The 243,793-nt window shown below is 55.0% G+C and overlaps 1 protein-coding gene and 2 long non-coding RNA genes across 7 annotated transcripts; 1 reads left to right on the top strand and 2 right to left on the bottom strand.

The window, feature by feature from the left end:
- Positions 1-354: 354 nt before the first annotated feature.
- On the bottom strand, positions 355-118,405 carry SULF2 (sulfatase 2). Of its 4 annotated transcripts, none has more exons than XM_042980224.1 (21): positions 118,198-118,405; positions 91,336-91,612; positions 71,129-71,368; positions 38,734-38,885; positions 27,062-27,231; positions 22,144-22,294; positions 20,759-20,934; positions 17,585-17,713; positions 16,574-16,630; positions 15,952-16,078; positions 14,392-14,584; positions 6,858-7,086; positions 6,679-6,775; positions 6,190-6,284; positions 5,182-5,241; positions 4,670-4,839; positions 4,350-4,492; positions 3,139-3,262; positions 2,449-2,482; positions 2,195-2,248; positions 355-1,322 (listed from the first exon to the last, which is right to left on the bottom strand). In XM_042980224.1, exons 2-21 carry the CDS (start codon positions 91,508-91,510, stop codon positions 1,292-1,294), a joined length of 2,607 nt encoding a protein of 868 aa, XP_042836158.1. In that variant the 5' UTR covers positions 91,511-91,612; positions 118,198-118,405; the 3' UTR covers positions 355-1,291. The 4 variants fall into 4 exon arrangements, with proteins under 4 accessions (XP_042836158.1, XP_042836160.1, XP_042836159.1 ...); XM_042980226.1 differs by lacking the exon at positions 118,198-118,405 and adding an exon at positions 117,682-117,701; XM_042980225.1 differs by lacking the exon at positions 118,198-118,405 and adding an exon at positions 93,745-93,928.
- Positions 118,406-192,491: 74,086 nt separating this feature from the next.
- On the bottom strand, positions 192,492-197,281 carry LOC122237174. Of its 2 annotated transcripts, none has more exons than XR_006215403.1 (3): positions 197,116-197,281; positions 193,489-193,728; positions 192,492-193,045 (listed from the first exon to the last, which is right to left on the bottom strand). It is a non-coding gene; the product is annotated as an uncharacterized LOC122237174 (long non-coding RNA). The 2 variants fall into 2 exon arrangements; XR_006215402.1 differs by lacking the exon at positions 197,116-197,281 and adding an exon at positions 194,648-195,889.
- Positions 197,282-197,620: 339 nt separating this feature from the next.
- On the top strand, positions 197,621-200,245 carry LOC122237173. Its single transcript, XR_006215401.1, has 4 exons — positions 197,621-197,841; positions 198,853-199,150; positions 199,363-199,438; positions 199,829-200,245. It is a non-coding gene; the product is annotated as an uncharacterized LOC122237173 (long non-coding RNA).
- The last annotated feature ends 43,548 nt before the right edge of the window (positions 200,246-243,793 follow it).

Genomic DNA, 243,793 nt, shown 5'->3' with positions numbered 1-243,793 from the left:
CCACTGTCTGGTGAGAAGTATGTCACATTGGGTGGTGGCTGAAGAGGGTCCTCCTGTTTCTCGCCCCTGGCCTCTGACCGCTGCCTTCTCCAGGCTTCACTAGCTAGCTGGTGCACAGAGAGGGGTTGGTTAGGGTGAATCGCTTTGCTGTCGATTAACGTTTTTTAAAGAATGAGGTCCTAAAGCCAGTGTAATGCGACACTTACCTGTGAGGTCCCTGAAGTAGGGTCAATTGTCATTAATTTATGCCCATCTATTCCCCCTCTAAAAAAACCCAAGGTGTCTCCTTTGAAAAAGGTGTTGACCAGTAGTATCTTGAATGCTTTTTTAAAAAAACCAAACACACCAAAAAACTCCCAAGAACGGCCTTTTACAAAATGTCAAAGGTTACCTCATACCAACTGCTGGTCGTTGGCTGGGATTTTGAACATTGTATGACAATACTCAGACTACAAAATGTCTTTACAAACACAATTTTGTGAAAACCGGGGACATACATCGACTTCATTTCTTTCCAGTACTTCGAAAAACATCAGTTCTGGGACAGATCACAAAGAAATACTAGGAGAAATGGTATCTGGTCGGGAACAGAAATGTCCACAACGGCCGAGGGGTTTTCTTCACTGGCCGCAGAGCGTTTACTGACCCCACAACTCTGGAAAATTGTGTTTTCTTACTAGATTCCCCTAAGAGTTCCCACGCTGGTGGCATGTAAATAGTCACATATGTACAGCGAAGTCCGTTTCTTCAGAGGCGACCTGGGTTGTGGTGCTAAATGAAAGTCCCTTCTTTTGTGCTGTTGACTCGGCCGTCAGCTCTGCACCACTCCCAGCGTCTGCAGGTTGCTCCTGTCCTGCTTTGTCTTCGTCCTCCTTTGTGACAAACTAAAAGAGGAGGAGGGTTTAAAAAGGGTTGTTCTTCCCCCATGATTGCAAAAAACAAAAACAACAACAAAAAACTCCAGTGACTTTCACCGTTGGGGGAAGTTTCCAAGAAAATCTCTTTTTCCCTCGTCAGCCTCTCAGAGAGGGTTAGTGGTGACCGTTTGATATGAAAATGCATTTTGTGCAGCTGGTGAGGTATAATCCAAAGCAAAAGCAGGGCAAAAACGGGCTTCCTGAAGTTAGCGACTGCCGACAGTTCTGTTCCAGAGTGTGCCGTGTTGACTGAAAGCAAGTCCTGTGAGCGCAGGCGGCCCGGCCAACGGCGCAGGCCTGCCTGAGACTGTCCGCGGTTTTCATCGTCCGTACGATCAGCTGGTGCCTCTGGTTGGGAGGCCCTCGTGTGCTTCTTAACCTTCCCAGCCTTCCCACAGCTGTCCCCTGTAGAACAAAGCAAACTCCTCTTAGCGTCTGATTAAGCCCAGAGGCGGCATGACACGGCGATCAGCCCTGAAGCCTAGAACCCTCTGCTTCGAGGATGCGGCTGCGGGGAGGACCCTTCGAGACCCCTCAGGATGGGCTTGCTCCCACCCGGTCATCCAGGCTTTTGGCTCTGGGCTCACACGCTGGTAAAGGCCCTGAGGACGTTCAGATATAGACATGGCAAATGCTTAGCCGGCCCGTCGTCCTATTAAAGCTACAGAGGGGGGTTTATATGCATATAAAGGAAGAAGGAAAAAACCAGAAGTTGCAAATGGCAGTGCACCAAGGGGGTCTGTTTGCCTGCCTGGCAACTTAACATCAAATGAATTGCCAATGTTAACAAAAAATCCTGACCCATAACTGCGTTTTTGGATTTTCATGATGAATTAGAGGGTTCAAGCCGCCTCCCATCAGTGCTGCTCCCCTTAGACTAGAGGTGACCTTTCTAGGCTGCCAGTCTCGGCCCTCTACCAGCCTCTCTGGCGCTGGAGAGAGCTGTCGTGGCCTGGATATTTCAGGTGCCCTCTAGTGAGGCCGCCCTGCTGCTGACATGGACCAGGGGACCCTTCTGCAGCCACATCCTTGAAGACGTCGGGCGGGTCGGACATTTAAATGCTTCTCGACCTGTATGGACTCCCTGGAGTTTACCAAGCACAAGTTACTCTATGGAGAACAACAGTGTATGAAACACGGTACTAATCTGAAACACGGAAAGACTCCCTGCTCCCTTCTCATGACAGCAGCAGAGAGGGTTACGAAAGAAATGGCATGCACACAGAACGCGGCCAGGCAGACCAGCTCTCCACCGGTAAACTGGTTCCTCAACTCACAGCGATTTGGAAGAAGGTCTCTTCATTTCTGGCCACTTTCGACGCTGAAACTGCCTGTGTTTTTGGGTGTCAAGAGAATAATGGGTGTTAGCCTCACCGAGGAAGACCGAGTTCCCCCTCCCTGGTGGGCGAACCAGGCCCCTGGCAGACCGGAGAAAGGGCAGGGCCTCAGCCGCACACGAGCCACAGAGGTTAGACCAGAGACGGGCCAGGATCGGGAAGCCGTCCCAGGCTATAACAACAAAAACGGATACCTGTATTGTTCATAGCTTCCGCCATCTTTAAGTCCTGAATGAGACAGAAATGAGCGAAACAGAGACATTAGGGCAAAGGTGGCACAAGTAATGACAAACTTTGTAACTGCCTCTTTTTAAAAACATTTTAGGCTTTTTGACTTTTTTTTTTTTTTTTCTGATGTGGATAGCGACCCCCAGGCAGAGTGGCTGAATCCTGACGTGAGCTTGCCCTGAAACTTGTCGACTGCCTGTACTCTAATGTCCTAGCAGCTTTAGGACCCTCCTGTATCTATTCATGACCTGGGTCACGGTGGGGGAGGCAGGTATGGGCAGGGACACCTATGTGACAGGGGACAGAAGGCCATGGGCCTGAGACAGGGGATGGTGGGGAGAGCCTGGGTCTTGGCGCTCAGCGAGGTTCCTGGAGAACGAGCAGCGTGACCAGGTGTGTGGGTTTGGAATCAGTCGACCTGGTCACTTTAACGGTGATGAGATAACGACCATACGACACCTAGCCCACTGACTGGCACATGGCGATAAACGAGCGATCGGGCTTCTGGTAAATGCGGCCCTTGGTGGACCCTAGTGATACATCGGCTGCTGGGGAGGATTCGCCAGGTTCACCCATCAGACTAGACGTGACCTCCTACCTCCCCACCCCGCGGCAGCCCCGCTCCCTCCGGGCCCCGCTGCGGAGCGCCTGCTCACCCAGGTCCATGTTTCGAGTCCGGGGGTTACACTGCTTGTAACCCTTGCAGCTCCGCAGCTCCATGAGCTGCACGTGCAGCTGGTTGAGGACGTCCCTGTCCAGCGTGTTCACCGCGTTCATCAACTGGTCGGAACAAAAGGTCATCGACATGGTGAGTGCAGGGATCCCCTCGGCTTCCGCCAACCGGGGGACTTCCCTCGGGCGGCGGGGGGAGCGGAGGTGTGCTGGGATGGTGACCTTTATCCTGCCAGGGCTGGAGTTGGGCGCAGTCCGGACGGACTGCCTTGTGCCTGCAGCCCCTCCAGGCGCTCTCCACCCGCCGTGTGCTTCACTTTCCTGACCAGTGGCTCCAGGAGCTCACGGTTGCCCTGTGGCTCTAGACCTTCATTCACTGCCCCCCTCCTCCCCTCCCCACCCCTCTCCTCTTGACTGCAGAGCGGCCACTTGGTGATGGGTGGGGGAGGGGGCCTGTGTCCTTGCCTCATCTGGGAGCTACTGGTGAGGGACCTGCCGTGCTTTGACACCCCCTTTGTAAAACATGGGCACGACCCACCTAAGGAGAAAGACCGGGAGCCGTATGGTAGTGACAACAAAGAACAAGAGCGTGGAGTTGCTGGCATTTAAAAATCAGGTTCCCTATAAAGCGACTGCAGGCTTTTGTTGAAACGCAGATCGGACAGTACCGAGGCCACACTAGTGTGAAGGGCCCCGTGGGGACCGTGTGGTTCAGAAGGGACACGCGCAGTCCACTCGCCAGAGGCTTGTGGCTCCTTTTGTCTTACATGTTCTGGGCCACTTTGGTCACAGACGTGTTCCGATGATTAAATACACGGAAACACTTAAGACGGTGCCCGTGAGCGCTGGCTGTGTCCCGTTAATCTGTGTGGTCCCTGCAGGCGCCCAAGTGTGCAGGGTTTGCTCTGATCCTAGGGGCCCCCAAAGCCCTCCAGTTCCAGGGGTCTTCGACATAAAGCCTGTGTCATCACCCCCAGGTGCCTGAGTTAGAGGGGGAGGCTGTATAGGACCCAGATTACAGGGGCAGCAAGATGGAGGGAGAGGGCCCCGGTGTGCATCCAGTCCCTTCAGAACTCACTTCTGCCTCAGGGACTCCGTGGGACTTGAAGATTCACCGTCACTTCCTCAGGGGGCCCAGCCCTGTGGCACCTGCGTGGCCCACGCCCCCCACGTCTCCAGCCTGTGAGGTGTGTACCTGGTAGGGGTCTGTGTTGAGATCAAAGTACTCCAGGAAGCCGGTTGCGAATTCGCAGAAGAGGAAATTGTGGGTCTCGTTGATGGTCCGCATGCACCAGTAGGTGTTGTTGTTGGCGCTGGTGCAGGCACAGAAGGGCCCCACTGCCAAGGGAAGGGACAGCGGGCCCAGAGTGAGCAATTCCCGCCTGGGACGGGCTCCCTCCCCGGGCCTCTTTCTGTCTGGATCTGGAGCCCCTGCTGTCAGGGAACCCGCCCCGAGAGGCTCCGGGCTGGGGGCCAGCGGTCCCCATCCTGCCCCCCGCCTGCCCGGTGGCTCACGTGTCCAGAGCGGTGCCGTCTGCCAGTGCTGGTTGTCGTGTGTGAAGCACGTGAGGCCCGGCATGCTGCACGTGTCGTTGTTCTGCAGTCGCTTGAGCAGCTTGCGAAGTTTCTTCTTGCGCTTCTGCTCCCGCAGCAGCCACACCTTGTCCTTCTCCTGCAGACCCTTCCTAGGGGCACACAGGGCCACACCCCTCACACCTCCCTCGACCCCCACCTACAGCCTCCTGGGGGGCCGTGACCCCGAGCCTCTGCTCTTCCTGCCCAGAGCCGGATGCGCAGCCAGCCGGGGAGGGGCCCCCAAGCGAACGACCCGAGACCGACCCACTGCTGATCTGAGGCCCCCTTGCGGCCTGCTCGGCGGGGCTGCAGCACCTCCTCCAGCCGCGAGGGGGCGCCGGAGAGCCACTCTGGGAGTCCCGCCTCTTCCAGGGCTGTGCTGACCTCCCAGCAAGGGCCAGGACCTCTTCTGTTCGCTTTATTAGCTCCCCTGAGCCTTAAGCCGCCCTTACCTGAAAGGATGCAGACTGGAGCCTTTGTGCTTGAGGCGGCCTTTGTGCTGGGTGTGGTAACTGTAACAGACCAGGGCAACTCGTGTGTGTGTGTGTGTGTGTGTGTGTGTGTGTGTGTGCGCGCGCGCGCAAACCGCGGTGCCCTGGGGTCCCCGTCCCACTTTCTGGGGGCAGTGCTGGGGTGGGAACCATCCCTAGCGCGGCAGCTCCCTGGCTGGCTGGCTCCTTTCTGCAGATGCCAGCTGGGGCCCTGGCTGAAGGCCTCAGGCCAGGCTTGGAAGGTCGGGGTGGGTGTCAGTCAGCGGGGACTGGAAGCTGCGCCTGGCTCCCCATGGCTTCAGCCTTATCATCTCCAGGTTGGGGGGCTCCCCCAGGCCCGCGCCCACCTCTTGCCGGCTCAGGGCCAGCTCCAGGGGAACCCGTGTTTTGCAAGCCTCTTCCGGAAGGTGGCAGAGACTGCGGATGCGCCGTGTGGCGCCGGCGCCACCGGCCACCTGTGGCGATTTCAATTGAAATAGGACCCCAAGCTCAGTTCCTCGGTTATACTGGCCACGTTTCAAGAGCTCAACAGCCACGTGTGGTTGGTGGCTGCCCTAGCGGACAGCACAGATGCAGCCCAGCCCGTCATCACAGCAGTTCTGCTGGACGGTGACCCCCCCCCCCCCGGGCTGGGGTTCCCCGAGCTGGCACTGTGCACCTCGGGCCACGGGACTGTTCGGGAAGGGCAGTGGGCGGAGTCTCCTTCCCCTCCCGGAAGCCGGCCCCACACAGCGAGCGCGCTCCTCCGACCACAGCGCCTATGCCTGGCGTCTGGCTGGCCACCTGAGGGCGGTGGTGTCGGCCCAGGGGACAACGGGCACCTGAATTATTACCGATTTTTCCTCTTGCTCCGAGGGAGGAGATAGGGATCTAAAGATAATGCGAGGAGTCACAGAGGGGAGGCTGTGTGTCCCCAGGAGGGGTCCTGCAGGAGCACTAGGGGCCTTCCCGGGTCTCTTTGCTACTCACCTGATTTTGTGACAGTCACATTCTTCTGGCCGCTTTTTCTTCAGGTGGCCTCGGACTTCCCTCAGGTTCTTAATTTTGTTCTGCAGGGTTTCGATCTGGGGCAGAGAGCAGGCAAGGGGGCCGTGAAACTCTGGGGGGCTGGGTGAGCAGGGACGGCCTGGTGGGGTCCCCGGCCACTGCCTGCACTTGTGGCTGAGGGGTCCTTGGTCCCTTCCACCTGCTGAAGTGACCAGGCTCCCGAGAGCTGGCTGAGCCGGGAGGCCCCTCCCCTCCCCCCCCCCCCCCCCCCCCCGGGCTGGCGGAAGGGCTGAGGGTCGTGTGAGCATCTTAAAAGCAAGAAGGGGGGTGAGGTGAGCACGCTGCCCCCTCCCCGAAGGTTCTGGGGAAGCGTCGCTCCCGGGGCCCGGCCTCGCTGCCTCCCGGATGTGGCTGGTGGCCCTGCTGAGCTCGTGGTGGTGAGAAGGTGCCCCCTGCCCAGACCCCCCTCACCTCGTGGTCAATGTGCAGCTTGTGGTCTTTCCAGGCCTGCAGGGACTGGTACAGGCCCAGGTCGCACTGGACCGTGTCATTCTCGAGGATGTAGCACCTGCCCGGGAGAAGGGGTCACGTGTGCCCGAGGCGGGGGCGTCCCTGCCAAGGCCCCCCCTGCCCCCCGCCTGGACTCTCACCGGTGTGTGACTTTAATGGGGTTGGGGGCTGAGTAGTCCGGGAGGCCCCCCGTGCCGCTGAAGTCTCCGGGGTCCTTGTCATCCGGATCCTCAGGGGCCCCCGGCCAGTGCCGCTTGGTAAGGTTGCGGGACTGGGGTGCGTCGTCCAGGCCTCTGTGGTGCACCCCGCCATCCGCCTCGATGGCCACTGAGCGGACGGAGCGGTTCCGGGCGTAGCCGGTCTTGTACTCTGTGGGCGTCAGCGGGTGGCTGGGTGAGGGGGGCTGGGCAGGCTGGCTGGGCTCCCTGGGCCGCGGACTATTGATCCGGAGGCTTGGAAAGGACCCCCGTGGGTTCAGTTGGGGAAACAAGGCTCGGGGCTAAGGAGGAAGAGGCTTGGGATAGTCCCCAGAAAGAGCTGAGCGTGGATACACACGGCCTATCCGCGTGATGGGATGTTTGGCGACAGAGGAACACAGCCGTGATGCAAGCTACCGCGTGGGTGGGCGTCATGCTCCGCGAACACGGCCACACGTGCGAGGTCCCTGTCGTGTGGGCCTATTTGTTTGGAATGTCCAGAGTAGGTAAAGACATAGGCACCGAGAGCAAGTTAATGGCTGCCGTGGGATGGGGGGCAAGGCAGTAATGGGGTTCCCTTTCCGGGTGATGGAAGGTGTTGGAACTGGATCGAGGCAGTGATACACCACCCTGTAAACGCTTCTGAATTCCATGCTTCTGAGTCGTAGACTTTAACTTTGTAGACTTTACCAATTTTACAAACTTTTAAAACAACGGTAGTCTTTAGGTTTGTAAAAATGGTAAATTTTCCGGTGTGTGAACTTTACCTCAATAAAAAAAAAAAAAGAAATGAAAAGACAAGATGTGGATATGAAATCATTCAATGAGGAGACTGAATCGGTTACTCAGAAACTTCCCAATGAAGAGAAGTCCAGGGCCAGATGGCTTCACTGGTGACTTCTACCGGATATTTCAAGAAGAATTAATACCAGCCTTTCTCAAGCTCTTCTAAGAAACCAAGGAGGAGGGAACACATCCACACTCATTTCACAGGCCACCATGACTCTGACACCAAAAACGGGCAAGGACGCCACAAGACAGGAGAATTACAGGCCAGTTTCCCTCACGGACACAGATGCAGAACCTCTCAGCAAAAATATTAGCAAGCCGAATTCAATACTACATGGAAAGGATCCTACACCGTGATAAAGTGGCCTATTACTCCCGGGATGCGAGAATGTTTCACCATCTGCCAATCAAGCCATGTGATACACTGCATTTAACAGAATGAGGGAGGAAAATCGTGTGATCAGCTCAGTGGGTGCGGGAAAAGCATTTGACAAAACTCGCCAGCCATTTAGGATGAAAAACTGATAAGAAGGAGGTTACCAGCCAAAATGTATAAAAACTTACACAACTCAATAACAAAAAACCACAAACAATCTGATTGGAAAATGGACAGAGGACCTCAACTGACCTTTTTCCAAAGAAGACATCCCGATGGCCAACAGGTGCATAAAAAGGTCCTCGCCATCAGGGAAATGCAAATCAAAACCACAAGGAGATATCGCTCTACACCTGTTTGAATGGCTATCATGAAAAAGACCAGAAATAACAACTATGGCAAAGATATGGAGAAAAGGGAACTCTGTTGGGGGGGAATGTAAGTCGGTGCAGTCGCTGTGGAGCACAGTATGGGGAGTCCTCAAAAACTAAAAACAGAACTGCCATACGATCCAGCAATTCTGAGAGTTTTCTCTGAAGAAAACGAAAACACTAACACAGGAGATCAGTGCCCTCCTCTTTGCTGCATACTGTTTACAACGGCCGAGACACGGAAACAGCCTGGGTCCGTTGATGGAAGAACAGTATAGAAAACGTGGTGTGTGTGTGTGTGTGTGTGTGTGTGTGTGTGTGTGCGCGCGCGCGTGCACGGGTGTGCATGATGGAATACTATTCAGCCATAAAAAAGGATCAAAATTTGCCATTTGCGACAACATGGACGGACCTCGTGAGGTATTATGCTAAGTGAAACAAGTCAGAGAAAGACAAATACCACCTGATCTCACTTCTACGTGGAATCTAAAAATAAACCCCAAACAAGAAAAGCACGAGCTCAAAGATACACAGAACAGACTGGCGGCTGTGAGGGGGGCGTGGGGTCAGGAGTGGGCAAAATGGGTTAAGGGGGTCAAAAGGTACAAACTTCCCGTTATAAAACAAGTAGGTCCTGGGCATGTACCCTACAGGAAAGCTGCTAAGAGAGCAGATCTTCAAAGTTTTCATCACAAGAAAAAAAGTTTTTGTAATTGTACGACGATGGCTATTAGCTACTTACAGTCATTTTGCAACGGAGGCAAATATCGAATCGTTATGCTTCATACCCCAGACTAACACGATGTTCTATGTCAACTACACCTCAAGAAGAAACGGAGACGCTAAAGAAACCCCATTAATTTGAATCGGAAAAGGAAAAAGCTAGGTGGCGGTCTCCTGGATAGAAGAGAGAGCAGCGTAGGGAGGTTTCTCAGCTTTTCTTAGCTTCTCTGTTTGGCCAGCAGTGAGCTGGATGCTGTCCCCAGCCAGGCAGCGACATGGGGTTCCGCGGCATCTTTCCACGTTCTAAGTCAACGACTGAAAACTGAGGGTGTGCGGGCTAAAGCCAGAGCCCGGATTTCTCTCATCTTCTATATATTAAAAGACAAAATTATTTTTTGAGAGAGAGCGAGTGAGCGAGCGCATGTAGGGGAGAGGGGCAGAGGAAGAGAGAAAGAGAATCTTAAGCAGACTCCATGCTTAGTACTGAGCCCGATGTGGAGCTTGATCCCAGGACCTTGGGATCGTGACCTGACCAAAACCAAGAGTCAGACACTCAACTGATGGAGCCACCCAGGTGCCCCTAAAAGACAAAGTCGATCACGTTGCTAACACTTGAGAAAAACGGGGGTGGTGGTCATGCAGGAGTGCAGATTTCCAGCTTCTGAAGCGAAAACCACAAAGAAGTGCCTGCCTGCATGGCGCCCACAGACCTGCACGGTAGGCCCAGGCAGGAGCTGAGGCCGCCCCTTTAGACGGGCGGTCTCCTCTCCCTCCCTCAGGTCTGGCTCTGTCACGCCTCACGACTGTAACCCCACTGGTCTAAATGCACATCTTTTTGGAGAAGGCCTGGAGCTCCGCACGGCCCGGGGCTCTGCTGGGTTCCCGAAATGGCCACCAGGTGGCGCCCAAGGCACAAGAACTGGGCTGGAGGCGGGCGGCGGTGGCCTCCAAGAACCCAGGATGGGACTCCCTCTCCAGGGGGCCCCGGGGCCCTGGGCTCCAGGATCTGCTCCTGCTGTCCCCACCCTTGGGGCAGATGTTTCTTTCAGTTCTCAGACTCCTTCTATCAGAATCACCTGGGCCAGGGGATCTGGGGGCCCAGATCCAGGAGAGGCATCTCTTAGCACAACCTTGGGCCTTTTCTGGCCCCAGGCAGCCCCCTCCGTGGCCCTTTCCTCCCTGGGTTAAGTCTCCCTGAGGCCACGATACCTGGGCCCGTGATGCACAAAACCTGAATCGGTGTCCCTGTGGGAGGTCACGCCTGCCCACGACGGCCGTGAGACAGACACACACCGGGTCCTTTCTGCCCCTTTTGTCTTGCTTGTGCAGGAATCAAGTGCTTTGTATCTTTCCACCTCCAGCCCCAGCCAGAAACCCAAAGATTCCCCACGCTGTGGCCTAAGGGCCAAGTCTGACCCTCTGCCCGGGTCTGTAAATAAGCTACCGAGCCCATGGCTCTTTCCTGGCTCCAGAGACAGGACTGAGAGGTCGACAGGGACACTATTGAGCCTGCAAAGCCTCAAATATTTGCTCTCTGGTTCTTTACGGACAAGGCTGCTGGCCCCTGTGTGAACCTTTGCCTGGACTTGAAGCCCCGCCGCTCGCTCTCCTGGTCTCCCTAGCGGTCCTTGTTTCCATGCTCCCACAGGGGCCCCTCCCCCCAACCCCGTGTGCTGGGCACGGAGGGGCCTGGTAACCCCGTGGCCGAGGGCATCGGCTCTGGAATCTGGCCGTCGGGTGCCGGTGCTGAGCAAATGCCTGCCCGCGGACAATGCGGCTAACTCCTGAGCAGCTGTGTTCCCACGACGGTCCCTGCCCTACAGGGCTGTGTCGCAGGGTGACGCGAACGGAACCGGTAACTTTCTCAGCACCGGGAAGCTGGCATCGAGCGGCCGCTCTGTGGTCCGGGGACCCCGCAGCTGTGACATCCTCGTCCAAGGTCGCAAGCCGGGCCCATCCGCCTCCCCGGGGCTCTCCGGGGCTGGGACCCACAGGGCCTTCGTGCTCCTTCTTCCCAGACCTAGAGCCTCAACCTCTTACTTCTCCCCGCTGAGCTCTTACTTACACGCCCGCCAACCGCCCACCCTCTCCCTCCTGGTCACGTCACTCTTTTCACTTCCTCCACGAATCTTTCACCGACGGAAGTGGTCTTCCCGGACCTCGTCTCCTCCATGAGGCCCGATCGGCATCTCTTCCGGCCGCTGGCACGTGATAGGGCTGCAGATTCGCCGGGAGCCTAAGCGAATGCCCGCCGGCCGCCTGGGCCCATCGCCAGCGGCCCGCCCTCCGCCCCGTTCTGGGCTGGCTGGCTCCGCCTGGCTTCCTCCCACCACAGCTGGCATGTCCGTGGACCAAGGCGCGCTGGGGTCCGAGCTGCTCCAAACTGGGGCTTCTCAGCCTCACAACTGCTGACGTTTTCAGGCCAGATACTCCTCTGTTGGGAGACTGTCCTGTGTGTTGCAGGGGGCTTGGCAGCATCCCCGGGGTCTACCCCCAGGGGCCAGGGGCATCCCCCCATCATCACACAGCTGCGACAGCCACAGGAATGTCTCCATATTGGGGACCAAACTGCCGGGAGGCTGAGAAGCCTGCTCCGGGCCGGCTGCTCACAAGGGGTCAGGAGATGCCTTTGCTGGAGGCACCGGCAGGAGGAAGAACGTGGGGCCAGGGGATGAGGCTCGGGCCCCCAAATTGGCCGCATGACCCGGGCTTTCCTGTCCGTCCTAAGGAGGGTCACCCGCCTCGGTCCCCGGGTTGCCGCGAGGTACACTTGAGATAGGACTTGGACGTTACGCCGAACTCGCGTGGGAACCTGGGCTGACTTGAGTCTCGGCTGTCTGGGTGCATTTTCTTTCCTCTGAGCATTAACAGGGGCGGGGGGCGGCGGTGCGGGGGAAGCTTAACTGAGTCCCAGCTTCTCATATTGTTTAAAGATCATAGGGGCGCCTGGGTGGCTCAGTCGGTTAGGCGACCGACTTCGGCTCAGGTCACGATCTCCCTGCCTGTGAGTTCGAGTCCCCGGGTCGGGCTCTGTGCCGACAGCTCGGAGCCTGGAGCCTGCTTTGTACTGTGTCTCCCTCTCTCTCTGCCCCTCCCCCACGCATGCTGTCTCCCTCTCTCATAAACAATTAAACTTAAAAATTAAAAAAAAAAAAGATCATGCACCGGGCCGTGGGCCAAAGCAAGGAGACGTCGGCTGCGTAATTCAATCTGGAAGCCGGTCGTCTTGTTCGGCTACAAAAGATTAACTCGGCAGCCACGAAGCAGCCTGAGGGGCAACGTGATGGGGGGCCGTCAGGGGAAGCGCTGTTGGAGGCAGGAGCACGGAGGCAGCCCCCTGCTTCGCTTCGAGGGCGTCCTCTGCCGAGGCTCGGCGGGGGGGAGGGGGCTGTGGGGACCACCGAACCCCCCGCCTCTAACTGGCAACACGGGAGCACCATTCAAGCCTTGAAAAAGGAAGGGAGTTCTGACCCAGGCTACACCCTGGATGAGCCCTGAGGACGTCGTGCCGAGTGAAAAGAGCCAGTCTCGGGAGGACACGGCATGTTCCACATACACGAGGTCCCTAGTGCGGTCAGACGCACAGAGATGGAAAGGCCAAGCGAGGTGGCCGGGGCAGGGGAGCGGGGAGGGACAGTTACAGTTTCATGGGGACAGAGTTTCGGTCCGGCAAGGTGAGGCAGAGCTCCGGGGGGTGGATGGGGGTGACGGTCGCACGCCCACGTTGTGCACTTAGAAATGGTTAGAATGATAAACTTTATGTGTGTTTTGCCCCAGAAAACAAACCAACACAAAACACCTCAGAACTACAACCTAAGTAGCTTGGCTGTCCTTGGGTCGGGGGGCCAGAGGAGTGGGTGGCGTGGGAAACTGCCCAGCTCTGGAGGGGACACTTCTGGCCAGAGACCCAGGCCTCTGAGCGCGTTCAAGGCACAGGGGCGTTCTTTCAAGGGGGAGCTGAACCTCGGAATGGGGCCGTGACTGGCCCAGAGTGACGGGAGTTTTGCAGGAGGATCCAAGGGGACTTGGGTTCCGCCTTGCCTGCTCGTTGTCCTTCCTCGGCCCCTGCTGGGAGCGAGCCATGAAGTCTGGGACGGCTCTCTCCGTTGGGATGGGGGCTCTTCCCCACTCGTCCACACTACAGTCGACTCTCATTATTGGAGGCTGTTCTATGAGGTCACCTGAACCCTGAATTGGCCGATACCGCAGCACTGCTCCCAAGGGGAAACACGGGGTTAGGTTCCCGCCAGCCTCCGGTCACGACATTTTGGTCCGCTCTCGGCCCAAGGCCTTGTTTTACGCGTGTTCCCGTTTAATATATAGTGTGGTTTCTTTACCACCGAACTCAAGGCCAACAGCACGGAATCTCGTGCCTGCAGGAAGCTCATCTAACCCCCGTGTCTTTCCCTAGGCACTCCCCTAGGGGTGCCGCTCGGCCTTCCCGTACTTACGAACCACATGGCACTTCGGCACCAGGCTTGGGGGCCGCAGCGACTCGTGAAGCCGCCAAGCAAAAGCACCAAGTCCAAGAACCGTGACGCTAAATGCACGGGCGAAGGATTTGCCTGCAGCACGAGAGCTGAAGCCCGAGTCCTCCTCAGCTGGGAACGTGCATGCCGGGGGGACTCAAGAAGTTCTGCCGCCCCACACGTGCCGTGAACGCCCGAGAAAGCACCCCGCGTACTGATTTGGGGGGCTACGAGTGAATCTGAGACATGGGATCCACAAGTAATGGGGACTGAGTGTATCAGGCGCTCTCCCTCCAAGTCCCGTCCGGAGCCCCACCTCTGCTTCCTTCCCCACCGCTGTCCGGTCCCAGCACCACGGCCTCTCGCCAGGCCTCCGCCCGGTCTCCTGACGGGCCTCCTGCTCCAGCCCCCCCGTCCCCTCACGTGGCCCGAGCCCCCATCCCAACGGCTGCCGGAGGAACCCTTGAAAACACAAATCTGATCCCGGCTCTTCCGGTCAAAACCATCCCGTGGCTTCTCGTCTCAGAGGAAGGGCTCTGAGGGGCCCCTCTCCCGCCGCCCTCTCCCCTGCTTCAGCTCCTGCTCTCGGCACGTTACCAAATGGCCTTCCCCCCCTTTAGTCTCGTCCCGGAGGGCCGCCGGGCACTGGCATCCGCGTCTGTGGGGCTGGGTGAACGCACGGACGGGGCTCCCCAGGCACGATCGCGCCCCCCCCCGCCCCGCTCCGCCCCCGGGGCCGCCACACTTACTCTTCTTGAAGAACTTCTTCCTGCGCCCGGCCAGGCTGAGCTTGTAGTCGCTGCCGGCACAGAGGCAGGCGTCGCCACCCTGCCCGTAGTACTTGGGCACCAGGTTGGAGAGGGCCCTGCCCCCCGGCCGCGCGGGGGCCTTGCACCTGTGCAGCTTCAGCTTCCCCGACGCGTCTTCCACGCACTGCCACTTCTGCGAGACACGGCGAGGGCCTCAGGCTCCGCGGCCGCGACCGCCCCGGAGACGTCCCGCTCCCCGCCGCCCTCGCTGGGGCCCCGGGACCGCCGCTGGCCGCTCGGTGCCCCACAGACACACGTCTGTCGTGGGGGGAGCACAGAAGGGGCACCAGGGCCGACACTTGGTGGCTGGGCACGAGCCCCAGTCACAGGGAGGCCCCCCAGGGGAGGCACCGGGCCGGCGAGAGGGGGTGGCTGCTGAGGCTGGGGTCCGGGAGGCCCCGGAGCAGTAGCTGGGGCTCCGGACCGATGCCTCCCCCGGCTGGTCCAGGGCCCAGCCCCCACCCGCAGCGCTCTCTTCCTTTGGGGTAAAGCAGTGCGCCCTGATAATCTGTTCTGAAGATGCTCATGCCTGCCGCTGCCCTGGGACCGCCCGACCTCCCGTCTGGGCGGGGGACAGATGTGCAAAGGGGGGGAATGTGCCAACACTCCGGGGGGACAAGGGCCCTTGGCTCAGCAGCTCACTCCTTGTGGCTCGGAACTGAAACTGGAGCCCTTCTGGGATGTCCCCAGCACGCAGCTCCGGGAGGCCAGGGGTTTCCGCTGGGGGCATTCAGGGCCATCGCTCCAGGGCCTGGATCAGCGCTCGGCAATGAAGGGACCGGCATAACCCAAAGCTCTTGTCCCGAGGCACAGACTGGCTTCCGCAGCATGGGGAGGGGTCTGGGGCTTACGAGCAAACGGGGTGGGGACACGGCCACGGGGATGGGCCTCATTCTGAGTCTGGCGATAAGATGGGGCCGCCCCCGCTTGTGAGAAACGCACCCAGCCGGGCCTCGGCCTTGGAAGGCCACAGGCTATGGTGAGCAATGGGATCCAAAGGCCCTGGTTTTACTCGTACTTATGGGCGCAGTGGGCACACATCTCCAGGCCCGAGTTACTGTGGGGGGGGCGGCGGGCTCATAGTACCAGCCGGCAGACTGAGGCAGGGACGCACGCCCCACACCCCTTGAGCCGGGCTGCCCTGCCTGCTTCTCGGTTCCTCTGCCCTCCCCTCCCCTCCCCTCCCCAGCTCCCCCGGCCGTCTAGGCCTCAGAAAAGCCAAGTTCAGACTCTTCCAACATCACTCACAGCCCCTGCTATCTCTAAATACTATCTGGTTGTAATTTTCTTAATCTTTCCCTCGCAATCAACTCACTTTTTAAACACCTATATTTATTTAAAAAGGCAATTTCCTATTGCTCCTATAAATGAAAAGCCGGCCTCACTGGCTGTGCGGGCCCGAGGGAGGAGGCCCCGGCCTGGGCTGCAGCGCGGAGGGCCGGCCCCTGGGAGGGACGACGGAGGGCAGGAGCCCCCAGGGCACCAGCCACACGGCCTCACCTGTCCCAGCTGCTCGCACGCGGTCTGGTACTCCGCCCGCTGACACAGGTCTTTCACGCGCTGGTATTTGGGCAGGAAGTTCTCCTCCTGAGCATCCACCTTGTTGTCCCTCTTGTGAAGCAGTTTGCTGTGGGGCAGAGAGCGGGACACGCGGCTGGCCGCTGCGCTCGGAAGGAGCCCGCGGCCGTCCGGGGGGCGGACCCCACGCAGCCCGTGTGACGTCACCACGGAGGGTGCAGGGACTGTCACGAGGCTTAAGAAATGGGAATTCGCCAAGAAGCCTCCCAAGTTGCAGGAGAGTCGGCAACACGTGAGAAAACGTTTGGAGCATCGCACGGGCAGGAGCACAGGTCTGAAGGGTCCACGTGGCCTCCAGACTCAAATTCCGTACGAGGCCCGGGGACAGCGACCGGGCTTCCTCTGTGTCTAGGGGGCCGTGGACACGTATCTGAGCAGGGATAGTAAGAGCTGTGGTCTCTCTCCTGCCCCGGCAGTGAGATCTTCGATGCCACCGGTACAGGGGGCGGGGACGCTGCCAGGAGCTTCCCGGGATGGGCAGGTGGGGGGCCCTCAAATGCCCTGGGCGGGGGGCGGGGGGGGGCCTCTAGGACCTGGCACTTACCCTCTCTCCACCAGGAAGGAGTCCCGCCAGACCCTCACCTTCTTCTTCAAGTGAAACCTGGAGGAAAAAAAGCCCACTTTCACCTTCCCATCGACGTGGGGGCCTCCCACGTCCCCCCATCTCCGGGAAGCGGGGATAGTTGGGGTGCGTGGGCCCAGCTGGGCGCAGGAGGGGCCTGGGTGCTCACACCCCACACTGAGCTGAGCTACATCTCCCCCGGAGCGGAGATATGGGTCTGAGGGTCCCCCCGGGGCAGAAGTGGCCGGCGGGGGGCTAAGCTTGTCAGGTCTTGGGGGGGATTTCTTCTTTGATCCTTTACAGTTGGGCGGTGAATTTGAGTGTGGGTTTCATGCAATCTCACTCTATTGCCACGTCCCAGGGAGAGGCTCGGGTTGCCGGAAGAAGGTTCCATCCTGCCCCCGACTCCCAGGGGTCCCGGCTCCCAAGCCAGTGCCCCAACTGCTGCCCCAGATGTGCCCATTTTATACCCGTACAGCTCAGAACACCTCACAAAGGAGGAGGCTCAGTGGAAGTGGTCCCCCGAGAGAGCAGGCGACGGCGCCCCGCACGGCTGGAGCTTCTGAGCTGCCTTCGGGCGCAAGCAGGGGCTTCCGCCGTCAGCACTCTGGGGCCGTCAACCCCGAGGGCAGTCACGGTGCCGGCCACCAGATGTCGCCGTGACCACGCCGGTGGCCGCGTCCTCCTTTCCCGTCCCCACCAGACCCCGCTCACCTCCCCACCGGACTGGTTTTTGTTCTTGTTCACGTCACTGCCTCCGGGACACCTGGGGACGTGTTCCCATCGTCCCACCGGGCACTGAAACCTTCGAGCTCGGGGACGAGGCGTCAGAGCCTCTGACCGGGAGACCTCGACGCCCAGACTTGCAGAGAGACCTCTAGCCAGTCGCTTGCTCTCTCTGGGGTCCGGTTTCCAACCCGGCAGAACGGGATGCTAGTAACGCCTGCCTCACTGGGTCTTGTGATGATCAAAAGGGCAAGTCCCCCTCCTCACCGATTCACCGGCCGCTCCGTGTCCAGCAGCTTGAGGATGGACTTTCCATCCATATCCGAGGGGATGTCCAGACCTGCAATGTCCAGGATGGTGGGGGCCAGGTCGATGTTGAGGACGATGTGGGGGTTCCTGAGGGAGGCGGGGAGAACAGGGCTCGGCCACCCGGGCAGTGGTGCCCCAGCCTCGCTTGGGGGAAGGGCGGCTGGAGGGACGGAGGTCGCCCGTGGCTCACGCCCCGAGGGTGGGGAAGCGGTGATCTCCTCACTCGCCCGCACCCCGGCCCTCCGGGCCCCCTTCTGCGGCCCCAATTCAGCCGAGCCCCACCTTCTGCGCACTCCACACTCGCCGCCGGGTACCCGGATTAACGGGCCTCCGCTTGGCTACTTCGGCTGGCAGTGCCCTCCCTGCCTCCCACCGCCTGAACAAAGGACACCCGCCTTTAGGAGCCGCTCTAGACCCTGGTCCTGCCCCCAGACCTGTCTCCGAACCTCCTCCGAGGCAAACACTGGCCCGACGCGTGCGTTCTTTTCACTCGCCGAGTTTGTAACGACTTGTTATTGCGTCGTAGATTAATACCAGGTCCTTCCTGAGGACCCCTCCCGGCGCTCCTGTCCCTTCCCTGAGGCCGTATCACCCCCATTTACTATCTATTTTAGTCATTCATCTGGCTGACTGTCTAGTCCCCAATTAGAACCTAACTGGAAGACAGACACTTCCATCCGTCTTGCTCCCTTCTGTATCCCTAGCACTTCTGCACTTAGAATACACAGTAGGTGCTCAATAAGTGTTCGCTTAGTGACTTCCGTTATGTATCTCTGCCAGACATCTGTCACCTCTCCCGTCTCCTGTTTCTACCTGGTGGTGTGCCCGGCGTGGTGGTAAGTGATTTCAGGGATGTGCCCAACACAGGGGTTGGCCCCTGTCGCATGAATGACGACCATGTGGGAGCACTTTCCATCAAGGCGGCCGGGGGTCCCGACCCCATCCCCTGGGGCTGAGGGGCAGGGTCGGGGTCCTAGGGTTTCAGTTGCCTTTGACCCCTTCCTCCGGAGCGCAGCACCTTGTGAACCCCGGACAGGTAGCCAGGTGCGGGGTGCGGCTGCCTGGTAGGAGGGCTGGGAGGCCAGAGTAAAGCCTAAGGACGTAACCTGTAGGCAGGGGGAGCTGGGAAGACTGCTGGGCAAGCAGGCGCCACGTCGAATGTTGGCAACGAGCAGCTGAGGTGGCCTGAGGGGTGTCCAGCAGGCTTGCTCCCCAGGACTGGGGTGGGACGGGGACGATCGCTTTTCCTACGTCCCTCTTGGTGGTAACAGTGCCCCGCCCCATTCAGATTCCACTACCTGATGTCTTTGGCCTGGTCACTCGAGGTTTTCTATCACCCTGGCTACGGTGATTGGTTCAGGGATGGACACGTGACCCACGTCAGGCTGGTGAGAGTCACCTTAAGGCTTCTGTTCAAACCACTGTTTGGTTTCCTACACTGGATGGCTGAAAGTCATGGTGAGTCTGCCACCATGAGGGAAAAGCCTGCCTGAGAATGAAGTCAATTCAAAGGAAGCTGGCTGAGGGATGGAAAATGAAAGCTTCCTGACATTATTGTGTGACTGCTGGATCCAGCCATGCCTGAAGCCAATGGAGCCTTGGACTTTCCAGTTACTTTAGTTCCTGCATTCTTTTTTTTTTTTAAGTTTATTTATTTATTTCTTTGAGAGAGAGAGAGAGAGAGAGAGACAATGAGTGGGGAAGGGGCAGAGAGAGAGAGAGAGAGAGAGAGAGAGAGAGAGACTCCCAAGCAGGTTCTGCGCTGTCAGCACAGCGCCCGACACAGGGCTCAAACCCACGAACTGTGAGGTCATGACCTGAGCCACAATCAAGAGTTGGATGCTCAACTGAGCCACCCAGGCACCCCCAGTTCCTGTATTTCCTTTATCTTATTATTACCTTTTGGTCTTATCTGGTTTTTTGCGTACAGCCAAAGGTGTCCCAGCCTCTGGCCCCAAGCCTGACATTAGCACTTTCTCTCGTCCACATGGGGTATGGTTTTGGGTCCTATCAACCAGATCGGAGACTCTGAAGCTGACCAAACCCATCATGTCAATGCCTGTAGAGTCTTTAGTGGGTCAAATTCTTTCCATTTACAGGGGTGGCTCAAGGTTTCAGAGACGCGGGAACAGAGAGGCTGCGGGGCTTGAAATCCCAGCTCCTTCTCTGATGTGTCACGTGCCCTCGGGCAACCTCACCTCCCTGTGCCTCAGCAGACAGGGTGACAGTAACATCCACCCCACGGGGCTGTTGGGATGCTTCCATGAATTACACGGCTCAGACCCGGGCTGCAGAATAAGGACTGGACAGCACCCCTGTTATCCTAACTCTCCTTCCAGGTGGGGACCCTGGGAGCCAAAGGCGGAGAGGAATGTGTTGAGGCAGGCAGGCAAAGAGCCAGGAGCCTTGCCTTGAACCCACACACCCACCTTCTAGAACTGTCACCAAGCTTTCCTCCCAAGGGATGGCAGGCCAGATAAGCGCCTGAAGGGCAATTTATCTGCATTTCAAAAAAACCATCTGAGCTGGTCTCCAACAGCTGCTGCTGCGGTTACCTGCCTTTCTAGAGCTCCCTGCCCCAGATGCGGCAGTTTCCTGCCAGAATGTGTCACCTCCAAGGTCAGCCCAAGGAGAGCGCCGGCTGAGGGCCCACAGGGTCCCGGAGGAAGGATGGGAGGGAGACCGGTTCCCTCTGTGCTGTGGCCAACACCCCCCGACTGGGGCGGCAGGGTCCCTCCCTGAGAGCCACCCCAAGGGTCACCAGGCCCCACAGAAGTCAAGGTGGCCTTCCCGCACGCTGGCGCAGCACACGCAGCCCGGCCCCGATTCCCTGGCGCTCTGCCCGCCACAGACCATCTGTTTTCACAGGTGCTAACGGCCCCCGGTCTCTCCCTCCCCAGCAGAGGGGTATAAAATGTGCCGGAACCCACCCCGGGTGACATAATCACCGTTTCGCTTGGCACTGAGAGGCTCGCCTGCCCAAATAAAGTGCCGCCCGAGGGAGTGGCTTGGGGCTAAGCGGTTGGGCCACCTGCTGCTTGCCCACCCGGTGGGGGGGCGCGGGGGAGGGGGGCGATGGAGGCCCCGGAGGTCTCCCTGGAAGAGGGGGGCCCTGGGGCGTGATGCACTCACAGCGAGCCGGCCTCCACGTTGGGGCCCCTCACGTAGAACGGGACCCTGATGTCAAACTCGTACGGCATGGACTTGCCCTTCACCAGGCCGAACTGGCCGATGTGGTAGCCGTGGTCCGCGGTATACATGATGTAGGTGTTGTCCAGCTCGCCCGTCTCAACCAACATGTTGTAAATCTGAAACGCGGGCGGGCCGGTGAGGGGCGCAGGGAAGGGGCCCTCTCGGGGGGCGGAGAGGTGCCTGTGCTCTCGGGCCGTCCCTCCCGTTTCAGGCCCTCCCTGCACCTCGCTGCTCAGCGGGGGTCCCCGGGAAGGACACGTTTATAACCGCAGCCTCCCCACCTCCTGTCACTTGCTGCCCCCCCCCCCTTCTTCACAGTGCTTCTCCCATCTTGTCTGCGTGGTTGTGGCTCGTCTGTCCCCTGAATTAGAAGGTGAGCTCCATCAGGACAGGGACTATGGTCACCTTGTTCTCTGCTGTATCCCAGGGCACTGGCCATTTGGCCAATGCTGCTGAACGAACGAATGAACGAACGAACGAGTGACGCCGGGCCGTGGCCTGGGGCAGGTGCCGGTGATGCTCGGCAGGCCTGTCCCACGGAACCTTCCGGAGCGTCGGGACCTGTGCTGTCCAACATGGCGGCCACCAGTCCCGCGTGTCTACTGAGCCCCTGCCCCGCGGCCGGTGCGACTAGGGAGCTGGACTTTAAACCGTCCTGAGTTCAATTACATTTAAATAGCCACGGACAAATTAAAAAAAAAAAAAATCTCCACGCAGCGGAATATTACTCAGCCGTGAAAAGGAAGGAAGCGTGGATACCGGCTGCCACACGCACGGATCCACCTCGAAGAGGTGATGCCGAGTGGAGCAACCCAGCCACCGACGACCACGCAGCGTGGGATTGACTCACGGGAAACATTCGGAAGACGCAAATCCACCGTAAGTTAGCGGTGGCCTACGCACCGAGGGTGAGGGGGTCCCGGGGGATGACGGCGAAGGGCCGCGGGGCTTCCCGCTGGGGTAACGGAAACCTTCTGGAATTGACCGTGGCGGGCACACAGCTCCGCCGACGTATCAGGACCGCTGAGCTGTATACTTGGAGTGAATCGTAGGGGACGTGCGTTGTATCTCAACTAAGCTGCTCAAGAACGTGAGCTGCCGTGTCATGCGGCTGCCGTAGCAAACAGAACAGATCCCGCACCGGAGTTTCACGGAGGCAGGGGCGTGCGTCGGGGCGGCTCAGGCCACCTCCCCGGGGCCCGCGGCCCTGCCCGCTCCTCCCGCCCCCGTTTCCACTCCTGTCCGGCCAGGCCGGGAGCCGGGCGAGGACGGGGAGGCTCCGGGGCCTGCACGGTGGCCGCGGGCGCGGAGGGGGCGGGGCCTACCGTCTCCATGGAGTCGTCCACGGACATGAGGGTCTGTAGGCGCTTTCGCTGCAGCATGTTGGTGAACTCCATGTGGATGGGCTTCATGGGCCCCGTGTAGCGCATGATCCAGTGCTTGTCCGGGTTGGGCGCGTAGTTGTAGCTCGGTGTGCTGGGGGGGGGGGGGGTCAAACGTACAGCCAGGTCAGGCGGGTGGCGGGCGTGGGGCCCACCCGCATCCCCCGGGGCCCCCAGACCCCCTGCCTCGGGTGAGCAGTCTCCTGTGCCGCGTGTGCGCCCGTCCGGGGAAGCCGTGACGCGGTCACCGGCTCCGCTAAACCTCCGTCGGTGTTTCTCCAGCGGGTGCTGTGCCCGTGGGCGGGCCGGGGGTCACCCAGTGTTAAGTGACCCAGGGCCACGCGGTGAGAACGGCAGCGTCTCCCGGTCCGGCCCTGCCAGCCCTCCCGCTACATCAGGGCCAAAGTCACAGGCGAGCGCGAGTCCTCTCACAGCTCCCCGGAATCCACACGGCTCTTTTTTTCAGCAGGGGAGAGGCTCACGCCCAGAGCCTCCGGCAGGCCAGGCCCCCCACTCAAATTTCTCAGCCTTGCAGTTGATTTTTCAGTTACCGCCGGCAACTGCCGAGCTATGGCGATTAAGGCACGACTAGGGAATTTCCTTTTGCAATAGATTGGGGTTAAAAAAAGAAAAGAAAAGAAAAGAAAAAGGAAGTTGGCTACAACGTTAGGTCGAGAATAGTCATGCGTGTACGGGGCCCCTGGACGTACGTGTGTCACAATTATTCTTCCCGTTCGCTCTCTTCTCTCATTTACTGAAGAGGAAACAGAGGGTCAGAGGAGTTCGGGGGCCTGCCCACAGCCTCCCTGGGCAGGCGGTGGAGCCAGGGGACTCCGTGATTTCTGCTGAGTGGGGTCCGCTGGGACTAACGATCACCGGACAAGGAACCATACTCTCTGACTTCTACGGGGCACTTACGCTTGCCACGCGCTGGGCCCGGCTCGAAGGGTTCACCGCCTCCTGGCGTCTAACACTCAGGGTCCTAGGGGCGCGTGCTGTGCTTATTGTCCTCGTGAGAAATGAGGAGACTGAGGCCCAGCGAGGGCCTAACTTGCCAAAGGCAGAAGAAGCGGGGCCGGAACTCCAGGACTGGATATGGTCACTTCCTGCCACAGTGACACGTGGGCCCGTCCAGAGACCCTCCTATCCACGCGTGCTCGGGCATGACTTTTGCCAAGACACTCCTGCTGGAGGACGTAGCAGAAAAGTCCCCTCCGGTCTGGTCTCACCCTCCCCAGTCAAAGCTGAAAATAAAGTTGGAGTTTCCACTGCCTGAAGACAAAAGGCTTTTCAAACCGGCTATTAAGGGGCCAAGGGGCTGCGCGCAGGGAAGAGGCTGTGTTTGCGGAGACGGCAGAAAGCTCGCTGACGTCTCACGTGCCCCTCCAGGACCTTCCCAGCGTCTCGAATATCAGATATCGTTCGGGGAGAGGAGTTATGGAGACCGTTGCTATGTAGAGCGGGGGGCGGGGGGTGAGTCATAAGTCTTGAGATTCCTTCTGGACTTTGCTTTGAGTCCCTGGCTGGTCTCCCGCCGCTAAATCCAGCCCAGCCCCCCAGCCTCCTTTGATTAAGAGCAAGGCCTCACCGTCCTGTGGGCCGGCTTAGGGCCTGACCCGCATGTAGAACATTCCCAGGAACAAGCCCCCCGCCCCGCCCATCCCCCACGCAGAACGAAGGGGGCTGCTGGGGGCCAGGGCTGCGCGGACACAGCCTCAGAGCCGTTTGGCCGTGTGGGAAAACTGTTCCGGAAGGCCCAAGGGGCCGGATTCCAGGACGTGATTTTGAGCAATCATCCCTGAATCTATTAGGTTCTATTAGGCTGGGTGTCTGCCCTCGAGAACAGGAGAACAGGGAGGAGTGGGTCTGTCAAGAGTCTGCGGGGGGGATGACTTCTGAAGGCCTCTCTCTGGAGACCTCTTCTGGAGGAGGATGTCAGAGCCAGGAGGCGGCAGGGCCTGGGGCCCCTGTCGGCCAATGGCAGTTTGCGGGTCCCCTGCATAAGGCCAGGCTCCTCCGGGGAGAGAGCCACACTTTCTGAAGGGCCCAGCCGTTGGCTGAACAAAGAGGGGAAAGCCTCAGCTCAAGACTTTGAGCCCTGTCCACAAGAGCCTGGCTCCCACGGGTTATAAAAGGCCTGTGAACCCACCATCAGATGCCACACCTCAAAGGAAGCCCTGGGGGCTGGTGGGGGTTGGGGTGTCTTTGCGTGCGTGTGTGTGTGTGTGTGTGTTTGTGCATCTATGTGTCTTCACGTTTGTGTGCACGCGTCTGGGTGTAGATCTGGGCTTATATGCCTGTGTATACGGGTCTGTGTAATCTGTATGTACGTATCTGTGTCTGTGTTTATGTATTTGTGTATCTGTTTGTAAATCTGTGTCTGTGTGCTTCTGCGCATGTTTGCGTATCTGTATCTTTGTATCTGTGTGTGGGGGGGTATCTGTGTCTATAGGTGCCCGCGTTTGCACACGCATTCATGTACCTTTGTGTGTGTGTGTGTATGTGTGTGTATATGCGTGTGCACCTGCGTACGTATCTATTTGTATCTTCGTGTGTCTGTGCACCTATTTGTATCTTCGTGTCTGTGTACGTGTGCGCGTGCCTGCTGCGTGTATCTGTTTGCATCTCTGTGTGTTTGCACAGGTGTGTGCAGCAGGGGGCGGGACGGGGCCCTGGGCAGGGGGAGGGGGCCGCACCGCGTCAGGCAGCACTTGCGGGAGCCCACGGGGACCACTGCAAGAACACGACACCAAACTTGAGTGGGTGACAGTCTGACAGGAGCCTCCCGACAGAAAGATCTGCAGCTCTGACCCACCAGCAGGGCCCTGTCCCCTCCTCCCCCCCCCCCCCCCCCACTCCCCGAGACCGTCATAATTAAATACCCCAGCTGCAGAACTTTCTGGGTTTTGGTTCTAGTTAGGAAGTGATTATACCCCGGAGATAAGAGAGCCTTCCCAAACAGACCCCTCATAAGGCGAGGGGGGTGGTTCTGGGTAAGTAATAGCAGGCGTTACTCATGTTCAATTTCTGTAATTTCCATTTCAAAGGGGAAATAAGCGAGCAGGCAATGTCAAACCACCTCGTCCAGGGCTGCTGGGGGGGAGGGAAGCCAGAACCTCTCTTAAAGGAGAAGCTGCGGAAGCAGGGTGTGCCCACCCCCCCCCCCCAGCCCCCAAGGTGGGACTGAGCCGGCCACGCCCCCTCCCACAAAGGGGAGCCGCTGGAGGGGGTGGAGGTGGGGGGTGGGAAGGGCAGGCAAGTCAGGTGTGCAGACAGGCGGTGCTGCGGCCGGAGGGGTGAGCTGGGCGCCGCAGCCCCTGGAACGCAGTTCGCCATCTGTCCGACCGTCCTCCCCAAAGACCAGGGGGATCAGGAGGTTAACACACCGCCTCATCCTCTCGGAGCCGCGTCAGGGCGCTGTCAGAAAGTAATTAGATGCGAAGGGCACACATCCTGATCGTAATGAAAATTAAACGCCCGGAATATTCAGGCCGATTCCAAAGTGCCCTGTCCTTGTCGCCCCAATGTCGCAGCCAGGGCTGCGGCATATCACTGCTAAGCGGGAGGTGGTTTGAGGCAGAGGAGGAGAGAACTTTCCAGAGCGATTTACTGAGCAGCTGGAGGGAGGAGGACTGGACAAGAGGGCAGAGAGAGAGGAGGTGTGACTGGGGGCGGGATTCCAAGCTGGCTCTGCCATTTACCAGCTGCGAGTCACCTTGCCTCTCCGTGCCTCAGTTTCCCCCTCTGTGAAATGGGAATGCCAGGTGCGGTAGGCAGCCCGTGTGACCAATGGAATACGACACAGCGATGGTGTGTCCCTTTTAGATTAGGTTCCAAAAGACCCCGGCTTCCATCTCAACCTCTGTCTACCCCAGGCCCCCCAGTCCGTTCCTCTGTCTCTGATCATTTGCTCTGGGGGAAGCCAGCTAGAGTTGCCGTGTCGTGAGGACACTCAAGCCACCCTGGTCGAGGGGCCGCCGTGCGAGTGAGCCCCAGGCTAGCCTCAGGCGGCTGCAGCCCCCGCAGACACCTTGATTAGAACCTCGGGAAACCCTGCACTAGAACCTTCCGGAGGAGGAGGCCGCTCCCAGATTCCCGACTCACGGGCGCTGTGAGGTCGTGCACGTTTGTGACTTTAGCTGCTCAGTTTCAGGGTAATTTCTTCTGCAGCAAGAGATCGCTAGCATTGCAAGGGTCGTTGTGAACATTCAGGGATTTGGTGTCACCTAAAGGACTGAGCACGGAGCCTGCCACACAGCCCACAGCTCAGTAAAGGCTGGAGAATATGCTCACAGCCTGACGAGGCTATGGACACCTTCTCAAAAACCACGTTTAAAATGCACAGGGTAGGGGTGCCTGGGTGGCTCAGTTGGTTAAGCGTCCGACTTCGGTTCAGGTCGTGATCTCATGGTTTGTGGGTTTGAGCCCCGCGTCGGGCTCTGTGCTGACAGCTCACAGCCTGGAGCCTGCTTCCGATCCTCTGTCCCCCTATCTCTGCCCCTCCCCTGCTTACGCTCACCCCCCTCTCCTCGCCCCAAATAAATATAAAAAAAAAGTATAGCATAAAGTACACAGGGTTATGAAGGAAGCCTATTATACTGCAATGCAGTTCTATGCACAGACCCCTCGGGGGAGGATGAGGGCCCCGAGGGAACAGCACTGCCACCTGCTTTGGTCTGTTAGCCAGGCTGGCTGGCTTTGCACCCGGTTTCCCCACAGAAGAGCAGCGGGTTCCCGGATTCTTTGAACCAGGAGGATCAGAGCGAAGGCAGAGCTCTGTCGCTGCCATCACCGTCCCAGAGCCCGACCCTCCCACCTTCACGTCACCCGGCGGCTCGGCAGGCAGGACGCCGAAGCTTACATGTGCTGGGACGCGTTGGGGAAGAGGCCTGAGTACTGGGGGGCGGAGTCCTCGGGGCCGTGGGGGGCCGCGTGGCTGATGACCATCAGGACGGGCCTGTGCGGGTACATCTTCTTGGACGTGCGGAAGAAGCTCACGCTGTCGTTGGTGATGAGGTCCGTCAGGTAATCCTGGGGGGCAGGGAGAGACAGGAGAGCCAGTGAGGAGCTGAGCACCCGCCCTGAGCACCCGCGGTGTTAGGTGCCCAGCGGACGCGCTCGGGGCACAGCGGGGACCCAGACAGACAATCCCTGCGTTCCTGGAGCCCATCCTAGGGGCAGACAGACGATAAATGAGCAACTACACGGAACGTCGAATGTTGCTGATGGAGAAGGAGAGAGGGGGTCGGGGAGGATAGGGGAGAAATGGCAGTCTGTCAGTCATTCACATTAGATGCTGAAATAATACCAGCTCGCACTTTTGAGTGCTTATGGTATGCGAGGTACGGTTCTGCGTTCACTTCTGTTAGCTCGTTGAAATCCCCGTGTAACTGTAGGGGCGCCTGGGTGGCGCAGTCGGTTGAGCGTCCGACTTCAGCCAGGTCACGATCTCGCGGTCCGTGAGTTCGAGCCCCGCGTCAGGCTCTGGGCTGATGGCTCGGAGCCTGGAGCCTGTTTCCGGTTCTGTGTCTCCCCCTCTCTCTGCCCCTCCCCCGTTCATGCTCTGTCTCTCTCTGTCCCAAAAAGAAAAAAAAAAAAAAAAAGAAAAAAAAAAAAAAAAGAAATCCCCGTGTAACTGTAGAAAGTAGGTGTGGTGATAATTCCTGTTTTCCAGAACAGGGAAGTTAAATGAATTGCCTGATGTCACACAGCTGGTAAGTGTTGCAGCCACGCCTCCTGAGTCTTGGTTCCTAAGCCTGAACTCCTTTCCAGGCTCCAGAAAGACCACGAAAGACCCACAGGGTGGGTACATCCCTGTGTTCCTGGCGCGCTGTGCTGGGGGCAGGGACAGCTGACCACGTGAACACGGAAGCAAGATAGTGACACAGTGTGACGGACGAAGGAAATAAGCCGTGACCGAGGAGCCGGAGTGGGGGCGTCCTTTGGCAGGGGCAGTCAGGGAGGGCCTCTTGGAGGGGGTGACACTGGAGCTGAGACCTGAGTGATGAGGAGCTGGATGTGGGGAGATTTTTATCACCCTCGGTTGTCTGCCGGGATCCTTGAGGGCGATTTGCTGGGCCTACTCTCAGAGATGCTGGTTTTTAAAAGATATATATTTTTAACGTTTATTTTTGAGAGAGGGAGAGAGAGCATGCGTGGGGAAGGGCAGAGAGAGAAGGAGACAGCAGATCTGAAGCGGGCTCTGTGCTGAAAGCAGAGAGCCCGATGCGGGGCTCAAACCCACAAACCGTGAGATCACGACCTGAGCTGAAGTCAGATGCTCAACTGACTGAGCCACCTGGGTGCCCCAGAGATGCTGGTTTAATTGGTCTGTGGCTTTCTTCAGGCACTGGACTTTTAATTTTCTTTAGTTTTATTTTTTAAAGTTTATTTGTTGAGAGAGAGAGAGGGAGAGAGAGAGGGAGAGGGAGAGGGAGAGGGAGAGAGAGAGAGGGAGGGAGGGAGGGAGAGAGAGAGAGATAGAGAGTGTGTGTGTTCAGGGGAGGGGCAGCAAGAGAAAGAGAATCCCAAGCAGGCTCCACGCTGTCAGCACGGAGCCCGATGTGGGGCTCGAATTCACAAAATCGTGAGATCATGACCTGTGCTGAGATCAAGAGTCAGATGCGAGCCACCCAGGTGCCCCACACACATTAGACTTAAAAAAAAATTTTTTTTAACATTTATTTTTGAGACAGAGAGAGACAGCATGAACCGGGAGGGTCAGAGAGAGAGGGAGACACAGAATCTGAAACAGGCTCCAGGCTCTGAGCTGTCAGCACAGAGCCCGACGCGGGGCTCGAACCCACGGACTGCGAGATCGTGACCTGAGCTGAAGTCGGATGCCCAACCGACTGAGCCACCCAGGTGCCCCCACATTGGACTTTCAAAAAGCTCCCAGGGATCCTGATGTGCAGCCAGGACTGAGAATCACCCATCTAGAGGAAGAGCTCCAGGCGGAGGGAACAGCAGGGACTCCGATGCAGGAACTGAACCTGTTCGAGGACTCTCAGCAGGAAGGAGCAGAAAAGCAGAGGCGCGCAGGGGGTCTCCTGAGAGTCAGACCTGCTTAGACGCCGGGCGGGATGAGAGGAGAGGGGGAAATGTAACGAGCAGGAACTGGGGGCTTTAAAAGCTCAGCTATTAAGGGTTCAGCCGAGAAGCTGAGATTTGCCTGAACTCTTCAGCAGGACGGCATACAGCGGGCGTGCCCGTGCGTCTAAGACGGGCCTTCAGGGACGCTTGTACTCTATACTAAATGCACAGGGAGAGTCACTGCAGTGGCGTTCATAAAGCAAAAACGTATCGCCGTGACCAGCAACAGGAAGGCGATTAATGAAGTAAATGTAATGCTGTGCTGTGCAGATGTTACACAGAAGCGAATTCGTAGCTACTGAGGTGGAAACGTGTCCAAGATACGCTGTTAAGGGAAAGAACAAGCTACTTTCAAATCCAGGAAGATCCCACCTTTTTGTGGGAAGGGAGGGAGGTGGGGTGGGGAGGGCGGGGGGGGGTGGTGGAGAGGAGAAGCCAAACCCTTAACTTCATATGAGCACCAAGGAAGAATCTAGAAGGACAGATATCAAAGTGCTACCTGGGGTCTGGGATAAAACAGAGGGGGAGAAAGCCACTTGCTACTTGGTGTACTTTTCCCGAAATACTTTTTATGAATAGTCCTGGGGAGTTATCTGTAGAACCTATTATATAAAAGTAACAATATAGACCACCTAAATCCAAGAGTTGCTGCTACAGTTACAGAGCATGACCCGAAGGCACAGGGAAAGTTCTTAAAATGACAAAGGTAACTGCGGAACCAGCAGGTGGGTCCGCTGTCTCCGGCTGGTGGGGAACCGTGGGCTGCAGCTACTTGCTCTCCATAGTAACCCCGTCTTCACTGCTGGATTTTGGAACTATGTGCCTACTTGGCTGTGATGAAACATGTTTTTAAAAAAGCTACTGTGGGCGCCTGGGTGGCCCAGTCGGTCGAGCGTCCGACTTCGGCTCAGGTCACGATCTCCCGGTTCATGAGTTCGAGCCCCGCGTCGGGCACTGTGCTGGCAGCTCGGAGCCTGGATGGAGCCTGCTTCGGATTCTGTGTCTCCCCCTCTCTCTGCCCCTCCCCGATCACCCTCTGTCTCTCTCTCAAAAATAAATAAACGTTAAAAAAATAATGAAAAAATAAAAAGCTACCGTGGACATCCATTCCCAGGAGAGACATACGGCGCCATGATAGGGCATCCGATGAACAAACTAGAGCTACCTGGGTCCACACGCACAAACCTGACAGACCTGACCCTGGGTGAAGAAAGCAGGCTGGAGGACACGCACGGTACGATACCGTTTATATACAGGCTAAGAACACAGAAAACGATGCTATACAGTGTTTGAGATGCTTGCCTATGTAATAAGCGCATCCATAGCAATCAGCAGGAGACGGGTGACCTTCCTGGGAGGGGGCAGGCCAGGAAAGGGGCTCGGGAGGGTAATACGGGGCCCCCGGAGCCTGTGATATTCCACGTTCAGAAGCGTATGTGGTGTCATTACCGTGTCTGACTCTCAAGGCTGGCATGAGGGTCTCGAGCGCTAAGAGGCGCAAAGCTCTTGGCACGGTGCCTTGCACGTAGCCGGCCAACGTTATGCCTGTCTTAGCGGTGCGGCAGCCTTTCCACATGCCTGACAGCCGCCCACCTTCCTGGGTCTCCTCAAAGCCACTCCTGCTCTAGCTAAGCCCCTGCTGATCCCTGATGGCTGCAGCAGGGCACCCGCGATGACGTATGACAAGCTGCACACCCACCTCCCAGCCATTTGTGTGGACCGAAGGGGACGCCACCCGTACTCCAGGGGCGGGTGGTGAAGCCCCAGGCTGGCCAACGAGGACACGCCATCTCTCCGGCCACGGTACTTGAGCCGAGTCCAGGTGTCGGAGGGACGAGGGGACCTGGGCCAGGCGGTGGCATGGTCCAGTCCTGGCTGGGAGCAGATTCAACAGACAGGATGTGTCCGTTGGCTGGCTGGGGGGGGGGGCAGTGGGCTGGCAGTCATTCCCCCCCCCCCCCCCACTGCCCCCTGCCCCACGGTTTCTGGCTGGGGTGAAGGGAATAGAGATGGGGGTTCAGGAGAAAGAGAGTGTCAGGGTGCGGGCGGGAGTGCTATATGTCCAGTTCTGGACAAGTTGAGCTGCCTGCCTGGGTCAGTCATGAAGAAGACGTGAGGGAGGTGGGCTATTAACAGGAAGGGTAAGACAGGTGCGAGGACGAAGCAGGCTGGAAGGTGAATTTTCTAGAACTGGAGACGAGCCGACAGACGATGAGGAACTCCCCTCTCTGCCCCCCTTCAGTCGTGGGCCAGGCCCATTCCCGCTCTCCAGGGGGAGGTGCTAGACTTTCCCCTGGTGCACTCCTGGCCAGGTGCAGGGGGCTGGGGATGCCAGGTTCTGGGGACTTGGCTCCTACCCAGAGCTTAGCAGCCAGAGCTGGGTCCTCCTGCCTCCCCTCCCCATCCTGACCTCCCGCTGACTTTGATCAGTAAACCAAGAGGAACCCAGTACTTCGGTGGGGATCGCTAGCCAGGACTCTGGGCAAAAATGTCCAATGCCCATGGGGGTGTGGGGTGTGGGGCGTGCTCCCGGGCTCTGTGACAGCCTGGCCCCTCTCGTTCCCAGCCTCGTTCCTCAGGCGCGGCCTCTGCCGCTCTCGTTTATGTGCTCACTCAGCAACTACTTGTTGGGTGCCTGTTCCCAGGGTTCCGGGCTTCCTGTTAAGGGCTGGGGCTGTGGTCACAGGTCCCTGTCCCCATGGTGACCACAGTCCTGTGCGGGGTGTGGGAAAGCATTCTCATCAGCGGTAAGAAGGCGGCAGGGGACCTGGGAGGGACAGGGAGGTTTTCGCTCACTTAGGATTACCCCTGGCTGCTGGGGATGGGGGGACTGCAAGGACGGGAATGGGGACCATGGCTGATGTGACGGGAAGCTCTGCCCGGACAAACGTGTCCCATGGGTGCCTCCTGGGAGATCTGCCCACGGAAGCCCGTGGTTCTACCTCTTTTTGAACTTGGGTGAGATAAGCCAGCTCACCCCAAAGCTCTCAGGGCCCCTCCCCAGATGGGAGTCTCCTGGCTTCCAGAACTAGTTAACTGTTCTGCTTGGGAAGCCCACTTGTGGGCTGCTTTCGGGCTGTGCCTTGAGACAGATGACTGTGCCCCTGAGACCTGGTTTGAGGGGCAGGGCGGGGGTTGGGGGGGGGGTTGCCCGCACCCTGGCGCAGCTCTCGAGCCCACCTCTCGATGTTTTCTCCACTTGGCAAGTCAACCTTCTGTAACTCCGGGAGGGTCTCCTTTTTCTGAGCCACTGGCTTCCTCCGTCTAAATTATATTCTCCATCACAATGCGGATACTGCACCCTCTACAGCCCCTTGTGTTCAAAAGAGGTTCACGTCCCTTTAAGGAGCAATCATATTTCATGAAGCTGAGGGCTCTGGAGTCAGCAACACTGGGTTCACACCCCGGCTTTATCACCTGCTATCTGTGGGCCAGCGGCCCGCCTTTCTGCCCCTCAGAAAGCACCTTTCCGCCTCTAAAACATGGGCCCGATAACAGTCCCTTCTTCAGATGGCGGGAGCATTTCACCCGGGGAATGAGGCACTTGGCAATACACTCAGAGCCAGACCTCAGGCCTTTGTATTTTTTGTCTGCTCCATCGTTCCCGCCCCTCCCGGGCCCCCAAACAAAATTACTGACGCCTATGGGGTGGTTTACACCAAGCATCAACAAACCTTTTCTGTAAAGGGTCAGAGAGGAAACCTTTGAGGCTTTGCAGGCCGGAGGTCTCATTTGCATTACTCACTGCTACTGTAGCAAGAGAGCAGCCGCTGGGTATGTGAACGGGCCTGTCTGCGCTCCAGTAAAACCTTATGCGGCCAAACTGCAAATTTCAAGTCAGTTTCACATGTCAGGAAAAGAGCGCTGGTCACATGTTGCTCTTTTTGTAATTTTCCCCCCAGCTAGTTAAGAATGTAAAAAACCCTTCTAAGCACACAGGCTGGACAAAAACACTTGGCGGGCAGGACTTGACCCATGGGCCGGAGTTCAGAGAATGGATTTGGAGGCCAGATGGCCTAGGCTCGGATGATACTGCTTTACCACTCACTAGCTGTGTGGCCTAGTTCCTTAGCCTCTCTGTGCCTCAGTTTCCTCGTGTGCTGGTTGTGAACAGTAACTATGGTGAGACATACATGGGCTAATTCAGGTGGAACGATTCCAACGGTACCTGGTGCACGTTAGGTCTAAGGGAGCGGGAGTCATTATTCCTCAAGAATCACGCGGCTGTGTTTTCCACACGAAAATGAAAACGGTACAAACAAATCTGGTTCCCTTTGATTACTCCTCACACCCCTGCTTCCAATCTTGGCCCCTTTGGGCCTTAACCAGGAAGTCTTTTTTTCAGATGCATTGTTACACGTGTTAGAGTATGGCTTTATGCATGTTTTTACATCAGTTGGATCACACTGTGTATATTTTCTTTCTTTCCTTTCCTTTCTTTCTTGGTTCCTTTCCTTTCCTTCCCTTCCCCTTTCCCTTCCCCTTCCCTTCCCCTTTCCCCCTTCCTTCCTTCCTTCCTTCCTTCCTTCCTTCCTTCCTTCCTTCCTTCCTTCCTTCCTTCCTTCCTTCCTTCCATTCATTCCACATGGCAGGGAACAAAGCAAAGTCACACGCCTCTGCCTTCATGGCCTTGTACTCTCATTAATGAGAGGAGACAGATGTTAACAAGTGACCCAGGGATACACACAGGTGTGGTGCTCACTGCGGGGGCAGGAGAGTTGGGGTGTGATGCCCTGGGCTCGGGGTGCTCTAGGAGACATCTGAACAGGGGCTTACAGGAGCTCTCTCCGCAACCCGCTCTTTCCATCAGCCCCGTGTCCAAAGCCCTTCTGATGGTGTTACATACAGATCCCCTCATCTTTTTCTAGAAATCCTCCAGGGTAGGGTTCCTTTGTGGTCTTTTAATCATTTCTTGCGTTGGTGGCCCTCGTGGATTTCTTTCAATAACAAAGCTGCAATGAACAACTCAACGGTCCCAACCTGCATAGAGGGAGGCTTCTCCACGACAGAAAAGCGCAAATGACAAAGGGCGGCTCAAAGGGTGGTCTCATTTGAGTTTACAGAGACCGCTGTTCCTTAGGGCCTTTCCACCACCTGACCCTCATCATTCCCCTCTCCCACTGGTCCCGCCTTCTCTGGTCCTCTTTGGTGATCAGTGCATGTGCCACATCATTCTTTTGTCATCATCGCTGCCTCTCTGTCCACCTGCCATCAGGACCCTTTTCATGGCATCCAGCCTTGGGATTAGTGACTCAGAACAGAGACCTCAGAGGGCCTTTGAGGCGACCTCCGGAAGGACTGTCACTTCCGCCCGAGCTGGGCCTCCTGCTGAAGCCACTGAGGGCAGCGACACACAGGCATCTCACTCCTCAGAGTGCTGGAGCAGGGAGCCCCAGGCAACTCCGAGCTCCCTCTCGCTCCCTCCCAGTGCTCCGGCTCCCACTGCCTGCTGCCCGCCCCGGGTCCGAACCCTGGACCTGAGCCAGCTCTGACCCCAAAGGGGCCCCCGTCCCTCTGTTCCCAGGCCTCTGGGAACAGGGAGCCCGGGAATCCTCCCACGGGGCTCATTCACAGGGGAGATGTGTCTGTGGCAGGAAACGGGGTAAGTAGCAGCCACTGCATGTTCCGTCCTCAGCCCCAGAGGGACTCTGAGTCTCCCTGGATAACTTGATTACAGGGCTGCTCTGAGACCAGGCGTGGACGTGGTGAGGAATTTTAACAAGGACGGAGTGGAGTTTTCTAGGTAGTGGACAATGTGCTTGTGCTGCATCTGGGAGGAGAGAAGCAGCGTGTTCAGCCCCAAGACACTATAATCTGTATTTCTAATGTACAAATCCCCCCATCAGGACTTTGGAATCAATTCACTCAGAGGTAATGGAAGCCTGAGACCCAAGGTGAGGAGGGAGGGCGCTGTCCAGGCGATGTCACACGTGGTTGCTGCCACCAGGGCCTGAACGATCAGACTCAGTAAGGGGGACACACGAGTGGTGATCCTTGGTCAAAGGCAGGAGGGATCCCCAAGTGTGCAGTGTTTCCAGAAGGGGAGTGGGATAGGGCGCTTTTAGGCCACTGAGCATCCCGCCCATTTTCATTTGGACTCTATTCTCAGCCAATGTTCCAGGGTTTGGCTCCAGAGTGGGGCTCCCGCTGTCCCTGCCTCTGGCTAGGGAGTGGGGCGGGTGACTTACAGCCCATCAAAACACTGCATCCCCTGGCCACACCGATCGGTCTGGGGACAGACATGTGACTGAGCCAAGAGCCAAGGAGATGCAGTGAGATTTGCTGGGAATCCTGGGAAGGAGACTCCCTCGCTTGCAGCTGGGCAGGAAGGTGAAACGTGGAAGGGCGGCCATATTGCTACAAGGGGCAGGGAAAGCGAGGGGGGAGGGTGGGAGAGGGAGAAGGGGGAGGGACGGGAGGGGGAGAAGGGGGAGGGGCGGGAGGGGGAGAAGGGGGAGCGGCGGGAGGGGGAGAGACCACAGATGGTGCCGCAGAGAAGAAAACAGAGCTTAGAGGAGAAAGAAACCACCGCCTAAAGATTCTGTGTGAGCCCCTGGATCCAGCCGTGCCTGATGCCGTTACTGCTGGACCAGTTAAATAAGCTGACGTTTCCTCTTCAGTTGAGCCATTTTGAGTTGAGTTTCTGTTCACAAGCAACGGAGAGAGGCCCGTGTGATTCAAGAAAGGATAAATCCTGTAGTTGGGGGCCCTTGGGGAAGGATTCACAGAAGAGAAGATGGGTAAAACTTGGAAAAACCCAGGGCAGGAGAGCACTAGCAAAGATCTGGGGGTGCTTGTGAGAACGGACAAGGCTGGTCCGGTTGACCTGGCTCGTATGGAGCTGAAGTGGGCAACGGGGCCGATGTGACGGTGTATGTGCGAGTGCGTGCACACACGTGGGCCCATCACTTCACAGTTAATAACCCACCTCCACATCCCAGGCTGTGAAGGCCTGATCTGGTTTTGTTCATCCCTGGGTACGCAGCACCTAACACAGTGCCTGGCATATAGCAGATTCTCAATAAATACTTGTTGAGGGAATGAATGAATGACATGACCAAACTTGACTAGTCCGCTCACGCCTCTGATTGCTGGGGATTAGAAATACTACACAGAAAACACCCAGCACGGGGGTGCCTGGGCGGCTCAGTCGGTGAAGCGGCCGACTTCGGCTCAGGTCACGATCTCACGGTTCGTGAGTTCGAGCCCCGCGTCGGGCTCTGGGCTGTGTCTCCCTCCGTCTGCCCCTCCGCTGCCTGCACTCTGTCTCTCGCGTCGTCTCAAAAATAAATAAACGTTTAAAAAAAAAAAAAGGCCACCCAGCGCAGTTGCTTGGACCCTAATAGGCACTCCATAAAAAGATGTGCACGTTATTAAGTATGTACCAGTGTGCCCACTCCCCAGATTTGGGAACTGAGGCTCTTAGGAGTAGGTAGCATATCCAAGGGCACATGGTATGTTGTCGAGGCGGGGCTCTGCACCCCAGTCCTCCACCTCCAAGACGGGAAGTCACTGCCCGGTCCCCAGAGGGCGGTGGGCAGAACAAGGCAGGGGGCCGCCAAGGCTGTACATCCACGGGTCAGGCACGCTTGATTCACGCAGGAGTCTAGGAAATTAGCTGCCATTGTTTAAAAATCAGGAGATCTCACAGGAAAAAAAAAAAACACGCGTCGGTTTGTAGCTTCTGCTGAAAAATCAGAAAACCTGGCCCTCTTGGGCCCACGTTTCTGTGCAAGAGTGACAGGCCCGATGGACGTTGGCTGCCCCCTCTTGGATCCATTCTTCCTAGTCCCCAACACCCACCTGCCGTCTCCCCTACCCCTGGCTTCCCATCCTGTGTGTGTGGCTCCTGTCCCCTGCCGACTTCTGCCTGGGGGCCTTGTGCAGCGATTCAGAGAGAGACCAACTAGGGAGGGCGGTCATCACACTACCCCACAGAGCCGCGGTTATGACACTCAGCCAGGCCCAGGGTCAGTGGCAGTGAGCGTGGGGAAGAGAGAGGGAAGGGAAGAATGTGTGGGGAAAGAATGGGTCAACTGTGGGGGGGGGGGGCACACGAGCTGGCTTAGAAGATTTAGTTGGGCCAGGAATATTTGCTCGTCTCCGGATTTTTGTTTTTTTAATGGAAAGTTTGGAGGAGACATCACTGTCAGTCCCCCCTCCTCCTCCCCCTCACTTAGGCCAAGAATCAGCAAACTCTAGCCCGTGGACCAACCACTGCCTGTTTTTATAAATAAAGTTTTCCTGGAACGAGCCATGCTTACTTGTTTACACATTACCTGCGGTGGCCTTCATACTACAACGGCAGGCTTGGGTCGTTGCCACAGCGTCCGTGTGGCTCGTAAAGCCTAAAATATTGGGTCTGTGGCGCCCTAGAGAGGAAGTTGGCTGTCCTGAACTGCTATGCGTGGGGTATCATTATGGAGAAAGGGCTTTTCTGGTCACCTTCACTTATGTGATCCTCAAAAATCTTTCTGGTAAAACCATAATGAAATGCCACGATACCCCCGTAAAAAAAAAGACGACAATACCCGTGCTGATAAGCACCGTGGAACGTGGAACAACGGGAACCCTTGTAACATTTCTGGCCGTAAACCGGGAACCTACACTGGTTCAGCCACGTAACCTACCGTGTATCCCAGCAATTCTAGGCCCCAGGAGAAGAGTCCGTGTGCCTACCCAAAGCCCCGGGAGAGGATGTTCCCGGCAGCCTGACTCCCAAGAGACGCAAACTGGAGACCACAATGTCCCCCGGGTGCGAACGGACACCTACCCCCCATCCCCGCAAGGGAACGCTTCATAGTTCCCGCTGATTACGTGTGGCCACACGGGTGACCGTCACAGGCGTGACGTCAGGTGGAAAAACCTCAACCCGGGAGAGCACACAGCACACGATTCCATTTACTGGAGGTTCTAGAACAGGCGCAGCCAATCCATGGTGACGGAAGGGTTGCCTCGGGGGTGGGGTCACCCACACACGACAACGGGGCTGGATCTCAACGTGGTGCGGAGCCAAGGAAGCCGGATTCAGAATGAACATGCCACACCGTGCGTCTGCGGGTGGCTGTCCCCGTGGGGGGACGGCTGGTGGGAGGGGTTACACGAGGGGGCTCTCGGGGCTGGCGGGGGCGCGCTGCTTGCTGACCGGCCTGGGCGCTGGGTGCACGCGCCTGCTCGGTTTGCGAAAATTCACGGATCGGTACCCTCTGTGCGCGCGCTTTCTGCCAGAATGTTCTGCCCCGGCAGACTGCGGACAACGCTCTCAGAGACTGTTACGCGAGAGATGAAAACACCGAGATGATACGCGTTGGCTGCGCGAGATCCCTCGTCTAGGGCAGGGCCACCCTCCAAAGCCAGGCAGTGGAGCTCCCGGGTCACGTTCCGCGCTGCGCCCCACCCCCCCCTTCCCCACCCCCGCCGAGGGGGCCACGCAGGACGTACCTTGGAGTAATCGAAGCCGTGTTTCTCCTTCACCCCGTTCCGACAGAGCGTGTAGTTATAAAAACGGGAGTTTTTCAGGAGGCCGACCCACTCCTTCCAGCCTGGTGGCACGTAGGAGCCATTGTATTCGTTAAGATACTTCCCGAAGAAAGCTGGAGGGGGAGAAGGGTCAGGAGGCCACGTGAGAACACGGTCAGCAAGAGCCTTGTCTGCCACCCGACCACCGTGTCCCCGAGGTGTAAAAGCGGCGCTACCCCGAGCCACCGAGCCCTTGGAAAGCAGGCAAAGCCTAAAATAAAATATATAGGATTAGAGAGCGAGTAAATTATTCTGAAACGTAACTGTCCGAGCATTCAAAGAACGTGCCATCCAGTAACCCGCCCTCTCAAAACAGCTGGTAAAGGGCCTTGGGAAGAATAATAATTTCACAGTGGTGACAAGTGAGAATATTTTGCGGCATCTGCAACCACTGCCGTGGGGCGTGACGAGATCGGTGACTCGTACGGCGACCAAACGACAGATCCTCTCGGCTTACGGTGCGTGGTCCACCTTCCCCGCCCAAGGCGATGCTAAGCGACGGTGCAGGGTCCATAAAAGTAAGAGTGCGATTCTTTCCCGTGCAGGCTTATGGGCCCCTCGAACCCTGCCTGCGACACGGGACCAGAACACAAGAGCTGACGTTAGAAAAGGACGGTGCCGATTGTTGCTGGTGATGTGGAACGCGGGCCCTTTATTCACTGCCTGGGCCACGCGGGCGACCCTGGCTGGCGGCGTCTGCTGAGCTTGAGCGCGCTCGCACCTTGTGCCCCAGCGATTGGAACCCTGGGTGTTCGCTCGACCGTAAAGCATTCGTTGGTTCACGAGCGTGAGCAGGACGCGCGGAAGGTAGCGCTCTTCGCGACAGCAGCTAGCTAGCTAGGAGCCAGTCGGAAGCCCGTCAACCAAAGGGGTGGCTGAATCCACTGTGGATGTTCCCGTCGCGGGATGTCGCGTTTATAACACAGACGCGTCTCGGGGCGCCTGGGCGGCTCGGTGGGTCGTGCACCTGACTCTCGATTTCGGCTCCGGTCAAGATCTCGTGGTCGTGAGATCGAGCCCCACGTCCGGCTCTGTGCTGAGCATGCAGACTGCTTGGGATCCTCTCTCTCTCTCCCCCTCTCTTCCTCTGCCCCCCACCCCCGACTTGCACGTGCGCACGCTCGCTCTCAAAAAGAAACAACAACCCAGACGCGTCTCAACCACCTAATCGCGTTAAGAGAAATAAACCAGATATGGAACAACGCACACCGCACGGTCTCATTCAGAAGATGCTCCAAAACGGGGAAAACGGACGTACGGTGGAGGAAAGCAAGCGGGCAGGGCACGCCTCCCGGGGCACAGCCTCGTTCTCTCTCTCTCGCTGCAACGCGGGTGCTTCGGCTGGTGAAACCCCACTGAGCTAGACGTTCAGGAGCCGCGCTTCCCCGTGTGCACGTTCGACACCGGCCACGGAGCTTAAAGAAAAATGACCGTGATTCACCTGGAAGGGATACACCAAAAAACCCTTGGTGGGGGAGGAGGGAGCAGACAAGATCCTCTCGGTGGTACTTGTTCTTTTCTCTTCTCAGCGAGCGACTGGGAGTTTTAAAAATTACAACCGATTAAGCCAGTTTGAAGTGACCGTTTCTCCAGGGACAGAGGCCCTATGCCGGCTCTCTCCTTCAGGTGAGGACACTGGGGCCTCGGAGACACCCGAGAACCAGCACTGAGGGCTCAAGAGTGGGAGAGCTGGGGCTGCTGAAGCGGGTTGCAGGGTGCCTCGTGCCCGGCAAAGTGCGAGTGTTGGGCAGGTGCCTGTTCAGAGCCGAAGATGAGAGGAGACAGACGGGGAAGCGAACATCCACAGGAGAAGGAGTGGCCTGGGGCTGGGCTGTGCTGGCAGCAGAGGATGAGATGACCCCCCCCCCCCCAATCTGGCTTGGGTCGGGAGAGCGGGGATAGAGCTGGAGCCCTCCATGGGGACACTTTCCTGGAGACCTGGCAGGTAGCTGGGACCGCCTTGGGGTGGGAAGCCCCCTTAAGGACCCGAGCAGCCAATTCCCGAGTCCCCGTGGCACAGGACAAAGGGACGCACGTCCATTCAATCCTCCCCTGGCACCAGCTGGGCCAGGAGGCTGAGGAAGCACCTCCTGGAAGGATCTGGGCACCAGAGGAGGTGAAAACAGGAAGAGAGGGTCCCGAGCAGCTTCAGGGTAAGCCCAGGGTGGGGCCTCCCTTTGTGTGGCTGGGGGGCAAAGTGGACATAGAAAGAACCCGAGCTTTCCGGGGAGGAGGGGCAGGGAAACTGGCCACCGGGCTCGGAGTCCCGGGTAACATCCGATATTCACAGAGTAAAAGCAGTTAGGTAGGGGCGCCTGGGGGGCTCAGTCGGCTGAGTGTCCGGCTTCGGCTCAGGTCACGATCTCACAGCTTGAGAGTTCGAGCCCCGCGTCGGGCTCTGTGCTGACAGCTAAGAGCCTGGATTCTGCGTCTCCCTCCCTCTCTGCCCCAACCCACTCTCATTCTGTCTCTGTGTCTCTCAAAAATAAACATTAAAGAAAAAAAAAAAAAGCAGTCAGGTGGCGGGCGTCCACTTACACAGCGACTGTGCGTCCCCAGCGGGTGTCAGGGCACAAGGACTGAGATGTCGGCCGGACCAAGGGGCGTCAGCGTCCAAGGCCCGGGCGAGCGGAAGGCCTGGATTTCTCCCTCGGAAACACGGCATGTCTAGACACTCGCGGCCCTCCCCGAAAGCAGTGGTGCTCAGCCAGGGGCGGTTTGCCCCTCAGGGGACACTCGGCAATGTCCACAGACGTTTTCGGTTTTGTTACAGATGGGGCTGGGACGTGCAACCGGGCATCCAGGGGGCCGAGGCCAGGGATGCGGCTGAACATCCCACGGCGCTCAGGAGGCCCCGCACCAACCATCCCGTGTAAAATGCCTACAGTCTGCGGGTGAGAAATGCAGAGCTAAACAATTCCACCTGCCACCCACACCTGTCCCCCTCCTCAGCAACAGAACCACGTAGCGAGGGCTGAAAAGGCCCCTAGAGATCAAGTACCGTCCAGGAAACAAGGTCTGCTAAATCTCAGTGACCTTATTCCTCACATTTGATGTGATGTCTTTCCATATGTGGGGAGCTCTACTCTGATAAACCCTGCCGGCCCCTCTCCCCTCTCTCCTGTTCCTCCTCCTTGGGGAAGAATGACACACGGCAGGGGTCAGCAAACGTTTCCTGCGAAGGCCCCGACGGTCTACCTTAGGAAGAGGGTGAAATTTTTTTTTTTTTAATTTTTTTTTTAACGTTTATTTATTTTTGAGACAGAGAGAGACAGAGCATGAACGGGGCAGGGTCAGAGAGAGGGAGACACAGAATCCGAAACAGGCTCCAGGCTCTGAGCCATCAGCCCAGAGCCCGACGCGGGGCTCGAACGCACGGACCGCGAGATCGTGACCTGAGCCGAAGTCGGCTGCTTAACCGACTGAGCCACCCAGGCGCCCCAGGAAGAGAGAGAAATTTAAGGAGCTCCCCACCCCTTATGGAGCCCCGGCACTTTCCATTCGTGACAAACACTGGGGAAGTTTCCCTTTGAAGACACTGAAGTAAAAAGCGTAAAACATTTGAGAGGAAAATCTTCAGGAAATAGCAAATCACTGTACCCAGGCCTGGTGGAAGCCCATGGAAACTGCTCGGTTTGGGGTGACACTGCCCCGAGCACATGTGGATTCACATATCTACACCCATTTATTAGGCCCCGATGGTATGCCAGGAGCCGTCCCAGGCGATGGCAACACAGCAGTGAATGAGGCCACCAGAATCCCTGCCCTCTTGGGGTGGACATTCTAGCGGGGGAACTGTGATCACAGAGGTGATGCTGTTGGTAAAAACAAAGTGATGAAGAAATTAAAGATGGTGTTCCAACAAAGTGGCTAGAGATGGGCCCCGGCAGGCACCAAGGGCTTGAGCAGTCAAGGAAGGCTGCTGTGGAATAGGAATACAAGGGAAACTGCTCTAGACAGAGAAAATGGCAAGTGCAAAGGTCCTGTGGCAGGAACAAGCTTGGAGGCATTTGAGGAACACAGGGAAGCCACGGAGGAAGGGAGAAGATGACGTCACAGGGTAGAGGGACCAGATCGTGAGCAGAAGCCACAGGAGGCATGATGGGGAAACTGAAAAGGGCCCACACGTCCCCTGAAATACTATACATCAGATTTTACATGTTGTGTGCATTTTCCTGGAATCGGGACACATTCTGAAAGCAACCCAAGACCTCAAGTAGCTTCAGAAACATACAACTTCCCTCAGGTTCACCCCTGAAGGGTGAACAAAAGCTGCGGGAAAAAGGCACCCTGAATCTCCCTGCTGGGAAAACTGGGTTCTCTCCTAGGTCCCCCAAACCCTGGCTTGGGATCTTATGGTTTGTCCCTGAAGATCTGGACCAAGGTCTTTCTGATGAAGGTGCAGCTTGGAATGCTAAAGAGCTTCAATCTTGGCCCGGCCGGTGGGATAACTTTCTTGGAGGGGGGCCACCTCAGGAAGCCCACCCCTGCCCATTATCGCCCAATGCCACGGGTGTCAAAGTGGCCGAGGCCATTTCCTCCGCTGGAATGCCCTCTTTCACATCTCTCTCCTCTCTCCAACCCCCAACTCTTAAAAAATCCAGAAAGAGTTTACTATTCAGGCTCCACGAGACCCTAGAAAACAGGGCTTCAGTCAAAGGCTTTTAGTGCCAAATTAGATTTTGCTCTCATTTGATTAGATTTCCCCCAGGCGGTTTTTAAAATGGTTATTCTGGTACCAGTTGAGGTGGGAGAAGCAAATTAGCGTGGGCCCTGGGGCTCCGGGGCTGGGAGATACAGCCAGGAGAATGAGCCGGAATTAAAATCAAGATTAAAAATACAGCCCATGTCCTGGCTGGAGCCCCGAGCGTTTAGCTTTCGCGGCCTGGACGGCGCAAAAGAAAGACCAACCCGGGGGCTGGTGTGGGGGTGGAATAACTTGGCAGGCAGGTTAAGAGGAATTAAATGCCAGGCCAGGAAAGGCCACCGATAATGTGCTGGCTGACGCCGCCCCTCGGGAGCAGGCTGGCATCCGTTGAAAGGATGGAGCGCTCACTGCCTCCCGCGTACCAGGCACAGGGTGGAAATTTACCCCTGGAAGTGGAGACTTTTATTTTGCCTGCTTCATCCTGACTGTGGTCCTTTGGGTACCACTACTTCCTTACTTAAGTCACATGGGCTGATCTTAACTCCAGACGCCAGGGTGGCAGGCATAATCTCAGCTGGACCAATCAGAGGACTACATTCCCCTGGCTACCTGTCATTGGTTCAGGGCCAGGCATGTGACCCAAGCTGGGCCAATGAGGGTGAGCCCTGGGACTTTGAGGGAGCTGCCGGAAAAGGGACGTTCTTGGAGATGGCTTAAAGCTGATGGGGACATAAACTTGAAGCTGCTGGCAGCCATCTTGCCACCAAGAGGGGGTGGTTGTTCTGTTTGCTTAATTCAGTTTTTCAGTTGAGCTCTCGCACTTGCAATCAAAAGACCCAAGGAAAAGCAGATGAGACGCTTAGCGGAGAGCAGGGTTTGGCAAAGCAAATCTGGCTGCCACCTGTTTTTGTAAATACTTCTACTGGAACAGAGCCACACCCATGTGTTTATATAGTCGTTACGGCTGCGTGCACACTACGATGGCAGAGTTGACTTGTTGCAACAGAGACCGTGTGGCTGCAAGTCCAAAACATTTACTCTCCGGCCCTTTGTAGGAAGGGATTTTCGACCCTTGGTGTTATGAGCAAAATTCCTTGTGCGGGGTGAGGGATCCCTCAGGGATTGAAACAGGGCTGTGTTTAATCTGGAGAAACAGGTGCCAGAAGTAGACTCTGAACTGGGCCAAGGCAGCGAGGGGGCTCCCGACCCAACGGCAATGACAACAAGAACAGAGCAGCCAGTCACAGGCGGTCCTCGCCTTGCGTGGTCCCGATGCACGCAAATGTCACTTTCCCCAGTTCAGTCTCCCACAACGTGGTTCCGTCTTAGCCACCGAGGCTCATTAACTGTAACTGCACAAAGTGCACACGTGGCTACTGGCCCTCCAGTCCACCAATCACTGTGTAAGGAACACGCACATCAGGACCAGGGGCCGGTCACGTCATTTCTTGCAAAGTCTGTCGGTGACCGGTCCCCGTGCATCTGATACTCGGTTCACGCACAGACAACAGAGCGCGTGGCTGGGTTGCCTCCCTGTCTCCTGGTGATATGTCTACAAGACCCCTTACAAAAGTGGATTGTCGCAGGGGAGAAGTGGCCAACAGAGATGAGAGAGAGCAACCAAGAAATGAAAAGCTAGCTGAAGCGGAAACATGAGGGGAAGGGAAAAGGAGCCCGAGAGGAAACGAAGCCGACCGTGGGGATTGTCGACACGCACAGGGCGGGAAGCTCTCCATTTGCAGCCAGACAGCTCAGTCACCGATACAATGTGATCATGACAGAAAGGGTGCAGATGTCCCAGAGGAAGGACGCCAGCAAAAACACTCCACGTTAAAGGGGCCCTCAGATGGGGCGCCTGGTGGCTCAGTCGGTTAAGCGTCCGACTTTGGCCCAGGTCATGATCTCACTGTCTGTGAGTCTGAGCCCCGCGTCGGGCTCTGTGCCGGCAGCTCGGAGCCTGGAACCTGCTTCCGATTCTGTGTCTCCCTCTCTCTCTGCCCCTCCCCCACTCATGCTCTGTCTCTGTCTCAAAAATAAATAAACATTTAAAAAAATTAAAAAAAAAGGAATAAACATTAAAAAAAATTTTTAAAAAAGGGGGGGCTTTCGGAGATACGTTGCAACACTGAAAGCTGTGTGTCCTTGGGCAACTAGTTTAATCTTCTGATGCCTCAGTTTCTCCATTTGTAAAATGGGGAAGGTGACAGTACCCATGTCATGGGTTTGCTGACCGAACTAACACACACATCTGGGCACACCACGTGGTCTCGTGCTTCGCTTTATTTTTATTATTCAAAAAAATTTTTTTAATGTTTATTTTTGAGAGAAAGAGAGAGACAGAGTGCGAGCAGGGGAGGGGCAGAGAGAGGGAGACACAGAATCCCAAGCAGGCTCCAGGCTCCGAGCTGTCAGCACAGAGCCCGACGCGGGGCTCGAACCCACGGACCGTGAGATCATGACCCGAGCCGAAGTCGGAGGCTTAACCGCCTGGGCCACCCAGGCGCCCCACGCGCTTCGTTTAATTGTGCTTCACAGACACTGCATGTTTTACAAATTGAAAGCGTGAGGAACCCCGAGTCCAGCAAGCCTACTGGCACCCTTTTTCCCCAACAGCATTTTGCTCATTTTGTGTCTCTGTGTTGCGTTTTGGTCATTCTTGGAACATTCCAAACTTTCTCACCACTGTTACATCTGTCATGGTGATCTGCGATCAGGGACTACGACTCACTGAGGGCTCAGATGATAGCGAGCATTTTTTAGCAATATTGTTAAATTAAGGTATGTGCGCGGCCTTTTTTTCTTATTAAAACAAATTTTTTAAAACTCTATTCTTTGCGAGAGACAGAGGCAGAGTGAGTGGGGGAGGGGCAGAGAGAGAGAGGGAGAGAGAGTGCACCCCAAGCAGGCTCCCCGCCATCAGCACAGAGCCCGATGCGTGGCTTGAACTCACGAAACCGTGAGATCACGACCTGAGCCGACCCCAAGAGCCGAACGCCTAACGGCCTGAGCCACCCAGGCGCCCCCAGGCACTGCTTTTTTACGACACTATGGCACACTTAATGTGAACATCACTTTTCTACACACGGGGAAACCGAAAATTCCTTTGGCTTGCTTTAGTGCTCTGTTGGCTTTGCTGTGGCGGTCTGGGACTGAACACGCGACATCTCTGAGACATGCCTGTACTGCTCAGACCCGGCACACGACGTAGGCCCGCTAAGCGTTAGTTTCGTCATGACCAACGGGTCCCCCTCCCTGCTCCATTAATACCTTATTTAATAGAGTCCTTGCAGAGACTGATGTCAAAATCCACCCTCCCTCGGCGCCAACTTTAAAGGGATTTATTAACCCCCAAGTCCGTTTGAAACCCTCCCTCCCGGTCCTGCCAGCCGGGGCAGGCGGCCCTTCAGCGGAAAGCTGCTGTGCCCGTTCCCCTCCCGGCTGCTTCCTCCATTTGTCTGAGTTAAGTGCTGCTGGGGAGCCATTCAGAGTCTGATGGGAGAACCAGGCCCTTCTGTTATCTCTCCCAGCCCTGAATCTAACTGAAATTGCCTCGTCATAATCGCATTTATGGTCTCTAAAAGCCGTGTGTTGCAGGGACTGGAGACTGAGATTAGCTGGCGGTAAACCCGGCACAGGAGGGCAGATGAAAGCATCGTTTTGGATACGGGGGCGACGGAGGGTTTCTGCAACAGGAATCCTGGGGGCATCTCTCTGTGCTGCACCCTTGAACCTCAGGACAGCCACGAGTTAGTCCGCTGTCTGGGTGACGCGGGAGGCGACACAGGAGAACGGCCGAGAGCGTGCCTCTGCAGCCAGAGTCTCCTGGTCTGTCACCTCCCGATTGTGGAACCCCAGGCAAGTGACCTCACCCCTCTGTGCCTTGGTGCACAGCAATGACAGCAAGCCACTGCCTACCGTCATGCGGGGGGAAGGAACCAACAGGTGTAAGGAATGTGGAGAAGTGCCCAGCAAGCGGGACTGGTGGGACTTAGAGTACCCACTACCGGTGGGGAGCTTTCTCCCGCCCCTCGTGGGCCATCTGGATGGAGCTGTCAGCCGGGCTGTTTTAAGGACACTGGCGTCTCCCAAGGCACATTTGTCCCCACACCGTCTCTCCCCACAGCCTACATTAGCAATAATGGATAAACAACTATGAGTCGAGATATTCCAGAGTTGACTGGTTGAATCATGCTACGTTTCGTGATTTACATTCAGATCTAAATATTTCAATGAATGTTTATCCATTTTGACTTGGGAGTTTCCTCCGTATTTTGGAGCAAACATACCCACACATGCACGAATACACACGCACACGCCTTTCCTTCAGGGAACCCCTGAAAAGCCACAGCCACCGCATCCCTGGTTCTTCCCAAATACAAAGGTCCCAGCTGTCAATCAGGGTGCTCTTTCCCACCTAAGGGGTGGGTGTATGGCTGAGCTTGGCCAATCAGACTCTACTCTGGGACTTTGCATCTTGAGCTAGGAGACTCAGAGGCAGAGAAAGGGTTGGAGGTTTGGAAGGCCCCCTGAGGAGACAGTTGCTCAACAGCTGCAACCTGACTCCCCAGATCCCGTGTTTGGGACTCCGAATAAAAGAGGCAAAAGGCCCTCAGGGTGGGAAGGTCTCAAAAGTGATGGAAACGTGTCTTGCTTCTTTATCCTCATTTCCTCGCTCACAGTGGAAACGGCCTCCCCTCATCTTGCCGCGTCCCTTTTTGCCTTCCTGTAACGCGGTCACCCCCAAACAGCCAGGAAGACCCTTCTGAACCCGAGACCGCTCTTGCCCTCCCCCTTCAGGGCCTGGCTGCCCGCGAGTGCCGCTACCTCTGCCCCCGTCTCCCACCGCTCGCCCCTCTGCTCCCTCCGTTCTAGCCACTCCCGGCCTCTCGTTCCCTAAAGCGCGCCCAACACACTGCCACCCCAGGGCATTGGCACCTGCTCTTCTCTCTACCTCAGACATGCACCTGCGACCCCCCTCACGTGGACTGGCTCCTACTCACTGGGATGTCTCAGATCAGATGGCACCTCGTCCGAGCAGCTGGCCCGGATGGCCCTGCCTCAAGGTCCCCATCCTCCTGTGCCGGGCTGTTTACCTTCTCTGTGGCCCTCAGTACTCTCTGAAATCACCCGTGGGTGTTTGCTTCCTCGTTTATCATCATGTCCCCGGGCACGGGCCCCTTCCGGGTGCTGCGGTACCCTCCCGTACCTGGCCTGGAGCGGCCACATAGTCACAGCTGCTGACGAGGTGACCGGGTCAACGGTTTTGGGCGTGAGACACAGGCCACACAGTGCAAAGCTGCTGCTGACCAGGGTCTCAAGCCTCCCTCTCTCCTGTGTCGGAGTACTCTTAACAAGGATCGGGCCAGCTGGGGCGAGTGCTCCCCCGGGGACACCGGGCAATGTCTGGAGACACTGTGGCTTGTCCCAGCTGTCGGACAGAGTGCTGCTGGCCCGACAAGAGACGCGCTAACCACCCTACCGGGCACAGGGCGGCCCTCACCACAGACAAGGACCCGGAGCTCGGGCTGAGAAACCCTGGGCTGGGTGTGTGTCTCCAGTGATGCGGGGGCGGGGGGTGGTGCAGTGTGGCCCTCAAGGGCCTGGTGTCCGGAGTCGGAGGGCCTGGGTCTCCTGGGGCAAGTGAGTGGCTCTCTCTCAGCCTCGGTAATTCCATCTATAAAATGGGAACGGCAACCAATGAGATGATGTCTGGCCCAGAGTCCCTAAAACAGAAGCCGCTTCCTTTTTGGGGGTTGAGCCGGGGATGAAAACACGGGTCTCTGGAGAAACGAAAATAGACACCAGAGGTGACAGCATCTCGGAAAAATAACCAGGCCCCTCCGAGACTCTGGAACGAGCCTGGGTGAGGACGTTTACGCCGCACAGAGCAACGGGCCGGGCACGACCCACATCTATTGGCAAAGATGGGCCGGAGCGCAGAGCCGAGCCAACGACGCTAAGCGACGTTTGCCAGAGCAGTTCGGAGAGGCCAGCGAAACATGAAGTAGAACCTTCTGGAAAGTCCATCTTGCCCAGAACAAACCACTCCAGCTCACACGCCAGGGGTTTGGTCTCTGCTTCTCGTGACACCTTCCACGTTCCAGACGTCGGTGGGCCTCTTTCAGGCGTTTCCCCATTTTTATGTGTCGTTTGGATGATTACAAACTTCATTATCTACCTTCAGGTCAACTCGTTTGGTGCCCAACAGGCGGATCAGGCTGGACTCTTGCTCGGTGCCCCGCACCTGCCTCTCTCCCGACATTCCAGCGAGTGCCAGACTCTCCAGGCCACACGCCTGCCAGGGTCTTTGGCTCCTCTGTCCCCACTCACGTCCACTGACGGCCTTTCACGGAGGCTCGCCCTTCAGCATGGACCCAGGACGGAGCCCTTCCCGCATCTCCCGGTGACCGGCTTGGGGTCCCAGCCACACCTTCGCCCACCTGGACCCTGTCGGAGCCTCCTCCCTCGTCTTCTGCCACTGTAGCCACAAGGCATCTGATAAATCACAAATCCGATAAAGCCACAGCCCTGCGTGAAACCCTTCAGTGGCTCCGTATCACACCCTCACTAAAATCCAGACTCCTTGGCACGGCCTGCAAGGTTCCATGGGATCGGTCTTGCGTCCCCTCTCTGGCCTCATCTCCCTCATTTTGCCTTGATCCATTCTCCTCCAGCCACAGCGGCCTCCTCCTGTCTTCCCAGGCCCAAGTTCATTTCTGCCTCAGGGCCTTTGCCCTCGCTGTTCCCTCTGAAGGACCCCCTTCCTCAGACGCCTGCCTGGATCGCTTCCTCACCTTTTCCAGGCACTCGCTCAAATATCACCTTCCTGGGTTACATCCCGAACCACCCTATTATAATGGTCTCTCCCTACCCCGGTGCTCCCTCTTCTCCTCGCTTTGTTTCTCCGTGGTATTTCTGGCCACCCGACAAATGCAACTGTCTCCTGGTTTTTATCACCTGCCTGCCCAACGAGAAGCATCAGCTCCCTGAGGTCAGGGCTTCCTGCGTGCCTCGTTCCCGCCCGTGTCCCCGCATCTAGAACAGAGCTTGGGGAGCAGTGAGACCTCAACAGACGTTTGCGGCACAAATGACCAAATGACGGACCCACCGAACACCCAGGTTATAGGAGGCGGGGGGGAACCACACCCCCCCCCAGGGTAAGAGCAGATTCCCGTCGCCCATCACGCGGCTACATCATCTCTGAGTGGAGAAGCAGGGAGAATTCTTACATCACTGTGTTTCTGTTTGATTTCGTGGCATCTGTTCGATTGAATCTGGATCCATTTAATCCACGTGGGGCAGGACTCACTGTGGGGTGCCCCTGCAAAACTGAGGAAGAGCCCAAGGCCAGGGCCAGTCAGCAGCCCCGGTCCTCGATCGTTCGGTTACCAAGGTCCCTTTAGACTCTTAGTGACTCTGAACGATTCTTGAGGACCCCCATTAGCTACCTAGCGATCTCTACCAATGTCAGAGAACTGACAAGTCTCAAACACATTATCTAAAAATGGTAATAATAAACCTACTTGTTAGTATGTGTTTTTTTTTAAACGGTAAGCATTTTAGCAAAACAAAATAAAATCAGTGAGGAGAGCTGCACTGTTTTACATTTTTGCCAGTCTCTCTGGAGTCCGGTTTAGCAGAAGACAGCTGGATTGGAGAGGACAGGTCTACTCCTGCGTGCAGCCTGGTGAGATATGTTGTTTTGGTGATGTTTCAAGAAAAGTCCAGCCTTGCTGGATATGCACACAGAAAGGAGAGGGGTATTTTCGTGCCCTTTTTAGAGAACTGTGGGTATGTTATGCACCCTCAGAGAACACTGCAAACTGGAAGCAAATAAGGGTGAAGGGCAGATCCTGTCTCCGTATCATCGAGAAAATGGTTTTGGGTCCAGGGCTCCTGGGGGCACACTCTGAGAACCGCTAGGTTAGAGGATGACGATGTTCCACGACGACCCAATGAGACAGACGCGGTTTTTGTCCCCAGTTTACAGCCGGAGGAACTGAGGCATAGAGAGGTGAAGTCCTTTTTGTGCCCAACGTCCCACAGCTGGTGAGTGGCAGAACTGAGACTCAAACCCCGGGGGGCTGTCTCCACGCTACCTTTGCCCCGCATCCCTGCAGGACTGTACCCCTGCGGGACCACGTCTCTGCGGGACCACATCTCTGCAGAATGGCACGTCCCGTCACTGTCCCCCGGGTGGGTGGGTGGGGGGCAGGGACAAAGGCAACAGCAAGTGGACTGCTCGACAGCTGAAGTCAGGCACAAGGACAAACGGACCCTGTTATCCCAGAGACCCTGCTCCTTAACAGGCCCCCGACTACCCTCTCCAGAGCGCCTCCCGCTGGAATTCCAGGCGGGACAGAGATTCCCACACCCAGTTCATTCCCCATGCTCCACCCTCCCAAGCTTTATCTGCCCGTGGGCTGCTGAGGGAAGGCCATTCCCAGAGCCCGAGGGCCTGGCCTTTCTCAGAGCGTCAGCATGGGAACGCGGGGCGGAGCCGGACATCATCCCCGGGACTCTTGCCAGACGTGTGGGGCGTGAGGGGTGTTTCTATCTTGGGGGGTAGTCGGGCGTGAGGTTGCGTATGGGGGGCTCTGGACCTGACGGCCTGGGTTTAAGTCCAGCTATTCCGGCCTACCAGCTCAGTCTTCCCAACCATAAAATGGGGAGAATAATATGCCTGCCTGACGAAGTCGTTGGGGAGCGTTCAATGAGGAAACACAGGGAAACTGCCCCCACCATGCTGCTCGCCGTTCGTAGTTTAACATTACTTATCAGGATGTTACATGTGCATGCATGCATTCATTCATTCAACATTCAGAAGAGCACCGCTTTTGCTCTAGGCTTGGTTCTAGGTACCAGGGACACCACCGAACAAAAGGAAGCGTGTGAACAGCTAAAACCACACCTTCGTGGCGCTTATGTTCTAGGATTGAGGACTGTATGAAGCGGGGAGGCGGGACCCCCGGAGGCTGTCACCGTGATTCAGGAGAGAGGCCGGGATGGTTGTAAGCGGGCGGGGGTGGAGGGCTCGGCTGGTTTCAGGCTATTTTTGGAGGTGGAACTGCCAGGTCTGTGGATGGATTAGATGTGGTGTGGGAAAGGAGAGGAGTCAAGGACAGTTTGGAGGTTTCTGTCCTGGGCACCAAGGACACCCGTCATCATCTAGGAAGGGGGCGCCGCGGGAGGGGCAGGTCCTGTGGTGGAGGTGACGAAGAGCTTGAGGTCTGCCACGTTAACCTTGAGGTTCTCGTTAGTCGGTTAGCGGAGGTGGAGACAGAGGGCATCTGGAGATATGCGTGCGTTCAGGTTCAAGGGCAAGGTCCGGGCTGGGAGTAGAAACGTGGGAGGGGTCAGCATTTGGACGGCATTTAATACCATGGAATTGAATGAGATCACCTAAGGAAGGGGTTCTTAATCTGTGGTTCCTGAATTTGGATGGAAAAACTACATGTGTGTTTGTTTTCATTATCCCCTAACTAGCATCTCCTTCAATAAGAAATGAAGGTGACAAGTCACAGTCACAGTAGTTAGTACCTGTGCCTGGGTCACCAGAAGTCAGATATTTTCACATCGCATTCCAATGAACAGACCTCTCAAAATATCATTGAAGTCAGCATTACTATGAAATCATGCGAGTTGTAAGGCCTACCAGTTATCTGCTCAATAACCACCACGCCATGTCACTGAACGTGGGAAGAAGCACACGTATCACAGTTCGACAGTATTGTGATGAATGTATTTTGACATAACTGGCTTCCTCTGCAATCCTGGGTATTTTCTTCTTCGCATTTAAGTTTGAGCGTATTCTGAAAAGGGTCCGCACAGATGCCAAGGGGGGCACGTGGCTCTCCAAGGGGTAAAATCCCCAGTTAGGGAATGCGTATTGCAGGAGAAGAGGGCCCCGGGCTCCGGAATAAGGGGTCAGGATGGGAGCCCCGCGGACTGGAGAGAAGCTGCAGGTGGGGTAGGAGGAGAACCAAGCGGGAGGCCGGATGTAGGAAGTACTTCCAGGAGTTTGGTGGGATCGACCCAGCTCATGCCGTCAAAGACGACAGTGTTTCTTTCCCCAAGACGAGCGAGAATCCTGCCCACGGTCCCCGCCGGGCACTCCAGCTTCCAAAGTACAGTTCAGCCTCTCCCTGGCCCAGCACTTTGAACGGATCTAGGGATGTACTGAGCTCAGTGACTTCCCAATCGCTAATATATGCGGGAAGGGGACGCACTTTTTAGGATCCCATGCCTGCAACCTTCCCTCTGCCCTTGGAATACATCACATCCCTTTCTTCCTCCTCCCCGGGGAGAGAGTGTACATCATTTACGACCTGGCACAGAAACTCAAACGAGATTCAGTTGCTCTGGTAGAGGAACGAAACGACCAAGGATAAGAGAAGGAGAGGTGTGTGGGGCCCGGAGGTTCTAGCCTTGCCTGTGAACTCCCACAGAGTCGGCCGTGTCACCCCAGTGCCCATTTGCTTCTTCTCCGCAGAAACAGTATTACTAGCTGGGCACAAAGCTGCCGGGGTGGAGGTGACATTCTCAGCCTCCCTCCCAGCTGGCTGTGGCCATGATCGACTTTTGGTGGAGACATGGGTGGGAGTGGTGGGAGTTCCCACAGGAAGTGGGTGTGCCCCCCCCCCCCCGTATTTCCTACTTCCGGATGTGGGCGTGGTGAGCCGTTTTGGACAGGGGCAGTCCCCCGGGTTGGTGGGGCAACATCGCAGACTGTTATCATCCCTGTGCTGTTAATGCCCAGACCGTGGAAGGAGAGAAAAATAAGCACCTACCACCACTAAACCACTGTTCTTTGGGGACCAAAGCACCCTCAGCTGTACCTGTATCCTAACAAATACTGGGAAGGGGGGGGGTGGGGGGAGCTGTGCCCCAGATCCAGCTGGCTGCTGCCATCTAGTAGTGGAGAGCAAACCTTTCCTGCAAAGGGTCGGACTGCAGTTCTCACTTTGCAGCCACATGGTCTCCGCTGCAATTATTCAACTCTGCCACGATAGAGTGAAAGCAGCCACAGACAATAGGTAAATGAAAGAGCTGTGTTCTAATAAAACTTTATTGATAAAAACAGCTCCCAAACTTCTGTGGGCTATAGTCTGCTGACCCCTACTGTCTAGGAATGTTGCTGATATTTGGCAAGATCAACTGTCTATCATCTACCTACCTATCTATCTATTTTTAATTTTTTTTTGAGAGAGAGAGAGGACGGGGCAGAGGGAGGGAGGGAGGGAGAGGGAGGGAGAGAGAGAGTAAAAAAGAAGAGAGAGAGAGAGAGAGCGAGAGAGAGAATATGAATCTGAAGCAGGCTCCATGCTCAGGGCAAAGCCCAACTCGGGGCTCGATCCCATGACCCTGGGATCATGACCTGAGCCGAAATCGAGAGTCGGACACTCACCCGAACCACCCAGGCGCCCCCTCTGCCCCATTTTAAAACAAAGTATGGAGGCCGAATGTTTTGCTGAAATTTCCAGATCAAAAAAAACAAAAACAAAAACCACCTTATAATTCAAACAGAACATCTTCGGGGTTGAAGTGTGAACTCAGGCTGCTGGCTGCCATCTTGCAAGACCCACATGTAGTCCCAAGGGGCGCAGAATAGAAGCCGAGCTGGTCCAGGCTAAGGTTCAATCCCACCCCTGTCGCCCACAAGACGGCTCTGAGTTGTGAGACCTTCACCATGCACCGTGTGGCTTTTAGGGGCTCCTGATCTGGGCAGAGGAAAACAATCCCTCTAACTTTCTGGAGGTGGAGCTGGGGTCTCCTGAGGAACAAGTGATAAGTGAGAAGGAAATGCTTTTGCAAACTCTAGAACGCTATAAATATTCGATGCAAAATGCCACAGGACTGAAGTCTTTGTTTTTTTGGCAGACAAATTGGCTGAGGAAGCAGGGCTGGGAAGATATGCATTAAATAAACCCTGAGCCCCAAAGCTCTTAGGGCCGGGGCGTTTCTGATATTCTGTAACCAGATCTTTTTAACTTTGGGCTGCTCGCAAGGTTATAACACGGGTCTCTTTCTTCCGCTTTTGAAAAGACACCAAACGCGGACTGCTGCACAAAGTGATAAATCAACGTTGTAAAAGTTCTGGATGCCAGAGATGGGATCTGGCTGAATGGAGAACTGTGGGAAAAGGAGGTGAGGAAGGTGGGGGCGTAACTACCCACGAAGGAGGCATCTTGTGCTGGAAGCAGAGAGCTGGGCAACATGCCCTCCTCCCACTTGCCCCTTGAGGGGGGAAGCCGGATTTGGGTTTCTGTAGTAGATACTTGTTCTATTTTTCTGCCCAGCATCCATTCTCCTGCCTTTTAGTAACTGTGCCTTCTGAGGTGCATACTCTAGCTCCCAGCTCCTGGGCAAGGCATAGGGTGTCCCACCTCCCCTGGCCACCGTGATTGGGTAGAGAAGAGGCACGTGACCCTGGCTGAGCCAATGAAAGCCTCCCCTGAGACTTTCGCTGGAGCACTAGGAAGAGGTTCTCTCTGTTAGCCATGGTCGCTGTGCTGGAGGGGCGGGGTCTGTGAGGGCCATCTTAAGGTCACAAAGGAGAACCTTCCAAGGAATAAAGTTAAGCCAGATGAAAGAAAATCCGAGAAGCAGAAAGATGGGTTCTGATGACAATGTTTGAGTATGGGGACTCAGCTAAGTTTTCCTGAACTAATTGCACTCATATTTCTGAATGCTGGGAAAGGGAGACAGTAATCCAAATTCCATTTTGTTCTCATTTTCTGCTTCAAGCCTAAGGCTGAAGCGTCATCCGTTCATTCAAATCTTTATTGGGTACCCAGTACCTGCCTGGCACTGTTCCTGGATATGAGGATACAGTATGAACAAAACAGGCAAGAACTAAATTCACAACAGGCGGGATAATTTCAACGGGATGATAAATCCTACAAAGGACATAAAGCAAGGTATCATGATAGAGGCTGACAGGGGTTGGGGAGGGCTAATTCACGCAGGGAGGTCGGGGAAGCAGAAGGGATCTGAGTGCTGTTAGAAAGGAAGAGAGGTAGGAGATGTGGCCAGAGAGGGGAGCAGGACGAGGTTGTGCAAGGCCTTGGCAGCTTTCATGAGTGGTGAGTTTATTCTAAGAGAGGTGAGCCAGGGGAGGGTCTCGCACGGGGAATGACATGATCAGAATTCCATTTTCCTCTTCTTTCTTTCTTTTTTTTTTTTAACAACTTTTTGTTTTTTAACGTTTATTTATTTTTGAGAGAGAGAGAGACACACACACACAGAGCACGAGCGGGGCTGGGGCAGAGAGAGAGGGAGACACAGCATCCGAAGCAGGCTCCAGGCTCCGAGCTGTCAGCACAGAGCCTCACGTAGGGCTTGAACCCACGAACCGTGAGATGGTGACCTGAACCGAAGTTGGATGCCTAACTAACTGAGCCACCAGACGCCCCAGAATTCCATTTTTCAAAGCTTCCTTCCTCTTGATGCTGGGTGGGGAGGAGAAATAGCTAATGGCTGGGGAGAAGCAGGGGCAAGGAATAAGCAGAGGCTGAAGGCTGCTGCCTGCCATGTCCCTTCACTCCTGCACGCCGCCTGCCTGTTTCTGGTGAGGTCGCTGCTATCGAGGAAGACTGAGCTGTCGTGGTTGGAGAGGTGGAGGGCGGGCTGCCTGGGCCTCGAATTAAATGCTGGCCTTGGCCGCACACTCCCTGGGAGGGCCGTGCATGTCCAGCAGATGAAGCCGGGGGCCCATGCATGTCCTGGAAACTTGACGAGTTGGGCAGGGCAGGCTCCCCCAGCACTAGGGACAGGTTTTATCACCGGCCGAGTCAACATCAGCAAGGGCTGTATTTGAAAATCATTCTGCCCCTTTTAAAGCATGGTTTTGTCCAGAAGGACGGAGCGGGTAGGGGGTTGGGAGGTAGGGAGAAAATCCACAACAGACCCTCAGAACAAGGCCTGGGGAGACTGTCGATCATGGGATATTTAATTATCACCTTGGAGGACGCTGACACGAAGCTGATCCTTCAAAGAGCGGCGCTCAATGCCATTAGGCTGATGTCCATTTCTATGACAAGTATTTTGTAACAGTCCCTTACTCTCCTGGAAGAAATCTACACGTAACAAAAGCCACTTATGCACATCATTTCCAAAAACATCAATACGATGCTCTAACTACAGTCTATAAGCAGAGTAAGAGGAAGGCAATTTACAACAAAGGAAAATTTCAGCATGAGCTTCTGAGCACATCCGTCAAGGAGAGGTGAGGGAACAGTCTGGGGCTTGGACCGAGACGCAGATTCGGAGGAGCGTGAGGAACAGGTGTAGACTGGGTGGGCCCGCGTCAGGGGCCATTCAAATATTTTTTGTGGCCCTGCCCTCAGCGCCGAGATTTTCAGTAATACGGCATGACTCCTGGAAAAGTTTTGTATTGAGGTATGATAGTCCTTCCGTTTACTTCTCACTTAGCTTCCTGGACAATTCAGAGTGTTTACGTATAAAATGGATTTAGGGTTAAGGCTCAGATCACAATAAACGTAAAAGAATCCCCTCATACGATGATCTGGCGGAAGATTCAGAAGCCACGAGGAGCCCAAGGCAACATGGGAGCCCCGTGGGGCTCTCCTGCGCACAACAGGCCATCGAAAAGTCCCTGGTTCCTGCCCTCCCAGGAGGCCAGCAGCATCCCCAACTTTTAGAACCACCAGAAACGCTTTCATAGATTTGAGCCCCTAGGGGGCAGTGTGCTCCCTTGGGAACCACCAGGTTAGAAAAAAGTTTGCAAACCCGTGGCCTGTGGGCTGAATCCATCCCACAGGTGTGTTTGCTTTGGGTTTGCCTGGTGTTTTTATTTTTTTAATGTTTATTTATTTTTGAGAGACAGAGAGAGACAGCATGAGTGGGAGAGGGCAGAGAGAGAGGGAGACCCAGAATCTGAAGCAGCCTCCAGGCTCTGTGCTGACAGCTCAGAGGGGCTCGAACCCACGAACCGTGAGATCATGACCTGAGCCGAAGTCAGAAGCTCAACCAACTGAGCCGCCCAGGCGCCCCTATTTTATTTTTTTAAAGTACAGCAAACAGTCCACATTTGAAATCTGGACAATTCCACATAAAAATCTGGGTACCACACTTCTGACGAATCAGAAGATCTGGCACCTCTGGGCCCACCCATCATCCAATGGGCACATCTGGCTGGGCTGTGGGGCGGTGCCCCCTTCCCCACCTGGCCCCTCTAGACGCTGGACTTTGGTTTCTCTGGGTAGAAAAGGGCTCACACAGGCCTGGCAGAGAGCAGACCCCTCTTCGGCCTTGGGCGGGCTGACGCGTAGGGGTGCCCAGTTTCCCCTCCTTTGCTGAAAGCCCTCCTACTCTGATCTCCCCCTGCAACAGCACAGAGGGTTCTGCCGGAAGTGATCTGTTGGCCAAGGGCTGGGATGTGCCAAGTGTTCAGAGAATGAGGACAGGTGGGCCCACAGGCCCCAGCTTGGAGCCCTCCCGTATAGCTGCCGTTGGTCCTGAAACCTGACCCATGACCCAGCCACAGGATGGCCTGGGAAGGCCTGGAGAGGAAGGGCAAAGGAACCAGATCGCCGTGCTCAGACTTGAGGGGGAACAGTACAGGAAGGAGGAGAGGCATCCGCCTCAAAGGCGTGTGTGAGCCTTAAGGTAAATCACGTAACGCACCAGGAGCAAGGTCTGGGCATGGCCAAGGCTCGATAAGAACAATTCGCATTTTTTTCTTAATGAAAAAAAACTTCCTTTTGAGAGCGAGAGAGAGTGCACACACACAAGTGGGGGAGGGGCAGGGAAAGCGTGAGAGAGAATCCCAAGCAGGCTCTCAACCACGCTCAGTTTGGAGCCAGATGTGGGGCTCGATCCCCCGACCGCGAGACCACGACCCGAGCCGAAACCAAGAGTCGGATGCTCAACCGACTGAGCCGCCCAGGTGCCCCAGAACAACTTGCCTTTTAAAAATCACTGTTGTCATTCTTTTTATATTCTGGAAGGTTTGCGTGCCCCCCTCCAAAAAGATTTTGCTTGAACGACACGCTACCCCGAGGCTGTCCTACAGAACCTTTTGCGATGATGGAAAACGTTCTGTATCTACAGCATCCAATCTGGCACCCACGTGCACCCACTGGGCACTTGAAACGCGCCCCGTGTGACTAAGAAACAGAATTTTTAACGTGATTCGTTTTTAATTAGCTTAAAATTAAATAGTTCCCAGTGGCCGGTGGCTGCCACGTTGGGCCCAGCAGCTCTAGTGTTGGTCCTTCTAGAATGTTCTGGGGAGTTGCAGCTAGGACCAGGGAGAGGCTGTGAGAGGTCACACTTAGCCTGAAAACCCTCTCAAACTCTTGGAAGCTCGGTAGGTAGGCTTTAAACATCCACCGAGCGTAGTCACCCTGCCTCTCACTTTTATTCGACTTCCACAACTCTTTCAACTGCCCACCCAAGTCAGAGACTCCCTGAGTGAAATGGGAGTTAGAGACCTCGGTGAGTAGAACCAAAGCCACTCACCGGCAGGCTGGGCGGCTGTAGCGCTCCACACCCAGGACCACAGTGGACCACGAAGGGGGAGGCAGCGGGTTTTCTGAGGGTCCCCGCTTGCTTGCAAGGTTTCCGTGTTTAACTCAAGACTCTGCAGCTTTGCACGGAGGTCAACGCGTCGCTGTGGGGATTAAATAAGACGGCGTGCACGGAAGACCCCAGCTGATGGGGGCTGAATCGGGTCCCCCAAAATACACGTTCAAGTTCTAACCCCAGGTGTGTGTGAATGTGACTTTATTTGGATATAGGGTCTTCGTAGATGGTCATCAAGATGAGGTCATTAGGGTGGGCCCTCGCCCAGAGACTAAGTGTCCCGAGAAGAGGGGAATTTGGACACGGACACGCACAGGAGACAGGAGAAGGCCATGTGAAGAGAGGGACCCTCAGGGAGGCGGCCACGCGAACACAGAGGCAGGGACTGGAGCAGTGTGGCCACAAGCCAAGGAGCACCGGGGACTGCCAGGGCCACCAGGAGCTGGACGAGGCAAGGAAGGATCTTCTCCGAGAGCCTTCAGCAGGAGCGAGGCTCTGCTGACACTTGATTTCGGGCTTCTGGCCTCCAGAACCGTGAGAGAATATATTTCCGTTCTTTGAAGCCACCAGTTTGTGGGGCTTTGTTACAGAGGCCACTGGAAACCCGTACACCAGCTCCTGGGCAGCGACAGAGAGAGAGCTCCCGCGTCAGTCGGGGGCAAACAGAAATTCCACCCACCGGCCTCACTCCCAGCCTTTGAGAAGTTGGTAAGCGTGACCATCTGTGTCTTTCCTGTGGCCCCCTTTCTCTTCCGGCCCCAGGGAGCACCCCCCAAAAGTGTGGGCACTGGTCACCTGACCCTCAAGGGTGGAGTCCTGTTAAAGGCACCACATAACTTACACGTATACGTTCTAACTCCACTACACAGACGGGGAAACTGAGGCCCAGAGGGGGGCAGGTCTCAGCCCAAGGCTACAAAAGAGTTAGAAACAGAGCCGAATTCTCTAGACTCCTGCAGCAATGTTTTACTTGTTTTGAAACCTAAAGGTCTTGGAGAAAGGGAGTGACCGCTGAATCAGGAGTTTAAAGACAAATGTGGGTGCCCTGGGCCAGCCTGGGCCCTGGGGGGCTGCCTGGGAGCCTCGTAAGGTGGGTCTACTTCGAGGGGCGGTCACACCCCCAGGCCGGAGCTGGGGCAGCTGGGTGAGGGAAGAAGGGACCAGTGTGTGCACGCGTGTGTGAGCCCGCTTGAGGGGAGAGGAAGGGAGCGGGGGGCTCAACCAGGAGAAAGGCCAAGTGCAGAGAAGGCCGCCATTGTGAAGGCAGGACAGCTGCACCAGGGGCCCAGAGGACGCTTCGCGGGAAGAATCCGAGCCCTTTCTTCTCTGTGTGTGTGCAGAAGGGCCAAGAAGAAAGGAGGAGGGGCCGAGACGGTGGGATGGGGGGGTGGGGAGGAGAGAGACAGGAGAGAAAAGAGAGAGCATAGAAAGCTGGTGGAGGGTGGGGGTGGGGGGGAGCTGCTGGCTCTGGATGGAATTTGCAGACTCATCCATGATGGTCCTGCCACGATTCCCCAAGCACCTATGACGGGGCAGGCCCTCTTCCATCCAGGCACCGGGATGCGGGAGAGGACAGCCCAGGTAGTCCCGGCTCCCAGTGAGCTGACATTTCAGAAGGGAGGTTACCAGTGAGATCAATGGCGGAACGCATGTTAGTGGTAGAAAGGGCCAGAGAGATGGATGAAGCAGGGTTCGAACCAGGGTCCTGAAGGGGGGATGGTGACATGTTCCAACTTGGGAGGCTGAACAACAAATATACAGATATATGTTAAGCGCTGACAGGAGCTCTGAAGGACGATGAAGCAGGGTGAGGGGATGAAGAGGGGAAAGGAACCCTCTTGTGGATGTGCCCCCCTCCACAGCCGGTGCATTCTAGAACACAATGAGGGAGGGGCTGAAGGCTCACCACCAGTGCCCACATCTCTACGAACGTCTGTACCAGATGCTAGAAGCTGGGCACGGACACAGCCTCAGAACGGCCAGACTCAGATGGCAACATGGAAGGAGAAGGCGTGACCCCCACGAGAAGACAATGGACACTTCTGTCTAATTTGCCAGAAAGCGCCAGAAAAGGCGTCCCCCCTCACCCGCAAAGCAGCGGAGTGGAAATCCTTGACTGCCACCTCTGTGCGTTTTTCCTCCTCTTCGTTCCCACAGCCCTCGATTTATTTCCGCTTTGCCAGAAATTGCCAAATCGCTTCTTGGCGTGGAGGTGCCAATGTGCATTCCCACTGCTGATGTGTGGGGCTTCCTGTTTTCCCACATCCCCTCCCCCCCGCCCCCCGCCCCCCGCCAGACTTTGCTGTGATGGGGCCTCTGAACATTGGCTATGGCCATTGTGGGCTTAATTGGCATTTTACTGATCACCAGACAGGTTGAGCGTGTGCTACCAATTTGGATCCGTGTGTACAACTTGAATGGATCAGCTTATCCATCGTGACGTTCATGGGAACACTGGTCTGGGGGAGGTTGTGCGATGCTACGATGCTTGTGTAACTCATCACCATCCTCGGAGCTAACAGCGCTTAAGGGCTTGCTCTGGATCACCGTTCTAACGTATTTGATCCTCACAAAACCCTACGAGCTGAGTAACATCCTTAGCCTTAGTTGCGGTAACCGAGACTAAGAAGTTCAATGACTCATCCAAACTCACTCAGTTAGAAAGCAGAATCAGAAAGGCTCTTAACGACAGAGAACAAACGGATGGCTGATGGAGGAAGGTGGGTGGGGGATGGGCTAGCTAGATGGGTGATGGGCGTTAAGGAGGGCGCTCGTTGGGATGAGCACTGGGCGTTGTATATAAGGGTTCTACTCCTGAAACCAATGTTGCGCTGTATGTTAACGAACTAAAATTTAAATTAAAAAATGCCTATTCAAAAAAAAAAAAAAAAAAGTAGTGGAATCAGGATTCGAACCCAGGCAGAGTCCTTGCTCTCAATGGCTTTGTGAAGAGCGGGGAGGCATCTCCTTCCAAGAACACGATAGAACTCTGACTCGTGGGTAGGTAAGAGAGCACGGTCGGGCAGCTGACATGGGCTGAAAGTTAGGACCGAGTGCATTTTGTAAAAACCGAGGAGGCAATTCATCCCTTTCAGGGTGTTTATAATTGAGCTCTAGGTTCCCGGAGAAGCCAACACACAGAAACACCCGTGAACAAACTGCTGTTTATCCCGCTTTGCCTCGCTCACTTCCTGTAAAACACGGGCTAGCAGAAAGCACGGGGATTGCAAAATGAGCTTGCAAATCTTGTCAAAGAGGCAAGGTTTTGTGAAATTAATTAAAGGGATGCTGGAGGACGGCTCGAAGCACACGCAAATCCACTGACAAAATTCTGGTCTATGAGGTAACTGAAGAAGAGACTGTTAGAAAGGATGGGGAGTAGTAAGTACTTCACAAGGGGGAGATTCAGGAGTCAAAGGATTAAGAGAGGCCCTTGCGAAAACCGATCCAATCCCGAATACTTCTGCAAAAATGACCTGTTATGATGTTGATCTCCTGTACTCAAAAGAGTATCACATACACAAGTGGCTGTGAACCATTACTGTACTTTGATTTTAATCTTCCCTCAGCACCCCTTTGCTTCTCCTTCTACAGGAAAGAATTTCTAGCTGGGAATATGGTCACCCAGCATGAAGACTGCCCTTCCCAGCCTCCTCTGCGGTCACGCGTGCTCGTGTGACTTGTTTCTCATCAATGAGGTACAAGGAAAAATGGAGAGCAGCTGAAACTCTGATCAATCTAGGAACACCTAAATATATGAAGCAAATATCGACAGATCCAAAGGGAGAAATAGACAGCAGTAAATTAGTCGTAGGGGACTTGAATGCCCCACTTCTGTCAATGGATAGGTCATCTAGACAGATAATCGTAAGGCAACATTGGCCTTAAATGACACATTGGACCAGATGGACTTAAGATTTCCAGAACATTCCATTCCAAAGCAACAGAACACACATTCTTCTCGAGCGCACATGGAACATTCTCCAGGATAGATCATATGTGGGACCACAAAACAAGTCTTAATACATTTAGGAAAACCGAAATCAGATCAAGCAACTTTTTTCCTACCATGATGGTATGAAATTAGAGATCAATCATGAGAAGAAAACTGGAACATTCACGAATGTGTGGAGAGTAAACAACATAAAACGAACAACCACTGGGCCAAAGAAGAACTCAAGAGAAATTTAAAAAATACCCTGAGACAAATGAAAATGGGAATAAAACATCCCAGAACCTACGGGATACAGCAAAAGCAGTTCTAAGAGGGAAGTTCATAGCGATAAATGCCAACATCAAGAAACCAGAAAAATCTCAAAGAAAGCACCTAACTTTACACCTCAAGGAACCAGGAAAACAGGAACAAACAAAGCTCAAAGTTAGCAGAAGGAAGAAAATAACGAAAATCACAACAGAAATAAGTAAAATAGGGACTAAAACAACAATGGAAAAGATCAAACAACAATGGAAAAGATCAAAGAGCTGGTTCTTTGAAAAGATATACCAAATTGACGACTCTTTAGCCAGACTTACCAAGACAAAGAGAGAGGGCTCAAATAAATAAAACCAGAAACGAGAGATGTTACACAGAAATACAAAGGATCATTAAGAGACTATACTATGGGCAATTATACACTCACAAATTGGACAACCTAGAAGAAATGGATAAATTCCTAGAAACACACAACTTACCAAGACTGAATCATGAAGAAATTGGAAATCTGAATAGATCACTTACTACTAAGGAGATTGAACCAGGGATCAAAAACTTCTCAACAAGCAAAAGTCCAGGACCAGACGGCTTCACTGGTGAGTTCTACCAAGCATTTAAAGAAGAATTAATATGAATCCTTTTCAAATGTCTCCAAAAAAACAGAAGAGGAGAAAACACTGCTAGACTCATTCCATGAGACCAGCGTTACCCTGATACCAAAACCAAAGACACCACAAGAAAAGAAAATTACAGTCCAATATCCCTGATGAACATAGATGCAAAAACTGTCAACAAGATATTAGCAAATGGAATCCAACAATACATTAAAAGGATCGAATGGGATTTATCCAGGGGGAGCAAGAACAGTTTACCATATGCAGATCAATAAATGTGATACACCACATTAACAAAGTGAAGGATAAAACCGTATGATCATCTCATTAGATGCAGAAAAAGCATTTGACGAAATTCAACATTCATTTATGATGAAAACTCTCAGCCAAGTGGGTATAGAGGAGAAGTACCTCAACACAATAAAGGCCACATAGGATCAGCCCACAGCTAACTCACTCAACAGTGAAAAACTGAAATCCTTTCTTCTAAGATCAGGAGTAAGACAAGGATGCCTACTCTTGTCACTTTTTTTTTAATGTTTTAATTTATTTTTGAGATAGAGAGACAGAGTGTGAGTGGAGGAGGGGCAGAGAGAGGGAGACACGGAATCTGAAGCAGGCTCCAGGCTCTGAGTGGTCAGCACAGAGCCCGACGCGGGGCTTGAACTCACAAACCGTAAGATCATGACCTGAGCCGAAGTCGGATGCCCAACTGACTGAGCCACCCAGGCGCCCCTACTCTTGTCACTTTCATTCAATGCAGTATCGGAAGTCCTAGCCAGAGCAATTAGGTATGAAAAAGAAAGAAAAGCCATCCACATTGGGAAGGTAGAATTAAACTCTCACTATTTGCATATGACATGATATCACACATAGAAACCCCAAAATAACTGTTAGAATAGACAAATTCAGTGAAGGTGCAGGATACGAAATCGATACGCAAAAATCCATTGTATCTCTATACACCAGCAATGAACTATCAGAAAGAAAAATGAAGAAACAATCCCCTTTACGATTGCATCAAAAAGAATCAGATACCTAGGAATAAATTTAACCAAGGAGGTGAAAGACCCATACGCTGAAAACTGTCAGATATTCATGAAAGACAATGAAGAAGACCCAAATAAATGGAACGATATTCTGTGCTCATGGATTGGAAGAATTAATACTGTAATATGCCCACAGTACCCAAAGCAATGGAGATTCAACCCAATCCCTATTCAAATTCCAGCAGCATTTTTCACAGAAGTAGAACAAATAATCTTAAAACTTGTATGGAACCACAAAAGACCCCAACTAGCTTAAGCAATCTTGAGAAAGAAGAACAAAGCTGGAGGCCTCATGCTTGCTGACTTCAAACTGTATTACGAAGCTACAGTAATCAAAACAGTATGGCGTTGGCGTTAAAACAGACACACAGATCAGTGTAACAGAACAGAGCCTGGAAATAAACCCACACAGATATGGTTAACTAATTGACATCAAAGGAGCCTAGAATATACAATGGGGAAAGGACAGTCTCTTCAATAAGTGGTGCTGGGGAAACGAGCCAGCCACACAAACAAAATGAACCTGGACCCCTGATGTCATCCACAAAAACGAACTAGAAATGGATTAAAGACTTGAACACAAGACCTGAAACCATAATGCGACATTAGTCTTGGCGACGGTTTTTTGGATTTGACACCAGAAGCAAAGGCAATTCATGACAAACATAAATAACCGGGACCACACCAAACTGAAAAGCTTCTGCACAGCAAAAGAAACCATCAGCACAATGAAAGGGCAACCTGCCGGACTGGAGAAAATATTTGCAACTCTTTTATCTGAAAAGGGGTTAATATCCAAAAGATATAAAGAAATCCTAAGGCTCAACGGCAAAAACACAAACAATTAGTAAAAGGCGAAAGATTTATACGATCTGAAGAGAAACCAGAGTATTAAAAACACAAACAATTAATCAAACAAGGGGCAAAGGATCTGAATGGACATTTTGCCAAAGAAGACATCCAGGTGGCCAACAGGTATGTGAAAAAGTGCCGAACGTCACTCATCATCAGGGAAATGCAAATCAAAACCACAATGAGATGTCATTTCACACCTGCCAGGACGGCTGTTATCAGAAGGACAAGAGACAGCAAGTGTGGGTGAGGGTGTGGAGAAAAGGGAACCCTCGCGCACCGCCGGCCGGGATGAAAATCGGTGCAGCCACAACGGAAACACTACGGAGCTTCCTCACGAAATTAAAAACAGAACTCCCATACGATCCAGCAATTCCCCTTCTGGGGATTGATCTGCAGGAAATGAAATCGTGAACTTGAAAAGATATCTGCACCCCTACGTCCGCTGCAGCATTATTTACAACGGCCAGGACATGGAAAGAAGCTAAGTGTCCGTCGATGGCTGAATGGATAAAGATGTGGTGTATGTAGACAAGGAACGATCATTCAGCCACGTGAGTGAAACCTTGTCATTTGCAACAACAAGGATGGACCTTGAGGGCAAGATGCTAAGTGAAAGAAGCCAGAGAGAGACAAATACTGTTATGATCTCGCTCATATGTAAGAATCCAAGAAAACAACACTGAGCTCGTAGATACAGAGGACAGATTGGCGGTTGCCAGTGGCGGTGGGCAGGGCTAGGGGTGGGTGAAATGGGTGAAGGGGGTCCAAAGGTACCAACTGCCAGTTGTACAATAAGTAAGTCATGAGGACACAAGGTACCATGGTGACTACAGTCAACGACACCACACTGCATATGTGAAAGCTGCTAAGAGAGAAATTCTTAGAGGTTTTCATCACAAGAAATTTCGTAACTATGCGTGGCGATGGATGTTAACTAGATTCATTGTGGTGTCCCTTTCATAATATATACACACGTTGAATACCCCAAATACCCCAAACTAATATAATGTTAGACGCCAATTATATCTCATTCTCAGAAAAGCAAATGGTTGAGTCTCTGGTCAATTTGTGGAGCAGGCCCACCAAAGAAGCACGGGCTTTTATTTTTTAATTTTTCTATTTTTTCCCAATATATGAAATTTATTGTCAAATTGGCTTCCATACAACACCCAGTGCTCATCCCATAAGGTGCCCTCCTCAATACCCATCCCCCACCCTCCCCTCCCTCCCACCCCCCATCAACCCTCAGTTTGTTCTCAGTTTTTAAGAGTCTCTTATGCTTTGGCTCTCTCCCACTCTAACCTCTTTTTTTTTTTTCCCCTTCCCCTCCCCCATGGGTTTCTGTTAAGTTTCTCAGGATCCACATAAGAGTGAAACCATATGGTATCTGTCTTTCTCTGTATGGCTTATTTCACTTAGCATCACACTCTCCAGTTCCATCCACGTTGCTACAAAGGGCCATATTTCGTTCTTTCTCATTGCCACGTAGTACTCCATTGTGTATATAAACCACAAATTCTTTATCTATTCATCGGTTGATGGACATTTAGGCTCTTTCCATAATTTGGCTATTGTTGAGAGTGCTAGAAGCACGGGCTTTTAACTGCAAGCAATAAGTGATTGCTCTCTTGGGTCTCATACACAGCCAAACGTAAATCCAACTCAACCAACTTTGCTAAATACCCGTGAGAATGCAGAGTTTAATGTGCCTAAAGACCCAGAAAGAGCAGCTGACCACTGGTTCTTGGGAGACTAAGGTTGTTATACGTTCTAATGTGAGTCATACCTATCAAATTCATCTAAGAGGAATTTTCAACTCATTAGTTTCCTGTCACTTTCCTCAATCAACCAACAATGACCAGCATAACTAACATTATTAGTGGTATCTTTAAAATGTTTTCACCTTAAGTAGCAACTTAATATAAAACTCAAGTCAGAGCTTCCTAGCTGCCAGGGCAAAGAGGGAAAGTATACAGGGTACATAGCTCTTGCTATTTAATGACCAGGAGCACATCAGGCCATCAGAACAAACAGGCATTTTCAGGGTCCTGAGTTCTGAAAGTCACGCTGCAGCAGGGTCTCTTGTACAGAGAGGCATTCTAACTGTAGCGAATAAAATTCTCAGGGACAGTTTTACGAAAAATGTAAATGATCTGTGTATGGCTATTTACGCTTGGACGTTATGATCCCAGTCTTCACTGAAGCGATACCGAGTAAGCATAGTTGGATGAAAGCAAGTCTTTGGGAAGACAGCTTTTCGGCGATGTGTGCAAATTCAAGAACGAAGTTTGGGAAATCAATTTTGAAGAACATTTATTATTGAAATAGTTCCTTTGCTTGTGCCAGCTGTATGATTCTAAGGCATTAGTCACCGGTTCCCACCAGGAGCGCCCACGATATCACAGGGTATGTGTTTCCTTTCAGTGTGAAGGATGCTCCAAACTTGCTTTGAATTCCCACGGTCTTCGGTTTCCATTTTGGTTGTGTCACAAGCACCCCAACTGAGGACTCTGGGCACGTCTCTTTTCCGGGCTGCAGTTGTCTGGCTATCAAATAAGGGTGTTGATGAGAACACCTTAGGGTCCTTACTGTTCTTTTAGCATCCAAATCAGAAGTTTTCTACACAGACCTTTCAGTCAGATGTTCTACAGGGGGTCTGTGAGCTATACTCTGCCTTCAGACAAGCTTTTGTTTGGCCCACGGTGTACATTTTTTAAGAAATTGATGATGGCAACGTTTTTTTTTTTTCCCCTTATATCAGCATATTTCAGCTACACATTCAGGTTAGAAATATGCGAAGATTGGTACCCCTGGGCACGAATGGCTATAATTATCCGGACCGGTGTAGAAGATGCCCCTTTCCGCAGGTGCCCTCTGGTGTGCTGCGGGACCCCCGTGTCCCGCTTCTTTATTTACATGCAGGTCCCCACAACCAGCTGCGCGGTGGCCCGTGCTGACCTCTGACACGTGCGGCTTTCTGCAGAGATCCAGGAACCAACCAGCTTATGCGTCTGGGATGGAGGCCTTCTGAGTTCTCTCAGGAGGCCCCGCTTTCTGGGTGACCCTGGCAGGAGAATCAGTCCACAAGAAGACGCACCTTCCTCTTGTTCCCCACCCCGACGTGCCCCGCCAGCCACATGGGTATCCCAGGGAAAGCACCCCCAGCCTGGAAGGCTGCTTCATCTCTGAACTCAGCTGAGGGAGGCGTCGATCCCTCCCTCCTGTCACTCCCCCGGAAACAAGCCCCTGGTCACTCGGACGCGACTTCTCAGGGTGGCAGCATCCCAGCCGCAATGTCTGATTTCACGATCGCCTCGCTCGGCTCTCAGTGGGGAGTGTTTACTTTTTCAAAATTCAATTTAATGGAGTTTTGGAGGAATTTCGCATGGTGCTAGAGGTAAGTGTTTGTAATTGTGTCTTTGCCCCAGGCCAGCAGCCTGACAGGTGAGCCTTGGGAACCGACCAAGGTACCTCCTGCAAGATAGACCGGAAGACCTAATTGCTCTGTATCCATCCACGATACAGCTCTGCAGCACTGACCACAGGAGAGGTGGGGCGTGCTGGGTAGTGTAGACGGCCAAGTGTAGACAAGCCGTCCATGTCAATTTCCCGGCCATTCTTCAGAGTGGCCACACAGTCCCACACGTGCTCCTGTCCATTTTCCACACCAATTTTCATCCCTGCCTCCCACCCCAATGTTCTTCTGGAACCTTCTTCCATGCTGATGGTCTGAAGTCAATAAACCGGTCCCTAACATAACACATGGTGAATACAAACTCACACATAAATACTTCTAGCCTCTCTCTGTATTTCATATTTTAAGTGGACTCATTAAAAAAATTCAAATTGCTTTGAAAAGGTCACGTTCTTTCACTACTATAGGCAAATCATTTTGTATTTTTCTTTTTTTAATATATTTTTTTATTCTTTTTTTTTTTTTTTTTCTATTTTAGAGAACAAGGGAGTGAGCTTGTATGAGCGGGACAGAGGGAGGGGGAGGGGGAGGGGGAGGGGGGAGAGGGGGAGAGGGGGAGAGGGGGAGAGGGGGAGAGGGGGAGAGGGGGAGAGGGAGAGGGAGAGAATCTCAAGCAGGTGCCATGCTCAGCGTGGAGCCAGAGGCGGGGCTCAATCCCACGACCCTGGGATCACGACCTGAGCTGAAATCAAGAGTCGGACGCTCCACCTGCTGAGCCACCCAGGCGCCCCCTCGTGTCGTATCTTCCTAGGGCCCACGGGCATAAGCGAACGCTTTTAAGTTAAAATGAAGCGGTCCATGGGCTGCCTGACATCATCTCCAATCCCTGCAGTACAGACAGGGTCCACACGCCGGTCTGAGGTCGGGGCGCCTGCGCGCCCGCCTGCCCGCCCGCGGCCCCCCGGCTCCCCTTACCTGTCCGGTAGCCCGTGCTGTTGAGGTACACGGCGAAGGTGCGGCTCTCGTGCTGTGCCTGCCAGGAGGGCGAGGAGCAGTTCTCGTTGTTGGTGTAGGTGTTGTGGTTGTGGACATACTTCCCGGTGAGGATAGAGGAACGCGAAGGGCAGCACATGGGCGTGGTCACGAAGGCGTTGACGAAGTGCGCCCCGCCCCGCTCCATGATGCGCCTTGTCTTGTTCATCACCTGCATGGAACCTGCAACCAGGAGCCAAGGTGAGTGCGGCCGTTCCCAGCTGGTGCCCGGTGGGCCATGCGACCAGTGGGGACAGGCGCTGAGTGGTTCTTAACCCCATCCCTGGGGAGGGGGTGCATTTTGGAAATCTCTGGGGACACATGAGGGGGGGGCCACAACGGTTAGTTGTGAGCATGGGCCAGCGAGGCACTGTGGGGTAGTCCTGTGCAAGAAACATCCTGGGTCCCCAGTCCCGCTGCGTGCTCATGGGGAGCAGATAAAAACCTGTTTGTCATACATATAAACAAAACATTTTTTTTTTTTTTGCAGGATATTAATATGCAGTGTATTTATTTTTTTTTTTGGTAAGCAACCACTATGTAAACCAAGGGAAGATTGTACTTTGTTTTGTTTGGAACTTGCCCAAGAATTGTTCGTTTTTATTGAAATCGGGTCATGCCAACCCACCTGGCTCACCTCCCTGAACACTCCTCTGCTCCTTTGTCCACACGGTCCTTCTAGTTTGGAATCCACTTCCCACGTCTCTCCAGACTCAGCCATCGGCCAAGCCACACCTCTTCCAGTGATCACACTGGCTTCTGATTCCCTCGAGCGCGTCGTATGCATGCTGCAGGTGTTACTAGGGCTTAATCGCATACCACTAGGTATCGTGGCTTCATTCGCGCCTTTTGTCGTTCGCGAATGAAGCTGTAAGCAGCGAAAGAAGGGCGCTCAGGACGGAAAGGAAACTAACGTGCAGGAGACCTACTGTGCACAGGTGCTTTCCTGGTCACTGCTCCGCTGAGGGCCCCACGAGGGCAGAGACTGCGTGCCCTGCTCCGTGCTGAATTCTCAACGCCCTCGTGGTGTGATACACAGTAGGCACTCAATAAACGTTTGCAGAGTGGATGCGCAAACCTATGGCCGGTATCAGGATATTTAGTAGGGTTAGGGAAATATTCAAGGGAAATCCTTTCTCTCTTCCTCCTCCCACCCTCAGGTTCCTTCCTTTTCCTTAGAGTTCTTAGAGTCTACCGCGGACTGAGTGACGCAAACTCTCCCCCACCCTCCATACGTCCTCGTCGTCACCCTCAAAACCTGTGAATGTGACCTTATTTGGAAAAAAGCGTCTCTGCAGGTGTAGTTAAGGATCTTGGGGGGAGATCGTTCTGGATTACCGGGGTGGGCCCCAAATCCAATGACAAGCGTCGTGTAGGAGCCAGAAGGGAGAAGACACACAGACACGGTGGGGACGGCCATGTGAGGACCGAGGCAGAGGCTGGAGGGACGCAGCCACAGGCTAAGGAACTCCCGGGGCCCCCGGGAGCTGGAAGAGGAAGGAAGGATTCTCCTCTAGAGCCTTCGGAGGAAGCATAACCCTGTCGACACGTGGATTCCGGACTTCTGGCTTCTAGAACTACTGAAGAGTAAGCCAATGCAGTCTACCAGGCGTTTGGAGTTTTTACTGGAGAGGTGCCCAGCCCAATCACCAACAGCCCCTTAGAGGTTTTAACAAAAACTAATCACTCTCACCTCAGCGCTCTGTCCCTACAGGCGAAGAATGAAAAGGAGATTTATATGGCTCTTTTATCCCATCTTTCTGCCAAATAGGGACGGAAACAGAGTTAGAGCTTCCCTGAGGCAAACATAGATCATATCTCCTCACTATTTAAAACCATCGGATAGCTTCCCGTGGCACTCGGAAGGACACCGGAATTCCTTACTGTGGCCTAAGACTCTTCCAGACTCTTCCAGACTCTTCCAGACTCGTCCTTGCTGCCAAGCCACCTCCCATGTTCCTTTGACCTCATCTCTCCCCTCCCCCTTGCTCACTTGGTTACACTGGCCTCCTCATGGTTTCTCAAATGCTCCACTCCCATCCCTGCCCCAGGATCTTTGCACTGGCTACCGCTTCTGCTGGGACTCTTCCTGAGACATCCCTTTGTTGGCTTATCCCATTTAGTCAGATCTCAACTCGACGTCACCTCCTCAGCGAGGCCTGGCCACACCCCCTGCAGCACTTGAGCTGGTTTTTATAAGGGAGGCCCTTCTGGGACCAGGTGTGTTTCCTGAGCCTCTTGGCCAAGGCTGGCAGCGGTGGGTGGAGGAAAGAGCCAGCTCTGTGTGAGGAACTGAACAGGAATTATCAGGCCCGGAACCATGTGAACATCTATCCTCAAGGTCACACGCCCTCCAAGAAGCCCCAGGGGACACAGTTGTAACTGCAGGCAACTACAAGGTTGCTACCAGGTACGACACCTCCCTCTGGAGGGGACAGATGACATGGGCTTTCCGAGGTCCAGCCTGCGAAGCCAGCAGGGCACAGTCTCAGGGTTCAGCCGAGCCCTGGGGCCTCACCAGCCTCGGGGCCGCTCCTGGGGAAGGCTTTCCGGGAAGACCTCCCACTCGCCGATGGGTTCTTTCTACCCTGAACTTTTACCACGAATCGAGACATCGGAGTCCCGACGACACCCGAGGCCCAAGCCTGAACACTAGCCACGTCCCTGGCTCGCGGCCTTTGCCGGAGCTCTGCCCTCTGCCTGGAGCGCTCCCTCCTTCAGGTTACTGAGCAAAAGTCAAGTATCTCAGGGGAGGCCTTCCCTGGCCCAGAATCTGGGAGGGATTTAGGCCTGCTTTGTTCGCCGTTACATTCCCAAGCCTAGAACAGTGCCTGGCACAGAGTAGGTTCTCAATAAACGTCTGGAAATTAACAGAAGATCTGATCTTACTGTTTGAGGTTTCTATAGAACTCAGGAGCCCCAGGTGGTTCGTATTCCTAGACATGTGTGTTTTGTGCAGCGGGTTCGAAAACTCTGCCTTTAAAGAGCATGAAATCCATCCCGCGTTCTCTGGTTTGCTACCCTAGCCACGGCTCCTTATGGTCCCACATCCCACATCTGCCCATTCACGTACCTGCCAGGCGCCTGAAGGCCTGGGTTTGGCAGCGTCCTAACATAACTTAGTGGATGAGACAGGTCCAGCTTCTCCGTGGGGTAGAGGGCAGTGTTATCGGTCAATAATAATCGTTATGCTCGCTAATATCGCAATGGCCGAGTGCCGGCTGTATGCACGGCTGGGCACGTGTTATGCGCCGTGTTACTTAATCCTTTCAACAGCCCTTTTGAGGACAGAGAGCGAAATGCCCAAAGCCACACGCCTTTGGAAGCGTGATGTGAGGGCTCAAACCCAGGCTTGTCCGGCGGGGACGGCGGGTGCTTGGAGTCAGGTTCAAGAAACGTACGGTTCACACCGCACGGGAGGCAGCGTAAATACACCCAGGAAACGCACTGAGATCCCAAGCACTTGGTCAATTCTCGACCTCAAGGAGGCTCAGAAGAGTCCTGGACTGGAGGCTGGGTCCCCTGGTCATCCCGGAGGTGACTTTAGCTGGCACACCAGCGGTGGGAGCAGCACGGGGGCACATCACCAAATATCAGGGACGCCAGCCGTGGGCAAGTGATTCCCTCCACTACTGATCAACACAAAAGGTCAACTGGTGTGGTCACGTCCTTAACACCTACACAATTCCTGCCTCAACGGGGAGTGAACCAGTCGCCTGTCAGAACGCTCAGGGGGCAGCAGTATTGGCTTGTATTTAGTCGACTGGTTTAGTTTTCCTTTCCTTAGAGCAGTTAATCCTGGCTTCTCTCATTTAGGGTAGCGGAATCTTGTTCTTTTCTTTTTTTTAATATTCTTTAAAAAGAATTTCTTAACGTTTATTTATTTTTGAGAGACAGAGAGAGACAGAGAATGAGCAGAGGAGGGGCAGAGGGAGAGGGAGACACAGAATCCGAAACAGGCTCCAGGCTCCGAGCTGCCGGCACAGAGCCCGACGCGGGGCTCGAACCCACGAACGGTGACATCGTGATCTGAGCTGAAGTTAGACGCTTCACTGACTGAGCCACCCAGGTGCCCTGAATCTTTTTCTTAAACACACACACACACCAATTACAGCTGATTAACGGAAGTCCACGGAAGGGGCGCCCGGGTGGCTCAGGTTGAGAACGGACTCTCGATCTTGACTCAGGTCGTGATCCCAGGGTTCGTGAGTTCGAGCCGTGCATCCAGCTCTGTGCTGACAGTGCAGAGCCTGCTTGGGATTCTCTCAGACACCATCAGGGCCTCATACCCTAACCCGAGCTCCTGCTGCCACCTGCCCCCTCATGCCTCCTTCCCTTTCCTCCAGCTACGTGGGCAAAAATCTAGCTACTCCTTGGTCCCGTCTCTCTGTTCCCACATCGAATCCATCAGCAAAGCCTGTCCACCATCCGGCCCTGTCGCCCTCCGCCCTGGGCATCCTCTCTCTTCCGAATTAGGTCAGCTGCTTCGCCTCCTCACTGGACTCTGCCCATTTACTCTGCACGGAGCAGCCAGAGCGCCTCCTCTCCTTGGCACCCTCTGGGGCTCCCACTCACCGGAGAACAAAGTCTTGAAGTCCTCCACAGGCCTTCCTGGGTCCAGACCTCGTCCGGCAGGGGCCTCGTCTCCGCCCTCAGACCTGCCAGGCCTGCTGCTGCCTCAGAGCCTTCGCCTTGCTGCTCCTTTGCTTGGAAGGCCTTTCCCCCTGAACCCTGACGGCCTGTGCGATCACCCCCTTCTCGTCTGTACTCCCTGCCCCTGACAGTTGAGACCCCTCCCTTGTTTCTTAAGTTTCTGACTCCATAACTGTCATCTGTAACTAACCACAGACTTTTACACACTTACATATTTATCTTGCTGTCTGCCTGCGCCCGGTCACTGAGGCCTCCCAGCCCCGAGGCCCGGAGCGGCCCTCGGCACAGGGTCGGTGCTCAGTAAGTATTCCTCAAAGGAATGAGTCCAGGGCCCTCCAGGCAGAATCAACTTTTCGCCCGCTCTTTACAAACTGTGGGGAGAAAGGACGAGGCGGCTGGTGGTGAGAACCTGGCCCATCTGGGTCTCCCAGGTCTGCAGAAAGGACAACGCTGGCCCCCCACCAGGCCTGTCAGACCCTCCTCCAGGAGGCAGGAGGCCGCCACCTGGAGAACAATTCCCCTGCAGTCAGCAGCCCCGAATGCCGCACTGGCAAAAAGCAAAAGCCCGTAGAACCGTTTCTTTCTCTTTCTTTTTTTTTTTAAAATGGGCTCAGAACCAGGGTCTCAAAGCGCTTCTGTCTCCACCGTACTATTTCCGAGGAGAGGAGCGATTGCCGCTCTCGTCCAGGAGTCCCCGTGCGTGTCTGCTCGGTGCGCTCGCCCCTGCCCACATGAGCCGGCTGCAGGGGAGCCGTGTCCATGCGCCGCTCAGGTACGAGGTGACGACGCCCCCAGAGGACAGCGGCTTCTGTGCCCCAGCAGCACTGCCATGAAGCCTCCCCGTGGGGACAGTGACCTGCTTTAGCACAACTGCCACAGCGATGGGGCTCTGTACGTCCACATCCGGAACACAAAAACATGTGATCTAATCTCGCCCAGCCCGGCCCTCAGGCAGATGGACCAGTCTGATGGGGGGGAAGAAGCTGGAAGACGCGGCCACACAGAAATAAAAAGGCCAGTTTTCAACACGTTAAATGAAGCCAGGCCGGCCAACCCAGACTCACTCTGTCCAACACAAACTTGGGACGTGCACACAAAAACAGGCCCGGTTTCCTTCTGTGATCAAACCTTCCAACCCAGCTGGGCCAGGGGTGAGGTCACCCGACACCTCTGTGCGACTCTAATGGGCCCATCCCACCCATGAGATGGCCCCACCCACCCTGGCCTTGACGCTTATCTGGCGGCCCCTTTCTGATCGCTTCCTGGGGCCTCCTCGGTAGACCACCTGTGCTATTATTTATCCTTATTTGATATTTTTCCTTAAAGCGACTTAAAATTTAAAACAACAATTTTTTTTTTAATGTTTATTTATTTTTGAGACAGGGAGAGACAGAGCATGAACAGGGGAGGGGCAGAGAGAGAGGGAGACACAGAATCTGAAACAGGCTCCAGGCTCCGAGCTGTCAGCACAGAGCCCGACACGGGGCTCGAACTCACGGACCGCGAGATCATGACCTAAGCCGAAGTCGGATGCTTAACCGACTGAGCCACCCAGGCGCCCCCCCAATTTTTTTTTAATGTTTATTTTTGAAAGAGAGCGAGAGAGAGATGGGGAAGGGGCAGAGAGAGAGGGAGACACGGAATCCGAAGCAGACTCCAGGCTGTTAGCTGTCAGCACAGAGCCCGACGCGGGGCTTGAACCCACAAACCGCGAGATCATGACCTGCGCCGAAGTCGGGCGCTGACCCGATGGAGCCACCCAGCGCCCCTTAACGTGACTTGAAACAGATAAACTTGAATCTCAACCCGAGTCACTACGTGAAGTTCTGTGTCTGATATGCTAATCAAAACGTTTTTTTTTTTTTTGATGCACATGAAAATAAGTTTGTAAGTAGTAAAATCCATGCTTTTTGACTTGTCACATGAGACACCTCGTGCCTTACCTGTCGTAGAAAGGCATCTGGGAAACGCTGAATTCGTTTGCTCTTCTCAAAGTCTGGGTCGGGGCAACCACGACCTCTAGGGAACGAGCGGGTGCCGGGGGCTTGCAAGATTCAAAACTGACTCAATTTTTGCCCCTTCCAGGGCTTAGGTGGTTCCCACCCACTTTTTGCCCTAGAGGCCTGTGTCAGCTGGGGGCAGAAGCACCCCACGGCCCTTTAAGACAGACTCCTGTGGCCCCCAGCGTGGGTGGCAGGGGAGGCACTGGTTTTGACAGACGACTACTGCAACGATGCCTTCTGATGTTTGTTTTCTTAACGTTACAGGTCAACAGAGTCTGTGACGTGTTCTCGCCTCGAGAGAGCAGTGGCAGGGAGATGGGATGTGGGGAAAAATAAAGCCCCGGGGTAAACCCAGGGTCTTGACCGAAATCAGCATTTTCCTTTAACGGTTTTTGCAATTTGTTTATGTTTGAGAGAGAGGGTGCGTGCACAGGTGTGCGAGCGGGGGAGGGGCAGAGAGAGGGGGACAGAGGATCCGAAGCGGGTTCTATACGGACGGCAGAGAGCCCGATGCAGGGCTTGATCTCACAAACTGCGAGATCATGACCTGAGTCGGAGTCTGATGCTTAACCGACTGAGCCACCCAGGTGCCCCTTAAACCACACTCTCTAACCACCCCTGACCCTCATCTGGACCTACTGAGGCAGTCACTCCAACTGGCTCCCGGCTCCCACCCTCGTCCCCTGCAGTCCGTTCTCCACCTGGTGGCCACAGGGCTCCTTTTAAAACGTTAAGTCACACCATGACTTCCTTTGCTCAAACTCATCCAACGAGCGTCCATCTTGCTTAGAATAAAACCCAAAGTCCCCCCCCCCCCCCACCCGGCCCCTTTGGCCCAGGAAACCCCATGTGACCTGGACGCTGATTCTCCCCAAGTACAACTTGTACCTCCGTCCCCCACTTGCCCTCTGCTCCTGCCACGTTGACCTTCTCTCCACTCCTTGAACACGCCAAGCACGCTCCTGCCTCAGGGCCTTTGCACTTGCTGCTCTCGCAGCCCGGAGACACACCCCCTCCGCCCCTCCCTGCCCCGTGGCATCCAGGTCTTTACCAAAACTGCCTCCTCGGGGAGGCTTTCCCTGGACTGCGCTAAGCTCTCTCCTTCTTCCCCTTCTTGCTCTTTGAGAAAATGTTCTCAGCAGATACACACGCTGTAGAGGACGGTTGCTTTCGGGTGAGCCCTGCGAATGGTGGCTGGGGAAGGCTACTTTGGCTTTGAATCGTTTGAGTATTTGAAGGTAAGGCTGTATGGCTCATATGATTTGAAATACTTTGGAGGCTCAGGGGGGAGGAGAGGACTGACTGCAAACAGGCTAATCCACGAACACTCCAGGATGTGTGTCGCCTTCCTATCTGTGCCTTTCATTTGGGGAAAGATAATCTAATCGAGCAGGGGCCTTTCAGCAAGGACCTCCCCGTATCTGTGGAGACCACAGGTGACTCTGAACACAAAACCGGAGGCCACAGTCAGAAAGCCACAGGCAGGGCCTGCCCACGAAAATGTTTGGTTATGCTTTTTCTAGCGTGTCAAGATTCTGGGACACCGGGAGGGGGTCCAAGAGTCCGACTCATTTCGGACACCGTTTACGCAGAGTCAGCATCGGATGCCACAGGTTAAGGGCTCAAGTCCCGCAAGGGTGCCCTACTCTCCCCGACTCCCCCTGCACGGACGCTGGCCGCAAGCCCGGGCTGTCACCTGTGCTTTGACCGACAGGCCACAGAGTAGCAGTTCCAGTGACCTCCTCCTTAGGTTCTTGAATTTGGTAGAAGGCTTACAGAACTCAGGGAAACACGTTCACCTGTTTGTTAAAGGACAGGAAGCAGCGGCCAGGCGCCCTGGGCAAGGTCTGGGGGCGGGCGGTGCTTGCAGAGGCATCGTTACAGAGTCCCGATTGATCAAGTCCTCGGCCCCGGGCTGATTCAGCCTCCAGCCCCCTTCGCCAACCCTCCAGTCACATGGTCCAGGGGTTCCCAAGCAGTGTTTTCTCCTCTCCTGGGGGTTGAAAAGCAGAAGCCGAAGGGCCAGCTGGCATGGGGCCAGGCGGCGGGTGAAGGGGCCACGACCCACGTCCTCTCCACATGCCATCCTTCTCTGAGCGATTCTTCTCTCGCCCGCTTATGTTAAACGGGTTCCGCTGCTCCATACGTGTGCGGGTGTAACCCGCATCAGCACGCTTCTGTTCTGGACGGAACGCGGGGCACGACCCCCCGCCCCCCCGCATCTGTAGACTCTGGGTATCAAAGAGCCCACGGAATGAAGTGTGATCTGTCCTATTAAGTCACTGACTTTCTTGGGGCCTTCGTTTCCCTTCTGTCAAAGTACAGCCCCGGAAAAGCTTTAGGTATAAGGTTTCCTTTGACCGTGACATTCAAGGACGATTCTCGAATACCCTCTGTCATCTTCTGCAGTGTGCTGGGAAGGGCCCCAGAGGCACATGGCCTGAGTTCAATTCCTGACCTCGCCGCTTCCTGTCGGCCACATACCCTGGTGCAAATGAGTTACCACCCCCCCCACCCCCCCCCAAGTACCTTGGTGTCCTCGTGGGCAAAGTAGGGAGAATAAGAGTGCCTCCTTCCCACGGGATGTTCCAAAATTTAACTGAGGAAAATACGGGCGAAGCCTCTAGTGCAGGACACGGCATATGAAAACGCTTAACACGCGGTAGCTGTCGAAAGTTTTAGTGGCTGTAGCTCCCAAGTACTGCGTCACACCGAGTTCACAGAGTGCCTCTGGACACATTCTGGTCTGTGCGCTCGAAAGCGTTTAAAACATTAACTAATTCTTTTTTTTTTTTTTAATTGGGAGATTTCACATCAATCCAGTTTTCTGGCTTGGCTTGAAAAAATACAGAGATCTGGCCTTGCTGGGTTCACAGGGAGTGGACCTGAGTGGCAAAGGCCCTGTTTAGAAGGGCCGCGCTGGTTCCCTGCGCTCCCCGCTCCCCACATTTACAGGACCTGCCTGGCCCTGGGGGCACTGGGTTTACAACCTACAGCTGTTTCTATTCCAGGGGAAGGGACCAGCTGAGTAAACCTTCAGAGTAACACTTACTATGACCCAGAGCCCTACAGAGAGCAGGCTTTAAGAGGGGGAGGAGAGCTGTGGGTGTGGGTGCAGGCTAGGACAGAGCCTTGACCCGGACAGGCAGGTGGGGGCGGGGGAGGGGACGGGGGAGGGCCATCAGCTCGGGCCACAGGTGGCAAAGCATCTGTGTCCTGTGCTGCCCTGCAGCTACCAGGCTGGAACACCCGAGGCAGCCCTCATCCGGGCCTCGAGTGTCCCCGGAATGCCCGCGATGTCACCGGATCAGACTGTGAGCCGCCTGCCCGTGGCAGACTGTCTAACCACCACGGGAGGCTGGGTCCCATCAGCCTGACTGCCCGGAATAGCTCTGTCCCCAGCAGGCGGGGAGAGGGAGGCCGGGGGATACGCAGCAGTGGAGGCCACATCTGGGCAGAGGGACCCCACTGTTTCCCGGACAACGACATCTGTGCCCGGATGTGCTCACCGCTGTGCCTCCAACTCGACCCAGAATAACCGCACCGGCTGCCAGGGCCCTGCTGCTCGGGCGGCTTTTCCTCACGGCGGCAAAGGGGGAGCCACTCTGGACTCCGCAATCTTACAAAACAGAAGAGGTTTTTTTGTCTTTAAGTTTTTATGTATTTATTTTGAGAGAGAGGTAGAGACAGAACATGCAGGGGAGGGGCGGAGAGAGAGGGGGACAGAGGATCTGAATTGGGCTCTGTACCGTCAGCACAGAGCCCGACGCGGGGCTCGAACTCACAGACCGCGAGATCATGACCTGAGCCGAAGTTGCATGCTTAACCGACTGAGCCACCCAGGCGCCCTGGGAACTTACAAAATAAAGTCAAATGCTGTTGCTGGTTTTAGCTATGAAAAGCCGAGGCTCGAAATCGGTTCCTAAACCCAGTATCAATTAAGCAGATGTCGAAGACAGCCGTGCTAGAATTTCATTAATGAACATCGGACTGTCAGAGAGATCATGAAGTGAATTTTTCCTCCTCTGCCTTCTGCTCCTTCTGGCTCTGAAGCCTCGGGGAGGAAATTCTGATATATTCCTTCTCAGTGGAGGGGAGGTGGCCCAGAGGCCCTGGAAAAGGGTCACTTTCCAACCAATCACCGGTCACTTCCTCCCTGAGGAGCTCCACCCACAGACTGTTCCTTGCCAGAGGCTATTTATGCAAAGTCCGGGGTGTTTTGCCCACTTTTCGTCCTGTGCCACACAGAGCCAGTCACCTGGCCACCAGCCTGGTGGTGCTGTGTGCAAAGCAGCTTGATGTCTGTCCTGAGCCTGAAAACCTGTTCCTCCTCCCCCAGTGTCCCCATCTCTGTAAATGGCACTACCATCTGCCCAGCGGCTCGGCCAAAACCTCTGAGTGATTCTCTGATTCTCGACGCTCCTTCCCTCCGCCTTGCAATCCGTCCACGAGCCCTGCTGACCCCCAAAACAGAACCCGCCCCACCTGCCACCGCCTCTCCAGAGCACCCACCGGCTCCCACCCGGACAACTGGTCTTCCTGATTCTGATCCGGTCCCCGGGCCACCGCCCCTCCACCCGCAGCCAGACTGAGCCACCGAGAACACGAGTCACGCGTACTTGACCTGCTCAGAACAGCTCAGTGACCTTCCATCGGCCTTGGAAGAAAATCCAGACCTTCCCCCATCATTCTCCCCCTCATTCCCCACGTCCTGCTGCCCTCCTCTAAGTTCCTGGCCAGTCCATTCCTGCCACAGGGCTCTTGCACTTGTCCTTTGGCCTGGGATGCTCCTCCCCCAAATTCCCATGTGACCACCTCCTTCTGGAGGTGCAGGTCTCACGAGTGCCCTTCATACAACTGCCTCCCCCGTCCCCCACCACCCCCATGCTAGAGGTGCTACCCCTCACTGGGACCCTTGCTCCTGATCTGGTGTGGGAGAGACCCCGGTGGCCTATTGATGTAGGTTTCCCTTTCTTAAGAGGCTCTGATTTCAACCTTTAATGCACTGAGCTAGGAAATAAATACATTTCCTAGACGCTCTTGTAGCTAAACGTGCAAACGGTCCTCGCTTTGGCCTTCTAGATCAGTTCCGTGCCCAGTGATCCAGACCAGCGAGCTGACCTGGATGGGTTGCACCCACAATTGTCTTTAGCCTCTGGCTTTGGGCTGGATTTGGCCAATGGGGGGGGGCCCTGGTGGAAGATCAGCAGAAGCAGAAAGGGATGTTGGGGTATGGATGTCTCCAACACTCTCCCTGGGGTATCAACAGAGGGGGACGGCTCCTGTTGCGGGGGGGGACTCTCTGTGTCCCAGTAACCATTTGCCCCCTCATCCCCTTGGCCTTGGGGTGGGAATGGCTGCAGTGTTACTAAACAGATTTCCCCACACTTTAGCAAAATCTAGTTAAGCCCTCCTTGAATAATCCAAATTTGAGTGTGCCCCACATTTCTTGCTGAGATCATGTGGCTAATTAAATAAGTTCTGTCTGTGTTGTACGTGATGTCTGGAATGAGGTCCTTAAAGGGAGCCGACTTAACTTGAAGTCCATTCTTTTTACCCTTTTGCTTCCTCCTTCTCTGATGCCTGGAACGTGGCTCTGATAGATGGAGCTCCAGCAGCCATTCGGAACCATGAGGTGACCTTAATGACAGAAAGCCACACAGCAAGCATAGCAGGACGGAAAGGTAGAGGAGCTTGGGTGCCTGATAACCTTGAAGCCACCATGCCAGCCCTGGAATGCCAACTTCCAGATATTTCTATGTGAGGGAGAAGCAAAATTCTATCTTGTTTAAGCCCCTGTTATTTTATATTTTCTTTTATATGCAGCCAAACCTAATCCCAATATATTTAGCTTCCAGAATTTAAGTATCTCCCAAGTGTTGCTGAATTTAAAAAAAAAAAAAAAAAAAAAAAAAAAAGGTCTTACAGGAATGTGCTTGGCAAGTTGAACACCAGGGTGGGTCTAGATGAGCCTTTCTTCCTCCCGAGATAACCTGCAGCCACATGTTTTTGTAACTCTGGTGAGAAATGCAAGAATGTCAGGGGTTGGTGTCTTAGGCCAGGCTGGGAGTTACGCTGATCTGCTGTCCAGAATCTGGGCACGCTGTCTCCTGGGCTTTCAGCCATTTGGCCCCTACAGAGTGCCCAAGCCTGAAATTTAGAATTGATTTCTGGAGATCAGTCTGTAGTACAGGGAGTGGTTTCCTCGTGTTCACAGATGGAAAGTGGAAAACAAGGGCCTGGCCAGAAACCCTCCCAAGCCTTTCTCTCAAAGGCCTGCCTCTCCCACACAGCAGCCGTCGGGGCCGGGGGCCCCCGCAACTTTACAGATCACAGATCCCCCTGGGAATCCGGTGAGGGTCTTGGACCCAGTACAGCACACACAGGCACGCAATCTACACACAATTCTGGCCCCCTCCCTGGTCGTCCCTCGCTCCCAGCCCTTCCGAACCTGGGCCTCTTCCCCGAACTCCTGACTCTGAATGCTGACTGCCTTGGACAGTTCCTTTTGATTTTTCACAGCCTCTGCCACTTACTAGGTCCAGAAGCGGAATGAGCTCCTGACCATCACTCTCCGCAGCTCTGTAAACAGAGACTCCCTCTTTGCAGTCACTCAGGCCAAAACCTTGGAGTTATTCACGACTCTTCTCTCCCACTCCACATCAGGCCCATCAGCACATCTTTTTATTTTTTTTAATAATTTTTAAAATTTTATTTATTTTAAGAAACAGAGCGGAGGAGGGGCAGAGAGAGAGGGAGAGAGAGAATCTCAGGCAGGCTCCGTGCTGTCAGTGCAGAGCCTGATGCAGGACTTGAACTCACGAACTGTGAGATCATGACCTGAGCCAAAACCAAGAGTCGGATGCTTAACCAACGGAGCCACCGGGCGCCCTGTTAGAAACGTTTTTTTAAGTGTTTATTTTTGAGAGAGAAAGACAGAAAGACAGAACGTGCATGGGGGAGGGGCAGAGAGAGAGGGAGACACAGACTCGGAAGCAGGCTCCGGGCTCTGAGCTGTCAGCAAAGAGCCCAAAGCAGGGCTTGAACTCACGGACCAAGAGATCATGACCTGAGCCGAAGTCGGGCGCTTAACCGACTGAGCCACGCTTATCAGAGCACATCTTATCAGCACCACCTGATAACTAGGTATAGCATCGACCCCCCTCGCCCCACCTCTGGTCTGAGTGGCCATCGCCTCGTGCTTGGACTCCTGCCGTAGACTCCGCACCGGGCTCCCTGCCCTCACGACACCCCTTCAGCTCATTCTCCATATCATAGACAGAGGGGTCATATTAACACGTAAGTCGGATAATGTCCCTCTTCTGCTCAGCGTCCTCCATTGGTGTATCGCTTACAAAGTCAAAATCCTCCCTCCCTCTGGTTCAAAGACCCTGCATGGTCCACCCTTCTGCCATCACCCCATTACCTCTCAGAAATCACCACTTCCTGGACGTTTGCTCACATTGCCCTGTTGTCCTGACCTCTTTGCGGCTCTGAGCCTGGCAGGACCCCTTTGTCCCTCAGGGCCTCCGTCCCCCCTGTTCCCTGTGCCTGGAATGCTCTTCCTGGGGGAACTCCCTTCACTGGCGTCCTCACCTTCTCTGCCCCAATGTCCCCTTCTCAGTACAGAAAATCATAACTCTCTTTCCTTCTCCTTGCTGCCTTCCGTTCCTTCCTTTATCCCTCCCACCACTTTTCACGATCGTAGGCACTATAGACTTATAAATCTTTTTTATTAACTCTCGCACTAGTATGTAAGCTCCATAAGAGTAGAGATTTTGCCTCTTTTGTTTGCTGCTGGATCCCCTTCAGCACATGGTAGGTGCTCAGTGAGTATCTGTTGAATGAATGAGTCTGGCCTGCCCTTTGAGCCAGCACCCTGCTTTGGAGAGAGCCCTGTGAGCGTGCCCTGGGCATTTCCTGAGCATTGGCTGTAGGGTTGGCACCTGCCTTCTTCTGGCACCAGTGCTTGGATTTTTCTTTAGGGAAGAATCACACCTAACTCCCTCTCCCAATCCTCAGGGCTCATGTGGGGTTGGCCCCAGGCCTGACGCCACGGATGTGCATGCGACCCAGGCCAGCCAGTCACTGCATTCCATGCACCCCTCCGATGGTTCGGGGTCGACCAGCTGTCCCGGAGAGCACCAGCCCCAAGATACTTCGTTTGGGGACATTTATTGGTACCTGTGGGAGAAAGACCCTCTCTTTCTACAAGGATGGCTTGCTGTAACAATGCGGGTCTGGTGATGCCAGGTGGAAAGCTGGGTGGAGGGTGAAGCCAATTTGGAGGAGAGCTGAGTTTGCAGGGATGGATTGATAGATGAGAACCAGACGGAGCTCTGGATCCAGCCATACCTGAAGCTCAAAATACGCTTGGATTTTTTATTTACACGAGTCAAATAAACTCCTTTTTTTTTTTTTTTTTTTTGTATGGTCAGTCTAGTTGGAATTGGGTTTCTGTCACTCATCACTGAGAGAACCCAGACTGACAGAAAGGGGTTGTGATACGTGTGTTTTTATAGCCACTGGAACACCTGTTCCCATGGTATTTTACAGCCCTCCAACAGTATCACCTGGCTGCCTTTGTCACCCCAAACGGCACAATTCTGTTCACACAGTCTGAAAACCAGTAATCTGAGGGGCACCTTGTTGCTACCCTGCGTGGACCCTCAGGAGATCAACAGTGCAAAATCAGTGCCAGACTTTCTAGGGTGTGGGGGTCTGTCTCCGCAACCCTCGGGCACAAGAGCTCCCATATTAGTGGGGCTCCAATATGAAAAGCCTGTGACTCCCACCTGGCAAGTCCTTCCCTCTCCCAGCTTCCATCCGACTGGGTCAAGGAGAACGTCTCGGGGACGTGTCACTGCCCGCGCTCTTTGTAACAAAGACACGCCAGCCTTGTGGGAGGCCGACTCTTGCTGAAACACAAAAACACTGCTGTTCTCACCGTGCCTGCTTTTGCAGTGACCTTTTACAAAAGACAACGGGTCCCGGTTTCTCACTTACGCTCATAATTGAAGGCTTCCTTTAAAAATAATATTTAAGCTTCAGAAAGCAAGTCCAGTTAAGTAAAATCTCAAATGACAGGACAGACGGGCCGGGGACGCTGCAAATTTTCTCTCGCTCCGTGAGGACCGCGTGTAACTCATCGAGCCTGCCTGAGCCATGAAGGCTCACCAACGGTTTGGCTGGATCGAATTAGACCAATAAGCCTTGGTAGGGTCTGTCAGTGCCACAGCCTATCTGACCGAACGACACGTGCAAACAAGACTGGCTCCTGTGTGCTTCTCCTTCTCTTATCCTTCTGGTAAAGAAGGCAAGCCAAGACCCCGCCGGTTTCCAAGGATCACCCAAACACAGGGATTTTACCCACTTTGAAAGTGGATTGAGAACCGAGGCTACTTACTGACCACTGTGCCCGGGAACCAGTTCCCCTGGGCAGCCGGCACTTCTGAGTGACAGCTCGGGGAAGGGTGTCAGATGCATGTGAGAAAAGAGAAAATGAACGTACAGCCTCCCCTCCCCCTGCCCCAACCTCGCAAATCAGGACACAGGACGAGCCCCTCTTCTGTCTGGGTCCCGTAACGGTTCTCTCAACCAGACCCTAATTAGGATGGACGGCTGTTCTCCACCCGGGACTGGAAGGAAGCCTGGAATTAGCTCAGTCGAGAAGTCTTCAGCCCTGAGAACCGTCAGAACTGCCGCACGGATGAGCAGAAAATAGCAGATGATAAATTTTTTAGGACCACCCTCTGTGTGCCAGTTGTACTAGACTGTGAGATAATGTGCTGGCCTTTTTGGGAACATGCATTATTGATCTGGGTCTGTCTAGTGGTTTATAAAAAGCCCACCATCCCTCCCCCCCCCCCCCCCCCCCAACTACCACCTTCCCATCCCTCACCTCCTGAGAGCCGCACAGCCTCCTTCAGAAGCCGGTTCCTGCTGTGGGAGGGGTGGGGGCTCGAGCGTGGAGGGAAGGTTTGCACCGATCTCTGCAGGGTGGTGCTGCTGGGTGGGAGCTGACAGACGCCAGCTCTAAATGCCCCGAATCCACTTCCTGGAATTTATCTTTCAGAAACGCTTCCTTGCGTGCGCGAAGATGCATGTAGAAAGGCATTCCCAGCAATGATATTTGTGACAGTGAAAACCAACTAACACACACGCTAACGATCTAGAAGCCACCCAACAGCCATTCGAGGAGACTGGACCATGGGGCTCTGGGCTTAGATCTTGTTTGGCCATGCTCTGGCAGTGTGGCTGTGACCCTGGATAAGTAACTCCATTTCCCTGTGCCCTAATCGCTCCCTCTGTAACCCCTGCTCTCCTCCTTCCTGTGTCCTTATCATAGATCCTTTTTTTCTTTTTTTAAAATAGGCTTCACGCCCAGTGCAGAGCTCAACGCGAGTCTTGAACTCACGACTCCGAGATCAAGACCTGAGCTGAGATCAAGAGTCACCCAGGCAGCCCTGATCCTTTTTTTTTTATATTTGCATATCCTCTTGGTTTCACTCAGGAGTCACAGATGTAAACTTATAATCACTTGCTGACACGTAGCTTAGCTGGACGTGTTGCTCCCAAAAGTGGCTGTTCAATCGCTCACCTTGGTTCAGGCCCCAAATCTAGGAGGTGCCCTTGATCTTCCTCTTTTCCGTAGCCCCCACATTCAACCATCCACTGGTGCCTCATTGGTGCCACTGCTCCCACCCTGGTCCATGCTCCCGTCATCACCTGCCCAATTCGTTCATGCCTCCGACTGGGGCTACCTGTCTCTGCTTTTGCTCTCGGCAAGCCAGTTTCAACGTAACGGCCAGAGGGATCCTGCTGGAATCTGAGTCCGCTCACGGCCCCCTGCTAAAGCCTCCCTAATGCATATCCATTTCACTAAGAAGAAAACTCTAAACCCTCGTCATGGCCACAGGGCCCCTCATGACCTGTTCTCAGTCGACTCCTGGCCTCCTCTCTTTCCACTTCTAGCCTGGCTCCCTCCAGCCCACAGGCTTTCTCCATCTGTCCGAACCCGCCAAGTTCATTGCTAACTAACATAGCATCTTTGCCTTTGCTGTTCTCTTGACCTGGAATGCCCCTTTCCCTCTAGCTCCCAGCACGGTGCACTGCACAGAGTGGATGCTTAATAAATTATCTGCTGAATGCATGAGTGGACGTTCCCGGAGTCTGGTACTCCCGGGCATGACTACCGTCGAGGGGCCCCGTGAAGCAAGACCATTGTGCTCTGAGATCCAGGTGCTGTCTGCAAAATTCCCCCAGAAACAAAACTTGCATCCTTATGGCCATGACCTATGGACTCCCCATGGTTATCCCACACGTTTCCAGCTAAATGCTGCTGGAGAGATAGGGATTATATGTGTGAAATTGTCAATAGAAGTTCTGGGCTTTGATTGCTTCCTGGCTGCAAGTTCTTTTTGCCCTTGATAACCTCCCGGAGAAAAATCTATACTTGTAATCATTAATACAAATCATTATAAGGAGCAGCTTGGATGGATATAAATCACCGCTTCTTAGCAGTTAAAAAGACTCGTGTGTGCTTTTAATAATGGATCCAGTCGTGCTTGAGACTTGACCACATTCTTAGGTTTGGCTGCAAAGGCTTTAAATTTGTTGCCACCAGTAATATTCAAACGTCCTTTGACAGTGGATAGAGGCTAAAAGCCCACCCCTCCCCTGGCCAACCACTGGCACTCTTGACCGCAACCCATGACAGCCTCCAAGATATGGCTCCAGCCTCTCTCTCCGGTCTCCTATTCCATCCCCCTGCCCCAAGCTCCAGCCCCATCTGGCTCCTCACTCCTGCCTCAGGGCCTTTGCACATGCTGGCTCCCTTGCTTAGAAGTCTTGTCCCAGATCTTCACAATACACAGCGCTGATGGTTCGAAGGGAAACTACAGAAGCAAAATGCACAAGGATGTGTGCTGTCCAATATGGCAGCCACAAGCCACAGGTGGCTACCGAGCACCCGAAAGGCGGCTAGTCCTAAATGACTCGCGCTCTTGCCGAGAAGTAGACGCCAGATTTCAGAAACAATATAAAAACTGTAAACGATCTCATTGACGACTTTCTGTATTGACTACATGTTGAGATGATTATCATTCGGACAGACGAGGTTAAACAAAAGATGTGATTCATTTCACCTGTTTTTCAAACTTCAAAAAAAGTGTAGCCACTAGAAAACTTTAAAATTATTTGTCATTTGCATTCGTGGCTCGCATTGTATTTCTCTAGGGCAGTTCTGTATAGGGTTTACTGGTGGAGAAACGGAACCCCCAAAATCAGTGAATTCGGGGGGGGGGGCGGGTGGAGAAGACACAAGCTAGGGAGAAAGAAGGTTTACCCTGGGAAAGCCCCCCAGAGGTGAGCTGGAAATATAGGTGGAGTCCCCCCGCCGCCCAGGAGAGCAGAAGGTCCAGCTAGGCTGACCTGTGGACGGCTCACTCTTGGTGGCCTCATTTGTGAGGCTTCTCCTTGTGCAAGGAAACACGTGGTGGGCGAGAAGGGCCTCGTGCAAATGCAGCGCCCGCAGCTCAGGTGGACCAGACGGGAGGGTTTACGCAGTGGGGCAAGGAGCGGCCAGGGGTGCTCGCGTGGGGGATAAAGGCGCTGAGGTTGTGAGCTCAAGGGGCCCTGGTCACAACTGGCCGTCGGTCCAAGTGAACTGAACCCCGGCGAGGGTCCCCGTCCTCACCCGCTTTACCCGGAGCCAAAGCACTGCCAGGGGAGGGAGTCCCGACCAGAGTCGGCCAAGCTCATCCTCCGGAGGCACCATCTTTGCGAACGGGGTCGGGTCACTAGGAATAGTGTCCACCCTCCCTGTCCCTGGATGCCACCAAGGAACGCCGAGCCCACCCAAAGCTGGGGTTGAGATTAGAGGGGCAGGGCCCACATGTGCACGTGTGGGCACACACACGTACACACACACACACTCCGGCTGGCTCCTTCTTCGTTTCAGTGTCAGCTCAAACATCACCCCCTCCGGGAGCCCCTCCAGGATTAATTACGGATCCGCAGCAGCTCCCGCCGCCCCATCCGGCACAGCGCTCTCATTCCCCTCCCCTGCGCCTTTCTCCCTTCTCGAGATTACTTTATGTGCGGGCTTGCAGCGGTGATTATCCGTGCCCCTCGCTCCACGAGAGTGGACGCAATGTGCCTGTCTTACCCATCACTGAAGTGCCAGGCCCTGCGAGACTGCCTGGCACACAGCAGGTACTCAGTAGCAGCTGGGGGAAAATCACGAACCGGTCTATACATCTCTTCTCCTTAAGACTTTTGGAGAAATCCAGCTGCCTTAGGGGTAAGTTGGAGACCCCTGACCCTGAGGCCCAAGCTGCAAATGCACACGTGTGGGTCAACCCCCCACCGCCGTGACTTGGTCTTAATCCACTAGAAGTGAGCTCCACAGGTCTACACAGCCGACCTGCGTCAGGAGCCTCAGACCCAGGACAGGGACCCTGGGTAGGTAGTGCCTGCTGGCCAGCTGCTTACCGAGCTCCACGTCCTGGTCGTCCGTCAGCACCAGGATGATGTTGGGGCGGATGTTCCTGCGGTCCCTCTGGAACCTGCCTTTGAGGCGGTGGTGTGACAGGAAGGCCGAGCTTCCGCCCAGGAGAGAGAAGACGGTGGCGGAGAGCAAGCAAAGCAGGAGGCCGGGGGATGCCATCTTCCCGCGCTGCTGGCCCGTCACCTCTGGCGGGACGCAGGGGCCTGAAGTCGCGTCTTGTGGATTTGCTTCTTCTCCCTTCTTCCCGCTCTACTCACGGATCTAGAGTAGGAGGAGAAGAATCAGGTCAGTCTTTACGTAAAGGCCGCCTGACGGCTGGGCTTGCATAATGATTTCTGGCACGGACAGCGAGGGCGTCTCTGATCAGGGGTAGCCACAGCCGAGAAAACCTAACTCGGAGAAAGTTACGAGCAGAGGCTTTGCAATTCGCAATTCGCTCGGGCCACAGAGCGGCCGGAGAGCCTTCTCTGACCGCTTCTGCAGACAGACCCCCCCTCCCTGGACCAGCGATCCTCCGAATGTGCTGGCGGCGGCCCACGTCCAAGGTCGGATAACCAGCCGGCCCCCGAACCATCCGACCCGCTCGACAGACAGATCAGCCCCAGAGAAAGGAAAGGAAGGAGCCCAGTCTGGGGGAGCTGATATTTCTGGACGTCCCCTCTCCGCCGGCACCGGGGGGGTCGAGGTGGGGAGAGGTGAGCCGGATGGAACCCCAGCTCTTGGGCAGCATGTGGCCCAGGGAGGGATGTGCAGGTGTGGCACTGAACAACTCCGTGCGTCGCTCACCCTCCGGGTGTCTCCGCCCGGCCAGCAAGGAACCTTGGTTTTCCCACGGATAGAATGGGGACACGAGGGTGTTATGGGAGCCCCAGCCAGTGGGGGTGGGTGTGAAGGCCCCCCGCAGACAGACCCCACAGCTGGGCAACTCATTCGCACTGGCTTTAAGTGGCAGAATAAACACGACAGAGGAGAATGTTGAGGGCTAAAAAAGCCGTGGGGGAAGAGCCGTCAGTTGGCTGCGACCTCGGTCACCCCTGAACCCCGGGTCGGACGGGCTCCCCAGCGAACTGGGGGGAGAGCAGGCGGGATGGCGAATCTTGGCTCGGGCAGGTCTGATCTGGTTCTGCTCCTTGCTCTCTGTGGTCATTTTTCTACTTCTTGAGGAAATGAGCCTTCAAGTCCTTCCACATATAGACTTCTGGTCTCATTTATTTAAAATGAGAGAGAGCGAGAGAGCGAGAGAGCGAGAGCGCGAGAGAGCGAGAGCGAGAGCGCGAGAGAGCGAGAGCGAGCAGACCTGTCAAGAGGAAACCAAGCTCATTGGAGGTGGGCTGCATGACCTTGAAGGATTGTTTGCCAGCCTCCCCTCCCCCACCACTGCCGGCCCCAAGTCACAGCTCGGGGAACTCATCGAGGGCTCCGGTCCGCAGAAGGGGATGTGCCGCTACAACGCCCCTCGAAGAGGGCCCCCCACTTTCCCTCACGGCGCCCCCACCCTCCATTCTCTCCAGGACGGACAGCAGGATCTTCCTAGGATGGAAATCCCATCTTATCCCTCCGCAGGCCTGGCCCAGGCCGAGACCAGCAAGGGGCTCAGGGCGCAACACAGAGGGGACACTCACTCCACGTGGTGCCGGTGCAGGGCATTCACCTTCGTCCCAGTTCTGTCCCTCACCTGCTCGGACTGTCCCTCAGCTTCTCTGCTCAAGGAATACAAGGCACACTCCATGCCAGGGCCCACAGGGGATCCAAGTGATCCAGCCCCAGCCTACCTCTCCTTAGTCCTCCCAATCGCTCCCCAGCCCCACCGGCTTCTTTCTGTTGCTCGGACAACGCAAGCTTGCTCCTGCCCCAGGGCCTTTGCACTTACTCCTCCACAAGCCTGGAAGAGCCCTCTCCCAGATTTTCTATGCTGGGCTCACTCTCCTCTGCTAAGTCTCGGCACAAACATCACCTCCTCAGAAAGGCCTGCCCTGATTGCCCTTATCTAACGTGGTGCCCCCACCTGAGACACCCTCTGTGTTTTATAACCTGTTTTATTCTCATAGTCCCTACTGCGACCTGCAATTATCTTATTTGCCCAGTTCTCCCCACTAAAGGGTCAGCTCCACGAGGGTAGCAAAGAGGCCTGTGTTATGCACAGCTCAGTCCCCAGCACCTAGGCTAAGCCTGGTACATAGTAGGTGCCAAATAAATATTCAGATGGCTAAAGGAAAGGAGATCTTGTCAAGGTCTTCTGAGTTCTGCAGAGGGAGGGCCATGCGGTAACCCCAGTCTGGAGGCTTGGAAGCGTTGCCGACCCCCTCATCCCCCAGGAAGGGTCCCAGGGTGGGCTGCTCCCTCCCTTTGATCCATTTTCCACCCTGCTCTGGGCCCCAGGAAGCCACTCTGACCTCTGCAGACTGCACCTGCCTCATCTCCTGCTTCCTGCTGGTTCTCGCCTCTGCTGGGAGGCTGCCGGGCAGGGGGAGGTAGGAAATCAGGCTCCTTATTCCCCTCTGCCCCCTCCCTGGCACCAGCGGTGTCCCGGCGCCTCTGTCTCTCTAGTCTGGCCACTGTTCCAGCTCGCCTCCAGTCCTGGGGGCACCTCTCCCTCCTCTTGCCCCTGCAGGCTTGTGGGTAGCGCGGCTCCCCTCCCTTGCCGGCTCCTTCCGGGTGTTGCAAGATTCCTTGTTTGCTCTCTTAACCCAAACTGGCTCTGGAAGTGGTGCCTTCGATGGTCACTGCCCAGGGCAGGCTGAGAGCAGGAGCAGGTTCCACGGGGTGCTCCCCCCTGCCCGCCCCAGGGGCCTCCGACAGGCCATCTGTGCAGATCGGGGAGATGCAGATCACGTTCTCAGGGCAGCTGACCGGGGAACCGGGACTTTCACAAGACCCGAGGGCAAGAATCGGCTCCCGTCTCGAGACCTCTCGACAGCCAGAGCCACCGCATCAACCGTGTATTGAGGACCTGCCGTGTGCCACACGGCGGGATGGTTATGACACGGATGCTGGAGCCACTTGCTGAGGGACCCCGGGCAGATAGCCCCTCTGTGCCTCGGCTTCCTCATCTATAAAATGGGCGTGAAGGACGAAACGGGTTAATACAGGGTGCCGAGCCTGCAGCCTGGCGCACGGAATTAACCGGAACACGTCACACAAAGTACACCTTCGCCGGACGATGATCCCTGTGGCCGTGGCTGGGCTGTGACGGGCACATTCCGCCTGCAGAACCTCCCCCGCTCCCAACAACCCCTAGTGCTGCCCCCACGTTACAGTTGAGAACTGAGCTTAATCACCGTCCTAAGGTTCCCCAGAGAGAAAATGGCAGAGACGGCCTCACCCCTGCTCCCCGGCCGGCTCAGCGCGCCCCCGCCCCCCTGCACATTTCCCAACCTCCTCTGTTCCAGTGCCAGAGCCCCGTTCCTGCTACATCTGCACAACCCTTCCACTGTGAAATGGCCTCATTTAAAAATAAAAACACGAATACATGTTTTTGAAAAAGCAGACCTTCTATCCCAGGGTCAATGGAAAATCGGCAGCCCTTTTCCATCAAACTAACTCACACAAAATGAAAGAAAGGAGACACGCAGCCTCACGGCTTCTAGTTCCTTCCTAAGGCTCTGAGCCGAGCCCTGGGCCTGTCTGCTCTCCCCGCCCCTGCACACGCTCTCTTTTTTAAGGGACACCAGCAGGTGTTGGAAGGGGTCAAAGGGCATCAGCACCGTTCTGCTGGGGGGGGAGGAACGTGAGGCTGGGAGAGGATTGAAAAAAACCCACGCTCCGTCATTTCATCGGTCCCTGAGTTACCCCAAATCGTGGGGTGGTGCCCAAATCATGTTGTTTATCAGCCTGTGTCCCACCTGCCCCTGGCAATACACCAGGATGCTTTGCGCTTTAACGGATGTGCCAACCAGCCCCACGGCTTTGTCTGTGAGACGCACACTCCTGTTCCTTCAGACGGACATCAGGCCCCAAGATGACAGTGAGAGAATTTCCAAGGGAGGCCCCACAGGTGTCATCTATCAGAAACAACAACAGCAAATCCCCTGCGACACGTTCTACGTTTCCTCCGCATCTCCGCCCATCGATATTATACCCGTTTGATGGATGAGGAAGGTGAGGCACCGAGAGTTAAAAGTACTTTTCCATGGGCACGTGGTTAAAGCAGCAGCAGACACGGGTTCAAACGCAGCCTGGCTTGGCCAGGCTGCTCAACCAGAACCTCCTGGAAGCAGACTGCTGGGCCAGTTCGGGAGTCTCCCAGCCTCAGTTCCCTCACTTGCAAAACGCAGCAGGCGGTGGCCAGGTGTCCTCCGAGGGTCTTTTGGGCTCTGGGCCTGTGCTGTGGAGGGAGGTATGGAGCTGGGAGCTGCAGCCCGGACGGGGAGCCCTGGGTTGGAGGGTGGGCAGAGCTGGGAGACGCGGGTCAGCTGGACTCTGTTCCTGGCACCCAGGTTGGCCCTCTCGTGCCCTCCCCCACCCCCAGCCCCCTTCCCCCCCTCCCCCCCCGTTCCCAGGCAACTACAACCCGCCGGCCAGGATGCTCCCCCTCTGGATGGGAGGCAAAGCTCTGCACCCAGAGACTTGAGAGTAACAGGAGCTAATTATTTCATCAGAAGGTCGATTTTCGATGAATTCCCCCAGCTCTGACTTCCCCTGGCTTTGTGCCAGCCTCTCTCTGGATGCTGAAGAAATCAATTAAAAATGACACAAGGGAACCTGCCTCCATTTTTTTCCTTCTTGGTAAAGGATTCAACGTGGCTGAACAGGAATCCGTATAGCACCAGCGGACTGACGTTCTGTCTGTCCCTTGGATACTTCCTCTCACACCCACCAGCTCGCCGCAACGTCCATCTGGCTCCTTCTCTTCGTCCTGTGTCTTCTCGCCGACCTTGGCAAAGGCTTCCCAGCCCAGAAAGGCAGCTCCAGAAACGACTAACGTCCCAAGTGTTCAGCAACATCACTCCTGCTTCTAGATTTATCTGTTAATCTGCAGAGAGGAACAAGTCCCCGGGGGGAACCGATGACCACCCCCCCGGCCCCATGCACCATAGCTTCGGGGAGCCTCCCCGGATCTCACCCAGGCCCTGTCCAGAAAGACCCACATGGTACTCTTCCTGTGTGGATCCCCAAATTCAACAAGAGTGTCCTTTGCAACAGGAAGCACCAGGCCCAACACAGTAAACGCCCTCAAGGAACAGTGACGAAGAAGAATACAACTTATGGGGTGCTTCTCACAGGCCCCACCCTGGGGGGGTTCATTCGTGCTCTCTGGCTCCCGGTGGGGTTTGGGCAAGGGGGGACACTGCCAGGGGGTGGTCCGCCCAGCTGCTGGGAACTGACCACTTCCCTCTATCGCTGCTGGGGGCCTCCGTGGCAGGTGGCCCTCTCCGGGTTCCAGCAAATGCTCCCCACCGTCCCCAGTCCCAGGGCTCTGTATTACTCATTTTCTTATATTCTGCTCACGCCTTTGTGGGAGGCCACAATCTGTTTCCTGCGGGGCCCTGGATGGATAAAGCAAGCAGACCTCACGGCTGAGCTCCACACCCTGACATCCTGACCCCACAGCCCTCTCCGGCCTCCTAGGCTCACTTGGTAACCCAGGAATGAGGCAAGAAACTGAGGTTAGGCGCGTTGCGCAAACAGGAAGAAGGGAAAAAACCCCTGCTGGCCTGGGGAGGGGGCAGTCAGAGGGCTGCCTGGAGGAGGTCTTACGGAGTCAAGTTTAGGAAGCCTAAGCTTAGGGAAGGAAGCTCGGAAGAGTCCCCAGGGTTTTTCTGAATTAGAGGGTGGAGGACAGGGTGCATCAGGCAGGGCAAATGGCCTGAGCAGACGGCAGGCAGAGTGGGAGGGAATGTAAATGTGTGGTCCCGAACTTCACAAGACCAGAAGTTGTCTAGACAGGGGACGACACAAGTACATCTGTTAAACCTGACACTCCCCTGGTAGCTCTTCTTCTGGGCCGCGGGTTTTTCCCAGCCTTCTCTCTGGGCTGTCCAAGAAACGACAGGAGCTCCTGTAACCTGTGGGCCCAGGTTGTGTGTTCCCTACCCCCGGGCCAGGGCATCTGGTGGCTCTCTGTTCTTGGAATTCTAGCCGGAGGCACGGAGGCACGCACAGGACAGGATGCAGGACAAGAGAAGAGTCTTTCAAAGGGAGGAGAGAAGGATCAGGTTTCAAGACAAGGGCTCAGGCTCTAGAAAGCAAATCAGGGCAGAAAGAAAAGGGCTTAAAACTCCATTGCCGCCGTAACTATTCATTCAACAAGAAACCCTCAAAGGCCTACTATGTGCCAGGCACAGTTCCTGGCACGGTGGATAAAGCAGTGGGAAAAAAAAAAAAAAGTCCCTGTCCTCGAGGAGCTGACCCTCTAAGGAGTCAACACATCCAAAGCCGGAGTTGAAAAACTCCAGCTAAAAGTGTGAAGTGTGAGAAAGCAGGGCTAGACGGAATGGCAAACCACAGTAAACTCTTAGGACAGGGCCTTGGAGTGGAGTTAGAGCTCAAAGACAGTTTAGAAACAATGTATTCAAGGTCTCGGAAAGCCCGGAACATCACAAGGTTTTGCATGTAACCTGAGTGGGCGTTGGAGAGGCCACGTCATTCACGGGCCCAAATATCTGAGCATCTATGTGCAAGTCTTGTTTCGTGACCAGAGATAAAAAGCAGACACACATCTCACGGAGCTGACAGAGTAGAGAAAGCCACGCAGATAGACCCGTGCTACAATGTGGCAGGAAATGGATACAGAAGGGGTGGAGGTAGGGTCTGGAGCCAGACTGCTGGGGTTCAAATCTTGGCTGCGCTCTGGACTAGTTGGGCAAGTGCCTTAACCTCTTGGGGCCTCAGTGTTTTTCGAATGTCAAGTGGGGTCAATGACAGCACTTAACAGTTATGAGGACAAAATGGCCTCATGCCAATGAAGCCCGTAGAATAGAACTACATACAGTAAGTCCAGTATACGTGTTAGCTAGCATTTTTTTGTTGGGTTTGGGCCAACTTTTTTTTTTTGAATGTTGGTTTATTTTTGAGAGAGAAAGAGAGAGAGAGAGAGAGAACAGACGAACACGCAGAGGAGGGGCAGAGAGAGAGGGAAAGAGAGAGAACCCCAAGCAGGCTCTTAGCTGTCAGCACAGAGCCCATCTCGGGGTTCGAACTCACGAACTGCGAGATCACGCCCTGAGCCGAAATCAAGAGTGGGATGCCTGACCAACTGAGCCACCCGGGCACCCCGGGCCAATTTCCTCTCTGTAACAGCAGCAGCTTTCATTTGGGGATCCTCGGTCCATTAATAAGGTTTAAATCAGACCCCAGCTGCAGAGCGGACCGCGTGATCCAGACCTGCGCCCATCAGAGCCTCCAATCCCTCTGCCTCGGTGGTTGGCCAGGCGCTCTGGCCTCACTAGGAAGAGATGTGGACTCTTTCCAACAGGCTAACTGGTTCTATGTCATTCCACCAAGGGAGTAAAGGAAGACTGACACCATCGTGCCTCACGCAGAGGTTGGAATGAAGCCAAGAGACAGAAGGAAACCGAGCGGAGCAAGGGAACGTAGTTGCGTTTTGACAACATTTGAGACCCGGATCCAGCTAAGCCCGAAGGAGGAAGATTTTCCTCTGGGTTCTTGGTTTCAGGCGCCAATAGATCCCTTTTTCTCCTTTGGCTGGTTTCAGCTGTTTTCTTTCTTTCTTCTCAGGTCAGCTTTCTCACACGTTGACTCCTCAGGGACAGGAATCAAATTCTCTTTGTTTCTTGGGTCACTCCAAGTTGCCTTCTCTGTCACTTGCCACCGAAGGAGCCCGCATGGTAGAACAAGCCGGAGGCGAAGCACTGACTCAGGCGGCCTCCCAGCCGCCTTCTGCCTCTGTGTAGAAACCTGACAACATGGCTTGCTGGCCCTTGGCCAGGGCCTGAGCCCAACTCGGTCTTAGCGTCGGCAAACTGCCCTCATCCTTCTTTGTCAACTGATAAGAACAAGGTGGTGTGGCAAAGAGAAGGAACGTGGGTGTGGGAGTCAGGAACTCTGGTCCTGATCCGGTCTTCGTTTCCTCACCTGCCAAGCAAAATAGACTGTTCCCTGGGCACGGCCCTGGAGCCTGGGATGGGTGGAGTCTGACAGGTGGGGAGAGGGCCTTCCCTGGCCTCCCTCCTGGAAGCAGGCGCATCCAAGGTTTGTTTCCTCGGAACACTCATCACGACACGTGATTCTTGATGTGCTCTTCTGTTCGGTCTTTATTTGTGGGGGTTGTTTTTCCACCGGAAGCTCCACAGGGGTAGGGCTGTCTCTTTCCTAAATCCACAGCCCCAGCTCCTGCCCACCCCCCCCCCACCCCCCAGTGCCCATTCTTCCAGTTAGCCAACAAATATTTACTGAGCACCTACTACGCACAGGCCCTGTTCTACATGCTGGTGATCCAGAAATGAACGACCTTGCATGAATCAGGCACCAAAAGAGATCACAGGCACGAGGCGATGAGTCCTCAGGAGCGGAGGCAGGAGAGGGAGGTCAGAAGTGACGGTGGGGGTGGGAGGAAGGTTGCATCTTTAGAGAGGGGAGTCAGCAGAGTCCTGTAGGAGGTGAAGGAATGTGCTTGCAGACATCTTAGGGGAATGGTGTTCCAGGCATAGGGAAGAACAGGTACAAATGTCCTGGGGGAGGAGCGGACCTGGGAGTCTAAGGAAGGTAAAGTGGGCAAGTATGGCTGGGGCGGAGCTGAGTGAGGGGAAGGCTCATTGGGAGAGGAGGACCTGGAAGGTTTCAGCCTGGGAGTACTGAGATTGGATGTAGGTTTTAATAGGGCAGGCTTTAACAGAACAGACTGCAGGGAATGAGGGTAGATGCAGGAAGGCCAGTGAGACAGCTGCCCTGGACCGTGCTTGGACCAGGAGAGGGGTGGTGAGGGGGCTAGATGTGACATTCTCGATACTGATGAATGAATGAAAGAGTGAATGAACGAGTGAGTGAATGAACGAGTGAATGGATAAGTGAATGAATGAGTGAATGAATGAATGAATGAGTGAATGAAAGAGTGAAGGACTGAGTGAAATGAACAAATCAATGAATGAGTGAATGAGTGAATGAGTGAGTGAATGAGTGAATGAATGAACGAGTGAACGAATGAACGACCGAGTGAATGAATGAGTGAAATGAACAAATCAATGAACGAGTGAATGAACAAACGAATGAGTGAACGACTGAGTGAATGAATGAGTGAATGAATCAACGAGAGAACAAACGAGTGAATGAACTAGTGAATGAGTGAACAAATGAGTGAATGAACAAATGAGTGAATGAATGAGTGAAAAAATGAGTGAATGAACGAATGAGTGAAGGAATGAATGAGTGAAGGGCTGAGTGAATCAGTGAACAAATGAGTGAATGAGTGAAGGAATGAACAAATGAGTGAATGAATGAACAAATGAGTGAAGGAATGAGTGAATGAACGAATGAGTGAAGGAATGAACGAATGAGTGAAGGAATGAGTGAATGAATGAATGAGTGAAGGAATGAATGAATCAGTGAATGAACGAATGAGTGAATGAACAAATGAAGGAATGAACGAGTGAAGGAATGAACGAGTGAAGGAATGAGTGAAGGGCTGAATGAGTGAACAAATGAGTGAATGAGTGAATGAATGAACAAATGAGTGAAGGAATGAGTGAAAAAATGAGTGAATGAATGAGTGAAGGAATGAATGAATGAACGAATGAGTGAAGGAAGGAAGGAATGAACGAATGAGTGAAGGGCTGAGTGAATGAGTGAACAAATGAGTGAATGAGTGAAGGAATGAACAAATGAGTGAAGGAATGAGTGAAGGAATGAGTGACGACCGAGTGAAATGAACAAATAAATGAATGAGTGAATGAACGAGTGAATGAATGAGTGAAATGAACAAATCAATGATTGAGTGAATGAACAAACAAAAGAATGAACGACTGAGTGAATGAAAGAGTGACTGAATCAATGAGAGAATGAGTGAATGAACTAGTGAATGAGTGAACAAATGAGCAAATGAACAAATGAGTGAATGAACAAATGAGTGAATGAATGAATGAGTGAAGGGCTGAGTGAATGAGTGAACAAATGAGTGAATGAGTGAAGGAATGAACAAATGAGTGAAGGAATGAGTGAAGGAATGAATGAGTGAAGGAATGAATGAATGAGTGAATGAACGAATGAGTGAAGGGCTGAGTGAATGAGTGAACAAATAAGTGAATGAACAAATGAGTGAAGGAATGAATGAACGAATGAGTGAAGGAATGAATGAATGAGTGAATGAACGAATGAGTGAAGGAATGAAGGAACGAATGAGTGAAGGAATGAACGAGTGAACGAATGAGTGAACGAACAAATGAGTGAAGGAATGAGTGAATGAACGAATGAGTGAAGGAATGAAGGAACGAATGAGTGAAGGAATGAACGAGTGAACAAATGAGTGAACGAACAAATGAGTGAAGGAATGAGTGAATGAACGAATGAGTGAAGGAATGAAGGAACGAATGACTGAAGGAATGAACGAGTGAACAAATGAGTGAACGAACAAATGAGTGAAGGAATGAGTGAATGAACGAATGAGTGAAGGAATGAAGGAACGAATGACTGAAGGAATGAACGAGTGAACGAATGAGTGAACGAACGAATGAGTGAAGGAATGAGTGAATGAACGAATGAGTGAAGGAATGAAGGAACGAATGACTGAAGGAATGAACGAGTGAACGAATGAGTGAACGAACGAATGAGTGAAGGAATGAGTGAATGAACGAATGAGTGAAGGAATGAAGGAACGAATGACTGAAGGAATGAACGAGTGAACGAATGAGTGAACGAACGAATGAGTGAAGGAATGAGTGAATGAACGAATGAGTGAAGGAATGAAGGAACGAATGACTGAAGGAATGAACGAGTGAACGAATGAGTGAACGAACAAATGAGTGAAGGAATGAGTGAATGAACGAATGAGTGAAGGAATGAAGGAACGAATGACTGAAGGAATGAACGAGTGAACGAATGAGTGAATGAACCAATGGAGGGCAGACTGGCACACGCCAGGTGCTCCAGCAACTACTTCTGTGTAACAATTTGCCTTCAACCTTAGCAGGAGAATAAAGTCCTTTTTGTTTGTTTTTTGCGCCCCGGAGCTCAAACGGGACACAGCACAGAACGCTGGCCTCTGCTTCAGAATGTGTGCGGCCGTAGCCGGGGTCACCGAAGAGCGGCTACCGGCAGTTGGCCAGGACCTCAGGGAGGCTCCTCCTCGAGGCCCGGGCTCCCTCCCACCATGGTGGCCTCAGGGTGGGGTCTGCTTCCGGCTCGGAAGGCGGCTGTCCCAGCAACGGGCAGGGCCGCCTCGGTGTCTCCAACCCAACTCCGTCTTTTCTGCTGTCCCCCGTGTCACTCCTGCCTCTATCGGTCACGGGCGGGTCCCAAGTCTGGCCGGGTTCAAAAGGAGGGGACGGGGACCCCCTGCCCCCTTTCCCTGGAGGAGCGCCAAGGTCACAGCGTGGACGAGCACGCAGGCTATCCCGCGGCTGTCCTGGAAACACGGCGGGACCCGCCAAGTCACGGGGGCCTGGGCGCCACAGCGTGGGGGCCACGTGGGCCTCTGCCCGGCACACATCAGCCTTTCTAGGAAGTGAAACTCGAACGGACTCCGATTCCGTGTCTGCGTCTGGCAGGCACTGGAGTTTGTGCCCACGCCAGCCTCGGAGATCCCTGGGCCTCAGGAGGCCCCGGGTCACCCGGGGGCCCCCTGACCCCACTCCTCCGTCCTGTACGACCCGAAGGGCTCAGTTAACTCGGCGGGGTCAGGTCCGGCAGCTCTGAGGGGGCGACGGGCCGAGAGAAAAGCTTGCGCTGGACGTGGAAAGCCATGGAGAACGGAGCTTCCCGTGATCTTGGCCCAGAAAACATTTATTCCCGCTTCAAAAGAACCCTTCCCCCTCCTCGTTTTTAAGGGGGAAGGCAGCCAACAGACCCAGAAACCCAGAGTGAAGTGTGGGACCTGGTTTTGGGGAACTGGCCCTAATTGCCCTCACTTCCCTCCTGCTGACGTCGGAAGTGACGATCCTGAGCCTTGGCCCCTCGGCCCTCTGAGCCCAGGGCCACCGTGCACACAGAAGAGTGCGGGAGGGGAGGCCGCCGGCCCGTCTCCTCGGGCGGCTGGCTGGCTTGTCCAGCAGCGGGAGAGGCGACTTCGACTGGGGAGCTCCAGACCGGGGCGGTGGGGGGACGGCTGGGGACCAGGTTTGGGAGGGAGGGCTGACAATGTCAGGACAGAGGAGAGAGCTGCAGACTAGCCGCAGGCCTTAGGAACTCGGCCGAGGCAACGCAGCCGCTCCGCCTGGCCCAGAATCAATGGTTGCATTTCTCCAGGCGGCTCCCAGGAAGGTTCTGGAGAGATGGCCGCTTCCAGGGCAGGGGCCCTGGCGTGAGGCACACGGTCCGTTCTGCTCTGAAAGGGGCGACAGGACTGACCTCTACCTGGTGTACCTGCTCTTGAGGGGAAGGTCTCAGAAGTTCGACTGATCACCTGTGCCCTCATTCCTGCCCGATTCTTCTTCAGTTTGCTCCCTTTGCTATTTTCGCAAATTTATCTACAAAGGAGGCTTGTCTTTCTCTGGGGAATGAGCATCACCTGCACTAAACCAGACTCTTAACCTGGCACTTCTGATGTTTGGGGCTGGGCCGTCGTCTGCCGTGGGTGGGGGTGGGGGTGGGGGAGGGCTGTGCATTGCAGGGTGTTTAGCAGCCTCCCTGGCCTCTATCTGTGAGACGTGACTAGCACCCACCCCCAGTTGTGGGCATCAAAAATGCCTCTGGACACTGTCACATGTCCCAGGGGCGAGGGGGGTGGTGGCAAAATTGCTCCCAGGGGAGAACCCCGGCCATAAATGGAGAGCAACATCAAGAAACAAATGCGTGACGTTGCACTTGGATCCTTGCTTGCCGAGGGCACTGACCTTTTTCTTACAGGCCTCCTTGAAGGCCACAAAGGAGGAGTAACAGGGGCTCCCTCCCCGAGGACTCAGAAGGCTCAGAAGAGAACACAGTGAAATCTGATGTCACTTACGGAATGACCCCTAACACACGGCCCTAAAGTGAGGACCACTGGGTCCTGCCCGCTGGATGCCTTCATCCAGTCAGTGGGCCTGGGTCGGCCAGAGCCCAGCGGGCTGGCCCGTGGCCTTGGCTCAGGAGAAGCCTGGATGTTGTGTGGCTAATTCTGGGGAGACATGCTCGTCTGCAGTGGCCTCTGTCTACAGCAGGGCCTCAAACTCAAATGCCTGCAGGGGCTAGGCCCGAGAATTGAGTGACATGCTCTGGACTTGGGAGAATGGGTTAGAGGGTGGGGACTGGACCACACTGGAGACTTTGTTTCCAAAGTGAAAGCATTCAATACATTTGAAACACCGAAGACCAAAGGAAGTTCCACTAGAGTGTGGCTGGAGGCCTATTTGCAACCCTTCAAAGCTATGCGATCTTTTCTGAGCACCTACTATGTGCCTGGTGCTACATGGGATGCTGGCAAACAGCCATAAACATGGAACAGGCCAGGCCTCTACCCGCAAGGAGCTGACATCCTGCTGGGGGAGACAGATAATACGTGAAGATAAATTTCAGGTCGTCTTGAAGAGCTTTGAAGAAAACTGTCGGGGAGACAGGATAGACAGTAAATCAGGGGAAGCCTCTAGGAAGGAGTGATGTTTGAGCTGAGACCTGAAGGTGGGGAGAAGCCAGTTATAGGCAAAATGCTTTACAACCGAAGGAAAAAGCAGGTGCAAAGGCCCAGTGGTAGGAGCGAGTTTGGCTGGTTTGAAGAATAAACAGAATAAAGACCAGAATGACAGGAACAGGAGTGGCAGCCTGCCACAGAGGAGACTGGACATCACCTTCTGCCAGCCCACACCTTCCAGGTAGGCCACACCTGTTGTTCTTGCTAGGTGTTCAGGGGAAATGGGGAATCAGACACAGAAGTACCCACCTCTGTCCTTTGTTCTTTTGTCTTAGCTGTGCACGAAAGCTTCCCCGGCAGCAAGTTACAAAGTTATTTCTCCAAAAGGCCTTTGGCCAAAAGCAATAAAGTTGGACCTGAACAGAGTCATTATTCACGCCTAATTGTGGGCTGGTTCTCAGTGTAGACTGCCTGGGCCAGGACTGCGGATCCCAGGCCCCCCCTCTATTTTTTTTCAACCCCACTCTTTCCCAGCACGGTTTACCACCCCCCCCCCCCCCCCCGCCCAGGACACGTATTTATGGTTCCAGAGACTGTATATAGTTTCCTTTGAGCAGAACATAAAGGGACAAAAGTCTGTTTTGGTGGCCTGGTATTCATAATCTAATTACTTCTTCCCTTTCCACCCATTCCACAGCCCCGTGTACTATCCTCGCCCATCATGCCCCTGCTATTAACAGATGAGCTTCTCATTAGCTCACCTTGGAAACAGCCTGGCACTTACAATTATTTGAGAAGCCTGCACTCATAGGCAGGAGGAGGAGTCTGAAGCAACTTTTACCAAATAACTCACTAAATTTAGAGACGGGAGTCCAGAGAATTTTGCAGGGCAGGTCCATTTCCAACCCTGGCATGCTGTGCAATTTAATCGGCAGGTGGAAACAGACGGCCAAGGGGAGGAAAGCGGAGGTTAGAGGTGGTGCTCCTTGAGTTCGGATCAGTTTCTCCCACTGGAGCGGTCTCACTGCGCTGGGGGACTCGCTGAGTGTCACAAGGCGTGCTCTCTGATAGGTGTCCACGTGGGGCGGGGTCTGGGGAGGCGGGAGCACATTCGCTGTGCTGGCAGTTCGGTCATGACCGCACACGCTCTCCCTGCCGGGAGCCAGCTCCAATTATCCCCATCTTTGGGGTCAGGATGCTGGGTTAGAATTCTGGGAGCCAATTTTGCCCCGTGAAGAGGTCTCTCAGACCCCCAGCAGTGCCTGAGTTATGGGGCCCCTGACCCGGAAGAGATGCCACACAGATTTGGGCGTTCTACTTTTAGCAGATTTTTTTTTACAAATGCCTTCATTCATTCATTCATTCACCCACCCATCTATCCACCCATTCACTCAAAAATGTTAACTGCTCATCCTGGGGGAGTCACTTATTCAGGGGCTGAGCAGTGGCTTCTAACTTCGTCCGGCCACCGGTCCACTACTCTCGACACTAGAAACCCAATTTCCTTTTGATGAATTTCTCTCCCCTGACAAGATGTGTCGCCCTCTCTCTCGCCATGTGACTGAGTGGTGATCATGTGACCAAAGCTGGCCCATCAGACTCTCTCCTCGGGCTTTTGATTCTCAAATGGAATGTCAAGGGCAGAAGGGACAAACAGGGGTGTATTTGTCCCATTGGAACCCCTCTTCCAGCAGCTCCTTGGGGGTCCCTATAGCTTCCTAAGCTAAAGCCTTAGAAAGCCTGGTAGCTTTCACTGTTGGGCTCCTAGGAGTCAGAAGACCGTGAGACCGACCACCATAGGTGAGCGAGCGCGGTAAGAGGCCACGTGGGGGAGGAGGTAACTCCCCTGTGTGACCAGCACTCGCTGAAGGTCATCAGAGTGGACCCATTTTGGACCTTTTAGCTGATACCACAGGGAGCAGGAGAACCCTGACAACTCCCAGAACGGTTACAAATTATTCCATTGTTGCTTTAAGCCACCCAGCCGCAGGTGCTCTCTCCTAGAGCAGAAACACAACCAAAGAGCCTCGAAGGCTACGACCAGTCAAGATTTTTGGTATCCAGTGGCCAGTGGCTCTAATCAGTGTCCTCAAAGAGGGGCATCATTCTTCCCTTCTTTCAATCCCTTTTCAAACAGCCAGGAAGCTCAGCACGGAGGGTACCAAGATGACCAAGCTGAAGGAGCTGCTAGTCCGGGGCGGGGGGGGGGGGGAGGGGAGCACCACACATGGTGCCTCAGTTACAAAATGGAGACGATAATGGGCCCTGATCAAAGAGAGAGAGAGAGAGAGAGAAAGTGAGCGAGGAGGGGAGGGGCAGAGAGGGAGGGAGAGAGAGAACCCCAAACGGGCTCCACGCTGTCAGCACAGAGCCTGACGTGGGGCTCGAACTCACGAACCGTGAGATCACGACCTGAGCTGAAATCAAGAGGGGGACACTCAACCGACTGGGCCACCCGGGCGCCCCTAAGATCTCAGAATTTTTAAAAATCTGACAAGTAACTTTAAAAAATGTTTGAGACAGGGGCGCCTGGGTGGCGCAGTCGGTTAAGCGTCCGACTTCAGCTCAGGTCACGATCTCGCGGTCCGTGAGTTCGAGCCCCGCGTCAGGCTCTGGGCTGACCGCTGGGAGCCTGGAGCCTGTTTCCGATTCTGTGTCTCCCTCTCTCTCTGCCCCTCCCCCGTTCATGCTCTGTCTCTCTCTGTCCCAAAAATAAAATAAAAAACGTTGAAAAAAAAAATTAAAAAAAAAAAATGTTTGAGACAAGGGCACCTGGGTGGCCCAGTCAGTCAAGCGTCTGACTCTTGATTTTGACTCAGGTCACGATCTCAACAGTTTGTAGGATCGAGCCTCGTATCTGGTTCTGTGTGCTGATGGTGCAGAGCCTGCTTGGGATTCTCTCTCCCTCTCTCCCTGCCCTCTCCCTACCCCCCACCCTCCCCCGTGCTGTATGCTCTCTCTCTCTCTCAAAATAAATAAACTTAAAAAAAAGTTCAAAACAGTGTGTAGGTTAAACATCTCTGTGAGCTGAATACAGGCCCTGCTTAGCCAGCCTGTGATGTCCTGTTCTGAGAGGGCAGGACGAGGAGAGGCTTCTTTCTGCCTCACTTTCCTTGTCTGTAAAATGGGGATTAGAAGGTCCCTGTGCTGTAGACGAATGCTTGTATCTCCCCAAAATTCATACGTTGAAACCTCATCCCAATCCAATAGTATTAGGAGGTGGGGTCTTTGCAGGTCATCAGGTCATGAGGGTGGGACCCTCATGAACGGGATTAGTGTCCTTATAAAATAGACCCCAGAGAGCTCCCTTGCCCCTCTGCCATGCGAGGCCACGAGAAGGTGTCACCTGTGAAGGAGGAAGCGGGCTTTCACCAGACTCTGAATCTGCCGGCACCACGACCTTGGACTTGTCAGCCCCAGAACTGTGAGAAATAAATTTCTGCTGCTTCGAAACCTTCTAGTCTCTGGGATTCTGTTGCAGCCTGAACGGACTAAGACAACCCGTGTCATGTTCACCTGCGCGGCCGCTTAGAATGCTGTCTGGGGCACAGAAACGTGAGCCTTCAGGAGTGTGAGTTTGGGACAGGAGGTGACAGAGGCAGGTCTCCTGGGCTGTGACAGCTCCTTTCAGGAGGGGACAATGAGGGCGGGGGAGGGGGGTGGGGGGTGGGGAGAGCTGTCTTTCCCAGGGCACCTGCAGAAATGTCCCGCCACTGATCTCACAGACTAACTTCCATGTACCAAGTGGCCTGAGACTGGTCAGAAGCGGCGGGTTCTGCCAGCCCTTGCACAGGGCCTGACGTCCCCGCTGTGGCCCGAGGCGGATGTGGGTGACCTCAGCACACACCCCAGCTCCAGCGCCGGGATGGACACCGGAAGGGTCCCAGGACTGGTGAGCAACCCTCCCCGCCCCCCCCCTTTGCTTTCTGCAAATGGCAAACTGGTTCTGACTCCTTCACCTTGAGCAGTTGCCCTCGAAGGATCCCCAAATCCTAGATTCAGACCCAGCGGCACATCTCCGAGCCTCCTTCCCAGGTTCCCTCATCCAAAAAATATTTCCTGAGCACTCAGAGTCCCGGGCCTTGTTCTGGGTGCTGGGGTTACAGTGATGAGTGAGACAGACCCGATTCCTGCAGCCGCGAGGCTTACTTTTTAGGGAGGGGAGAGAGGACAAAGGACGAATAAGTAAATCGAGATAATTCCAGAGAGTGGCAAGTGTTATAAACATAAAACAGGTGTCATACCAGGCCTTTAAGGATGTGACGTTTGAGCGGAGACCTAATGGATCGGAAGGAGCCAGACTTGTGATGTCCAGGCACGGGGGGGACAGCAAGTGCAAAGGCCCTGGGGTTGGAACAAGCTCGGATGCGGCCAACGAACAGAGAAGAGGCCAGTGTGATGGCACAATAAGCTCGGAGGTGGAGGAAGTGAGACGGGGGTGGAGGCCAGGCAGTGCAGGGCAGAGTAGCCCATGGCAAGGAGTCTGGACTTTACGACAGGCGCAACAGGTCACTGGAAGGAGGGGTTTGTTACAGCAGCTGCCACCACCAACTGCAGAAACGCCTAGCAGAAGGCACCCCATCCAGCACCTTCTCTTCCTGCCTTAGCCGTCCGAAACTTGAGCTACCCGCTGGAGTCACCTGGTTGCTCAGATGCCCAGGCCCCACCCCCAGGCCACCGAGTTACCTGGTCTGGGTGTGGCCTGGGCTGGGCGCCGGGGTTTTTAAGAGCTGCCCTGGAGATCGTTCGGAACCCCTGCTCCCCTAATGAGCATCTCCTGGGTCCATGGTGACAAGCCCACCTTGGGCTCCCGGGACGGGCTCGGAGCCCTATAGGTTGGCCCCCCAGGTTTGCTCCCTTCCTGAGCTGGCCTGACTGAGGCCTAAAAGAGGGGTGGGTGGGGGCGGGGTGGGGAGCAGGGCACAGCGCAGCTCGACAGCTCAGGAGGCCTCAGGATGCGGACTTCCTCAGCTCGGGGTGGGGGGTACTGCAGCCTTCCTCGCGGACCGACGGGAGTTAAGTACAGGAGCACTTCAAGAAGCTAAGAAGAAAGCAGCGTGGCCGTTCCTCCCCACGTTAAACACAGAACATACGATCTAGCAACTGCCCTTCCAGGATTTTAGTATATGTGCTACTGAAGCAAGCACATGCCCTTCCGGGATTTATACAAAGGAAATGAAATCACCGTCTCGAAAAGCTACCTGCACGCGTACGTCCACGGCGGCCAAGCCACGGAAGCCACCGCCGTGGCCGCGGAGGGGTGAGCGGAGAGAGGAGAGGTGATATGTATACGCAGACCATGGGAATATTACTCGGCCAGGAGAAAGGAGGAAACCCTGCCGTTTGTGGCACGGGCCATCAGGGGAGAGACAAACTCAGCACGAGCTCGCTTATATGTGGAATCTTCATACCGAGGAGAGACTGGGGAGTGAGCGGCGGTTAAAAGGTACAGACTTCCCGTTGCGACCGGGGACGACGCACTGCACGGTTAACGAGGCTGTGTTCTGCACCCGGAAGTTGCTAAGAGCCTAAACCCTAAACATTCTCATCCCCAGGAAAAACATTTAACTGTGCGATGATGCGTATTAACTAACCTTACTGTGGTAATCGTTTTCCAAGATGTACGCGTATCAAATCATGTTGTACACCTAAGCCGAATATCGTTATACGTCAATTACATCTCGGTAAAAACAAAAACAAAAGCAAAAAGGCTAGGGGATCTACAAGTATAAGCAATAATAAGGACGCCTGACTTTTGGAAGCAATTTCCACGTGCCGACCCAGTGAACTAGTGTTTCGCCGTGACTCTACCAGGAAGCTGCCGTGATCATCCCCATTTGACAGAAGAGGGGTCTGAGGCTCAGAGAAATGAGTTGACTTGACCATCTCCGCCCAGCTACTGAGCGGCAGAGCTGGTAGGTGAATCAGGAAGTCTGGTCCTAGAACGCACCCTGTTAACCAGGGGCACTCTCAGAGATGTCTCTTACGTCCAGTCTTCTACACCTTCTTCATCTCCTGCCCAGGTGGAAGCCGCTGATACCTGGATGTGCCCAAGAACTCAGGAGCCCATTCGCTGGAGAGCTGGTTCGTGCTAACAACATGGGATCGTGTCACCCGAGGGACTAGGGTATTGTAGGAACGCGTCAACAAGGAGGGCAATAAGCTGTCCTTATTTCTGAGGCAGAAGCTGTGGGTGGCCCCCACAGGATCACTCCTCAGTTTACAGGCCGGGAGGTGCACCCCTGTTTTGGCAATAAACCAGCACTGGCGTAAGCCCTTGGCTCTCAGAAGAGTGAAATCAGCCCAGAGGGGTGTTCGCAGTAATTTGTGAAGAGTGTTTGGTCGTCATGGTAACTGGGGGATGTTTCCGGCGTCTGGTAGGGGAGCAGGGATGCCGGATAATTTGCCACCCTCCACGCAGTGAAGAACCCAATGTGGGGCTCGATCTCACGATCCCAAGATCGAGAGTCTCATGCCCTTCCAACCGAGCCAGCCAGGCACCCCCAGAACTGCCCCATTTCCGGCATGACTTTCCGATGTCCCACAAGACACTCACGTAGGCGAAAAAGCTCTTACAGTTAGCTACCTGGCCTCAGAAACGAACCCCATCTCACATATAAACACAAAAGCTGTTTTGCCTGGTTCTACTCTACGCTGAATTTTCTGGGAATGCAACCGCGAGGTAAACCAAGGGAAGACTGTCGTTTGTTTTGTTCGGAGATTTTGGTAAATTGTTCGCCATTTGGGAAAATCACATGGTTTATGGCCGTAGCACTTGTGGGATGTTCCTACCCCGCTGTGTCTGTAGCTGTCAGATTTATGTGATTCCACACTAGCGTGGGCATCTGACTGCTTTATTGCGTCTTCCAACGTAGTTGTGCCTAAGATTTATAGCTGGCCATACATATGTTTACTTGCATTTCCTCTTAGTTTTTCTTTAAATTATACTCAGGATACTTTATCAGTTCAAAAACGTGCAGAGAGGTTCTATTACCAGGAATTCATTGCAGGTAAACCTGCCAAAAATATTTGCTCTATGAGGGCGTCTGATCTGCTAATTTTGGGAACCACCGAGTGACGTCAAACACGAAAAGCCCGTTTCGCTCTGCCAGTGTTTGGTTTAGGTGTGCATACAAAACCCAACCCTGGACCAATGAGGCATGAAGCAAAGTCTGCTGGGGTGAGGGTGTTCTTGGAAGGATTTTGCTTTCTGATTAAAAGGCTGACAGCATGGGGTCCCACTCTTTATTTCCACTTTGTATGGGGATGTAATATCTAGAGCTGCAGCAGCCATCTTGAGACCATGAAGCAGCAAAGCCAAAGACGCATGAGGACCGAGGAGCAGAGGACTGGAAGATCTTGGGTCTCTGAAGACACTGTACAAATTGGCTCCAGGGCTCCCCTGGCTTGGACTGTTGTTAAGTGAGAGCTAACGTTTCTATTGTGTAAGCCACTCTCAGCCAGGAATCCTATTACTTGCGGTGAATGTATCTTGATTCACATTCAAATGCTTAGGACTCAAAGCCTCTAAGAACTGTGGTAGGATTTCTTGGTGTCTGAAATATCCAGAAAAGTGGCCCGCATGCACAAGTCTGTGGACAGGGTCTGTCTCTAGAGCAGGCCAGAAATGCAGCTTTGGGATGATCTGACTTTCACCAGAGCATGAACATCTCCTGAACTTCTGGGAGCCATTTTCCATTCTCTTTTCAAAACGCTCCTCTCTTTGGCCACTGAGGAGGGCCAGTCACCCACTGGGGCCCTGACTGGGAGCCAGTAACGAAGGCTACTGGCTATATTCTTCACCTAACACATCTGGCTTCCACCTGGCTAAACACGTCATGGCCCCTGGGGATGGCCCCGTCCATCAACTCACGCTTATAAGACCTACTCGTAACGACTCTGGGTCTGGGGTAGAATTTACCTAATGTTTCAAGCAGGGCCCAAGTGCGCAGGGCCGTGGGCCAGGCTTTTACAAGACAAAGCCATGTGTCAGAGGCCAGGGCCCCTGGACAACGTATGTTTTGGAATCTCATTAAGAGACTGTGTAGAATTCAAAATGGCGGTGGTCTCTGGTGAGAGAATCCCATGAAGTCTGGGTCTGGGCTGGAGGAAAAGCTTCGAAGACCATGCCAACAGGTGTTCTACCAGGGAGGCATCATGTTGCCTATGAGGCCCAAGATCCCACCTGACCTTCAGTTCCCAAAGGCACCTGTTGTCGAGTGATGAATATTTGGTTCTATCCGCTAATCACTGAGCAGTGAGGAGACGGACAAAGCGGGCTCAGCCTGGGGCTTTGTGAATTTCTCAAGAGCATCATCAGGAGGTGAGCCTGTGAGGTGTGCTAAAAATAGTCATCAGATAGATGCAGGACAGGCAGGTGGAGGGGAGGGGCAGACCACACCAGAGAACAAAATACATTTTCCCTGGACGGTCGTGTCCAGTCCCATGGCTTAAAATAACACGGATCCTCCAAGGCCTCCCAGATTTAGGCTGCCAGCCCCAGCCAGCTCCAGACGTGGGTATCCCACAGCGACCGAGAGCTCAGATCCCCTGGTCATCTCAAACCCAACATGTCCACGACTGAATTCCGGATCATCTCCCTGCCCCCAAACCTCTCTCTTAGTCTTATTCAGGGATCCCCACGTTCCAGGCTGCCCAGTCACCTGGTTCCCCGGCACAATGGATATTTGTCGTGAGGTCCCTCGCAGACACCCCGGGATGTTTAGCAGGCTGTAGCAATGAGGCTTCCTTCCACTGGGAGCCCCCCAACTTGTGCTCTCCAGGACTCTGGGGGCTCCGATGCTCCGTCCCCAGCCCCAGGGTGGGGCCTGGGAGCCTGGCCTAAGCCCACCGTCGGGCGCTCGTTTCCTTGACCGGTGCGGGTTTGGAGTGAGCACGTGACATAAACCAGTGCCATCAGAGGGACGCCTGGGGCGAGGGTGGGCATTTCCAGAAAAGAGGCTTGTTCTTTCCTGTTGGGCTTAGACCAGGGAGAACAAGAGGACCGCTCTTCAGCAGCCAACTCGGACACCTCAATTATGATAACAGCCGGCGTTTACTGAGGGCCTGCTGAGGTCAGATGCCGCGCGAAGCCCTTGCTGCTGATGACTTCACTTCATCCTTTACCACAAACCAGGAGATAAGTGCTACTACAGACCTCGTCATTTGCTGGACGACAACGCCGGGGCCCAGAGAGGTTAACTAATGCTCCCCGGATCACACAGCGGGGCAGGAAGCCCGGGCCTGCCCACCCCTTGGAGCCAGAGGGCAACCGGCCCCGTGGAAGGAGGAGCAGACAGGCAGAGGAACGGATGCTCATGACAGAATCGGAGCCCTGATTCCAGCTGCATCTGAAGCCAGAGTTACCCGAGCAGTTTGTGGCCATAAAAGCGAACACGTCCCTTCTTTTCTCCTTATGCTGGTTTGAGACTCTGTGACATTCTCTTTGCGACCTGCACACAGCAGTTGCTCAGTAAACACCAACAGATGCCGGGAAGACTGCTCGGGTCGTCCGCCTCCCTGCCCCCCATTAACTGCTGGTTGTGTAGCCAGAACACCCGACCGCGGCCAGACCCACGCGACTTCCCCTTTCGGCTCCAAGCGAGGCCCGGTTCCCTAGCAACCATCCCAGTTAGGCAATCACGCCATTTATCAGGATGCCAATTAATTATAATGATCTTAATGATCTTCCAATTAGGTAGCGCCCTGAATCGGATCAGGGGCCCCGCGGCCTCCCCGGGCGGGGGCTCATCGCAAGGCAGGCAGGTTGAGGTGAGGCGACCGCACCTGCAGGTCAGCGCTGAGAAGCCCCACCTTCCGTGCCCACCAGCCACAGAGGGCCCCGGGGCCTGATGGAAAGCTGGGAACCTCGGGGCCACCTCTCCAAGGACAGGCCAGTGCGACTCCATCACCAACCACAAGAGGGCCTCACTTCTCGGAAAACGTTAACCCTTCCGCCCCTCGGAGGCCGTGCTTTTTTGCATCAGCCACATTTGATGCGTCCCTTTGCATTCTGACTAGGGGAGCGTGTGTGTGTGTGTGTGTGTGTGTGTGTGTGTGTGTGTGTGTGTGTGTGTATTTGCACGGGGCAGGAAACGTGGCCCGGCAATCGCACACTTTCCTCAGGCTGCAAACCACCCCCCAAACCAAACACAAATCGGAGATTCTGTCAAATAGTGGAGATCTTTGGAGAGGAGAGGGGTTACTGATGGGCTTCTGCCTTTCAAACTTTTGTCTAGATGCGTTTTCTTCCACGGGGCATGTATTTCTTCCACATCTGGAAGAAAGACCCAGGTCACGGAGGGAGGAGAGTAGAGTGGGTCAGAATGGACCCTGGGGCCACAGGGCCTCTTACATCCTGGCTCCACCACTGACCAATTGTCCCAGGAAGGTCACAATCCCCTCTGTGTCCTCGTCTTTAACATGACGAAAACCACAAGACCTACCTCACAGGGTTTTTGTGTGGATTAAAGGAGTTATTATGCACGAGGGTTTGGAACAGCGTATGGCTCACAAAACACTACGTAAGTGATACCTGTCACCCTAAGTCTAGACGAAGCTCGTTCTTTGAACTACAAGCGGGTCGGGAATTCTGCTATTCTTCTGGAGGACAAGGCTTTTGGTTCCTTTCTGCGGGGACAGAGTTGAAGAACAGACTTCGTGGGGTTGGGTGATGTTCCCAGTCTGGCTGACTCAGGAGACCAGAAAGCTGCCCCTCGAGGCACGGCCAAATGGATAAATTAAACACGTCTAGGGAAAGGAAGAGAGAGTTGTCGCCCCCGAATCCAAAGGTGGACTTCACATGCCGGGCAGTGCAGTCACCCCTTTCTAGGTCCTCAGGACGGCAGCTGAACAGAGCGACTGGGCAGGGGACACAACCCCTGCACACGGGCATGCACGCACACACAATCTCACACACGGCCACACTGTCTTCCTCCAAGCCCGGCTTTTTACACTTAACTCCTCACTCAACCCTTAAGTTTGAAAACATAACATGTTATTAGGGTTTTTTAAAAAGCCACAAATTCAAATAAGAAAACCCCAAAAACTGTACGCAAAGCCCAAACCCCAAACCCACATGGGCTTTCAGGCATTTATGTACATAAACGTGGCCCAAGGAAGGCACATCCTTCGTGTGCAAATGTCCAGCGAGCCTCCTATCGGCCAAGCCTGCCACCATTCCCCTTTGAGCCGCTGATTAGAACACTAATCTGCACCCCCGGACGGGCTGTTTTGAGGAGTGTTCTGTCCTCCATGAGGTGGGACAGGCAAAGCCGGAGGAACCTCTCTTGCCAGGTGAGTGGTCTCCAGTCTGTCCTCCCCACCCCCTTTATGAACGTATGAATGGCTTTAATTGAATTACAACCCTCCAGCGGGTTCTGTGATGGGTAGCCGGGATGCAGGAAGAAATCCCCCTCACTATTAACTGCCAGATGAGAGTAACTCTGGCCGCTCTGGGGAGAGACGCCCGTGTCCTCCGGGGAAAGCCCATCCTACCTGCTTCTCTGTCGCCAGAGAACCCGCGGGAGAGCAGGCTCCCGGCTCTGCCCCGAAGGAAGGGAGGGCGGCCCTGTGGGACAGAGGCAGGGGCAGGTGGAGGGGGCCAGGGCCGGCCTCCCCGCAGCCACAGATGTGCAAACACCCAGATTCAAGCGTAAGCTGAATGTAATTACTTGGTTAATTAAATATTGACTTTTAACTCAAAAAGTGATTAAAACAAGCTGCTGGAAAGAGTAGAGGGGGCAGGGAAGGGATCAGAACTTTCAGGAAGAAGAGGAGGAGGGGGACTGTGTTGTGCGCAGGGGGCACTGTCTTCAGTCCTAGGGCAGGTAGGGAACTGCGGACAGAGGACACTGTGCAAAACTAGGATTTGCTGGTGTCTCTTTACAGTTTCCACCCTGAGACCACATCTCTTTACTAGGCTGCCTTCAAAGCGAACCGAGCGAGCTTCTGGCTCAGGAACTATATACCGATCGTCGCCTTTTCTTGGAGCTAATGCGGAACCTGGCACGAGGACGTGCTCCATGGATGCTTGTAGAACGAATGAATGAACTACTAGAAAGAATTAAAATAAAAGAGAGAAAAACCAGAAGGAAAGAAAAGCGCACTCCTAGAAATCCCCTCGCTGCCACACTTCGGAAACCCCGGGGAGCCCGGGGAGGGGAGCATCTCCCCGCAAGGCGATGAGAACCGGTTCTGACCTGGCCTGGGAGGAAGTTTGTCTTTTCGATCCCGTTGGCCCTTTCGGTAGCTGCGAGCTCCCAGTCACCCTGAAGATCCGGTCCACCGCTTTCCCGTGTCCTGCCTGGACAAGCCCCACGTGGTCTGGCTTCTAACTCAAAGGGGTCAAGGAGGCCATCCCCCTGCGGCCGGCGGGCCCGGGCGCGCTTCCCCGGAGTCCTCCAGGGCTCCGCGTGGCTCCCGCGGGTCAGGGGCGCGGTGGGAAGCCGTCACCCGCTCGCCAAGCCCGCCGGCGGGGTCAAACGGGTCATCCCCCCGCCCCCCGCCCCCCGCGGCCCGCCGGCGCCGGGGCCTCCCTCTGGACGGCCCGGTCCCACCTCCGCGCGCCGCGCCGGGGCCGGAGCCGGGCGGTCGGGACCGGCCGCCCGCTCACCTGGGCGGCGCTGCGGCGGCCGGGGGGCCCCCCGCCCCCCCGGGCCCCGCGCGCCCCACTCACCGGCGCGCACGGCCCCGGCGGCCTCACCCCGCGCGGGGCGCCGCCGCCTCTGCCGCAGCCCGGCCGGGCCGCGGGGCGCAGGGGACTCCGCGCCGCTGCCGCCGCCGCCGCCGCTGCATCCCCCGGCGAGTGCCGCCGCCGCTCCTCCTCCCCTCCCTCCGCCTCCTCCCGCCTCTCCGTCCCCCCCCCCCCCCGGCTCCGCCGCCGCCGCCGCCGCCCCCACCCCGGCCCCCGCCCCGGCGCACCGCCCTCGCCAAAGTCCGGCTCCGCGCCGCGCCCGGGCCGCTCTCACATCGCCCCAGCCCGGCCGGCCGCGCTGCCCGAGCCGGCCCCTTGGCACACGGCGCGGCCCGGCTCCCCGCCCGCCGGCCTCCGAGCGGGGAAGGCGAGCGCGCGCCGGGGCGGGGGGCGCCAGCCCCGGAGCCGCGGGCGGCGGGGGCCCGGGGCCGGTGGGGGGGGTGGGGGGGAAACCCGCCGCGGCGCCCTCCCCGCGCCCCCCGCTCCCCAGCGCTTTACCTCCGGCTCGATGGACGCGCGGCCGGGCCGGCCCGGTCCTTGTTCCCCCGGCGCGCGCGGCCCTGGCCCCGAAGTCCGGCCCCGGACGGGGCAGCGGCGGAGAGCGGGGGTCCGCGCGGCTCTCGGCTTCCCGATGCCTCGGGACCCGGCTGGCCGCGCTCCCGGCGCCGAGCGCGCACCCTCGCCGGGACACAGACGCACACTCGCTCCCGCTCGCCCTCGGCGGAGAGTTGAAACAGCTGTGGGATTCGCCCAGGAGCTGGAAATGAGGGAGGGACGCGAGCCAGAGCCGTGCGTGCGTGCGTGTGTGTGTGTGTGTGTGTGTGTGTGTGTGTGTGTAAAAGACACAAACGGGGGGGGGCATCGCTAATAAATCAAACACCGCAATAAAGTGAGGAGGGCCATTGATCAGGTCCCCTTGGCTGGAAACGAAGAGTATCCTTCCTTCCTCCCTGCTTTTTCTCCTCCCTCGGAGCTGGAAGGAGCCAGTGTTGCGCGGGGCGTGCGACAGCCCCGGCCGGGCGCTCCCCTCGTAATGACACGTTAATAAATGTTTTCTTTTATCTGCTCTCACAAGGGCTCGCCCCGGTCTGCAAACACCCGACCGCCTTTGCTGAAAGCGCGGCGCTCGCCTCTCACCACACGCATCTGCCTTTGGAGAGGCCGGCTGCAGCCCGAGCCCCCAGCTAGAGCGCAGGGTGAACTGCCCCCGCGCCCAGGAACCCTCCCGAGATCCTAACTTGAACTCAAGCGAAAATAGCTGCCGTTGCCCAGAAATGATCCGGGAATAGGAAAGAAAGGAGAAACCCGCTTTCTCCTCCGAAAGGGGAGGAATTCGACTCAAGGTGGTGCTGTCCACCGCGGTTTCCACTGTCCCCAGCGCCACAGCAGAGGCCTGAGGGGGACCGGGCTGACGGGGTTGGGCAAAGAGCCGGCAGAGAACCAACCAGTAGCTGCAGGAACACGCAGAGTTGCTAAGGGGAGGCAGACCTTGCTGCAGATACGTGCCCTTATGTAGGCAACGGTGACTTGTTGAAACCTAATGGTCTTACAAGGGAGGTGTTAGGCCCATTCTACAGACGTGGAGACCAAGTCACAGGGAGGTTAAGTAACCGGCCCAAGGTCACACACTTGCTAAGGGGTGCACCCAGCATTGGAATCCGGGAAGCCTGGCTCCAGAGTTCTGCGAAGTCCGAGACCCCTTTTCACTGGAACAGCTCCTTTCTCTGACTTAGTCTTCCTTCGCGCAAGTTGGCTTGTCACATTTAGTAAATAAAAATATCGGAGGCCCACAAGGTGTGCTAAAACATTCTTTGTTTGTTTGAGATGCCAATCGGGTGTCCTAACCCGGCTGGGAAGCACGAAAGTCCCCCACCGTCTTCTCCCTTCACCACCCCCAGATGGATCTATAGTCTAAATAAATCAGGGGCACCCGGCTGACTCAGTTGACTGAGCCACGGACTCTTGATTTCTGCTGTGCGCGCGGTGGAGAGCTGAAGCCCCACGAGGGGACCTGTGCGGAGTCTGGAGCCTGCTTGGGATTTTCCCTCTCTCTCCCTCTCTCTCCGGCCCTACCCCGCTCTCTCCCCAAATCCATCAATCAATAGACATTTAAAGTAATTCAACGAAATCAGGAAAATCGGGAACCTCTTTTCCTAAATCAGATTCCTGCCTCACGTTTGGCACCACTGAGGTTGCTGACCTCCTGCCCTTCTTCAGGATGTCAGGCTCGCGCCTTCACCCTCAGGGAGCAAAGAATAGCGGGGACCCTCTTCCCCTCTGTCTCATCTCTGCGGAAGGAAGGATGGACACGTTTCCTGCCGAACTGCTGGTACGTTGCTGTCTGGTAGAAGGATAAAGCAGGCCATGGTTGGAGTTGAAAAGTTTCTAGTAGCTGCGTTAAAAAGTAACACAGAACAGGTGAAGTTGATTTTAATCTGTTTCACATAGTCTCCCCAAAACATCTCTTCAACATGCGATCGATATAAAAATTATTAATGACATAGTTCACATTCTTTTTTCTTACGAAGTCTTTGGAGTCTGGTGTGTGTTTTACATGCCCACCATCTCACAATTTGGACTGGCCACATGGGGCTGGGATTCCCACAGGGAGTATAGTTCTAGTAGGTTCTGTGGTCCACTGCTGAATGTTTCCACCAGGCTATCTTATGTAATCCTTGTACCAATTTTTCAAGAAAACTTATGCTTACAAAGGTCAAGTGTTGTGACCAAGGTCACAAAGTTGGCGAAGTGGGATTTTAACTCATTTGAGACTGTGCCTGGCTTTGGGACACGTATCTCTTGCGACAGTAATTTTCTACCTGGGTCCTCAGAGCCCCCTGGGGTGCCTCCGGGGCTGGCGGTGGGGAGGGAGGTGAGATCTGCCTTTACCTGCTTTTTATGCTGGAGAATATTTCAGAGGTGGGGAGATTTCTAACCACAAGTACACTGCCTTCCTTTAGGCCTCAAGTTCACGAACACAGGTCTCCTTTCCCTACAGGGGTCCTGCCCACAATTTTCTCCTCACCAGGAAACCCCACGCGTGGAGGGGCAGCTCACAATCCCCTACATGGGGCTGTAGGCAGGGCTGAGATGACATCATTTGGTTATCGCTTTTGGATATTTATTCTTTCTGTTGCTGTCATAGGCTGAACATGGTGTCATCTGTGTTTTGCCCCTTATTTTTCCTTAGGAAGGAGATAGATCTCATGAGTCAGTGCCTCTTTGTGTGTGTCTGTGTGCATGTGCACGTGTCTGTGTGCGCGTGTGCAAACACATGTGTGTGTGCTCACCATAGGCCTGTGCCACGGATCGGGTTTCAGGTGAGGCCCTAACTCACCAACTCAGATGCTCGCAGAGTCAAAGGGTCTGCAAAGCGCCCCCTGGCCACGTCTCATTCCCATGATTCACAGCAAACTCCGTGGTCCTCGGGGGTCGGAGGCCTCAGCCTAAGTTTTCCAGCTTCCTTCCAGGCAGGAGGGGGACTCGGGCCACATTTGGGAGCTCGGTGTCTGCCTGGGAGACGTGGGAGGCCTCGGGCGCTCAGATGTCCCCCAGCCTGGAAAATCCCTCAGCCACTGAGCCAGGGCCTGGGTGGGGCCTCAGTGTGATTCTCGGGATCCTCTGGCCTCCTGACACCCCGGCCCCTGACCGTCTCCATCCACACTGTCTGGGACAGCCTTTCTCCTCTGGGGTCCCTCGTCGCCCCGATGGCATCCGTCTCCGTGAGCGTCCTGGCTGGATAATCGGCTTTTCAGGCCCCTCAGGACTGGCCTGACTCCCCACCCCCTTGCTGGTTTCAACTCGAGGGGACCGTTCTGTTGACACCCACACGCCTCATTTCATCCTTCCGTGAGTTCCCTGGCGGCCCTCGGCGCAGATCGCCCGGCTGGTTCTATCCACCTTGCAAAGCCAGGATGCTGTTATTTCTGGAACTCCTATACAACAATTAAAAAGAAAAAAAAAAGAATCACTCCTGCTGTGTTGTTTTCACAGTCAAGAGGCTGAAACTCAATCTGATTGTCCCAGCACTTCTGGCTGCGTTTGGATTGGAGTAGATGCGGTTTTATGAGGTTGTAAAAGTCAAGCTTTTAACATGTCTCAAACAAATTGACGTGTGAAGGAAAAGCGTTAAAAGTAGAAACATGGCCACAGACGGGAGGGCCTGGGAATGCGAGCGGGCCACCGAACTGGGGCACAGGTGGCTTTAATAACCTGCACGAGTGCGGGACAAAGCAGAAGGAGGCTGCACAGGCACCCCCAGGGGCTGGGGATCCGACTTCTCAGCTCCTGAGTGGGGACAGTTTTGCACGGGTCTTAAAATACAAATCCCAGCGTCATCCATAACGTTTCCATTTGCGGTTAATTCTGCTGAGTTTTCACTTAGACCCAAGCTGTCTCGTCGGTGGAAACGCAATTGCATTAGAGAAAAACTGTTTATATTTCTCGAGATCTTGTGATAATGAAAAACAGCACCATAAACCCCCATTAAGTCAGAAGAACATTAATTGTATCTCATGCTGCCTTCCTGGGCTGGCACGGTGACACAGACATACTTTACTTGAGCAAAACAGGGCTAATCTTTGCAACACGGTACCCATTCCTCCTCCCCCCCTTAATTACACGTAATTGTATAGTCTAATTTATTCTAACGCCTAACGCCTAAAAGTGCACATTCATGAATCAAGGGTTAGATTGGGAGGTAGGAGAATTATAAATGGGTATAATTGCAGTCTCCTGGGGGCTGCTTATGAGTGATCTCAAAGAGAGGTGATGTTTATTCCGAACTTTTACCGGTGAAAGACGGTTGCACGGCCTCCAGTAAGGAACGCAGATAACAGTGACAATTTGTCTAGTCGCTTAACAATACACCGATAGTTCTCTTTTGGATACGTAGGCAAGAAAAGATTAAATGCGTGAATTTCATATAATTTGTGATGTGATAAAATGGGGCACACCGGCATCAGTCCGCAGGTAATTGGGTATTAAAATGAGTAACACGACCCCAGGAAGCACAGCTGCAGATCTGTGGACAAGGTGGAGCTCTGCCTTCTGTTTTTAGTATAAAAATCTCCAACCAAATTGTTGAAAGAGTAGGACAGTGGCTATGCTACACCTTCCACCTGGAATCAACAGTTGTTAATGTTTGGCCATGTGTGCATTATATCTAGCTGCACCATTTGAAAAAAGTCATGATCATTATGGCACATCACCCCTTGTGACCTGAGCGTGCACTTCCTAAGAATAAGCTGGTGCCCCAGGTGACCTCCCCTTCGTTATCACACCTAAGGAAATGAACAGCAATTCCATAATCATTCCCCAGATGATGCGAGATGGCTCACATTAACAGAGCCACAAGGGTGTCTTTCTCTTTGTTCCTTAAGCCTTTTCCTGCCCCAGGGCCTTTGCACTTGCTGTGCCCTCTCTCTGGTCTTGCTCTTTGTCATCATTCGTCTCTCAGTTCAGCTGTCACCTCCCTGAGAGTTCTCTCCTGTCTTACCCAAAGATGTTTCCTGGTCGCCTTCACTCTCTATCCTCCCTCCTTGTTTTATTGCCTTCCTACAGCATGCCACTATACAAAATTCTGTTTTTATTCTGTGCCTGTGACCAGGGTCCCTTCAGCACCCCTCCCCCCCCCCCCCGCCCCGCCTGCAGCCCACACTAGCTTCAGGGGAGCAGGGGCTGTGCCTGGCTTGTTTGCTATCGTAGGTCCAGTCCCTAGTACACAGTTGGTGTCCTGTAGGTATTTGTGAAATGAGCGAACGAATATACCTGTGTGTGATGCTTTCAAACGGACGTGGTAAAGTGGAGAGATTGGGACCCCAGTGTTTAGAAGCAAAGCCACAGAGGTTCAAGGCTACCACTCCCCGGTTGTTTGTCACACTGGTCTACCAAGTGGGGATAATGACCATAGTCCCCACTTCCCAGGGCTGTCACGAGCTATTAACGAGTTTATACGCAGGGTGCTCAGAACAGTGCTGGCACATAACAACCAGCCTTCTTTGTGCACTTATAATTGATGTTAAGTCCGCTGGCCAGAGGCCTGTGATTATAAGCACCCTCGGCCATCCGCAGGCTCACACAGAAACAGTCTCCAAGCATAATGACCCAGGGAAAACTTCTTGGAAGTGCTGATGTGGCCACACCGTTGGCCACATGCTGCCCTGCGCGAGAGGCCGGTCAGATCAACATTTGGCCTGGAAAAGGCTCTGGTTGTTTACAGCAGCCGTCTGAGCCGATGCGTCGGGCCCGTCGCTAAATATTTTTACTCTCGCCCCTGACACCAGCCCTTGGAGGCTCACACGGGGGCCGAGGCACGGGAGCGTGGAGAGGAGGGGACAAAAGTAGACCCCTCTCCCCGCTGGAGGAGAGTGAACTCAGCAGCACGAGCTCTGACTCAGCACGTTCCCTCTCACGGCCCTTGGGAGGTAGACTGTTACACATTTTACCCTATTAGTGGCCTGGACGTTAAAAAACAAAAACAAAAACAAAAAACAAAACTTCAGTGCTGGGTGTCCATTTGCAGGGGCATGTAGGTAAGTATACATCTGTAAGCTAACATTGCAATAACATAGAAGTTAGGAATCAGGGAAAGGGTTGGAAATTTGGATAAAAATGGCATCGGACTGGAGATAAAATAAGGTAGTCTCTCCAGGAGAGTATGTATGGACCACACAGATTTTTGCTTTTTTGAGGGGGAACTGGGATTGCTTTCAGGGTCCATTTGTCCAGTTTAAAAAAAATGTTTATTGGGGCGCCTGGGTGGCTCAGTCGGTTAAGCGTCCGACTTCGGCTCAGGTCATGATCTCGCGGTTCGTGAGTTCGAGCCCCGCGTCGGGCTCTGGGCTGACAGCTCGGAGCCTGGAGCCTGCTTCCGATTCTGTGTCTTCCTCTCTCTCTGCCCCTCCCCTGCTCGCACTCTGTCTCTGAAAAATAAATAGAGACATTAAAAAAAACGTTTATTTTTGAGAGAGAGAGAAAGAACACAAGGGGGGGTGGGGAGGGGCAGAAAAGGAGAGAGAATCCCCGAGCAGGCTCCGCACTGCCAGTGCGGAACCCCACGTAGGGCTTAAACTCATGAACCGTAAGACGATGACCTGAGCTGAAATCAAGAGGCTGACACTTAGCAGATTGAGCCACCCAGGCGTCCCCATGTGCCCAGCTTTTAGAACAAGAACTCTCCTCTCCTATGGGGAAACTGGTCCCTCCTGGATTTCCTCCACCAGAGCCTCTAGTGACGTGGCTTCGGCTTCTTGGTCCGGATTTGGGCATGTGACTCAGACCTGGCCAATCTGTGCATTCCATGCTCTGTCCGGTGATTGGTTCAGACATAGGTATGCGATCCTTTGTGAGCCAATGGGGATAAACGGCCGATTTTCATTCACTCTATTGAGAGGAGCTTTCTTACTTCCGGGTTTGAACTGGGTGCTAATTGAGGCCACGTGTGGGCTTAGAACTGAGGCAGAAGGAGAGCTGTGGGGTAGATGGATTGCATTGTAATGCTAAGGTGGCACCCAAGATTCCTGCCCCTCTCGTATATATAGGCTCCGTAGAACCCTGTCCTCCTACGTGTGGGCAGGACTGTGGATATGATGGATTTCACTCCCATGATTGAGATAAAGGGGAGGGATTTTGAAGATGTGATTAAGGACCCCTATCAGTTGAACTTGAATGAATCAAAAGGGGGAAAATCCTGGGTGGGCTTGACCCATCAGGTGTAAATCCTGAAAAGGGACTGGGGTCTTCCCTGGAATCAGAGATGCTCCAGCTGGCCCTGAAAGGTCAAAATGCTGTCTTGTGACGAAGGCCACTTGGCAGGGTGTGGCCTTTCTGTGACAGACAGCAAACAGGCGGGGATCGTTTTCCTCTAACAGGAACTGAAGTCTTCCACAGCCAGCACGTGTGGAAGAGGAACCTGAATGTGAAATGACTTGCAGCTTCAAACATTTTTCACTAAGGCTGCTAAAGTCAGACCCTGATTTCAGCCTGCTGTGACCCTGAGCAGAGACCCAAGCTAACCCATAGCCTGATTTCTGACCCATGGGAACTGTGAGATAATAAACCCATATTGGCCCAAGCTGCCAAGTTTGTGGTAATTTGTTATGCAGCAATAGAAAGCAAGTACATGTGTGGACACCTAGGTCAAGCTGTACCTGAAGCTGGCAAGAGAACCCTTTCAATTATGTGAGCCAATAAATCCTCCCCTTCCTCCTCTTTATTCTTAAGACTGTTTTATAGCAGAGTCCCAAGACTGCATCTCACTGACCTGACTTATTTCACACACTTCTGCCTGAACCAGTCATTACGCCTGGGAACATAATACATGTACTGTGATTGGCCTTGTCTGGGTCATGGGCCTGAGTTGGGAGCTCTGTGCTCGTGTGATTTGTCATCATTTCACGGGCATCTTACACGCTGACCCTGCGGATGCAGATTTCTGTCCACAACCTCCGTATCATTTTTGATCCTCTCCTAGTCGTTGTAGGGGACTTGGGAGGCATCACGGCAGACTTTTAACATAAAGGGACAGGGTAAAGAGTTTAGGCTTTGTGGGCCACGTACAGCCTTGGTTCTATCTTCTTTCTCCTCCTCCTCCTCGTCCTCGTCCTCCTCCTCCTCCTCCTTTCCCTCTTCTTCCCCTTTAAAAATGGTTTAAAAGCCATTCTCAGCCTGCAGGCCATACAAATACATGCCCAGGCAGGCCAGACTGGCCCACGGGCCACAGTTTCCAGAAACCTGGTTTGGGGCACAGCCTCTGGAGCCAGGTTTTGGGGCTCAAATCTAGTCCTCTGTCTCTTTAAAAAAAATTTTTTTTTAATGTTTATTTTTGAGAGAAGGACAGAGTGTGAGCAGGGGAGGGGCAGGGAGAGGGAGGGAGACACAGAATCTGAAGCAGGCTCCAGGCTCTGAGCTGTCAGCACAGACCTGGACACGGGGCTCAAACTCACCAACCATGAGATCATGACCTGAGCCAAAGTCGGACGGTTAACCAACTGAACCACCCAGGCACCTCTCCAGTTCCCTGCCTCTTACAAGCTGTGAGACTCTGGGCCAGGTACTTGACTTCTCTGAACCCTGATTTCCTTACCTGGGAAAAGGGGACGATGAGTCCCGACCCCATATTTTGGCTGTGGAATTGAATGAATTCATGTGCGTCTCCTTCAGGTGATGTTTGGCCCAAGATCTGGGCTATGTGTAATTATTCTTAGGGGTGATCACTAATCATCATTCTCTTCCCCAACCTTGCAATTTGGAACCAATTGAGCAACGGGCTTGAGGGCCTGTTAGGCGAAGATCCACACCGCAGCGCTTTCTCTGGTAGGACGGAGTGAGATGACATGACCCGTGGGCTTTCCCAGTTCCCATCCCCCCAGGCCCAGGAGCCCCTGGGGATCCTCCAGAAGGACACTTATGGCGACACCACCTTGTCATGCCTGCACGCCTGGAGGGAGCCGAGCCTCAGACCTGTTTCTTAGAGGAGGCCCGGGGCTGTTACAGAGGCACAGTTACTGCAGGAAGTGGAGAAGGGGGCCGCACCTGTCGCTGTATCGTCTGGTCCTGACAAGGTTCGCCGGGTTCCCATTCTCAACGTGCTGGGTTGAATAGCGTCCCTCCGGAATTCCTGTCCATCCAGAACCTCGGAATGTGACCTTATTTGGAGGAAGGGTCTTAGCAGATGTAAATAGTTAAGATGAGGTCATTCTGGATAAGGGTGGGCCCAGTCCAATGATTGGTGTCCTTGTAAGAAGGGAAAACAGGGACATGGACAGACATAGGGAGGGAGGCCACATGAGGAGGGAGGCAGGGATGGGAGGGACGCAGCTATAAGCCCAGAAATGCCAAGGCTCGTGGGCAACTACCAGAAGCTGGAAGAAGCACGGAAGGATCCTCCCTGGAACTTTTGGGGGGAGCATGACTCTGCTGACATGTGGACTTCAGACTTCTGGCCCCAGAGCCCTGGAACAGAGTGGATTCCTGTTGCTTTAAGCCACCCAGGTTGTGGTGGTGGTTACGGTGGCCCCAGAAAGTGAATGGGGGGGGGTCACTCCTTCTCCCTCGGGGTGAGTGTGTGAATGATAGCAGTGGAATGAAATGTTTGGGGTCACGGTGACACCAGAGTGTGGGTCTTGGCCCAGGCCCCAAACCACAGATTCTGATTTAATGGGGGTAGCCGTGGGCCTAGACATGAGTATTTTTTAAAGAACAACTTTAGCGGAGCGCCTGAGCGGCTCAGTCAGTTAAGCATCTGACTTCGGCTCAGGTCATGATCTCGCGGTTTGTGAGTTCGAGCCCCGCGTCAGGCTCTGTGCTGACAGCTCAGAGCCTGGAGCCTGCTTCGGATTCTGTGTCTCCCTCTCTCTCTGCCCCTCCCCTGCTTGTGCTCTCTCTCTCTCTCCTAAAAATAAAAACATTAAAAAAAAAATGACAAGGTTAGTGAAGTATAATTTACATACCATAAAACTCACCCACTTTCAGTGGGTGATTTTAAAATTTCCCTAGTTGTGCAACCACCCCCATAATTCGGTTCTAGAACTTTCTCATCACCCCTCCTAATAAGATCCCTCATGGGCATGGGTCGTTTTAAAGCTCCTGAGGTGATTCTCACCTCTGGTGCCTGGTGGCTGGGCTGAGAGCCCTGCCCAGGGGTGGGGGCCTCAGGAAAGACAGGAAGGTGACGTAAGTTTGCCCAGAAGGTTCTGAGGCCCCCAGCTGACCCTGAGGTGTGTGTAGGTAAATGAAGAGAATATAAATAAGACCCCACAGGAGCAGTGGTTGTGGGGAGGGGAGGGATGGGGACGGAGGCCGGGTGACTGAGACGGGTGGGCCAAAGCGAGGCCCAGGCCCAGAGAGGTCCGTCCAGGCTGTGGCTAGAGCTGGAAGCGGGTGGGTAAGGAGGGAGGGGCACACTCCCCATTTCCACCTGGGAAGAGAGGCCCGTGTGCACCTCTGGTCTAAACATCCTACCTCCTCTGGAACGTAGGAGGGGAGGGTGGGTTAGGGGAGCGGCGATGGTTGTGGGGGGAGCCTGCCCGCGTGACCCCTGGCCTGGCCTGGCCCAGAGCCAGGCCCCCTGGAGTCACTGCCCCCGGTGGGGTGAAGCAGCCTCCCCAGGGACACAGGCCGGGCCAACACAGACCAGAGTGAAGGGCCCCGGGCTTCCGCTGAGCCTGGAAGGACTGTCTGTCCTGCTCAGTGTCCCCGGCTGGCCCCCTCTGGCACCCCCCAACATATCCACTTACCTTCCTTCCAGTGGGACCTGGCCTCACCCCACAGCTCTGTCCCAGGAAGTGGTTCCCGTCAGTCTCAGTGCCATCTCCTGCGTGGCTTTGGCAGCAGCTCGGTCTCCAGGCACCCAGGGCCATCCTTGTCCCGTGATTGCTCCTGGTGACTCATCCACTTGTGTTCACATCCGGTCGTCTGGGGCTCTGGCAGGTGCTGTGCCCGTGAGGGCTGGGCTGCCGACCAAGACTGCAGCAGAGGCCTCTGCCATGAGCTGGATGTACTCTGGTCTGTGCCCTTCACCTTGGAGGGAGGACTCACCTTGGAGGGAGGACTCGGGAGCAGGAACCCCGCATCAGAGTAGGTTACTGCCTCTGCCTGCGGGAACCAGGTTGCTCCTAGAGGACCCGCTTTGGCTAGTTAAAGCCAGAAAGGGATTTGATAAAAGATACTAAGTATCCTCAAATCTGTGGGAGGGTCAGAATGCAGGCTTTGAAGCCAGGCGGCCAGAAAAGACTTCAGCCACACCCCCCGGACTGCTTTGGCAACACAACACCGCCCTGTGTCTGTCCTGATGAACTCGGGCTTGGGCTCTGCAGGCTGAGCCGCGCTGAGCCCCAGGAAGAACCAAAAGCTTTGCCGTAGTGTTTTCTAGAAGCTCAGATCGCTTGGACACAGCCGCCAGCACACCAAGCTTCGCCCTGAATCCCTGTCTCACATGGGTGTGTCTGATTGGCAGAGCCTGGACCATGTGACCGCATCCCGGCTGCAAAGAAGGGCGGGAATTTGAGTTTCTGGAATTGGCTTGGGAAGGCGGGCCTCCTTGTGGGATGTTAGCATCGTGTCGAGAGGGAATGGAGTGGCCACAAACAAAGGACAAATGCCTGTTGCACCTTCGGTGAGCCAGAGCGGGGACGAGCCCTCCGTGTCTCTCATTTTACCCTCATCCTTTTAGTTAGGAAGCAAGGAGCAGCAGGGGAGGGACGCGTCCAAGGTGGCGGGGAGCTCAGACGCCAGAACCTTCGAACCTTCCAGCTGCAGGACTAGATGGAGAGCGTCACAGATCCCCAGCCGTCCAGATGCCCTAATGCTGGCCTGGGGCCCCAACCACAAGTGACCCCATTTTGTGTCACAGGATGGGCTGGGTGTTCCTGCTCACTCAGCCCTCTGACCGAAGCAGGAAGCGGTTCGTCTGTGAACAGCCAGATCACGTAAAGTTCACCCGTGTGCTCGTGGTCAGAGGACTTGGGCTCTGGTGCAGCTTCCTGTTGCGCAGCCTCGGGCCTCATTTGCTCTCTCAGCCTCATCTGTGAAATGGGCACCCGAATCTCGCCCCACTTCCCTCCCTCCAGGACTGTCATCGGGATCAAAGGTGAATGGGAGTGCAGAGTGAAAGGATAACCTGTGCGGGAACGGCGCGCTTCCTCATCGGTCTCGTTCCCCGCCAGCAACCCGTGGATAAACGGAATCTGCACGCCTTCGGGCAACTGCATTTACTCTGGTTCATAAGGAATCACGAGCTGGGCTACGGGAGCTCTCGGTGTCGTCTGCTGAGACAACATGGGGATTGAGGGCTTGTTTCTTTGCCTCGAATTGGGGACCACGCCCCACGGGCCATTAACAGACTATTGGGGACCGATGGCCGCAGTCTGTCTGCATCTGCCTGGGTGCACGCAGCAGCAAAGACCCCCAAACAAGGGTTGTTCTTGAGTTACCCCCAGGCAGCGTGTGGGTCCCGCAGAGCATTTCAGAGCAGGAAGTCAGGCGTCCCCTGGGGGGGGGAGACGTGGAGAGAGAAACCACACGGGCTGCTTTGGAGGAACCCGCTGGGGACCGGCTGGCCCGGCCTTGGAGTTGCTGCAGAGGCTCTTTGATCAGGGTTATCAGATCACCGAGCAGCCTCACACATCTTTGGGGAGATGCTCGTTGGTTCATTCATTTGACAGACCTTTCTAAAGTTGCCACTAAGTCTCAGTAACTCAGTCTCAGAGCCTAGGGTCTAGGGTGACTTTGATGACCCTTGCTTCCAAGGGCTTAGAGTCTGGTGGGTGAAAAAGAGACATCAAGTGAGCTCAACAGATGCGGCAGAACATCTTGGTTCTTACCGACATCTGCTGCTGTTTTCCCCCTTGCCAACAGACACTGGATTTTCTCTGGGTGGCCATGTGCCCCACTCAAGGGGTGGCTTAGGATCCTTTTAAGCCAGGCTTTCTCAAGGGTGGTCCCGGACCGGCAGCATTAGCATCACCTGGGAGCTTGTTAGAAATGCTGACTCGAGGGCCCACCCGGGCCGGCTGATCCTCACTGTGGGGGTGGGGCCAGCCATCTCTGCCTAGACGGCCCGCACCCCTACACGTGTGTGGGCGCAGGGCCAGTTCTTGCCCATGAGATGTAAGCAGGCATCTGCCGGGGACTTGGGGGAAATAGTTTTCTTCCTGCTAAAAAGGTAGAAGTCTTAGAAAGTAGCGCTTCTGCCTTGTGACCTCTTCCTGCTGTTCCAGAAGTCGCCACGGGTGCACAGGGGCCTGATGCCGGGGAGATGCATCATGTGGCCGGGAGGGGGCGGCGTCCCTGACGGGCTGAGGGTGGCAACCACTTGGGGACCTTGTATTAAGAAAACGGTAAAATGGGGCGCCTGGGTGGCTCGGTCGGTTATGCGTCCGACTTCGGCTCAGGTCATGATCTCACGGTCCGTGGGTTCGAGCCCCGCGTCGGGCTCTGTGCTGACATCTCGGAGCCTGGAGCCTGCTTCCGATTCTGTGTCTCCCTCTCTCTCTGCCCCTCCCCCGTTCATGCTCTGTCTCTCTCTGTCTCAAAACTAAATAAACGTTAAAAAAAAAAATTAAAAAAAAAAAAAAAAGAAAACGGTAAATGTCCTCACGGCATTGCCACAGCATTTGCTACATTGTAGCCAAGCGCGTCCCCACAGACCCAGGTTCGTGGGAGTGACAGTGAGCTGAGCGCGGACGCTCGTGCACGCTGGCCTCCTTATGATGTGGAGCGAGGCCTTTTCTTCCTCTCTGCCTTCTCCCGCTTCACCGCCCCACCCCCGACAGAATGGCTACGACCCCAAACTCCAGGAAATAACAAACGTCGTCGGCGAGGACGCGGCGGAGGCGGGGCCCTTCGGCCCTGGTGGGGGGAACGCAAAATGGTGTCACCGCCGTGGGAAACAGGAATGGCAGTTGTTCAAGAAGTTGAAGGTGGAATTACCACGTGATCCGGCAAGCGCACAAAAGAACTGAGTCTCGGGGAGATAGACGGTGTGCTCCTATTCAGAGCGGTATTATTCACGGTGGTCGAAAGGGAGAGGCAATCCACGTGTCTACCGACGGAGGCTTAAGAGGGTAAATTTTATGTGTATTTCACCGCAATAAAAAACAAAACAAAACAAGAAACACACACTCCCCTCCCCCCTTAAAGTCCTTCTCCCTTCCCTCGACTACATCTGCCCACAGATGGGCTCTGTAACTCTTGCCTCTCCTCTGAGTTCTGGCCCCATACGCCCCCACGGACCTCTTGACACGGTCACCTGGATCTTTGGAAGGCAGCTCCAAGTTCAATGAGCCGCCGGAGGGTGAACTCGTGACCTCCCTCCCCAAACCTGCTCCTCCTGCCGCGTCCATCCATTGCAAGTCAGAGGGCAGCCTCTTAGCCTCCTCCGCCAGCCAAATGCATCGCAAATTCCTGGTGATCGCCCTTCGTGAATGCCAGCCAAGGGCAGCCACCCCGTCCAACCCCTTCCAGTATCGCCTCCGATGACGGCAGCGGGGCCCGACGGGGTTCCCCGTGCACGTGCCCCCGCGCCACCCAGGTCCGGGCTTCAGGGCAGAGCCGCAGCGAGTTTTCCTGACTGCAGATCTGATGGATTCCATTCGAGCTTCCCTTGCAGTAATCAATACCATACGAAAATATTTCACGGAAAAATCCAGCCCCTCCTGGAGTAAATTGCCATGCAGGCTTCTCCTGAGTTGATTTCGCGTCTATTTGTAAGAGCGAGCTGATTGAGTCTCTCGGATTTGGGGTCTGAGGTTCGGGGCTGGGGGTGGGATGAATATGACTGATGCTCAGTGCCTTAGACGGGGCTGTCCCAGGTGGAGCCTCTGGGACAAGAATTGGAGAGCAAGTGATTTATTTGGGAGGTGATTCCAGGAAACACTGGCTGGGAGCAGGAAGTGAGAGTGGGAAGGCAGGAGAGGCGTTCGGGACGTGTTATTAAGCCTGCTGGTTCAGAGGACAGCTGGACTTCACCCCCACGGAGAAAGTCTGGGAGGCAGAGCCAGCCAAGTGTGGACAGGCTGCCCCCGGAGCCAGGGACACCAACTCTGACAAGTCATTCTTTGGGGGCTACTGCAGGGGGTGTTAATTCTCTGGCACTTTCTGCCAGCCCCATGCGGGCAAAGCGGTCTGCTGAGGGTGTGTCCAAAAGCTCTCAGGCAAAGAGAAACAGATCATTGGGTTCCAGGGCTCTGTGCAGGGCACGGTCAGCGCCTGCTCCCCAGTGTGGGGGATGACGAATGACACTCATTAAATGACTCAGACCCTCAGGACAGAACATAGGGACACATGTTTTGAAAGCCCATCCTTTTGAATTTTCCTTTCCTTCCAACAGGAAAGTCTCAGTTTGTGCTAATAGGGCTTAGCGGTGAGAGCCCGTGTAAGACGGGAGGAATGACCGCGGCTCCCTCCTGCGTGTCCCCAGGGCCTCCTCGGGTGACAGGACAACCAGGGTGCTCAGCCCAGGGAAGGGTAACCAGGGTGGGACTGGGGGCCCACTCGGCAGGGGGTGAGGCCTCGTCCTCTCTTAGCCGGCCCCGTCTGTGGCCACATGGAGCCTGCGGGGCTCCGGTCCCCCACTCTGTGTCACACCGGAGATAGTCCGCGCCGGTGGCTGGGGGTGCCAGGCGCCCATCTCTGGGTCGGGTTTGGGGAGCCACCAGAGGCCTGAGCAGGAGGCCCCGGGGGTGGCCGTGTGGCTGTGGAGGGAGGAGCAAGGGTGGGGAGGAGGAAAATGTACCTAGACCTCCTCTAATCTCTCTTGTCCTGCCAGCGGAGGAGTGAGGCCCAGCACATTCCCTGGGCTGCTCCCGAGCTGGGCGTGGTGGCCAGCGGGTCTGGGGGGTGGGGGCAGGGGTAGAGTCTGCAGACCCTCCCTCCAGAGCTGAGGCCGTGTGTGTGTGTGTGTGTGTGTGTGTGTGTGTGTGAGACGATGGTCTGAGCACTTCACCTGTATTTTATGTTGGTAGTTTTTTTTAACGTTTATTACTTACTTTGAGAGAGAGAGAGAGCTGGGGAGGAGCAGAGAGACAGAGGAGAGAGGACCCCAGGCAGGCTCCACACTGCCAGCACGGAGCCTGATGCAGGGCTTGAGCTCACGAACCGCGAGATCATGAGATTATGAGATCATGAGATCTGAAACCGCGAGATCTGAAATCTAGAGTCGGATGCTTAACCAACTGAGCCACCCGGGCGCCCCTGTTCGTATCTTTATTTAACAAATACTTGTGCTTGCCCTGTGGAGGCACTATTCTCATTGTTTTACCAAAACAAAAAACATTTTAAGGCATTTAATCATTAAACCTCCCAATCCTCACAAGAACCTCAAGGGGAGACACCGTCCTTGTTTCGATCTGCAGACAGACGGTTGGTGACTCACCCAGGGTCCTAGAGGCAGCGAGTGGAAGGGCCGGTGGGTTGCCCAGCCATCGCGTTCCCGAGTCGGGCTCCTCCCCGTGATGCCTGGTTTCATCATGCTGATAAAAGGCTGTGGGTCAATGACGCATATTACCCAATTTACAGATGGAAAAATGGAGGCACACAAGGGTTAGCAATTTCTCAGCTCGGAAGCGGCCCAGCCAGGACCCAGCCCAGCCTGCAGGCCCAGGCCCACACGGTAACCACCTGGCCATCGGCCCATGGTAATGAGCCCTTTGAAAGACGGTGAGTCCCTTACCTTGGCTGTGCCTCAGTTTCCTCATTTGCCAAGCTGGGCCCTGGTAATCCTGCCCTACTGACTCACGAGGAGTGGTGAGAGAAGGGATCAGGGCCAAGGCTCCCAGAAGCTTCCATCGGGGAGGCGCCCTGGCCTGGGAGGAAGCTGGTCTTGGCCGGCCCTGCCCCGGCGCCCCGGGTGCCCGTGGCCGTCCTCGTCTCCCCGTCGCCTGCGTTTCCCCACCTGGAGCGGGGGTGGCCCGGGGTGCGAGCTCGGCCTCGTCAAGCTCCGCCTGCCCAACCGTCCGGCTCGTCCCGATGGGCTGCCCGTGGTGACCATCCAGGAACTGGGTCACTGGGGACGGCACACCCGGCGATCCCAGGCTCGTTCCGGGGACGTGCACTCGGGCCAAGCCTGGCTCTGGCTCTGGGTGGTCCCTGTGGTCAGATCACCGCGCAGAGGTCCTTTGTGCGGAGCGGCACAGACCCTGGTGGAACTCGGGCTCTCGGAGGCTCGTCCTGAGGGTCACTGCACAAGGCGTCCAGCCCCTGGGTTCGGGCGCCCCGGGCCAGGCCAGCTTCCGTTCGTCTCCCCGAGTTCTCCTTTGAGGCGGTGCTCGGGACAGGGCGTCGCTCACTCGTTCAATTCGTTCATTCACCGGCTCCTCACGGAGCAACTCCCGGGGGCCGGGCACCTTTTCAGGCACCGAGGCTACCGCTGCGTGTGGAACAGACCGAGGCCCGGTTCTCATGGGGCCGACCTTCCAGTGGAGGGGGAGGGGGCAGTGAACGTTAAGGCCCACCTCCCACGTGCAGTCACAGAGACATGCACATGTGTGTGTGTGCACACAGATATGTAAATGGAAACGCACGTATGCACACACACATGCACACATACGTATATGTACACAGCTGTTATATGGTATTAAAGATGTTCAAAAATCAGGCAAAGTATTGGGATAGAGACTTCTGGGGAGCTACTTTAGGTTGGGGTTGCTGAAAGTCCTGTCTGTGCTGTACCATTTGGGCCAATGCCTGAAGGAATTAGAGGAACCTTCCATGTGTGAATCTGGAGGAAACATGTTCCAGATAGTGGAAACAGCATGTGCAAAGGCCCTGCGGTGGGAGCATGTTCTAGGAAGGTTAGAGTGGAGCAGGCAAGGGGAGAAGCCAGACTTCATAAGAAGTAAGGGCTTATAGGGCATGGAAGAGAAATTTTGGTCACGTTCTGAGAGACATGGGATGTGACTTGAGACTTGCCCAGAGGACTTTATAGATTTTGCCTTGATGTTTGAAAGGATTCCTCTGGCTCCCTGTGGAGGGTGAACAAGAGTCAGGGCAGGAGACCAGTGAGGAGGCAGCTGTGATAGTCCAGCTGGAGGCGGTGGATGCTCAGACCATTCATGGAGGAGGTGGGGAGGTGATCAAATTCTGGCCAGAGTTACAGATGAAACCAACCCGAATTGATTTAATTAAGAACGGCCACGTCCTTCCTAAAATTCCATCTGTGAAGTTTCCAGGGCAGTTTTGACTTTTTCTTTTAAAGACTCAGCCTGCATTTTGTTCTAATGGCTGGGGTTCATTCCCCCGAAGGATGGGGAGTCCCGCAGTTAAAGGATGAATGGATGAACTTTCCATCAGCACCCAGAGTGCCCCAGGCCCACGAAGGAGATTTACTGTGGCAGCCACCTGTCCAGATGGGTTTGTCGGGAAGTACCACATCTGTTAAGGGGATTTTGAATGTTAAAGAGGGATATCAATTGCGGGAAGGAAATTACTGAGTCTTCAAATACCATCGACTGGGAAAAAGACGGATGGGGCTTTTATGGACGTGTAGTTTGTCCCAATAAAATAAAACATCTTAAAACCTGTCTTTACTGGCATCGAAGTGTTGCAGTGTCGTCTAACAGAGCAGTTTACGTGTCACTGATGAGTTTCTTAAAAACGGAAACCAAGACAGCGGTTTCACCCAGCTCTCTGGCTCTCTAAAGCAACTAGAATGAAAATATACATTTATTTAGGCAATGAAATCTACAAAGCACCTACTAAGGGCACAGCACCTTCTGAGGGCCATGAAATCCACAAAGCACCTGCTAAGGGCACTAAGGGCTAAGGAGAGGAGAAGTGGATCAGGTTTCGTTCTCAGCAGGCACCTGGCTGGCGGGGGGCCGTGAACAGGGACCCAAATTAGCACGCGGGGAGCAGTGGGTTAGTGCAGTGAGAAAGTTCCGAGGTTCCGAGAAGGGAGAGGTTGCTGGGTGCTGGGGGGCCAGAGACGGCTTTGGGAAGGGATGGCGTGTCAGTCGGCTTGCTTTCGCTGGCATGTGATGAAACTCCTAACAAATGTGGCCGACGCTATAAGAAAATTTGTTATTTCCCACAAATAACCATGTTTGCAAACCATGTTTGCACATGCTGCATCCACTGGTTAGGTACACTTGAGAATGGCTTGATTCAGCGGTGATACACCACCACCAGCTTCTCTGTTTGGCCATCTGCTGCTGTCAGTTCCTCTCTTGGCCACAAGATAGCCGCCATCAGCAACGGGGGCCACATGTCTCCTGGTCCCGGTGGCACTGGGAAAGAAACCTCGGTGAGTGATGTACGCTCTCCCTCCCATACAACGGGCCAGCTCAGCCCATGTGCCTACTCCGGACCACTAACAACCTCCGGGGGATTGCAATACACTCATAACCACCGACTAATCAGGGTGACCCTGGAGCCGGGGCTCGGGGCAGTGTCCCCTTGAGCCAAGGGGCTGCACGGGGCCCGGTTGGACCCCAGGGCAAAGTTGAGCTTTGTCTGGAAAGAGGAACGTGGGAAGGGAAATTGGTTAGGCAGCCGTCTGAGCGGGGACAGGCGGGTGGGTGGGCTTTTAGACTAGCAAAGACAACGACAACCACCACCTCAATTTAAGAATCATAATAAAGGTGGGCGGTAGTGATGAGCACTTTTTACAATCCGTTCGTTGCACTTAGGGCGTTCAATCCAGAGTCGGATCTCTCCCACCCAAAGCCCCTCATCCGACTCAGCTGACTATCTGAAGCGTGAACGCGTAGCGAAACCTACCGCTTGGGACTGTCGGCTCCTCTCTGAAATGCCTCTTTACTGAAAGTCACCGGTTTTGTTCCCAAACCTGTTTCCTCCAGATGTGAATTATTTACAAATATGTGAGAAGAGCAAAAAGCTGAAAAAGAGGTTGGAGAAAATATCCAGAAGGGCATGGCCCCTCCCCCCCCCCCCCCCACAATAGTAGCTGCTGGCCACACATGTGGCTACTGAGCGCTTGAAACGTGGCTGGTGGGACCGAGAGACTGACTTTTTGACGGTGTATACGGTTGATTAATTTATTAAAGACAGACACGTGATTCAGTTATTGAAAGACTTTAAAATACATTTGGGGCCAGTTGTTTATATGAATCTTTGAACCGTAAATGCCCTGAAATCTAAATGAAGATCGAGTGTTTCTGATAAACCTAGAGATGCATTGTGAGTCTATGATACACACCAGATTTTGACGATTTATATGAAAAAAATGCAGACTATCTTAATTTTAATATTTATTATGTGTTGACGTGATATCTCAGATATGTTTAGTGAAATCAGAGATACCGTTTAAATTAATGTCATCTGTTTCTTTTTTCGTTTTCTTTCCTAACGTAGCTACTAAAACCTTTAAAACTGGGGCGGCTGGGTGGATCAGTCAGTTAAGCAGCTGATTCTTGATTTTGGCTCAGGCCATCATCTCGCGGTTCGTAGCATCGAGCTCCATGTTGGGTCCTGTGCTGATAGCTCGGAGCTTGCTTGGGATTCTCTCTCTTCCTCTCTCTCTGCTCCTCCCCGGCTCGTGCTCTCTCTCTCTCTCTCTCTCAAAATAAATAAAGTTACAAAAATAAAAACTTCAAAATTGCATGTGTGGTTCACGTCGGATTTCCGTTATTTCTGCCGGCTAGGATTCTGGAAGATTCTGCCCTCAGATCGCTGTGCAAGCCAGCATTCCTTGTGAAATAAATCAAAACTGAACATTGTATGATTATACGAAAGGAAGGAGACAATGAGAGAATCCAGTAACAGACACATTAAAAAAAAGGTCTTGTCTCTGTCATAAAAATCTTCACCAATCAATGGACACTTACGTGTTTCTGTTAACTTGTGTAAGGATGTGACTGTAATTTTTTTTTTTAATTCCTCAGTTGAGCCAGTGTAGTTTTGTTAATGGACCCATGGCCAGTCCCGGTTGTTTTGGATAAGAGGGCTCCTCTTGGGTTTTAGAGCAGCCCTTGGAGGTCAGTGCAGGTACGATGATTCCCACTTTAGAGATGGGGAAAACTGAGGCTCCAGGAGGGAGAATAATGTGCTGAGGATCCCACAGACGGGGCGTCAAGGGAAAGGGCGGACTCGAGTCCTGACCTACCTGACATCGTCTCAGGCTTACTTTCTTCCCACCCCCACGCTGCTTGGGTCCTGGACACAGGGCTCTGGCTGTGAGTGGAGTAAGCCAATGATGACTCACGACACAACAGAATACTGCTTGCTTGGGGATTTTGTCAGTGTCTCTAACCCAAAGGCTTTAAGGAGATTGGGACTCATTTTGGGGAACTCTCAGATTGTTATCCTGAAGCAGAAATGATCAGGGAACTGAGTGCCCGCTTCCCTTGATGGCTTTAAGTACGTGTGTGTTATGGACTGTAAGTTTGTGTCTCCCAAACCCAGATGCTGAAGTCCTAATCTCAGTGTGATGGTGTTTGGGGGTGAAGCTTTGGGAGGCAATTAAACCACGAGGGTGGAGCCCCCAGGATGGGATTAGTGCCCTTATAAGAAGAGACCCCAGGGGTGCCTGGGTGGCTCAGTCGGTTGAGCATCTGACTTCGGCTCAGGTCACGATCTCACAGTTTGTGGGTTCGAGCCCCGCGTCGGGATCTGTGCTGACAGCTCAGAGCCTGGAGCCTGTTTCCGATTCTGTGTCTCCCTCTTTCTCTGACCCTCCCCCGCTCACGCTCTATCTCTCTCTCTGTCTCTCAAAAATAAATAAATGTTAAAAAAATAAAATAAAATAAAAAGAAGAGACCCCGAGGAGAAGAGAACAAGCTTCCACGTTCTCTGCTTTGCAATGTGAGGATACAGCGAGGAGGTGACTGCCTGTAAGACAGGAGGCGGGTTCTCGTCAGGGGTTGTATTGGCCAGCACTTTGACCTTGGACTTCCCAGCCTCCAGAGCTGTGAGAAAAGATTCGTTCCAGCAGCCCAAGCTGACGAGGACTCCGTGGTCCCTTCCTCCCTCCCCTGGTTGACAACTTGGGTGCATCCTGAAGCTGCTCAGACTCGCTCAGCTCCAAGAACAGGTGCATCACCCAGGAGGCAGAGTCCACTCCAGGATATATCAACACCCAGTCTCACAACCCATCTGATCGTCTCCTGTTGTGAATTCCCTCCCAGGTTCTGCTTCCAAACGTCCCTCTCCTCTCAGGTGGGGTTGGCGGTCGTCGGCTCGCGGATCCTTCCGGCACTCTCTTTAGAATGACTCGGTTCCGACGCCCCCAGCTTCGGGAGTTCAGCCACATTCCAAGTCCCTCAGAAAAGTCTTGCTCAATCCCACTGCCCCGGCTTCACTGCCTTGGGGGAGTGGGACTTTTTCCAGGGAAGAGCGATGTCGGTGGCTGGGGCTGTCACCGCCGCCCCTCCTCCACCAGCGAGGGCACAGTCAGTGGGCGGCCAGCGGCCAGCGGTGCGGCCTGGACACCGGCCGTGCGGCCCTGCGGTCACGGGCCCCAGGGAGTGTGGACCCCTGTCCCACCGACCCTGCTCCTCTGAGACATGTGGCTCCTGATCGGGCCGTGAGACCGCGTCCAGGAGAGGGGTAAGCGAGGTCACGCACAGGAGCTCTCAGGGCCCCAGTCCCCACACGAGGTCGGGACCCTGAGTCAGCCCACTGTCGTCAGCGGGTCGCCAATCGGGGTCACAGACGAATCGGGTCGAGAGGCCGCCCTGGAATCAGGGCTTCAGGTGTAGGAGGAGAGATTTCTGCGGGAACGCTTTGAGATTTAGCCCGCAATGGCAGCTTTCCTTCCAATCCCTCCCAAGGGACAGGCCACGAAAGGTTGATTGTCCTTAAACGGGGTGCAGAAGGGGCCGCGGGGAGGGATGGTGGCCTCGCCCCTGAGATGCGCCCACTCCGCCAGCTGCCAGACACAGATGGACGTTCCAAAGCTCTGGGCTCGGGCCCGGCTGCCTTTTCTCCTTCTGCTTCTTAATTAAAAACAAAAAATATCCCGAAGCCTCCGTTACTACGGATTCCCCGACGCTCTGCTGTGGGCTGATCTTCAGGAAAAAGCACAGTCTTTCTTAAGTGTTTCTCTTCTCTGCGTATCCACCCTCTATGATCTTGAGACCAGAGAGAACACGTGTTCTCACTCAGTGCTGGAAAATGTTCATTCTTAAATCTTCCTTCCTCCCTCCTCCCTCTCTTTCTGGCTAGTGTTTCTTTTTCTCCTTGAGGGCAATGGATTATGAATTCCCCGGAGGCGGTAAAGCAGGTTTGCAATACGACGGTGCTGTTATGACGAACGTCCCCGATGATAAAGGCGTGCCCCTCCCCCTCCCCGATCCTGGGCCACTGTGACGCGTCCTCTCTCAGACGACTGAGTCCAGCCACTTTGAACACTTGCAGAAGACAGCACGGAACCAGCCTGGCTGGATGAAGGTCTTTCACGAGCAAGCAGAGAAGAAAGCTCTAGAAAGAAAGAAGCATGTCTGGGAGGGGCCTGGGAGGTTACATCTGTTTGCACCTCAGTCCCATCTTTGATACCTTTATTCAATGAACATTTATTTATTATTTTTTTTACATTTTATTTATTTTTGAGACAGACAGAGCACAAGTGGGGGAAGGGCAGGGAGAGAGAAGGAGACACAGGATCCGAAACAGGCTCCAGACTCTGAGCTGTCAGCACAGAGCCCCACACGGGGCTCGAACTCACAGACCGTGAGATCATGACCTGAGTCGAAGTCGGACGCTTAACCGACTGAGCCACCCAGGCGCCCCACAATAGACATTCATTAAGGAATTTCTATGTACCAGACTCTATCCTAGGCATTGGGTATGCAAGGACAGGGTCCCCGTACACAGAGAGGCCACATCTAGGAGGCAGGGACAGAAAATGGGTGATGAAGCCAATAAGTGATGTCATTTCAGACCGTGCTCAGTAGCGGAAGATAACGTGCATTGATGTGACAGTGAGGGACAGGGGGCTGCTCTCATTAGGGATGGCTGTCTGTAAAAAGTTGAGACCTGAAGGAAGGAATACAGCAAGCAGGTGAATGCTAGAAGTGGAAGGTGAATGAATGCATAAACAAAAACGTGGCTCATCCGTACAACAGAACATTACCGAGCCTTAAAAAGAAAGGAAAATCTGATACATGCCGTCACGCGGACGAATCTTGAGAACATGATGCTAAGTGAAATACACCTGTCACCAAAGAACAAATACTGTTTGATCCCACTTAGGTGGGGTGCTTAAAGCAGCCAAATTCATAGGCACAGAAAGCAGAATGGTCAGGGGAAGGGGGAAAGGGGAGCGGGGAGAGCTTGTTCAATGGGGACAGAGGTCTGGTTTTGCAAGGTGAAAGGCGTCCTGTTGAGGACTGGTGACGAACATAACATCACGTTGTGAAAGTGCTAATGCTGCTGAATTGTACACTTAAAAGTGATAAATGGGAGTGATGTTTATTTTCCTGCAATGAAAAAGAAATGATCCGAAGACCGTTCCAGGCTTAGGGAGCAGCGGGTGCAAAGGCCCTGTGGCAGGGATGGGTTTGGCACACTTGAGACACAGAAAGGAGCCCAGTGCTCTAGGAACGAAGCGAGTAGTCGCTTGGAGAGTGGGCAGAACTGCGACTGGAAAGACGGGCAGGAGCCAGAGCTTGTAAGTTTGGATTTTATTTTATAGATGTGAAGAAAAGAGTCCCAATAATTCGCCCGGGGTCAAATAGCCAGTAAACAGCCACGGCAGGAAGTGCTAGTGGTCTTCCGTAAGCTTAGTGTCCCCCACTGCTGATTATCAGCTGTGTGTATTGTCACCCAGAGTGAGGACTATGTTTCCCAGCTTCCCTTGCAACTAGGCACGGCCATGTGACTTAGTCCTAGGCAGCGTGAAGGAAGGGGAAGTATCGTGGCCAACTTCGGGGACATGTCCTTAAAGGGAGGGGGCATTCCCTTCTTTGTCTCTTGTGCCTTCTTGCCACTGGAATGTCAATGTAATGGCTGGAGTTTCAGCAGCTCTCTTGGACCCATGACACATGCGAGGGGGTGGCTGGTGACTTTGGACTGGGGGGCTGGGAGGCTTTTCGAGGAGGGGCTGCTTGATCTGCCTTGTCTGATGAGGAGGAGGCAGCCGGGGCCAGGCCTATTCAGGGACGGTCACTCCTGGCAGAGGCGCCTGGGGCGGGACACGTCTGAGGGACGCAGGACACGGCAGTGTGGGGCAGGGTGGCGGGTGTGAGGGGCAGCGTGGGCGGAGCCGGGGCCTGAGAAGAGCAGGGTCTGACCCGCCCGCCCCCCGAGAGGGGCGCTAGAGGGCTTGACCGGAGAGGTGCCGGGCCAGGAAGGGTTGCTCGAGGAGGCACGTGCTCCGCAAAGCGCAGAGCGCGGCCCGTCTGAGGGACGCGGGCTAGCGCCTGCCTGGCTCGGGGACATGGCCGGCCGTTGGTGGCGACGAGGCGGTGGCCACAGAGCATCCTTCTCAGGCTGCGGCTCTGCAGGGAGGGGTCTGGCCCAGGAGACGAGACTGATCCCAACAGGAACACACGTGGAGCCGACGAGGCCAGAGGCGAAGGTCATCGGCGTGTCGTCAAATGCGCTCCTGACGACGACGACGATTCAAACCCTCGCGTCCTGTGGGCGGGCGCTGCTGAGCGCCTCCCTGATACTCTCGGCTTTAATCTGTCCGACGGTCCTATGCACCAGGGACTGTCATCATCCTCGTTTACAGATGAGGAAACGGAGGCAGGGAGAGGGTAAACAACTTGCCGAGGTCACACAGCGGGTGAGCTGCGGGCTGCGACCTGAGCACCGACGATCTGCCTCCGGGACTGTGCTCTCAGGAGCTCCCTTGGGATGTCCCGTCCACCTGCACGGGGAACCGCACACGAGCGGGGTCACTCTGTGACCTGCTTAGATGAAATGTCTTGGCGTTCCGACATCCAGCCTCCAAAAGTGCAACAGGAAGACCGTTTGTCCCCTTTCCAGACGCCATCCTTCCCCCTGTGACCTCCCGCCCTCTGCTCAGACTCGGACCCACCGCCCCGGCCAAGACGAGCAAACACCCGAGTTCCCAAGAGCCTGGGAAAAGGGCTGGCGTATCGGCAGGTGTGGGGCCCGGGCGTCCGTCTCCAGGCGAGCACGGACAGATCTGTGGCCTTGCGACCCGAGATGGCCCGCGCTCAGCTTCACGGGACACGCGGGGCTCCACCTGCAGCGGGAGGTGAGGGGCTTTGAGCCATGATTCCTGGGTGGAGACGTTTCTCCTCGCTCACACGAGCCCACAAGACCAGAGATTGTGGCAAAGACGGCCCTTCCCGGGAGGCCGGGTTGCGGCTGAATGTGAGCCAGACGTTCTGCTCTGTTCTGTGCAGCCAGACCCGCCCGCGGCCGGGCTGGAGCAGCCATCCGAGGCTTGTCCCCGACCTGCTCACCAGAAACGCACGCCAGGGACCCGAGGAGCTCGGCAGCGATTCGATCCGTGCATGACAACGATGGAAACGCAACTTCCAGGGATCAGGCAGTTAGATGCTCGCAGCGCGTGAGGCCTACAGTTGGGTGCCCTTTGCGGAACAGAATCCTGTCGTTTGGGCATTGCGGGCTGCACGGCGCGTCTCTACAGCACGGCGAACCCTGCTGCCCTGGGTTGCCCTGCATGCCCGTCACCTGGACACAGAGCTCGCGGGAGAGCTGGGTCCTCCTTAGTCCCGGGGAACTTACAGCGGTGGGCGCCTCCTGCCCCCCATCTGTGAGGTCACACAGCCCGGGTCAGCCCCTCGGAAGCTCACGCCCTGGGCTGAGATCTTCCTGGCCTTGGGGCCGATTAGCATGTGATGGTCTGAGGGGTCCTTGCACACAGGGGCAGGGTGGGCCAGGGGCAGGGGCGATCCTTGGTCCGGTCCTGCTTCTTGAGAGGTGAGTCGTCAGCCACCTCCCGCTGGCACCGGTGCTGAAAACAGCAGTATTTCCCCAAACTCAGCTGCACCTGTGGAGGCGAGAACACAAGGCAGCCTATTTTTAGCAGGTGACAGACTGCTGGGCCCGGAGACCACGCATTCACTCGGGAGCTGTAATTAGCCTCTTGCTGAAAGGGTGGAGTTTCGAACCCGATGCAGGTGACAGCCCCGGGGGGGGGGGGGGCCCTCACCTCGGCACCTGTCTCCGGCGTCTGGCCTGGGGAGGGGCCGGCTGCACCCGGGAAGGCCCCGGGGTTCCCGGGAGTCCCAGGAAGGCGGCAAAGGCCCCTGTGGGTAACGTTCCCCGTCAGCGCTCCCCGCCTCGCTCCTCCTGGCCGGTCCGTTTGCAGAAGGCTCGATCCAACGCCCGGATGTAAGCGCTGTCGTCCCACCGGGATGACCTGGCCAGGGGGATAAAGAGGGCCTGTCACGCCGGCGTCGGCTTTGCAGGACATCTGTCCCCCACTCACGGCTGCCCTGTCGGGGGACGGGACGGGGTTGGCGAGCTGTGGCACAGACTGCGGGGCCCTCCCCACGGCCCCCCTCCGTGTCCCTCACAGTAGCAGGGAAGCCGGCTGCCTGGAAGAAAGACCACGTTTCCCTTGTGACCTTAAGGTGGCCACTGGGGTGTGAGCACCGCCTCTCTCTCTCTTTCCATTGGCTGGGAGAGAACGAGAATGCAGGGTTAGGGGGTGGAAGGACCTCAGTTTCCTTAGTTGTACAGTTGGTAGGTAACTGTGCCCGCCTGCCTCCTCTGGTTTCTATGAATTAGAAATGTTTTCAATCGCCAAATTACAAAGAAAACCCACGGGTCAAGGCAAAAAGGGGCTTATTGGCTCAGGCAAGTGGAAGTTTCCAGGAAGAGCTGCCTCAGGCCCTGACTGAGGAAGAAGTGAGAACCGAAGGGAGGACTTCTTTAACGAGATAAACCTTGACTCCATCCAGAGTTCCCAATAATCTATTAGCTTCTGCGGTATGTGGGGGGGGGGGGGGGTGTCCCACCAGTGATGGTGACAGGGACAGTCAAGCTCGAGGAACATAGCGGACAGGTGGGGGATGGACAGCGCTGTCTCTGCCCCCTGGCTGTGGAAACTCACGGAAGGAGGGAAACACTCTCCCGTTTGTCCTGGGCCCGGGGCCGCACTTCGAGGGGCGCCTGCTGTTTTCCCAGGACGTTTGCCCGGAGCGCACGGGCTGGCGGGGCCCAGAGCATCTCCAAGGAGGCCGGGCTGGGGGCTGGCGGCCGGCTCGGGCCCCGCATCCGTGGGAAGTAAGTCCGAGGCCGTCCCCGGGGGTCTCCGCGATTCGGGACTGACATCTGCGCGGCCCCTCCGTCCCCACCCCCCGCCTCTGCCAGCGGAGTCCTCTCCGCACCTGTCACGCGCTTCCGGCTCCTGCGGGAGTCCCGCAGGCGCGCGGGGCTCGGACTCCTCCTTGTCCCTCCTCCCCCAGATTCCACGCCACGGGCCGCTGGGATGGGCGCGTTTTCCTGGTGACCCCGCGGGGCACACACGCAGGCGACTGGGTGATTTTCTGGATGCCCCGGTCCCCTGGCCGCGTCTGCCAACTCCAGCGTCAGGAGGTGCAGCCTAGCGCCCCCGAGGCCCCTTCTCCCTCCTCCCCCCCAAACTGCTGCCCAGCGCCTGCTGTGTGGCCTTCTTCCAGCCTTGGGACCACACGGGCACACCCGAGCAGCTTTTCGAGATCATTTCCCGCACTACGGAAGCTCCTCTCTCTCATCCCCGCTGGTGACGGGTGTTTTCTCCCCGCGACACTCGCCGGGATGATCACGGCCACTCCCCGGCTGTCCGCTCTACGCCAGCATTGCGCCTGGGCCTTTTCCGCGTGAGCTCACTTCTCTGCACGAGGGCCCCATGAGGTGGGGACTGTTTTCCCATTTTACAGAGGAGAAAACTGAGGATGGGGCGGGAGAAGGGACTTGATTGGGCCGGGGGGTGGGGGGTGGGGTTTGCGGAATGCGGTCTCATCCCAGCCCAAGCTCCTGACCGTTGGGCACTGTTTTCCCTGTTTTCTTGAGACGTAATTGAAATATAATATTATATTAGCTTTTGGTTCCATCGTAATGATTTGATGCATGTGTACATTGCGAAATAATCACCACAAAAAGCCTAGTTAACATCCACCAGCACGCATAGTTACAACAAGTGGGGTTTTTTCTCCCGTGATGAGAATTTTTAAGTTCTACAGCTGGAAGTTTGGACATTTTGACTCCCTTTACCCGTTTCACCAACGCCCCCCTCCCAACCGTTTACCTAATTTTAGTTACCCGCTGGCTATTAGCTCTGTTTTCCCCACATTCACACATCAGCAGGATGCTCCTTTATTTAATATTTTTCTTTAAATAAATCTATTTTTGTTTTCACCAAAAAATTGTCACTTGAAAGAAAACTATGTCAGCGTCTCTTGCTGGAAAAAGGATGGTAACCATAGAAATAAACACAACGAGCCTGGACAGAGGGGCTGCATTCTGCTGTGAGCCCAAGGCCTGTTCCTTCTTTGTTGCAAAGGATGACGAGCCGGGCCCAGAGAGGGGCTAAGGGCAGATTAGCAGCAAATCGCGAGGGTGTCTTCGAGGGAATCGGAAGAAGTGGAGAGGAACCGCTGTAGGATTCAGTGTCACCGGACACCACATCCATCGGCCCTGTCATCACCTCATGTTTGCCATTTGGGAGGCCCTGGTAGGGAGGAGGGGCTGGGCGGCGTGGGAGAGGAGCCTTCCGGGGGTGCGGGGAGGGGGACAGCAGCATCGCCCAGGCCCGAGAAGAGAGGAGGCCGGATGAGCTGTGTGGAGAGAGGGCAGAGGAGGCTGGAGGTGGGCAGGAAGGGGCCTGAGGCCACGGTCAGGAATTCCAAGGGTGACAACGGGGAGCCACTACGAGGGTGACATAGCCGGGGGTGGAGGGGTCAGGTGGGTGCCGTTGAAGTCCACGTGGCCCTGGGAGAGAAGGGATAGAAGACAACCGAGCCAGATGGGACAGCATGTGACCCAGGGGCCTGTTCCATTGTGTCACCTGCCCCCTCCCTCTGAACCCCCAGACGCTCCTCCCCAGCAGGTGCCCAATGCATCCTTCTGAGGCTGAGCTTGAGGGATAAGTGGAGACTTTGAGTCTCCATCTGCTGAACCCACATGCCAGTCTCTAGGCAGGCACCCCAGAGCCAGCTCAGGGAAAGGGGGGCAGCGACGGTCAGCGACAGCCCCACCTGTCCCCTGTGAGGTGCCTGGGATTGGATTTCTGAAGCCTCGCCAGCCCTGAGAACCACCCTGCTCCCCGGGGCCAGGGACCCTCTCCACCCACCTGCCGCTGCTGCTCGGATCGAATTCATTGACTCCCCGTCTCTCAGCCCCTTCCCTGAAACGCGAAAGATGTGATGATTTCAATGATTTACTTATCTCAGTCAATAGGGTCGTGTTAGAAGTGATTTCCCTTAATAATTCAGGCTCTCTAAAGAACAATGGAAATACTATAAGACGAATTGAGCCACTGTAGAGAGGAGGCCCGAAGCCCAGGGCTGGGGTCTCTAAATTACCTACCCAGCCGGGTGGTTCTCTAGGGCACAGGCCAGGCCTCCTGGATTCAGCTCTAGGTGGGGAGTATTGATAGAGAATCTTTGCCACATGGAGTCGCATTGAAAACAAAGTGGCCCTGACCTTCCGGGAGGCCACGGTCTAGGGCTGGGGGCTGGGGCGTGTAGAGCAAGGCCTCACAGCACTGCAGCATGATTTTGGCTTCATAGAAAGAGGACTAGACGATGTTAGGAGCAGAGTGGAGGTGAGTGAGGGAGGTGAATGCACACCAGACAGAAGTTATTTGATGCTTAAATATAATTTACAAATCACTCCTTTTTTTCATGTGCTGTTTTTTTGTGGGGGGGGGGGCGCGTACAAAGGAAGCCCTCACGGAATTGAAACAAAAGATTTTTGCGGGCTATACTCTGATCGTAATCTAATGACATTAAAACAAATAATAAAGAGATATCCACGCTGGGAATACTCTGTATCCTGGCTATAGCAATGCTTACCCTGGTGGACACGTTGGTCAAAGCTCGCTGGGCTGGGTACTTAAGACGGGGGCATTGTACTGGAAGGTTTCCTTTCCCAAATAACTCCCGGATCAAAGCAGAAATCAAAACTAAAGTGAAATTTGTAGAAAACGGTGAAAGGGAGAAGAGTTCGTATCTGAACCGGGGACATAGCCAAGCTGGACTTGGAAGAAAATGTGTGGTCCTAAATGCCTGCATTATTCCAGAAGAAGGAGTACCGGTAAAGGCAGTTAGCTCTTTAAAAATGGCGGGGAGGGTGCCTGGGTGGCTCAGTCGGTTAAGTGTCTGACTTCGGCTCAGGTCATGATCTTGCTGTGGATTCGAGCCCCGCGTCGGGCTCTGTGCTGACAGCTCGGAGCTGGGAGCCTGCTTCGGATTCTGTGTCTCCCTCTCTCTCTGCCCCTCCCCTGCTCGCACTCTGTCTCTCTCTCTCTCTCAAAAAATAAATAAACATAAAACATTTTTTAAAAAAATCATAAAAATAGGGGGGAAAGAGGAACAAAATAAACCAGGACAAAGCAGGGAGAGGGAACTAATAAGGATAAGGGCCCAAATCCAAAACGCACACGGTCAGCATCTAGAAGATGAGTTTTCAGAGGAGCTAGGGAAGTAGGAATGCAGGTTAGGAAATGCAGTTTTCCATTTCAGGAGCCGGAAGGTTCTTGTGCAGGAGAGCGGTGCGCCGGGAGCTGGGTGCGGTGGCTCTGACCCCAGCATGGGGAGCAGCTAGAGGCAGGGAAACTAGGGGCTGACCTCCTCCTCCGCCTGGGCTCTAAGTACTTCCTCAACTTTTCTAAACCATCCCGTAGGGTTTGGGTGCTAGCCCCGCCCTGCCTCTGGGATACGCAGGCCGGGGATGAGAGCTTGAGAGGGCGGACGCATCTCCTTAAAGTCCCATCCCGACCAAAGACATCCGAGGTCTGGTAGGGCCCGTGATGAGCTTGTACACCGTCTGGAGTGGTTGGGACAAGACTGGACTCCCCATGATGGGAAGGAGCAAGGACAGCGTTGGCCACGGGGAACTCCGGCATGGGAGACGCCAGCCCAGCCAGGTCCTTGGAAGACCCTGCAGGTCCCGCTGCCCTAATTGGGATGTGGCAAGGTGGCTGAAGGCAGGAGGTGAGCCCAGAACTAGAGCTTGGAGAAGCGAGGGCCGGAGAGGATCCCCTAGAGAAAGGGGACCGGGGGCCCCTGGCAGGTGGTGGCTCACCTATAAAAAATGTCTTTGTCTTCCTCAGTCCAAATCCCCCTGGGAGTAAAAATATATTAAAACCTTTTTACATTTATTTTTATTTTATTTTACATTTATTTATTTTGGAGAGGGGAGGGGCAGAGAGAGAGGGAGACACAGAACCGGAAGCAGGCTCCAGGCTCCGAGCTGTCGGCACAGAGCCCGACGCGGGGCTCGAACCCGCGAACCGTGAGATCACGCCCTGAGCCGAAGTCGGACGCTCGACCGCCTGAGCCACCCAGGTGTGTGTTTTTAGGTTTTAATTTCATCTTGATTCTACCCAGCTGGGCAGCAAATACTCCAAACCACGGAATGTGGTACGGGAAATCTGGACGGGATGGACATACTTGTTTTAACCACCGGAGGAAAAGCCACCCGGGAAGTTAGCCGGAGCTTGCAGGAGCTCAGCTCTCGTGAGCGAGAGGGCCAGGCGGCCAACAGTGGGGACGTAGGACACACACGACACCCCGGGATGGCCGCTGTGGCCTGAGCGCTGCTTCCTGGAAGGCACGAACTGGCTAGGACTCACGGGAGGGTGTCATCAGGGCTCAAGGGACAGGTCTGAGCTGGCTCTACAGTTCACGTGTCAGAGAAGCTCCCACCACAGGAGCAAGTAAGCTCCAGTCCCCATTGTCCCAGCTTCCCCACTCCGCCCCCGGTGCACTTTGCCCCAGTAAGGAAATACATTATGGTTTCTGAAGGCAACTGCTTTGTCTTCCTCCCCTGTGAACAGCCGAGCAAAGAATTAATTTGGAGTTTTGCAATGTCGGGGCCTCTCTCATTAGATTACTCCCACTGTCTCTTGGGAGCCCTGGTAACTTGCTTTAATGATCTCACATCCTTGAAAACTGCTTCATGTGTCTCCCTGCACCAGCAAATCTTCAATCTGTTGGCCGCCCGAGGTTCCTTGTCCTTGGCCCGCGCCCCGAGGCCTCGTTCCCTGCCTGTCCCTGTCCTCGACCCTGTTCTCGGCTCCCCATCTTCCCCCACCCCTTGCCGTATCTTCTGTTGTCTCTGCACCCCTTTGCTCGCCGAATCTCCGTGTTCTCTTCTCCTACTAAAAATTCTACCCAACCATACTTGTTTGAACAAAAAAACAAACAAACAACAACACGGAAATGACGATGATCCCTATGTTTTTATCAAAAGTTATTGCCCGAGGGTTTACGTTTGGTGGGATGGGAGGGGCAGGCAGTGAAGGGCCCGCCGTGGCCTGTGCATTTGAAGTAATGGTGCTTAGCCACTTCCTTCTCAGCAACAAATGTGGAAGAAGGGGACCTTTCCCTCCTTACTGCGGCCCCCTGGTTACACGTGACGCCAGGAGAGAAGTGCACACACCCTCTTAGTCTGCAGAACTCAGGTAAAGCAAGAAGTTTGTTCACTTCAAAGTGAAGACAAAGTTCTATACGAAGAACGCCGCCATGGGATGAATTGTATTGCATCCCAAACCCCCAGAGACTCTGACTCATGCGAATGTCTGTTTTGTTCCCCCGGGTCTCTGGCCTCCTTGTGTTCAAAGCCGCAGGAAAGCCCACGGGCAACAGCGTTGGGACTGGGGAAGGGCAAAGCTCAAGGTGACCTTGGGATCGAGCTCTGAAAAGCCCCGCCCCCTCCTGGGTCAGGCCTGGGGCCGAGGCCGGGACAGAAGTTGGAATCTTGTCTTGCCAGGCTCAGCGGGGAGGTGGGCTGGACGTTTCCAGATTGCTGCAGGAGGCGGTACGTGCTTGATCACAGGCTCGGCAGGTTTGGCACAAGGGCTATGTTCAGAGATACAGGAAGGTAAACTAAGTTAGGGCCACGTATCGGTCACCTGTTGCCGTGTAACAAATACCTACTCCCACCCCACCCCAAGTTTAGTAGCTTCAAGCAACACACATGTGCTACCTCGCACGGTTTTTGAGGGTCAGGATTCTGGGAGCAGCTAGCTGGGGTTTCTGGCTCAGGATCTCCAGGAGGCTGCGGGGAAGTCGTGCCCTGGGGCTGCAGTCTTCAAAGGCTGGCAGGAGCTGGAGAAGACTCACTCACGTGGCTGGCGGCAGAGGCTTCACTCCTTCACCACACGGGCCTCTGTGCCACGTGGCTTCAGAGAGAGACAGGTGGAGGGACAGAGACACAGAGAGACAGGGAGAGAAGCTGAAGCCTTTAATCACCTGATGTTGGAAGTGACACTTGGTCATACACACCAAATATGGGAGGGGACAGCAGAGTGTCAGGAGTGGGGGGGGGGGACCGTTGGAAGCTAGTACCACAGGCTGGATGTCTCTCTCTTGTTCAGGAAGTATTTATTAAGCCCCCTGCCAGGAGCCAAGCAGCGCTGTGCTCTCTGGGGATTCAACAGGAAACAAAACAGACAAGGTCTCTGCCTCAGGGAGTTTGCGTTTTAGAAGAGAGGCAGATAAGATACAAATAAATACGAGCCCCAGCCGTCCAGGACCTGTGGGGCAAGAGGAGGGACAGCCGCGTACCTGGACATCGGGTTGGACTGCAGCCGGGGCCGCGGGCCCGGCAGGAGCTGTGGGTGTCGAGGATTGCCGCAGCCCAGCACGGAGGAGGCGAGACATCCACGTCCCGGCTCCCTCTGATCCTGTCCTCAACTTCCGGCCAGTGCTCACCGGGCAGAATCCAGGGGGAGCTGAGGACAGGGAGCCTGCGTGAGGTCGGCGTCCCGGGGCACAGAGCAAGTGGAGAAGGGCGGAGCACCGGCGTGGCCGAGCGGGAATGTAATTGGCATGCGAGATAGAAGGAGAGTGAATGAGCGAGGGGGACATCCCAGGCAATCAGAGAAAGCCACTCTGTGAAGTCACAGCTGAGCTAAGACACAGGGAACGGGGACATCTGGGGGACGTCCCAGTGAGGGCACCTGAGGGCGTGTGAATGTGCACAAGGGAGCAGGTGCTCCTGAGAGGAGTGAGCGTGAGAAGCGAGGCCAGGGATAAAGTCAGAAAGTTAGGAAGATTCTGGACCGAGAGCAGGGCCCTGTGGGCCACGGAGAGGAGCTTGGGTTTGCCTCAGGGGTGGCTGGAGCCACTGGGGAGGGATGTGGTCCAGCGAAGGTTTGAAGGGGTCCATGTGGCTGCCGTGTGCCATGTGGCCCGTAGTGGGCGAGATGGAGACAGGGGGCCGGTGAGGGGGTTCCACACAATCCTGGGGAGAGATGAGGGCCCCAGGTCCAGGGTGGGACTGCGGAGGTGGGAGGAGAGGTCGGGTTGAGGATGTATTTTGAAAGGAGAGCGGGTTGGATTTGTTGATCAATTGAAAATGACGTGAAAGGGAGAAAAGTCAAGAACAAATCCAAGGTCATGCTGCATAGATCCTGCGGAGATGTGCTCAGAACACTAGAATTTATTAACTATGATTTACAATTAAGACTACATTGGCGGAGGGGCGCCTGGGTGGCTCAGTGGGTTGAGCGACCGACTTCGGCTCAGGTCACGATCTCGCGGTCCGTGAATTTAAGCCCCGCGTCGGGCTCTGTGCCGACAGCTCAGAGCCTGGAGCCTGCTTTGGATTCTGTGTCTCCCTCTCTCTCTCTACCCCTCCCCAGCTTGTGCCCTGTCTCTCTCTCTCTCTCTCTCTCTCAAAAATAAAATAAAATAAACGTAAAAGAGTACGTTGGTGGATACTCTAAGGCGTTCTTTAGAATGTTCTAATGTGGAAAACAAAGTTCAGCAAGGTGGGAGCTCTGAGGCTCACCCCTCGACACATAAAATGTGTACTTTAATATGCAACATGTATCATTAAAGCTGTCCCATGGTGATTTGTGTGGTGGGAAATGACCCGACCGTCTGCTGCAAACCTGAAGAGTGTCCGTGCCAGCGGGGGCGATGGGATGTTAACACAGGAACGTGCAGCGCGTTGGGCTGAGTGAACCACGTGGTCATGTGGTGCCCCCCCCCCCCGCCCCCGCCCGGTAAACAATGGGAGGAGGAGTCTCGGGTCCCCCCAGCTCCGTGCTGGGTGCAATGACAGCATCCAGACCACTGTGGGCTCCCTGGGGAAGTGGGGCCACACTGGGCAGAGTGGCTCAGGTGTGCCTGTCCCGGTGACCATGCAGCTGAGCCATGCATGAGAGAAGGGAGGTCAAAAGATGGCTTGCGGGGAGCTGACAGGTGGCCTGGGCTGGGTGGGCAAGATGGGAGGTCGAGAGAGGGGATCCTGGACAAAGGCCCAGGAAGACTTGAGGGTCTAGAGCCCCTTTTATCCATTAAGGCCCCTTGGCTGCCGTGACAGACGCCTAACTCAACACAGAGAGGTAGGGGTGGCCCTGTGGGGTGTCCTTAGGGCCAGGGAGGGCTGTCACCAGGCACGGAAAGGGCCCTTCCGCAGCCAGAGCTGCAGGGTAGCCTGGTCCAGGTGCTGCCTTTGGAATTCATGACACAAGCACCCTCTTTCTTTGGACCCGAAGGACAAGGAACCACAGAGCCCTCATAACCTCCTCATGTCGCACACGAGGATCGGGAGGCCCAGGAGGCCATTCGGGGTGCCCAAAGTCACGGGGTCAGCAAGTGGCAGAGGGAGGGTGTGCCTGCAAGCCCACAGACACCCAGACTTGGGGTTTTTCTACTGCAACAGCCTTTCCCTAACTTCGGGCATCCCCGAGCTACTTTCGTGACCGTTATCATTTGCCTTATACTATCTCCTGTTAATTAAAATTTTCCTTTGAATCTACTTACTTGAATTTTCTTCTTTCTTTCTTTCTTTCTTTCTTTCTTTCTTTCTTTCTTTCATTAAATTTTTCCTTTAAATCTACTTACTTGAATTTTCTTCTTTCTTTCTTTCTTTCTTTCTTTCTTTCTTTCTTTCTTTCTTTAAGAGAGAGCATGAGCAGGGGAGGGGCAGAAGGAGAGAGAGAACCCTAAGCAGCCTCCATGCCCAGTGCAGAGTTTCACAGCAGGGCTCCGTGAGATCACGCCCTGAGCTGAAATCATGAGTCAGATGCTTAACTGACTGAGCCACCCAGGCGCCCCTATTTACTTGAGCTTTTTATTCATCAGTGTATGGCTAGTTTTATTTTGGGCCGATACGCATCAAATACTCTTTGCTCTGGGAATGAGCAACGTTCATCTGAGAAGGATCTAGATAGTCTTTGGAGGTGGATATGCTGCGTTTTGGGAAACCCTGTATCATCATCAGGGTGCTTTTCTCGCAGGAGGATAATGCAAACTGAATATGCTCAGGTCTGAGAGGTTGGGTGGGGGTGGGGGTGGGGGCTGGATGGGGAAGGCTTTTCCTCTGAGGTTGTTGGGAGCCCTGGAAGTGTGGATAATGTGGGGGGTCGTGATCTGACCGAAGTCCTGGCAGGATCCCTCCCACGGCAGCGGGGAAGATAGACTATAGAGGCAAAGTCACAAGCAGGGAGGCCTGGGAGGCCTGTGCTGGTCTGAGCCAGATGCTGTTCATGGAGGTGGTGAGAACAGGTCTACGCATATTTTGTAGGCTATGATTTTCACCTTGTCCCGTGTCCTCAGTCACAGACGCCCATTCTCAGAGCCTAAGTGATTTTGGGGGTTGGGGACCATTGGGCCCCTGTGGGTGGCGGGTCAGGGTGTTGGTAACCCCTCCACCCCAGGGCAGACCATGGGGCCGGGCACCCACTGGGCATAGTCCCCAGGGCACAGGGCAGGTGTGTGTGTGTGTGTGTTTGGTGGGGTGAGGGGGGGACAGAGAGATCCTAGAGCCTGAATTGCTGGGCTTTTCCCCACTGCCCGGTTTAAACTTGCTGCGGTAGATTCCCTTTTTAAGTCGGTGGAAGATTGATGATTTCATTATTTGTGGCACTCGGCAATAAATCTGGGAGTTTTCGGCTAAAGCGAGCACTTTCCCCGCGTTGCGTCTCGGGCGGACTGTTATTCATCACGTCCAATCACTCGTTCACCTTGGTGAGCCCTGGCCTGGGGGGGCGAGGGGCGGCTCCTCCCAGACGTGACAACTTTTCCTCCTCAGGGGCTGGGGGAGGGGACCGCACAGGAAGGGACAGGGCTGGGGAGGGCGTGGGGGCTCGAGGCGGCCTGGAGCCAGTAGCCCCAACAAAGGCCAGAGAATGAGCCAGAAGGGGGATTACAGGAGAAGCCTCGGGGCCTCAAAGCCCGGCCCACTGCCAAGAAAATCTCCCGTGGCGGGGAGGGGGTAACGCTGCGAAGAGAGGAAGAGAAACCGCCGAAGAGTTCTCTGCCAAGGGAGTGTCGGAGATTTCAATTCAAGATGAAATGTGTTCTTGTTTGTGTACAACTCATTTCCCTCCCAAATGGAGGGTTTTGTCTATCACTCGGGTGTTTCAATAGCAACCGTGTAATTAAGGTAGCATGTGCCTCTTTAGTTTGCAAAGCAGGCTGTTAACATGTTGGGGAAGCAAACATGGCTGGGATTGGATCCTGGGTCTGAGGAGGAAAACAACAACAACAACAACAATAACAACAAAGAAAAGAAGAAAACACCTCCACGTTAGAGATTTGGCTGCCTCGGGGATGACGTCATCTGGAAATGAGAGTAGGACCATTCCCTCTGAATGAAGAGCCCCCAGCCTCCAGGTCCTTCCTAGCTGGGGAGCCGTGAGAAGGAAAATTCAAACCGTGTCCAGAGAGTCTGGAAACCGGAGTCGCAAATTCACGCGTCTCCAGGGCCGGGCGGGAGGGTGTGTGAGGGTGGAGGGTGGGCTGTGTTTTTTCACACGAGGGCATTTTGTTTGCATTGTAAATACATGGGTAAGTACTTCAATTCCTCTCACACACAAAAAAAATGTGCTCACGTTTTTCCTGAACCATATGGGTCTCTTAAATTAACTTTTTTTTTTTTTTTGCTTTTAATACAGAGATGGTAAATTACGTTTCTACTGCAGCATAACAAACTTCCACTAATTAAATGGCCTGAAACAATACCCATCTATTACTTCCCAGTTCTGTAAGTCAGAAGTCCAGTGTTATGTAGCTGGGTTCTCTGTCAAGGGCTTAACAGCTAAAAGGATACCCTAAGTATCCGCAGAGGCCGTGGTTCTCATCGGGAACCTAGGGTTCCCGGGTCAGGTCAAGGTCATGGCGGGTCAAGTCCTCATGCTTCGAATCTCTGTACCTTAGTCGTCTGTTTTTCAGGGCTCATGTGATTCTGGGGGGCCCGCCTGGATACTCGGGGACCATCTCCCTATTTTAATGTCAGCTGATTAGTAATCTTCACTACACCTGTAAAGTCCCTTTTCCATGCAGTGTGATGCAATAATGGAAGTCACATCAGATGGTGGAAATTCCGGGGGCCACCCCGATGTAGACATGATAAAACAAGGTGATTCAAGAGGGCAAAAGATCTGAACCGACATTTCCACCAAAAAGATGCATGAATGGCAACTAAGCACATGAAAAGATGCCTTGACCTCTCTGTAGACGAGAAGCCAAATCCCCAGGCGATACCACTGTGCACCCGACAGTATTGCTGAAACTAGAAAGGTCGACAAGACCAAGTGTTGGCAAGTGTTTGGAAGAATGGCACACTCCTACGTTATTGGCGGTAGTTCAAATAGCACGGCCACTTTGCGAAAATGGTTTTACAGCTTCTGATAACGCTAGACATACAATTACCCTTTGACCTGGTGATCTCGCTTCTCAGTATTTATCCCAAAGAAATGAAAACGATTTGTAATGATTACAAGTCGTTGGTACGGGGCGGGGGGCGGGATGAAGGGGACTGCAACGGAGCAGGAAGGAGCCTTCTGGGGGTGATGGATCGTTCTATACCATGACTTCTTTGATGGTTACATCACTTGTCAAAACTCGTCACATTGTTCACTTAAAACTGGTGTTTTTCAGGGCGCCTGGGTGGCTCAGTCGGTTGGGCGTCCGACTTCGGCTCAGGTCATGATCTCACGGTTCGTGGGTTCGAGAGCCCTGAGTCGGGCTCTGTGCTGACAGCTCAGAGCCTGGAACCTGCTTCAGATTCTGTGTCCCCCTCCCTCTCCGCCCCACCCCTGCTTGTGCTCTGTCTCTGTCTCTCTCTCTCGAAAATAAAAAAACATCAAAAAAAAAAAAAAAAAAACAAAACTGGTGAGTTTCACTGCATGCAAATTCTCTCCCAATAAAGCTTATTTTTAAAAGCAACTTTATATCATCACCGTTAATGGAAAATCAGTGTTACCTGCCAGAGGAGCAGGTGACCATGAAAAGAAATACAATGTTTAAAAAGCATATGAAAAGAGATCCCAACTTTGAGACCCTCTGCTCAGAGTCTCAAAAGCCTTCAAAGTGTTGGTCGGAACTGGAATGTCATCTAAGGCACAGGTCTTCTAAGCTCAAGTGTTGGCAGAATCAATTTTCTTATAGTTGCAGAAGTCATGGCAGCTTACCTTATCAATGCCAGCAGGAAAGCATCTCTCTGGGTTTTAATTTCTCCCTCCAGGGAGGTCCAGGGCTCTCTTTTAAATGGCTCACCAGATTAGGTCAGGCCCACCTAGGATAATCTCTCTTTTGATTAATTCCGGCTCAACTGATTAGGGACCTTAATCACACCCGCAAAAGCCCTCTGCCTTTGCCATAAAACATAATGTAGGCTTGGGAGTGAAAGCCCACTGTATGTACAAGTCCCACCCACTCTCAGGGGGAGGATGTTATACACCCGGGGGCGGAAATCTCAGGCGCCATCTTAGAATTTTGCCCACCACACAGGCTTTTGGTTTAAAAGGATTTCTTTGTCAGGAACTCTGTCTGTCTTCCCCTCTTACTGCCATCTTTGTTTGTCAGCGTTTTATTTATCCTCGGAGGCCTGGCTCAGATTCCCTTCTCCTCCGCCACCTTCTCTATGTCTCAGGCAGGTAAAGATTTGGGGTCACCTTCTTTTGCCCGAGTCCAGGTGGTTTGGTGTTTGTCAGCATCAAATGTATAGACACACGCGTGTGCACCCATGGGAATGGATGGTACACGGTGCCCGTTGTGGACACTTTCCTCTCTCTTCCCTCCCCCTCACGTCTGTGTCTCCATCAACACAGAGCCTGCACTAAAAAACAAGACAAAGCAGGACTAGCCTATGTGCTTCCATGTTTTTCTTTCTACTCGTGTAATCCCATAATCCTACAAAGTGCATCACACACACACACGCACACACACACGCACAGAGGTACAAGGGCATTTGGGGGGGGGGGAGAGTCATTGTTTTACAAAAATGGTACCGTATAATGCATTTTTCTGCATCCCGCTGTTCTTAATACTTTGTAGAAACACCTTTGAGCCCTCCTGTGTAGCTCTAAATTTAATTCTTTACAGAGGCTGTGCAATATGCTACGTGTTGGATATATTTGCGAAGTTCCCAGAAATGCGGATCTGTTTTGCTTCTGGTTCTGTGCCACTGGAACAATGCCACAGTACATGTTCCTGTACGCACGGGCACAGGCAGGATAGATTTCCAGCAGCTCAAGAGCTGGGTGTATACACAGGGCGTTTGCACTTTTTAAATCTTATTAAATGTTGCCAGATTACCTTCAGAAACGACGGTACGGTTCCACATTTCTACCAGACTGTGGGAGAGTACGCTTTCCCCAGAGCCCAGCCAACAACGGGATTTATAGCCCTTTTAAATTTTTGCCAGTCTTACAGGGATAGGTCATAACTCAGAGTTGAATGGGAAATTTTCTGACTACTGGTGAATTCAAACATTTTTTCCTTCCTTTCTTTCCTTCTCTCGGCTGTTTTCTTTCATTCTTTTGTTTTCTCTCTTTCTTTTCTTTCTTTGTTTTCTTTCCTTTATTTTCCTTGTTGGGATTTCTCTTTGGGGAGTGGTCTCCTTATAACCTTTGCTCCTTTTTCTGGTTACTTTCCAAGAACATTTGGTATACTCTAGAAGTTAACCCTTTCTCTATCATTTGCTTTACCAATAATTTTACAGACTTCTAGTTTCTATGTAGATTTCCTTGATGTAATCTTATGACATGCAAAATTTTAATGTTAAAATGTCTTTTTTTCTTTGATTCCTAGAATTCCTGTTCTCGATTTGTGAGTTCTCCCAACTGCTATATTGTATTTGTATTATCCTAGATTTTCTTATAAAGTTTTAATTGCATTTTTTATAATTAAGTCTTTTTTTTTTCCATTTGAGGGGGGAGGAGACTGTGAGTGGGGGAGAGGGGCAGAAGGAAAGAAAGAGAGAGAATCCCAAGGAGGCTCCATGCTCAATGTGGAGCCAGACTTGGGGCTCGATCTCATGACCCTGGGATCATGACCTGAGCTGAAATCAAGAAATGGACACTCAACTGACTGAGTCACCTAGGAGCCCCTGTAATTAAGTATTTTTTTTAAGTTTATTTATTTACTCTAAGAGCACGTGTGAGAGAAAGCTGGGAAGGGGCAGAAAAAGGGAGAGAGAGAGAATCCCCAGCAGGCTCCACACTGCCAGCACGGAGCCCGAAATGGGGCTCAAACTCACGAACCATGAAATCATGACCTGAGCCAAAATCAAGAGTCAGGCACTTAACCAACTGAGCCACCCAGAGGCCCCTATAATTAAGTCTTAATAAGGCACCAGAATTTAATTTTTCATAAGGCATGGGATGGAATCCATTTTAACTTTAATTTTCCTATAAATCGTTAACCCGTGGTGCTGGCATCATTTGTTACACAGCTCTTTCTCGGCCAAGTGAATGGAACCAGACTTTTTTTTTTTTTAACGTTTATTTATTTTTGAGACAGAGAGAGACAGAGCATGAACGGGGGAGGGTCAGAGAGAGAGGGAGACACAGAATCCAAAGCAGGCTCCAGGCTCTGAGCGGTCAGCACAGAGCCCGACATGGGGCTCGGACTCACGGACCGCGAGATCATGACCCGAGCCGAAGTCGGACGCTTAACCAACTGAGCCACCCAGGCGCCCCTAAACCAGACTTCTTATCTTACGTTACTCCGTAGTTTCTTGGGGGCTCTGCCAGGGAAGCCGGGCTTTCCAGAACCTTGCGTTTAGTTTTGTCGACAAGATGGTAAATCTTGGGTGTGAATTTCTGTTTTCTCTTTGACCAGCTTGCATACACAGAGCAAAGCGGAATGCCTCTGGTTTGTTTGGGTGTCCGTTTATCTAATGCTCACTGGCCTCTATTATGTTCTAGGCTGGAGAATAATGTCTATTCTCTAGTCTCCGTGTTTTTCTTTTGGTCGAAAAGGAGATAGAGGACAAGCACAGGAGGTCCTCGTCCACCAGAGAAAATGTCCCTCTAAATGAATGTACCGAAGACGGGGACTCCACTGCTCCAAATAAAGAGGACAGATCTGGTGGAAACATGTTTGAGACTCTAACTTCAAAAGCCAAGATTGGGGTGCCTGGGTGGCTCAGTTGGTTGGGCATCTGCCTTTGGCCCAGTTCATGATCTCACAGCTGGTGAGTTCGAGCCCCGCGTCGGGCTCTGCGCTGACAGCTTAGAGCCCGGAGCCTGCTTCGGCTTCTGTGTCTCCCTCTCTCTCTGCCCCTCCTTAGCTCACGCTCTGTCTTTCTCTGCTTCCAAAATAAATAAACGTTGAAAAGAAAAGCCCAAGTGGAAAGTTTTAAAGGAAGTGTGTTTTCTTACATTTAATGGGGGTGTCGTTTTCCTCTAACCCTCCTCCACCTTATACTTAATGTCCACAGTTCAAGCAAAGGAAGTTTTGTTTTGGAAAATATCTCAGGGCTCGTCGATTTCCCCCAAAGGATTCTGCATTCTTTCAGAGACAAATAGTTCTCTTTGAAAGCACCCGTCAGCCAGGCTGATGATCACTCGGTCTCCCAGCCCTGCCTTCAGGCGTCAATTGGCTTTGTGAGCTGTTCTCACCGACATCAATTTTATGAAAGTCATGAAAGGCTGGAGCTGTGTTGTTGTTTTTCTTTTTTCACTTTGCACTCTGTTTTCATTTACTTGGATTAAGTGGGCGGGTGTTTATGTGTCATCCACGGGGACACTCGCCTGGGAGGACGTGGGTGGCTGATAGAGGGGAGACAGGTGCTGCTGTGAACCTGCCGGCGTGGATTCTGGGGATCAATTTTATAAGTGGTCCGTTCATCAGCGGACACTTCTGGACTCTGATGGCCTTGTCGCTCTTTACAACTTTGTAATAACTCTGGGGACTCAGGTCAAAAGGATCCTATCGATGAGGACTTTTTTCTCGAAATAACTGTAATCTACAAGAGAGGACAGGAATTTCGGTGGAGTGCTGTGGCTGCTCGCAGGAGGCAGATCCTTGTCTAGTTGGGAAGCTCATGGGGAAGTGGTGACGGGGGCTCTTCGGGGTGGCAAGAGCAGGCTAAATGGTCCCTGAGGGATGAGTTGGATTTGCACACGCAGAGGTGCTGGAAGGGCATCCTAGCTAAGAGGAACAGCATAAGCAAATGCACCGAGCCCGCCATCTCCCGGTCTTGCTCTTACCTGGTGGACAGGGCCCAGCGCTCCCTGGCCCCTCCGGCCCCCTCATCTCTTCCGTGCTTCTCGGGGCTCTCCCCCTGCTCCCGCCACACTCGCTCTTCCCGGGACGGGCCTGGTGCTCCCCTGTTGGGTCTTCACCTTTGCTCTGTTCTCCCCCGATCTTTGCCCACGTGTCCACCGCTGCTCCCTCACCTCCGGGGCACCCGCTCCAACGTCACCTCCTCCGTGGGCTCCTTCTGCCTGCCCCCTCCCTCCACGACCACCCCCGCTCCTACTCCACACATCTCCAGGCCACTCACCGCCACGTGACGACTCCGCGCCTTACCGAGGGCCTTATGCTGGATTCCTCCAGAAGCTGACCCCGAGACTGGGTGTGAGTGTAGCGGTTTATCTGGAGGAGACCCAGGGAGCTCTTGCGGGGAAGGGAGACGGGAAGGAGAAGGATCATGGCACCAACCCTGCTGGGCGGTGAGCAGGTGACCACGGCGGGTGCGGGGCTCAGTCCCTCCGGGGTCCCGTGGGAGACGGTGGGGAACAGGCCTCGGGGGGACGTGTGCTCCACCGGCTCCCGTCCGGCCCTTGGCCAGGGCTGCTTTTCGGGACGTCAGCCTGTGACCTGCAGCCGGAGGCCTCAGGGGCAGAGAGAGGCCACCGAGGGGCAAGTGTCAAGGAACGAGGGGGCAGATGGCATCGGCCGGGGGCTGCGCTCACTGTCCTGGGCTGTCACTGCCTGCTGTGTGTCTCCGTCCGTCGAGGCTCCTCCTGGGGCCGGGCCTTGGCCGCTTCCCCGGGGTCTCAGCTGTGCTGGCGCATCTCAGGCCCTCCCGAGACGCCTGCGGAATGAAGGAACGAAGCCTTCGAGACCCTCTCCTGGGCTGCCGAGCTGACGCTTAGTCCTCGAAGAGCCGGGTGCTGCAGCAAATGCTCTGACTCTACCACTCTGCAGACGTCACCCCGATGCCTGCTGGCTCTGAAGCCGCTGCTGCTGCTTGGGGTCAGGTCGGGCGTCAGTGTCAGAGGGGCTCGGGCGGACTGGCTGCGCAAGCCTCCTTTCCTGGCGGGTGCTGGGGTGATGCTTCCTGAGAGATGCCCTTGGATGGCGTTGCCGCCGCGGATCCTGACGGCAGCCGTGGCGGTCATCCTCCCAATTACCCGGCTGTCTCGCTTGATGGGACCACCAGGAGCCCGCAGATCGCTCCCGAGTGTGCCTCTCTAGTGACCGTCTTTTTCCGGAACCAGAGCGCCTGGTTTGCTCGGGAGAAGGAAACAACAAATATATGTATTATCCCTCCGATGGAGAAGTTGCGATCATCTGGAAAACATCCGGAGATGGTCCAAATGCCCAAGACCCCACGGACACAGACTCCGGAGCTTTGACTCCATGTTTGAAGGCCAAGGTTCCTTCTGTGCATTTCCGGGCCCAGACCAGGGCTGGGCACAGGGCAGAGCTCAAAGGAGGAGTGTCTGTGCTGACTCCCGGGTGAGGTCAGAGGGGACAGTGCATTGATCAGCTTCCCTCCTTCCGTGAAGAAGAACTCTCTCTCCTAACCACCGATTTCGGTGTCATTATGGACTCGTGGGGCCTTGTTTTTTTTTTCACATCATGTATTCACATGCATTACCCTCATTTTTTCATGTGTCAATATTCCTAGATGTGGCAGTGGGAGCCAAACTGATTTATTCCAGTTTCTGTTTCCTTGATTTGTCCTATCATCCTCTGAGTACTTCTTGGCTTTCTGGTCCAAGATAAAAATCTTAAAAAAAAAAAAAAAGGCGAAATCATGAAAGACAAAAAGCCTTGTTGTAGCAGCTGAGTTAAAGGCAATGCACAATCGCTTAGAATTAGGGGAAAAAAGCTCTAAATTTGGACTATATTGAACCAGATTTCTGCATCAACATTAAATGTTACAAGGGTAAAAATGGTTTGGACACTTTGTAGAAGAATCGTTTTGTGTTTTTTTTCAGTGACATATATTCTGAAGAGTTTAGGCATGAAATATGTTGTTTGCACTGTACTCTCTAATGTTTGGGTACAAAAACAGGGGGGGGGCAGGGGGAAATCCTCACATATATTATAAATAATACACATGGAGACTGAAACAGGCCGGTACCATGTCAGCAGCTGGTGACTGAGATAGAGGAGATGGGGTGAGCGGATGTTCACCATACGGTGCGTTAAGCTTTCCAGTAGCTTTGGCATTTTTCAAACGAGTAAGCTGAGGAGAACAAAACTCAAATCAAGTCAGTCAGACAGAGACGGGAATTGTGGTCAGAGACACGCCCTCGCCCTTCGCCTGCCCTGTAAAACTAGCTCCCATCACGGCTGTCGCTGTGCGACAGGAGGAATCTATACACTGTTTGCTTTTACCAACTAAAGGTTAAATCGAGACAGATTTGAGGAGCACCTGTCTCTCTGTCATTCAGGAGAAGGATAATAAGGCCGAAAAGGAGGGAGGAAAGGAAGGAAAAGAAGGGTGAAGAGAAAGAAAGAAGGATGGGAGGCGGGAATTTACAGGTCAACATGACTGAGCGTGTGCTGTATCGGGTACTTTTTTCTATATTACTCATCTGTTTCTAATAACCTTTTTTAAAAAAAATATTTATTTATTTCTTTTTGAGAGAGAGAGAGAGAGAGAGAGAGAGGCAGTAAGCAGGGGAGGGGCACAGAGAGAGGGAGAGAGGGCTCAGTACAGAGCCCCACGCCGGGCTCGAACTCCCAAATTGTGAGATCACCACCTGAGCCGAAATCAAGACTCGGATGCCTAAGTGACTGAGCCACCCGGGTGCCCCTCTAACAACAGCCTTAAAAACACAAGAACCTTGAGGCTTAGAGAGGTCAGACACCTATCTGGTGACCACAAAATAAAAACCGGTCATCTCAGGCAATAATGTCCGGGGAAGGAATATGACGAAGCCAATTAGTCATAAGGAAAGAGGGTGAAAATCTACCTGAACAGGGCTTGTGAACCTTGTGAACGCAGAGGCCGCTTTGTGGCACCGGGCTGGAGTGATGGAACCTGGAAAGCGGCCCACAGCCGCTGCCCGGGCTGAATGCTGACAGGCCCAACAGGTGCACCCACCTTAAAACATCCACAGAGCCTAACTGACCAATGGGCTGCTCACAAGCAGGCGCAGGTACCAAAACAGAGAAGATTCCGTACGTTTCCATCCCCCCTCACCTTCCGCTTTAAACGCGACTCCCGTCCACTGCCCGGTGGCCGACAGCCTCTCCTCTGCTGTCTCGCCCCACTGTGCCCTTCGTGTGCTCGGTAAACTTATCCCCCCTTTGTTCTGCCTGCGCCGTTGGCCTCCCCCTGACCGTCACCCCACATCTGGGGGCCCCCATCCGGTTGGGAGAGACTGACCATGGTCTACCTGCTTTTCAGAGAGAGCTTGGGAGCGGGAGGGGCTGTGTCCTTGGTGCTGAACCTGGAAAGGCCATCTGGACCTCTCACCTCGGCTCCGCCCTGGCCCAGAGGGAGAGTCTAGGGGAGCGGGTTCCCTCCCCCTGTGCCTGGTGCCCCTTGGTAGGAAGCCCCACAGGGAGGGGGGCCCCGGGGGCGTGGCCTGCGGGTGAGGCCTGAGGGGGTGGGCGGGGCTGGTGCGGGTGCGGCTCTGACCCTGGCCTGAGCTCCCCAGGGATCCACAGCCCTCCCCCTCCCCCTCCCCCCCCCCCCTCCCACTGGCAGAAACTAAGGGGCTTCCTCCTCCATCTGAAGCGGTCCTCAGCCTCTCGGCTGGCACGCAGGCTCCCGCCTTGTGCGGCTGGCTGGCGTGTGAAAATTCGGGGATTCTAGTCGGGGTGAGCGGGTGGGGCATGGCCCCCTCCCCTGCCCGCCCCCCTGCAGGCCCCGCAGCCCCGGGCAGGAAAGGACACTCTTGCTGAGATGCCTTCTGATTGCGCTCGCTCGTAGAGATTAAGCACATTAGCCAATTAAGGCATCTCCACTAACGACGCTCCACATTCAGGCAGTTGGCTGTTCACTTGCCACGCGGACAAAGAAACTAAAAAAAGGAACCAAATCAACATCTCGGAAGGGAAAAATATCTTTGATGAACGAATTAAAACGGAAGATTTCTTGATTTATTGAAAGCAGCTGAAATGATTGTCACTGCAGGGTCGAGGGCCAGGCGCCCTTCCCAGACCTGTTTCTGTCCTTCCCGCAGGAAGGTGCTGGGGAGAGGAGGGGTCTCGGCAGAGCAGTTTCGGGGCTCACGACCCCTGCCCCGGGGAAAGTTGGGGTCTGGACGTGGAAGGCGAGCCCAACTCTGATGACGGGGTTTCCACCCCAAGGTCAGGGCTGTGCCAGAGATGCGACCGCAGGGGCTGCTGGTCAACCCGGGCTCCAGGGGAAATTCGCCCTGGTTTGTAGCAGTTGCTGGTTTCCGAGGGGTGAATCCTCCTGCCGGCTGATTCCCAGCGACCAGGTGGTGAAATTCCTGAACATTCCGCAGCAGGCTGTGAGAACTGGCCGTCCTCTGCGACGCATGGGTGCGAGTGACCAGGCGGGTCCCCTCCAGGGGTCTCTCGGCAGATGACAGGGTGGGGGCACCAGGGAGCCCTGGTGGACTGGCACACCTCACCACATGGCCGCAGGCGATCCTCACCCACGAGGTCACAGCCAAGGAGGATCTGGCAGATTCAGACCCTTAACACCAGAGAGGAGAAGCCCTGGCGCAGAGGAGGGGGCGGGCTGTCCAGGGGAGAACCGACCCCCAGGGACAGGTGAGGCCCTGGGGAGGTTCCAGAGGCCCCGACTCTCCTTTGATCAGCGTGGAAGTCAAACCTGGAGGGAAGGGCAGTGGACGCCCTGCACTTCTATCGCAAATATCACGGAAGCAGTGCTTGATTCTTTTGGATTACTCTGCGAATTAGGGTACATTTCCCGCCATCACCTGGGAGTTGTCACCTATGAGATTAAATTTATTTTTCCATCAAGTTTAGTTTCATTTTTCTAGATAAAGCCTTTGCTCAGAAGAGGTGGTTGAGAACACGAACTCTCCTGCCAGTTGCCAGTGGGGAAAACTTCCTGTGCCTCAGCATCCCCATCTGTAAAATGGGAATAATAATAACAGTATCTTTGGTGTGGAGGATTGAATACTTTAATATACGTAGAGTACTGAGAACAGATCTGGCCTGCAGTAAATCCCAGGTAAATGTTGGTTAGATACATCACAAATATTTGCTGTGGTACTTTGGTACCCAAATTAACTGGATTTGCCTAAAGTCGCCTTTTTATCTATTTGGATCATCCTCACATAATAAAGACCTCATGTTATTATATGTGGTCCTTGCTGGGAAAGAAAGACACATGGCATCTCGAGAGGGGCTTTGGGGACCAGACCTGGGCCCTGGGACGAGCTGGGGGCTGATGAGAAACATAGCAGAGCCTCCAAGGAGGTGTTGTTTCTTCTGAGACCTGACAGGTGGGCTGCAGGTAACTAGGTGAGGGGTTGGGGGTGGGGTGAGGTAGATCCTCCAGGAGGAGGGAACAGCATGTGCAAAGGCCCTCAGGTGCCAGGAGCGTGGTGTGTCTAAGGCCAGAGGAGAGGCCAGTGTGGCCGGGACCAGGGGGACACTGTGAGCGGTGGGTGGTGGGTCTGGTGAGGGGCGGGTCCCGTGGGAGTTTGGGCTCCGTCCTGAGGGCTGAGGGCCCTCTGGAAGGTTTGAAGCCAGGGTATGACTGGGATCACACTGGCCTTTTTGGATGTTCCCATTTGTAAAGGGATCTTTGCTGGTCTGGGCCTCTCGTTTTCCTCCTTGTTGCCCGTCACAGCCTGTTTCCCGGCTGAGAGCCTGGGTGGGACGGTGGACCTCTGTTTTAGGGACTTGGTCACGCCTCAGAGGAAACCAGTGCAGAGGGTCAGGAAATGCTGAGCAAGGAAGCCCGGCGTGGGCGGCAGGGGCCTGGGCTCAGTCAGCAGCGGGGCCTTGTTCTGGGCCAAGTCGGGTGCAGGGCTTCGCGCAGAAGCCTCAGGACGCGTCTGGAGTCTCAGGGGCGTCGGGCTCCGAACGGCAGTACCGGCCTCGGGGGCCTTGAGTGGCGAGCACCGCGGGGCCGGGAGTTTGGAGCCCACCCGGCTGCGGTTGGCGCGGGGCCCCGGAGACACGGGCGCATCTCTGGGCCAGCAACCTCAGCGCTCGCGGGTTGTACCCCCGCGACGTGTGAACATTATGAAAATTCCTCGAGGGGGTAACCCCAGGCCTCTGTGTTCCATCTGCACCCGCTGAGGGGTGAACGGACGATGTCATTACGAAGCACAAGCAGCACTGGGAGCAAAGACAGAGAATTAACTGCAAATCGGGGGGGCGGTGAAGTTCCGTCACAGGGTCGTTTATGAATAACGAAGAGGCCAGCGTGTGGCTGTGTTTCAACGAGACTCACGCTTGGCCTGTGTCTTCTCCCTGCGTCGCACGGGCGAACTTTTGTTTCCCGGCACGAGGAGGCTCCCAATTAAATCTTATTGGTCAAGAAGGCGAGACGCCTTTGTGTTTCCCTGGGCTCCCGTTGTTACAAAGTTTGCAGTGTTTCCTCTGAAAAATGCTCCTTCTCTGCTCCAAAGAGCTGGATGGTTGGTGGTTCCCTCTTCTACTGTGAGAAGGAAATGCTACAGGTTCTTTGTCAGGTGATCAGTTATCCTCCTTGAAGGATCCCTGAAGTCATCATGTGAAGATCATGGCTTGTGAAAAATAATAAAATCCCATGTTTACATACTGTTGCATGGCAGAGCGAGTTTCCCTCCCCCTCTGGGTCACAGAGCCCGTCAGTTGTCCGTGTTAATGACCTCTGGCTCCAAATACGTTCATCTCTGCCTGTCACGTGTGGGGCTTTGCTGTTTATACCGCGTCAGCTTCTCGAAGCCTGTAACGCGCTCCAACTAGCGATGCGTCCTTCCCTCTCCTACGACTCAGTCTAATTGCTCTTCTCCATGTCCCTCGACAATGAGCACACCATGAGTGTCATTTGTACCTCTGTGTGGAGTAGGAAGGGCTCAAGTTCAAGGTCCCTGGTGGGGAACCGAGGCAATTTCAAGTTCACGGACATCCTCTGCAATCACCATCAACAGCTCGTCAAGGAAACGAGACCTTGGCCCTGTTGGTGAGCAGCAGCCACTTGATGAGCTTGTCGGCATAATCCACGGTCCCTGATCTGTATCGATACGAAATAAGAAACCATTTGAGAGGAGTCAAGGAAACACGGCCTCCCTCCCGCCTCCCCCTCCCATTGGACACTGACTCAGTCATGTATGAAATTGCGTCTTTGTGTTGGCGAAGCACGAAAGATCCTGTGTACTCAAATTAATATCATGCGAGCAGAGAGTGGAAACAGGTTATTAAATGTCCCCTCATTTGCCCTCCTCCCAGCAGGTGGAAGTAAGAAACCGGAGGCCCGGATGCAAACTATGAATTCAGGTTCAAGTATTCGGGAGAACCAGCACAGGCTGGGGAAGGGAAAGCGGGTCGATGTCCCAGATAACTTGGGTCGGAAAGACTTTTATTCAAAGCCTGGCAGTCGGGGCGCCTGGCCGGCTCGGTGTGTGGAGACTCTTGATCTCGGGGTCGTGAGTTCAAGCCCCATGTTGGGTGTGGAGCTTAATTAAAAAACAAAAAAAACAAACCAACATCCAAGCAGGAAAAGCATCCCAGTCATGCAGGCACGGCTTGCAGATTCTGCCAAAGGTTTTGCATCCTGTGTTCTTGTGAATGAGCCTCAACGTTCACGCCAGCATCCAGAGGACCTGTCACAGCACCTCTGACGTTCCTTGACCAGAGGCAAGCGTTCAGGTCCCAGCTCTGCCACCACGTGAGGGCTGGGCAGGTCGTCTTTCCTCCTGGGCTTCAGTCCCCTCATTTGTAACCGCGCACCCCTCTGACATCCCTTGGTGTTGCCCAGGGCAGGATAAAGGACCCTGCGGGACGGACGAGACCCTGCTTCTGCTGGGGTTCCGAGAAGACAACGTCCATCTCAGGACATCCTGAGATGGGTCCCGGGGAGAGTGACGCCTTGAGGTTGCGAGGGAGTTGTGCGCACAGCCTCTGATGGAACAGCAAACCTTCGACCTACCAAAAGTTCCTGTTTGGGGTGGGGACCCCTCCCTCGCCAACGGGGTGAGTAGGAGGCGGTCAGAGCACATGGGATCCCGTGGCCCTGCAGGGAATCAGTTTCCGTGGTGGGAGACAGGTGGGGCTGGAAAAATCGGATGGGGCGTGTAACCTGCGTCTGGTACGAGGTCCTTACGCTCTTTTTCTTTAGTTTCTAATCTCCCTCTTCCAAAAAGTAAGCTCCGAGGGAAGAAATTTGACGCTTTGTCTCCCCGCTCTATCTCGAGCACTTGAAAGAGCGAGTAGCCCCCAGTTTGCCTCTATAAGTATCTACGGAGTGAACAACTGTGCAAACCAGTGTGGTCACAAAACCACCTTGGCTGGGCAAGAACGACGTGCTTCTTGACACGCGGGTTTGTGGCAAATGCGGAGCCGACCCTCCCGTCTTCCCTCAGCTGCAGCCTCTCACCTCCTCCTGTCTTGCCTCCCGGGGTGGAGGGTGGAGGGATGGTCTTTGTCCTCCTCTCTCCCCGCCTCTCCCCTCCGCTCCCAGCCAGTTCCCTCACCTGGGGAGAGGCTTTCCGGGCTGCCGCCTTTTCTCCAGTCCCTCAGCACATCCCCGTTCTTCCATCGATCCCAGGCCAGTTTTAAAGGGCAACCAGTACCCACAGCCTGAAACCGCCACTGCTCGCGAAACGCGTGGACCCGTCCTTCAGGGCTCTTTGGGAGGCTGTCTGCAGGGCCCATGTCCCACACTGGGCAGCAAGGCCTTCCCGGGAGGGGGATGGGCAGCACACCTCCCGCCCACCCCAGACCGGGGTCGGTCGCCAGGGGGCAGAGGTCACAGCCCAGGCTTGACCTGTGGCCCGCCGGGTGTGTGTGAACAGACGGGAACCCCTTGGAATCGGTTTCTGGATCTATAAAGCGGAAAGAACACCGACTCTCTGGGGCCCGGAGATGCCCCCTTTTCTGTGCTGACGTCCCTCTGACATCGTGGTGTCGTGTCATCAATGGGGCCCCGGCCATCGCCTCCTAATTGAACTGTCAGTGTTTCCCTGCGTAGTGACAAGGGAGCAGTGATGCACCTCATCGCGTGTCTGAGATGCGACAAAGGCAGCGTCGTCTGCCGCTGACCGACTAGGAGGAAGGTCAGGTGTGGCCGCGGGCTCGAGAGAGGCCTGTGCGGATCCCAAAATGCGCGGACCGTTGGCCCTGTCCTTCGGGGGGGACGTGCCTCCTCTCCAGGCCCCAGGACGGGGGCAGGGGGACGGAGCTGATGCTGAGATTCGCTCTCCGGGGGACGGGCTGGAGGGGGGTCCCTGGAAACCCCCAGCCAGGAGCACAGCCCGCTCTGCCTGGAGATCTCCGCGATGGCAGGGGTGAGGCCGGGATGGGAGGTCTCCGAGGGGCCTGAGCTGACGTTGTAGGACGGGCGAGGGTTTCCTGGGGCCCAGGGCGGGGCGGCCGGTGGAGGCCCGTGCCCACCTTGGGGGGGCACCACTCGCGCCCTGGTGGGAACGCACCCCGGCAGACGTGCGGAGGGCACACACATGACTGCGCCTGGGGCCTTGGGGCCGCTCTTCCGGGAAGGGGTGACAGGCCCCCGGAACGTGCTGCTAGGCACACGGCTCGACGGGCCCAAGGCAAGAGGCCACTGCGGTGAAAGGGAACCGGCTGGATGACCCCGTTTCTGAGAAGTGCGGGCAGCCAGACGTGGGCGCGTGTCGTCGGCCGCGTCTATGCAGGCGGGGGCCGCGTCGCTGGTTCCTGATCCGGTCGGGCTGCGGGAGGTTTAAGGGAGAGCCCGGGCAGGCGCCTGCGGGCGGTGTTTCTGGGGAGCCGCCGTCTGACCCCCGCGGGAACCGACCACAGCGCTGGGGCCGCGGTGAGGACAGAAAGCGGGTAGACGACCGACCGAGGAGTTTGAGCCCAGCGGCCTCAGCCTCTGGTTTGCCACTTTCAGAAACTGTGGCTTTTTTTTCCCTAAATGAAAATCAGTTTTATTGTAAGAGTTGTAAACATTCGTTGTAAAACTAAATAATCCCGTGAGTACAGCCCAGCATGGCTTCTGCCGGAATTGAGTCCAGAGAGCTGCCTTTTCCACGAGGAGCCATCACGCGTCCCCTGACCCCGCCTGCCCCTGGAGGGAAGCTGAGAGTCCTGAGTCCGGCATGCAAGGCTCACGGTGGTCCCATCCCAGGTGACGGGTAGGGGACAGGAGCCATTTGTGGCTCCCCGGGACCCACTTCCCCTGTCTGGAGCTGCCCGGCTTCCTTCTGGGAGCCTCCCTCCCCGGGTGGGAGGGTTGAGGGCGATTCCCAGGGACGCCTTCCACCCGGAAAGCAGAGGGGCGACGCCTCCCTCTCCCACCCTGCTGTCCGGGCGCTGGGCACTGGTCTAGGGCTGGCCTGTCACATGCTGTTTCCTGGGACTTGGTTTTGAGCCAGGGAAGGAAAGGAGGTCGAGTGGAGGGAGGTCACTTCTCCCAGGGCGTGATCCGGGTCCTCCGGTTCCGCGTGTAACATGCCAACTCTTGGCCCCACGGCCCCTGTGGTTCCTGCCTGGTGCCCCGAGCACCCACAGGTCTGCGGGGCTTGAGATCCTGTGGACAAAGCCCGCTGGGCTCACGTCACCCAGGCGGGTCTCCGTCATTCACCGCCGCGGACCTTGTCTGGACCTTGGCCCGCCTGGTGGCGTAGGAGACGATGTCCCTTGGCTCCCACTCTCCTGCTGCGGGAGGAAACGCTAACCCTCTGGTGCCAGCGCTTACCTGGATCCCTTTTTCGAAACTCTGAGATCTTGTCTCGGGGGAGGAAACAAAACAGGGTTTGTGCAAGTGTATAAGGTAACTTCTGGGCAGGGCAGACCCCCGGTCAGAGGGCTCGACCTAGGGGAGAGTGTGCGGCCAGGACCCAGGACACGTGCAGGAAGTGGCAGGTAGGAGGCGGGGCCCAGGCTTGGGAAGGCACGTGGTCCCAATCCCAGGTGGCCACCCTGTCCTCCCTGGCCATTTAGCTCCTCAATCTCGGTCTCCTTAGTGCAGTGACATTTGGCACTTTCTTCTTGGCCCTGATTAGGTCAGGTGCCCTGTCCTCATCCGGGCAGCCCTGGACCCGAGCCCGGGTCACACGTGGCTGCTGGAGGTCACCCCTGCGAGTGTGTGGGACCGTGATGTGAGAATGATGCCAGGTGAGCACGGGCCTCAAGCTTGGCCGCCTCGGAGCCCTCGGGACCGTGCGGGTCTCGGTGACACCCCCTGGTCGTCAACACACACACCTCCCTAGCCAAGGGGCGCAGTGGATTAAGCTGTCCCCCTATCCGAGGGATCTACAAATTACTTTTTAATAAATGGTCTCTTTGGAAAGTGCTCCAGGGAGAAAGATGGCCTCTGGTTCTTACAGCCCCAGCGTGTTTCCCTTTGAGATAAGAACTGATTTGTAACGCTCATCATAAACCATTAATTTTCCTTTCGTTGGAGGAAGTGCGGAAGGATTTCTATGTCACAAACCTATCAAATTATAGGCGGTTGTGAGCAAGAGTTTTCATAAGCAGTGTGTCCGGTTGACGGCCGGGAATATGAGAAGTTTCAACCATAATTAGATTAGCTCCCCTGCCCCTCCCCGCGGAGCTGTTGTGTGTGTGCAGTTGTCCAGGAAGGGCAACTTAAGGGCGGAGCTTAAAGGCGGAACTTAAAGGGCGGAACTTAAGGGCGGAGCTTAAGGCCCCGCTTCACGTAGACACATGCAGACAAGTCCGCCTTCCCAAGCCGTGTTGATCTTTGGGTTTCTTGGTCTCCTGTTTCATCAAGGCTCTTTTTCCTTTTTTTTTTTTTTTTTTTCTTTTTTTGGCTTCATCGTAATGTGTTGAAATATAAATTCGCCCCTTTAAAGTGAACAATTCAATGGCATGGAAGGTCTCATCTTATCGAAGCGTCCGACGTGTGGTGAGCAGAATTCTGGGTGACCCCCAGTGAGCCTGGTGTCACCTCCTCTCGAGTCCGTAAATTTACTGAGATACTATTTCTGTGGTTCTGTGATGTTATGTGACGGAAGGGATTGTGCAAGTTTAGATCGGGTCACTAATTAGTTGGCCTTGTGTTAATCGAAAGGGAGATCACACAGGTGGACGTGAGTTAATGACTCCAGCCCTTTAAATCTGAGTTTAGGGCTCCGAGACAGAGGATGTTGGAGACTCAGATTCACTGTGTTGTCGTCTTGAAGAGCCTTCAGGTAAGAACTCAACACCTTGATTTCAGCTTTGCGGTACCCTGAGCTGAGAACCTAGTCATGCTGCACTGAACTTCTGACCTATGGAATTGTGATCCAAAAAATAGGTGTTGTATGGAATGTATGGAGTGTGTGGTAAACTGATGTAGCAGTAGAAAACTAATGCAAGAAACGATCTGGCTTCAGGTATTGCTGTATCCAGGGGCTTAAGAAAAGGTCACCAGGACTCAGTTTCTCTGCATCTCTCAAGTCTAATCCCTTCTACTCAGGTGTCGTTAATGTTTAGGGTCCTTAGTGGGGAGGGGCACTAGCTGCTCCCTTTCTACCCTCCTTCCTCCTTTGCTCACTCTAGTGCCCCCAGGGTTGGGGACAATACAGAAGAAAGAGCCTTTGCCTTTTTCACGCCGGTGATGATGGATGTGTAGCAGGTGAACAAATGCTGCATTTCATTGTGTGGTGCATTTCATTCATTAATTGATTGTTCATTCATTGAATAAATATTTATCAAGCACTAAAATATCACACACTGTTCTCAGCACTCAGGATACAGCTATGAATTCAACAAAACACCTGTTCACATGCAGCTTATGTTTCAATCAAGAGAGACAAATAGGAGCCAAATAACTACGCACATTATTTAGTACCTTAGAGGGTTCCACGTGCTATGGAGAAAGGCGATGGGGGGTTGGGGTGCGGGTCCCTTGACTGCCTTCCCCCAGTTCTCTGCAGCACCCATGAGTCCCTGAGTGCAGACTGCCTAGGGCTTGTGATGGTATTTTCGTATGAACTTCTTACTCTCAACAAGGGGAAGCAGCTGGGAGCTTCTCCATCCTCCACAGGGACTGTCATTTAACTAAACCTGCAGACACCTTGACAAAGGGAAATCAGCTCGGGTAACGTGGCTAAACAAACCCACACAGATTGATTCCAGCACAGGGACACAGAGGCCAAAATTATTTACAGATCCATCTGCCAGCCCATCAATATTTGTTAACAGACAACATCTTGGGGAATAGACGTGCATTCATTCCTTGCCTTCATGAAGATTCCAGCCTAGAAGGGGAGACCAGCCATTCAAAGAATAAATACAAATGATCCTCCAACAATTTGAGAGTGTGCAAAAGGCAGTGAAGGGAAAATTGGATTCTGGGAAAGTCTAGCATTTTTCCTGGGGTCGGGGGACAAGGCCTCGGGCTTAGGGGCTGGGAATGGAGGGAAAGCATATCGAAGGGAAGACAGCAAGGAGGAGTAGGAATTAGCCAGATGACTGCAGGTGAAGGATGGGGAAGAGTGTTTCAGGCAAGGGAACAGCATGTGCCAAAGCCTGGAGATGAGGAGGATATACACTGTGTTCCTGGAACAAAGGAACATCCCACAGGCTGGAGGTGAGTGGGGTGAGGAAGGATGGGAGCTGTCTTCCATTGATCTATTTGTCTATTATTCTTGATTACTGTAGGTTTCTAGTATCTTGGAGTTGAGTAATGCCAGCCCTTCAATTCTGTTCTCTTTCAATACCATATTGGCAATGCTAGGTCTTTTGTCTCCTCCATAAAAACTTCAGAATCAGTTTGTCGATATCCCCAAAATAACCCTGGGATTTTGATTGGGTTTGCATGGAATCTATAGGTCAAGTTGGAAAGAACTGACATCTTAACGATGTTGAGTCGTCTTATCCACGAGCATGAAATATCTCTTCTTGTATTTAGTTCTTTGATGTCTTTCCTCAGTGTTATAGTTTTTCTTGTATAGACTTGTGGATACTTTGTAAGATTTATACCTAATTATTTCATTTATTTTTGGTTCAAATGTAAATGAAATCAAACTTCAAAAAAAAAAATTTTTTTTAAGTAGGTTTCACCTCCAGCACAGAGCCTGATGTGGGGCTTGAACTCGCAACTGTGAGATAAAGACCTGAGCTGAGGTCGAGTCAGATGCTTCACCAACTGAGCCATCCAGACACCCCCTGGAATTGAATTTTTAATTTTAAATTCCATTTGTTCATTGCTGATATATAGAAACGCGATTGACATTTTAATATCAATCTTATGTCCTGTAATTGCTTATTAGTTGCAACAGGTTTTTTTTTGTTGTTGTTGTTGATTCTTTCAGATTATCTATGTAGACAATCATGTATTTGCAGACAAAGACAGTTCTATTTCCTTTTAAAAATCTGTATATTAATTTCACTTTCTTGTGTTATTGCATTGGCTAGGACTCCTAAATAGGGAGATCTGCAAAGCGCAGCAAGTTCAGAGGTTCTGAACTGGGCTGAGTCTGTTCTGTTTGAGGAAATGTGATAAGGCCAGTGGGCAGGAACCTGGTGCTAGAGAGGAGGCAGGGCCAGACAGGCTTGGGCACAGTAGGCTGGGGGTGAGTCAGGATGCCCTAGGACAATGGGAAGGTTTTAAAGGATTTTAGGGAGGGGAATAGCGTTTGGAGATACTGAATATTCTGGGAATCTCAGTACATTCATAGTTTGAATGTTAAGAAGATACCAGAAGAAACCAAGTCCCTGCCCGACCCAGAGCCGTCTGGGCCCCAGCAGCCCGTCTGACCAGGAACTCCCCACTCACGTGGAGAAGATCGGTCAGAGGCCAGGGTGTAGACGGGAGCTGCTCTGCGCCAGAGCCCGCACCTGTTCCCTGCTGGGAGGCCTGGGAACCCGGCTCTGGTTCTCGGGCCCCCCAGGTGGGGCCACCCCGTTAGCGTGTGGGTGTCGCACGTCCCGCCGGCTCCAGACTCTTCCCTTCCCGCCTCTGGCTTCGGGGAGCCTGGGGACACTGGCTCACCTACTGCACACTGTGGCAGGGTGTCCCCCAGCCCCGCGTCCCGCTGGTGCCCCGTCTGCCGACACCTCACCAGATGACCCGGGGCCAGGCCCCGCCGACCCCTTCACCCCGGAGGTGCATCCCAGGGCCCGTTTCGTGGCTCATTCAAAAGGAAGGAGGACTTTTCCTCCCAACACAGCCCGGTGCCTGGACCATTCTGATTAAAGCCACCCAAACCCCAGCAAGCTCTGCGTTCGGCCCCCAACAGAGGTGGCCCACCAGGCCCGAGGGCACATCTGGTCACAGCGAATGAGGCTCGGACGGGGAGGGAGCAGAGCGGGCCTGACTCCCATCATGCGGTGGAGGCCTGATCGACACCCACAAACGGGGATCCAGGCCCCCCTGAAGACGGCTGTTCTACGCAAATACATCTGAGAAGGGTTTAATTGAACGCTAACGGGGACGTTATTCCTGGAGCAGTTGTTAGCCCCAGGGGACTTCAGCGCCTGACCCTGCTCACACAGTCTCTGTGCACGGGCACGGGTCCCTTGCCTCCCGCCGTCCTGGCCGCTCCCGGTGGAGACCAGTGAGGCCAGCCCGGCCAGCCCTCAGCTCAAAGCAGGGGGACGCAGGGCGTGAGTGGGGGAGTAGGGGCTTGCCGGGGGGGGGGGAGTTTCAGGAGGGGGAGCATGAGCCACAGCCCTGCGTCGACAGGCCGAGGCCTGCCCGACGCCCCTGCCCGGCCTGTCCACGGGTCCCCGCAGGGCTCCATGGTGGCTCCCACCAGAGGCTCCCACCTGCAGCTCTCCGTGCTCCCCGGGGCTTCGAGGTCCCGCGGTTCCTTGGAGATGCTCCATCATCCCTCCTCGTGCCAGGAAAGACCCTCCTGGGACTGCAGACTCCGAGAGCCTGTCCTGGGTAAAAGTGGTGCCATATTTCCCTGGCCGCTGTGATTGGTCCAGAGATGGGCACATGACGCAAGGCCGGCCAGTGGGAGAGACAGCTGGGACTTTGCTAAGACTGTAGAGAAAGGATCATCCTTTTTGTTGGAGTCACGGAGCTGGAAGGCTAAGTTGCAAAGCTGCTGGTGCCATTTTTCGACCTTATCTCGTGAGTTTTCCTGCGAATGAAGCTAACACACAAGGCAAAGTTAAGAGAGAGAGGGAGAGGGAGGCAGAGAGGAAGAAAAAGGTGGGGCGGGGAAACCACAAGGAAAGCACTTAGAGCTCTAGAAATAGCTGTACCTCAAACAAGGGGAACGTGTGAACTCAGCTATGGCAGCTAACGTAATGTTTCTTCACTTAAACAGTTTGGATTGGTTTCTGTCTCATGATTTGGAAACCAAAGATCCTGATTAATATCTCCAGGAATTGTAAAGCTTAAAAAAAAAAAAACCTAGATAAGAAGAATTAAGCCATGATTATTATGACTGGCAGAGAAAAAAATGGTCTATAATTATGATTATCTTTTTACTCTGAGACCAAAATAGAAAATATATAGAAAAATAGACCCAAGCAAAGCTTTAGGAAGTTATTTCGTGGAGAAGCAATGGAGAGCAGAGATTGGTCTGGGAACTTCTGTTCAGGGGGCAACGTAGAATCTCGCATGTTCTTCACCACGCTGAGGTGCAGACGATTTCCCATGAGCCTTGGTGTGCAGCCTGGTGACATGGCAGGTGTCACAGCCACACCCCATGGTGGCCCAGCGAGTCTCACCTCTGCCATGATTAGCGGGATGCCTGCTACCTGACAAAGGACTGTACCTTGAGAATCTCAGCCCCTTCCCTTCCCCCACGGAAGGAACCGCTTTCCTGAGTTGGTTTTTATTATCCCTGTGTTTGTCGTCCCAGTTCCAGCACAAGTGCGTGCCTCACGGATATGTGTACAACGGAGCCGTTACAGACTCAATGTTCGTGTCCTCCCCAAGTTCACGTGTTGAACCCTAAATCCCAGGATGACGGTATTGGGAGTTGGGGGGCCTTTGGGTGATTAGGTCGTGAGGGTGGGGCCCTCGTGAGTGGGATTAGTGCTCTCGTAGGAAGAGACTTGAGAGGGCTCTCTCGTTCTTTCTGCCATGGAGCACACGGTGACAAAAGAGTTGGTCACGAACCAGGAAGCGGGCGCCCACCGGACACAGAGTCTGCTGGTGCCTTGATTTTGGACTCCCCAGCCTCCAGAACCGTGAGAAATAATGTTCGTTGGTTAAGCCGTGCAGTGGATGGCAGTTTGTTATAGCAGCCAAATAGACCAAATACAATTGCATTTAGTTTTAGGACATTGATAATTAGGAATTCTACCGTGTGGATGTTTCTGGGTTCTCACTTGCTGTGGGCATCTATCAGGTGTCCATATTGGCTCGCCATTCTCTCCCTGAGATTCATCCACATTGGCTTTTACTGTAGTCTGGTTTGCTCATTTTTCATGCCTGCGTGATGTTCTTTCATTGTATGATGGGAACAGGAGATACGCATCCATTGTCCCCCTGGGGAGCATTTGGGGCCATTATGAACGTCCTTACACATTTCTCTTGTACACGAATGCAAGGTTCTTCTCGCCAGTGGCTTTTCATTTTTTCATTTTATCCCAGATAAGAAATGTCATTTGAGTCATAACCCAACACACACACACACACACACACACACACACACACACACACACTTTCACAGGAATGTATGACAAAGAGCGATTTCACGATACGTTCTTATCCTTATAATGTGTGGCAGTGTTTGGATCTATTTTATTTACTTAAAAAATGCTGGTGTGTTGAAGATTCACCGATTGGAAGCCCCACCCTTCTTGCTTATATACCGAGGAGTGGAATTGCTAGGTCATCAAGTGTGCACGGCACCATAGTAACTAGGAAAAAAAACACAAACAGAAACAAGTGTTTTTCTGGACACGGTGGTAACAGCTTGAGAGGTCTCCTGCTCCCTAATGCCCTGATGCTTGAATTTACAGGGTTTTGAGATTTTTGCCCACCTGGTGGGTGTTACGAGGTTATCTCATTATATTTTTAGTTTGCGTTTCCTGAGTGCTATGGAGGTTGGGAATGTTTTCATGTTTTTCTTGGCCATTCATTCACATTTCCTCTTCTGCAGAGAGCTGGCTCAAGTCTCTGCCTGTTTTGTATTGGATAGTTGGCATTTTTGACTTTCCTTTCTTGACAGGATTCTTCATGGAGCCTGGATATTAATCCTGGTGGCTATGTGTGTGCAGAACCCTGGTTCTAATATACCAACATCGGCCTGAGGAAAGCCTCTGTTAGTCTGTTGGATGATGTGGGGGATCCTGAAAATTCTGTGGGGCCGGGCTGGGCCTGGGAGAGAGTGTCCTCAGGGCACCTGGGGTCCTGGGGGCGCCAGAGAGCACCTTCTGTCTTTTCACGGGGAGCCTGGAACCATGCAAGGTGCTTTACATAGATGGCCTCACCTAGTCCTCACAAAACCCCAGTGAAGTTGGTATTCTTTTTTTGTAATTATTATTTTTTAAATTTTTTGAGAGAGAGAGAGAGAGAGAGAGAGAGTACAAGCAGGGGAGGGGCAGAGAGAGAGACACACACACAGAACCCGAAGCAGGCTCCAGGATCTGAGCTGTCAGCACAGAGCCCGACGCGGGGCTCGAACCCACGAACCGTGAGATCGTGACCTGAGCCGAAGTTGGACGCTTCACCGACTGAGCCACCCAGGTGCCCCTGAAGTCCGTATTCTTATCTTCATTCTATAGACAGGCCAGTAAGGATCAGAGAGGTTAACTGCTCACCCAACGTCAGGCATCTAGTAAAGGGCAGAGCCCGCGTTAGGGCTCAGGTCTGTCTTACCCCCAAACTAGTGCTTTTGATGCAACTCTTGTTCGGTTTACAAACGATGAAGCAGGTGCCAGGAAGGTCTAAGTAATCTGTGCAGGCTTATGTGGCTGGTACGTGGCCCTGGGAAGATCCAAACTCGGAGGGACCTAACTCCAAGTGCCCCGTGTCCTCGCTGCCCGTCACCAGTTTCTGGAATCGATGGAGGAGAAAGCCACAGGGTGGGGATCGTCATCCCAACACAGGCGTGGGAAGAAAGCCCGAAACGCCCACCGGGGCCTCCTGTTGGATGCTCCAGTCCCTCCTTGTGGGAAGGCTCACAGCCTGTTCACCATTGCATAAAACCCCAGCAGCTAGGTTCGGTTTTCTACTCAGAAATTTCCACGACTCCCAAGCTAGGAGCTCCATGCGAATGCTCCCCGTGGAATAATCCAGATGGCCGAGCAAACCAAAGAGACGCCACAACCGCGTTCACGAGAGTAGAGGGAGCCCGATGGTCCTGAGGCCGTTCTGGGCTGACCAGCACTGGACGCCCGGTGGTCACAGGATGGCCCCCAGACAAGCCACCGAGGCCGAGGGTGAGGTGCCCTGATCGGTGCGGTCGGGGTCACGTGCCCGGGGCTGGGAGGGAGGCCGCCTCCAAAACACCGGGGCAGAGAGCCAGGCGGGGTGGTTGTCCCGGGGAATCGTGTGCACGTTACCAGCAGAGGTGGGGGGGGGTGAGGTTTGGAAGATGTGGAGAGAGGAAGAGGCACAAATGGCCCCTGTGCTCACTTTAACGGTGCACCATAGACACCGGGCACGGCAACATTTCTGTTGAAGTGTGGGATTTGGGGAAGCCAAGTGGGTCATGCTCCTGTGTCAGGTAACCCCAGCCCCCCCCGAGGCGACAGCAACTGGCACTTGCAGGCCCTTCCGGCACTGGAAGTGTCCGGTGTGACTTTACAAGTCCCCAGCGCGGATGGACAGCTGTTTGTCCCCTGATCGATGCTGACTGAGCGCCTGCTGTGTCGGATCCTGGCGGAGGGCCCGGGGATGGACGAGACCCGAGACCGGCAAGGAGCTGCTGTCCCCCCCGGGGGGCCGACGGAGAAGAGGCAGGTAAGCAGAGAATATCTGAGAGCGACCTGAGGGGAGTAAGCCGCGGGGGCGCGACAGGGGGCTGTCACCTGAGGTCCGGGCTTCCCGGAGGAGGGGGCCCTGGAACGGAGACCCAGAAGAGGGGGGAGCTGCCCGGGGAGGGCCTGTGGGGAGAGGACTCCGGCAGAGGGAGCACGACCAGCAAGGGGCCCCCGGAAACTCTGTGTGGCTTCTGGGGAGCAGCAAACTCTCAGATGTCCCTCTTTCCCTGCTCCTGTCTCTGCACCTTTGAGCGAGGGCGGCCCTGTGGCAGCCAGACTGGTGGCAGCTCGGCACGAGGGTTCCACCGGATGATTGGTGTTTCTTGACCCTTCCCTTCAGCAAATGCAGGGGCGCAGCTTCTAGAAACCACCCTGTTTGTTTTCAAACACGTTCTTCCAAGGCCCGAAGCTTCGTCCGTCAGTGGAATTCGATTCACGGGTGCGTGCGTTCACTCACTCACTCGCGCATTCCACAAAGACTTAGGAAGTGTCGACGACGTGTCTGACACTGTTCCGGGTGCTGGGAACAGAGCAGTGAAAAACCAGACACGCGGAGCTCCCTGCCCTTGTGGGCTGAGCGTCCTCATGTAGAAAGAGGAACGCTGCCATGAATGGAAATCGGTAAGGGGAGTGGTCTGGCAGGTCTGGCCAGTGCTTTCGTGAGGAATAAAGCAGGGGAGGGAGCCAGGGAGTGTGCGGGATGTAGTGGGGGATGTTATTCTACAAGTGGGGTCCGGGAGATTTCCCTGAGAAAGTGACAGGTGAGGGAGCAGCCATGAGACTCTCTGGGGCAGGAGCTTTCCCAGCAGAGGTAATGGCCGCGCAAAGGCCCTGGGGTAGGCATGCACCCGGCATTTCCAGGCACAGCCAGGAGGGCGGTGGAGCCAGAGAGGAGGGAGAGAGGGGTAGGGGCCGGGGAGTCAGCAGTGAGCGGGGGGCTGGGTCGGGCACTCATTCCACTGCTGGCTCGGTTGAACTCGCTTCTTGAACACGACCCGGCCTTGGCCGTCCCACAGTCCCATGGCTGCTGATGTGTCCAGTTTGGGCACCTGCGTGGCTGGGCGGCCCGGGGCCCGCTCTGCGCGGGTCTCTCATTTGTGGCGCTTCTCACGTTCACTCCCTCCCAAGTCTGGCCCATTTACGGGTCTCATTACACCCTGGCCCGGAGAACGAGGCCGGCAAATGGCTCATAAAGCATCTTTTTAAAGGTTAATGGTCACTGGCGAGGGAAGAAAGGGCCACGGAGCACGGATGTTCTCTTTGATGAGGAGGATTTTCAATTAGGTGAAATGAGGGCCACGCCTCCTCACAGGTTCCTGGTCTGATTACCAAGCAGCCAAGGAGGCCTCGGGGTGTCTCGCAGGCCGGGCCGTCAGCCCCGTGTGAGCTCCGAGCGCTGTTACCTAAGCTGCTCCCACGCAAAGGAGAGCGGGTCGGGCGGTCCCAGCCCTGCCGCCTGCTCAGCCCAGAGGAGCCGTGTGCGAGGACAGAGGGTTCCGGAGAGACCGCGCTCTGGCCAGTGACTGCTGGGACAGCAGGGTTGGGTCTGTTTTCGGATTCACTGGCCGCCCCGGCCACGGCAGGTGTGCAGGCGCGGGGTTGATCTCAAATACTGGGTCCCGCTCGGTCACCCCGGGGCGAGAAGGAAAATCGCCCCGAGCGCGCTCCGGGCCACACCTCGCCAAACTCCGGCAGCATTTCCAGGGGACAGAGCTGCACGCGGTGTCTGTGCATTAGTCAGGATGAGTGTTGGCCGCTGCTGTAACAACACGTCCCAAGCCTTGACACGGACACCCAAGGGCTCTTTCTGCTCTCGACTCAGTCTCACGCGGTGGCGAGGCTCTCCTGGTGAGACCTCCTCTAAGCCACGGCTCAGGGATTCAGGCTCCTTCAACCTTGTGATGTGACCGTGTTCACCTTGTGTGTTCAAGGTCCACCGTGTAAGGGGGCGGGAGACGAGGGGCTCGCGCAGAGGTTTTAAGGTTCGGTCTGGCCTTGTCTTCTGTCCCTTGTGCTTTTGTTCTCTTAGAACTCAGGCACACGTCCCCAGATTCCCTGCAAGGAGGCTGGAAAATGTCATTGTCCTGCATATCTGGGAAGAGCAAGCGGGCCGGTGAGCAGGTGGCCAGACTCAGTCATACCTGGTGAGATGGGCAGCGATCGGCCCCGGGAAGGAGTTGTTTATTCACCCAACATGCACTGCGTTCACTGAGTGGGCTTCATTCTAGGCACCGGGGACACGCGGGGAACATACCAGATGAGGTTCTGGCCTCAGGGAACCTCCATTCTCGTGGGGGAGAGACAACCCCCTGATAAACACGAATGTTTGCATAGTGTCAGTTACTGATTAGTGATAAATGCAGGGACAATAAAGGAAGACAAGGGCTGGAGAAGGAGGGGGTGTGCTATTTGACGTACGTGGTCAGGGAGGAGGCTGCTCTGACCTGGTGACACTGAGCAGGGATAGGAAGTGAGGGAGCAGGCCTGGGAATCATCAGGGAGAAGAGTTACCAGGAGGAGGGAACAGAGGTGCCGAGGTGCCGAGGTGCAGAGGCCAGCATGCTTCAGACCGTTCAAAGACAGCGGGGAGGCTGGTGGGGCCGAGTGTGGCCGAAGAAGGCAGCTGGGGGGCGTTGGGGAGGTCGGGGCTGCAAAGAACATTGGTCTCTTGGGGGCGGGTTTCAGGTTCATTCTGAGCTCAGTGGAAAGGTCTGCGGGTGCTAGGACCAGGCAGCACCATGATGGGGTCCTGGGTCAGAGGGGCCCCTCCCGTGAGGCTGGAGACTTTGTTCTCTTGCGCCCTGACCGCCTTGTTTCAGAATCTCTGTGGATTAGTAATTTTTTATAATTTGTTTTTAAATGTTTATTTATTTCGGAGAGAGAGAGAGAGACACAAAGAGCATAAGCGGGGGAGGGGCAGAGAGAGAGAGAGAGAGAGAGAGAGAGAAACAGAATCCAAAGCAGACTCCAGGTTCTGAGCTGTCAGCACAGAGCCTGATGCAGGGCTTGAACCCACAAACCGTGAGATCATGACCTGAGCCCAAGTCGGGCACTTAACGAACTGAGTCACCCAGGTGCCCCAGTAAATTTTTTTTTATAAAAAACTTTTTTAATGTTTATTTATTTTGAGAGAGAGAGAAAGAGAATGTGAGCAGGGGAGGCACAGAGAGAGAGAGAGAGAGAGAGAGGGAGAGAATCCCAAGCAGGCTCCACACTGTCAGTATAGAGCCCATCGTGGGGCTCGATCCCCCGAATCGTGAGATCATGACTTGAGTCAAAATCAAGAGTCAGACGCTCAACTGGCTGAGCCACCCAGGCGTCCCTGGGGATTAGCAGTTTTTATTCTTTGCAACGCTGAAAGGAACATCTCTTTCCCAAGGCTCTGACTGTGCTCTCACACGGTCTGATAGGTCTTATTTTAATAATGACCCGAAAGGAGAACGTGTATGAAATTCTGCAATTATGCAGGAGGAAACAAGGATTTTGAAGAGAAGCGTAAGCCTCATAAAGGCGAAGGGTGGATTAAAGGATGCGGAGGAACGTTTCATTCAATAAAACCACACCTCTTGCTAAGTTCATTGCCACAGCCTGTCTGGAGGGCAGTTTGGCAACACAGGGCGACTACAGCTAAAGGTGCATAACTTCGGGCCCCAGATTCCACGTATAGGAATTTATCCGCGGAAATCGTTAGAAAAATACGCGAAGGTGGATCGCAAAGAATTTTTGTAAGAGGAGAGAAGTATCAAAGCCTCAGTGCCTGGTGGGGTAGGTGGGCCGCAGAGACAGCTACAGGGGGGAGACAGGCCCAGAGAGCTTAAGCAAGTTACCCAAGGTCACACAGCAGGATGTGGCAGGGCTGGCTGGACTGCAGCCGGGGAGGGGACTCCAGAGCTGTTCCCCACTGGGCTTTCCCCTCCTCAAAGGGGAATGAGAATGTCTCTGCCCTGGAGGAACACGGAGATTTCTCTGGGGAGCTGGGGCCGGAGTAGGACAGGGAGGGTCTGAAATGTGGAGTCCTGGGGCCCAGTCTTTGGTGCCACGAACACACCAGACTCAGGCGGCAGGACTGTGGTGGCCAAAGTATCCCCAGGTGGCTTCCTCAGCCACCCCCTGCTTGGGGTGGGGGTTGTGTCCTTTGCTGCCCCCCCCCACCCCAATCTGTCCCCTCTGGGCCCTGAACCAGCAGCCGGGCAACATGGCCTCCTGAACACCCGAGACCCTCCCCCCAATGTGGGCCTGGGAAGGAAAACCTGCCTTTATACGTGAAATCGGGTTATAAACAAGTCTATCAGGACCCAAAAGGCCACGTCGCAAGCACGGCCGGGAAGACTGTCACCATCAGTGGCACGGAAATGAGGGAGACCAGAGGGACAGTGTCTGTCCAGAGACGAGCAAGACGGAAGCGCGTGGTAGACAAGGGCAGGAGGGCAGAGACCGGCCTGCGGGAGGAAGCGGCCCCCTCGGGGGATCAGAGGGAGCCCTCGGCACGGGGACAGGAGGCATCGCTTACTGTCCTCATTACTGCCGCAGCCACTGTTGATGCCCTGACCTCAGCCACCGTGTCTGCCTCCGGGGCTGCCGTGAGCACGAAGTGAGGTAACCATGCGGGGCCGGTGTGCCGGCTGGGGCAACGTCAGCTGAGCAGAGCCACACGGTAACAGGAGGAATAACTCCCCCTAACGTATTAACAGTCTTGTGCCTGTTTCTCTGGGCCCGGGGGTTGTTTGCAAGCCCTGAGAGCCTGCCCCCGAGGGCGGGGTCACAGGCGGGTCTGGGGTCCCTGGGAAGGGCGGCCGGGCCCAGCTCAGAGCCCGCTGCTTCCTTGGGGGCCGGGGCCCCACAGATGCCCCAGGGTGGGCTGGGGAGACGCCAGGGCTGGGGTTCTGCCATCCGGTCTGTGCCCCCAACCCCACCAATATCCTGCTTTGGAGGCTGCTGGGCAAACACTGGAGGTCGTGACCTCTCAAGGTCTGCTGGGCACCGCCCTTGTCCCGCCCCTGCCCTCCGGAGGAGAAAGTGGGTCACCTCCCCACCGCTGTGGGATAAAGGGTGTCTAGTCCAACACCATTCATACCGGATGTTTCCGGGCGCAGTTTATCAAGCAGCGGGTTGTGATCATTAGTGGGTATTGAAATCAACGTAGAGGGGGGAGCCCCATGTTCGAGATCTGCAGTCACCGCAACAGAGTAGACTGGGAAATGTCGTGCGTGGCAGGTGCCGAGGGCAGGCAGCGTTTGGGGAAACCCCTGCTCCGTTCTTCTATAAACAGACGTGTGTCTGTGTGCATGTGAGTGTGTATGTCACGGTGTGAAATCTGATTCTCACTGTGGGTTGCATTAAACAAAAGTTCAAGGGGCACGGGGGTGGCTCAGTCGGTTGAGCATCCAACTCTGGCTCAGGTCATGATCTTGAGGTTCGTGGGTTCGAGCCCCGCGTCGGGCTCTGTGCTGACGGCTCGGAGCCTGGAGCCTGCTTTGGAGTCTGTGTCTCCCTCTCTCTCTGCCTCTCCCCTGCTCGCGCTCCGTCTCTCTCTAAAAAAGTAAATAAACATTAAAAAAAAGAGTTCGAAAAACTGTCTCACGGGTTTTGTGAGTCTTATGACCCGACTGGGACGTCACCTAGGGGGCCCAGCAGGTCTGGGCTCTGTTGATTTGGGGAGATTGTAGAGCCCGGGAAATAAAAGTGAGGCAGAACTGCAGGATGGGTCACAGTGAGACAGCTCTAAGGCTGGCATAGTGATGAGTGCCAGGGCCTGCCTTCCACTGTCCTCCTTGTTGTCACTCGATCCGCACCCCATGTCACTGCTTCCACTGTTTACAGTGCTGAGAAATTAATGCTCCAAGGGGGGACCCCACACCAGGTCCCATGGAGTTGGGGTAACAGTTCTGATGGGTCTTGGCTGGGATAACCCAGAGGACCATGTCTATGCAGCAGGCTCCCCAGCGGGGCAGGCATGGTAGTAACTGGCTAGAGGGAGCACAGCCGCCCCTTCCCAGGATGCTCAGGCCCATCTTCTGACCAGTGCTCCCGGGCTGGGCTTGCAGTCTTGCAGGACAACGCCTGGTTGCCTCCCAGAGAAACAGGGAGAATGCTGGCTGGCTCCGTCCCTTCCGGGTCTCCCTGCCCCACACCCAGCTGGCGTCGTTTGGGCTCACCCCCCAAATAAACTACTTGACCTTGAGACCTCACCTCAGGGTCTGCTTCTGGGGAAACCAAAACCAAGACAGAGGGCGGAGGGCTTGCTTCTGGTCTGTGTTACGTTCTGCGCGCCTGATGTGTGCACGTGTGTGTGTGTGTGTGTGTGTGTGTGTGTGTGCACGCATGCGTGATGGATGGATTTTCCCCACGTTGGGGGATCCGCAGGGCCGAGAAACGGGTGCACACCTGCGTCAAAGCTTTTCCACGGCCAGGCGGGGAGGCGGTGGTCCTCCCGTCCTGCACCCCTCACGTGGGGCTGGGGGGCGCAGGGCAGAGGCTGCAAAGTAGAGGAGAGCGGGGAGGGGAGGGAGGGGCGGGGCAGGCAGGCGGGGGGAGGGGCAGAGGAAGGCGGAAAGGGAGGGCTGGCGAATGGGAGGGGGGAGAGAAAGGAGGAGGTGGGTGTCGGCGGAGCCGGGGGTCGGTGGCCGCCTGACACGGAAACTCGAGTGTCCCGTCAGTGACTCCTCGGAGCTTAAGGACCGCGACAGCGTGAAACGTGTCCACCAGATCTTGGGGGCCGGTTTCCACGTCCCACACTCGGGGCCTGGACACGTGAGTGTGCGGACTGACACACGCGCGCACACGCTCCACGGCCGCACACACTCGGGCACAGACACGGCGGGTCACGTGCCATTCAAACGCCAGGTCGCAGAGCCCCTGTGACCCTGCTGATCGTTACGAGCTTGACAGGACGAGCTTGGGGGCGAGACAGCGTGAAGCAGGAGCCGGTAGTAACTGGAGTACAGTTGTTGACGGCGTTCGAAGTGCTCAGCGGGTGTGCGTATTAATCCCAAAGATCCATGGCGTCTGGCGGATCCCGAAGCGTCTTGCCGGTGGCGGGGGTGGGGGTGGGGGTAGGGGGATTGGGGGCGGGGGGCGGGGGGCGGGAAGAAAGAAAACTCGCAGGTTTGAGTCCACCTCCCACGCAGTCCCGGAGTCACTGCTGGACGGGGGCGAACGTCCGGGCACAAAACGCGGGAGAAGATCCGAACGCGGGCGCACACGGGGTCTCTCGGGCCCGGTGGTGACCGGGCCCATGGAACACCCAGCTCCAGGAGGCAGGACTCCGGGCCCCGTGCTGCTCGCCTCTGGGGGTGGGGCCCGGGGAGCGGCGGGCTGGGGTGAAGGGGGAGGCAGAGAGAGCTGCAGAGAAATGGCCGAATTTGTCCCTCCGTCCGTAGCAGGGTCTCGGACCCCAAGGCCCGGACGGGCCCGGCAAGTAGTAAAAGGAGTGAGGACCCCGCCAGCCACCGGCCGCCAGCCAGCACCTCCCCAGGGATTACCCCCGCCAGACACGGTCCAAGCAGGTGCGGATCCGGGCTCGGCCAATGCCAGCCGAGCCGTGGGTCTTGTTACACTTTCTGTGGTTGCAGGGGGAGCGCCCAGGGAGGCCGAGGAGCTGGCCGGGGTCACAGGGCCGGCCAGGGGCACCTGGACGACGCAGCACGGGAGTCCGGGCGGCAGATCCTGGGCTCATGCTGGGAGATGATGGGGGGCAGTGGAGACGGCTCACACTGGGAGCACAGGCCCGCCTAGAGGCGCGGCGGGATTTTGCCCACCGGTGGCTACACGAGAGGGTGTGGGCCCAGGGTGCCCCATCTCCTGGGACCTCAGGAGAATCAATCCGAGTCGCAAGTGAAATCTCCAGGTTTTCACACGTTGACCCTGGAGTCCCATGTCTCAGAAAACACCAAGGGGACACACGGGCCGTGTCTGCCGGCTCCTTTGGGGCCAGTGTGACCTCTGACCCCAGGAGAGAAACAGTCATTCCAGAAGGTCATGACCATCAAGGGTGGGCTGGGCGGCGTGGGGATCACAGGGACAGATGAGGTGAGGGCGTCTCACCCCCCACCCCCCCAACCGGGCCGCTTTAGCGGGTCACAAGTTCAGGGGCGACCGCCCACCGAGCTAAAGCTGTGGGGGCCGCAGACTTCAGTGGGGTGACCTCTCCCTCCCAGCCGGGTGGCCGAGGAGGGCATCCTGGGTGGGGGTCGGACACAGGGGTGCGAGGATGTGACCGGACCTGGCCCTGTCCCGACAAGCTCACGGTCCCAGAGCGGACAGTGACCCCCGTCTTCCCAGGGTGGCCCTGGCTGCTGGAAGGTCCGTGGGTGCTGGGCCCGTGTTTCCACGTGGCCTGCACTGGCCGGAGACAGGGCTGGTCCGGGGGCCAGGCCCCCTTTCCCCGCCCCTGCAGGAGTCCCCTGACCCCCCGCCTGTAGCCCCTCCCCCGTGCAGAGCCGCAGCCCCTCTGGGCCAGGGCGGAGGCAGGTCGGGACCCTGTTCTGCCCCCTCGTGGGCTGAGCGGCCCCCCAGAGGCCGGACGGAGGCCCCACCGTAACCCTCTCTGCACAACGGCCGGCTGTCCCTGCAGGGTCGCTTGTGAAGGATGCCATGTGGCGGGCGCCGGATTTTGGCATCTGACGCGCTCCCATTCGCTCCCCGGGAGCAAAGCGGTCGTCTTTTGCGACCCTGATGGCGAACAACTGGCCGCGGTCCTTCAATTAGCCGGGGAAGTGCTGGGCGGTGGCCTCCTGCCGGGCTCGGTAAACGCGCACGAAATCGGCCTGCCCGCGCTGCGCCTCCCTGCCGCCCGCGAGGCTCCGCTGAGGCCGAGGAGCCCCGGCCCCGACCTGGCTGCCGAGTCTGAGAACAGCCTCCGGGAGAAAACGCCGACCGGCCAGGATTCCTGGCGGCCGCTCAATCCGGCAAATCATTTCTTGCAAATTGCTTCTTAAGACCGAAATCTGGGCAGGACTCCGCAAGTTCTCGGGCGTCTGTAATCTGCCGGTGTTTAGCCGCCTGGACACATCCGAGGGCAGGCTGTCATCTGTGGGTGGGGGATGCTTTGGAAACCGTGGCGGCCCGGATCGGCCAGGTGCCTTCTCTGCTCCTTCTCCTCCCTTTTGAAGAGGCAGTTACGGCCAGGGCGGGGGCCGGGCAGGGGCGGGGCGGCAAGCCCCCTGGGGCGCATTCCGGGAGACCCCGTGTCAGGCGGGACGGGAGCGAGTCAAGCGCCATTTCTGTTGGAAAGAACCCCCCCGCGGGTCCCGGGCCCTCCCTGTCCCCAGGGCCACCTGTCTGAGGCTGTGCATGGGCACGGGGTGGGCAGGGGTACAGGACGCGGCTGGAGGTACGGGGTAACCAGGCGCGGGGCACGGGCAGGGGGCGGGCGGCTCAGGGTGTTGGGCTCTGCTGCTTCCTGGCCTCCCATGGACCCTCTCTCAGAGCCCCCCCTGCCGCGTCCTGGTGACTCCCTGTGTCTCCCTGTTGGAGCCCCCCGGGTGACACCCCTCCCTGTGTAATCGGCAATTCCAGGAATCCTCTAGGGGTGGGTTGCGGGGAGAGGAGGTGAAACACAGAGGGTAGGGGAGAAGCAGGCAGCAGGGGTATTAATTTTTCTTGAAGAGTTGCCAGGCTGCAGTTAAATTCCTTGTCTATATAAAAACGTGGGCACACACTCCGGGAAAGTGGTGCTTCGATGCCAACTGTGCTTGTCTTTCAATTATACCCTTTGCATGTCAATTTGGACATCTGGTCTCCTCACGGCACTTTTTTTTTTTTTTTTAATCGCTTGCAACATGCTGGATTTTTCACCTAGACAGTAATGGTGGACAAACATACTCAGGTCAGACACTGTGCTCACTACAGTAACTCATTCATCTCATAGCAGCCCCATGAAATGGATGCTTATTATCTCCATTCTATAGAGGAGGAAATAGGGACAGAGAGGCTGATTAACCAGCCCAAGGTAGCCCAGCCGGTAAGTGGTAGACCTGGGATTTGAACCTAGGTACCCTGGCACCAGAGTCTGTGTTCTTAAACATTCATTACAAGGCCTCTAATACTTCCAGGATGCAATTTCAGGAACTTTTGTGTGGGGGCAGGAGGAAGGACATTTCTCCATGGGTCCCACGGGGCCAGCTGGGAAGGGCGGGGTTGGCTGTAACTCAGATTCCACTCCGATGCCCTCTGTGCCCGGAGTGCCCTTCCTGGCCCCTCCTGCGATGTGCTCCTTCTTCCTCTTCGGGCTGAGATCGGACGTCCCTTCCTCATTCCGAGTCCCCATCCAAGCCCACCTGCCCGTCCCTCGGCACTTCAGCCTGGTTAAATGTCTTCCCAGCATGCTTCATGCTCCGGGTGTTGCTTTGATTTCTTGCTCACTGGGTGTCTCCCCCAGGGTACCGGGTCTGTGGGGGTAGGACTGGGGTCAGGGCTGCACCCCGGAGCCTGGAACTGGGACCGGCACAGGGCGGGTGCTCAGGGGTGCCTGTTGTACGAATGCGACGCGCCGGAAGGAATCCCCAACATCGCCCCGTCCACCCTGCTCTCTCGACAGAGGAAATGAAGGCAGGCGGGGGCTGGCGGAGCTGTGGCCCTGACCACCAGGCTGCACTGCCACACGAGCTCATGCCCCGGATGCACGTGACACAGGTCGTTGACCTTGCGACAACAGAGAAGTCGTCTGTCCTGTCCCAGCTCAGCCTCCAGAACCCACGCCGTGTGGGCGCCCTAAACCAACAGACCGTGGGACACTGGGAGGAGGGGCCAGGGTGGAAAGGACCCCCTCCCACGTACACACCTGTATGTGGGGGGACAGAACATAAACGGGGGGGGGGTGGCTAATGCTTACCCATCCTCAGCCAGGACGGGGTTTCCATCCACCCTGTTTCATTTGGCTTTTCTGGAAGAAATCCTGACATTTCTCTTCTTCGTCTCCTCCTTCTCCTTCTCCTTCTTCTCCTTCCTCCTCCTCCTCCTCCTTTCTTTTTGGCTCTTTTACTCCGAAGGGGGGTGGGCATGGGCGGTGGTGGAATAGTCACCTAGAAGATTTGCTTCCCTTCCGCATCCTGAGCTCGAACCAGGTGGCGCCCTGAGGAAGTGACAGTCAGTTACGCTAGAGAGAAGCGTGGGCACTTTCAGCAGCGCGATTTTCTGGCAAGAGGGGAGCGAGGCGAGTTTGTGCCCAAGGAGTCTTGGTGGGGGAGTCTCTTTCTAAATCGGAAATGAGTTTGCTCATCCTGCCTGTTGCTTTCATCGCAGAGGTGCCTGGGGACGGCGGGACGTGGCGGGAGCCCCCTCCCGGGGCGGCAGGTGCCGCAGGATCCTCTGGGTCGGGGTCTTGGGGGGGATGCCTGCGGGACCCAGGCCTGGAGCTCTGGCCTCTCAGCGGGGTGACCTCCGGAGAGGCTCTCGGCCTTGCTGAGTCTCCATTTTCCTCATCTGTGCAAGGAGAAGAACAGTGTCCAGGGTTGTTTGGGAATTACCTAAATTGATGGACACCAGGACCCATCGCAGAGTGCAATTGCTCTATACCTGTAAATTGTTCCAAAAATCTGATGTCAAGTTTCCAGTGCTTGACAGGTTCTGATGTGTGTTTCTAGCCCATATTGCAAAGATAGTTTCCTCTGTGGTCCACAGTGGCACATTACTGTTCGCTAAACTGCACTTTATTCAGATTTCACTCGTTTTTCTGTTCTACAATCCCATTCGGGATCCCATATTGTATACACCGTGCACCTCAAGCTTTTTGGAACATGACCCAAAGTTAGAAATACATTTTACATCCGTAGACAATATACCCCTTTATGTAAATGGAAACACAATACTTTTAGCAACTGGGATATACTCTGGTGTTTTCTATCCTATCCTATCCTATCCTATGCTGTTTTTTTTCCATTCCATTCCACTGTATTCCATCCCATCCCATCCCATCCCATCCCATCCCATCCATTTCTATTCCAACATAAAAATACCCTTCAAATCGAACCCACAAATGGGCCACTCCCTACCTGTGTTTAAAAACTCATCTTGCAGAAAGACGTCCTCTCTCATTGCTTTTGCCACAGTGAGTAATAATTCTGTTTATCTCCTGGACCAACTGTGAGCTCCTGGCCCCGTGGGATGGTGTCTTCATTCTTCCTCGGACTCTGACACGGGGCACTGCCCTTGCCGTGTGGAATCTGTAAATGCCCACCACCTGGATGGCACAATGCAGAGACCCCTTTTTTCTGTTTGCTTATATTTTGTCATGACTGTCTATTTTTGCAGGGCTGGATGCTCCCCGAGGAGCCTCCACTTTCTCTGGAGATGTGGCTGGTTGGTAATGGAATGTCTGCAGGCCCCAGAGCTCAGAAGTAACCAGCCTGGCACACTTGTAAAGAGCTTTGCCCAGGCAATGGTGCAAGGGAAGGGTACTCCCCCCACCGAGGTTCTAAAGGCATTTGAAGAGTTAGATCTGCAGGCAAACCCAGTGCCTGGAAATGAGTGGGGTGGTTTCAGTGACAATGATCGGGGTAAAGATAAATGTCCTTCAATGCCTGGGACAGTCCCTTGCAATGGATCGCCTTGCACAAAACGCCAATAATGTCCCCTGTTGATGTACTTTGCCAAGACCGGACTGAGACTGGAAATAGGAAGGATGATGGGAGTCTGTTTCGTCCCCTGAAGGCTTTCCTTCTCTCCAAATATCAGTCAGTAAGCGTTAAGCTGGGGGAGGTCGTCCCTGGGACAAGTGGTGGGCACGTTTAAGAGAAGCGCCTGGCCCTGGACGGCCAGGTTAGGCTGCAGGAGTGGTGAGTCTCGATGGGTCCGGGCTCCCCGGGTCCCCAGGCGATGGGATGCCCTGCAGGCTCTAGTACGGCGAGGAGAGGGAGCCACGGTCCTTCTGGGTAAAGAGAGGGAGCCACGGTCCTTCTGGGTAAATCCTCTGCAGCCACACCCCTGCGCGCCCTTCTAATCCCTGCCCCACAAGGAACCCTTCCCCCTCCCTGCACACACACGTGGGGCACAGGCTTTCTGGGAGCGTTTCCCTGGGAATGGGGGACTAAAACTCCCTCTGCCGCCCCTGTGAGGGTGGGTCCATCCACTCCCCACCAGACGTCTGTGATCCGCCAAGCATCAGGGGCCCAGTGGCTCGGGCAAACGCCCTGGGTCCCCCTCGGTTCGGTCTCTCGCCCCACCCCAGCCCATCAGCACGGCTGCCTCCCTGGATGTGCCTCCAGAGGTCACCTTGCGTGGATCTCTTTCCTTCGTCTCCCTGCTTCGCTCGGGCACCAGCCACCCTCGCTTTGCCGCCCCACCCGTTTCTCAACCTCTGTTCTGGCCCCACACGGCAGCCAGAAGGATCCTGGAAGAGAATAAATCAGACCACGTTTCTGCGCTCCTCACATCCCTTGCCTGTGGCTCCCGTCACGTGCACGTTGAAATCCGTCACTCAGCCGGAGAGACACCTCCTCCATGAGGCCTTCCAGGATTACCTCGCCTACAGAGGTCTCCATCGCCTCTTCCCTGGGCGTCACGCCCGCCCTAGTTTATCCTCTTAATGGTACAGATAATCACCTTTAATTATCATGTCTGTCCGTTACCCGAATCAAATGTCAACCCTGGGAGGATAGGGACAGCGTCTGCCTCGTTCAGTTTTGGCCTGCGGACCTCAAACAGGGTTCAGCGGCCATTTGGTGACTGAGGAGTAATAATAATCAAAGTGTCCTCAGTGCAGGCTACGCACCAGTACCGTCGAAAGCCGTTCATGTACCAAACTCCTTTCATTCTATCATATTCCGTGAGAGAGGCTGCTGTCCCTGCCTCCAGTCTAGATAATGAAACGGAGTCACTGGGAAGTAAAGTGACTTGCCCAAGGGCGCCCTCCTGGGACTTGAACTTGCCCGGACTGAATTTAGAATCTTGGTGCTCGGCCGCCTCGCGCGCCACGGGGATGGACGGAACGTCAGCGGTCCCGGAGCCGTGATTCTAGAAGGCACACACGTTCAAGTGGTGGGGAGAGACAAATCGGTAAAAGCGAGAGATGGCAGCACGCGATGGGGAGCTCCAGGCGTGTGGGAGGGGGGTGTTCCTGTCCTAGGGCTGCTGTCACAGACGATCACAACCTTGGGGGATTAAGACAACACGGATTTTCTTCTCGTAACGGTTCTGGAGGCCAGAGTCCACAGTCAGTTTCACGGGGGCTAAAGTCAAGGTGTCAGCAAGGCTGGGCCCTTCTGGGGACTGGAGGGGAGAGTCCGTTCCCTTAGCCTCTGGCTCCGAGTACCCCTCGCGTTCCTGCGTTCGCCGGCTTGTGGCGCCCTCCATCTTCAGGGGACTTCTGCCCCATCCCTGCTTCTGTCGTGACACTTCCTTGGACTCTAAGCCTCCTCTTTCCCCTCTGGTAAGGACCGTCTAAAGACCTTTGCGGTTACACCGGGCCCACCCAGATAATCCCCATAATTTGCCCACCTCGAGAGCCTTCACTGAATCATACCTGCAAAGTCCGTTTTGCTCTGTAAGGTGAAAATTCACAGGTTCTGGGGACTAGGACCGGGGCGTATGTAGGGAGGGGTGTGCTGTTCAGCTGATTGCAGAGGGCGGTTGGCAATTTTAAATAGGTGGTGGGGGAAGGCCTGGCTGAGAAAATGTCTGGCAGACGTGGAGGAACCCGAGTGGTGGCCCATGGTGACCTCAGGACAGAGCCTTCAGAGAAAGAACAGTCAGCACAGAGCCTGTGGCCGGCGTGTGGCTGGCATCATCCGGCAAAGGCCGGGAGGTCAGCCTAGCTCGGCTGAGTGGGGAGGGGGCAACGGTGGGACATGAGGTCACAGAGGCCATGGGGACAGGCCGTCAGGGCCGTGGCAAGGGCCTGGGGTTTTACTTTCAGTAGGTGGGAGCCAGCGGGCTTCTGAGCAGAGGACAGACAGGATCTGATTCGGGTTTTCACAAGCTTTCTCTGGCTGCCAGGTGGAGAACAGTCTGTTGGGCAAGAGTGGAAGAATGAGGCCTGCTGGGGAACTCTGGCAAGAGCCCAGATGAGGGAGGCTGGGGAGAGGCTGCGATGTGCCCCCAGAGTCTCCTTCCAAACCAGATAATCCCGGGCCGGCTGCTGCTGAGAGATCAGGGCCGAGTCCCTCCCCAGGGAACGCTGTTGGCCAAAGGGAGCTGCTTTGCCCAAGGCCACTTTCTTTCCATGGGAGCCATCCATTTCCAAAGACTGGTAAATCCGGGAGTATAAAGGTTCATCCCCCGTGGCTCAATTTAGTGCGTGTGTGAAGGGCCATGTTAGCTCCAGACCTCCCAGGATTGACTGCAGGGCCCCACCTAGACTGTGTGGGGTCTAGGCGCGCACACACACACACACACACACACACACGGATTTTTCCCAGGGTCTCAGTCTACATAGTTTGTTTAAAAAATGTATTTCAAAATTCCTGGGCCTGTGTGAGGTAGACTGTTTTATCCTTGAAGGTATAGAATGATGGGTAGAGAAGAGGCGTTTACGTATTTTTTCGTCCAACACGGGCGCACCCGGGTTCTTCACGGAGCCTAGGCACCATCACTGCCCGGGAGACCCCGATCGTACAAGAAAAATGGAACAAACCAGATGCAAAGCAACACAGCCCCTTGTGAACCCCGTCCATGCAGTCGTCCACTTGTGGGTCTGTTCATTCATTTAACAAGTGTTGATCGTGTACCTTTGCTCATATCCCGTCTGGTTTCCAGGACCCAGCAGTGAACAAGACAGATGTGATCCCTCTGTTCTCATGAGGTTCCAGTTTATGAGGATAGACAATATACAGCGACACAAATAAATATACAGAAAATTTCAGACTGTGAGAAATGCAGACTGGAAACAACATGGGGGATGGGATAAAGAATGATGGGGGGTGGGGGGGCCACTGGTTCATTTCAGGCGGTCTGGGGGGAGCTTTCTGAGGAGGTGGCGTGTGGACTGAGTCCTAAAGGGTGAGACGGGCTGGCATGGGAGGTCTGAGGGAACAGTGTGCCAGGCAGAGGGAACAGCAGGCGCAGAGACCGAGGGGAGGAAACAGGTCTTGAGAGCCGGAGGACTAGAAACGAGGCCAGCGTGTGTGAGTCATAAGGCATGAGGGTGGTTGGAGATGGGGACGTGGAAAGACCTCGCAAAGCATCGAGTGGGCCAGAAGGAGAAGGGAATGGTGTTGTCATTGTGAGTTATTACCGCAGTGACAGTGGGCTTTGTGTCCAGCCCTAGACTCCAGAGACGAGGAGGACCTTCCCACCCGTTCACTTCAGGAAGACCATGAACCTTCCCCCCCTTACATCGCCATTGGCTGAATCAGGTCGGCTCTGCTGGCTGCAGACTCGTTCTCTGTTTATCAAAGGCTGTAGCAGGTGCATTAAAACGTATCAGCCCAGCCCCAGGCAGATGGAGGCGACACGGAGAACTTGGAATCAAAAGGAGCTGCTGATCACCGTGACCCCAAGATACACCTGCTTTCTCTTTGTTAAGGAATTAGACACGATACTTTCATCTTAAAAAACAGGTAACTAAAACTCGAACTGTCTACGGAAATGGGACCCGGAGGGAAATCCTGTTTTACAGTTCCGGCATTTGGGGCGGTATTTCCACATTCCCTTTTGTTTGTGTAAAGGGTTAGACCGTGCAAAACTATCTTCCCAGGCACAAGTTCATTTGTCCTCGTTGAAATGTGCGGAAGGTATTTACATGTCACACGTATTTATAATTCTTTTCCAGATCAAAGAAAGAAAGGAAGGAAGGAAGGAAGGAAGGAAGAAAATGCCTGCAAATCCTTGGTCGTACATACTTTCTGGTAAGCACGATGACTCATCTCTGCATTTCGTCTCATAGTTCAACCTCTCCTTTCTCCGTAACGTATGGTTAACACTACAAACCCGTTCTCCCACCCCTTTCATTCATGAGCATGTGGTGCGGGCATCTGTTACTTTTGTCCACCCAGCATCCTCCTCCTTTCTGGCAGCTGTGCTCCGATTTTATTTGGAGCAAACGATCCCTCCCCTCTTCGATCCACAAGCCTCCAGTTCTAGATTTGGCCTCAGAACCCAGGGGCTTGGCAATAAGAATGTTCTCCCTCTCCACTCCCACCCACACCCTCTTCGGTCAAGGTGGTTCCTGGGTGGCAAATGGAATTCAATGCCAGACTTGGTTGGATTTCCTGGAAAGAATATCTCCCTTTTCTCAGGACTTGTTTCTGTGAGGCCGTGAGGCCGTGAGCCAGGCCACAGAGCAGAGAGATCCCATTTGTGGGTGAGGTCAATGCGGAGGAAAGCAGCCAAGAACTGGAGAGAAATGGAATCTCGTAGACATTATGAGGACTCTTGGATCCAGCCATGCCTGAAGCCGTTACCCCTGGAGCAGGTTTTCTCAACCTTGCTACCATTGTCAGTTCTGGAATAGATCTTTCTTTGCTGCGGGGGACTGTCCTGTACCTTGTAGGACATTTAACAACATCCTTGGCCTCTACCCACCAGATAGCACGCTGCACACCCTCCCCCTGCCCCCCCGTGACAACCCCAAATGTGTCCAGACATTGCCAAATAGCCTTGGGGCTGTGTGTGCATAAAATTACCTGCGTTAAGAATCACTACCTGAGACTGCCCATAAGTTATGTAGGTCAATAAATGTCCTTTTTTTGTGCACGCAACACCCCCGGGGTGCCCGGTGCGTTTGCTCCCTGCAGTTGTTACGAAAACAGGATAATGTCTATCGGGCGATTAAAAACAACGTTTTGTCCCGATCGCAACCAGTCCCGAACACATACAGGCTTCAATCACTTGCAAGAAAAAAGAAAGAAAGAAAGAAAAAGATGTGGGGGAGAAAAGAAAAAAATCAGTGACGCAAGTGTTTCCAAATTTCCAAACATCTGGCGTTTTGGAGACCAAGCATCCAAGAGTTTGGGTTGTTAATTCATGGAGCTACGGCAGACACTTACAAAGCTGACGTCTGTACCAGTCTCAGAGCAGGGCTGGGGAGGACTGTCCTGGTCGCAGCTGAATCTGTCACTCTCACCTGGAAATCCTCACCTCCCCGGCCCCGTGGGGTCCCCAGTGTGTACACAACGGTGATGGGGGGGGGGGATCCTGGCACGTGGAGGTTTCGTCTAGGAAACCCTTGCCCAAGGAATGTTCTAGCACTCAGTTGTTGTCACTTGAAATGATGTCAGAGGCGTGATGCTGGCTGCATCTCAGGTCAAGAGAACCCAACACCGAGAAGGGAAAGGAGGGCAGGTCCCGGGGGAGGTCGGGAGCTGGGACTTTGAGGCAGGAACTCATTTCTGGTGTTTTGGAAGATGGCAGAGAGCTGGGACCTGCTTCAGCCCTTAAGTCTGCCTTTCCTCTAGGGAAGACCCCCAATTCACACCATCTGTGATGAGGGAAATGTTGGAGGCTCCCCTGGGCTCCTGTCCTTGTCTGGGGCCCCAGGGGATCACCACTTCCTTGATCTTGAAGTAAATTCGGGACTGGGGCTAAGTTGAGGCGGGTCAGGCACGGACTGGCCTTGGGCACAAGGATTTTGGGGGTGCCCCCAAATCTCCGTAAAAAAAGATAAATATGATTTGAATGCAGTATTTTAAAAACCAGAACGAATGCAAAAAAAGTCCGCAACAAACAAAATATCAAATTTTAAAATAAAGACAGGATCTGTTGTTTTATTGGGAGTTAAAATTAAAAAAATTTTTTTAAAAATGTTTATTCATGTTTGAGAGACAGAGTGCGAGCGGGGGAGGGGCAGAGAGAGAGGGAGACACAGACTCTGAAACAGGCTCCAGGCTCTGAGCTGTCCACACAGAGCCCGACGCGGGGCTCGAACTCACGACCGTGAGATCATGACCTGAGCCGAAGTCGGACGCTTAACTGACTGAGCCACCCAGGTGCCCTTATTGGGAGTTATAATTTGAGTTGTATGCCTCTAATTTCCTGATTAATTGTAAAACCAATTCTGCTTTTAAGTATTATGATGAGAACCATGGCTTACTAAATAAATAAAAAACCTAACCAGCCAATTTATATCAGAAACAAATCATGATTTTTTTTTTTTCTGAGACAGCTGAACCAGAATTTCACTATATTTTATGATCCGAGCAGATACTATTTTTGAGTCGTTCACTGACTGAAATGCCCAACCGAGTTGGTCAACAGGAACGACCCAAACAATTAAACCCTAGTCTCAGTTGCAAACCTTTTTGGGTTTATAAATTCAGCTCCCCGAGTTCTTACAGTCGTCTTCACTTGCCTGGGTCCCGAAGGATCCGCCTCCTGTGCCATGAGGAGTGTTTCTCAGGTCTGCAGAAACCCAGAGAAGAAAACTCATCTTCTGGTCTGAAGGGAGATGAAAAGCATATTTTAACAGCGCATTTCCAATGCATTCTGTGCCCATCACAGAAGCATCCAAGTACCTACGTCATTTAGAAAGCTGCAGGAGAGCGAATAATGAATGCGGAATATGCGAACGATTCATTTCGCTTTTGAAAAAAATGCAACCCAGCCAGAGAAAGCTTCGCAGAAGATCTGAAGACAAAATAAAGTCACTGCTGTTTGCAAAGTCAAGGCAGTAATGAGATGATTAAGCCAAAACAAACCTGAGATTTAACCTTAACGGGAGTGAACATTTTAATTTTTTAAAAGGTGGAGAAAATGCCATAGAAGGGTGTCTGAGGGTTACGGAAACTGTTAGGAAAATGAGAATTCTGTGCTCTGAGCTGTTCACAGCTCTGTCCCCGGGGTGTGAAATTAGCGACGGAGGCAGATTTCACAGGCACTTCGGGAGCGTGGCGGTGTGGCTGCGGATTTGCGACAGGGGCCTCCCCGCCAAGTCCTGCCCACTGGCAAGCTGCTGTCTCTATTCATGCAAAGCACAGAGAATCCTGAGTTTCTGGAGCGTTTGGCATTTATATTGAACACAGACTCCCCTTCCGTGGGAGTGAGTCTAGCCCTTGGGTGGAGCGCCCCGGAAGGAAGCGTCGCGAGACGACGTTCTCACCAAAATCCTATTTTTCTCTTGTGAGAAAAACTCCATCCATATGGATTATGCTTGTGGGAAATGCTGGGAAAATGTATATAAAATAGGAATATGGTTAAAAACGTGAAACCTTAAAATATCTCCGAGGGCAGCGAGGTATTCTGAGTCTGAGTTCTGGGTCTGAAACGACAGGTGATGGCGTCCCCGGGACACCGCGGTCTGGAGAGCTGGTTTGGGGAAATTTACTAGAGAAGAGAAACTTGGGGAAACAGTGGATGGGAGGAGGTTGTACTTCCTGATTCTCTTCCTGTGTTTCTGGGTTTCATCCAGGTGGTTATACAGGACAACGGCCCGCAAGTGGAATTATTCCTTGTCCCGCTTTCCACCTTTGTCGCGGTTAGAGGGGCAGATCCGAGCTTCGTGCCAGATAAAGGGATTTTTTCTTAAACTCAGCTAACAGGTCCCAGAATACAGTTACCCCAAGAGCCGGAGAAAACAATGGCCTCAGGAGAAAGTCTTAGCTGTTTTAGCATCTTTGGAAGCACCTGGGACTGTTGTATTGATTCACTTTGGGGAGCATTATATTTTCTAAACGCAACCCGATATCGGTATCGATCGTTAGCAAATCGCTTCCCTTTCAAAATGCGGTATTCACCCTTTTATGGCCTCCTTGCTGTTGGCAGGTGTTTGACATCTCCCAGACATGGTTTGAACTTTGAACAGTCTTATGGAAAATTTGAGATCGTGTAAGAACGGGCTCACTGCTCTCCCCCTGACACTGTAACAGGAACTCATACTGATACTGGCTTATTAAGTTACAGAGCATGTGGGTTCCCATCAGTCAACAGGTGAGTCAGCAATCCAAAGAGGTCTCCAAGGACCGGATTCTTTCCATCTTGGCGTTGTCTTCTGCGTGGACTTCTTTCTGCCCGAGGGAGGAGACCCCCCTGGGGACTGAGGGTCACTTGGGTTCAGAAGAAACAATCAGGCCGAGGAAAGCTTTGGAAGCTTTCTTAAAGGAGCAAGCAGGAAGTTTTGTAGAAAACTCCAGCAAACCCTTTCCGGAATCTCCTTGGCCCCAACTGCATCACATGTGTGTTCTTGACCAAATCACTGCCCAGGAAAATGGCTGGAGTCAGCCCCTCACAGGCCCGTGGAATGTGAGGGGGACAGGGGCTTCACGAGAAGCCAAGGACCCTTCCTGGGGAGGGTTGGTCGTGGATGCAGTGGGCAGTCAGTGATACCCACCGGCTGCCTAGGAAAACCAGCCTCATCCGCCAGCCTCACTGAAGGAAAACTCTGTTTTCTTCTCCTTACCGCTCGCATCGAACACTTCTTCCCACACCCCCCAATTCTGCAGCACAGCTGGGTGTACCGCAATTCAGTTCAGTTCCGACACTGTCCGCTCTGAGTTAGCGTCAGACCCCACAGGCCAAGGGCTCAGTGCCACAAGGCCACCCCCATTTCAGACGCTAATCACAAGTCCTAGGATGTCACCTGGACTTCTGGCCGACAGGCTGTAATTTGGGGTTCCCGTGGCCACACTTTGTTGGATTTGATAATTTGCCAGAATGGACAGAACTCGGGGAAATACTTCCTTTTGTTTACCAGTTTATTACAAAGGATATAGGAAAGGATACAGGTGAACAGTGAGAGGAAGAGACACATAAGGAAGGGTCTGGAAAGGTCCTGAGTGCGGGCACTTCTGTGCTTGTGGTGTTGGGGTACCCCATCCCCCCGCCTGTGGATGTGTTCACCAGCCCAGATGCTCTCTGAACCCCATAGTTTAGGGATTTTTATGGAGGCTTTATCACATAGGCATGATCCGTTATCAGCTTACGCTGAAAGTTCCAGACTGCTAATCTTGGCTTGGTCTTTCTGGTGACCAGCTGCCATCCAGGAGGCCACCGAGAGTCACTTCATTAGAACAGAAGACACTCCTATTGCCCAGGAAGTTCCAAGGGATTTAGGAGCTCCGTGTCAGAAAGAAGATCAAAGGCCAAATATTAGGACGAACCAGGGAGACCATTTTCACATACCCCTTCTTCCCTAGGGGCTGGCGTCTGATCCTCGAAAGTAATTTCACAGATGTGGAAATAGAGACGCGGAAAAGCGATAACTCATCCAAGTTCCCACAGCCAGTGAGTGACGGAGCTGAGCTTCGAGTCCATGCAGCTTCCCTTGGGACCCCATCCTTCCTCTTCTGCGGGTGGAAGTAACAAGTACCCTGCTGGGGAAATCGAGGGCTGAGTCCTCATATGTCACAGCGGCCTGTTGGCAACCAATGTCCCACGCCGTCAGAGGTAGGTGTGGAGCAAACATACTTCCCATACATCGATGGCGGGAGTGTTAAATGGTACGGTCACTTTGAAAAACTCCTTGGCCATTTTTTAAAATATAAGTTATTGTCAAATTGGCTAACATACAGTGTGTAAGGTGTGATCTTGGTTTTGGGGGTGGGTTCCCGCGATTCATCGCTTACACACAACGCCCAGTGCTCATCCCAACGAACGCCCTCCTCCGGGCCCATCACCCATCTTCCCCTCTCCCCCACCCCCCATCCACCCTCAGTTTGTTCTCTGTATTTAAGGGTCTCTTATGGAACCGGAAGATATTATGCTGAGTGAAATCAGTCAGAGAAGGACAGATATATGTTTTCACTCGTATGTGGATCTTGAGAAACTTAACAGAAGACCCCGGGGGAGGGGAAGGGGAAAAAATAGTTACAAACAGAGAGGGAGGGAGGCGAACCGTCAGAGACTCTTTGGCCGTTTTAGAAAGTTAAAACGTACATCTGGTCTCTGACTCAGTAATTCTACCCCTAGGTGTGTACACCAAGAGACATGAAAACACATCCGGAAAGGGGAGGAGCAGGGATGCTCAGAGCGGCTCTCGCCGTAATAGCTCTAAACTGGAAACAACTCGAGCGTCCGTCGATAGGAAAACGACTAGTATTCGCAGTGGAATACCACTCAGCAGTGAAAAGGGAGCCACCCTTAAGGCAGGTCACAGCATAGGCATTGTGAATCAGAGGCGTTGCTTTCGGAAGTATCTAAGTTCAGAAGCCACCGAAAAATGGTTGATCCCGGAGGTGGACCAGAGGTCGGGAGCGAGAGACCAAAGACAGATGCTACGTTCTCAGCCTTTCTGTCCTCGTGGTAACTTAGAAAATCACGTATTATTTAGTCTAACAAAACCCAAAGGGTCCGTTTCTTCTCTCTGCCCCGTGACTCTCAGGTAACAGTTTCGTTCAGTAACCAGAAGCCCCACTCACTCAAGTTCAGCTTGGATATTTGGAGGAAATAGAGGTCAGGTAGATAGAACTGCACGACTCGGGTGACCAGGACTTGGTGGCACTGGCCTGAGAGGGTCTCAGCAGAGGTGGCTTATTCACAGGGAGGGACAAGCTGGGGGCGCCTCAGATGAGAATGGCCTTGAGGGTGAAGCCCCTACACTCACAGGTCACGCGTACCCCTGAGGGAGGCCCCGCCACCAGCCTTGAAAGAGCCCCAGCCAGGAGCCCGTCAATGAACTAGAAAAGGTAAGTAGAGGAAAGTGTGCCGTCTTACATAAATGAAGGATTCTCTGAGAAGATAGTTGCTCAAGCTGATTGGCACTGGGATTCAAAAATGCAACTGAGGGGCGCCTGGGTGGCTCAGTCGGTTAAGCGGCCGACTTCCGCTCAGGTCATGATCTCGCGGTCCGTGAGTTCGAGCCCCGCGTCAGGCTCTGTGCTGACAGCTCGGAGCCTGGAGCCTGTTTCGGATTCTGTGTCTCCCTCTCTCTCTGCCCCTCCCCGGTTCATGCTCTGTCTCTCTCTGTCTCAAAAATAAATAAACGTTAAAAAAAATTATAATTACAGAAATGCAACTGAAAACAACCTTTGCTGAACCAGAAACCTGGAAAGCTCCAGTGAATCTAGAACTTAAAAAAAAAGAGACAAAAAAGAAAAAATTAGGGGTTTGCCACGAGTAGGAATGTGATTTGTTTTACAAAAATTCTACGTAGACAGCTCTTTCTGTACAGGTTCTAAGGCTCGTCTGCAGTCCTTAGCCTGCCCGTCATCTGGGTCCCACCCACCCCGACTGTGTTCGCACGCGCTGGGGGATGGGATCCCCGCCACAAGGTGCCACACACCTGCCACAGGTGAGGAATCCAGGAGATGCTTCTTGTGGGAAGGACGGATGAAAGGTTCCTTTGTCTCGAACTAATTTTTTCCATTTGGTTTTCAAGTGCTATATTATTAATGTTTTAGGTAAACATTCCAGGAAGACTTGGGGAATCTTTTATTGGCTTTTTTTGTTTGTTGTCGGCTTACTTTGTTTTGTTTTGGGGTCAGAACTCTTTGTAAGACACAGGAAACGACTCTGGCTGCCAGAATAGACATGAATCCAGTATTTTTGATGTCTTGATCACCTTGCTTCAGACATGGCTTTAAGACACGGCTTCTGACAGAGAGACTAGATCGTCCAGGCTTGGGTCAGCGGTCACCCCTCAAGGGAACCCAGTCTGTATCCAACGGTGAAAACTTTGTTCCCCAAAGAGAATTGGAAGGCTGTTATTGGAGAAAGAGAAAAATCTGATGGCAGCGTTCCATGGAAACAGTGGTTCTCAACCCTCATGACTAACTCAACACCTGCCTTTATGGCAAATATTGTGTAATGCTGCCTCACACCCCGGAAATGAAATTCATGAGTAATATGACCTACTTATACGCATAATTTAAAAAATTAGAATATTGCCCTAGTCACCGTATCGAGGAGAAATAAAAGGAAATTCACTTATAGGATATTGCTTATAATAAAAATAACAAAACGGTAGAACTATACAAAATTTGAGGATCATAAAAACGCACTTGGGAGCAGCTATAAAGAATCAGTGAGATGTTTGCTTCTGCTGTTGATGAATAAGCGTATTTAAAAGCCGCAAAACAGGGGCGCCTGGTGGCTCAGTCGGTTAAGCGTCTGCCTTCGGCTCAGGTCACGATCTCTCAGTCCGTGAGTTCGAGCCACGCATCGGGCTCTCTGCTGGAGAGCCTGGAACCTGCTTCAGATTCTGTGTCTCCCTCTCTCTGCCCCTCCCCCTCTCGCACGCTGTCTCTCTCTCTGTGTCTCAAAAATTAGCATTAAAAAATTAAACATAAGTAAAAGCAGCAAGTCAATGAGAAGCCAGCCTGTACAAGACATATTCAAAATGAAAGAACACACGTGAGGCAGACACTGGAGTAAAACCTAGTCAATGCACATGAACAGGCGCGACAAAGTCATTTGTGTTCCCAGGCTGGAGGCTCAGTTGATCGCAAACAGGGCCCGTGCTTAGGGGAATATCCAGAAGGACATTTACAAGCCATGCGGGGCACAGGGGAGGCTGTGGTGGGAGTTGCAGCGTCCCTGGGCTCCTGTCCGCTAAATGCCAGTAGCCCGTTGGGTAAAATTGGGAAAGATTTTGCGATGTGGCGGGTGTCTTCACTAGCACATCGTCCCAGGTGATCTTCCCCTTTGCTTGTCTTAGACTAGGTTTTTTTTTTACAATCCTGTAAGGATAAAAGTTCATTTATAGCAAACTGATAGTAACGCAAATCATTCCTGTCCGTAGAAATGCATGTTATGTCCAGGGGGTGTTTTTAACTGATTTTCCCCGCCGCCCCCACCCCTCCCCCCCATTATGGAGGAAGTCTCTTTTGCATGTATTAATGAAATTCATTTCAACCTTCCTAATGGCCTACAAATGTGTGTGCACTTTGCATTTCTCTTTTTTATTTATTTATTTAAAAAATTTTTTTGGTGGGGGAGGGGCAGAGAGAGACGGAGACGCAGAATCCGAAGCAGGCTCCGGGCTCCGAGCTGTCAGCACAGAGCCCGACGCGGGGCTCGAACCCACAAACTGCGAGATCATGACCTGAGCCGAAGTCGGAGGCTCAACCAACCGAGCCACCCAGGTGCCCCTGGATTTTTCTTTGACTCGGTTTTAAGACTTTTCTGGCTCCTTCGTTACCGCGTTCACACCTCTGACACATTCATCGAATATTTGTCTGAGAGTCATAGTTTTACCTTTTTTTGGGAAAATTATTCTCGAACAATCCCAACCCTTGCGTAACCAGAAGTGAGCCCCTCGACCTTTCAGGCTCCCCGTAAGACAATACTACACGCATTGAATCAACTGCGTTAACACACACGTGCACACATCTACGTGCCGAGAAATGACAAACCTAAAGAAACCTGATATTCCCTTATCTCTACCCTGTGGCCGCGTAGCACAATATCTGATTGGATGCTCCATTGCTCTTTACAAACCCTCCGCTGTGGGTCCTTAGGGTTTGAAACCTCTACCTCCAGCTGCGGTCCTCAAGAGCCACGCTTCGTTCACAACCATTTTACTTAATCCACGATCTCAGCTTTTTGGCTCTTGCAGGAGGAAAATCACAACTCGAGATGACCCAGTACCCTTTGGCATTTCTGTGAAAGGGAATTACATCCTGTGTAATTCTAATCTTCTCCGCCACGGTTGTTTCTTTGGTGTCGTGGGGGTAGTTTTAAGCCTCAAAAGGAAAAAGAAGGAGAAAATCCGAGGAGACCACCCCCCAAGTCTGAAATCCTGTTAAACCTTCAGACAAAACCGAACCCACCAGGGCTTGACGACAGGAGCTCACGGGCAGGGCGGAGCGTGGCTGTCATGCTGCGATTCTGCGGGTTCCTTTGTGAAACCCGGGGTCCCCTCCATCCGGACGGCGGTGGACGGGGAGGGTTTCCCATTTCCCGGGTCTCCTGGTTGTTGGGTTACGTGGAACGGAAGGGACCACTCTCTGATCTCTGGGTTCAGTGCTCATTTTCATAACTCTAGTCTTTTTTTTTTTATTTTTAATTTTTTTTTAATGTTTATTTATTTTTGAGACAGAGAGAGACAGAGCATGTACGGGGGAGGGGCAGAGAAAGAGGGAGACACAGAATCCGAAACAGGCTCCAGGCTCCGAACTGTCAGCACAGAGCCCGACGCGGGGCTCGAACCCACGGACCGCGAGATCATGACCTGAGCCGAAGTCGGACGCCCAACCGACTGAGCCACCCAGGCGCCCCAACCCTAGTCTTTTTAAGAGCAAGGGACAGAACTCATCACCAAAGACTTGCAGCAGAACACGGAAGGGGCTTGAGGGATGTGCTGTCCCAGAGATGGTGGGGCCAGCTTTTGGGCTGAGGACGGTCGCGGAGCAACCAGGGGGAAATCAGAGAAGGGCTTCACAGAAGAAGTGACAGATGCATTGGGATGAGTAGGAGCTCACCCAGAGAAGTGGGGACTGAGGGAAAGGCATTTGGGCAGAGGGAACAGTCTATGCAAAGGTATGGAGGCCCTAAGAGCTGTTGCTGACAAGAGAATGTAGGGCGTGGCCTGCAAGTGGCGAAATTTTCTGAATGACGACTCCGCTTCTCATGTCCCCAGGCCTTCCGATCCTGAGTTACCTTTTGAGAGTTGCCCAAGCACAGGGCATGGTGGAGAACGCAGAGAAACACACAGCACATCCCGTCCTCCCGGACCTCTGTGTAGCCAGGCAGGCTCGTAAAGGGGAGCAAGACTCAAGGATCTGTTAGGTGTTCAAGGCATCAGTAGATGGTCGCTGAGCACGCGTTGTGGATCCGTGCCTGACTCACCGGGTAGGGACAGAGTAGCACAGCTCATTAGATAGTGGCCGGGTCATTCATTCTTTCCTCCGTTCGTGTATTCACAAATATTTATTGGCACTTGCCTTGTGTGCCTGGCACAGCTGAGGTGTTTGCGAGAGAGAGGTGAACTTAACTTGGGCCGTCGAAGCCTCCCAAGCTATTCCATTGCCTTCCCCGAGTGTCCTCCTCTTTCCCGCCCTTGACTCTCCCCCTTCCACCTGCTCTGGCCACACAGTGACAGCTTCCCTCTGACGCCGAGTCCCTAAGCCACCCAATTTCCTGTGCCTTATTAAAACGATTAAAACACAAAGTCCGAGCGCAGCTGTTATCTTTCTTGCCGATCCGCAGAGAAAAGACACAGGCAGAGAAAAGAAGAACCTAAAACGCTGTGACATTGGATATCGGCCCAGCCCGGCGAGACAAAGGCTGGACGACTCTCCGGTCGGCACGTGACAGTTCACCAGGCGCTCGGTACGGAGACTCTTTGAAACAGTGACACCGCGTGGTGGCGGCTGTCATTCACTGAGGCTCTCGGGGGCTGTCTGGTGCTGGGGAGTCAGGAAGGGAATCGCTTACACACAGGGCTTAGGTATATCAGTCAACATTCATTGAGCACTTCCTGTGTACCCGGCACGCTCTAAGCATGCCCAGGTGTTATATATAATTCTTAGGGAGGGCAGTGTTATCAGTCATGTTTCAGGGGAAACTGAGGCTGATGATGGCGAAGTGTTTGCTCCTTGTCCCACCGCTAGGGAGAGATGGAATTTGGACTTCATTGTAGTGTGTTTACTGCACACACTGTATCCGAAAAGCCCAGGTCTGGAGGAAGAGAGCCGATGATCACGACAACCAGGATTCCGTGCCCCCAGCCCCTTCTTGTACGTGACCGTGGGCCGTGGGGCTGGGCTTTCATTCAGACACTCCCAGTTGGTGGAAAACAGCCTCTGAGATATTTTCTCATCATGTTCCACGTTCGGGGCAACACTCTTCCATCTACTGTTGTCTGCTGCTGACTCTCTGGGGTCTGTGTGCACATGCACGTGTGTGTGTGTGTGTGCGTGTGTGTACGTGTATAGTGTGTGCAGAAGCAGCATCTCTGAAGTCACACTGCGCTTGGATCCTGGCTCAGCCACTCCCAGAAACAACCTTGGGAACACTGCTTAAACCCTCGGTGCCTCAGTTTCCTCCTCTGTCACACGGTGACAATCAGCCCCCACCTCATAACGTCCGTCGATGTGAGCATTAGATGAATTAGTCTGTGTGGAGCTTAGATGGAGGCCCGGCACGGGGTCGGTGCTGGATGAATGTCGTTCCTTGTTACCCTGGCTCTGTTGGGCACGTAGCCCAAACTCCCTCTCCCCGGGGACGGCTCCTCTCTGGACGCAGGCGAGAGGCATCCTGGCCCCCTGGAACCTAGCTGGGTGGCCTTGAGCCAGCTGCTTCACCTCCTTGTGCCTCGGTTTCCTCCTCTGGAAAATGGGACAATAATCCCACTTCCTGCCTGGGAAGGCAGGGCCATTAAGTATCCGTTGCCATTTCTACCATTACCTGCCTTGTCTCCCTTCCTCCTCCAGCTAGGTACTGAGCCACGTACTCCGCTCCACACACTCATGGCCTGTGGTCTTCCAGGTCCCTCTGCTTGGATCGCCCCCCCCCCCCCCCCCGGACCTTTATTTAGTGACTTCCTATGTGCACGTTGTCTCCTTAGTGAGGCTTCCCCGACCGTGAATTTGATGGAGCTCTTGGCCCAGCACCGGCCATTCTCCATCCCGGCAGTCCGCCATGCACAGCTAGGGGGCAAACCCAGCCCGCTGTCTGTGTTTGTCAATAAAGTTTTATTGAAACAGCCACACTGATTCGCTCACGTGTCGTCTGTGGCTGCTTTCTCGCTACGGGGCATTGTTGAATAGTTGTGACAGAGACGGCGCCCCGCGGAGCCTAGAGCATTTAGCCTCTGGCCCTTTACAGAAAAGGTTTGTCGGCCCCCGTTCTGTCCACATCTCATTTGATTCCCACCGACCTTCGGTCTGGCTCCCAGTGCCAGACGCTGAGGCAAGGTAAGGGGTTTATTGCGGGAGACCCTGCAGGGCAGTGGGGCGGCGGGACAGGGCAGGTGGGCTGCAAGCAAGCCCTCAGGGTCCCAGCCATCACTGGCAGAGGCATCTGGGGTGTCAGCTCCCAGCACTTCCCAGGTCAGGAGGACACCGTCAGGAGGCGTCTGGGGCTTGTGGTCAGATCGCAGGTGGCAAGGACCGGCTGGCCGTGAGTGTGGACACGGGGCGTGGGCTGTGTTGACAGTCGCATTGTTTTCTTGTCTGTCCTTATCTGTCCCCTGCTCGAGCGGATACTCATCACCATGGACCTTCACGGGGGAGGGACGCTGAGGAATGTCGGCTGAGGGCATCAGGGGTTCTCATCTCCCGGGGTCTCTGTACCATCACGATCACAGACGTCTGCCGCGGATTCTGCCTCTTCTGTTCATTTCTGACAAGACACGGCAGGTTTGTTTGGGGTAGCAGACAAGGACGTTCAGGTCCGGAAATGTGACCTATCTCAAACCTTGTGGTTGCTCAGGGACCAAGACTCTCCGAGTCTTGCCATATCTCGACGTAATCTGTCCTCTACCCCGTGGGAGGGCAGAAGGGTTCACCCACCGCCTCGCCCAGTATGCACTGCGTGTCCTCTATGCAGCCAGGGGGATCGCTAAATGCACCAAACCCACTCACCCTGCCGTCTAAATGCTTCGAGGGCCTCACCTCACCCTAAAAATAAAGACCAAAGCTCCCAGATGTGCTGTGTCAGTTGAAGATGATTTGACTGTGTGTAGCAGAGACTTCCAATAACTGTGGCCTGAATAAAGTAGAAGAAACAGAGGCCCAGTAAGTCTAGGGACGAACGTCAGGGGGCCGTCAGAGAGGCAGCCACGATCACATCCCGTGGGGCTGGTAGCGTGAGACCTTCGCTCTGGGCGTGGGGAAGAAGTCAGAGGATTCTGAGCAGGTGAGTAACGTGATTTTATTGACTTTGAAAGCATATGCTTGTCTCAGTCTGCGTAGTAGATTTATATGAATGACTGTTCAGTTAGTATCTGCCCTCCCAATCTCTAGCCCAAATGGACCATCCATGGCGGCGGGGGGCCATGCCTATGTTTTTCTCAGCGGCGTATGTCCCGCTTCTAACACATTGCTGGGCAGATGGCAGACAGTCGACAAAGATTTGTTGAGGATGGAGAGAAGGGAGGGATACGGTGTTTAGGGTGGACCCCGGGGCAGCCCTCTCTCTGCCCGTTTCACACGTGTAAATCCCGGGTGGACTGGCTCCGTCATCTCCCAGGCTGTGTCTACATCTGATGTTTAGCATATAAAAACTTTCGGGAACGACCACATTGATCCTGAGGTTGCCTTCGTGCCGAGCCAGAAAGAGTAATGATGCGAGGTGCTTCGACAACAATTCAACCGTCTCTTCGTTGCTCTAAAGGAGAGTGGCTAAAGAGACAGAGGCCTTCGGGGAAGCGGTTACAGCACTGTGTGTCACCCCCGAGGACAGCCATAACTGGAGGGTGATTTATTGCAGCCTTCTGGCACGGGAAGAGCCAACGGCTTACAGGGGAAAATAGCTCTTCCGTGGCCACCCGCCTGGAGAGTTGAGTGAGCATTTGTGCTTCGTTTAGCTGTCCAGAAACTCGGAGCTCCTTTCCTGCGTCTGGCGAACTTTATACCTTACAAACTGCGGGCTCAGCGGAACTCTAGCTACTCAGGTTCCCAGACTCCCTTGCAGCTAGGGTGGCAGGTGACTCCGGTTGTGCCCACGTACGTACGTAAACTTTGAATTGGAGTCTCGTCGCGTTGAGAAACAGGAACCTCACGAAATGCATTCTGGGGATGGCCAGCGAGCGGGGAGACTACGCGTCCGTGCTTTGGGCAGCGGGAGCCATAGCGTCTGCGTCCGACGTACTGGAGGTACCTTCAGGTGAATAGCTCCTTGGGGTGAGTCTTAGACCAAGTTCTTAACTAGGTGGGCTTTCAGTTTGATTCTCTGGCCCTTCTGGGAAATTTCCCAGCTACCCACTGTGTTTTAGTAAAGTCCTTTTCTGCTTAAATTTACTGTAAATTTACTAGTATGAGTTCTTTTGTTTTTCAACTCACCGCCCTGACTCACACCTGGTGCAGGTGCACAGAGCGACCTCGCAGGGACCAGAGAGGCGGATGGTAAATCAAGAAGGTACATGTGTTCTGGACTTAAGCAGGCGCCTGGAAACGGGAACCAGGTAAACAACCACAGGCTGTCTACAGTGGATCCCACTTACTTTCTCATAGATATTTATTAAATACCGTCTATACCAGGCACCGGGCTGCTGCTGGGGATAAAGTACTGAACGGGACAGACAAGGTCCCTGTCCTCCTGAGGCTTCTATCCTGGGGAGTGGGGGCGGGGGGAGGGAGACAGCAAGAGATAACACACAAATGAATAAATGAGATACATTCAGATTGTCGTAAGTGCCGTGAAGGAAAGGCACGCAGGGAAGGGATCTCTGATGGGTCAGTCTTAGGAATGAGAAGCAGCTGGCCAGGCTGGGGGTGGGGGAGCACGGGTGCCGGCGGGGGGGGGGGGAGAAATGGTAAGCGTATGGCCCTGAGCAAGAAAGGACGTGGCATTGTTACGGGAGTGGTAAGGGTCCAGGCCATGCAGGGCCTCGTGGGCCACAGTGAGGAGTCTGGATGGTACTGGGTGGGAAGTCATTGGAGAGGTTTACGCAAAGGAGTGACATGGTATGACTTGCATGGAAGTGTGGAAGCGGACCGTGAGCCTGTGCGGCTGGCAGGGAGCGGGGGACCTGACAGGTGTGAGGGCTCGTCTACAGGGAGGCTCAGTAGAGACTCGGCACCCAGGGTTTTTGTTGGGGGTTGGTCACGTAGGCACCTTGCGGACGGGCAGAAGGGAAGCCGGTGTTCCACATCCATCATCCATCATCCGTCCTGGGTAAAGATGGGGAGGGACACGGGGCGCCCGGGGGGCTCAGGCAGTTGAGAGCGTCCGACTTCAGCTCAAGTCACGATCTCGTGGTTCGTGAGTTCGAGTCCCACGTTGGGCTCGCTGCTGTTGGCGCAGAGCCTGCTTGGGACCCTCTGTCCCCCTCTCTCTGCCCCTCCCCCCGCTCAAAAATAAATAAACATTCCAAAAACATGAGAGGAGGGATAGAAAGAAGTGTGTGGATTCAGAGTCTACTCGGGGGTCGAGCTGTCAAGAAGTGCTAATGGGTTGGGTCAGGGAACATAAGGCAGCGAGGTGTCAGTGCCTGATCATCATCAGACAGGGGGATCATGACCATCACTGGTAATGATCACTGGGCGCTTTGGAGTTCAACCCCCACAGCTGCAGGTGTCTCTCTCACCGAGTCACAGAAATTTCACGACGAGAAGATTCTTAGCAGCCTCTGGTATAACTACTTCCTTTGACAAGTGAGGAAACTGAGGCCCCGGGGAGAGTTAGCAGTCGGCTCAAGACTGGAATGTCCATTCTCTGATTTCGAAGTAAGTGCTCCTCCAATATGCCCTTTTGAGGACAACTAAAAAGATCGGGGTAATAGAATGGGAAAGCCGGAAATGACCGTGGGCAGGTTACTAAGCTACTGTCTCTTGGCCGCCAACGTACCCTTCTACACTGTTCTGTAATGCCAGGGCTGAGACTCTACAGAGCCCGCTTAGTCTTTCCCCGTTGGCTTTTTGCTGGGTCCCACCTATGTAGCAGCCTGGGCCCCATCGAAAGACAGAACCGTACCGTGATTTAAACAGGGGAAATGTTATATAAAGAATTATTAACCTATGATAAAAGAGTCACTAAGGGCCATAAGGAAACCCTAGGTGGTTCCCAAGGGCTAAGGGAGAGTCTCCTAGGAAGGACAAACTTGGACGGGGGCCTCTTCCAAAGGCTGGGGTTCAGATCTCTTCGCAGGATGTGGTTTACTGGCCCCTGGTTTAGTTCACTGCCGTAGTGCAGCAGCACCTAATGAAGTCACCAACCTTCCGAATATTCACCAGTTCGTCTCTCCACCCCCCACGGCTGCCATTCTGGTCCGAGCCACCATCATCTCTCACCCGATGATTGCAATAGTCGCCGAACTGGTCTTTTGATCTTGACCCGTATTAGGTCAGTTTTTGAAGCAGAGCCTGCGATGGAGATCCCTACGCATGTGACTTATTGAGGACATCTCCCGAGAGGAGGGAGGGAGGGTGCGGAACAGGGAAGGGGGGCGGGGTGAGGAATGCTAAGCGAAGAAAGAGAGCAGCTTCAGCCCGAGCCCATGGATAGCCCTGGAGCATGAATCGTATCCCAGAGTTGGTCCCAACTTGAGGCAAGGGGGCTGGCCTTTGGACCTCCCTGTCGCCCCCGTCATTGGTGTTAGACCGCTCTGGGGCGTGCGTGGGGATTACAGCCTCCTGAGCAAGGAAGCTCCCATTTGGCCTAAGTGCAGCTCTCACTCTGGGGAGGGGCGTCTACGAGCCTCTAGTGAACTGGATCCAGACCTCGAGTCCAGTAGCGTCCTGCTCAAGCCCCGACCTTGCCCTTCTCTGGCCGTGGGACTTTGGGTGAGCTTCTTCCTCCCTCTGGTTTCATTTCCCGTCTGAAGGTGGGGCCCGGCCCGCCAGCTATCCTCCGGACTAATTCTGGGGCCGGACGCATGGGCACCAATTTTGAAGGCCCCTCTGGACATCCACGTAGATTAAAAAGCCATCTAAGACGACCTGAGCCCAGAACCCAACTCTATTTTGCATAGACACAAGATTACTTTTTTTCCTTGTTTGGAAGGATCTGGAGTTTTCAGGAATAAACTATGGTGTAAGTTAAGGGAAGACGGTGCTTTGTTTCGCTCAGGACTCTTTACCAAGGTCCCCTTGCCCGTTTGAAGGCTTGAATTACCAATGGCAAAGCTTCTCCTGGTGCCTGAGTTGCCCCCAAACAGCAGAACTGTCCCGGGTCTGCGTGTGTAGCTTCATTCACTGGGATTCTACGTCCAAGTTCAAGCATCTGATTACTTGACTGTACCTTCCAGATGAGTTGTGCCAGAGCATTTACGTGTCGAAACGTGTTTTATTTTGTCATGAATTCCTTTCCTTTCCCCCTTTATCTTACACTTGGGATATTTAAAATATCCCAATAAAATATTTATTTAAAAATACGTATGTAGGTAGGTGATATTAATTATGAATTTCATTCCAGTTGAATAGAAGCCGTGAAATATTTGTTTTAAAAACCAGACATTGGCTCTGATACAGCTGAGAACCACACGTCTGAACAGAATTAGCGACGTCTTCTCTTTCCCCAGGGGACCCACAGCCTCATTCGGAGACACGTTTGAGCTACTTGTTAGCTTGAGCCGAATTTTACAAGGACAGAGTCCTCTTTGCCCTCCGGACCCATCTAATTCTCCTTTGTTGTGATATATACCTTCTTTTAAGGAGTCTACTGAAGACCCAAGTAATTTTCATCCCGCCTCCGTGGGCCCCGTGTCCTGGAATGGTCCCTACCAACGGAGTGTGGCTGGCTGGCTCCCCTCCTCTGGGCGGAGCAGAACTGGGCTTTTGCCAGATTTAGGTCTCTGTCCAGTGAGCAAGTAATTGCTTTCCTCTGTAGGAGACACAACAACAATCCAGAAACAAACAAACACAGTTTTTAAAAAAGCAGAAACGCTTAGTCATGCAAATCAGGGCAAGGAGAGGGTAAAGAAAAGAGCCTCATTCTCATGCAACAGCTCCAGCGGGACCCTGGCTCACTGGCCGATTTCTATGAAAACCCTGGGCCCAGAGCAGCGACCGCCCCGGCACATTAATGCACATTAATAAAGGTTTGTCCCAAGTGGAGTAAACACCACCCGTTCCCAGGACACCAAGAAGCAGAAAATTATCCAGAGGTTAACTGGGTCATTAGCGGTGGCACAATGCGGGTCATTCTAGATGTAATTTCGTCCCCTCCGGCTAGAGGCTCCAATACAGCCACCAGTTCTCACAGCGGGGGGACAGTGACTTGGCTGCAAGTTGAGGTCTCTTGGATACCAGGCCCAGAGTCGTCACGATGATTCACGGTGCCTCTGACATCACAGGTGCTTTTGTGATGCAAAGTCACGTGTTGTCCAAACACACAGGGGACCTGTGACTGTGTGTGTCCTTGTTATGTGCACGGCCACAAAGTGGGACGGGCAGATGCACACACGGGACTAGATGAATAACGGGATAAGTAGCGGTTAGATCGCTGTCCCGAAGCCTGGCTTCTTGCACAGCAGCGTGCTTTCACCGCACGGGTACTTGGGAACTTGCAGGGATAAAGGGTTACAATTACACGTTCTGCGTCTGTTCTGCCTTTACCTCCCGTGTGGAAAGTGTAAGACGCAAACAGGCGGAGAAGGAGGCTCAAACGGGCAGATTTCACGTGGGCAGAACCAGAAAGGAATCGCCAGGCAGGGGACCCCCTCGTCAGCGTCCCCTCCGCTGGCACGGGGAAGCCTGTCACAGGATGCTACCTGGGTCTGGAGATTGGGTAGCAGGTGCGCGCCTGTGACCGGTCCCCCTCCCTGCTCCTCATTCTGAGGTGCCCCAACCGGATGGCAGAGGCCCGGGCGGTGAGGAAGGAGCCAGGCTGGGCATGGGCCTTCTGGCTTAGCCGGCCCTGGGCTTCTGGCGAGAACAGCGGGGGCCTGCCTCCCGCACCCCAGCACCCTCCCCACCCACCCGGCGGCCCCTTCCTGCCCAGAGTGGGGGCTCTCTCTGCCCTGAGAACCTGCGTGACCGCTCGGAGATGTGCCTGGGTTCACAGGCCCTGGGGCACGTGGAGGCCTCTCCTCCCCCCCCCAATCCCCCTTGCCCCGGACCCCCTGACCTCCCTTCTGTGCCACTAACGTGCCAGGTTCGTCCCGACCCAGGGCCTCTGTGCCCGCCGTGTGGCCTCCTCCATGCTGTCCCCAGCTCACCTTCCAGAAGCTGCCCCTTCTCAGCCTCCAGGGCTCTGCCAAGCGTCACCCGGTCAGCGAGCCCCCTGACGGCGCTGTCCGCCCAGGCCCCTCCCGGCACGCGGCCCCCTGTCTCTTCCGGGTGCCACTCCCCACCACGGGAAGTGACCTCGAGGGCACGTGTCCTTGCTGTCACCTCCCTCGCCCTCCCCGCTGCACTGTGAGCTCCCAGGCAGCAGGGACGGCCCCGTCCTGCTAAGCCCCAGGCTCCCAGCACCTGCAGCCGTGCCTGGCCCAGAGGCGCTGCCCGGAACGTGCCTGGGGGGCGACTCCGTGGCTGACCTGGCATCCGACGTCCTGGGCTCAGGTCCCGCGGGCTGTTTGCTGGCCACTGACGGTGGCACGGGGACGCCTCCTGTGTGGGTCCAGGCTTCCTCCTCTGTGGAGAGGGGCTGGTAGCAGAGTCCCGGTCTCCCACGACTGTTGGGAGGCTCAGAGACAGAAGACACCTGCATCGAAGCTACGGGGACGGGAGCGGCCCTGTCACTGTCCCGGTGAGCACCTGGGTGGGGGTCGGGGGCCAAGGCTCAGGCTGAGGAGACACAGTGCCCGTGTGTCCGTGTGTGGGCACATTTGCGCGTATGTGTGCGTGTGTGTGAGTGTGTGTGCCATACGTGTGCGTGTGTGTGTGCTCGTGTGCATGTGGGTGAACGCTCTTTACTATTCCACTGCTCTCTCCCCGTGAACATCCGTTAATACTCACTACGTGCCAGCCTCTGTTCTAGAGGTTTCACGTTAATTAACTCACTTAATTCTGACGATCGAACCTACCTGTGATTGTTATCACCCCCATTCTATAGATAAGGAAACTGAGGCACAAGGAAGCTAGGTTACTCCTAGCAACTCCAGCAACTGGTGTGTGTGGGGTGGGGGGGGGGGGAGGTCCCAGCTGGGACAGAGAGCTGGCTTCTGCACAGGCACGAGCCCCAGCTGGAAGCAGACAAGGACGTGACTTGACCCTCCACGGGGCAACATTTGTTCTATTTCCCTTGAACTTGGCAAGGCCTAGGTGGTCCTGTGGTGAGGTGATTGATCTCGCCAAGTGCTTCTGAGCAGAAACATCTAGCTGTCTCTCTATGCCCCTTCTCCCTTCCTTTATACAGACAGAGCCCTCAGACCCTCAGTGGGACAGGGGGCTGCCAGAACAGAGCACGACTCCTTCCCTGTGCCTCTGCTTGGGGCGGCCTGTGACTAAGTTCTGGCCAATGGGCTGGGAAGAGAAGTGAGGGGTCTGACTTCCAGGCTTCAAAGTGAGAGACTTCTCTTTCCTTCCTTCCCCCTCCCCACTGGCTGGAATTTGGACCTGGGAGAGGGCCATCTCGGTCACCTGCATGAGCACAACACCCCAGAAAGAGTGGGACAAGAAAGGGGCAGAGCCTGGTCCCCAACCCCTTGGAGCTTTCAGGAAGCGGTGGAGGAGGGTGACGTGGAGGCGGGGGGGGCAGGGCACCGTTCGGGGTTGAATCTTTGTTCATCAGGCGTTGAGGTTCCTCTCCCTCTTCCCACACAACCTTCCTGCCGTCCGCCCCGGGGTGAAAGTCCTTCCTCCCAGCCTGTCCTCCAACCCCCCGTAGTCCCCGATCCACGGGAGTGACCGGCCGTGGCCGGTCACCAGACCCAGAAGAAGGCTAGGGGCTCCCCTGCCCCTTCCCTGACTGTGCTCCGAAGTCACACTAGCCACATGTCAAGGGCCTTGTGATGGTGCAGTGAATGTTTACCCCAGCGGACGGGCAGATACAGAACATGTCTCATCGCAGAAAGTTCTCGTGGACGACGCTGGCCAGACACACAAGGTTTTGGATCCGGTAAGACATCGGGTGGGAAAGAGGCACCGGGCAAGAAGGGAATGAGACACAAAGGGGGCTTTGACCAAAGGCCTTCTGTCGAGCTCCTTCCGGGGACTGGAGCCCTGTTATGGCCCCAGGGAAACAAAAGAGAATTAGACGCAGCCCCAGGCCTCAGGGGGCTCCTGGCCCAGCCTGGGGGGTGGGGTGCAGACAGGAGAGAAGGAAGTGAATAAATCAACAAACAAGACACTTCCAGGAACTAACAAACGTCACATGCTCAGCAGAGTGGGGTAATATAATGGGGACGCTGTCTGCAGGGGGGCCGGGCTCGGTTTAGCGAAATCCGTCATCTCTGGACAACCCAAGATTGCAGGCCCGGGGTGACGTCAGAGCCTCGGGAGGGCGAGGAGCGTGATGCTCCAGAGACCAGCTCCTGAAAGGCGGGGAGAGCCTGGGTCAGGGCACCACTGAGCTCTGGGAACTGGGACGCGCCCCCCTCCCGGAACTGGAGGTGCGCTGGGGCCCCCAGAGAGCAGAGAGGACCTGAACTGCAGCAGGGGTCGCGGCCAGCAGCGGAGTTCATTCCGGGGGCGCATCAGAGTCTGTTAGGAGGGACGTGCCCTGCCCTTGACCTGACACTGGCTGGGGGTGGGGGCTGTTCTGGTTTCCAGCTTTGGAGGCCTTACCATCTCTCCCCTTGGAGCCTCTGCCACGAACTTTCTGGGCGCTCAGGGCGCTTCGCCGTCGGGGAGGCCGCAGCTTCAGCTCAGCAGAGGCCCCGAGAGCCCCGCTCCTTGGAGGTCAGCAGGCAGAGCCCTTCGGCCACCACTGCCTTTTTATCCCCAGAACAAAGCTGGCAGGAGGCCAGAGCCTCTGACGGGTGGGCGGCGGCCTCCGGGGGCCCAGGGGGAGCCGAGAGGCCGGGAGGGGACAGGGCCCCGCAGACCTGGGCGCTGGGGTGCAGGGACCGGCCCTGGAGGCAGCTGCAACAACAGTTCGAGCCCCGGCAGGGAGTGCCAGGCAGGTGTGTTTTCCTTGAACAAAGCCTCAGGATAAAGGTGCCGAGAGTTCCCTCTGCGGCAAGAACTTTCCATTTCCTCATGTGCGGGGGGCACAGTTACGTCATGAGGGTTTTGAAACAGACCAGAATGTGTTCTTCTGGCGGGAAGTGAGCAAAACCACCCCCGGTGACCGTTCCCTGACAGTTCAGTGAGTTCAGCCAAGGAAAAGGACCCACGCGGCAGCGGGTGAGGCCCACCCAGGATGGTCACGAACAGTCGACTCAGCAGGTGTAAATGTCCTCTTGGTTTCCGGGCCGGCTGGAGATTTCCCAGGGGCCACGGACGCTTCTGCCCCAAACCGAACCTTCTGCTGGATTCTCCTGGTGACGCGACCCAGACCCGACTCAGGGGCTCAGGCCCGGGGCCTCAATGGGCTCACGCACTGGTGTTGGTGGTCGGGCAGAGCTGGGTCTGGGGGCTCAGAGGCCATCGCGTGGGTTGGGCTGGTCTCCCGTGTGCCCCTGCACCGCCCCTGGTGCCGGCCCCCTGCAGACTCCCCTCGGGGGCAGCGGCAGGTGCCCCCCGCGTGGTTCCAACCCCCCACGGTTCCAGCTCCAGCCCCACACTCGCTCAGGTCCAAGTGCAGGGACACGAACAGGATGCCATCAGAGCCCCAGAGTCACTGACGGCCGGCTGAGGTCCCTCCTGTCACCGAGCCCGTTGTCGGGCACTCGTGGCTCCTGTGGCCCGCCTTTCCCCGAGGGCCTGGGGTTCGGGGTCCCGTGGACAGAGGTAGGAAGGTGGATTCTCAAATGGCAGCCAGGTTCTGCTCACACGGCAAGGGGAAGCAGACGTCAGAGGGCACGAGAGGCGTTCGTTCCGGGAAGGGAACGCGTAGGGTGCCCACCGCACCGCCGGAGAACCCGAAGGCATCAGATGGTCGGAGCGGAACAAGTTCTGCCGATTCCGGATTCACGTGTGAAAGCTTGAGTCCACCTGGGAGTGAGTAACTGAGAGCGCGGCCACCGGATGCAGGGTCGCGGCCACGTTCCGTGTACATCAGAGAACAAGTGAGTTTGGGGACCCCAGTGCCGTGCAAGCGGGTCACGGTGAGTGGACCAGGCGCCTCGGTTATCAGCGGCCAGCTGTGCGTGCTTCTCCCGGCCAGGACCCCGCTCAGCTCGAAGCCACAGAAACCAGCTCCGGGAGCTTGACCGGTGGTGGTTGGCCTCACTCCCGACGAACAGGTCTGGGGCTGCTGTGGGGGCCGCGTGATGTCACCAAGGCTGGCTCCTTCTGCTGTCCTGCCCTCCCTTGGGCGTCTCTCGTGGCTGTAGATGCTGCCACTCTTACCTAACCAGGGAGGACGGAGTGGGAGGAGGAGGAGGGGGGAGGAGGAGGAGGAGTAAGGAGAAGAGGGAAGAGGAGGAGGAGGAGGAAGGAGGGAGGAGGGGGAGGAGGAGGAGGAGGGGGAAGGGGTGGGAAGGGGAGGAAGAGGAAGAAGAGGAGGAGGGAGGAGGAGGAGGGAGGAGGGAGAGGAGGAAGGAAGAGGGGAAAGGGGTGGGAGGGGGAGGAGGGGGAAGAAGAGGTGGAGGGAGAAGGAGGGAGGAGGAGGAGGGAGGAGGAGGAGGGAAAGGAGGAGGGAAGAGGAAGATGGAGGAGGAAGACGGAGGAGGGAGGAGGGAGAGGAGGAGGGAGGAGCAAGAGGGGGGAGGAGGAGGGAAGAGGAGGAGGAGGGAAAGGAGGAGGGCAGAGGGAGAGGAGGAAGGAGGAGGGGGAAGGGGTGGGAGGGGGAGGAGGGGGAAGAAGATGAGGAGGGAGGAGGAGGGAGGAGGAGGAGGGAGGAGGGAGAGGAGGAGGAGGAGGGGGGAGGGGGAAGAGGAGGAGGGAAAAGAGGAGGGAGGAGGGAGAGGAGGAAGGAAGAGGGGAAAGGGGTGGGAGGGGGAGGAGGGGGAAGAAGAGGAGGAGGGAGAAGGAGGGAGGAGGAGGAGGGAGGAGGGAGAGGAGGAGGGAGGAGCAAGAGGGGGGAGGAAGACAGAGGAGGGAGGAGGAGGAAGGAGGAGGGAGAGGAGGAGGGAGGAGCAAGAGGGGGGAGGAGGACGGAAGAGGAGGAGGAGGGAAAGGAGGAGGGAAAGGAGGAGGGCGGAGGGAGAGGAGGAAGGAGGAGGGGGAAGGGGTGGGAGGGGGAGGAGGGGGAAGAAGATGAGGAGGGAGGAGGAGAAGGAGGAGGAGGAGGAGGGAGAGGAGGAGGGAAGAGGAAGATGGAGGAGGAAGATGGAGGAGGGAGGAGGAGGAGGAGTGAGGAGAAGAGGGAAGAGGAGGAGGAGGAAGGAGGGAGGAGGGGGAGGAGGGGGAAGAGGAGGAGGGAGAGGAGGAGGGAGGAGGGGGAAGGGGTGGGAGGCGAGGAGGGGGTAGAGGAGGAGGGAGGAGGAGGGAGGAGGAGGAGGAGGAGGGAAAGGAGGAGGGAGGAGGAAGATGGAGGAGGAAGACGGAGGAGGGAGGAGGGGGAAGAGGTGGGAGGGGGAGGAGGAGGGAGGAGCAAGAGGGGGGAGGAGGAGGGAAGAGGAGGAGGAGGGAAAGGAGGAGGGAGGAGGGGGAAGGGGTGGAAGGGGAGGAGGGGGTAGAAGAGGAGGAGGGAGAGGAGGGGGTAGAAGAGGAGGAGGGAGGAGGAGGGAGGAGGAGGAGGGAGAGGAGGAGGGAAGAGGAAGATGGAGGAGGAAGATGGAGGAGGGAGGAGGAGGAGGAGTGAGGAGAAGAGGGAAGAGGAGGAGGAGGAAGGAGGGAGGAGGGGGAGGAGGGGAAGAGGAGGAGGGAGAGGAGGAGGGAGGAGGGGGAAGGGGTGGGAGGCGAGGAGGGGGGTAGAGGAGGAGGGAGGAGGAGGGAGGAGGAGGAGGAGGAGGGAAAGGAGGAGGGAGGAGGAAGATGGAGGAGGAAGACGGAGGAGGGAGGAGGGGGAAGAGGTGGGAGGGGGAGGAGGAGGGAGGAGCAAGAGGGGGGAGGAGGAGGGAAGAGGAGGAGGAGGGAAAGGAGGAGGGAGGAGGGGGAAGGGGTGGAAGGGGAGGAGGGGGTAGAAGAGGAGGAGGGAGAGGAGGGGGTAGAAGAGGAGGAGGGAGGAGGAGGGAGGAGGAGGAGGGAAAGGAGGAGGGAGGAGGAAGATGGAGGAGGAAGACGGAGGAGGGAGGAGGGGAAAGGGGTGGGAGGGGGAGGAGGAGGGAGGAGCAAGAGGGGGGAGGAGGAGGGAAGAGGAGGAGGAGGGAAAGGAGGAGGGAGGAGGAGGCTGAAATAGGAAACCAGCACTTGCCCAGAACCCCCAGCGGCCTCTGCGTCCCCTCATGGCCAGAGCAGTGTCACAGGGGCACAGGGGCGGGGGCTGGACAAGGCTTAGGGACTCATGAGCGAGAAGGAAGGGCCCTGGGTAGACACCCGGTGGTGCGTGTCACGGTCCGATGAATTGGCCCAAAGGGTCGGCGTTTCTGTGCAGAGGATGCGGCAGCTGTTCTCAATCAAAGGCACATAATTCATATCTTTGGAGACAGAAATTCCTGCTTTTGAGTAATGAAGGCAACCAAGCCACATGATTCTGCCTGCAAACATTCCACCGGCCCCGAGATAACCCCAGCTAAGCATCATGTGGCTCAGAGTCAACAGAAACCCCCAAATCTCCTACCTCCTGGGGTGCACAGACGCGCTGTCCGCAGCGGCCCGTGTTGGCTGCGTCTGTGCCCGCGCGGGTCACCCCGACCCCCGGTCGCTGGGCACGCGAGGGCTCAGCCGTCCTCCACCTGCAGACAAGCCGCCGAGGCATTAAACCTCGTCGCCGGCCAGGGAGCCTGGGCTTGTCCCCAGCAGCTCCAGCCTGGATGCGGTCCCGGAGATAAATCATACCTCTTTAAACGGCCACGGCGGCCCATTATTTCTGCTTGAAAACACCCTGGATCTTCACTCGAGAGCCGGGGTGACAGGCCCCGGCTGTTGTGCTCAGCTCTGCATAAACTCGCCATCAGCCGGTTGGCTCTGTGACGAGCAAGCCGGTAGCTTCCGACGGGTGTCGACGCAAACCCTCCCCCTGCGTGCGGGACCGGCCGAAGGTCTCAGAGTCCCGTCTGCAGAAGATGCGGGGATAGGTCCCGTCTCGGGCCCGTGGCCACGTGACATGCCCTGTTGTCGCCCGGTTCACACGGGGAAGCGGCAAAATGACAGAGCGGACGTTCCCGGTCTGCGTTTTGTCACATCCTGCAATATTTCCTCAAGTGAACAGCTATCTTAAAAAATGAACGGAGCACATTTAAACAACGATCATGGAGATTTTCCACCGGGAGAACGCAATGAACCATCTGCCCCTCACCCGCATTCCGCACTTACCCGGCTTTGCCCGCTCCCTCCAGCTGCCTCCCCTCTTCCCGCCAAGGTATTTTCAAGCCAGTCCCAGCCTGTACTGGATGGGTTTTTCTTTGAAAGGGGACTGCAGTGTCCTCATCAGCGGGAGTGTGCAGATCTCGGCAGCTGCCTCACAAGGGCCTTTTTCTCCTTGCTTGTCCAGAGTCGGGACGCAAGCAAGAGCCCCCCGGCCCTTGGTTCGGTCTCCGCAGGTCTTGGTTGAGCGTGATCCCCTCCCTTGATTTGGCAGGTCATGTCACTGCCTTGCGGAATTCCGGGATGGGTGGCCCGAAGGGCCCCACGGTGTGGATCTGTGGGTCCCCGCCTGTCCCTGCCACGTTTCCGTTCCCTCCCCTGCAGGGAGAAGGGGTCCCAGCGAGCAACCTGGGGAAGGGGCTCCACCTGGGGAAGGCGCTCAGTTGGTTGGAAACCCAGGGGGTTGGAGCCCAGCGGGGCCGGCCTCCAGCAGGTGCCGTACGAAGGGCCTGGGTGCGTGTTAGGAGGCTTCCTGGATCGTCCTTAACTAGCAACGGAAGCGTTTGCTCCCGGGCGTCACCACCTCATCGTGTCAGCTCTGTTCTGGGGCGAGCCACTAGTCAGCTGCCCCGCCTCTCCCAGGGGACCCGCAAATTAGAATCACAGCCCCCACAGCGGGGCCTGGTCCTCCCCCAAGTGACCCTCGCCAGCGGTTGTGACACAGTGAGTGAAGGACGCGAGAGGGGCTGTGCTACCCACGCGCGTGTACTTGGCAGACGAGGGGCACTTATCCAGGCCCGGGTCACCCCGGGTCACGGGCTGGGGAGGCCAGTGTCCTCTCGTTACAGCTCCGGAAAGACCCTGACGCCGTGGGCTGGGCTCCTCCACGGGCGACATCTTACTGCGTTCTCAGTGGTGATTCCTTCACCCCACAGATGAGGACTGCGGCTCAGGGGAGGGAAATTTGTTCAAGGTCACACGTCTCGCAGACCTGGGGATCGGCCTGCCCCCTGCTTCCACGATTGCCAACCCAATAGCTTCCACCAGGCAGCCGAGCGGTGCAAACCAGCCAGGACGCGCCCCTCCCCGTACACACCCCGCCTGTTGCTTCCCTCCGTTCTTCTCGCGAACCCCAGGGCATTGCCTTGTCCCTGGAGGCCTGTGCCCCCTTCCTGCCTCTCTGCGACCCACCGGCCCCCACTGCCCCAGGCCTCGGCCCCCTCTCTGTTCCTTGTCCAGCCCAGACCTGCCTCTAGGCCTTTGCACGTGCTGTGCCTTTTGCCTGGAATGCTCTCCTGATGGCCTCTGCCTGGCCGGAATCTGCTGTGTTCATCTGGGGTCAAAGTCACCTCTCCAGAGAGGCTGTCACTGATCTCGCTGTCTAACGTGGTCTCTATTCCCTGCTTTCTTTCAACTCTCAGTTTTTTCCCACAGAGAAATTCCACAAAATCCTCTTTGTCAACCTTGTTTTTTCTGTGATTGTTCGTAGTGTCTCCTATACTCAAAGCTTCACCCTCTGAGGCCAAGGCTCTGGTTGTCCATTCATTGCCCAGGGAAGGTGATTCATAAATATTTGCTCAGAAAATGGGGAATCAGTGAATGCAACAGGTCTGAATGAATGAATAAAATCTAAGGTAAATATAGTCTTTCCAAGAAGTCATATTATTATGGCAGAAATGAGAAAAAAAAAAAAAAAGAAAGGAAAGAAAAGAGACTGTTCTGTCTGAAGAAAGCCGGGCTGTTGTAACTTATTCCCGTTCTACACGAAGAATAGGAAATAAGGAAATAAGGACGCTGGGGATTTGGGTTGGAAACAGCATCAGTAGACCGTCTTCACTTCTGATCTGGTCACTGGAGTGGTCCACGTTATAAGTGACAGGACCTTACGTGTCATGCCGGAGCTGGAAGGTCTATTTCCTGGTCCTTCAAGGGACATGTGGCCCCTTGTCTGTTTATTCCATAGGGCCGTGCGGAAATGCTTGCTTGGGTTTTGTCTCTCCATCTGAGGACCTTCTTTGCCCCTGCCCACCCGAGGCTGTGAAGTCAGCACTAATTATATCACAGGGATGCTGAAAAGGGCTCTGAGTGGTCCTGGACAGAAGGAGACCTCGTCATTCCCCACGGAGGAGCCTGGGCCCGGAGGCATTTTTTTTTTCCCTTCTTCCCCTTCATTTCCAGGCTGATGCAGGCGGCCTTTTCTTCCTGCTTCACTTCAGGTGTCCCTTCTCTGAAGCCAGAGTCACCTGCTGCTTTGTCTCATGGCTTCACGGTGCCTTTCATGATGTTTTTATTCCAGAACCACTTCTGTACCTGAGAGAAAGAAGAACTGGCTATAAAAAGGAATCGTTTCTCTTAATTACTCTTAAACTCCGGAGTGACTGGCCCGAGGGCAGGGAGCCGAGGCGGTGCGGCGTTTGTGAAAGCAGGGGCCGTAAATCATGCTGGCCCTGCCGCTGGCCCGGCTGCTTCCTGCAGACTGCGTCAGAACTGCCCTCGGTGGCGTTTAATTGATGGCTTTTCTGGGAGCTCTGAGCGATGCTGTCTTCTGTGAGATGAGAATCCATGGGCAACTGCCTCTGGAGGGAACGTTCCAGAAGGGGCTGACCCCAGGTTGCCCCTCTGTTGGGTGTAGGGAACGCTCACGGAGGATGCTTTGGCCCACCAGGCAGCCCTTGCGTTCCTTGGACTCCATGGATGCGGAAACCGCACAGAACATTCTGCAGACCATGCTTCCTCCATGTAGGCAGGAGGGAAGGGGCCCCTGACAAGACCCCAAGCTCTTTCCCCATCCACTCACAGCCGCCGCCCTGCCATCGCCTCCCCGGAGGCCCGCAGGCTGGTTCACTTCCACCTTTGTCCTGTTCAGGTCAGTCCTCGAAGACCACCCAAGACCCTGGTCCTCCCTCATCCCCGGCTATTGCCCCACAGCTGTGGGGCCAGAGCGGAGCCCCCACTCTCCCAGACCGCTTTCTGCTTCCCACCCCACGTCCGCCTTGCACACACCCGGTGTCTTGCTCACGAATCTGGCTGAGTTCTAGAATGCGAGCTCTTGTGGTGAGAGCTTCAGTCTGGAGATTTTTATCTCCTGAAAACTCACAGCAGCTCTCGGAGAGGGAGCAGCCCCGTCCCCTCCAAGCCCCATTCCCAAATGGGGTTCAGAGCCACAGGCGGCCCTCGTGGAAGGGCCGCATGGGGTGAGGCTGTCTGCTGGGGTTGGGCTGGGGCTCTGTGCTCCGCAGAGCCCTGCACGTCCTGCCTGCCATGGGTCAGGAAGAGTGAGGGGACACTCGGGTCAGGGTCTGGAGTGCCACTGGCCCTTTGCTTTCTGGATAAGTGGTGGGACAGGCCAAGAGGGGGCTGCTCTGAGGGCTCAAGGAGGTCACCGGACACCAGGGTTCCCTGCAGTCAGGTTGTGCATTAGTGCACGGTTGTATCGGTTCCAGGGGCCCAGAGATCAGTGCGGGGGGAAGGGGCCCTGAACTCAGGACTGGAAGGTGGTTGTAGCTGCAGCCCCGTCACAGGGACCTGTGGCACAGGAGCCTCAGTAACCCGCGCTGGCCCCAGTTCCCGAGCCCTGAGGCGCGCTGTGGCCATCCCTCCCTGAGGTTTGAGGACCTGACGGGGCAGCGGTGCCCCGAAGGCGTGCCCGCCGCCCCTGCAGCTCTGTGCCCACGAGGTGGGGCTGGTCCCCGCCCCCACCGCCCAGCAGATGCACCCAGGGGACGTTTGCTGCCTTCCCCGCAGCGGGATGGACGAGGACTTCGGGACTCCGACCTGCTGGGACAGACAGTCGCCTTTTCTCGGTCTTTCTTCCTCTTTTCTCTTCTTTCTCTTTCCTGTTTTTGATTGTTTGGTTCCATTTGTCCCAAGGGGAAGCTCTACAGAGAAGGGGGCTGTCCGAGGGCAGAATCCCGGCCACAATCCGGATGCGGGAGCAGGGGCGAGGCCGGGGGGGGGGGGGCAAGCGAGACATCGGCCAAACACTCAAGCGCCCAGATGTCCGGCCCACGCGAGCCACCTGGGGGGCTGGCGAAGGTTCGGACCCCCCCAGTAGGACCTGGATGGGACCTGACAGTCTGCATTTTCGGTGCGCTGCCCCGTGGGGAAGGTGTGCTGGTCTGTGGACCACACTTCGAGGAGCGAGGCCTCAGTCTGCTTTGACTTTGAACCTTTGTGACAATCCTCGAACTGAGAGAAACTGGTTCCGAGAAGGTGAGTGGCCTCCTCGGTCAGTGGCCTCTCCAGGGAAGGGACCACTCAGGTAAGTGGCATTGTCAGGCAAGTGATGTCCCGGGTCAGCGTCCTCCCTGGGGCCGCGCGGCAGGTACAGGATGAGTCGGGATTTGAGTAGGGACCTCTTCCATCCCAAACCCCCCAGTCTTCACCGACGCCTGCCTGGAACCACAAGTACACGGGCAGTTTTCCTCAATTTCTCCTGAAGTCTGTTCTGCATGACGGTTTTACGGATGAACCGTTATAAGATGACGTCTCCTCCAAGTCGCCGGACTGGAAATTGCTCTCGTCAGCCCGGGAGAAGCGAGTGTATGTCAACGTCGCCTCGGAAGGAGGGAACGCGGGGAACACCGAGCAAACCGGCTGCTAGGTTCTCACTGCCAACAGCTCGGCAGAAACCGAAGGCATTTTACGGTGGCCTGAAGCACGGTCGCTTTTTCCGTAAGGTCTCAACAGAGTCTTTACCGCCAGAGCGCGGACTCGAAGAGGCTGCCGTTACCTTGATGACTGTTGTGGAGCCCCAGAGAGAGACGTCTCGCCAGGTCTCCCGTCTCGTCCCCCCAGCCCTCCGCTGTGCCCACGCCGGCCAAGTCCAACGCGGGGTCCGCCTCTCAGGGCCCTGCTTCAGGGAACCAGGAGGGGGTACGTTAGTCCCCGTCTCTTTGTCTTAGGAGGAAAGTAGGGGAGAAGAGAGGACCCAACACACAGGCAGCAACTGTGAGAACAAAATCCCCGAAGAGTAGATTCCAAAGGGAGTGCGGACATAAAATGTATATCAATAATGTATTCTGCATTTATATCCCCTCTATAAAAAATTTTTTTTAACGTTGATTTATTTTTGAGAGAGAGAGACAGAGTGTGAGCGGGGGTGGGGGGGCAGGGAGAGAGGGAGACACAGAATCCAAAGACAGGCTCCATGCTCTGAGCTGTCAGCACAGAGTCCGACGTGGGGTTCGAACCCACGAACCGTGAGATCACGACCTGAGCCGAAGTCGGACGCTTAACCGACTGAGCCACCCAGGCACCCCTAAGATTTTTTTTTTTTTTTGAGTGGGAACACGTGCAGATCTATACCCAAACAACAGTATCACATCGAAAAAATGAAGTCATCTGAGTTTGCAGAGAAAAGCGAAATTCCACATCGACGGAATACCAGAATCCCTCCCCATTTGGTAATCGGAACCACGCACGTCCCTGGAGCAGAGATTTTATCACTCCAGAGTCTACGACCGCAAACGTTTGCCGCTTCATTTTGCGTGTGTGGACACGAACTCTGCACGGGTAGATGAAGCCCTCCGTGTCTTGCTCCGGTGGCCTCTTGCTGTGTGAACCCGGAAACGTGAACAACCAGCTGCAGAAGGGCCAGCCCTGCCCCCTCCCCTGCGATGTGGGGCCACCTCTTCTTCACCGCCTCACTTTGCTCACGAGGCTGAGCTCGGTGAGCTTGAGGGCCTCTCCTCTCACTCCAACGTTTAGATTTCGAGAACCAAGCTGGTTCTGAGAAGGTATGTATCACACCCAAGGGAAGAATTGCTTTAATCATCTGCCCCTTACTCTTCTGTGACCTTGAGCAGATAGACGGAAGGCTGTGGTCACGAGGAAGAGAGAACTCCGTGCCAACAGGCTTGAACAATAGGGGGTCGATGGCCTCAAGCTTTAAAAGATCCTGGAGATGAAAGGCTTCAGGAATGATTTGATCAAGCAGTGATTCAGTTTCCCTGAACTTCTCTCGGTGCCTCTCTCTTTCAAGGGCCAGTGCCGATTTCGGATGCTATCTCTCACGGCAGCAAGATAAGGCTGTAGTCCTTCTAGAGTGCATCCACATCTACCTTGCCCAGAGGGAACCTCGGAAGAACCAGGGAGCCCAGGCAAATATCTCAGTGCCCACTCAGGCCAGGTGCCCGTCTCTGAACAAATCAAGGTTCATATCCCACCTCCCAAAGAGTGAGATGAGCTGACTGGTCAGGACAATCATGGCCCACACGCTCCTGGAGCTGGGGCCGGGCCAGGCTCGCTAGGCTACCGGGGCGGGACACTCAGAGTCCTGTGAAGAAGGGGGTGGCGAGTAGTTGCCGACAATCTTCCCATAGGTCCCCACGGCATGGAGAAAGTCACCGCGTCTTCTTTGGCAAAAGCGGGACAGTGATTGGGATCATGATAATAAACACAAGCTTCTTCTCCAACCTTGCACCGTTGTCATAAGAATCAAGTGAGGGAGGCAGAGGCTTTGGAATCAGCAAAGCCCTGAATGGCCATTAGCAGGAACAGATGTCCTGGTTATTACTGTTATTATTATTAATGCACCAGAATGTGTCTGTTTACTGTGAAATTGGTTCTTTCAGGATGACGGAGCGTTTGATGTCAGACATCTCAATCATGGAAACTGAAAATTCTGTTCCTTTACTGTGAAATCGATATTGCATGAAATTGATTTTTTAATTAAAATTAATTTTCATTACCCAAGCAATACATAAGGATCTTCCCCATGTAAGAAAATCAAAACATTAGAGATAAGCCCAAGTCCCGATTGACCCCGCCACCCCCCCACCCCCACCCCTGCCCAGCTTCTCCCTGCCCACACACAACCACTGTTACCAGCTAGGTGTGATGAAAGCCCTTGCATGGGCTCTTTCTATGCACTTGTCTGTGTGGTTACTCAAGTAACATATGTAATATTTATCCTCTCAACGAATGTTTATTGAGTACTCGTCCTATGCCAAGCCCCCACGGAGGAGACATTCCACTGAAAGAATCAGAGAGCGAAGAAACAAATTGCAGAGCAGGGTGAAGAAACGGAGGTGGGTGGTCAGGAAGTCTACCTGGCAGAGGGCTGGTCCAGCAGGGGGTGGGAATGGGGGGCAGGGGCGGAAGCCCTGGAGCGGGAACATTCTGTGCTTCCAGGAACAGAGGCAGGGAGGGCAATGAAAAGGGAGGGGCCCCAGCCTCCCAGATGGACTCTACAGGCTTCCGATCAATAAATGTTTCTACCTGTATGTGTATAGGTCACAGAGTTACTCTGTGTTACGGAGAGTGACTCTGTGGGCTTTTAGAGTACATACATGTACGTACATGTGCATATTGTGTGCATGTGGGTGTATGTAGGCTGCATGTACACATTTATGTAGACTTGTGTTTACCTGTGTTTAACGTGTGTGTGCATTGGGTTCCAGGTTCTGGCTCATTCCTCACTGTGACAGCATGGTGCTCTTCAGGGAGGGTCCACCACAGCTGTTTTCCCCTTTCCTTGCTCAGATTTTTTCTTTCTTCCTTCCTTCCTTCCTTTCTTCTTTCTTTCTTTCTTTCTTGCTTTCTTTCTTTCTTTCTTTCTTTCTTATTTTCTTTCTCTCTTTTCTTTCTCTCTCTCTTTCTTCTTCTTCTTCTTCTTCTTCTTCTTCTTCTTCTTTTTAATGTTTATCAATTGATTTTTGAGACAGAGAGAGAAAGACAGGAGAGGGGCAGAGAGAGAGAAGCGAGAGAATCCCAAGCAGGCTCTGAGCTGTCAGTGCAGCATCTGTCATGGGGCTCGAACTCACTAACCGTGAGATCGGGACCTGAGCTGAAATCAAGAGTCCCCCGCTGCACTGACTGAGCCACCCGGGTGCCCCTCCTTGTTCGGATTTTCTGCCATTAATCTTCTCCTCACCAGTGTACTCTTGTCCCTGGAATCCCTGACAGGCCACCAAGCAGTCATGACTGAGTGGGGGGGACCTTTGCTTCTTCACTACTTGGGGCCCACAGAGAAGGTGTCTGCAGGCCTCTGCCAGGCCACCCAAGAGCCCGCCTCTCCCAACCACACTAGACGGTGGGCCGGAGGCGGCCGTGCCACCAAAGCGAGGACACAGGCCTGGAGCATTACATCTGCTTAGAACTAGGAGATATTAAAGGCAGGGTCAGGGCAAGGGCGGGGCCAGGCTGGGAGGTGGGGCCGGCTTAGGAGGTGTGGCCGGGGGCGGGGCCAACCTGGGAGCCAGGCGGAGACGGGGGCCTGGCCAAGCTGGGGGTGGGGCCAGGCCGTGGGTGGGGCCGCGACGGGGGCGGGGCTTTGCTGTAGGTGGGGGAAGGTCTGGGCCCATACAAAGGCTCTGTTAGCCCAGAGTCCTGTCCAGGGGCCTCACAGTCCCTCTGCTGATGCTTCCGTCCCACAATTCTTATGGCTTCTGCTAACAGCTTTCATTGTAGTCTTGACGTTCATTCCAACATGTTTTTTCAAAAACCTATTGAGGGGTGCCTGGGTGGCTCCGTTGGTTGGGCGTCCGACTTCAGCTTAGGTCATGATCTCAACGGTTCGTGGCTCTCACCCCTGTGTCCGGCTCTGTGCTGACAGCTCAGAGCCTGGAGCCTGGCGCCTGCTTCCGATTCTGTGTCTCCCTCTATCTCTGCCCTCCCCTGCTCGTGCTCTGTGTCTCTCTCTCTCAAAAAACAAATACACATTTAAAAAAATTTAATAAAGACCTATTGAAAAGATGTGACTTTGGAGAATTTGCTCAGGAGAATAAACTTGCCCAGGGACTGCTTCCACACTCTGACCCTTTTAGGAGCTTGACCTGTGAGAGTCTGCACTGCCCCGCGAGGACCTCCATACCCACTAAATAGTGAACAAGAGAGACTGCAGAAGAAAAGAAAAATCTTTCTTAGTTTAGAACTTTTAATGGCATTTTCTTCCTGCTTTGGAGCACATTTTCAATTTGCAGAGGCTCCACAAAGTATGTGGTTGAAGCTGCCTAGAGAACAGTGATAAATCCCCTGGAGGTCACCCTCGCTCCCTCTGACCCTCTGCAGGGTGTTGCTCGGGGGCACAGGAAGTCCAAAGCTCGGGTTCCCCCACGGCCTCGCCCGTCTCCATTTGGGGCAGCCCTGGAAGCCCTCCGGCCAGCACCCGGCCACCGTCCTCCCTCCTTCCTTCCACACTCCGCTCCTCCCCGGGCAGCGTGTCCTTCCGGCTCCACCCGACCCCTCTCACCTCCTCCACCAAGACCGCCTGGCTCGGGCCGCCTTCACCTCGTCCCGCCTCCCGGTCTCCCTGCCCCGGGCCTTGCCCCGCAACCCCCCTGCACCGGCCCGATGATCCCGATGATCCCGTTCAAGTGTGAACCAGGTCTGGTCCCGGTGACTCTCGCTTCCCTCAGAGTCGAAGCCTTAGTCTTCAGAGGGATCCAGGGTCCTGAGAGCTGTCGCCTCCTCCCTGCCATCACCTGTCACCCCCCTGGCCTCATGTCCCCCTCGCGGCCCTTCGCCCACTTGGCTCCGGCCACACCGGCCTCCTCGCTGCTCTGCAGACTCAGGCTACTGTCCCGTCTCGGGGCTTCACCCTTGCCGCCCCCTCTCGCTGCACCCCGCGCCCCAACCGGCCCCCGCTTCCAGCGGCACCCCACGCGCCAAGCCTGCCCGGGCGGGCCCCCTGCTCAACCTGGGACCCATTCCCGGCTCCCCTCCCGATATTCTTGGCTGTGGGGCATAGTCACACTTTGCTCCGTCGCTGTCTGCCGTCCCCGCGCGGTGTCTGCTCCAGGAGGACGAGGGCCACTTGCCGTGCTCGCCGCTGCGTCCCCGGGGCCCAGAGGGGGCACCAGGTGCGCACTTGCGCGTGTTTGACACAACGCGCGCACGCACGACTGAGAATACGCCTTCTCCGCCGGGCGATGCCGCTCCCAGGGGGGCAGAGCGTGGTTTCCGGGCGAAAAGATGTCACTGTCATCATGGAGGAGCAAAGGGGCACAGGCGGCGGCACACAAACCGCCGCGTGGCGCTTCTGTGGCGTTAACGTTTCACGAGGGACCCAGAAACGAATGTCTAAAATGGCTCCTAGGGGACGATCAGGAAATGAAGGCTGAGAACAGCCTTAGAGGAAACCCGGACGAAAGCGCGGCCTCGTCCTCCCCCGCGAGGCCCGGACGCGGGCAGGAGGCAGCGGGCGGCCAGGCCGTGCAGCGCCCGCCGTGGGCAGTAATCGCAGGCACTTTCCAGGTGGGGAAGTGACGGAAGGGGTGGCTCCCAGCTCTGGGGACACGTCTGTCTTTTCCCTGCCCAGGGACGGGACGGACTTACAGAGGGCGATATTTACATTTTCCCCAAGCCTCTAATTTCCTCATTTATCATTTGTCAGCGCCCGAGGCCCTTCCACGGCACGTGGGATGTTTGCACACATCTAATGATCCCTTTTGCCAAACAGACGTCACAGCCTCCACGAGGAGATTCGTTAACGCTGCCGAGGCTGCTAATTCCATCCATTAATGTCACACTGTGCGCCGCTCGCTCGCTCGCGGGATCTGGGGCAGCGCCTGTCACCCTGTGCCCCGGGGCTCCTGGGAGCTCTTCTCAGACTGGGAACCATGGAAACCGCCCAGCAGGGCCGCTGAGATGAGCAGAGCAGTTGGACGCCCCTTCCAGTGGCTGAGCTGGGGTGAATGGGGACCTGGGCTGGGGACTGAGGCCTGGTTTCTAGAACTCCGCCCACACCCAGGGCAGGGGCCCGCCCCCCTCCCTCCCTGGACTCACCCAGTGGGAAGCTTGGGGAGGGCCTTGAACCAGCCCCAGGGAAGGCAGAGCAGGCTGGTGCCTCTGCCCCTGGGAGAGGCCTGGGGCGCCAGGGAGGGCCCCCCAGGGCCCCCCCCCCAACCGCTTTCCTCCCTCCCTGCATCAGCCCTGCCCACGCTGCTGACCAACACCAGGCTCTTTACATCAATTCAGTTCTGCCCCCAGCACAGAGCTGCCGGGTTCCAGCTGACCCTTCAGGGAGCATTCAGGTCCTGCTGAGTCCCAGGGCTCTGGTGACCGAGGGCAGGGGACAGCAAAGCACCTTCTGGATCCTTCCTCACCAGTCAGCTTCGGTGCCAGCAGCATGCTGATCGGTGCTCGGCTTCACAGACCGAGTCTCGGAGAACAGAGAACAGTGTTCTGTAAGTTGTTAGCTACCCCTGAGTCCCGGCCCTCTGAGAGACATTGAAAACATCTCCGGGCTGGGAGTCCCCACGACGCCAGGGGGTGGAGGGGCCTTACTTCCACGGTCGAATCCAGGTCTGTCCACAGAGGAGCCTGGAGTTTTCTCTCCACCGAGTGCAGCTGAGACGTGTCAATTTGCACAAACCACAGGCGGGGCCACCCCAGCCACAGTGGGGCTCCTGGCTTCGCGGCCTCACTCAGGTCCTGCTCAGGGCGCGGGCCGGGCGAGGGGCGGCTGCCTTGGAGAACGTTCCTAGCGGGCGGCCGGCGGAGACAGGAGGTACTGGGAAAACGCCGACGCCTTCAAAACTAATGTAAGAATGCCCAGGTGAGGCAGCTTTCTGCATTCCCCACCGCGGGGTCAGGCCGGCCTCTGTCCCTGTCCCGGGCCTTGCTCTGACAGCGGTCACACCCCCTGGGCCCTTCCAGGCTCTGCTGCAGGCATTCGTGTCACTGCTTGGAGCAAACCGGCCCGTCAGCAGGTTCATGCCAGTGAGCGGCTTCCTCGGTGGGCGGACTGGTCACTCAGCAGACTGGCTTTGGCTGGTGACCCGGGGTGGCCGAGGGCAGGCGGGTGCAGGTCTGGGCAGCAGAGGGACCTGCTCTGCGCGGTGTCCGTGGAGCTTCCGTTTTGCCCTCATGCCCGTCTCTGCAGACGACGGAGCCCCGGCTGGACGGGGGGATCCGGTGTGTGTCCTTCTTTAAGCTCAGACGGGCTTGTCCTTCCTCCCCCGACTAGAAGCCGGAGGCCACGTCTCCCCGAATACCTATGTCAGCGTGGACCCGGCTCCACGCTTGGTGCCCTCCTGTGCCCGGGGGTTTTCGTGCCGTGTCTCCCGTGGTTGTGACAAGCACTCAGGGTGGTACGATCACTGTCTCCACAAGTTAAGGAACTTGCCGAGGTCACGGGGACGGCTGGCTCTAACACGCTCGGGCACACACAGATTTGAGGATACGTATTGAGGGCATCTTAAGTCTCGAGCCGAAGCGAAGGGTGACACCGCTTCCCCTTGGGGGTTCCCCTTTGCTCCCCAGAAGGCGTTGGACGCAGTCAATAAAGACACGCGTGTCCCCTTAGCTTGGGGAAAGAGCGCTGTTCAGTACAAAGGGACAAGCTCACCTTCCCGCTCGTTGGAGGAGCCCATGGGACTGTCTCGTCCTGATCTACGTTGTATCCAGTCCACTGTGGACACTCTGCTTCTGCGAAGCCCGGACTTCCTGTGGGCAAGCTGGGATCACACAGGAAGTCGGGATTGCTCGCCGCACGCCAGCCACTCTGGGCACAGAGGGTGCTGGGGGTGACCTCTGACCCGAGGCAGGCGGTGGGCGTTTGCGGAAAGTCAAGGCCGGATCACGTCTGAGTCTGAGGCTAGGGGACAATGAGACCTTTTGTGTGAATGCTCCTGGAGGGGGGCCGGGCAGGCAGGGAGACCAGGGGCTTAATGCAGGGTCAGCAGCAGAGGCCTTAGTGAGAAATGCAGAAAGCGACCCTCGGAGGTCAGGCCACGCACAGCAAAGTCGGAGCTAGAATTTGCAGGGACGTGATGTGGCAAAAAAATCGGAGCTGCAGGTCGGGGACCTTGGGGCCCGTCAGGCATCCGGGGGTCTTTGTGCTGAGGCCCCACGACAGGCAGGAATGGTCACCAGAGGTGCCGAGACCTCAGTGCTTCCCGATCCTCGTGTGCTTTGCTCCCACTTTCCCGAGGGGACGTCTGTGCCTCTGACCCTGACCCTGGTTGCTTTGCTGCTCCCTCCGGTCGCCTTTCCGAGTGGACGTGGTTGCAAGGGACCGGCTGTCCACGGAGCCACAAGGAGACGGACTCTGTCAGGCACAGAGTTTCCCAAGCTCTGGTCCCTCGGGGTCCCCTTCAGAATCGTTGCCGGACCGTGTAACACCGTGTCATTATCTTACCGAAGATCTCCTTTACGCCGAAGCAGCTCCCGGTTTTCTTAAATAAATTCCCGCGTTACGGTACCCCCTGCCTCCACCCCCTCCCCCGTCCTCATGGCATCACAGGCCAGATGACAAGCTGGGATTCTCCCCCTAGCTCACCTTGACATGAAAAGATAACGGTCAAAACACAAAATGCACCCCCTGACTTCTGGGTGTTTGGTCCACCGGCTGGTGCAGGGACCCCAGTGCCAGTGGCTGAACGAGGCAGAAGTTAGTCTCCCTCCGGGCAGCAGCCTCGGTGGGAGGCCCGGAGCTGGGGGGGCGGCGCCACGGGGGTGTCTGGACCTTCTTCCTCGCTGCTCTGCCACTTTAGGTCACTGTTCTCATTCACCTGATGAAGGGGTGCAGGTCATGTTAGGCAGGAGGGAGGAGAAGTGGGGTGGGGGAGGAGCTCTCGAGCTGCACCTGATCGGGTGGGAAGTTCGGGTTTGGTCTGGAATGCCACGTGCTCGGCTGAAAACCGGGATTTCTTTTTTATTTTATTTTTTACGTTTTTAAAAATGTTTATTTATTATCTTTGAGAGACAGAGAGACAGAGCGTGAGCAGGGGAGGGGCAGAGAGACAGGGAGACACAGAATCCGAAGCAGGCTCCAGGCTCCGAGCTGTCAGCACGGAGTCCGACGCAGGGCTCAAACCCATGAACCTCCAGATCATGACCTGAGCCAAAGTTGGACACTTAACTGACTTAGCCACCCAGGTGCCCCTCAGTCCAGTGTTTTTCAAGCCATTTCCCCCACAACCCATGGTAAGAAATATATTTTACAAGACCTGGCGTGCACATGCACACATAAGCTATGAAACTAACATTTCACAAAACAATATTTACCTTAGCTATACCCTTTGGTATTTTCTACTCGGTTTTGTTACTTCACATCTTAAAATGCTGGTTTGGTCAGCGTCGCATCATGAAACTGATCTCAGGCTCCACTAAGGAGGCATGGCCTGCACTTTGGGAAGCTCTGACTCGCCTCACACAGCCCTGCTTTCCCTGGGTCCTCCCGCGGCCTCTGCCCCTGCCTCACTCGGGCGTGCTGACTCATGCGACTGTCCAGGGCTCACGGAGACTTTTCTTTGCCCCTCTCTGGGATGATGCCCGTTTGATGAGCCCACGTCTTCTTCCTTCACTGATTTTCAGCTTCCCATGCATCATTTCCAAATTACTTCTCTTTCATTGAAGAAAACAAAATTGTTATCGGCTCTCCAGCGTATTTTATTCTTTCACTATTTCTCCAGTGACAAAAAATAAAAGTGGGAAGGAGAAGATTACAGTAGGACGAAGCCGGAGAGCAAACAATTGATTTACGCATGGTTTTCGTTGCGCATGAATTCATGCCCGTGATGCCCGAGGAAAAGCCGGACCACCAGCTGTGTGTCATTCCTGGCAATATCCGTCCAGGGAATGAAATGTCGACCGTGGCTGTGAATCAGGGCTTTTCACTCGTGCCTCTGTTGACATCCCGGGCAGGACCCGCCTTGGTTTGTCGTGGGGCGTCCTGTGCATCGTGGGGTGTTTAGCAGCATCCCCGGCCTCCACCCTCTAGATGCAGTTGTATCCCTCCACGTGGTGACAACCAAAACTGTCCCCAGACATTGCCCCGTGTGCCCCAGGTGCAGACCGCCCTGGTTGGAACCGCTGCTCCCAGGTTTGGACCGAGCCTGTACCTGCGGATCTGTGCAGGCTTCCGGATGGTTGATGATGACACATCAAGTTGAGCTTGAACTGGCCGATGGCATCGTCAATCGGTCCCACTGGGTGTAATCAGCCGACGTTTGTCATTTCCCGTCTCGGGTGAGCGGAGACAGAACACGGTCTCACGCAAAGCATAGGCTCAGGGTGTGTCCCAGGTCACGTGGGCACGGGCTCCGTTCTCCTGCTGCGGGGGATCTTCGCCTCGTCCGACTTACTAAGAACGACCATCATCGATGCCCCAGAACTGACTCTGCCTCTTCCTGATGGGCCCGTGATGTGATGGAGCAAATCGCAGCAAAAATGACCTGGGGCTTACGAAGCTGTGATCACAGTGGGGCATTTGCTGGCACTTGGCGCATGTCCCCAGTTCTGTGTCAGCATCCATGTCTGTGATGACGTCTGCGGGACACAGGGGTCGAAGCTGCAACGGATGTGGGGACCACAGACAATCAAGTGGCCAGGGTGTGTCTGTCGCTCACCAAGACGAAATACGGTCACGCCGTGGATCTCAAATTGCCCAGGAATTCCTTCCGGAGGAGGCAGGAGCGATTCCCCAGCACGTCGTGCCCGTCACGTGGTTTCTGACCTGATGGAACAGCCAGCAGCCCCGCAGCCGGCGCTCCCCGGGTCAGGGTCGCCGAGTCTGCGCCCGTGACGCCAGCCCGAGGCCGGTTCCCTCCGTCTCACGGCTGGAGCAGCGGGTCGGTCTGGGCGAGAGGAGCAGACGTGACACGAGTACGTCCCGGGGACGGTTACCGAGGACCCACGATGTCTGTTCGAGTTTCCGTCCCAAGAACCGCCCGTCATCCCACTCAACCCCGCCTCGCTGCTCAGCCCTGGAAACGGCTCCCCTGGGGCCACCGAGCTGGGTGGGAATCCGCCTTCGGGACCCTTTCCGCTCACCCTGGGCGGGGGTGGGGGGGATGAACCCTGACTCCTCCCCGCGGCCGGAGAGAACCGGAACCGGAACCGGAAACAGGGTGGGCAGGGGCCGCTCTGAGCCAAGACGGGTTCCGGGGGTCGTCTGAGTCGTTGTCATTGCTTTGTCACTCTCTCTCAGAGTGGAGTTCAAGGGCCCTTTTAGAATTTGGGTCACCCCAGTGTCATGTGTCCTGGAGGGAGGCATCGAGGGGCGAGGCGGGGCGTGAGCTTCGCGTACTTGAATGCCGTTGTCCCTGCAACGACTCTGGGCCGCCCGAGCCGGGGGACGAGCGAGTTACAGGGTCTGGGTTCGCTGGGGCCTCGTCAGGAGCCGCGTCACAGCTGGGCCCTCACTCGCCCAGACGCTCGTGGCTTCCGGCCACCACGTCCGCGCTGACCGCTGGGCGCGTGGTGTGCGGGTGCCGATGGGCAGGACCGGGCTGGCCGGCGGGTGCGTGGCGAGCGGGCTGGGGGACCACGGAGGCCTGACCTCCCTTCCGTCTCAGCTCCGGGGTTTGGGGTTGGGAGACAAGTGTCCTCCTCTGTAGTCGCGGATCAGAGCTCCAAGCCAGGCCCACGGAGTTGGCGACTTGGCGGGGAGTTTTCCGGTCCTGTCCGTCTGGTTTTGCAGACAGACTGCTTCCTGGAGGTGGCATTAGGAGCTGGGTTTGCGTCCCAAGGTCGAGTTGCTCCCTGCAGCCTCCAGGAGTAACGGTGAGGTTCATGGACTGCCCCTGCGGTCCCCAAACCTGTCCTCAGGGTTCTGAACCTGGAGCAGGGGAGGCGTGAGATTCGCCACCATTCACACGTCCCAGCAAAGATTTGTTCAAGTTAGATGTGGTGACACACTTCACTCTTATTTGTGTGATCAGTTAAGTGGTGTTTATCATTTGTGGTTTTTACACTGTGGGCTGGTGGGATCTGCTTTATGGAAACCGGCTTTGCTGGGGGGACGGGAAGCTGGGGTGGCCAGGAGCCCATCGTGGGCCCGGGAAGAGCTGGCCCAGCTCCTGGCTGGCTCCTGTCTCCCTCCAGGGTGTGGGGTCTGTCGGGGGACATCGCTCAGGGGAGGCCTGCCCCAGGCCAGGCGGGAGCACCGAGGAACAAGGCTTTGCCTGCAGAGGATGATCCCCTGTTTGTTCTCTGCGAGGCCCCCGCAGGCGGACACGTGTAAATAATCGCCCGCAGGCGCCGAGAGAGAAGCTCTCCGCGAAAAGAAAACCCTTGGAAATCTTGTCTGTGAAACGCAGTCTTTGTAGCAGAAATGCATCCCCGCCCCGAGCTAACAGGGCGCCCCTGGGCTCTGTGGGAGCCTGCCAGGCCCGGGGTCTGGTGAAGTGTGTGCAGACCGTGGGTCAAGGACGCCAGAGAGCTGCAAGGGCATCCGCGGCCTGACTGGTGCAGTCACCTCCTGGGCCTACGGGACCGGCGAGGCTCAGGACCCACAGGGACTTTCCTGGACCCCCAGGTAGCGGGTGGCAGAGCCGAGGCCAAGCTCCTGACTCCTGCCTCAGTGCTCTCTCTACCGGCCCCTCCTGGCTCCCCCCCCCCCCCCCCCGGGCCAGGCTGTGCTGAGCGCTTTGAGACATCAGCCCATTTATTCCTGACCATCCCCGCCACGAGGCTGAGGATACCCATTCTGCAGATGGGGAA

This window comes from Panthera tigris, chromosome A3, assembly GCF_018350195.1.
Source record: "Panthera tigris isolate Pti1 chromosome A3, P.tigris_Pti1_mat1.1, whole genome shotgun sequence".
NCBI lineage: Eukaryota > Metazoa > Chordata > Mammalia > Carnivora > Felidae > Panthera > Panthera tigris.
The sequence above is the reverse complement of the archived record's forward strand: the minus strand, read 5'-3'. Positions and strand labels throughout refer to the sequence as shown.

Coding starts and splice junctions, on each gene's coding strand:
- SULF2 (XM_042980224.1), bottom strand. CDS start 91,510: ATGGCATCCCCCGGCCTCCTGCTTTGCTTGCTCTCCGCCACCGTCTTC. Junction 17,714..20,758: donor AACGTGGAGGCCGGCTCGCT/GTGAGTGCATCA, acceptor CGCCTCCCTCAG/GAACCCCCACATCGTCCTCA. Junction 7,087..14,391: donor GAAGAAGTTCTTCAAGAAGA/GTAAGTGTGGCG, acceptor TGACGCCCACAG/AGTACAAGACCGGCTACGCC.